Source organism: Taudactylus pleione, unplaced genomic scaffold, assembly GCF_031769625.1.
Source record: "Taudactylus pleione unplaced genomic scaffold, aTauple2 ptg000021l, whole genome shotgun sequence".
In the NCBI taxonomy this organism is placed as follows: domain Eukaryota; kingdom Metazoa; phylum Chordata; class Amphibia; order Anura; family Myobatrachidae; genus Taudactylus; species Taudactylus pleione.
The window spans coordinates 19,504,733-19,793,090 of NW_028284423.1; the positions used below are offsets into that span (position 1 = coordinate 19,504,733).

At 41.6% G+C, this 288,358-nt stretch overlaps 1 protein-coding gene across 1 annotated transcript; it reads right to left on the bottom strand.

Moving 5' to 3' along the window:
• Window positions 1-12,403: 12,403 nt before the first annotated feature.
• On the bottom strand, window positions 12,404-239,146 carry GLRA3 (glycine receptor alpha 3). Its single transcript, XM_088448214.1, has 9 exons — window positions 238,903-239,146; window positions 183,145-183,272; window positions 173,790-173,857; window positions 76,726-76,949; window positions 67,176-67,258; window positions 63,112-63,249; window positions 61,808-62,022; window positions 44,106-44,252; window positions 12,404-12,897 (listed from the first exon to the last, which is right to left on the bottom strand). Exons 1-9 carry the CDS (start codon window positions 238,971-238,973, stop codon window positions 12,619-12,621), a joined length of 1,353 nt encoding a protein of 450 aa, XP_088304340.1. The 5' UTR covers window positions 238,974-239,146; the 3' UTR covers window positions 12,404-12,618.
• Window positions 239,147-288,358: the final 49,212 nt, after the last annotated feature.

The following is a 288,358-nucleotide window of genomic DNA, read 5'->3' on the forward strand; positions in this document are numbered from 1 at the left end:
ATACCCAGCTATGCATGTGCGGCACCATCTAGCTTCACTGCGTATGATCAATAAAAGTGGAGGACGTCTGTCCTCCACTTAGCTCCTGAGAACAGTAAGCACTTATTATGGCTGTTCCAGTGTCTGCACCATTTCCACAGTACATGAGACAGTGACCAGCTGGTGAGTTGCCTAACCCCGCTCTGCTTCATCTCTTGGACAAAATAAGTGTAACAGTGCTTATGGCTGTACACAATGAACCACACATCTTGTTAAGTTCCACTTGACTAGTTGCCTGGTTTCTTTATATATCCACTGGTGTGTACACAACTCTGCTAGAACACCACATTTTACACAGATTTCCAACACCCCAAACCTGTAACAATGCAAGAAATAACTTAAGTATTTAAATTTGTCGTTCCTGTACCAGGTGCCAAATTTGTAACTATAACACATTGGGTTTGATTCAATTAGCTGTAAGTAACAGATGGAGCCTCACATGTATAGTTCCAACCACATCAAGATAATATGATGCTTTGCACAACAAAATAAATGAACGATGTGGGCACAAGGCAAAGCATGATACATATGTTTGTGCTCCATCAGCATGCAACAATATCATACATGGAGTGCACAGCAGGTGTGCCTTTGCGCTTTAAATGCCAGGGAAGATTTTTAGTCCCAGTGCAGCCCTGGTTGCTGTTGTTAGATCACCCCAATATTGGAGCAGCTGCAGCCACTGAACATATTTATGCAGGGTATTTTTCAGGTATATATGGGGTGCAGTGTCGGATTATCCCACCGTAGGTACCAGCACAAGGATCCTAAAGCATTGTGATGCTTCACTGCTATTAACTTTTTGGTGAAACATATTTTACATGGAACACTTACACTGCAAGACCATCGGTAACCTTTTATAAGAATCATTTCCCTGTATCAGCCAACACTTTTACCTAGCCGGACCTCCATCACACAAGACAAAGGTGGAAATGCATCATGCTGAGATGGTACCCCTGTTAGCCTAGTCTGACACTGTATGGGGTGGAGGTGTTTAGTGTGAGCACCACTAATCATTTTAAAAAGTTGGCTTCTTTGGATAGAAAAATTAATTAAAATTTAGAATTTTGGTAGAATTTGATTGATTTAGAAGCAGGGGAACTACCTACCTACAGAATTAAAGTGAGGAAATTTTAATGGAAGGAAGTGCTGATAAATAATTACTACTAACTAATGTAGTACCATTAACATGTTATGTTTGCTGTAAATAAATGTATGGGCAATTGCTGTTTTCTAGTTGTAATTCGCATTTATTTTTACATTTGAAAGCTTTGCTATCACCTTAACAACAATTTCTATTGGGACTCTGTGGTTCTTTTTAACTGCAAAGGGAAGTTGGGGGGGATGTAGTGGAGATGGCAATTTACCAATTAACCTCCCCCTCACACTCCTCTGCCTTTTTCAAAGTGAGATTTAAATAGGTTTGCTAAGAATATCATCAAATTAGTAATGTACAGTATAAACTAGAGATGAGTGGTTCGGTTTCACTATAAACCGAACACACCAGAAATTAGGATGCATCATTTAGACACAGAATACTCCTCTCAGCTCAGGAGCATCTCCACCCTTGAATTCTGCTATGGGATATCCCCATGGTATCCCTGTGGATTCCTATGGACCCTGAAGAAGAAAATGAGAGTTATAGTAAAACTTACCTTTGTTAACTCTCTTTCTTCAAAGTCCATGCCCTTGGCTTCTCTGGTTTGGGTTTTCTGGTCACCGGTTTCCCGTCTCTTTGATGTGAGAGTGTGATTCTTCTGTGTACCAGTCGTCCTTCTCTCCTCTCCTCTACTCCTCCTGCCTTGGGCTTGTTAACAAACTTACTTGCCTCAGAAGGGGACTTTAGGGGGGGGAGGGACAGTTGCATCCTGGCAGTTGAAAGCTTGATTGTTTGGTGTCCAGTCCTTATCCGCCACCTACACCATGAGATTAGGGAATCCCACTGATTCCGAGTCCTGGCTCGGATTTTCCCGCCAAATCTGGATCCCAAAATTAGGCAAAAGTTCAACTTTCTGACGTCACATCTTGTGTATTTTTGGATTGCATATAAAAGTCCCTCCCTCATGATCAAGTGGCATTTCACACAGTAGAGTGGAGGGAGAGGGTTTGGAACTGTGGACTGGAGCACTGTGTTAAGAAAAAAAGCCACTAGCATGACATCAGGGCACCATAAGTGTGCCATTACTACTAGTAGGAATAGGTAGGAGTGCAAATAGTTTTTAAGTAGTAGCTGGAATAGCAATAGGTATGGGTTCTGGTAGAAGGCGTTACTGTACTGTGTCATCTTGGAAATGCCCAGACCTTTATCAGTTGTAATCTGGATCTCATGGGTCAGTTTAAACACTAGCAAGACTGCTCATGGCAAGGTGATGTGAATTATTGAGTTAGAATTAAGCATGATAGTGTGGGCCCAACGAATGGGACTTTCCATTGCTAAAGTTGAACATTCCTCGATATACGGTGTCATAAATGTACTGGGAATACCTCATGGAAGGCATTACCACCCATCGTGAACAGTAGAGTGGCCGACCACGGGTGCACAATGATCGTGACTAGTGGCATCTGCCCAGAATTGCCTGTGATAACAGACAAGTGCCAATCACATCCACATTCAATGCAGAAGGTACCAGGTGTATATCCAGCAGATCAGTGCAGCATTCTTTAGCTTCCATAGGATATGGGAGCAGAAAACCCACCAGAGTGCCCCTGTTAACATGACAACACTGGACACAGCGCCTCACCTGGGCTTCTCATATTGCTAATTGGACCCTGGAGGACTGGCATCATATTACATGGTCCAATGAGTCATGATTCCAGTTGTTTCAAACTGATGGTAGGGATTGGATGTAGTGCAGACCCCATGTGGCCATGCCTTTGCCAGGAAAAAAAATTTAATTTTCCAAGAGACTCATTGGTGATGATGAAGAGTCAACTCAGTGCACCAGAGTGAAACCCTAATATGACATCTGGTCAGGCTTAAAATAATTGCCCAAAATTAGTGACAACTCTGCCATAACTCTGATACAGTAATCATCAATAGAATGGTGGAGGGTTATATTAATGATAATGAACAAATTAGCATGTCACACAGTTCCTTTGAATACTGGGAGAAAAAAAGAGAATGTCAAGCCTCTTGTACAAACTAGCTTTGCTTTATTTAAGCTGCACACCCTCCAATGTGTACTCAGAAAGAGTATTTAGCACAGTCGGGAACCCTGTGAGCGATTGATATAGGAGGCTATTTCCTAACAATGTGGAAAAACTGATGTTAATAAAAATGAACTACAAATTCTATGAGGAAGACCTTTGCTACCAATTACAAGAAACTAGAGACTTCTGTAATTGTGGATTCCAGTGGTGATGAGCTTAGATTGTGTGATGATGATGATGATGATATTAACACTGATGATGATGATGATGAATGTTAGCTGCCTTAAGTTCATTGGTAGTTTGTTTTGTGGGGCGACAAACAAACCAAACACTTCAGCCACAAAAATGGCAGTCCCTGTCAATGAAGTGTTTACTTTGTTAAACTGTGTATGTCCTTTTTAATATCCAACATAAGGCTGGGTCGGTGGGAGGTCCCAAGGACAATTCCATTGTGTACCACTTTTCATTATGGGCTTTGCCAAGATTGTATGTGTTTACTTTACTGTACTGGGGCATTTATGTTGGTTTGTATCTTGCAATTCCATCCATCACTAGCTTCTCATCCAGGCATTTAGGCCCCATTTCCTGCAGCTTCTCAGGAGATACAATTAATTATTCAATTTGACTCTGCCTTTAATCATGAGGCCTGTGATTTCAGTTTGGATTCAAATTCCACTTTAAAAATCTCATTAGGATTGTGGATGCTTGATTTTTAATAGTTTGTTCCATGTATCAGATTTTTTTCCCTTATATGTATACAGTATATTAGTACTGTAATCAATCAATCAATCAATTTCATTGGGATTTTGGATGCTTGTTTTGTAATAAAGTTTTACCTTTCTCCAAGTTGTTTTTATTAGTTAAATTATTAACACTAATGAATTAATCAATCAATCTCATTGGGATTTTGAATTCTTGTTTTTTAATAGTTTCTTCCGTGCATCAAATTTATTTTTATTGATAGTTATATTCTGTAATCAATCAATTAATCAATGAATAAATCAATCAATCATTTACATGGCTTCTACCAATACTACAACCTCCATAAACCAGTGCTGGCCTCGGGCCTCTGAACTAGTTCTTGATTAGTGAAAACATTCTATAGCATTGTATAGTTTATATTAAAATGACATCCTGTCTGCCACTGTCATGCCACTATGATTCCTAGATGTGCTACAGTATATACTTTTTTTATATTGCCATATTTTTGCTGCTGCTCTGTTGCTTAGTTTAGCCTGTTAGCTTGCTGCAGCCTTTGGGCAGTATGAGTGAAAATAATATTATGACCTGTGGAGAAATTAAGTGGAACTTAATATTATTGAGGTTAATAATACTGTAGGAACAAAAACAGGCACAAATTACATAATTTTAGCTGTTTTAGCAATTTTTAAAGAAATCCAGCTCCAACACCAAAGGTGGTTTTGGCAAAAACAAACCCTTGAGGGGAGGTTTTGGAAAAATCAAAACACTGGGGTTCACGCACATCTCTAGTATAAGCTGTGATATTACAGCAGATTTAATAAACATAAATTTGATATGGGCTTTTTTTCTTGTTTCATATAATTAGTGTCATTTTCTGTTAACATGAAACTAACTTTTGTGTTCTGTATAACTTGATTTAAACCATTTTTATTAACTTTTATGTACTGTATAATTGGTGTTATTCTCTGTACTGTTAACAGTATGCAAACAATTCTTATTATCTCATATAATGTAAGTAAATTGTCTGTTCTGTTAACTTGATATAAGCAATTCTTACTAACATATGTGTTTAATATAATTATAATAATGCATTACATTCTTATAAATTGTTATACTTTATTTTTATTCAGTTAATTGCACATTTTATGTGTGATGTTATTGAAATACATTTTAACAACACTATTAATAACAAAGAAAAACTTTATTTATCACGTTAAAATATTTACAATCGTAAGTAAGTTACAACTGGTTAGACATAAACTCTCGAAGCTTTGGCTAACAGTAAGTGAAAAAATTACATCATACAAAGCATGCAACGTTCTTAGCACAGAAAAATAAGCAAACACAAAAAACAAACATATGTACATGTTCCATGATGAAGATATATATATATATATATATATATATATATACTGTATGAATATATATATATATATATATATATATATATATATACTATATGAATATATATATATATATATATATATATATCCTTTCTTCTGTTTTATATTATTTATTCCACATGTTGAAATCTTATGGCACATTTTTTACAACACACACGCACATATTTTGCTTTTCTTTAAAAATGACATTTACTGACACCATCTTATATATCTATCTAGTTTTATGCATATATGAAGATACAAACATAATCAATGTTTTTCTTGCATATCTCACAAACATGTTATGTAGAAGTGCAACAATATTCAAGCATTGCAAGCATATGGTACATTATTTTTTATTTCTTTTTCTTTTTTGCTATAATTGAAGCAAATGCTCCATATCACATTCAACAGGTTTAACATCTCATATTCCTTCCTCCTTTTTAAAATGGTCTCTCTATTTTTTAAACAATAGTTTAATAAGATGCGAGTGTAACAAAATATATTGTTAATATAATTATTGCACCCTATGTTGTTTTATTTTTTTACATACACAGACATTTAAATGATAAAAACTAAATTTTTATTCTCCCTATATTATTTTTTTCATTAGACTGTAATACAAATGTACCCCATAAATAATAGATTATTACTTTTACTATATGTGTTTGTGTGTGGGAGTGTGTATGTATGTATGTGTGATGGAGAAAGTGTACCTCTTTGAAAATATATCAAGTCTCATGTAACATAATTTAAAATAGAATTCACTAAACTAAGGCAACATAACAAAGCCATAAATAAAAAAGCAATTTGAGAGTCTGATTTAGAGATGGATGCAATGCTGATGTTTAAGCAGTTGAGTGATTATCATAATCTGCACATGAAAATGAGTCACACTGCACATGAATCGGGTTTTTATTACCGATGTCACTTAAAGTGAAGATTTATTTGCAAAGATTTATTGACAAAGTGATTGACAGGCAAGGACCATTTGTGGACGGCACCAGAGGGTGGCAATAAAAACACAGGAATGTCGCAACATATTCGGGGAGTGTCTCAGTCTGTAACTGCGATCCTATATGCAGTAAAAATGGCTCCAGTATCTCAGTTCCCATGGCCATTCTGCGTGACCACTGGGTTATTCAGAAGGCCGATAATCAACTGACCTGCCATCGATGCTGTCTTTGTACTCTTGGGTTTGCAAAGTTGCCGGTGGGCTTCGCAATACAAATCCAGGTGGCTGTGACATTTGCATATTTTCGCACAGCACTGAGTACAAATTCACATCTGCATTGGCATTAGGGTCCATCTCTGAATCAAGTCCTGAGTCAGGTCATGCCAATGAAGTGCATTTCATTATGCGATCATTAGGAATTCCTGCCAATCCTACTGTATATAAAATTAAACACTTGACAGGTCGGTCTCGTGCATTCCAGTTTGTTTTAAAACATGCTAAGGAGAGGATACCTGCACTAATCTCAGATTAGCAATGCATACTGATTATCAAACTAGAAAGGGTTGCAATGCCATTCCGAACAACTTTAAGTTCATTATTTCACAATGAGAGAGCTTATTTACAAATGGAGAACATGAAAGACAGTTTCATATCTTCCCAGGAGTGAAAGTTTTAACAAATTCACCTAAGATCAGAACATATGCTTTGATGAGTCCCAGAAAACCCAAAAGCTACATTCAATACATACATATGTGCTTCTGATAACATGAACAATGTTCATGATGAAACCATCAGAAAAAGGCAGGGCAACTTTGTCTATTATGTAAAAGTAGCACAAAGAAATCTCATGTCAGCCATAAATTCTGGAAGGAGAGGAGTAATGATTTGGGTTTGTTTTGAGGCTGTATTGCAACTAAAGAGCCCTACATGAAATGTGAGGTTGTCTGTCCAACAAATGATGTTGGGTTTGAATAATGCAACATAATTATTTTATACATAACAGCAGATCTACAATTAACTGGCTGAAAAAGAAAAAATAACAAGGTTTGGGAATGGCTACCTTACACTTGAAGCCCACTGAAATGATGTGGCAGAACCTTAAGAGAGTCGTGATGAACAAAGGCCCTTATGCAAGAATGCATTAAAGCAATGTTATAATGAAAAGTGAGCCAAATTTCCTCAAGTACTGTGCAGGGGTTGGGTATGGGATCCCAGTGGTCTGGATGCCAGTGGTAACAATACCAACAGGGGCATCTCAACAGAATCCCAACAGAATCCCAACCCAACTAGGTAAGTACCCTAACCCTCCCCTCAACAGCCTAACCCTCCGCCCACAGCCTATCCCTAACCCAACCCCACTAGTGCCTAACCCTGACCCCAATAATTACTGTCAGGTTGCCGGTGGTTGGGATTCCGGAGCTGGGATTCTGACTACTCTTGGGATTCCAGTGCCAGTATTCTGAAGGTCTGGCATCCCTACCACCGCGATGCTAACTACATACCTGGTACAGTGATTATTAAAGCTATTGAATCATTCTATATACTTACTTTTTTCACTTATAGCCTTGTTGTGTTGGTTTATTGTGATATGATGAAATAAATCCAGATAAACATGTTATCTGTCACTTGAGATTAGATTTATCAAATGTTAGGACTTTTGAACATTAATTATGTAATTGTAAAAAATACAGATTGTGTGTGTAAATACATACAGTATATGCATGTATATATATATACTATATATATATATAGTATGTGTATATTAGTGTATTTTAGTCTAACTGGACACAGAGACTGCTGTCAATACAGCAAGTGTAATATTTAATCCAGTATATATAAATTAACACATTTTATATATAACACGTAATTTGGCTTAAGATCTTTTAGCGTACATTCAACACTTTTCAATTTTGGTAGATTGAATTTAATAATATTATGTTTAATATACATTTATTGCTCAAATAGAGTATCTACATACATACATTTTTACTTAGGCAAATAATTTATTTTTAGGAAGACATCTATTGTAAATATTGAAATGATTTATCTCACAAAAACAATATCAATACTGCAATTTAAATAATAGTAGTATTTTCACAAAAAAGATATTTTAACCTTTTCTATAATTCAAATTTTAATATTTTTGGTGATATATTAGCAGCATTTTATAATACTTTTGGCATTAGTCTACTGTTAGACTTATGACTACACTAATAATATTAAGTTATTTAATGATATTTACAATGCATAGAGAGTCATTGGTTAATTTATGTAATTGGCATGCTTTACTGTGTTTTCATATGTTATGGAAAAAGGTTTTAGAGAGAGTGAATACAATTTTAGATAATAGTACATATAGATCTCAAGTGCTGGTTTGCTGTCTCAATAAGTAAATAGTAGAAAATGTTCCCTTCGATGTTTCTATTATATCAAAGAAATAAATACATTTGTTGAAGTCTGTGGAAAATTAATAGATACCATATTTTTCTCCAATATTTAGCATATAATGTATTATTATGTCATTCACTGTGGTAAACATATTGTTAAAGTTAACTAGTTATCATCTCACTGGAAAGGTAGCCATTCAATAGGCTGAATCAATATTTATTCTAATATTCACAAAGAGCTTCTAATAGCATCAAGGTATGGGACACTTTGTGTCTTGAGCCTCAGTGATATTACTGATTCCCAGTGACTTGATAAGCTGCATTCTCGTGAACATTGCTACTTTTCAAGCATAAATATTGGTATGCTATACCCAGGGGATGCCCAAATGATCAAGGGAATGCCATGAAGGCATAACTACAGCCTCAAAATGGAACAGCCGCATCCCCCTTTGCGGTAGTATACAACTTTTGCAGTGAGCATCACTGTTTGGTATACTGTCCACACAATAACATGGCTTGACTTAATGTCTATTGCCCTGGCTATACTCTCTAAATTAATTATCACATAATAGTTTGACTTGTAACTTAACTAAAAATATTTTTTCCATATTTTACAAAATATTGGAAAGTTACAATAAAGCCCTTTCAAAATCATTACATGGATAATAAGTTGTGAAAAATAATAATTGCATTTACTGTACTTGCAAAAATAACATATTGGAAAGATTCTCAGCTCTGTCAAAATTACCCTCCAAATGGTCCAGTTTTCAGAATTTTCTTCATTAACAAAATATATATTTTTTCCATGGGTAGGAAATCATCCACCTATTTCCAAACAACAAAATACTAAAGCCCTAATTTGGGGGCTAGATATGTAATACTGTGGTTTATCTAATATGTAATTAACATATTTTATTATAATATAAATATTCTTTCTTTTTCCCATACAAGTAGTGTGTCCATCCTAAGAAGCAGCATGAGGATCCTTGGTCCAACACTAACACTGAGGACACATAGGATCAGACCTCATATAAGTGATATTTTTGATTAATGTTTTAATGGAAGTGGTCAGCATAGACAGGAAGTGGTCAGCATATACAGAAAAGAATATTGTAAATAATAAAAGTTATTGTAAATAACTGAAACAAAGTTTGGCAGTGAATAAATCTAAGACTGCTGTATACCATTCGTGTAGTTAAATTTTTGAAAAATAATGTATTCCCCTTTTGTCTATAAAATATTGTAAGTATGTAACTATACTTTACCAAATGATAGTACTGTGACTTAAAAGGTTTGAGTTTGGTAGAACGATTGTGAGTGGAGATAATGTCTCACCAATGAGCAGGAAATAAAGAACACACCCTAACTTGTTCATAATAATCTATTTTTTGGGATGTGAGACATAATTTCAAAAACTCCATTGACTTTGCCTGTAACAATGTGCATAAAGGCCTTTACATATATAACCATATAAAAATAAACCTTATATACATTGCACATTGTTTTTTAGCAAAAAAAACAACAACTTATATGTAGAGAAATAACCGTGAAGACATGTAAGTAAATGCTGACATTTCTTCATAGGATTATTGAAACATGTTGTAATGCACAGATTAATTCCAGAGATGTCAATATATTGATTTATAAATGTATCACATCATAATATCACATATAGTCAAAACTATATATCAATACTTCTGTTTCAAGGAGAATACAGAATATGTTTCCACTTTTTGGAATTGATTTTATTATATATAGAATATGTTTCATCCTGTGAGTTTATCACATTTGATTTAGAAATAAAAACATGACATAACAAACAATTTACACTCTGCAATTATGATAAAATAATCACACTTTTGGTATGCCATACAAACTGTAATAGAAAAGATGTCTGAGTAGTGAGATAAATACATTTTACCCTAATCTCTAAAAACAAAATAAAACAGTTGACTGCAGTGAGGTAAAAAAGGTGGCATGGAAAATACTGAGACTATACAATAAAGAGTATGTAATAAAAATGCCTCATCTACTGCATAAAAACCTTACACTCATCCCCCTTGCATGTAACTATAGTCTGGGTTATCACAGATGGAACCAAGGGCCTGATTCAGAGCCGGACGCTATTTGCGAACAGTCGTTCAGAAAAAGGGGCCGGCTATTTAAATTGAGCGCTCACTCTTTGCGGTCTGTTGATGCCTCTATGTCTGAGCGAGCAATCGAAACATGCACTCGCTATTTTGTAGAGACGCCCCCTGGCCGTTCGCATCATACGTCATGTCCGCTATTTATTAGATTAATCGAGTACATCGAAAAGGCGTCTGAACTGCTTGCAGTGCTTGTGGTAGGTTTTACTTCCCGCAATCACTGCGAGCAGTTCAGGCTAAAAGACAACCAAGTGACGTGGTCGATGACGCTTCTTTGTTAATTATGCACACCCATTAAACGCCCGTTTTGACCGTTTGGCACGCCTGCATTTGGATCTCCACTCCCCATTTTCAAGCACCTTCCCCTGTTGCCACCCACAAACGCCTCATTCTGTCACTCAAATTAGCAGGCCCTCGCTGTTTTGCGAGTGCACGATTTCCGACCGCAATGACTGGTTGGCGCATGCGCATTGCGACCCATACGCATGCGCAGATGTGCGAACATCGCTCGGAGCGAACGAGCGGACACTTACGAGTGGCTCTGAATCAGGCCCCAAGTTCCAATTGTCAATTTTTTAAGTAAATGTATGAAAAATGCTTATGCTTTATATCATCAGTAGATAAGGGATGACATAGTCTTCACTCTAGATGCATGAGTTCAAAACTGTAAACATCTTTTTTTATTTGTTATTTAAGAATCACCCTGATCACTTCTAGTACTTAATCTCTATAACAGTTGGCTTGGAGTCTGAAAAAACTATTCAAGTTAAAACAATAAAATGCCATATTTTGAAACCAATATATTTTTATAAGCAGCTATTTTGAGTCGGCATTAAAATTTTATAAGAATGCAACCTATAAATTGATTATCATAACATTTGTGACTTCATGTTTTCTGCAGAAGCAGTGTGGGACGATTTTGGAGATAGGGTTTCCAGATAATACATCCCATACATAACTTTTTATCTGAAATCCTGTTTTTTTTTCATTCTTAAATAGTATATTTGCATTTGCTACACAAACATTCTAAACTACATTATGCTTAATTTACATTTATTACATTCTTGTAAAAAAAACTATATAATACATTGTATACAGTATAATCAATTGTTAAAACTAAGAGTAAACATTTTAGATAATATTATTAAAGAAGCTGAAATTTAAATGTAATTTTAAATTTGATATTATTAAAACCTTAAGAAAGTAAAAAATAAACTGAATTTAGTAACAAAAATACTAATACCATAACTGAGGTAACTTTTTACAGTTGCAGTAATGATTTTCATAGTCTAAGAAGAAGCTGTTAGAAGGCTTGACTGGAGCCAATGCTCTTTTGGGCATTTTTGATCACTAGAAAGTTTTTTTAATTTTAAAAAGATTCTAAGGCAGATTGATTATGACTGTGCCCTAAATACAGAATTTTCTGTTCTTGTACAAAATGTGACATTGATTATACTTCAAAAATAGTATTTACTACTCAAAAATATAAGCAGTTAAATGTTATCACAAGATTTAAATGTTAAAAAAAAACTTTTGTACGCCAATAAAGTTGTAGTCACAGTAAATAGACAATGTTTAACCTGTTTGGTCCTTGTGTATATAATAGTGTATAGTAAAATAACTTTACTTAAAAAAAAACATTAAGATTTGTGCATTGACACCTCTGAGTTATTACACATAAAAACAGTTGGCAGTATAATGTAGCTGTAGTTGCACCATCTAATTGTGTTGATATTTTCTGTTTGATATGAAATGTTTCATATTTATTAGGGAACAGATATAAGCAGATTGTTAAACTCTGTTGACTCAAGTTTTCGTACTTTTCTGTATCGGCAAGTGACGTATCAGCCTTCAGTCCATTAGTCTTGCTGCTGGTGAATGTCTTCATGTCGTAAAATTTTATAGATGACCCAGTAAAATATATTGAATATTAGGAAGGTTAGAGGAAAGCCGGCTCGAGAAATTGTGTCAATCTTTTTTGCTCTGTCAATAAACACTTTTCTCATCTCTTCATGGGATTTTGGTGCTGCAGGTGCTGGGTTCATTGTCCCCTTTGGAGTTACCCCATCTTTAGCTTGTAGACAAGGTCCCATGCCATAAGCTGTAAAGCTGAAACGACTTTCCCTTACATCATCATCCTGCAAAAACAGAGTAAGTCATCCTTTATTAAGTTGGCTTATTCAGGTAAATCCTAAAGTTAAAAATTAATACAAGATTTATATCTGCTTGCATCCTCTGTACCAGTCTTCAGATGCTTTTTAAATTAATTTCTGAAATGATTTAATACATTTCTTCCTGTTGCCAGAACTAGTTATGAGAATTAAAATGTTTACCAAAAGAGAGGTGCTGGTACTAAATAAAAGCACAGATGCTGATCAAACTGCTTGTATTTCACTTGAACAGTTTAGTCATTTAGATTGGGGTACAAAAAATTAAGATTTATTACTAGGATTGAATTGGCATAATTTCTACACTTGGCTATACAATACTGTACCTGCTTTCAGAGATAAAAGTTTCTTGAAATACGATCAATTTGGTTTAATAAATTATTCTAATTATTTAAAGTTTATGTATAATAAAAGACTCACCTATACATAGATTGCATTAGTTATGCAAGAGTCCATGCATCATGTCTAGTAAGTATCTCAAATAATATTATTTTCATATTTATTCAAATACATGAACCATTTGGTTACTTTTAATATCATGGTAACCACATTTATAATGAATAGGATCATTAAAAAATGGATAACAATATTTGTAATCTATCTATCTTAAAACAATAAGATTGTTAGCCAAAACCCATTATTAACTGGCTAAAATCCTTATCCAACAAGCAATGCCAGAAACCAAAAGGTGGGGCCCAAAGAAACCAAGCACTTCTGCATCAAAATGGCATTCACTGTTGCTGAAGTGCTTACTTTGTTAAACTGTGCATTTCATTTTTAATATACAACAAAAGCAAAAGTAGGATCCCATCTTGGACTATGTTACATTACAGGTTTCAGCCATCTTGTTGTAGTAGCTTTTGCAAAATGAAAGATTAGCACTCTGCTTTAGCTATTCATCTGTTACCTCTCATATATCTTGCTGTATAAACTACTTAAAATAAAAGACATCAATTGTTTTTTCCAAACATTGCACATCTGTCCTTTGCCAGGCTGGTTTGTATGTGATTTGGGAATGTGTAACTGGTGCTGAGTTTCATACAAAAAGAGATCCAATTGGATATTAGCCATGAACAGCAGAGGCTTTTCAACAGAGCTCCTAAAAAAGACAATAGAAAAAAAGGGGTGGTTCCGGCACTTCCAAAGGATCTATGGATATCTTGGTGTTCCCCTCATGCGATAAAGAGAGAAAAAAATATATATAGTGTAAATCTGTAAATATTAGCAAACAAGAAATGGCGATGTAAGAATCACACTCACCCTTTTTCAGTGAGTCTGTAACATTGGACCTAATAATCACCGTGGTCCTACGGTGGTTGCTGATTGCAACAATGATGTCACAGATGGTTTCACTGGATATCTTTCCTTCCAGATGAACACACCTGTGATATTCCTGACCAGCGGCAGAAGCTGAATTTCCTGCATAGAGAGTCTGATTACCTCCTAAATACAGAGGGACACATCTATACATGGGCTTGTATAGATGTGTCCCTTTGTAACTTGTGCATAAATGTCCAAAAATTATAGTTTTTATTTGGTTGGTAACTTTCTTAAACTTGTCAGTTATTTTTCATTAATTGGTTTCAATAATTGTCTTAGATCTTGGAGACAGCAACATTTAAGGAAACATTATAAGATTAGATTTTATTTTTCTAAATTAAAAAAAAATGTAAAACTTAATCATTTATATGGGCAATATTATAAAACATCAAAGTTAATTGTTCTGACAAATTTGAAAGCATGACGATCTAGGGGTCTGTTATTGATAGGTACTTGGCCTTGAATTTATTGAAAAAACAGTAATTTAATAAAGTGAACTTGAGCTACTGTACCATTTATCTAGTACAGTCTCTAGAAAATGAAAACATCTGTTTGATTGCTATGAGTTGGTTGGAGAGGGGTTTCCTTTTCTTGTACTGTGCAGCTGGTACCTGTTGTCTAATTCACTATCTTATTCATGAAGAGGGAATATTAGAAAACTAGAGCCAAAAATTAAAAAATTAGGCATGGAAACAGATTTTGAACAATCATTCAAACATATCACACAATTTAACTGTTCATTATTAAAAATTACAATCATCCAAACCCATAAAAAAATATGTATTTGGATCATTTACATAAACAGGATTTATGATTAGAGACCAAAGTTACTTAACCCTAACCCTAAAAAAGCTAAGAACTTGGGAAATGAGAATATGGGGGATCTTCAATGCAACTTGGCATGAAAAAAGCTGTGGCCACTGCATCATAACACTTCATATACAGGCTCAGACTCAAATAGAATTAGTTATAATGAACATCCCTGCTCATATCCCCTGTACTTTAAAAGTAGCAGATACCTATCTATTGCCAATAGCCTGTGTTACAAGCTCATTGTACAGAGTATGCAGAGGAATAATAATGTTATCTGGGACATCAAAGCTTTATATGGATTCATATAAATGATCCCAGGTAATGAGATCAAATAGATTGACAGCATCTAAGGATAATAGGACATTGGCACCAGGAGTATTAGGAGACTTCAGTGCTTGTATTACAGAGAGAACTACCTAAGATTTACCATCAAATGTCTACCCCAAATGAAACCTGATCACCTTGAATCACTGAAGGGAGAACCAAATTAATTATTTTTGCTAGAATCTGAGTAATTTATAATCATTGTTTAGAAGAGGAATTATAATATTGGAGACCAGTAAATCAGGATTACAACCTGGTGTTGGGAGAACTTTTATAATTGCAGAATTAAAGTAAGCTCAAGTGCCTTCATCCCTCTAACCATTTCATCAATACTAATTGGGTCAGTCAGTTGTGACTAATGTTGGGCAGTCAACTGGATTTTATCCCATAATTTGGATTTCTGAACCTCATCTATATCACCCTGAGAATATAGCGACTCATAAAAATTTGTTTGACATACAAATGACAATCAGGTCTCTGCACAGATTTAATCATCTTGCAGGGTTGGGTACAACATAAAAGTTGAGATAGATGGTGCCTGTTTTATTGCCATACTTATGAAAGCAGCTGTCCCTTAGATAAGTGGAGCAAAAACCCAACTGGGATAAAACACAGCCAAAAGCAAAGTTTTGATCCAGATTGGTAGCTTTATGCGCAACTGTTGGAGAGAATGTAACTTTTATAAAGTATCTGTAAGTTCTTTCTGGGCAGAAGAATAAAAAGCAACATACTGCAGTTTTTAGTACAGTAAGTTGCTGTCTAACATATTATTTAATCTCCAAGAACTGTTTAAAAATGCCTTCCAAAATAACAATGGGTCACATTGCCCATACCTAAAATATTATGTTTATAGTCTTGCTAATTCACCTCAAACACATTTCTACATTTTAGGCAAATAGCAATGTATGATGGGAAACATCATTGATGGTATTGTCCCTTATCTAGCATTAAGGTCACAGTCATCCAGGCCAAAGCACTGTCAGAACTACATATAGGCTCAATTTCAGTAGCTGTCCCCTTTGGATGTAAATAACCCAAAATAAGTAGGTAGGCAACTGTAAAAGCCATGAACTACTGATAAGAAGGTAACTTGCTGTATGATCTAGAGGGTGGTATGCTCTCCAAATATCAGTTAAGCCAAGATGACAGGTGAATTATTAAAGAATTCAAAATTGGGGTGAAGAAGATTTATCTTACCAAGATAGTCTCTCCATTTAAGGGGAGCAGACTAATTTAAAATCGCCACCCACAATCAGGGTAGAGTCAGAGGAATTACATAATTATAATAACAATCTTTGGAAAAAACAATTTGTTATATACATTCTGTGCATACTGTAAAAATGACAAAAAACCATACCTATTTTCGCATATAGCACTATCAACAAAAACATATTGTCCCCAAGGATCTGTGACACAGGAGTGAAATGCTGCTACAGTAATTTGTCTTCAATAAAATAACATCTCCACATGCTTTAGATGTAAGGCGGCTGAAGCTATCACTAGCAGCATAATTAGCATTATATATTCCAACGCAAATATACTGGCCTTGGCTAGGGAGATGAGACGGCCATTCTGAGTAGCCTTAGGCTTACTCAGATGGCCGATGATGCAACCGATGGTCGCGATGGTGATCTGATGCTGCATCTTCAGATACAGCACTCGGATCTGTGATGTCGGCACTGAGCATCTTTTGTCTTCAGATGCCTCCTGCATCATTTGCATATTTGCACATTGCAATGCAAACAGTGTACAACTGAATCAGGCCCAATGTTTCTCCATTCAAAGGCACAAGAAGAAGCTCCTTACAATCATCATATACTGCTTCTATGTGTTAGAATAGCACAAATACAGTACTAAAGTAAAAATAAAAGGTACCTTGGAATTCATTTTACTTTAATAACTACTAAGATCGTTGTGTGCTGCCTTTACAATATCTACTTCTGTTTTAAGGACACTAGATACAATGTATCACTGCTCCATACAAAGCTACTGCAGCTTGAGAAAACTAAAAGAAAAAAAACAGCTTATTAGGGTTTTAAATATAAGCCATGTACAGTATTGCCTAAAGATAAAGGAATATCTCTTGTCTAAGTAGCCTTTAGGTTTCTTTACTGTAAAAGTGTAAACAAAATAAATCTTGTTACACATCTACGCACTGTAAACTGATCATTTACAAATAGAGTTCTCAAATTCATAAATCAGCCTCTTGTGCCCTCTGCTGCTTTGCAGAGAAAACAAACTACTCTGTATTTAATCAATGTTCTCTCATTTATTGATTGTCAGTATTGTATTACACACCGAGGATTATTTCACACAGACAATTGTTTCTTTACTATTGTGATACAGTGATCCATACTTTACTCACATGCTCATAGGGTACTGATTTCTGTAGAGAATAAAGTAACATGCAAATACATAATTTTGCATATACTATACATATATTAATTCAATATAGCTATATACTGTTTCAATTGAAATTGTAAGATTGTACATATTTTTCAACGCTTAACCTACTTTTACTAGAATACAGTAATCCCCTGGTATTAAACTTCTTGATGAATGCTTTTTCAATATATAGCTTTTTTTCTCCCATGACATATATTCAGGGGCAGATTGGGCCACTGGGAGCATTGACCAGTTCCCGCTGGGGCAGCTCCATGCTCCCCTCAGTGACTTGCCACAGCCCCTGGCTCTTCCCCCAGCCAGGCTGATTCATGCTAACTGCCACCTGCCGTGATCAGGCAGCCAGATCTGCTCATTGTATAGTAAGTAAAATGGCCGAGGGGGAGCTGCTGCACATGGCCATCCACAGCAGCTCCTACCTTGGGCATTTGAGGAGCTTGTGTGTCAGTAAAACTCCTCACAACTCCAGGCCAGCCCCGACCCCGTCCAGCATCCAGCAATGCAGGAAGGAGTCAGGACAGGAATATTCACCTGTGGGTGAGGGGAAGCACCTCATCTTGGCTCTGCTGCCCTTCCCAGCAGTTCCACACAGTCAGATACCCACCACAGTCCAACTTCTTCCTCATTTAACAGCCAGGCAGCAAACAAAGAAGGAGGTTGCTGCAGCCTCATATAGTAATCTTTGTGGTGGTCTTCCCTGGGAGTACTGTTTAGTCTGGATCACAGAACATGATCTGGAGTTTACAGGGAGAGGTAAAAAGTCTAAGGGTCATAGATCACTGACTGCCTATAGAGCTTTGATGAGACTACAAGTCCCTGCACTGTCAACTGGATGTGCTGAGACTTGTAGTACCAATCGCAGCTATAAAGGTCATGACAAGCCAAATACACCAAGGACATGGAAGAACAACTCAGCCATGCAAATTGATGATGATGATGATAATAGTGATGATGTCAGACATTTTTGCACCAAAAATATCTCTACAATAGATTTAATGTTGCATGTGTCTTTAGAAATGTGAAATTGAAAATACAACCTCAGAATGTTCCGTACTAATGCATTTTTTCATGTTTAAACAAAAGTTACATATTTAACTTTACACTTCACCTGCAATCAGTGATAACTGATTGCAGGACCATGAACACTGAAGAGAAAGAGGCAGTTTTTATATTGTGTGTATTGATGTGAGTATGCAATGCAGGCCTCATTTTTAAAGCAAGTACATGATGCATACCCCAGATGTGATGACTACTATACTATTACAAAGCAGACCACCAATTGTGGTGGCTAGTGTACAATGTGAACACAATTCTGACGACTACTACCGAATGCACATCCACCCATTCTGCTTACCAGAGCACTTTTTTTAAATGTACTTTTCATTTTTTATTCCTTTTTAACATAATGACATGGGAATTGTGGCGAAAATAGAAAACATTTATTATTTTAAATGTTACTTTATAAGCTGCCTCCATATTACTCAGCACTTTACAAACTGTAGAATTTTTAATCATTCACATCAAGCCCTACCCCCATTGAAGCTTACACTAAATGTTCTACTACTCAAATGCACTAGTCCATTTTGTCCGAAGCAATTAACCTAACAGTATGTTTTTGGTTTCGAGGAGAAACCATGTACATGGAGCACCTGGTTTCATGGAGAAAACATGTACATACACCACACACACAGTACCCTAAAGATGGAATCAATGGCGCCTGAACTGTGAGTTCTTTGTACCACCCAATCATGCTAAATATAATCGTAAAATATAGTAGCATACTATGTATTACATATTGTATAGAAAAGTTAATTATTATTATTACCAGTTATTTATATAGCGCACACATATTCCGTAGCACTTTACCGAGAATATTTGTCTATTCACATCAGTCCCTGCCCCAGTGGAGCATACAATCTATATTCCCTACCACATGTACACGCACATACACATTAGGGTTCTTTTTTTTTTGTTGGGAGCCAATTAACCTGCCAGTATATTTTTGGAGTATGAGAGGAAAATGGAGTACCCGGAGGAAACCCACGCAAAAACAGGGAGAATATACAAACTCCACACAGTTAAGGTCGTAGTGGGAGGCGAACCCATGACCTAAGTGCTGTGAGGCAGTAATGCTAACCATTACACCATTGTGCTGCCAAATCATTTTGTAACCCCCCTTCAGTGTCCGGTATGGAGAAAAGTGCATTTGGAGTGATACACCTCCTATTGCCTCAGCCTAGCTCTCCAGGCTGTGGGCAATACTTGAGAAGGGGGTCCCTGCCATGCAGGCTATATAACAGTCACACATATAGTTACAGGTTTAGACATATGCAGCAACAGTTCTTGTTCAATAACTTGGGTGCCAGACCTTCTCTTATAAAAATATACCAATTTATTTCTCTCCTCCTGCACATGACTTATGAATATGGTTAAAGCAGCTTCTCCTCTCCCTCCAGCTCTTACACTTCGCATGTCAGATGGTGTATGACAATCTTATGGATATGGTTACATTGCATCACACTCTTCTTCACTAGCACAGTCTTTAAGCACAGTTACAATGAATGCTTTGAATTTTACACATACAGATCTACCTGGCCCTACACTGGCTGGTGCCTGTAGTTCTCTAACCTCATACATGCAGGTCCACCTGGCCATATTCCGACTGGTGCCTGTAGTTCTCCACTTCATACATGCAGGACTACCTGGCCATTTGCTGGTTGGTGCCTGAGTTCTCCACTTCATACATGCAGGTCCCCCTGGCCCTTTGCTGGCTGGTGCCTGTAGTTCCACAGCTTCAATTATTTTGCACTCTGACTCTTTTTGTCTCTTCTAAGACAATATACAAAGTGTTTCACATCCCATCTGCCTCTCTCTGCTCTCCTTCTCCTTCACATGGGACAGCAATATATATATATACAGACTTTTCCATTGCAGCTATCACGCTCTCAGCTGCAGCCCATCCCTATCCTACAGGAATGGCTCCTATAGCCACACTGCTACCACAGAGACCCCCCATTTAATGGCTGCCGAGGGGCTTTTATGCATAAGGGACTCCTCTTGTCCCTTAACAGTAAAGCTACTGGGAAACTCCTCTCCTCATCTCTCCAACACATATACTTGCATCTCTTTCCCCCTCATGGGTGCTGAAAACTTCACTGGGCTGCTCACACTGACAGGCTTCCAGCTCTTTCTCGGTGGTCTCATCCCAACCTCTCTCTTCTTGGGGGTTAGATGGGCATTGTGGCAGCTGCCACGGCCTTGCCAGTCTCCCCCTGCTGGTGGAGCACAAGAGCTACATTCCTGCTTCCCAGCTCTTTCTCTTATATCAATTATATAAATTGCTGTAGATAGTTACATAATAGAAATAATAATATAGTTTTAGTGAAAATACGAACAATCTCGATCTTTCCCATTTATGCTAATGTTATAGTAATGTTGGTGCTACATCTGATCCCATTATTACAGTATTACTACTGTACCATTTTTTTTGCATATTTCCATGTCATCTTTTAAAGAGGAAGGTATCTGATGTGTGTACGAGTATTTAAAAACTGCTATTTTGTTTTTGCATCTTGTTCTAATTTAAAATTGCTTGGGAATGCCACTTTATGAGTTATTAATAACACTGCTTGATCTGGTACTGTATTACAGTATGTAGCAATTGTGAGTTGTATTTTTAGCACTATCACTGTGCCGTCACACCTCCTGGCATAAACCATTCACTACTGTTTTCTCCAAGAATAAAGGAGGTGCATATGCTATCTTTGCTGAACAGGCTGCAAAGAAAGAGTGATTTACCATCGCTCCACCTGTGGATCTTTTAAAATGTGTCAGCCAGTAATAAATATATCTGTGTACCAACTGGGAAAAATGGAAATCATGCACTGTTAGTGCTCCCTGAGGAATGAGGGCCTGATTCAGCTTTGGAAATAGAGAGGGCTATGTACTAAGCAGTGATAAGAGACAGAGTGAAAAGTGATAAGTCAGTGATAAGGTGCCAGCCAATCAGCTCCCAACTGCCATCTCACAGGCTGTGTTTGAAAAATGATAGTTGGGAGCTGACTGGCTGGCACCTTATCACAGACTTATCACTTTTCACTCTGTCACTTATCGCTGCTTAGTACATAGGCCCTGATTCAGAGCCGCTCGTAAGCGGCCGCTCGTTCGTTCTGACCGATGTTCGCACATCTGCGCATGCGTACGGATTTTAATACGCATGCGCGAACCAGTCAGTGCGGCCGAAAATCGTTTGTTCGCTATATAGCGAATGCCTGCTATTTTGAGTGACAGAAGGAGGCGTATGTGGGTGGTAACAGGGGAAGGTGCTTGAAAACGGGGGTGTGGAATTAGATCGCAGGTGTGCTTAAAGGTCAAAACGGGCATTTTAAGGGAGTGCATAATTAATACAGCAGCGTCATTGACCACGTCACTTGTTTTTTTTTTACTCCGAACTGCTCGCAAAATAGCTGTTGAAAAAACCAGCCACAAGAATAGCGAGCAGTTCATACGCTGTTCAATGTACTCGATTAAGCTAATAAATAGAGGACATGACGTATGGTGCGAGCGGCAAGGGGGCGTATTTTTCAAAATTTCAACCGTAAGTTTTGCTCGCGCGTTCAGACTTAGAGGCGTGAACAGACCGCAATTAGCGAACGGTTCATTTGAATAGCCACCCCTTGTTTTAGAACGAACAACCGCAAATAGCGAGCGGCTCTGAATGAGGGCCATAGACCCCAGAGTGAGATATCTCACTCAAATGATGATCTTGGTGAAACCATGCTGCCTTGCAGGTGGGCAGATTTAAAATGTGCAGAGAGATTTAGATTTTGGAGGGACGTGACCAAACTGACATCTAAATTGTAGAGTAATAATTAAGCTGTGCAGTATTTGTGGGCTACATTCAAAAGCAGCCAGTATTTACCCCACATGCAAAAAACTGGATGCATTTACACCCCTTGCATTGCAATATGGTTTGTCCAGGGTCACAGTTAAGTGCTATTTCTCACTGTATTCCCAAAGCTGAATCAGGCCCTCAATTTGGGAAACACTGGGCTAGAGGGACAATGTTTTCTGTATTAACTAGTACCAATCCTGATTTTATATCCCATTAAATGTGTCATGATTATGTCTGTCTATAAGTACAAGTATAATTTGGATGTTAAAGAACCGATTCTCTGAATTTCTGTTTTATTTTAATAGTGTTAATTATCTAAACTATATGATTTCCCAAGGGAAATAAAAATATAAATTACTTATGGTTTAATATCTTTAATGCATAGCAGTTCCCTTTCTAGGAAGCATCTGTTGTAAAATTCTAATGAAAGCATACAGTTTACAATTTTCTACAGTTGTTGCTATTCATGTCTTGACAAATGGTTGAATTATAGATAAAAGAACTGAAGACCTGCATGAGAGTATGTGCAGCACCTCTAGTTCAGGCTATAAAGTAAATATTATAACAAAGATACGATTGCTATAATATATGTAAAATGAGATGTAACAAAAAAACATATGAAACCTATAAGAGTTAAAATGTTACACTTGATTGCAACAGAAACGCATTAAAAAGTCTTTATGTTATTTTAAGAATGATTAAGCCTGGATAAATGGCAACCAGTTATTAAGGGTGTTTCTAGGGGTCCGAATGCCCCAGGCAAAGAAAGGGCTGGCAACCCTTATATTCTAAACAGGGATGGTGGGTGCCAAAGTCGTGTGGCAAACATAAAGGTATGTGGCCTTATGGGAATGGAGCGTGGCCACAAATTAGTACCAATTCAAATTATATCACACAGTAGTGCAACCTTATTCATAATATGTGAAATATATATACGCACAAATATACAGAAACACACAAATTTTTCCCACACATAAATGCTTGTTCCCTATAAAAGTATTGTAGATCTTGCTATACTCACTGGAACAGTTTAGATTACAGCTGAGCTCTCCCCCTGACAGACTACCTGGTTTCTTTCCTCTTTAAATTGCCTAGATCTGAATCCCCTGCACCGTCTTAAGCTGGCCCCACATCTAAAGATTATCTGTCCAACCAGCCAACTTGTTGATTGGTTGGAATGAAAATGTGGTAAGGATGAAAGCAAATGACAATCAGCAATTTGCTCCCAAACACCAGAAAATCGACAAAAACTGGTGTTTGAACAAATTGTTTAGATCAAACATTTAACAAACTTATCTGACGACCATTTTCATCTGTTTTATGGCATTTAGGAGCAAATTGCTGATCAACAGTTACTCCCATCCGTTACAAGATTTTCATTCCAACCAATTAACAAGTTGGCTGGTTGGATGTAAGTTGGTCTAGTGTGTGGCCAGCTTTACTCTTCTTAGTGCTGGAGGAGTGCTGCTGCCGGGGCTTGGCTCTGCCCCCTGAGATAAATCAGTGTTCTGCTCTCAGCTGCAAGGGCTGTCTGGAGCTGTACGTTATCACTGTCAGACATAAACTGACATAATTTGCCTACCTCTGAGGCAGTGGCTCCATGTGTAGCCACCCTCTTCTCAAAGTGACATATGTTAAAGTCACTGGGGAGGTGAAGACTCTGGTCTGTTGCTTTATGATGTGTGCTGCAGGCTTGGTAAGCCTAAGTAGTTCTCTCTTTAACCAAATACTTCCCTCCAGTCCTCTGTGGCTTCTTCTTGTTCTGATTGGTCATTCACCCCCAAAAAACACTTGGAAATTGTTTTATTTATATTCAGAATGTATTTTTGAAAATGTTTTTGAAGATTTTGTTTAAAAAAATATTCATAGGGGTATCCTGCACACCCTCTCCCCAAAGGTCCCAATTGTAATTGTACCTCTCACCCAAGTGTATTAACAGATCACCCACAGGCATTTTCTCCATCCCCTAGTTGTAATAGATCCCGAGTGATTGAGTCCTTTAACCCACCAGTATCCGTAAGTATCCACCCTGTTGGTAACCCCCCATGTGTCTATCTATCTATCTATCTATCTATATATATATATATATATATATATATAGTGACACATGGAATCTGTGGTCCACCCCTCACACCTAACATCTTGTAATTGCTGGGGTGCTTCTTTAGAGTTTCCACTGAGCTGTCGGTAACCCAACAATAATACTATATATGTAGAGATAAAGGCACTTGCCAGGCTTGTGAAGTCTAAAACATACTTTAAACTTAATTAGCCTGCCAATATGGACACACACACACTTTTCAGAACCACAGTCTTTTGTATTCTCATGAAGCCTTGACAAGTGGCGTGGAACCGAAAAATTAGAAAGGAGGTAATTTTAAGTATTTTGAACTCCTCTGTGATATGATGGAGGATAATTATTTTCTAGATACTGTTTTGGAAAGTGATTTTCAAGAGAAAGAAACATCTAAAAATGCAAATGCAGAGTAAAATTGACAATGTGTGTGGTCAGTGAATGGGAGAGCACTACAGTATGTCAGCATGGAAGAATTTGACCATATGAATAAAGTGTTGCACTAAAGACTTCTGTATCTTGTGGAGCAAATAAGTGACTTAAATAAAAAGTCTGCAGAAGAGAAACTGTAAAAACATTACAAATTTTAAAAATATAATTTAGACAAGAGAAAGAAAAAAGTGAATTGGAAAATAAAGCTTTTAAAGAGAGACCTCAAATTGGCAGTTATATCTAAACACCTTTAGGAAAAAAAGAGTATGGAAATGATGTGCTTCTTGCAGAGAGAGAGAAAGAGAGAGAGCAAGACACCAAAAGTGTAAGGTACCTCGGAGGAGGTGGAAGCATTAAAAGGGATATCAGTGACGCAGCATGCACACAAAGAAAAGTGGCAAATTTAGCTCTAGTGTTGAAAGAAAAAGACTCAATTGTGTCCACAAAAGAAAAACTTGCAGAGTGGGAGCTAGAAAGCAACTGTCTAACTGAGAAGCTCCATGAATGCTCTGGGGAAAAGAGAGATATCTCCATGTGTTGCAGACTCGTGCTCAATGTGAAAGATACAGGGATTCAAAAGACATGGAATTGTTTGACTTCAAGCAAGTTTTGAGGAGCAAATGCAGACTTTCCAGTCCAATTTGGTTATGCACAGAATAACTTCAAGGTATCTTGCTGAAGTAAAACAATTTCTACAGAAAAATCTGCATGAAAAAGCAGAAGAAAGTGAAGTTTTGTAGAAAGAACTTTACCATGAACAAGTTGTGATTGAGGAGCTGCAAGAAGAGAAAATGAACCTTGGAAAATGTCTATTAAATGCACAGAAACAGTTTCACAATCTCTAGGTGGAAATGAGTGCTTGATAACAAGAGCTTGAGTGTAAAATGAAAGTTTAAGAATCAGAAATAGCTGAACGAGTTGGGACTTGTTGAACTTGAAGATATAGAAAGCAATCTTCTACAGACTCAAAAGAAGTTGGAGAGCACAATGGGGGAAATTACCAAGCTAGAAGAACAGCTCTCTGCAACTGAGGGAATGTGGCAAAAGCGGGGCAGGAAAACAAGTTGGACTGCACTATGGAATTTGTTTCTGGCCATGTTTATACAATTGATCCATTCACTATTAGTCCAAGCTGAACCCCCCCCCCAAAAAAAAAATATGTAACAGGAATTAAAGTTCCTTACAGTGAGCTTCAGCTCCCTATTATATCTAAAGGTGAGCAATCCTTCAAGCGGGTTACAGTTTCAAATACAGCCTGTAAAGTGACAGGGTCAGCGTATTTCCACATGAAGTAAATATGGAATGTTCATATCTCAGATATGGCAGAGCAAAAGCAGTAGGACTGAAGGGTCCAGTACAGGTGTTGCCTCAAACAGTTGTCAGATCCGGGCCAGAGTTTATGTGTGTAAATTTGAGTCTGGTAAGGCAGCTGATTACAGACACCTGTGTGAGGCTGGTAAAAGAGCTGCAGAGACACTGGGAAACTGATTCTGATGTTGAAGTAGTCGCCCAGGTTATATGCCCGGGGGTGAGCAGTGTTAGGGATCCTGGACCTGTGAGTCCACTAAAAGAACTGTATTGATGTTTTGGAAGATTATGTGTACGAGCCTGCACATCTTGCCTATGAACACTGCACTGTCCTATATTCCTGCCTAAGGTGAGAAAATAGACATCTGTTGCATTTTACCCAGTCTATGTGATTCTTGTCACATTTGGCACCTGAACAGGGATCTTGCTGGATACTGCTATGCAGCAAGAGCCCAGATACAGTGACAGGATCCACCCACAGTGGCATTGAGATGCATTGCAGGACGCTACCCGCTGTGCAGAAGCTTGGTGAGTCTGAGATGCATTACTAGCAGCTGGGTAGGTGAGTGTGGCAGGCCAGCCATAAAACAGCAATTGTTCACAGTGATAATCTGTCCACGTGTATATGCAAATTGTGCACAATATAAAACTGCTTAATTCCTGTGTGTGGGCTGGGAGCCCAGGGAATGTAGTGCAGTTTTAAGGGAAGCCAGCTGATATAGATTGCTGGGAATCTGGTTTGCAAAAGAGAATTTATATATCCTCCTAAGTTTGTCCATAAAAGGATAAAGCAGTGTAATATGGAGAAGCTTTTGAAAAGTGTCAAAGTCAAATAATTGGATGTGATAGTTTGCAATTATTATCTGATGATCTAGTCATCTGTTGCCTGGCAATCCGATGTGCACAGATATATATATATATATATATATATATATATATACAACATTCAAGGTTTAGTCAAGTGTGTGAGAAACAGGTACCATGCGTATGTCTGTGTGTGTTTGCATATATATATATTGAGAAGCACCACATACAGATACAATATGTCTGTGGCAATTGAAGTGTAACACAGAAACTGATATGCTCAGAGGAAGTGTTCTGAATGCAGAGTTAAAAGCCATTGTCAGAAACCTGCATATCTATAGCAATTGTATGCCTTTTGTTCAATGCTACTGTAGTTTATAGGAACTGATATTTGCACTTCAAACAAGCAGAGAAAAACCTTTGATGAGCTAGCAGACTTCAAAGGTCTGCTGGTCACCTCTAAGAAGAACACCCTTACACCATGGAATTTGGTTTAGGCAAACCAAATATTAAATGTATATATTACACATACACTGATTCACATAATGCACAAACATAGACTTATATGTCACACATAGACACTCATATGTGTATTCACATGCATACACATGCACTACACACATTTGCATTATACACAAGACATACATAAATAAAAATATGCACAACAGATACCAGTGAATTTACACAAGTATCTCACACTCACACATGCACGCACTTATAAAAAGGTTCCCTCACATTAAGCTTAATATTAGAGGTTTTGTTAGCTAATAATTATGTTGTGAAATGTATGTATATGATATTTAAGGTACAGAAACTAGTAGACATGTCATGCTTGGTACCATTCTAAATCCCTGTTTATTTGCAGATCTCCGGTTCTATCGGCAAGGAGATCACATCATGCATCCGCAAGTTATGGATTATAGGAAATTAGGGATTAGAATGTATACCTCTGTATATAGTGTCTTTTGGCTAGTTTAAACCAGTTCTTCAGAGGGAAACCTAAACAAAAGAAGCTGTTGGAAAGCTGATCCATACCTCTGATGACACCATATGAACTAACCAATGAATGGAGTGACCTGAAGCAATAACCAATGAGCATCTGTTATTCTGTGCCTTTGTCTCTGAAACCTGTACCGAATATAGGCTTGTGAGCTGGGGCAGTAGTCAGTCATTTCTCCATATCCTTGGGTGACGGTGACCACAGATTCAGGATTGAAATACTGCATACTGGACCAGTGCGCACGAGTATTTATCGGCTTTTACCTTTGAATTTACTTGCTTTTTGCGCTAATTGTCTAGATCACAGCGTGTTATACTTTTCATTGAATAATATAACTTTTTGTGCTTTGGAACCACAATTAGATTGGAAAGCAATTATTTCTTATGCGACTTGTAGCACTAAATAGTGACATTTAGGTATAGCGATTAAGGGGTATCAATAGTTTGGGGCTCGTAATTTTGGGGGTCACACTACGAAGAATTTGCATGATAGCATACGGATCTCGATTTCGCAACAAAGGGTGGAAGTAGGCACCATACGCAGGAAAGAATGCACTGTGTTCAAAACCTGTACCATCTAGTGTTGTGAAACCGATATCCGTTATTGTGTGATTTCAAGCAGTGCTGACTAGGACATGGGGACGGGAGAGAAAACTTAATTTCTTTTGTTGTCTGTCTTGGCGCTAGAGTGTGAGTCGCACAATAGCATATGCGTGTTTCCTGTATTGCTGCCACGTGTTCAAACAATCGTTCTGATAGTATTGTTGTATTGCTAGCATGATTACATTGTTTAAAACCTCTGAATCATACTGCCATACTAGCGAAAAGTCTATTTTTTGCACAGAAAACTAAATGTGTATGAAAGCAAATGTGAGATTGTATTGTGAATAGGCTACTACTGTGTGTGGGGCCTATGCTAGGTACCGTGTGTTGGACCTAAAGACTTGGTAGGTGTTTGATGAGGCAGAAAGCTACTGAGTGTGTACACATAGCAGGTAATGGTAATCAAAGGTATCTTGTATTAACCCTGTCTGTGCTGCCTATATTATATAGGCTACCCGGCAGCATATCTGCAGTGAAAATTGGGCATTAAAGTCACACATGTACAATGCTTGTTTTAAAGTACTGGGGAATTCATAAGTAATGGCAGCCAACGCAGATATGACTCATTTTTATATATTTGAAGCAAATGAATGTAGCTGGAAATTCATATTTTTAGCGATGATAAAATTATTTTTACATATTAGAATGTGATACATATATATATATATATATATATATATATATATATATTGATGGATTGTTCCAATGTGGGGTGTTCTGAGAATGTCAGAAACATTATAATTGGCAAATTTTAAGATGTTTGTTATGAATAATCATGGTTTATACAGGAGCTAGAATGCAACACTAATGTGAATTGTGATTTGTATTTATGACTTGCTGTTGTTCTCAATGCCTGATAAAAAAAGGGGGTGGGTTTACACACAATCTTGGAAAATGGGGATCTGTGTAATATAGTTGCATTACTGAACACACACATGCAATACAGAGGTTTATGATTTATTTGTACTCACATGATATTGGGTTTCTGTGCGGAGTTTGTAGGTGCCGCATATGAAAGTTTTCTGTGTATAGTTTATATGTACTTATCTGTGTATGTGCTATGATAAGATCCTGTGTGGAGTTTGTATGTTTTCTGAAAATTTCCTTGTTAACACAGCAGTTTATAGATTTATTTTAGGTTAAGAAATTCAGTTCGGAGTATGACAGGTATGACATATGGTGTGTTATATTGTATTATCTGTGTATTAGATCGCATGTAAACCACACATTACCTTGCAGTTATAACTGAGTATGATTTGAAGGTTTGCTGAAATATGCATAGTACATTGTTTAAGGTAATCAGGTTATTGGATGTGTCTTGTCAAGGAAATAAGGGCAGGTGTAGACCCTGTGGAAGCTGACAGGGTTAACTCATAGGAAGCTTTGATTGTTATACACATATAGTGCAGCGAGGACGACCCAATGTCTGGGGTCTGTAGTGGTGCAAGATAAAAGAAAATTGTAGGGAAAATTTAGTAATGTTAAGAGATATAAGATGCTTAAGAATATCTGAGATGTAGCGGTGAAAGCACTTATTGTTGTTATGTAAGATGTCCTATTGTTTTAATTCTAATTCTTATTTCCTACAGAGACATGTCTATAATAATTGTCTGCACGGGTAATGCATTTAGTGATGTGGTAAGAATGGTGTATTGGGGACCACTGGAGGTTTTCTGTACCCCTATGGCCCAGTCTGACCCTGTACACTAGTCATAACTCACACTGATATGGATTTCTGTAAATAGAATAAAGAACTTGCCAAAGGAGGTATTTGTATTTAACTCATTTATTCAATCCTGTAACAGGTATATAGGTAACATCGACGTGAAGCTTAGAACCAGGTGATTTAATGCTAAGCAGGGTATGATTAATTGGATCATATAGCAGGTTTGCAAGAAGTCCTGTAATAGTCGTTCTATATATACTGATAAGCAGAAAAGCAGAATGGAATTAGAAAAGACTGAATCACAGGTTGGCGGGTTCTGTAATAAAGGTAAAGGTAAAAATGGATAATTTCATTTAAGATGCCACAGATGTTAGGATGTCTAAATAATTGTTTCCCTGTAGGTAAACAGGTCATGTGGTAAGTATAGATGACTGCAAGAAATATGATTTTAAGATAGCACTATATGTAATATTGTAGATATTGGGAAACAATGTGATATGTGTAATACCCAGAACGTTGGACATGAGATATGTCTTAGAAGTAGAGTTATCATATGAAAAGCAGAGATAAGGAAATCTAGGTTTGTCATTACTGCAGAGGACAAGGAGATGTCTTTATGTTTTCTGATTACAGGTGATAATGGACTTAACTTTTATACTTATAACAATGTTTACGGTATATGCAATTGTTCTCAAGACTGTGTACAGGTAAAGTACAATAATGTGTATCGGAGAAAAGGATTCTAAAATCCCCTGGTGGTAATAAGTAAGTATTTCAACCTCTGACCAAATTCATAGGAATTGGAAAATGGATGTACAAGGTCTGGTTTGTAGGATATTGGAAAGATTAATAGCTAAACATAAGGTGTATATCTCATGAAGTAATGTATGTGTTAAATGACATCGAAGCTGTTATAAGTGGTAACAGTTCATAAGGAATGTGTTTTGGAAATCCCAGGTGATTGTTGGTAGCAGGCACAAATGTGATATCTATATATATATATATATATATATATATATATATATGTGAAACCTAGTTAAATTGTGATGTAGGTATTATTGATAACCAAAGGGTGGAGGTTTCATTCACCAGAACAGAGGGGTTGCCACAGATCATAAAGATATGGATGTGCAGCATAATGTAAGTTGTTTTTTTCTCAAAAACACCTGTTGTAATTTTGATGTTTTACCTCTTGTGACCAGGAGGGACACTCACTGGTCCTAGGAGGAGGGGTAGTAGAAGGAGAAATATACATCCATTTCCCAGCAGAGGAGATAAGGCCTCCAATTACTAGGGGTTTTCAATGAGAAAATAAATTTAAGGCTGTTTCAAAATTGGTCTTATATTTAAACAGGTTTCACAGGATAATTTTCTGTTACTGCTAAATGAACTGGGTATATCTATTAACAGTTAGAATATATAAGAATTAGTTGCATATTGACATGCATGTATTATGTATACTAACATTTCTTTCTAGTTCCCCGGAACATCGGAATACAGGTCAAAGTGTATTTTGAAGGTTGGAAATTTAGAATTTCCCAGATTATGGACAATCATTTGGAGATTTTTATCAAAAGTGAGAAAGGAAAATGCATTGTAGGACCTTAGGACAAAATTATCACAGTGGGGGGGGGAACCACTAACGCTCGAAGGATCTGTTTTTTGTCCATGTAGGCAGATCAAGCCAACAGCAGGATATCTGTAGACTGCAGATGGATCAGGTGGAAGACAAGACATCAGATTGGTAGGAAAGATGGAGACATTCAAGAGTACTGATATCTCAAATTTTCTATTTTAGATGCTAACTAGGTCCAGCTGCGGACAAACGATATTCCTGGTAGATGACGACACGAATGCAAAGACGACCGGTCGAGACACAGATTGGAAGAATCGGGATCCAGATCATCCAGAACAGATGTCAACATCATTTGGTGAAGATAACATAATTAGAAAAACTGTAGGCTTATTGATTTTAGAACGGTGAAAATTATGTTGTTATGATTCTCTCCAAATTGAATTTAGTCTCTTTTACCACCTGTATGATCAACATACATAACACGTACGCTAATATAGTGAAGGATTGCATTACAACCCTGACATTGAATGTGCCTACAGAAAATAATATGTGAACAGGCAAAGTCTTGTATAATAATAATTGGAAATGTTCCTGTAAACATCCTAGATAATATAGTCTCATCTCCCCAGACTTCCTTTATAGGTTTGATGAGAACCCACATCGTACCCATGGTCCCGTATCGATCTGACAAGTGCATATAAGGGTTGTTCTACCCACTTGAAATGCATTATTAATGGTTCAATGACCGACTTGTGTCACACCGGTTAGAACATTGAATAATACATTATTATGCATGACTGAATAAGTTAAGAATAGAGGGTGACAGCGTCTTGTTTGCTATCAAAGGGTGGACTGTCGAAGTCAAATAATTGTATGTGATCATTTGCAATTATTATCTGATGATTCAATCATCTGTTGCCTGGTAAAGAGCAAATTGGATGCATGCTTTGTATTGGCGCAATCCGATGCGCACAGATGCATATATATATATATATCACTCAAGGTTTAGTCAAGTGTGTGAGAAACAGGTTCCATGCGTATGTCTGTGTGTGTTTGCATATATATATATATATATATATATATATATATATTGAGAAGCTCCGCATACAGATACAATATGTCTGTGGCAATTGAAGTGTAACACAGAGACTGATATGCTCTGAGGAAGTGTTCTGAATGCAGAGTTAAAAGCCATTGTCAGAAACCTGCATATCTATAGCAATTGTATGCCTTTTGTTCACTGCTACTGTAGTTTATAGGGACTGATATTTGCACTTCAAACAAGCAGAGAAAAACCTTTGATGAGCTAGCAGACTTCAAAGCTCTGCTGGTCACCTCTAAGAAGAACACCCTTACACCATGGAATTTGGTTTAGGCAAACCAAATATTAAATATATATATTAGACATACACTGATTCACATAAAGCACATACATAGACTTATATGCTCACACATAGACGCTCATATGTGTATTCACATGCATACACACGCACTACGCACATTTGCTTTATACAGAAGACATACATAAATAAAAATATGCACAATGCATACCAGCGAAATTACACAACTATCTCCCTCACATTAAGCTTAATATTAGAGGTTTTGTTAGCTAATAATTATGTTGTGAAATGTATGTATATTATATTTAAGGTACAGAAACTAGTAGACATATCATGTTTGGTACCATTCTAAATCCCTTTTATTTGCAGATTTTCAATTCTATTGGCAAGGAGATCACATCATGCGTCCGCAAGTTATGGATTATAGGGAATTAGGGAAAGAATGTATACCTCTGTATGTAGTGTCTTTTGGCTAGTTTAAACCAGTTCTTCAGAGGGAAACCTACACAAAGAAGCTGTTGGAAAGCTGATCCATACCTCTGATGACACCATATGAACTAATCAATGAACAGAGTGACCTGAGCTAGAACCAATGAGCATCTGTTATTCTGTGCCTTTGCCGTCTCTGAAACCTGTACCGAATATAGGTTTGTGAGCTGGGGCAGTAGTCAGTCATTTCTCCATATCCTTTGGCGACGGTGATGGCAGATTCAGGATTGAAGTACTGCATACTCGACCAGTGCGTACGTGTATTTATCGGCTTGTACCATTGTATTTACTTGCTTTTTGCGCTAATTGTCTAGATCACAGCGCATTAAACTTTTCATTGAATAATATAACTTTTTGTGCTTTGGAACCACAATTAGATTGGAAAGCAATTATTTCTTATGCGACTTGTAGAGCTAAATAGTGACATTTAGGTATTGCGATTAAGGGGTATCAATAAAAGTTTTGCTGAATAAGCTGCAGGGTAGTAAGTACAGGTGGAAGGACAGCAAACTATGATTCAGGGTCAACAAACTCAAATTCAGATATTGCACGCAGAGTTAACTGAAATGAGCAAAGGTGGGCATGATCGAGATGTGTTACAGAAGCTTACACCACCTGATGACGCTGAAGCTTTTCCATGTACCTTTGAATATACTGCTGCACATTTAAAATGGCCTGAGGTGGAGTGGGCTGCCAGACTTGCTCCCTGTCTCACAGGGGAACCTCAGAGGGTTGATTAAACATGACTGAGGCAAACTTCTATCCTCACTTGAAAAAGGCCATACTCTGCAGGGTTGGAGCGACTGGACCTAGCAAAGCTCAGGAGTTTCAGAAATGGTGGCTGAACCCGTCTGAGCCTCCAAGGGTCCAGATGGCCATATTAGCTAGGCTGAGTAAGGCATGGTTGCAGCCAGATAAAAACTCTGCTCAGCGTATAGTAGAGATGGTGGCTATGGACAATGCGGTGTGTGTATTAGACCGTGTGGTGCAACAGTGGGCCCTACAGGCTGATCCTAAAATGTTTTAGGAGTTAGCAGTGGTGACTGAATGGTACCTGACTCTTGGGAAGTTGAATAATTCCAAGCAGAGGTTCCAGCCAGTACCAAAGCCTAAAACCCAGGTCTCAGTTGTCAAATCCAACAACCTACCTCCAGCTGTGTGTTTTGATTGCGGCAAGCCTGGTCATTTGTGCTGGGACAGCCCAAAGCAGGGTGAACCGATGGACTGCAGTGCTGGAAAAACAACTCAACCAGTGGTCAGCATGGCTGCTGGAGGAACTTCCCCGCTGCAAATCACTTTGTTTCATTTGATGGTGCGAGTGAAAGGCAAGGAGGTCTTGGCCTTAGAGGATATTGGCAAATTAACCATCATCTCTTCCAACCTGGTTCCACCTGGGGCTGATCAGGTGTTACCCTCGGTAAAGATTATATGTGTACATGGGGATGTAGAAGAATGCCCTCGAGTGCACCTCCTGATAGTGATAAAAGGGTGATCTCTGAAGGTGGTGTCCCAGGAACCAAGCTCTGCTGTGGCCCAAAGTTTGGTATTGTAACACCCTCCTTGGCCAGTGAACCTCAGGAGGGGAGTGAGACCAAGGCACAGTGTGTTCCCATTGGCAAGGAAGTGCCTTTGCAAGACTTTGGCCAAGACCATCAGAATGATGGGAACTTGATAAATGTATTTGACAATGTTGTAGAGATAAATGGTAGAGTATCACGGCTTTACCAGCAGAAGGTGTGCCATACTTTGCATTGCAAAATGATTTGTTATATCATGTAACAAATTTGCAGGTTAAGAGAGTAGACCAATTGTTGGTTCCCCAGAAACTATAGTATATGGTGTTGAGGGGGGCTCACACACACCTGCGGGGTGGCCATTTGGGGGAGAAAACTCTCCAGTGTATTCAGTTAAGATTCTTCTGAGCCAGTATTCATGCAGCTGTAAAAAAGTATTGTCAGGAATGTCCAGTGTGTCAGAAGACAGCACCCTGGCCAGGGTTTCAGGCACCCTTGGATCCCCTCCCTGTCGTTTCTGTACCTTTTGAGAGAATTGGTATGGATCTGATAGGGCTGGTGAATAAATATGCTTGTGGGCATCAATACATATTAGTGGTAGTAGATTATGCCCCAAGGTACCCGGAGGCCATCCCGCTACATAACATGAAATCTAGCACTATTGCCCAGGAGTTATTGATGCTATATACTTGTCTGGGAATACCAAAAGAGGTTCAGACAGATCAAGGTACCCCTTTTGTAACTAAATTGATTAAATATTTGTGCCGACTGTTAAGGGTATTTGGATTACCACCTCAGTCTATCACCCACAAACGGATGGCCTATTGTAATGCTTTAACCAGACCCTTAAAGAGGGCGCCCAGGGTATAGACCCAGGCATGACCAGTGTTAGGAATCCTGGACCTGTAAGTCCACTAAAAGAACTGTATTGCTGTTTTGGAAGATTTTTTTTGTTTATTAACTGTTGTTTTGAAACTGCATTTGCTGAACAAGACATAGTAATACAAGTTGTATTTATCTATGGCCCTAGTATGTTTCAGTGCATATTAAATAGTCATCGGTCTGCATACTGTATGATCTGGGAAACAAAACAAGACATGCGTTGCTCTCTAATGCTATTTTTATCATTGTTCAGGAAAACAAAAATGACATTCATTTGTGAAACTGGATTAATGTGATTTAGCAAAAGCTATTGTCATCCTCAAGGTAAATATCATATCTTATTCCTTTGTCTGAGCATGTGATAACATCTTATCAGGTCTTTCTTTCTATAAGGAAAGATGTTGCCAAGATTTCTCTACTGATTATTTTCAAGGACGAAATGTCAGTCTTTTAAATACAAATCAATTTCTTGACAGTTTTATGCTGAAGGAAAAATGCAGGATATCTTTCCAATCTGTTTTCAGGCCATAACCATTTATTCCTGCACAGAGAAAACAGGCATCACATACCAAGCAGACATGGTTGCGAAAGGTGCCAGGTACCGTGCATGGCTGTATCTATGTTGCATGTCATTTCTAGTCCTTTCATAAGTGTTTATTGTTATCATAATGTTGTGTTTCAGAGAAGTCAGTTATAAAATAAAAATGTAACTGTTTTAATTGTGTATACTACAGGTCACTATTTAAAGACCAGCTCTGATCTCAGAAACCAAAGAAGGTATACAAATTTTTTGGATCAAAATATATATATATATATTTTTTAAATCTGTTTTTATTAGGTTTTATGATGAATGGAAAAGTACAATGATCATCAAATGCTCAATCAAAGTATGACATAAAAGGATGAACAAAGCATAGAACAGATATTCACAATAATGATGTACAATATCCAAGAGAGTCAGGGCATGGTTAAACTGTAATGAAATACTAGTAATGTCATCAACAATAAGAGTCCTCAGATAATATGAATCCAGCAATCATTGAGGGTAAAGAGCGTCCGAGATAAAAGACAAAACATTATTGAATGAGAATGAGAAGATGAAAGGACCATGCTTAAGGGAGGAGGCGGAGGGGGGTGGGCTAAATGGTATTTAAAGTGCGTTCAATCACATGTGGTGCACTGCTTTGCAATGTCACTCTGCATATGTTAAAGTGGCTGTGTCCAGAGTGGCTGTGCTGGTAAAGTGACTGTAGGGGCACGCTGATGTATGCTGCGCTACTCTGCTGATTAAAGTGGCTGTAGTAACCTGTGTCCACTCCAGACTCACAAGTGGCTGTGCTGTTAAGTGACTGTGTATAGGTGGCTCACACTGCATAGCATGCTGATGTATGCTGCGCTATACTCTGCTGATTAAAGTGGTTGTGTCCAGACTCACAAGTGGCTGTGTGTACAAGGCATGCTACATTCTATATTCTACGCTATACTCATGCCCATCTGCTCCAGTGTAAAAAAAAAAGTATACAAAAAGTAAAAAAAAATGTTTTTTTTTTGCTGTATCCCACTGTGTATTGTATACAAGCACTGTGACTCCTTGGGCCATAGCCCTCTGTGTATACAAGAGCTGTGACTCCTTGGGCCATAGCCCTCTGTGTATACAAGCACTGTGACTCCTTGTGCCAAAGCCCACTGTGTATACAAGTACTGTGACTCTGCTGGCCGTACCCCACTGGGTGGGTGGGAGGGCCCAAGGACAATTCCATCTTGCACTACCTTTCATTTCTGCCACTGCTGTGTGGCAATGTTTCATAGATGTGCTTTAAACTGTGGTGTCGGTGCCCTGCTCTGTTGCTTATTAACCAGCCAGCTCACTGCAGCCTTTGGCCAATAATGGTGAAAACAATATTGTGAGCTGTGAGGTGGTCTACATTGACTGTAAATGACTGGAAATTAATGTTATTGAGGTTAATAATACTCTAGGAACAAAGAAAGCGCAAAATATGTTATTTTAGCTTTTTTTTCCTTTTTTAAAAAAATTCAAATCCAAAACCAGTCACGGTGGTTTGCCAAATCCAAAACCGGACAGTGAATCACAGCCAAATCCAAATCCATCAAAAATGGTCCAGTGCACATCTCTAATTTAAAGTATAAACATTCAACATACTCAATATGCTTAACATGGACATTGCTTATAAAAGTAAAATGTTGACATATGCAGAATATATTAGCTAATACACACAAATGGTGGGTTACTGATGTGGCCATTATTATGACTCTGACAATAATTGACTTTTTTTATCAGTCTTGGGCAGAGTGGTTCTTCTATCAAAGTAGAGAATCTGTAGCATCTTCGGTTTGACATCATTGAGGGAGTGGGTTGAACTGGTAATCAAATGAACCAATATAATCTTTTTGGCTATTATTATAGTGTGAGTAGAGGAATAATAATTTTTTTTAGAAGGGTCTACAGTAAGTCCCAATTACGGAAATTGGTGAGCTGGCATGCCCAGGGGGTCAGGACTAAGCAAGAGTTGAAAAATTCCATTATAATAATAAAGTAATTTATGCCTCAATATACATTTTATATATGATTAAGCCTGTAAGCATGTAGTTCTCACACATGGACATGGACAAGCCCATCTGAAAATTATATTGTTCTGTGATATCTTGGGGCTGATGAAGAGTGAGTGCTTTGCCGGTTGGTGTAGTGTATCTTGTATGAATTTTCCATGGCCATAACAGTAAGCAAATGCATATGCATTAATGCAGATTTGTGGGATGTGTGGGATGGGGTAGGATGGATTAGTTTGGATTTATTTTATTGGCTATCCAAAACATGTTATAGCTGATAGCCAATAAGATGCCGATTTGAGATTCGAACATATCCGAGTAAAACCGAGTAAAACTGAACCCGCACATCTCTAACTTAAACTGTTTAAACTAGGTGTTTTCTTTTTTCATCTAGGAATAACCAAAATAACCTTTAGCAGAAGGAACATGATCACATATTATTGTTTTCCTCTTTAGGATACTTGGTATGGTATGATCTGTAAATGACATTGCTCAGAGCGAGCCTCCAGGCTTTTTATGTTTTTGAAGTCAATCCAACTGAGATTAAATTAAAATGTTTGGTGTACAGATAACATTTGATTAGATAAGACACATGGACATACTATTTTAACTTTAAATTGCTTTTGTATTGTTGAGATTCTTGGGGCTCATTCTGAGATGGAAGCAAACGTGGCCGCAGCCATATTTGCATCTTCACGCTAATGCCATGGCTGATTCTGATCATACTAAAATGCCCACTTCCAGCAGCAGTAATACATTTTGGTGCATCTGTAGAAGCACCCTTGGTCGATCCACTGAAGCTTACATCAGCCCTATAGCAGACGCAGTTTCTCCATCTCAATATGGCGTACTTTACAGGGGGCTCAAGAAGGGAGTTAGCACCCTGCCATGTACTAGGTTGTTTGGTATTTTGTTCTTTATTATTGCTGACATGATTTGCTAGTGGGATACCCTTATTGAGCACCCAAACACTGTACCATAATTTTTTTTTTTAAATCACCAAAACATTCCATATAATATATATATATATATATATATATATATATATATATATATATAAGAAATTAGCATAAATATTGTATTAAAAAATGTTTTACCATTCTAAAATATATATATTTAAATAAAAAAATTATGTAGTTCAATATCTTAATTGGCAATATGTTAATAATGTATTTGGGATCCACAAGCACATGAAGAAATTTCACATTTGTTTCCAAACAAAATCTTACTCGCTAAGGGATCTATATAAGTTTACGGTTTGTGTGTGTCCATATTTTAAGTACACCAGACTAATGGTGAAATAGTTGCAAAATATGTTGTGGAACTAGGAACTACTAAATAATTTCCTCTGGTCTAACTTATTAAGAAGCACACATTGTCTTCAGTCAAATGTATCGCACCGACCTATTTGGGGAACATCTGTTTTAACAATGTATATTTTACAATCTAAGTTTGAGTAGATAATGTAAAATACAGTATATTGTAGGAAAATCCCCTTTTTATTATTTGCTCAAAAATATATATCAATAAAATATTAATTGTTTGGATATAAATCATTTGCTGGATCAGTCACTTTTTCACTTTGGACACAATAGTACTTATTTAGAGATGGATGCAGTGTCTATGTTTGCGCAGTTAAGTGATTATTTGATACTGCTCATGCAAGAAACTCCTACGGTGCATGCATACCACTGAGGGTATGCAGAAATGTCTGTTGCAAATAGAGTCACTTGTATGTAATAGGGCTAGCAGCTGACAGCCATGGGCATTCCTGGGAAGTGACTTGGAGGCGGCTTGAAGTGAATGCAAAAAAAGGCCATCTCATGGGCATGTTATGGTGGTGTCAAGGGTGTGTCACTGAATGTGACTGCATTCTCAAACACAGTGCCAGAGCTACAGAGGCATGATTAGAGGAAGTTCAGGAGGAGACACTGCCCCAGTCATAGGGTGTCATAAGTGTTCATGGTGTATGCGATGGTGCATCCATGGTAGAGAGCAGCAGTTTTGCACTCACCGCGGACAATGAAAGTCAGCGTCTCTGAGCTTTTCATGTCTGGCACTCACAAGTACACAAGGGGAACGCTGAAACTGGCATTTCCAGCAGTGAATCCAAAATAAATAGGAGCTGCACAAGCATTAGCGCCCACCTCTGAATCAGGCCCAATATCCTACCAATCAAGAACAACTCTAACTGTTATCCTTTGGGAATATTTTTGAACACTACTTATGTACCTGCATCCAAAGAGTTAACATTTCATCTTTTAAATACCCTGTTATATAATTTTTGAGTGGCAGCAATACTCACTAGGAAACCTCTATCCAAGGGGGTGGAACAGGCAATACAGCCCACTATTATTGACAAGTGTTTCCCTATGCCTGGAGAGGTGAAATGGGGATAGGCGGGAGAATGCAAACAAAGGATGAGTACATAGTAAGTGCCTCACAATTAGGAAGCATATGTCTTGTGGGGGCCTCTATAATGATACACAATGATGATGATAATGACTATCAGCAGCACTATCTATATCTAGCCACTTCTAATTGACTAATTGTGTTTAACCCATACAGCAGATAGTACTGAAATCATTAACGTCTTTGCTATATTATATCCAGTTGCATCCACCTGTTTGGATTTGTAATTGAAATTTCCATTTAGACTATTACAGGAGAGAACCCTTTACATGTTTTATTTATGCTACAAAATCCCCTCTCTCACACAGCTCATCACAGCCAGAATTAGATGATATACAGCTAGTGATGAGTATGGAGGGAGAGTGGTGTCCATCCTGCCATACACATACCTATTTTCCTATGAATAATGTATTAGTGTCTCATAATATAACTATTTTTATTGGTAATATTATCATTAATGGTATTAATGTTATTATTTTATAATTTTTATTTAATTGTCTCTGTTATTGTAGGTATATATATATTTTTATACATGTTTTTATAGATATGCTTTTATACCTATGATCGTCTGATAATGACAACTATTTTCAACCTATATGAGAATAAAATCACTATGATTCTCTGCTAATTGATTGGCGATTACATATAATTTATATTAAATCCTGTATTTTTAGGTGTCCATTTTATTCTAATAAGTATGAATCTTATTTATATATTGTTGTTTCTTAGTTCTCTCAATGTTTTATCTATCCCAGTGACAAATATGAGCTGACAAGTTAATTGATTAATTATTTTATGTGTTTCTATTTATCATATTACTGATCAGTATAAATAGAGATGTCCTTTAGACACTAGCTGCCTCTGATGAAACAGCCCCTCCTATTGGCCGAGAAACGTGTCAGTGTTTCCTCTGAATCCCGGACTTAGACATCATCCAATTGGCTGCACGACTCTTTCCAGCTGGCTCCGCTTCCATTGCTCCGGTGCGCACACAGACTGACACGCTGTTACACTTCAGTTGCCGGGAAATACATCCACGGAGTTGTTACTCACACCTCCGTCCCTGGCCTCCCTTGTGCCACTTGGACGTGGAATGGGCAGCAGGCAGTGCACTTCCCTTCCTGGATGGCAGTTTGTTTACAGCAATTCAGCCTTGAGAAGCAGGACAGATGCCAACTAGCTATTCTGCCGGGACGCCGGCAAACAGCTTCAATTATATAGGTGGTAAGATTCTACTGTTACCTGAACTCTACATGAGGCTCTCACTGCCATTACTGCCCTGAGCCATTATCTATTTTAGCTGGATTGACATTATGCATGCAAGCCTTTTGCCCACTAACAGCCTGATTTACTAATGCTCCTTTAAGCTCAATGTGGAATGCATGAGATGCTTTGCAACTAATCATATGCTTACAACAGTCTTTTGGTGCATGCTGCTTTCTGCTATATCACATGTTGATTTACTCCTTGGAGGATTTTAGGTGTTTTACCTTATTCTGGGATTCATGAATTTATACTGCAATTTTATTTTATATTTATTTTATATTTGATAGTTTTTTACTATGCTATGTTTATTGTCAGTGCTTATTAAACTATTCACCTCTGTCTAGCGCTCTCCATTTTTTTCTTGAGTACATTTCTCTGAATCAACCAAACTTTGCTGTACAACATTTTTGCTTCCATGTTGTAATGTTACCCTATATGGCCACTCCTTTTTGATCCAGTGTTGGCTCCTATCCCAGCTATCCTATTCACATAAGAAGCAGGGGTACTTGTGTATCCTCCCTACTGTCCAAGAAGCACGGAAAGTACTTTTAGATCGCCACATATTATACTTCCATGATCCTTGCATTTCAGTTTGGTGAGAATTATGGCTTAATTAAAATACATTTTACTGCTCTTTGTTCTTAGCATGCTCTTTCTTCAAAACTTGATCAAGTTCCAGTGTGCAATCTTAAATTCCTCACTCTATACTATCCATGTGGCATCCTGAAATTGTGACACGCTACTACCCCAGTGCAATTCTGAGTCCCTGTAATCCTGCTACCAATGTGTATTCCTGAATCCCTAACTCTCTGATATCCATGTACAATCCTAGTTCCTGACATTTTGCTAATTAATTTTTATCTTCATTTCTAGGCACTCTGCTTTGGAGTTCTTAAATTCTTGTCAGGCTAAAGGACTCCCAAACCATTTTCAATTCTTAAATTCTTTAAGTGTAAAAAAGATCTCTGCACTTTCCTGATCATTGACTCCACTTGTGACATAATTCGTGACAGACCAGACACATACTGGTATATAGATAATTTAAATTTTCTACTAAATTGTTTGTGACCTGTATGTTTTCCTCTGCTGTACGCCTCTTGTTATATCTCTGAATGCTATGCCTGACTGTGGAATTAATAATAAAACATTTGTATTGCACTTTAAATATGAATCTTATATTTGAATAAATTCTTAATAATGAAACTTGAATAGAATATCACCTTTGATCTATAGTAAACTGGATAGGAACAGATCATAAAATCTCTATCCAACAGCCAAATATAAAATTAAACACTACAGTATTATTACTTTTGCTAGACAGTAGTGAGATGTTGTCATTTAAATGTTGACATTATTTTCTAAAAAGATTGCAAAAAGTTCCGAAAAAGTTCAAAATGTCATCTATATATGTTTCAAGAAATATAAACCACCCACATGTAACTCTGAGAAAATGTCATACAAGTGTTTCCATATAAAATTATTGTAAAATACCTTATCCTTCTTTCTCCTTCGTCGAAATCTTAGAAGTTCTTTGTGCTGCCTGGATACAAAATTGACTGCAGCATATTCCAATAAGGCAGAAAACACGAACAGAAGACAAACTGCCATCCAAATATCAATAGCTTTAACATATGACACCTATGGAAAAAGTTAATAGAGTTATGCTCAAATATTTTAAATTATGCCAAAATTAGGATCACAATTTCAATACTTGGAAAGATGAAAGCATTAAAATATTCTCATATATACAGATATGTGTAACTACTGTATGTTTCTCTAATTAACAATGGATAATTAAATTAATTGATAAAGTTTTACTAGTATTAATAGGTATGCCATATGTCATTTTACACTGTCATTAGAAAAAGTCAGACATATATCAGGATATTCATACAAAGTTCAAGATGTGTATACAAGTCATGTTATATTAGCAATACACAAACATTTCATTTCCTGGAGATATTTATTGTCCACTTTCAAAATTCTGAGACTACTCATTAATGTTCATGCTAACAACAGTGGTGAGGGATTTTACTGAAGTACTGTAGCATTCTATAAAGTGTTTCAAGGTTCACAAAATAAGGGGAAATCTCATTACTGAGTTTTTTGATGCATGATAGGCTTGGGTAGTTTAAATTCTACTAGTACAGTACACCCCGTTACTCACTTGTACAGTAACTGTCACTCCTCTCCTTTCTCAGCCTTACTAACCAAATGCAACTTTAAGTCTGATTTTTTGATCACTGTGTGTATTTTTCCTGTATGTCCATTTTTACCACAATGTACAAGGGGCATGCTAATCCTCTTTTATAGACAAATTGCAGAGAAAAAAGATGGCCAATTCTCATATTCTAATGAGACATGTTTAAAACAAGTAATAACATTTTAATATTATATATATTTAGATAGATAGATAGAGTAGCTTGATTCTATTAGTTATTAAAGATAATTTATACAATGATGTACAAGTCACTCCCCAGTTATGTAACACATCATTACTGTTACAATTTGGATTAGTAGGTATAGTTGTAATCTGCAGATATTTATTAGTAAAGTTGCTTAAAAAAGGCTGCAGTCATTTTCCCAAAAAAATACGTAATTATTCAAACAATCTGATTTAATTAATCACTATTTTATGTTATTTTCTAATTATCTATATATTTCATACTACTCAGTGTATGAAATACAGTACACAGTGTAAAATCTTTACACTGTGTGCTGTACGATTCTTAGTACAAGACAATAAAAAATAATTTTAAATTTTATGATCATATGTACTCTATTCAAAACATCTAATGGTTTTTAGTCTCTAAGGGGCATATTTATAACAATCCGCATCTCAGATGCGGACTGGCTATGATAGATATGGTCAAAGTCGCAATGCGATATTTGAATACATCACAAGGTTGTACCAAAAATTGCATGCATGGAAAGTGCTTGCGATAAAGCCCTGTCCCTGTGAATCCACTTCGCATAATTGCCAATGTATTTTTCACAAAAAAATACAGTATGTGTCCGTGCAAGCGCCGCTGTCAGCTACCACTACCAGCGAACTCCCCCGTGACTCCGCCCTCTTGGTGTTATTATCACAGGGCTTTCCCGGTACTTTTTTACAATTTATTTGTAGTAAATATCAGGCAGATCACATTTCCCATTACAAGTATGGAAAATGTGATCTACTTACTAAACAATGTGAATTGAAGGCATTGGATTAGTTTTTCACAAAAACTACTCCAATTGCCCTTTACATTTACATACTAAAATAATGTTAAAAGGGTGTGAAAACACCAGTTTTTCACATTATTTTAGTAAAAATAACATTATAAATATGCCCTTAGGGGTAAATTTACTAAAGGTAGATTAGATAGCTTTTAAATATATATAATGCAATATGTTTCAGGAGCTAAATCACACATTTACTAACATTTAGCAATCAATATAAAAAAATTGTCTGTTAGTAAATATGCGATTTAGCCCCTGAAACAGAACATTAATTTAGATCAGTTTAAAATCGATCAAAATTGATTAAAATCAACCTTTAGTAAATTTACCCTTAAAGGTCAAAAACAAAAGCTTTTAATGAGATATAGCATTCTCATATATCAGAAAAATCATATAAAAATGAGAAAATAATATTATTACTAATACATTACCTCTGTGAAATATTAAAGGCTATATAAAAATAAATGACAAACAATTTTTAAGGATGTAAAACAAAAACAATTTTCATATAATGCTTGCAATGTCATTTAAATATATTACTCTATTAATCCAAATGGAGCACTGTATCCTTCCTGAAACTTCTGAGGATCCATAACGTAGACATATGAAAGGATGCAAAAATTTAATTTTTTTAAAGGATCATTCATTTGACAGTGGTGCTAGATTGACAAGTAAATGGATTATTACTATTATTATCATTTATTTATATGGCGCCACAAGTGTTCTGCAGCGCCTTACAAAGTACATAAACAAATTGTTGACAAGCAACTTACAGAACAATACAGGACCATGGATCATATATATTGCTACATTAGCGACCATAACACCCAGATAAGCAACAGAGCATAAGCAACCAAGTGTTAGGTGCCCTAGTGGTGAGTAAAAAGTAGATGAAACTAAAGTAGGGAGAAGCACAAGTGGGTAGAGGGCCCTGTTCGTAAGAGCTTGCATTCTAAAAGGGAGGGGAAGACAAACAGGTTTGACACAGATGGGGTAGATGGGGAGGAAGGAGCACGTAGCAGGGAGTTAGAATGATAGCTGGAAAGCTTTGATGAAGTAGTGGGTCTTGAGAGCCCGCTTGAAGGATTGCAAAAATGTGGAGAGACTGATGGGGAGTGGGATAGTGTTTCAGAGGTGGGGAGCAGTGCAGTCAAAATCTTGGAGGCGGGAGTGGGAGGAAGTAATCAGTTGGCAGGAAAGGCGGCGTGCATTAGTTGAACGAGGAGAGTAGAGAGGAGAGTGAAGGGATATGAGATCAGAGATGTATATAAGAGAAGATTGGGTGAGGGCTTTGTAAGCGAGCATGAGAACCTTAAATTGGGTTCTAAAAAGGAAGGGGAGCCAGTGGAGGCCTAGTAGGAGAGGGGATGCAAATGTAGAGCATTTGGAGAGGAAGGTAAGCCATGCAACAGCATTAAGGACAGACTGGAGAGGAGAGAGATGGGATTTGGGGAGGCCAGATAGGAGGTTACAATAATCCAATCTGGAGTTGACCAGTGAGTGTATGAAGGTTTTTGTAGCATCCTGGGTGAGATAGGGTCTGATCTTGGAAATATTTTTGAGATGGAAACGACAGGACTGCGAAGGTTCTGGATATGTGGTTTGAAATAGAGGGATGAGTCCACGATAACTCCAAGACAGTGCACCTTGGGACTAGATGAGATAGTTATGCCATCAATTGATAAAGAAATTGCGGGAAGTGAGGTTATGTGGGAGGGTGGGAAGACAATCAGCTCTGTCTTAGACATATTAAGCTTAAGAAATTGCTGGGACATTCAGGAAGAGATACCAGAGAGACAGTTGAAGATACGAGTCAGAAGAGAGGGGGAGAGATCAGGGGAGAAAAGGTAGTTTTGAGTATCATCAGTATAGAGATGATAATGGAGGTCAAAAGAGCTGATGAGTTCACCTAGAGAGGAAGTATAGAGGGAGAATAGGAGAGGTCCAAGAACATAACCTTGGGGAACACCTACTGTAAGAGGCTGTGGAGGGGAAGAGGAGTCATGAGAGGAAACCAAGAAAGATCAGTCAGAGAGGTAGGAGGATAGCCAGGAGGGCAGTGTTATGTAGACCAAGGGAGTGAAGCAGGAGAGGGTGGTCCACAGTGTCAAAAGCAGCAGAGAGATCAAGTAGAATAAGTATAGAGTAGTGGCCATTGGATTTGGCAGCAAGGAGGTTGATGCTGACTTTCGTGAGGGCAGTTTCAGTGGAGTGGAGAGAACGGAAGCCAGACTAAAAATGGTCAAGGAAGGAGTGGGAGGAAAGAAAAGCGGTAAGGCGGTTGTTGACAATCTGCTCAAGGAGTTTGGAGGCAAAAGGGAGGAGAGAGATAGGTCAGTAGTTAGAGAGAAGGTTAGGATTTTTTAAGAATGGGGGAGACAAGGGCATGATTGATTGCAGAAGGAACAGTGGCTGATGAGAGGGAGAGGTTAATGAGATGGGCAAGATGGGAGCAGGCAGGAGAGAGATAGCGGAGGAGGCAGGAGGGGATAGGATAAAGGGGGAGGGCCAGATGAGGGCCATGACTACCTCTCTGTAGCAGATACAGGGGAGAAGGATGTTAGAGTTGGTAAAGTTGATGGTGAGGAGTGATCTGGGAAAGGAGGAGGTGGAGAGCTGGGGGACTGGTTCGATATGACGTCCTGATGTATGGAATCAATTTTAGATGTAAAGTAGGTAGGAAAGTCAAGGGCAGAGAGCAAGGAGGGGAGATGAGGAGGTGGTGGGCGAAGGAGGGAGTTGAAAGTGGTGAAGGGACGCTGGGGATTAGAGGACTGAGAGGAGATGAGGATCTTGAAATATGACTGTTTAGAGAGGGAAAGAGCAGCACTATAGGATGAGAGCATGAATTTGAAATGGAGAAAATCTGTCTTAGAGCGTGATCTTCTCCACTGTCGCACGGCGGTTCCTGAACACTTTTGCAGGTATCTGGTGCATTTGGAATGCCAGGATTGAGGAGTAGATCTGTGAGTGTGAGTAGTGATCGCCGAAGCAACAGAGTGCAGAGCCGAAGTAAGGGAGGCATTGTATAGGGAAGTGGCTTGTTCAGGAGAGAGAGAATAGGGGATAGAAGCGAGTCAAGCAGGGAAGAAAAGGAAGTCTTGATAGCTTCAATGTTACGCTTCGTGATGGTGGCTATTGGAGGTAGAGAAGGGGAAGGAGAGAGGGACAGGTTAAAAGAGAGAAGGTGATGATCAGAAAGGGGGAATGGGGAATTGGAGTAAACACAAATATCACAACGTTTAGTGAAGATCAGATCAAGCAAATGGCCACTTACAAGGGAGGGTGAGGAGGTCCATTGGGGGAGACCAAATGAAGATGTGAGGCTGAGGAGTTTGGAGGCAGAGGATTCTGTGGGGATATCAATTGGAATATTGAAGTCACCTAGAATAATGGAAGGAAGGTCTGAGGAGAGAAAGTGAGGGAGCCAGGAAGCAAAGTTGTCAAGGAATTTGGAGGAAGGACCAGGGGGACGGTAAATGACAGCTACTAGGAGGTATACTGGGTGAAAGAGGTGTATAGCATGGACTTCAAATGAAGAGAATGTAAGGGATGGTTCAGAGGGTATGGGTTGGTATGAGTAACCGGGGGATAGAAGGACCCCCAACACAACCACCATGGCGATCCCCAAGGGGTGTGGGAAAAGGTGAGGCCCCCAGAGGAGATAGCTGCAGGAGAAGTGGTGTCAGAGGGTAAAATCCAGGTTTCAGTAATGGCTCGGATTTTCAGAGAGTTGGAGATGAAAAGCTCATGGGTTGGGACCAGTTTATTAGAGACTTACCTGGCATTCCAGAGGGCACAGGATAGAGGGACAAAGTTTGTTGGAGAGATTTGAATGAGATTATCAGGGTTGCTGTAGCGTGGAGGTGAGAAGGGAAGACAGTAGAAAGTGGGCAGGGATGAAGATTAATGATATGTGGATGGAGGTGTGGTGAAGTGATAGGGAGAGGGTGGTGGGAGGAGGGATTAGCAATAATGTAGTAGGACCCCAGTTGAGTATAAGAGAATGAAAGTGGAGTAATGGGAGAAGATGTGGAAGAAGGTAAACAGAGGAGTGTAGATAAGGGCAGGAGGAAGTGGAGGAGACAAGGGGGAAAGGATAAAGGTGGAAGCAGGGGGCAGAACAAAAGATTAGAGAGACACTGAGTGAAGGTGGGAGTTGAAGAAAACATGGTCATGGTAAGGATGAGGTAAATAGGGGAAGAAAAAGTTGAAAGTAGGAATGATGAAAGAATGTAAGAGCGTGCAGATGTCCAGAAATGCAAGTAAGAGCACAGTGTGGGAAAAGTGTCTGTACAACAAAAGTTTATTATTGAGTATAATAAAAGTGGAGATGTGGTGGGAGCAGAAATTAAATAATAAAATAGACAGTGGTTGGAGCTAGATTATATAGGACTTGGAAAAAGAGCTAAGGTAAAAGTACATTATTATTAGGGGTGTGCACCAGCCACTTTTCGTGTTTTGTGTTTTGGTTTTGGATCTGGATCTTTCTTCATGTTTTGGATCTGGATTGGTTTTGCCAAAACCACCCTTCTGTGTTTTGGGTTCTGGGTTTTGTGTTTTGGATCTGTATTTTTTTTAAAAAAAAGCATAAAAACAGCTAAAATCACAGAATTTGTGGGTTTTTCTGCTCCTATGCTATTATTAACCTCAATAACCTTAATTTCCACTCATTTCCAGTCTATTCTGAACACCTCACACCTCACAATAGTGTTTTTATGTCTAAAAGGTTGCACTGAGGTAGCTGGATGACTATGCTAAGAGATACGAGTGGACGGCACAAACACGTGGCCCATCTCGGAGTTACACTGCAGTGGCAGACAGGATGGCAGTTTGAAAAACTAGGCCCCAAATAGTACATAATGCAAAGAAAAAAAAAAGAGGTGCAAGATGGAATTGTCCTTGGGCCCTCCCACCCACCCTTATGTTGTATAAACAGGACATGCACACTTTAACAAACCAATCATTTCAGCGCCAGGGTCTGCCACACGACTGTGGCTGAAATGATTGGTTCGTTTGGGCCCCCACAAAACAAGCTCGCAATTAATCTGTCCCTGCACAAACTGGCTCTACGGAGGCAAGATGTCGTCCTCATCCTCCTCATCCACCGATTCCTCACCCTCTTTAGTGTTGTGTACATCCTCATCCTCACAGAGTATTAATTCATCCCCGCTGGAATCCACCACCACAGGTCCCTCTGTACGTTCTGGAGGCTGGTCTCTCTGGAAGAGTTGATAATTCATTTTTATGAACATCATCTTCTCCACGTTTTGTGGAAGCAACCTCCTACGCCTTTTGCTGACAAGGTTCCCGGCTGCACTAAACACTCTTTCGGAGTACACACTGGAGGGGGGGTAACTCAGGTAAAATAGAGCCAGTTTGTACAGTGGCCTCCAAATTGCCCTTTTTCCTGCCAGTACAAGTACGGACTGTCTGACATGCCTACTTGGATGCTGTCACTGATGTAATCCTCCACCATTCTGTCAATGGTGACAGTATCATACGCAGTGACAGTAGACATGTCAGAAATTGTTGCCAGGTCCTTCAGTCCGGACCAGATGTCCAAACTTGGTCCTGCCTGTCCTGCATCACCGCCAGTGGGTTGCTTAGGTGCTTAGGATACCTAAGTTTTTTCCTGGCATCCCCAGTTGCGGGAGAAAATGAAGGAACTGTTGACATGTCACGTACCGCTTCAGCTGACAGTGTTTTCACCAGCAGGTCTTTGCACTACTGCAGGCTTGTGTCAGCCGGAAAGAGAGACACCACATAGGCTTTAAACCTAGGATCGAGCACAGTGGCCAAAATGTAGTCGTCTGATTTCAACAGATTGACCACCCTGGAATCCTGGCAAAGCAAATGAAGGGCTTCATCAACAAGTCCCACATGCCGAGCAGCATCGCTCCATCTTAGCTCCTCCTTCACTTTCTCCAGCTGCTTCTGCAAAAGCCTGATGAGGGGAATGACCTGACTCAAGCTGGCAGTGTCTGAACTAACTTCACGTGTGGCAAGTTCGAAGGGCTGGAGAACATTGCACAACACGGAAATCATTCTCCACTGCGCTTGAGTCAGGTGCATACCCCCTCCTTTGCCTATGTCATAGGTGGATGTATAGGCTTGAATGGCCTTTTGCTGCTCCTCCATCCTCTGAAGCATATAGAGGGTTGAGTTCTACAGCGTCACAACCACTTGCTTCAGGTGATGGCAGGGCAGGTTCTAGAGTGTTTGCTGGTGCTCCAGTCTTCAGCACGCAGCCGCTGAATGGTGAAAGTGGACTGTGGGTGCTCCTTTCAGCACTTGCAGAGGGCGTGCAAATGGTGGAAAGAGCCACCTCTTCCCATCCAGTGATGGGAAGGTCAGGCATCGCAACCGCCACCACATTTGGACTAACCTTGGGGATTTCTGATATCTTCTTAGAATGCACAATTTTTGCTGTGCTTTTGCCAGCTTAACTCGTTTGATTTTTTTAGTGGGAGGAGGGCTTCCATCGTCATGTGAAGCTGAACCACTACTCATGAACCTAGGGAAAGACCTTAGCCGTTCCTTGCCACTCCGTGTCGTAAATGGCATATTGGCATGTTTACGTTTCTCCTCAGATGATTTAAATGTTTTTTTTAAGGTAATTTTCCTGAACTTTGTCTTTTGGGAATGTATGTGCCCTCTACTATGACATTGGGCATCGGCCTTGGCAGACATCGTTGATGGCATGTTATCGTCTATGTTATGACTAGTGGCAGCAGCTTCAGCACTAGGAGGAAGTGGTTCTTGATCTTTCCCTATTTTATTTTTATCAGAGAAAGTTTGGTTCTCCATTTATGTTATATTGATATATACGTGCGGCTAAGGCACACACAAACACAATAAATATTTTTTTATTTTTGCTGGAGACTAGTGCACTTTGTGGGTTACACCACCCTTTAAGAAATGAGCCAGCCAGCTCTTTACTTATGGGACACAGGCGCATGCTTGGCGCTGCTCCTTTGTTGATGCACATGCAGCTACAGTGCACACAATTCACAAAGACAGAAAAAAAAGAATTTTTTATTTTTTGTGGAGCGCACTTTGAGGGTTACACCACCCTTTAACAGACAGACGCACGCTTGGCGCTGCTGCTTTGAGGATGCACATGCAGCCACAGTGCACACAATTCACAAACACAGAAAATATATTTTTATTTTATTTGGAGAGCACTTTGGGAGTTACACCACCCTTTAACAGACAAGCCAGCCGGCCCTTTACTTATGAGACACAGGCGCACGCTTGGCGCTGCTCCTTTGTTTATGCACGTGCAGCCACAGTGCACACAATTCACAAACATAGAAAATATTTTTTTATTTTGTTTGGAGTGCACTTTGGGAGTTACACCACCCTTTAATGGTCAAGCCAGCTGGCCCTTCATTTATGACACAGGCGCACGCTTGGTGCTACTTTGTTGATGCACGTGCAGCTACTGCGCACACAATTCACAAACACAAAAAAATATATATTTTTATTTTTTTTGGAGTGCACTTTGAGGGTTACAGCACCCTTTAACGAACACAGGCGCACGCTTGGCGCTGCTCCTTTGTTGATGCATGTGCAGCCACAGTGCACACAATTCACAAACACAGAAATTTTTTTATTTATTTTGTTTGGAGTGCACTTTGGGGGTTACAGCACCCTTTAATGGTCAAGCCAGCCGGCCCTTCACTTATGACACAGGCGCACGCTTGGCGCTACTTTGTTGATACACGTGCGGCTACTGCGCACACAATTCACAAAAAAAAAAATATATATTTTTTTTTGGAGTGTACTTTGGGGTTTACAGCACCATTTAACAGACAAGCCGGCCCTTTACTTATGGGACACAGGCGCACACTTGGTGCTGCTACTTTGTTGATGCACGTGCAGCCACAGTGCACACAATTCACAAACACAGAAAATAATTTTTTATCTTGTTTGGAGTGCACTTTGGGGGTTACACCACCCTTTAACAGATGAGCCAGCTGACCCTTTACTTATGACACAGGCGCATGCTTGGCGCTACTTTCTTGATGCACATGCGGCCACAGTGCACACAATTCACAAACACAGAAAATAATTTTTTATTTTGTTTGGAGTGCACTTTGGGGGTTACAGCACCTATTAACGGTCAAGCCAGCCGGCCCTTTACTTATGACAGAGGCGCACGCTTGGCGCTACTTTGTTGATGCACGTGCAGCTACTGCGCACACAATTCACAAACACAGAAAAAAAAAATATTATTTGAAGTGCACTTTGGGGGTTACAGCACCCTTTAACGGACGAGCCAGCCGGCCCTTTACTTATGACACAGGCGCACACTTGGTTCTACTTTGTTGATGCACATGCGGCTACTGTGCACACAATTCACAAACACAGAAAAAATATTTATTTTTTTTTGCACTTGGGGGGAGCACCCCTGATGGACAACACTACAGCACCCCTTTAGGACTGGGACACTGCACAGGACTTTGGAGTGGACACAGCCCCTATGGACAACAGCAGCACAACACAGTCCAGCCAGCCCCTATGGACTTTGGAGGAGTGGACATAGCCCCTATGGACAACAGCAGCATAGCACAACACAGCCAGACCCTATGGACTTTGGAGGAGTGGACACAGCCCCTATGGACAACAGCAGCACAGCACAACACAGCCAGCCCCTATGGATTTTGGAGGAGTGGACACAGTCCCTATGGACAACAGTAGCACAGCACAACACATCCAGCCCCTATGGACTTTGGAGGAGTGGACACAGCCCCTATGGACAACAGCAGCACAGCACAACACTACACTGCACTACACTGCCCAGCCAGCCCTAACTCCCACCCTCCCTCTTCACTGTCTACAGCCAAGTGAGAAAATGGCGCTGACGCGGGTACCTTATATAGAATCCTAAACCTGCGAGACCCTGAAGGCGGAATGATGACATTTTGCCTCGATTTCAGATCCGGGTCAGGCGGGAAAAGTCGAGCCTGACTCAGATCGGCCTCGGATCGGGGGGGCTAGGGGGGGTTCGGATTTCAGAAATCCGAACCCGCTCACCCCTAATTATTATAGAGGTAAACTGACATTAACACAGTAAAGTATGCATTAAGATTATATGTAAAGCACAGAGCCAGCACAAATAGTAGCAAGGGAGGCACCAGGTTTATGTAGCCACCAAACAGGGAGTTTAGTAATGAAAGTCCTGGTTATGTAGTCCACAGAATCTTGTAGTATGGAGAATGTGAACTCACAATTGTTCATCCCACTTTGTCAAATTAATGTTTAGGTTGTTGTTTGTTTGTAGATCGGTGGGTTTCCTTCTGTTTCACTTCTGTATAATGCTGATATAACGCCAATAATCGATTTAAAATGTAATTGGCACTTTTAAATAGGGCACTTATGAGACAGGGCACTCCAGCAAAGGCTTCCAGCCTACTAATGAACCTTACATAGGAGCCCTGGCATGTAAAACCACTGATTACTAACAACCCCCAAAACACTCCCACTAATATTGCTAGTAATAAATTAACTTAAACAAATAGCACATACCATTAAGCTAACATCTGGGTCTATATATCTATAAGCTAAAAAAGAAAACAAAACCAGAAAAAAATAAATTCAAAACCATCAGCTATAGCTAGTATGCAGTGATAAACTACTTAACTTCTAGGTTAATTGCTCAGAGCTGTAGTCATTTACCTAATACAGCTTATGAGGCTGGGACATACAAATACAATGCAGGAAGAATATGCTGAGAGCTGAAGTCATTTACCTAATACAGCTTATTATAACAGCAGACCATTGCAAGTGTCATTTAACAATAGAATGTCTTACAAGAAAGTGAAGCAATGGTGCAGGGCCGGCTCAAGGCATGTTTGAGCAGTGCAACCACGAGAGGTGCTAAGATTTAAAGGGTTGAACAGCTGGCTATGCGGCCATACTGACACAGACACAGTCAGTATGCTAATAACGTTCTGTGGCTGCCAGCAAGGAAATATGTCTGTATCCATATGGCTGCATTGTAATCGACAGTGAACATGATGGGATAGAGTTCCCACCAGTGTGACGCTGAGGTTACCGTCAGCTTCATCCAGAGAGCCAGCATTGAGAAGCCAACAGAGAAGAAGTTTGCGTATAGGGAAAGGTTGGTATTGTGGCAGAGGGTGTATTAATATGGGGCATGTGGGCCACTACATTATGGGGGCATATGGGGCAAGGTTGGTATTGTGGCAGAGGGTGTATTAATATGGGGCATGTGGGCCACTACATTATGGGGGCATGCAGTATGTGTTGGTATACCTGGGGAGGGTCCTGCAATGGTGGATCAGACAAGAGATCGTTAATATTGGATTACTTCTTGCTTCAACAAATTATAGATCAGCAATCAATTGGGAGCAGTTCCCCGTTTTGTAGATGATTGTGTAATGTATGCAATGTATGGGGTTCACTGATTGCTGATTCCGGCCAAAAAATTATCAGAATCAGTAAATCAGGTGGTTAAAAATGTTGGATTTCACCAACCAATCGGGGCTGTAGATTGCTAGTGTATGGTAACGATCAACCGATTTGCCAACCTTTACTAATAAAATGATGACCCTTTCACAATTGTAATATCTGTTATTTGCTGAAATTGATCTGCAGATCACTGAAAACTATCTGTAATGTATGCATATTGTGGATTGGAGAATTGTGAAATCAAGGAAAAAAACACAAAATCGTTGAATAGTTTTTTTCAGATTGCTGATGTATGGACATTTGGCAAATGCAGCGTTGCATGCAAGTTGCCATAATTGTGTCCACAATGCATGCACAGAACTATATGTGTATATTTGTCCATGTGCAAAGTTGCTTGAATGGCCGGACCGGCCATCTGGCTCTTATAGCAAATGCCAGAAGGGTCGATGGCCTGATGGGCCAATGGCCTGATGGGCCGGTCTAGCCCAAAAGCCTGGCCACGGTAGTTATGCCTCCTGGTACTCAGAATGCAGGGCCGTGCCTCCTTTAGGCACTGCCTCTGTGAATCCGCTTGTTCAAATAGTCATACCGGTGCCGGAAACCTGACACCTCTCAGAATCCTGGTGCCGGCGTCCCGACCGCTGATATCCTGAAGGTAAGTAGTGGGGTTGGGGGGAGGGTTAGGGTTATGGCTACGGGTTAGGCACTAGGGGGGGAGGTTTAGGTTTAGAGTGCAGGGAGGGGGAGGTTAGGTTCAGGCAATGGGGAGGGAGGGTTAGGGTAGGGAGAGGGGGAGGATACCTACTGGCAGGTGTCGGTATCCTAACCCTGTCGGGATGCCAGAAATGGGATTTTGACCGCCGGGATCCCAAGTGCCGGCATCCCGTACCCATCCTGTTCAACACTCTATTACTGTCTTGTTACATCCATTCAGCCACATGTAGAATTGCAAATGATACACATGTGACTCTGGGTTGCCAATCAATGCATGTTTTCTGCTCCTGATCATGTGCAGTGCGCACCAAGTCCACCTACAGCTCACCTTTGCATGCAGCTCTACATCAGTCCCTAAATTCTTAACTTACAATGCAAGTGATTTTAAAGGACATAGTAAATGACAGTATTCTATTATATGGAGTTCAGCAAGTTAAAATAAAAGCCATCAAAAGTAATGGTTTAACATGAATCGGTTTTTACACTATGCAGGTACATATGATAATTTGTTACTCTGTGCAAAAAGTAAGACATAGGTAGAAGTACTTTATACAATTAGGGTCCAGGGAATAATGTAAATCACACAAATCCCTACTCTCGCTCTCCCTGGATATATCCCATCTATTATTCACAGAGTTTGCAGTGTATTTAGTCTAAAGGTTGCCAATTCAGCAAGTTCAAAACAACTTGTAAGAAATTGTGCACTCATTTAAACATATAAAATATTTAAAATAACACGCAAAATACACTAAAAAGGGAAAAAGAAAAATACAAATCTAGAAAAAATATTAAAACATATATTTTTCTCATTTGAAGGCAAAGCTACTATATTTATAACTATGGATCACATCTTAAAGCTTCTGGGAGTTACTTACTGTTACTATTATTTAATTCACAACATGACATTATATAGCATGATACATGGTAAACATCATAGTAATATAAACATATAAAACAATAAAACTTTTATTTATTTAAATTATGTTTTGTATTTAGTTCAAATCATGTTTTAAATATATCCACCATGTCAAAATTGTTTAGAATTCCCAATAACTAAAAAATTAAGTTATAGTGACCTAAATTGTGTTACAGAATAGAAGCTAGTTCTTTACACACTTAACCATAGAGTTTGCTATGTACAAATGTAGGGCCTGAATCTGAGATTTACGCTTATGCAATCGCAACTCAATTCTCTGAAGGAACACAGGGCCTGATTCAGAGCCACTCGTAAGCGGCCGCTCGCTCGCTCAGAGCTATGTTCGCACATCTGCGCATGCGTATGGGTCGTAATGCGCATGCGCCAACCAGTCATTGTGGTCGGAAATCGTGCGCTTGCAAAACAGCGAGGGCCTGCTAATTTGAGTGACAGAATGAGGCGTTAGTGGGTGGTAACAGGGGAAGGTGCTTGAAAACGGGGAGTGGAGATCCGAACGCAGGCGTGCCAAACGGTCAAAACGTCCGTTTAATGGGTGTGCATAATTAACAAAGCAGCGTCATCGACCACGTCACTTGGTTGTCTTTTAGCCTGAACTGCTCGCAGTGATTGCGGGAAGAAAAATCTACCACAAACACTGCGAGCAGTTCAGACGCCTTTCGATGTACTCAATTAATCTAATAAATAGCGGAGATGACATTTGATGCAAACGGCCAGGGGGCGTCTTTACAAAATAGCGAGCGCATGTTTCATTTGCTCGCTCAGACATAGAGGCGTCAACAGACCGCAAAGAGCAAGCGCTCAATTTAAATAGCCGGCCCCTTTTTCTGAACGACCGTTTGCAAATAGCGTCCGGCTCTGAATCAGGCCCACAGTTGCTAAAAATATGCTAATGCCTTCCAAAGCAGAGCATGAGCATAGGGACATATCCATCTGATGAGGTACAACAGCATAAACATTGATATATATCGGGCAGTCAAGCAGCATGTTAGTCAAGCCTGACCAGCCCCAAACACTGCAACTCTCCTGACACAGAGAGCTCTCATGATGTGAAGGAGATCACAATGGCTAATTTTTGCACGCCCATGAAACGGCGTTTTAACGGTCCAACACACTTGCATTTTTCTAACCACCAACCAAACGCTGACTGCCTGTCACTCACTTTCCAAATGGTTCCTCTGTATAAGTGCGTTTGCAATGCAATCGCTTTGCATGTGCAGAGCGGCTTTTGCACATGCAAATTTGCAAACAATCACTCGATCTGCGTAAATATTGGCTTTGCGAAAATCTTTGAATCAGGCCCATAAGCTGTAATAAGTCTGTGTACATGATATTCTCTTTTTGACGCAATGTCTGTGTGTTTGTTCCCTGGAACAATGTTTGGGCAAGGGATGTAGTCAGGAAGTCGACGTTCTAAATGCCAACCGCCGGCTTCCCTACTGTCAAATCCCGGCAAGGTACTAATGACAGGTGTCGAAAACCCGACGCCTGTCATTAGACCTACGCTGGGAGCCCGACGCCTGGCATCCCGAACGAAGGTAACCTGGGTGCGGACAGCCACAGGGGAGAGGGTTAGGTGTCAGGGCTCCCGGGGAGACTTAGGGTTAGGCACCCCCCAGGAGGGATAGGTTTAGGCTAGGGGAATGGGGGTTAGGGTTAGGCACCCCCCTGGGAGACTTAGGTTTAGGCTGCAGGAACGGGGGGGGTAGGTTTAGGCACCTAGAGGGGGTTAGGGTTAGGCACTTGGGGGGATGTTAGGGTTAGGCACCCCTAAGGGAGAGTTAGGGGGGAAAATAGGGTTAGTTATACTTACCTTACTAGCTATCGGGATCTTCACAAGTGCTATGCTTGTGCTGTCGGGATTTGAATGCCTACTACACCATTTGGGCAAGTATATTGACAGGTATATATTATTTACTCCTTTATACGCAGACATGTAACAATGCATCTTAAAAATAATTGAAGCATAGAAATAATAAATAATAAAACAAACACATTTGATTATTAGTATATGTGCTTTCATTTAGTAATGGCTATGTGTACATAAAGGTTGGACGCGCATATAGGGATCTGGCAGGAAATATTAACTTTCTTTCTTTACTTTACTTAATGAGTTCTATATGAGCTTTTCTCTCTCCTTCCACCATGGAAAATAATTAGTGATTTTATTTGAGCAGTCAAAATCTGGTTAACCAAATGAATGTAGTTCGAAGGATTTTAGCTAGGATGAAAGATTGTATCATGTTAGATAACATAGCAAATTATGTTATTTACTACAAACATATGCAAAGCAAAAGTGTGTGCTGCTTTAAATGCAATAAAATATTGTTCATTGTTTTGTTTAGTCCTATACTCTTGAAGCGCAAATAATCAGATTTATCTGAAAAGAAGTGTATGTGTGCTGAAGCAGATGTATTGCACATGTGTACATTACATGATCGTCAAACCATATAAAATGTGGAAATTTGAATGTATTATATTCTGAACAGAAAGTGGGATGAGGAAAGGAGAGTGAATACTGTATGAACACACCTGAAAAAAAACATCTACCAAAAGTCAAAAACATCTCTGGATGAAACTAAGCTCATAGGGCCTGATTCAGAGCCGCTCGTAAGCGGCCGCTCGTTCGTTCCGAGCGATGTTTGCCCAACTGCGCATGCGTACGGATCGTAATACACATGCGCGAACCAGTCAGTGCGGCCGAAAATCGTTTGTTCGCTAAATAGCGAATGCCTGCTATTTTGAGTGACAGGAGGAGGCGTATGTGGGTGGTAACAGGGGAGGGTGCTTGAAAACGGGGAGTGGAGATCAGAACGCAGGCATGCTTAAAGGTCAAAACGGGCGTTTTATGGGTGTGTATAATTAATACAGCAGCGTAATTGACCACGTCACTGGGTTATTTTATAGTCAGAACTGCTCGCAAGATTGAGGTAGGAAAAACCAACCACAAGAATAGCGAGCAGTTCATACGCTGGTCGATGTACTCGATTAATCTAATAAATAGCGGACATGACGTAGGATGCGAGCGGCCAGGGGGCGTAGTTTCCAAAGTTTTGTTAACTCGTTCAGACATAGAGGCGTGAACAGACCGCAAAGAGCGAACGGTTCATTTGAATAGCCACCCCTTTTTTCAGAACGAACGACCGCAAATAGCATCCGGCTCTGAATCAGGCCCATATTCCGTTCCAAACGATAAACAATTACTGCAATAGGGTAATAAATACTTGATATATAAAATAAATATTTAGATAAATAATATATTTTTGTTTGTGCTCATCTTATGCTTACAAAACTTAAATTAAGAACACTCAATTATACATTTGATACTGTATTAGAATTGAGTGAAATAGTAAAAATTCATGTACAGACCAAATTGGTGAAACTGATCACAAAATTTGTAAAAAACATTTCCTTCAGATATCTTAATTGGTGCATTTCCTACAGGAAATTCACTTTTTTTTACATTATCTGGAGCTGCTGGTAGCATCAAGTTTTGGAGAAATAAACAGACTGAGGTTCTGCAGAGTACTGTTAGCTATCCTGAAGTAATGTGTAGTCCTGCTTTGTAGTAATGCCCCTTTTTCTACGACGTTTGGAACAGTATGGAGACACCGGTGTCAACAGCTGTTTTTTCCCACCATGTTCCTTTGTGATGATTATACAGACTTGGCCGCACACAGAACATACACATGCCGCATAATTGTAATCAGCATAGACTGCTTATGCATCTTATTCGTATTGCATTGCCAATAAGACGCATTTGCAATGAAAGAGACCCCCAGCGTATTTAGACTCTGATTTATAATCAATATTGGTTCAGCTCCCAAAAGGACTGCTTCTAATTTGTGTATCTGAAGAATGTGGCTGAAGTTGTCATGCTTACCTTAGGAAGTGAGGCTCGGGAACCAGAACTCTGTGTCGTCATAGTAAGTACAGTAGTTATACCTAGGGCGACTCTGGCTGGAGCTGCATCCATATTGATCCAAAAGGACACCCACGATAAAATAACAATCAAAAGACTGGGAATATACATCTGAATCAAATAGTAACCCATCTGTCTCTCCAGATGGAATCGAACTTCAATGCACGTAAACTTTCCTTGGTAAAGAAAACAAAATGATATTTTTTAAAAATTCAGAAAATTATGTTGATTTCTATAATGTTAATAAAATAAAACATACATCATATTGTGTTCTATGCTAAAAGTCAGTTCAATACACTATTTGTGCTCCGGTCAACTGATGTTGATTTTTTTTTCAAAACCATGTCTTTGAAAATGTTATCATCAACTAAACTACAACAATCTCTTGTAAATTTGTATTTTAATATATATTTTTTTCTTTGCTTTCACCTTCCTGTTTTAAAGATCAAAAATGACACCAGTAGGTCAGTCACTTTGGACATGCTAGTCTTAGGCTTCCATTTTAACCCTCCCCTTTCCCATAGAAGTAAATGTGTTTACTGGAAATTGCTTGTCCCCAAGTGTATGTACTCATAGAGCTAGCTGCTGACAATAATTATACTATTTATCTAGTAACCACCAGTTAATGAAACCACCTAACCATTCTTCGGCTGTCTAACTGTTGAGCACTAGACATACCCAGAAGTAAGCAGATCCAGATGCCAGTATAAGAGCCTGGTGGAACAAGCCTTTACAGGTGCCAGTGTTTGGGCCTGGTGGTGGCAGTGAGTTACCCACCCTTTCTGCAGTGGGAGGAATCAGTAACAGGTGGTTACTGACGGGAATCCCTACATCCCTGAAGTACTGAAGTAAGCAGGCTGGACAGGAATAGAGTAACTTCCCCACAATCTGTACTAACCAGCAAAGTAAGGCCATCTGGTCACAATTACTATTCAAAATCATAGCATTACAAAAGTAAACAATAATTACACATTGACCTGTTTAAACTAATTGGCAAATATTAACAGAAGCTTTTCTTTATGATATATTTGAACATTGCATTGAAATAATGTTTAGTGAAGGGCAAGCTCAATCCATTTGATTTTGTTCACAACACTTATTACATACCAGAACTGACTCTTTAATAAAATGCATGTTTATATAGTACAGTCTGTATGTTTTACTGAAGTAATATTTTATTGTTGTAGTACACTCCATGTTGAAAATGTAAGTGCATTGTGTATTTTAAGAAGTCAGATCACAACCAATAAAGAGAATGTAGTTACCTGTATTATAGTGCTTGGTACAATAACGCAAATCCTTCTCTTCTTTTAGAACAAACTGTGGAAGAGTGAGACCATCTGCTATCTGCACAGGTGCATTGTCTTGCCATTCAAAAATTAGATCATTCATCGTGTACCCAACTGGAAGACACATTATGTCAATCTGTATGTTATATATGTATATACATTGTATATGATAGTTCAGTCATGTAGCAATCTAAAATACTGTTATCAGCGCTAAGAATATATTTTTTTAATTAAAAAAAATAATTGTTATTTCTACATATTTTCAATACATTTTTAAAGATTAGTTTGTAAAAGGCTCTTGTAACAGTATAGCTTCTGCAAAACAGCTCCTTGGATATTTCCTTGGAATCTGTGACTCCATACAAAATACTTTGATACTCAATAATACGGTGTGTACTCAATTGAAAAACAGCTGTGGGTAATACTGATTATCATTTGAAGCATGTCAACTGTTGCCAGAAGAAACATCCCAAACTCAAAGTCATTAATCTGACAAGAAACAACTGCTATGTCAAAATCTGTTTAGCCAAATTAAATGTGTTTATTTAAGATGATCAGGAAATTATGCAGAATTTCCACATATTGTCAAACATATTAATACAAATGTATTGATTTTTTATTTTGTCCACTTTGACATCTTTTATGCCAATTGTTTCCACATGATTGTTTCCAATTTTCACTGAATACCATTATTTACAGTATTTATTTGGTATGGCTCTATGCTCCCCTACATAAATCAGCCAGGCAGCCAGTAGTTGTTCATTTTTGCCACCTTTAATACATTGCAGAAATGCTCTGCTTTTGGCATCCAATAGCACTGAATCAACAGATTGTTTCTGTGGTGTGCACAAGGGCAATGTTACAAAAAGAAACCACCTAATGCTGGGCATACACTATGCAATTATCTGTCAGATATCTGTCCAATCTGGCTGGTTGGAATGAAAACCTGGTAATGTATGGGAGCAAATGACAATAGAAATTTGCTCCCAAACACTAGAAAACGGACCAGACTTTCCTTCCCACCAGACAGATTTGACAGATATCTGACAGATAATTGTAGAGTGTATGCCCAGCATTAGAAATGTAGTAATGATGTGTAGAGCAAACCATGTCCAAAGTGTCGCATTTTACATGGTTTTAACTTGCAAAAGATGCTAACATGTCTTAAAGTACTACAAAATCTTGCAAAAACAATCAACATATGGACAATTCAAAAAGAAACACTGAAGAAGTCAGAGAGAAAATGTAAATGTAAAGTAGGCATTATTTGCAACCAGTACATCAGTGCTATAGGTACTGTATTTACCAACATTATACAGCTCCAAAAACTGTTGTTGCTAAATTATGCTAACTGCGAATATAAAATAAGAACATGTATAAGAATATGTATAAGAACATGTTTACACCTAGCTTTTTAGTTATTACGTAACTTGTAAGCATGACTTTTGTTAAGGCTTTCAGAAAACACACTGGAGAAAGCAAAAACTACAGTAGACATTTAGTAAAGACAGCAAGATAATGGGGCCAATGCTGAGCTAAATACTAGCTGATCATAAATGCTCCCACACTGAGTGCAGGGAATTACATGTGTATATTAACTCATATGCAGTTTTGTAAGTATATCTGTGGCAGAAATGGCGCCATTTGTATGCTTCATTTCATAGCCATCATCACTATGGAATGTAGTCAGGTCTAAATGCCGACCACCGGCTTCCCGACTGTCTAATCCTGACAAGGTACTGACAGGTGTTGAAATCCCGACGCCTGTCATTAGAGCTACGCCGGGAGCCTGACGCCCGGCATACCGAACAAAGGTAAGCCGGGCTCCGGGCGTGGACAGCCACGGGGGGGTGGGTTAGGTTTTAGGGCTCCCAAGGGAACTTAGGGTTAGGCACCCCCCCCGGGAGGGTTAGGTTGAGGCTAGGGGAAGGGGGGTTAGGTTTAGGCACTCCTGGGGGGAGGTTAGGGTTAGGCACCCCGGGAGACTAAGGTTTAGGCTGCGGGGAAGGGGGATTAGGTCTAGGCACCCCTAAGGGAGGGTTAGGGTAGGGAATTAGGTTAGTGGTACTTACCTTAATTAGCCATCAGGATCTTCACCCCTGCCGGGCTTCCGCTGTTGGGATTTGAACCGCCGGCCATTCGGCCGGTGGTAATACCTACTACACCCATCATTATGAAAGATGCAACCCTATAGCTGCTCCAAATGTCTGTCAAAAGTTGCCAGGGCCAGTGAAGCTATGTACAAAGATACAATTGCTGGCTCGGATACGCTTACAAAATGCCCAAAACACACCTGCATTTGACTAGCCACCCCTGTTTCCTCCCATAAACACACACTGACTGTCAATCACTGCATCCAAATACTATCTATGACTGCCGTCGCTGACCCATCCGGACACATGCACAGTGCGGCTCAGACGTTTGTGCAGTACAAAGAACATCGAGCAACTGCAGGAACATCGGCATTGTATTCACCTCTGAATCAAGCCCTGAGTTGCATGTGATACTTGTGTATGCTCTGCTTCAGAACTAGCTCAGTGTGAACACAAAATACTGTTCATCCAAAAAACTCTGCCTCTGCCCCAATATGGATAAGCTAATACATTATAGTCCATTTTTTTAGTCAATTTTAAAACTCTTTTAGACCTCATTCCCACTGGCAATAATAATAATAATAATAATAATAATAATAATACTACAGTGTTTATTAGTGTTTCTAATACTAGTAGTATGCAAATAAACAGGTATAACACTAGAAACTATTGTGGTTGTGTCACCACCACTCACCACACCCACTACGACAGACAGTGGCGTAAGTTCATCCCAGACGCCCGGAGGCAAGTTATAATTTGGTGCCCACCCGTCACAGCCGCTGAAACTGTAATGAAGCAATTCACATGCAGTCAGGCTATAGATAGACGAAGGCAGCAGCTGATGGTCTGACATGAAGCTCTCCACTAGTGGCTTCTCAGGCACCGGGAAGGGGTGCCATGTATGACGGTACACTCCGGGTACATAATTACAGCCCTAAGTGGGGTGAATATGTTGTGGACAATGGAGGAGGTGCCCCTTCAGAGTTGGAGCCCGGTGGCAGGTGCCTCCATTGTCTCCCATAGTTTTGGCCCTGACTACAGGTATTAGCATTTAATAGCATTGTGACAGCATTCCTTTTCTGTATGGTTTTTGGAAATTGTGGTTAAACGCATTGTGGAAACCTGCAGGAAACTCAAGGTAAGATATGGGAAAACTTGAACATGCAGCACTCAAAACCATGTAGAAATTGTGGAGCGCACGGCACATAAAACATGTAACAAGTTGGTGAGATTTTTCCAGATTAACAATTAGTATCCAGTGTGGGGTCAAGGATGCTGGGGTTAGCAACAGCTCATCAAAACATCGTTTCAACCTATTTTTGGAGGGTGAGAGATTATTGATAGGCATAAAATATATTTATATCCTTGGTTATATAAGGTGCTTACAAACTCTCATTATAATATCCTCGATGAACACTTTAGATATAAGATAATTTGTCATGGTTATTTTAACTGTTCCTGCTTGCATATTCATGGTACATTATCTATGATGAGGATCTGATTTTTTTTTTTTCCAAGGTAAATAGTGAAAATTGATTTGTATGGTGTGATGTTTTAGTATTTTATACATGTAGTACATAATGAATATGTTTACATAATTGAAAAAATAAGGATTCATATTTTGATCATAATGCAAAACTGTGGTTTTCAAAAATTACAAATTCCTGTAAAATGGGCCTTCAGCCAAGCATATGAAAAATGAACTTTTTATAATAGGACAAAATTATTTATTATTATACCTATTTTATTTTATTTTTGCCATCCTCACCACTGATTCTACCAGAATATTTCTATAGGTTTTTGAATAAAAGTTTGCAAATCTATAAATTATTAGGAACATCATCTTTACACTGATTCTGGATACTTTCACAAAAATTGTTATTTAAATATATAGCATTTTAGATGTAATAATCCTTTGATGTAATCATTATTTTCTTTCTCACTTACAGCTTTCCAGTTGCATTATACAAGTCTGCACATCCATAGGAAAATTCTTCAGATCCATAGGGCAGGATAACGTCAGTGTCAGACTGCAATAAGAGAACATAGTATTAGTACCAGATATTTTATGTTTTCTAATACAGCAGTCCCCCAGCTTCTCTGCACCTGCCTGAAAATTCTTTCCTGCACAGCTTACCTTATCATGCTTTTAAAATTTCAATACAATAAAGTTAATTTTGTTTTATTTGAATCAAATATTTTATTAATATTTTGCATACAAAGAAACAAAGCAACAAACAAACAGCATACAATAAATACACTAGGTAGTATTGCTGCCATGATACATCAGAATACAAATGTTACCGCAAAAATAAGGGATACTGTTCATGGCACCAGTTTTAGCAAATATACTTCATTATACTGTATAACCCAAACATTGTGATAAGTTCAGCCTCTCTCATAAAAAGGGCCCTTTACGGCATCAAGATAATATTGTGCTATCCAAATTGTTTGCATGTAGTAAGCAATTCTTCTTCTTCTTATTATTATTATTATTATTATTAATAATAATAATAATAATAATAATAATAATAATAAATTGGGTAATGTACTCCTACTGTTAATTATAAGAATGTATTAAGTTACCTTTAAGTTCCATGACCATATAATGACTTAGTCTATGGATCTTTATAATTTTTTCTATGTAAAAATTCAACAAACATAGGGGGTCATTCAGACCCGCTCGCGAGAGAAGGTCGCTCGCCAGCGGGTCGATGGTGGATGAATGCGCATGCGCACGACAGAGGGAGCTCCGTCGTGCGCATGCGCAAGACCCGGCGAGCGACGAGAAATACGTCGCTCGGGGTCTCGCACCAAAGGGGGAGTGCTGTCGATGGTGAGTGACAGCACGCCCCCTTTGGTGAGCGTTCCGGGGGCGTGGCTGCCAGACGGAGGCGTTCCCATGGGAACGCCTACCATCTTAGTCCGGCCCCACTGACATCACTAGTGATGTCAGTGGGAGTGATTTTGGCTCTGATAGAGGCAAAATCACTCCTGGGCTTGCAGCAACGAGACCCTACCGCAAGGGTCTCGTCGCAAGCCCGATGGTCACGATGGTCTTGACCATCGCGACCATCATCATGGACGCTCGCATAAGCTGTGGGCCGCTCCACATTTAAATAGGACGGCCCTGATTCAGAGCGAGCGTTCTGCTCAGAGCGTTCAGCTCTGAATCAGGGCCATAGTTTACTATACTAAGGAGGACATTTATCAAATTTTGGAGAGTTATATGTTGGAGAAAAATAAAGTATCAACTAGCTGTCATTTTTTGAAACAGAGCCTGTAAAATGACAGTTGAAGCTGTTTGTTGGTACTTTACCTCTAAGCTTTGATAAATCTCCTCTCATGAGCCTTATCGTGGCCAACCAGCTTAGGGTGTATCTTATCAATTATGTATATACAGTGGAGGACAATAACATGTGAAGGGCAGTTCAACAGATATTTTTTTATTACAAAATACAAAACAGTTTGGATGTCCACAAGTTTCCTCCTGGGTGGTAAGCCATATTCAGAGGATGCTGCCGTGTAATCATCTTAACACTAACTCAAATAATATTCTACTGAAGAAATTCAGAGCTCCCACTGATTTCTGCTCTGGACTCTGGCCCTGATTCAGAGCCGGACGCTCTGACAGAGCGCCAGAGGCGTAACTAGGGCAGGGCGAGCGGGGTTCGTGCCCTGGGCGCCGTTGGACCAGCGACGCGGGGGGGGCACCGCCGGCCACGGTACCGGCCCACCTGCCCTAGTTAGCCGGTGTAGCGCCGACCACAATTAGTGCGGTCAGCGCTAGGCTTCCAGCGCTGGTCCTGTGCTGCACGCCTGAGCCTGTTTCCTCCCCCTGAGCGCTTGCCCAATAGCGCTAGGAGGCGGGCTCAGGCTGTGCATAACACACGCATCGCCGCCAGCGCTGGCGGCGATGCGTGTGTTAAACAGCAGCCAATGAGAATCAGATAGACTCTCATTGACTGCTGCAGCACCCACTGCAAGAGCCGGACTTCCGTCCGGCTCCTGCAGTGGGTAATGGGACTGACGTCATGACGTCTGTCCCATAATGCTGAGCGCGCCAGCCCGGGCGGACTGGCGGGCAGGAGCAGCATCGCGGACAGGAGCAGCGTGGAATCAGGTAAGTATATTTTTATATATATATATATTTTTTTAGAACCTATCTGCACAACGGGGGAGGGGAGTGGCTACTACTACTGGGGGGACCTCTACTGGGGGAGGTGTGGCTACTACTGGGGGCACCATTGGGAGGACCTATACTGGGGGGGGCTACTCTACTGGGGACTACTACTTAGGGGGGGGAACTATCACTGGGGGCATTCTAAAAGGGGCCTATTACTAGAGGCACTGCACTCGGGGGACCACTACTGGGGGCAATAACAGGAAGGGCCACTACAGGGACCACTGGATAGGGGGGGTCACTACTGGGAGCCTGCATCAGGGGGACCACTACTGGGGGCACTGCATGGGAGGGGGGGGGACTACTGCTGGGGGCACTATATAAGGGGCTTACTGCTAGGGGCACTGCGGGGACCACTACAGGGGGCACTAGATATGGGGGATCACTACAGGGTGCCTGCATAAGGGGACCAATACTGGGAAAACTGCATGGGGGGGACTACTGCTGGGGCACTATATAAAAGGGCACTGCATTGGGGGGGACTACTACTGGGGGCACCATATAAAGGGCACTGCATAAGGGGATACCGCTACTGGGCGCACTGCATTGTGGGGACTGCTACTGGGGGCACTGCATAAGGGGGAACACTACGTGGGGCACTGCATTTGGGGGGGCCACTACTGGGGGTACTGAGTAAGGGGAACTGATTGGGGGCTGTATAAGAGGGACCACTACTGGGGATACTGTATAAGGGGTACTACTATGGGCCTGCATGAGAGGGACTGGGGGTACTGTATAAGGCAGGGGTCTTCAAACTTGGCCCTCCAGATGCTGTGGAACTACACATCCCAGCATGCACTGCACATAGTTTTAGCATGCTGTTATATCAAAAAGGTGGCAGGGCTTGCTGGGATGTGTAGTTCCACAGCAGCTGGAGGGCCAAGTTTGAAGACCCCTGGTATAAGGGGTACTACTGGGGTTAAGGTGCATATGGATAGGAATGTTCAGTTTGAAAATAAAGGGGTGTGTCATGTTGACACACCCCATTTTTAAGTGACCACGCCCATTTTTTTGCAGCGCGCGCCTTCGCCGCGCGCACATCGGGGGGTTGCTCCAGATACCCTAGTTACACCACTGCAGAGTGCTCACTCTGAATCAGGGCCGTCCCTCTTACTTTTTGGAGCGGCCTCCTGGCCGCTCGTATAGCTGTGGGTGGCCACCCACAGCTATAGCGAGCTGCCAAAATGATGGTCGTGATGGTCAAGATGATCGCAACAATCAGGCTTGCGACGAGACCCTAAGGTAAGGTCTCGTCTGCCGCAAGCCCTGGAGTGCTTTTGGCTCTATCAGAGCCAAAAGCACTCCCACTGACATCACTAGTGATGTTAGTGGGGCCGGCCCCAGACGGTAGGCGTTCCCATGGGAACGCCTCCGTCTGGGCAGCCACGCCCCCGGCACGCCCACCAAAGGGGGCGTGCTGTCAATCACCATCAACAGCACGCCCCCTTTGGTGCAAGACCCATAACGATGGCTTGGCCGTCGTTATTCGGGTCTCGCGCATGCGCATGACGGAGCCGCCTCCGTCGTGCGCATGTGCACTTGGGCAACATTGACCCGCTTGCGAGCGCTCAGCGCTCGCGAGCGTGTCTGAATCAGGCCCTCTGCTTCTTCTTCTTTTGTTTTTTCAAATATTCTGACTACTGGACTTTTATCTAAAAATGCAGTAGAACCCATTTTAGTTGTCCAGAGTGCTGCCCATGTACTCCTGCTAAACTATTCATTCATATATATGTATATATAAATATATATAAATTTATATATATATATGTATTAATTCTCTCTCTCTCCATTAATCACCATAAATCTGTGATTCCCAAAGTATTTACTTGATTTCATTTTTGCTGAACTTCTCAATAAGAAACTTATGGCCGAATGGTGCCATGAAACAAATGCTGATACTCTAGGTCGCCATGATTCAAGAAAGTTTTCAGAACCACTGCCATAAATACACCCCCCCTATCTCTTTCATTGTGCAGGACTGTAGTGAAAAGCACTGCTTTTTAACATTGGAGGAAATTTAATAAGCCCTGGGGGCAAGTGCCAAGACCCCGTACCTGGAGTCTGGTCTGTAATGACAGTTTTCCAGCAAGGAAACCACACCAAGTACATAAAAGGGGTAGGGTAGAGTAAGACCTGCTACCTCCGCTGTTGCTGTGGGAGCAGCAAATAGCAGGATCAGCAACAGGTAGTGCTTGTGTGCTGGGGTGTTGGTAGTTATCTGGGGGAAGTGTGTGTGTCTGTGTGCAGCTGCTGTAGTGTTGGCAGTGAATGCAAGTGGAGAGAGAATGTGCCTAGGTGCTGTTTTAGTGCTGGCAGTGAATGCAGAGAAGAGTCTGTGTCTGGGTGCTGCTAAGGTGTTAGTAGTGAATGCAGGTTGGTGGGGAGAGAGTGTATAGGTGCAACTGTAATGTTGCAGTGAATTCAGGGTGAGAGAGTGTTTGCCTAGATGCTGCTAGGGTGTTGGCTGTAATTGCAGTGGGGATGGTGTGTGTGTGTGTGTGTGTGTGTGTATGGGTGCTGCTGGGGTGTAGGCAGTAAATGTAGGGGGTGAGAGTGTATGGAGAGAGTGGAGAGAGTGTGTGTGGCTGGGTCACAAGTAGAGTTCACAGCCAAAAGAGCACAATCAGAAGCAAGAACAGTCACAGGACAACTGGTGCGAAGCTCTGTAAACCCACTATGATCTCCAGTGCAGTTGCCATTTAGCGCAGTAGGCACTAAACAATAGCAGTATGAATATAAAAAATATGATACCTCAAAACCAGCTGTCAGAGAGGTGGTCAGTCTCCAAATATAAACAGTAGAGACAGCACTAAACCACCAATAGAAATAGATCAGTTATTGGATGGCTTAAAATTAAAGTAATATATAAAAGACAGTTGGTCACTTGAAATAAAAGTTCATATGGGTATTAGAATAAAAACTCCAGACTCTTAATAATGTCCCATTAAATACAGGTATACTGAGTAAACTGACCATGCACAATCAATATAAAGGTATTTCGAAACAACTCATGCTCCAATAATAGCAGGTAAAGTTACCACAGGGGATGGAATGGTGAACCCTACAGTCCTTAAGCAAGATGACTTGCCGATGGTATTGGGCTGATTGCATAATCCAACTGGTAACAGAGCAACTGCAACAATGTGATCCAAGATATTGGTAAATGGAGTCCGGTAAAGTGTCCCAAACTTAACGCGTTTCACTGAGTAAAAGGCACTCAGCTTCTTCATTATTCAATAGCACATTGTTTAAAGCCCCCTAGAGGGAGAGAGCGATGAAAATGTATCAAGCCCTGGAGAGAGATAAAATGGAGAAGTTGCCAAAAGCAACCAATCAGCTTCTAACTGTCATTTTAAATAAACTTCTGCACTTTATCTCCAGGGCTTGATACATTTCCCACAGAGAGAAAGCGTAACATGATCAAGTGACTGCACTACATCCAGGACTTGTGACTTGGTTGCCTACTAACCAATGAACTGCACCAGATGTAGATGAAAATATGCTTGTGCAGATGTTAAATGTTTTCATCTAGGGAGCATGGCATTGCATGGAAAATAACATGTGCAGCTCTGCATTTGACACACATTGCAGTGCATGCAGACCAACATACTGTACAACTAATAATGTAACATGTTCATTCCACAAAATCCTAACTTCAATTTCTTGGTTTTCATAGAAATTAATTTAAAGTCCAATTAGAACCGTAAGTATAGACTATTTGATTTTATAAACCGAATATATAATAGGTATCTATAATGGATGCATAAATAGACTATACTTACCTCTCCGCCGATGGGTGCAGAAAATACAATGAAAATGGTGCCTGCACCATGGGCCTGATTCAGGTTGGTTCGCAAGGTTGCATTCGCACGCAGCCAGCCGATGTTAGCATTCTGCGCATGCGTATAAGATGCAGTGCATGTTTTCCAAACCGGCCACAGCGATCGGGAAGAGATCGCAGTGAGTATGCAGAGTCTTCACACAGTGATTGACAGGAAGTGGCTGTTTGAGGGTGGGGACGGGGGGTTGTCAGAGAAATGCAGGCGTGCCTGGGCATTTAAACACCATTACAGGGGCGTACATAATTAAGCCCCCGTGATAGCATACGCTGGCAGAAGTCTAGATGGCAATAGGAAGTTTAGCAGTTTCGGCGGTAGGGTCAGGTCAACCACAACTGTGCGGGTGGTTTCGATGGTACTGATGTTTTCACTGACTTGCAGATGCATGTCATGGGAAGTGGGCAGGCTTTATACACTGATGGGCATTTTGGTACTTTACTGCAGTTGCCATTAATTTGCATATTTTCGCAGTGAACCGGTTGTGTGCGAAAGCATCCTTGCGAACCAACCTGAATCAGGCCCCAAATTTCTGGATATCTGTGCATGAGAAATCACAGGGAAAATGGCGCCAACACAATGCTAAAGTGTACTTATCATGTGTGTCGGTGAGGGGGTGGGCTTGCAAAAAGACCACACAGGGCCACTTCATCGCTTAAACTGTACCTGCCAAAGAAAAATTATATTTTCTCTTTTAGTAAACATAAAAAAGTAGTTTTTTAAGTTTGCAACTATGTTTAAAAAGTGAAAATGTTTTTCAGTAACCTATTAAACACTTGTTATAAGGCTGCATTACATGAATATTTAACTTTTAATTTTTCTTACATACGATTTGCTATTTTGCTGGTGAAAATAAAGTACAAAGTGAATAGCATGTCAATGTTGCTTGCCCATTGTAAAGCCACAGGCTGCCTTTGGCATTTACTATGTGAAGGCAAACGTTTCTAATGATGTCCTTCTAATGACATATTGGATTTTAACTAAAGGTATAATATATCTACAGTACATTATTAAATATCCTGAAAGGTAAAAGAGCTAGCTATACCATAGCATTCTTTGTAACTTCATGAAAAATAAAGTATACTAACTCACTTCATTCTGGGAAATATTTATAGTTTAAATTTGTTTTATTTCTTCACTAAAAATTGTACGAGAAAAAAAAAAATTCTCACATTTTTATAAAAAATTTAACTGGCTAATATTTTTAACAAAACTTTATTGGACATTGTAATATTTTTTAGGAATTATATAAACAAAATCTGTATTAAGTTTATTTTACACAATTTTAGTAATAAAAATGTGAAACTGTGCAGCGCAAAGTTCAACATCACATGCTCTATTGCAGAAATACTTTGCTTCTTTGTGAATTTTCTTCATCCCCTCTTAAGCTGCAAATGGCACATATTCCTGCTGTATTTTCTCTCTTCTCTATTAGAGCAGTGTTTTCTGGGAAGTGCCTCTCATTTAGCTATAAGGTGTTTGGGTTGGTTCCTGGCCGACCCCTAATTGACGTTGAGGTCTCTAATGTGTGTTTATTTTCAAAGAGCAACTCACTCAGGGCCTGATTCAGACCCGGTCACAAGCGAAGAGTGCTCGCAACCAGGTCGATGGTGGCCCACAGCGCATGCGCACGACGGAGCCGGCTCCATTGTGCGCATGCGCGAGACCCGGATAGCGACGGGCAATCCGTCGCTCCGGATCTCGCACCAAAGGGGGCGTGCTGTCGATGTTGAGTGAGGTGTGGTGGGGGGGTGGCTGGCCAGACGGAGGCATTCCCATGAGAACGCGTACCATCTGGGGGCGGCCCCACTGACATCACAAGTGATGTCAGTGGGAGAGCTTTCGGCTCTGTTTGAGCCGAAGGCTCTCTGGGGCTTGCTGCCACGAGACCCTACCACAAGGGTCTCATCGCAAGCCCGATGGTCGCAATGATCTTGACCATCGCAACCATCATCCTGGCCGATCGCATTAGCTGTGGGTGGCAACCCACAGCAATGCAAGCAGCCAGGAGGCCGCTGTATATAAAAAAAAAAGACGCCCTGATTCAGAGCGAGCGCTCTGTCAGAGCGTCCGGCTCTGAATCAGGACCTCAGTTCCATTCTAAATTGTATATGGGTTTTGTCACCTTTATTTTATTTAGTCTAGAATAATAGCTCTGCAAAGTCAAATAAGTGGGTAGAAAATGTTATGCAAAGTTTCTTACCCCTTTTACCATTCATTGGACAGTTCATCAGATATTGATTTGCACAATCTATCCCACCAATTGTGAAATTATAGTCAAAGATTTTGGTTTGACTTTGGTTGCATGGGCTTTTTGAATTTATACAGCCTCCATTGGTTGTTATGGGCAACTTCTCTGCTAGTCCAGTTTTCCTCTCTTTTCACTGCTTAATTTGTAATAAATGCCTGAGGCGGCATTTTCCACGACTATCAATCAGGTTTTAGTTGAGTGACTTTCTTGTGGAGGAATGATGTTACATCCCTCCACCACAATTCATTTGGAATAAAGGCCATTTTTACAGAGGTTTGTTTCTCCCAAATGACTTTTCTAGGGTTATTGATTCCGTTTTTACACATAACCAGGAGTTGCTGCTTGTTGTGTGTTTCATTTATTTTTAAATGTTATTTTATTGGTATATTTTATTAAACATTTATGGTGTTACAAACAAGCCATGATTTTGACAGGGATATGAATGATATAAATATGAATTACATTTTTATTGTATCAAGAGTGGTTCAGTTTATTTTTTGTTATTTTTATCTATATTGAGTGAATGATTACATAGTAATATGTTATATATTTAACAATAATTGGATGATTGTTAGTATATTAATATTAGAGATGTGAGCTGACCCCCGTGTTTTGGTTCTGGATTCATCTTCATGTTTTGGTTTTGCAAAACCACCCTCAAGTGTTTTGGTTGTGGATCTGTTTTTGTTTTTTTTAAATTGAAAAAAAAAATGGTTTTATAAACAGGTAAAATCATGTATTTTATGCAATCCAAAACCCAAATTTTGGTTTAAAATCCGAATTCCGTACCATGAAAAGATCAAAACACACGACTCCAGATTCATGAAAATCTGGTGGCTTTAGATATCTGGAGAACCGAATGGCACATCTCTAATTAATATGTTTTATGAATAAATAAGTGTTCATATTTCTAATATATTAAATTTGTGACACTTTGCTAAATTTATAAACTTTAAATTTGATATTTTTTATTTTGGGTTTCTCATTTGGAAAAGACATTTAAATTCATGATTTTTAACAATTTAATTTTTTTTTCAAGTTACTGATGTAGAGTACCTTCTTAGAGCAATGACTGCTCCTGCTATCTGAGGAATGAAAATACAATGATTTTTTTATGTTCCATATAGTCTTCCAGTGATTTTAATAAAATAATCATACAGCTAATAATGCGAACAAAATATATTCTACAGTATAGACATTGCTTAGAAACATGAATACAATACATACCGAATAGAATAAAGAACATTTCCATCTTTGAAGATTCTCAGGAGCTTGTTGTCTGTTGTAACTTCATGAAAATTAGCACCTTTTTCATTGGCAAAAAATAAATCAGGTTTCCATATAGAATCCAACATAGATGGATCTAAATCTAAAGAGTCATCCGGATATTCACTATATGCAAGTCGGGGGTCATTCCACTTCTGTCGGAGGAAGATATTTAAGCGGTAATCCTGTGGAATAAATTAAAATATTAATATTGGCTGCTAGGCATAATATATGGAAATCTATTTTAGGTCAGCTTTATAACAGTATATACAGGAGCATGTTTTATGTAGCACTTGTCGGTATCATTAACTCACATTACAAATATTTCAAACATTACTGTGTTTAGTTGGAGAGACAACACAGCAGTGGTGACTAACAGCACAAATAATTTCTTTATCTATTTGGACATAGCAGCCAACCATATACTCTTTACATTTAATAGAAATTAAACTTTCCAATACTTTCCACACACTTTCAGCATAACTTTAGAATGAATCACTAAAGGATCAGATTTTTATCTAATGCTGGGCATACTATACATTGTTAGATAAGAGATGTCTGTCAGATGAACAGACAATTGATCTGACAAGCTAAACCAAGCAGATTTTGTGGTTTTACACTGTAAGATATTTCACAGTATATATGGTCATGATACAGTATCTGCTTTTCTTCCCTGGGGGTCTATTCATCATCACCTAATTTATACAAAGGCCTACTTTTGTATAAATTAAGTGTCAGGGCCATTCATAATAAATGTAATGCAGGAGATATAATCGGATCTTGCCCGTTGTCCTCATACACTAGTATGGGGATCAAAATTCATCCATCGTCAGATGCCATTTGTTCCCTCACCTCCACTGTTTCCCTATGGGAAAGAGACCATGTCACAAAGAGGGATCCATTTGGATCCCTCCATCACTGCTCAGCTCCTTCCAATAGAAATCGCGCTTGTGTGAATCCAAGGTCATACTCAGCAATGCTAAGTTTCACTGCTACTAAAGTAGTGGAGAAAAGATTTACTGGGACAGCTGATCTTCGGCTCAGCTGTTGCCACATCGGAGCAATGTTGAATTACTCTAGCGCTCATTGCTAGCTAGAAAGTTAATTATTGGGGGCCGCCTGGCCTCTGATAATTAACACGATGGATAAACCCCCATGGGAGGTCTATTCATTGACCTTGTTGGGAGGTCTACCAGTTACCCGTTCCTCCCGTGAGGGATTTGGAGAAATGTTGGGCAGTCAGCCACAGTGTGTGCACTGTGGTGGTCAACCAATTATCAGTTGGGCATATTGGAAGATTTGGCATGCCTGACTGTCATATTATCAATGATTGGTTGCGGCCAAACACTATAATCCGTGGACTGGGTTGATAATTTCATAATGTATGCCTTGCTTAAGTCATAGTAGAGAAAAAAATATATATAAGTTTTCTCTCTTCACACACAGGTTTGTGCAAGTGAATAAAGCACTGATTCCTGAAGACCTCACAAAAGGAGTTGTCAATGCTTACAGTATATGGCTTGATAGGTTCACATTTCTCAGGACTTTTACATCTATTAAACCAAGGTCAAACATGGGGTTTAGCAGCAATTAGGAACATTGATACAATTTATTTAATTAACAAGCTGTTACCATCTAGGCTCTGGATGTTAGTGTTGGTAGTGTTTTTTTGGGGGGATAAGCTGTTCATTTACTTAAATTATTCAGTTACATAGTCTAATTTTCAACAGTAACATTAAAGTCATAATCTCAATGTTGATGACTGACATCTCTGCTGTATGATGATACACTTATAGCATGATACAGTATGCTTTAAAATAAATTCATACAGTAGGCTCTTTGGAGTGGATTTAGTTAGGGGCGATGTGTAGGCGATGCCTGCTATTTGCTGTTGTGATGCATTGGAAGGCCAGCAATGGTACGCTGCATAGCCCCTAAATCCCCTGATTTTGCCCCTATGGCATGCACCCCCGTAGGAGCTACCATACATATGGCTGATGTGCATACTGCACCACCAGCATTACACTTAAATAAAATGACCCCTTTTAATGTAGTTTACTGAGTCACACATATCATAAGATGTTACGTCATTTTCATGCATTTCGCATCTGCTGTGTTTTTTTATGAGAAAATGTGTATAACTCTACCTCAGGACAAACTATATATCAGTTGAATGAATTGCTGGTGTATTTCTACATATAGAAACTAGTACAAAAAATATTTTTGTTTGGTGCTGTTAAATGCATTAAAAAAATGCATCAGGCCCATACAATATAGAAATATGAATATATTTATATATGGAAGTAGTTTACATCTCGGCTGTCAGAATGCTGGAGCCAGAATCCTGACACCAATCATAATCCTAGCTCCAGGATTCCTACTAGCAGCATCCAGTAAGTATTGGGTTTAGGGGGAGGGTTAGGGTCAGTGGTGGATTTTGACTAGGGACTGCGAGGCTGCAGCACCCCCAGTAAATCCACCACCTCAGTGTAGTCAGTGCAGTCCATGACTGCACTGGCTACACCGTGTGACTGGCAGTGGCTTCCTTTAGGAAGCGCTACCTGCCAGTCACATATACAATCAGTCTAAGGGGGAGGTTTCTCCTCTCCCTGGGACTGCCAGTCCGGGCTGCTATTAGCAGAGAGTGGCTTCCAGGAGGAAACCGCTACTCTGCCTTACTGGAAGCCCCAACTGGCTCCTAGGGGCTGCAGACGATGCAACCCTTTGGATACCGGTGGAATTGGATGCCGGTAGGTTCCGCTGCATAACTTGAGCAGAGTCAAGTTCTGCGGAGACATGATCGGAACATCAACTTTCAGTGCAATGCTGTGCGTCAAGCATCTGGTTTGTCCCTGATGTCACATTAACATAGTACATACCTCTTTCTAGGTGACTAAGCTATACAATATTGAAAACGCAATCCAAATTCATCCTGTAGTTTTTGCATGATGCCGAAACGAATAGACAAACAAAAATTCAGGAAAAACATTTCTTTGTCTCCATAGTTCATACACAGTCCCAAGAAGAGCATTTCTTTAAAAAAAATGTATGTACAGAAACAACCATTACAATGTTATTATAAGTATGTATACATATACTACTAGCATATGACTGGCACTCCACTTGATACTTTAATTACTTTAATTACCTGGGTGCCCTCCCGGGAAAATGATTCCAAATTTTATATGTAAGATATAGGTGGCACTCCAAGGTTTCCAACAAAACACTCCTATACTTGGTAGTATTAAGTCAATGTTTCAGATGCCTTCTTTATTGCACCTTTCATCAGGACAAAGATTACATACACAACTTACCTCTTATATAACACCCAGTGAAGTCCAGGAGCTCCATCCACCCCACGCACGCCAGCGGGCGCACCACAATGACGTCATGCGTCCCAGCGGCCTACGGGGAGGAAGGACCTGGTAACCATGGTTACCTGTGTACACCACCACCGAACAATATTGACTAAACATATCATGATCCCATACCAACAAGACAGTACATATTGATGTTAACATAACTAAAGTTAATCAAAATACTGTAGTACAAAATATAATGACATTAGTTATTTGTAATACAACAGCTAGAAACACAGATATCCCTATTACCTGCGCTTGCAGAAAGTCATAATGTATACAAAAGTAAAGTATCTCTCCAGCAGAGTGAAATACAAAAATTTGGATCATAAGCCATCTAGGTAAGAGGCAAGTAAAGTAAACTAAAACATTGATTATATAGTATAAATTGTCTAAAGTTCCAGAATGCTTATATTAAAGGGACAAGCTATAGATCATAAGGTGTAGCATGGCCGACATCGTAAATGGCATCAATTAAGTCTGCTTATCTAAAATGCAACTTATTCAGCATTTACCAACGTCTGTGGTATACACATACATTAAATTAACTTCATGTGCATGTAAATAGCCACAAATCAACAATATATATTGTAATCTGTCTGTAAATAACCACAAATCAACAATAACCACAAATCAACGGTTATATTGCAATCTGACTTAACGCTGAACCAAGTGACAGGTTCTCATTCAACCCTGCAGGTGCAACAGTGTTGCAATCATATATACTTATAATAACATTGACTTAATACTAGCAAGTGTAGGAGTGTTTTGTTGGAAGCCGTGGAGTGCAGCCTATATCTTACATATATATATATATATATATATATATATATTTTTTTTTTTTTTTCAGATGTCCCCCAGCAATCTATTATGGTAGAATTGCGTTACTTTGCGCAGGTGCCCTCAAGGGGTATAGAAACCCAATGCATATAGGACATGATTCAGCAAGGAACGCACGGATGCAGACGCACGCCATCGGCCGATGTTCACAGTCTGCACATTCGTGTGGGTCACAGTGCGTGTGTGCGAACCGCTTACTGCATCCACAAAAGCGAGTGCAGTGAATACGCAGACTCAGGGAAAAATTATTGACAGGATGTGCCATTTGTGGGTGGTGAAGGGGGGTGGTCATGGGAACGCAGGCGTGCCTGTACATTGTGTTTTAGGGGCGTGCATAAATAAGCCACTGCTGTGCCTTATGCAGTGATGAGACTCCGTGCACACAGGAAGTTGCCAAGATCCTGCGTGAGGTTTGGTCAACCACTATTATGCAAATGTTGTCGATGGTTCTCGATGTTACCGATGTTTACGCTATCTTGCGTACTCATCAGGCTTTGAGTAAAGGGAGATGGGCGGCTAAATATTGGGCTTGGCGTCTGCATCTTGTGCTGCTGTCCTCACAGTGGCTGGGTGCGTGCGTCTGCTAGCGTGCGTTCCTTGCTGAATCAGGCCCATAGTGACCATATGGTGGTACTCCAGATAAGTTTCAAAGATGCAAAATGTGCTCAAGTTTTCATTCAATTAATTAAAACTTAAACACATTTTGCATCTTTGAAAGTTGTCTGGAGTGCCACCATTTATATATATATATATATATATATATATATATATATATATATATATATATATATATATTAGGGATGTGCAGGCTCGGTTCTACTCGGTTCCGTTCGGTTTTTTTTTACCGAATCTTATTGGCTATCCAAAACTCGTGACAGCTGATACCAAATAAGATTCGGTAAAAAAAACCAAACGGAACCGAGTAGAACCGAGCCTGCACATCCCTAATATATATATTATATATATATATATATCACAAAATTAATTAGAGTATAGGCCGCACCGAAGTTTTAAGGGGCCCAACTTGAATGTAGTAACGGCAAACCACACAGTCTCTAATTGGCTCGGTCACACTTCCCACCACCTTCCGTGGGCGGCAGCCCAGCTTCTCAAAAAAACATTGGGTTAAATGGCAGAAATAAAACCTGTTATGAGTGACAGAGAAAGCGAGCGCCTGATAGTGTAGTAATTTAACAATCACTGAAGCACTCTCAGAATAAATTATGCGTATCAGCCAAGATCTTTTCACTCTGTACTGAGGATGACCCAGGATGGGAACTCTATAGCCTCTTCTTCAGTTAAAGTCAGCATAGAACCTCAAAAAGTACAAGAAGTTTCCATAGTGCAGTATTTTTGTAAACTGCAAAGTAATGCATCCAAATACCTGAATAAGTTTGAGGATAGATAAGCACCCTGTTTGATATGTAATTTTGTTAGGTAAGTTAAGGGTTAAAAGCTGGAGGGGGGTGCGGTTAGTTATTGGCCATTTGAGGAGTATAAGCCTATGGTAGGATTTCTGGGAGGGCTTAGAGGTCCCATATAAATAGTCTGGGGAAGGGAGCCATCTTCCTCTTTCCAGTTTATTCAACCAGGCTGGCTAAGTATCATTTATATATTATATTTAATCTGCCTGTCTTTCCCTTGCCCATCTGCATTTTACACTTCATTTATCTACCCTTTTCTTACACCCTCTCTAGCTCCTGTCAGTATTTATGTTATTGTTTATCTATTTTGCTTCCTTTCAGACTCTGTTCCACATTTTCCTCCTCCCTCCCCTGCTTTTGTGTTCATCCATCCCCTGTCCCCTGCCAGTATCTTCTCAGCCATGCCCAGCCGTTCAGCCGCCCCCCACCCCCCGCCCGCCTGCCGCCTTATGGAAGCTCCCAGGCCTCTCGCCCTGTGGCCCCCTCATCCCCTTCCACTGCCCCCCTCAGTTACTCCCAGGCCCCGCCGTTCAGCCAACGCCCTCCCCCCCCGCCGCCTCTCACCACAGTGGCTTCCTCTTAGCGGGGCGCGCCCTGCTATAGGCCGCGACCGCGCGCCTGTCTGCGCTCCCGCACATGGCCCAGATCATGGCTGTCTGGCTCTCTGGCAGCGCCGCGAGTAGCTCAGGTGGCCACAGCCCCCCGTCCCAGCACCGCAGATCACGGCCAGCCCGCTCCCTGCACCGGCGGTTGGCCCCAGCCACAGGGTCACGGCGGCCATTTTATATATTTTCGGCCTACACAGGGAGCCCTGCTTGGTCCTGTTCCCCCCTACATCCACCCCCTCTGCTCCAGGAGCAGGGCCCCCCCCAGCACTCCCCGCTGTTCTTTAGTAACAGGGTTTTCCAAGGCCCCAGGTGCCCCACCCAGCAATCTTTTCCCTGTTGTTTGCCGGCACCCAGGGGCGGGAGTTATACCCCTTCGCCCCGTTTCTGGCTCAGCAGTAGGACAGGTCCCCATATTTATACACCACCACACTACACGCAGAATCCTCTTGAAATATACTGCCCCTTACCATCCTGCCCCTTCCGTGTACCATCAGCCCCCCCTGCTGCAACTCCAGACCCTAACCCCCTTTTACATGGTTTTTGCACCTTCCTATCAGGTTTTTTCACCCCTTTTCCCTGCCTCATGCCCCCGCACCTGCATATTCCCAAACTACACATATGCTGCAACCCCCCCCTTCTGTCCCCACTGCCTTCCCCGCAATCTGCCCAAACCCCCCACTGCCACCCATTGCCCCCCCTGTCCCCCATTCCGCAGGCACAGTTGCTGTGCGGTCCAATTCACCAGTCACTGTTTCAAGCCCCCAGGTAGGAGTTTCTGATCTTTCCAGTCGCGTTATCGAGGTCCAGCAGACGGATGATGCAGTGGTATCAGCGAGTCAAATCGTGGTGGGCGCACCGCACAGTGAGGGACAGTTGGCGAACGCTCAGGAGGAAATGTCTGGTCCTTCGGCGGCAATTTCTGGTGAGCATGGTTTTTCTACATTTCGCAGCGCACATTCATCTTCCACTGATTCTAGCGATTCTTCCAGTTCATCCGATAGGCCGTGCAATTTCAGGCGTTACTTTGCGCAAATAAATAAATAAAAATTAAGGCAAAGCAGGGGAGCCATAAGAGGTCTAACACAGTGTCGGCAACTAAGGTGCCGGATGCATCGGGAAATTAGGTTCACTGCGCGAATATGGCTATCCTTAAGGGTTTAAGTTCTAAATTTAGGGAGCAGATCAAGAAGAGTAAATTTGTGCATATGTTTGCGGTTGAGGATTATGCAAGTAGGTCTTTGGATCGGACTTAGTCAGCTGGGGTAGTTGCGGAGGCGACATGTCGATCTTACCAGAATTCGGAGGCGCGTGTATATGTTTTTGCGGCACGCCCCTTGAATCCAGGCCTGGGGAGTATTATGAATGTGCTAAAATACATGCACATGGTACACGGCTTAAACTAGTCAGCTAAAAGGTACCGCTTGGCGGCAATACGACGCATTTAGGACACAGCAGGAGGGGTAGGCAGTGTTTTAATTCGGTTTCAAGGACGTCGAGGTTTGGCTTGCAGTCCATCAACTGCCTAACGCGCCTGCAGATTCCTCGGCTGGTCTGAAGCAGCCTTTTCTGATCCGTCCTGGATCTGCAGGCATCAGTTGCGTGTCGTGCTACGCGTGTAATAACACGCAGCATCATGGGGGGCAGGCTGTGGATATTGGCATATCTGCATGCTCTGCGGGAGTGGTCACCCAGCCAAGATGTGCAGGGGGTCTGCGGCGCAGGAACAGGTTGAGGAGAATAGGGCAACGAGCATCGCGGAGGTGTTCAATGAAGCGCCGTTGCTGAGTAATTTGGGGGTTTTAAGGAGTTGGTTGGGTCATTATCCCCTTGGGGAGGAAGCAGCCTTTTTTTGGGGGGGGCAAGGTTTTGGCGTGGGTTGGTGTTTACCTTTGACATGGGTGATATCTGGGTTTTCTAGGAGGATTCTGAAATCAGCGCATGTCCATCTGGAAGTCGTTAGGTGTACGGTGGAGGTGGAAGCCAGGTTAGGGCGCATGTGCGGCCACCTTTTTGCATCCCCCCCCTTTTTCTGAAAGTTTAGGTGCACCGCCTTTAAGGCGGCACCGTAGAGGGAACCGAGTAGATTTGGGTTGATACAGCATCTCTCTTGCCCAGATAGAAGGGTTGGGCTCCCACGCATGATGTCCATCAGTTTGTCGTGTCGTTTGCCAATCTGTTTATAAAAAAAAAAAAAAAAAACGCCCTGGAGATAGTACAAGGTTTCGGGGGGAGGGCTCTACTAGCTAAGGCGGATATAGAATCCGCTTTACGGCTGTTGCCCATTCACCCCGAGTCCTTTAGATATGTGGGAATTAAAGTAGTGGAGCTCTATTATGTAGACTGATGTCTGTCGATGGGCTGTTTCATTTCGTGTACTTTTCGAGGGTTTAGTTACTTTTTTGCTTGCTGGCCTTGTTCGTCGTTAGTAAGGTCTACTTATGCGCATATATTACTTGGATGTAGAAACCGATACCTTGATAGGGTTATGCCACTTGTCTATGGAGAGGGTGTGGCATTTCGGGGGAGTTGCTAGAAGCGTTCATTTCGGTAAAGAAGGTTTAGTTAATGTAGTTGCAATTGGGTCCCCTCAGTTTCGCGTTTAGAGTCATACCTAGGAGTTGTTGGTTTGTTTGTTTGTTTGTTTTTTTCAGCAGATGGCTAGGAGGAACCTCAGCGGGGGTTAGGAAGCCTCATAACCTCATTTTGCATCTCTTTGGAGCTGAGTGAGGTTCTGCGTTTTTGGTTGGTTGTTTATGTGCGAATTCAATGGCGTAAAGATATGGCCTCCGGCATCTGTAGCCAATTCAAACTTCAACTGTTTACAGATGTGTCCGGTTCCTTAAGTTTTGGTGCATTTTGTAAGGGTGTGGTGCATGGAGCCCGAGCCGGTTACTTATGGGTTTCAGGGCCTAAACAAGAACATCCTTCTTTTAGAGAGTGTTCCCAATGGAAGGTAGCTGTAGGAGAGCAAGATTTGCAATAGGCGAATTCCCTTTTGGATAACTTAAGCGTGGTGTAGGTCGGTGCTAATCAGGGACGGACTTAGATCCGGCCTTACGGTTGTTGATGTATTTTACACTGCTAAGTGGGTAAGGAATATTGAATTTAGGGCATGGCAGGTTTCAGGCGCTGCAAACGGTATGGCGGACGCCTAAAATCTTTTTCAGTGGGACAGGTTCATTATCGTGCCTCCTGTTTAAATGGTTTAACCTTCCCTTTCCATGCCCGGCATTTCATTGGACTGGCATCAAGGACCTCACACTGAAGTCATTGACGCCTAGTACATTAAAGGCCTACACGGCGGTTTGGTACGATGGGCAGGGTCTTAGCTTCCAAGAGCGGGTGAGGTAGGTCGATTGATGATTATATAGCAGAGTTTGTCTGGGGCATGCCACGAAAGGGGTCATTCCAAGGCGGTTTGTCTTCAGCATTATCAAGTATCTCTAAATTTTTCCAGGCACGCCGTGGGCGGATCTGGCCAATTACATTATACTAAGCATGGGCAAGCTAGTTGCTGCTAATAAGCTTTATGCGCTAGCAGGTTTAAGGTTTAATAAGGTGGTTATTAAGCAGGTATTGATCTTATGCTAATTACATAGGTTTAAGACAAATTAGCTGGCCAGGGGGCGTTGCATTTCTATTCAGGCGCTTGCATATCTCGTGATTTTGTCCAGTTGCTCAGGCAGGGTGCTTTAATAATGTTCGCCCTCCAGGTGGCGGGCACTGGTTTATCCTTGCTAATCTAACCCCCTTTGTCCAGGTGGCAGTTTATGAGGGTATTTCAGAATTATCTTATTGCTTTAGGTATAGCTACGGAGCTTTGCAGGACTCATTAATTTAGTTAGGGGCAGCAGCTTGCGCAGCGGGGGCAGGTGTTTCAGTCAACTTATTAAAAACAGTTAGGGTGGCGAGGTCGTATTTAAAGGAGGATAAGTTGCACTAAGTAGTTGCGCTCCTTGCGAGAGTGTTGGGAAACCTAGGGGCCTTATGCCTACTGCCGCTAATTGTCGGGTGTGGGTAAATTCCTATTTTTTACTGGGCTAGCCAGCACCCCTTGGATTTGCAGGTCCAATTTTTTGTTGTGAGTGGGTAAGTTGCAATTGTTAGGATTACGAGAAATGCATTGGAAGCGCCTGCTAGATGCCCTATGGGCAGCAGATGAGACGTTTGGGGCCCCACTTGGGAGGCAATGATTTTGGCGCATGCATGGGTATTGAGCGGATATGGTCATTGCACACTTGTCATTTAGCGTTGGCGGACGCGTCATGCAATACCCAAATTTTTACGTTACAGGGCGGAGAGCTTTCATAGACCCAATGGGGCTAAACTCCTGGGCGCGGGGCTAGTGTGGTTGATCAGTGACCTCTGCAGTTTCCCTTTATTTTCAGGAAGGTCACAGTTTGGTGGCGGGCCTGGTTCTGCGAACCGGGCTTTGGCGGGAAGCAGTGCTCACGGGCGGCCTATTATTAGGGCAGGAGTGCCTGTGGTAGCATCTTTCCTTTGAGAGCGGCCAGTTTGTCACCGCCTAAAGGGGGGACATGGTCTTTGTTCCAAGGGAGGGGCCAATGCTGTGCAGTTAGGGGAGGATGGTACTGCCCCAGGTCAGTCTGCGCAGGGCGGGGATCCGCCCCTATTATTTAGTATTGGTATCCATCGGGCTGTGGCCTTGGAGCACTGCTTTCTTCTTGCCACCTATTCTAAAATTTCAATTTGATCAATAAATTCTGGCTGTAACCTCTTTTAATTCCATACATGTGTCAGTGTGTTTATTCCTAGGTTTAGGATTAAGTTAAATTAACAAAAGGGAATAATAAAACAAATGGGTGACTTAATGCATCCGAATACTTGAATAAGTTTAAGGATAGATAAGCACCCTGTTTGATATGTAATTTTGTTAGGTAAGTTAAGGGTTAAAAGCTGGAGGGGGGTGCGGTTAGTTATTGGTCATTTGAGGAGTATAAGCCTATGGTAGGATTTCTGGGAGGGCTTAGAGGTCCCATATAAATAGTCTGGGGAAGGGAGACATCTTCCTCTTTCCAGTTTATTCAACCCCAAATGTGTAAGCTGGTTTCTATCATTCTTATTTTGTTGGATAGTGCTTTTGTCTGTGATTTCTCCCAACAGGTAGAGGTGCAGTCTGGCGGGAAGCAGTGCTCACGTGTGGCCTATTATTAGCGCAGGAGTGCCTGTGGTAGCATCTTTCCTTTGAGAGCGGCCAGTTTGTCACCGCCTAAAGGGGGGACATGGTCTTTGTTCCAAGGGAGGGGCCAATGCTGTGCCAATTAGGGGAGGATGGTACTGCCCCAGGTCAGTCTGCGCAGGGCGGGGATCCGCCCCTATTATTTAGTATTGGTATCCATCGGGCTGTGGCCTTGGAGCACTGCTTTCTTCTTGCCACCTATTCTAAAATTTCAATTTGATCAATAAATTCTGGCTGTGACCTCTTTTAATTCCATACATGTGTCAGTGTGTTTATTCCTAGGTTTAGGATTAAGTTAAATTAACAAAAGGGAATAATAAAACAAATGGGTGACTTATTTAGTTTGCACATAAAGACTGGTAAACAACGTACATAAACTCTTTACAGGAAAGGAGAGGAGAATAATGTAGCATCGACCCAACGTGTTTCGCCGTTTAATGGCTTATATATATATATATATATATATATACACACAGTAAAATGGTTAGATATTCCTATCAGACAGTGTTTAATGATAGTAAGTACATTGTAGTGAGGTTGTAAAGTGTACAAGAAATATAAGGGAAATCGCATGTAAGGCAGGCAATGTGTCAGTAATATTTATACAGCTATGAAGCAAATGCAGTCTGCACACAAGTCTGGGTTATTAATAGACATCACAGTAGTCTGGGCTATTAATAGACAAAGCCACAAACAGAATCAACAGATGTTTTCCCACAGTACCAACCAGGTGGAATGAGTGTCAGAGCAGCTGGAAGTTACTATACAGCTATATACATGTAGCATTTGTTGATGCTTGTTTCTGTATATTCCAGACACTGCCATTGGCTGATTCACCAACAGGTGCTAATTATTCAACACATTTTTGACAAATATAAAATATACTGTAACTTCAGAGTTGAATTCCAGAATTCCTAGAACTTAGTGTGTTCACATCTTATATCGGCCTGGCCTACATTCACACTGGATTTGCTCACTGTAAATTGGCTGTTGAGCAGAACAATGCTATGCAATTAGCTCAATATTGTAATTAACATCCTCCCCCCTCTCTCTCTCCCCCTCTCTCTCTCCCTCCCCTCTCTCCCCCTCTCTCTCTCCCCCTCTCCCCCCTCCCCCCTCTCTCTCTCCCTCCCCTCTCTCTCCCCCCCCTCTCTCCCCCTCTCTCTCTCCCCCTCTCTCCCCCTCTCTCTCTCCCCCTCTCTCCCCCCTCCCCCCTCTCTCTCTCCCTCCCCTCTCTCTCTCTCCCTCCCCTCTCTCTCTCTCCCTCCCCTCTCTGTTTTGGTTTTCTCTTTTACAGAAAACAACAAAAACATTCTCATAAAATGTATTTAATATGAATTAAAGGCAGTGTCCAATATTTAAACTTTAATGTACTTGGTGTTACATTCCCTCCTGAAACTTCTACAAAATACATAATAGAATATTTATTGCATAACTATTCCTTTTATACAAAGCATTTTAATTACAAATGTCAGCATTTGTTCGGGCAAATCTGAGTTTTACTGGACTTAAAGAGAGGATTGTGATGATTTGTGTCACAATCATTTTGCTTCTCACCAGTAATTAAAATCTGTGCATAATCTACAGTATAAACCTCTTAAATATTATTTTTTTTTTAATAACAATAATTTTTATTGAGACAAAAAGATTTTACAGTTATGAAGACATATATGAATAACATCACATATAGAACATATAAATAAAAATAAAATAAAAAAATAAAAATAAAAAAATAAATCGAGGGTGAGAATACAAATGTAAGACTGTGAGATAACAATAATCAGAGTAGCGTGAATGTCCTTTCAAAGACTAACAAAAAAGAAAAGTCTATGGTATCGTACAGAATCCTCAAAAAGAGAGAAAAAAAAATAAAAAATAGGAGGAAAGAATTCAAGGGAAGGGGAAGTAAGGGAGATTAAGGGTAGAGTAATCAACGGATTCCAGGAGTCGCGCGGGCCTGAGAATGAAACCATGGTGACCAAATCAAATGATATTTTGTCATCGAGTTATTTTTTAAGCTGGAAATATATTCCATTGATGCAATATAGTTAATTTTAGCCATAAGAGCATCTCTTGAGGGTGGGCGTTGGTCTTTCCAGTGTTTGGCTATAAGGGTTTTAGCGGCATTACAGATATGTGTAATCAATTTATCCTGGGTTTTGGAGACACCAATGAGTGGTGCATTCAATAATGCAGAGACTGGGTTTAATATAAATCCTGTACCAAGAGCTTGATTAATCACTTGGTGAACATGGGACCACAAAAGGCGGATAGAGGGACAAGACCACCAAATGTGGAAAAATGTTCCTTCTTGACCACAAAGTCTCCAACACATTTTGGACGTAGCAGGAAATATGGAATGTAGTTTAGTAGGGACTAAATACCAACGGGTATATACTTTATAGCAGGTTTCACGTATTGAAACACTGATGGAGGCTTTGGCAGTATGTAATTTAATTTCTTCCCATTGGTCATCGTCTAAGATCACAGCAAGATCAGATTCCCATAGTAACTCATGTGATTCACGTGGAGGACGGTCAGGGGTTAGAACTGAGTTGTAAATTGTTGAAATATTCCCTCTCTTCCCAATTGAATATAAACACATACGTTCAAATGAGGTAGGCTTGCGCAATATAGGAGATTTGGATTGAGAGCAGATAAAACTAATAATTTGAAAATATTGGAAGAAACAAGAGGAGGGTAAATTTAGGTGATCTTGTAAGTCTTGGAATGAGGAAGGAGCTAATTCGCCTTTGATATGGAGAAATCTGTCTACGCCTCGAGCTCGCCATGGAGCTGAAATATTTCTATCACATCCTGAAGGGAATTGTGGATGGTCCCATATTGGGGTGAGTGGGGACGGATAGGGAGAGAGGTCATAAGTGATGCGTGTTTTGTCCCACAACTGGAGAGAGAACTTAACAGTAGGGACAGAGTACACTGATGCCGGCCTACAATTTTTGAGGAGCCAAATCAAAGTATTAAGCGAACCACATTGAGTCAATGAATTCTCAATATCAACCCATTTTTTAGTTCCTGGGCCAGAATGCCATGACAAAATATGATTAAGATGACATGCGTCGTAATAAGACTGTATGATAGGGAGTCCCAGGCCCCCCGTGATTGTACTTTTGCTGAGAATTGATCTCTTGATACGGGGCCTGCGTCCCGCCCACACAAATCTGTTACAGAGTTTTTGTAAAGAGGCAAGGGTTGTGCGGGGTATCGAAATTGGGAGAGTCTGGAAAAGATATAGTAAACGGGGGAGAAGATTCATTTTGAGAGCGTTTATTCTACCAAACCATGAGATATACAACCGATCCCATTTCTGAAGATCATGTGTCAAATTATTAATCAGAGGGACAAAATTAGCCTGATACAGAGAACAGTAGGTTTTAGTGATGGATATCCCGAGATATTTTATAGCGGATGGCCTCCAAAGAAAAGGAAATTTAGACGTTAACGTGGTCTGCAAATGGGGAGAGACATGTAAAGCTAAAGCTTCCGATTTAGAATGATTAACTTTGTATCCTGAACAGGAACCATAAATGGAGAGTTCTTTTTGAAGGTTAGGAAGGGATATTAACGGATTGGAAAGGGTCAGGAGGACATCATCCGCAAAAAGGGATATTTTGTAATGGTTTTGACCAACTGTAATACCCTGGATATCAGTATTAGCTCGAATACGAGCTGCTAGTGGTTCGAATCATAGGGCGAATATAAGGGGTGACAATGGGCATCCTTGTCGTGTACCATTGGTAAGGGTGAATCTGGGAGAACAGATCCCATTTGTCAGAACCGTAGAAGAGGGACAGGAAAAGAGGGCCTTAATAGCTGTAATAAAGTGGCCCCTGAATCCAAATGAAGAGAGAGTAGAGAATAGGAAGGGCCATGAAATGCGATCAAACGCCTTCTCAGCGTCGAGTGCTAGGACTATAGAAGGTATTTTGGAAACATTAATATGATGGATCAAATTGATAATGCGTCTTGTGTTGTCTGAGGCCTGACATCCCAGCATAAAGCCTACTTGGTCAGAGTCAACCAAAGACGTCACCACCGAATTTAGTCTAGTAGCAAGAACCTTGGCAAATAATTTAAGATCAGTGTTTATTAAAGAAATGGGCCTATAGTTGGTACAAAGGGAAGGGTCTTTACCGGGTTTGGGAATAACTATAATACGAGAGGCCAAAGAATCAGTATGGAACGGGGTTCCATTCATGACTCCATTAAATATTTTAACCGTATATGGCAACAACTGAGGGGCAAATGTTTTGTAGTAGGCCATTGAGTATCCATCTGGGCCTGGAGCCTTAGATGGTTTCTGGACTTTTAGTGCCGCTTCAATTTCCTCGATTGAGATATCATTATTTAGGAGCTGACAAGCAGATGTATCAATTTGGGGGAGGGCACAAGAGTCTAGATACATTTGGGATTCAGTGTTATGAAAGGATAGGTCAACAGGTGGTTTTAAATTATATAGAGCTCGATAATAGTCTGAAAATACCTTATTGATACATTTAGGCTCATAGGTTAAACTGCCAGTGGGGTCTTTAATTGAGTAGATGGCCTGGCCCGCTGTTTTAGTGCGAAGTTTATTAGCCAATAAGGTATGAGCCTTGTTGCTTTTGTCGTAGAAATTTTGATTAGCCCAGCGTAGAGACCGTTCAACCTCCTCGGCTTGGAGAGTTTGCATTTCAGATCTTGCTTTAGAAAGTTGGGCAAGAGTGGTCTTGGAGTGAGTGTGTTTATGTTCTCTATCTAGATCTGCAATGGATTTAGTCAGGTGAGCTATCTGTTGCTCCTGTTCTCTTTTCCTACGAGAAGCATATTGGATAATTGATCCCCGTATGACCGCTTTATGGGCCTCCCAGACTATCGATGTAGTACAGTCTCCCTGTTCATTAAGGACGAAGTAATCCTGAATTTTGGTTTTTATCAATTCTTGAAATTGGGGGATTTTTAATAAAGTTTCATTAAGTCTCCATGGAGATCTACCAGTTTTAGATTCTAATAGGTTAAATGTTACCAACAAAATTGAGTGATCCGACCAAGTGTTAGGAATTATCTTGGACTGAATTGCAGACTGTGAGAGAGAGGCACAACAAAGAAATAAATCAATACGAGAATATACATCATGGGGTATGGAATAAAAAGTATAATCTCGGGTTGTAGGGTTAAGAAAACGCCATACATCGAATAGCCCAGTTTCGGCTATATTTTTCTGTAGTGCTAATGATGGGGTTGACATGTCTCTACGAGAGGGGGAGCCTGATTTGTCCAGGTGAGGAGAGAGAGTCATATTAAAGTCTCCGCCCACTAATGTTTTACCTTTATGGTAGATATTGAAATCATGAAAAAATTTACGAAAGAATCTGGTTTGGTCAGTGTTAGGGGCATATATGTTAGCTAACGTAATCTCCTCATGGCCAATCTTACCTCGTATCATAATATATCTGCCCTCAGAGTCACATTTTGAATCTAAAAATTGAAAAGGGAGAGAATTTCTGATCAAAATTGCCACGCCATTACGTTTAGAGGTATGGTTGGAGTACCAAACCTTTGGGAAGGTTTTGGAGGATAATGACGGGTGCGAGTTATTTTTCAAGTGGGTCTCCTGTAAAAAAATAATATCTCCTTTCATTTTACGGAGGGTCTTGTGAAGATGTGAGCGTTTTTGGGGTGTATTAAGCCCTTTTGTGTTAATGGATAAACTCGTTAGAGGCATTGTAGCAAGGGTTCAAATTACGTCTAAATGAATACCAGTGAAAAAACTCCGGAAAACGTTGAAAAAAAATAATAATGATAAAAAAAAAATAATAGAGATGAAAAATAAAAATAGAGACTAAATAAGCGTCCGATAATATCCTACAGAACTGGATAGTCGGACACAAAGGTAGAGCTCCACAGGGGTGGGAGCTCACAGGTGGGATTGAATAATGTAGTTAATAATAGGCCTATTAACAAGCCCAATTAATATATTTAACTATAATCCCTAATTTTGGGGGGGTGGAGAGACAAGTAAGAATACCACCGCTCCCCCCTAAGAGCTACATATAGTAATCATTGGTTGATACTGAACATTAGATAACACTATGAGCAAGAAAAAGAAGAACAAAAGGAAAAAGAATAAATAAATAAATTTTAGGTCCAATGATAGAGCCATATTAGACACTATAACTGTGAAACATTATAGTAACAGGTAAAGAGGCAAATCTAGTAGTATTAGAATCAAAAACCCACAGTGCACATGTACATATATGAACTCAACATTTACATATAATAACATGAATATATTCCAGTACACAATAAATCAGACTGAAAAACATCAGTATTAGTAGGACTAAATTAAAATCCTGAGAAAAATATCTTTACCTGTAAATTAGGCAAGGCCATAGCAATAAAAAATAATAATATTCAAAACATTTCGTAAGCTTCTAGTGATCAGTGGAGATATAGGATTAATTAGAAAATAGCTTGTAAGAAACAGTTAGAAAATTAACCTTAGATCTACAATAGGCAACAAAAGATTCAAACCCAAATCGGAAGTAAATCAGGTTGGCGATGATGCTACAGAGCGATTAGGAACTGGATCAGGGGTAGTTGCCAAGTTCAGTTTTCTAAGCAGTTGATTCCCCTCTTCCACAGAGCGGATAGAATGAAGGCGGCTTTCAATGTTCACCGAGAGATGGAAGGGGAATCCCCATCTGTATTTATAGCCATGATCCCGGAGTGTAGCTGTGACTGCTCGAAGGTCGCGACGTTTAGCTAAGGTAGCTGGGGCCAAGTCTTGAAATACATGTATACGGGATCCATCAAACAAAAAGGAGGTGGCGTTCCTACTGGCCAAAGTGATGGTGTTCTTGATCTGGAATGACAGCAATTTAAGAACAACATCCCTAGGAGGTTCAGAGTCTTTAGGTTTGGGTCGCAATGCCCGATGAGCTCGCTCTATCTGTATGGAATCAGCAGTCAATGAAGGAGCTATTGAAATAAATAATCTCTTGAGATAGGGTTCCAAGTCGGAAGCTGCAATGGCCTCCGGGACATTACGGATTCGGAGGTTGTTTCATCTCTCGCGGTTTTCGAGATCCTCCGTCTTATCTCGGAGAAACTCCAGTTCGCTGTGAAGGCAGTCCATGTTGTTGCCTGTTTTTTCTTGAAAGTTCCGATAGGTGTCTGCTTGTGATTCTAACAGGGATGTACGAGATTCCAGATTAGCAATGTCAGATTTCAATTCACCAATAGCCGTTTGGAGAGCAGTCGTGAATGAGGTTTTGAGGTCCAAAATCATAGACTGAAGGGATTGAATGTCCTCTTTTGTCAAGGGGGCTGACATAGGATCCATCCTTGATTGAGATATAGATGTAATAGGTGAAGTAACTGAGGTCTGTGACCCACGACGGGAGAAATGTTGTGAGATATCTTGTGATGCGGTTTTTCTTGCTCTATTTCCTGATCTGCTCATAGTATCGCATTAAACAAGGATAAAATAGCAATGTGTGAACACATAGAGAGAAATAATGAGTATGCTGGTAGCTCGGGAGCGGGGGGAGCAATGGATCACATCTTAGACCAAGTACAACATGAGTCTATGTCCAGAGCGACTACAGTGTCCACGAACTTTATAACAGCTGGTAACAGATGTAGATCAATAATACTAGTGCTCTATGTTCCAGCAAAACAGAGATCCCGGTCCAGCCGAAAGATCTCACACTGCAGCCTCTGTAAGGAGTGAGACCCCGGGGGAAGTGCAAGAGGATTTCAGGAGTGTGCAGACATTGGCATCCAAGGATAGGGTGAAAAGAGAAAAAAAAAGTGGCAGGGTACCAATTTGTGATTGTAATCACCACAGTATCCCCTTTTATAAGAGTCAGGTGTTTAAGGAGTAGCAGGCAGGGGCCGCAGGTCACTCTGGCACTCAAGCTGCAGTAGACGCTAGCTATTTGTATAGTGTGCCAGTCTGGTACACTGTCAGGGAGGATACAGGGCACAGGAGGATTGTGTCTGGGGATGTGTGGGAGGAGGACTACGGGGGCCCGTTAAGGGATAGAGCAAGGACTCACCAGCTGCTCATCACTCAATACACACTTTGGGCGGCTCTCACCGCAAACGCAGCGTGCAGGGGCCTTCAGGTGTGTCACCCCCACTGTGTCCAATCCTCCGTCCGTCAGATGCGGGGTCCAGCGTCACAGCAACTCCTCCGCTGGTGGGCGCTCCCCGAACTCTCCGGTGGTGCGGCAGGTAAGATGTAGGGCTCTCACCGCAAATGCAGCGTGCAGGGGCCTTCAGGTGAGTCACCCCCACTGTGTCCAATCCTCCGTCCGTCAGACGTGGGGTCCCGCGTCACAGCAACTCCTCCGCTGGCGGGCGACCCGAACTCTCCGGTGGTGCGGCAGGTAAGACGTAGGGCTTTGGTGGGTAGCGGTGTGAGCGGGGGGGACCCGCGAGGGCTTTAGGTTGAAAAGGGGGGATGATTTCGCTGGGTGTTAGAGTCGCGACGGGCAGCGCCCGTACTCTAGGTCGCGGCTTTTCGGCGCCAATAAGGCCCCAGAGCTCCTAGGTTCACGGAGCTGTCCTCGGAGGTGCAGTGTCCACACAAACGGGTCCGCAATGTCCACAGTGTTGGGGACCTGCAATCAGGGGTGACATAGATCCCAAATTAGCGGGTAAAAGGGGTTAATTCATTTGGAGTAGCTGGAGCTCCTGATTTATGCTGCCACTCAGTTCTGCAGTCAGGCCACGCCCCCTTAAATATTATTTTATTTCCCATTGTTTGTATCAGTTTCTATGAGAGCACATATGGAGAGGTATTAAATCAGTATATAATTAGGCTTGAAATATTGTAGTGATGATAAAGAATTACATATTTGCCTATATAGTTATGGCAGATAGAACTTACATGTACAGACCTTATTTAATCAGATAAATCCAACGATATTTCAAATAATGTTGCAAAACTGGGGGAAACTCTTCTTCTTTGTAATGGAGCATACACACGGTCAGATTTGTCAGATGAACGATTTTAACGATTTTACCAAAGTTTTGAACGATTTGAACGATTTGAACGATTTTTGACTGCATTAAAAGGAATGGAATCGTCCAAGTCTGACTGCAAACCCATCAGATGTCAGATATCGTTATCTGACAAACGGGAACGTGCATCGTTGATCGTCCATCGTTCAGGCATGTCAGATATGTCAGATTTTCCTTCAGATATGAACGACTGAACTATTTTTAAATCGTTATCATTCATATCTGAAGGAAAAATCTGACCGTGTGTATGCACCATAAACCAGACTTGCTATTTAAAAGTGTAACAGATGTTACTGTAGGGCGGAGTTTCCCAAACTCTGATATTACACTCCAGTTTTAAGGATATCAATGCTTGAGCACAGGTATATTAATTAGTACCTCAGTCAATTTGATTTAACCATGTGGACTCAAGCATGGATATTCTTAAAAGCCTGGACTGTAATGGCAGAGTTTGGGTAAGTCTGCTATAGGGAATCACTCGGTGAATAAAATGATTGACAACAGAAAATATATTTTCTACAGTCAACAACAGTGACAAGAGTGAGAAACGTAAGAAATGTTTTAAAGTATTTCTGGATCGTGATTACATATACTGTTTGTTGTGATTGTCACCAGATGCTTTTTCACAAACTGCCAACTAAGAAGAATGTCACACAATATGAAGTATTGAGAAAAGATAGAGTTTCATAGACAGTACAGAAGAATGTCTCACAATATGAATAAAGGGACATAAATGATGCAGTATTGAGAAAAGATAGCGTTTCATAGACACTGTAATATTTTAGCAAAGTAATTAGGGCAAAAGTAATTAGCTTGCTTGTCTTGCCTTTAATCTTCAGCATTGAATTGTCCTCTATCCATATAAATATCATTATGATCATTGACCTAGATCACTTAATTATAATTATCCTGTCCAGATCGCACACAACATTCACAAAAGTGCTATAGTAGTAACCAATCAATGCTATATTTCATTTTCCTAGTACATTTTGAAAATGAATGGTGACATTTTATTGGTACAGCAGATTTATGTGCATTGCACTATGGAGCTCATTCAGACCCGCTCGCTAGATGCGTATGCTCGCACCCAGCGTATGCAAATTCGGCGCACATCCAGCAAAGAGAGCGATCGCACGACAAGGCATTAGCACGCCCACTATGTCTCGGCGTGTGAGCTTTTTGTGTATGTAGATGCCCACCAGCCTGTCTTAAAACGCCCACTTGCGCACATCATCTCCGGGAAGTGTATTCAACCATCGGTACATCGGGTACCATTGGATGCGATCGCAGCGATTGAGGTTGACCATACCCTACCGCAAGCACTGCGAGCACCTCAGTGTAAAATCCTGCCAGGTGACGTGTACAATGACACTGCCTTTTAATTATGCTTGCCTCTAAAATGGGGTTGAGACGTTCAGGCACGCCTGCGTTCGCACCTCCACTCCCCCTTTTTTAATGGCCAGTCACTGTCATCACCCACAAACAGCTTCTCCTGTCACTCGCTCTGCTGGGCTGTCTATGCACAGCGAGCGAATGCTTCACAATCTCTCGCACTGGTTCGGACAGCGCACTGCGATGCACACACATGCGCAGAATGCAAAAATCAGCCAGCTACGAGCGAACGCATTCCTAGCGAGCGGGTCTGAATCAAGCTCTATATTCTAAAATAAGATCCATATGGCATTATTCAGAATCGCAAGTTAGCAAATCACAACTTAAGTTTGCCATAAAAAAGTGCAACTTTGCAACATATTCAGAGTTATGCAAATTTGTATATGTGGCTTCCTTCTCTTGGATGCAGCTCTATCCCCTAGAACACAGGTTCTCAACTTCGGTCCTCAGGACCCCAAACAGTGCATGTTTTCCAGGTCTACTCACAGAATCACAAGTGAAATTATTAGCTCCACCTGTTGATCTTTTAAAATGTGTCAGTGAGTAATGAATACACCTGTGCACCTGCTGGTGACCTGGAAAATGTGAATTGTGCGGGGTCCTGAGGACCGAGTTAGAGAACCACTGCCCTATAAGTACCTGGGTCTGATGTGCCTGGACTTTGACTGGAGTTGTCGAATCAGTGTTGAAATTGCTAAAAACTGCAATACACTGGGCCTGATTCAGAGCCGCTCACTCTGATAGAGCGCTCGCTCTGAATCAGGGCCGGGCTTTTTATTTTTTGGAGCGGCCTCTTGGCCGCTCGCATAGCTGTGGGTGACCACCCTCAGCTATAGCGAGCGGCCATGATGATGGTCACGATGGTCAAGACCATCGCGACCATTTGGCTTGCGACGAGACCCTTGTGGTAGGGTCTCGTTCATCGCAAGCCCTAGAGAGCTTTCGGCTCTCACAGCGCTCATCATCGCTTGTGATGTCAGTGGGGCCGCCCCCAAACAGCAGGCATTCTCATGGGAACGCCTCCGTTTGGGTAGCCACCTCCCCCGGCCCGCCCACCAAAGGGGACGAGCTGTCGGGTCTCGCGCATGCGCACGACGGAGCCGGCTCCATCGTGCACATGCGCTGTGGGCCACCATCGACCCGGTTGCGAGCACTTGCGACCGGGTCTGAATCAGGCCCACAATGCGAACGCATTGCAATTAATGGCTGGATCGAGAAGATTATAAGTACCCAAGCAGACCTGTAATACTTACAAAAGCAGATACAAATATAATTGTATTTTATATTATGACAATTGCAAATAAGAGTATGATGCATTCTTTATTTGTGTAAAATGAGTGTGCACTATGGTGTAAAGTGACTTTTAAAACAGTTTCAGCAGTTTCTGTCCATTTGCATAAATGGGTGTGTTATTAATACTTGAGACCAATCAGAGGTAGTTATCATCAGTGTTAAACTGGCCACACATCTAAAGATTATCTGTCCAATCAGCCAACTAGTTGATTGGTTGGAATGAAAATCTGGTAATGTATGGGAGTAAATGATGATCAGCAATTTGCTCCTAAATGCCAGAAATCAGACAATTTGTTAAATGTTTGATCTAAACTATTTGTTCAAACAACAGTTTTTGTCCATTTTCCAGCGTTTGATAGCAAATTGCTGATTGTCATTTGCTTTCATACCTTACCAGATTTTAATTCCAACCAATCAACTAGTTGGACGGTTGGACAGATAATCTTTAGATGTGTGGCCAGCTTTACTCTACACCAGGGTGAGAAACTGAGAATATCTACAGTTCAGGCCACTGCATACACATACATTTGCCAATTTAAACTGGGCACTTCTCATCTGCATATTCACACCACTCATTTACTGTAGTTTGGTTACAAAGGCACTCCCACTGCTTAGTATGCATGCCCACTCTAGGCCCAATCCCAGTCGTGCACAGTCGCAGACCATGTCTGCGTGGATTACAAAAATTAATTCATACACATTAACAATATGCATCTTGCAGACAACAAAACCCACAAATTGCATTTATGTCTCAATCTGAATAAGTCTCAATATCTACCAACTTCCACCTCAAACATTTAATTTTATTATTAGACCAATTCAAAGTAACACCTCATTTTATAAATAATGCATTCCCTAATCAAGAGCCATATAAAATTCCTATGTAGCAAAGGAAAATACCTCTCATACTTCTCTTCTGGAAGCTCCACCCCAGAGCCGGCCCTAGGCATAGGCGACATAGGCAAATGCCTAGGGGCATTCCAAGCCTAGGGCCGACGGAGGTTTGTGGCAGGGACAGCAACTCAAATGGACGCTGTGGAACTAGCGGCGGCCGGTACATGGCACCAGGGCCGGGTCGCCATTAAGAAAGGGCCCGCAGCCACCCCCACCAGTCAGGTGCAAACAATGAGTCAGACTGACTCATAGTACACGCCGCACTGGCAGCCGCATGGGCTGAACAGGGAATAGAAGTCGGGCCGGGCAGAAGTCTCTCCGTCATCTCTCCCAAGGCGCCGCCTCTCTGTGTGTCCGCTCTGCTCCTGCAGTTGCCGCAGGGGATCTAATGTTTGGTGACAGTCCCCGGCGCTAAAAAAGAAAAGCCCAGCACAGTGCACACACAGCCAAACCAGCCCTATGACCTGACTGTCCTGCTCCTGGTAAATTATACTTTTACAGTATATTGCATTTGCGTGTGAGCATATATTATGTATATAGCTACCTTGAGAGATCTATATATATATATATATATATATTATTATTATTATTATTATCGTTTATTTATATGGCGCCACAAGTGTTCCGCAGCCCTTACAAAGTACATAAACAAATAATTTGACAACGGACTTACAGTAAAAAATAGGACAAGGACATGGATAATATACATTGATACATAAGTGACCATAACACCTAGATATGCAACAGAGCGTAAGCAACCAAGTGTTAGGTGCCATGGTGGGGGGTAAGAAGTAGGTGAAAGTAAAGTAAGGAGAAGCACAAGAGGATAGAGGCCCTGCTCGTAAGAGCTTACATTCTAAAGGGGAGGGGCAGACAAACAGGTGTGACACAGATGGGGTAAATGGAGGAAGGAGCATGTTGCAGCAAGTTAGGATGGGAGCTGGAAGGCTTTGATGAAGTAGTGGGTCTTGAGAGCCCGTTTTAAGGATTGTAAAGAGGAGGAGAGTCTTATAGGGAGAGGGAGAGAGTTCCAAAGGTTGGGAGCAGCACGGGCAAAATCTTGGAGGCGGGAGTGGGAGGAAGTAATCAGTTGGCATGAGAGGCGGCATGCATTGGTTGAGCGAAGGGGGTGGCCAGGAGAGTGGAGGGAGATGAGGTCAGAGATGTAAATGGGAGAGGAATGGGTGAGGGCTTTGTAAGCAAGTGTGAGAACCTTGAATTGGGTTCTAAAAGGGAAGGGGACCAGTGGAGGGCTTGTAGGAGAGGGGAGGCAAATGTAGAGCGTTTGGAGAGGAAGATGAGTCGAGCAGCAGCATTGAGGACAGACTGGAGAGGAGAGAAATGGGAGTTGGGGAGGCCAGATAGGAGAAGGTTACAGTAGTCCAATCTGGATATGACCAGTGAGTGTATCAGGATTTTGGTGGCATCCTGGGTGAGAAAGGGTCTAATCTTAGAAATATTTTTGAGATGGAAGCGACAGGACTGTGAGAGGCTCTGGATATGTGGTTTGTAGGATGGGGAGGAGTCCAGGATAACTCCAAGACAGCGCACCTTGGGGCTAGAAGAGATAGTTGTGCCATCAATTGTTAAAGAAATAGTGGGAAGTGAGGTTATGTTGGAGGGTGGAAAAATGATCAGCTCAATCTTAGACATATTAAGTTTAAGAAATCGCTGGGGACATCCAGGAAGAAATAGCAGAGAGACAGTTGGAGATATGAGTGAGGAGAAAGGGGGAGAGGTCAGGGGAGGAAAGGTTGATCTGAGTATCATCAGCATAGAGGTGATAATGGAGGTCAAAAGAGCTGATGAGTTCACCTAGAGAGGACATATAGAGGGAGAATAGTAGAGGTCCAAGAATGAAAACTTGGGGAACACCTACTGTAAGAAGCTGTGGTGAGGAAAAGGAATCATGAGAAGGACCGGTCTGAGAGGTAGGACGACAGCCAGGAGAGAGCAGTGTCACGTAAACCAAGGAAGTGAAGGATTTGCAGCAAGAGAGGGTGGTCAACAGTGTCAAATGCAGCAGAGAGGTCAAGGAGAATAAGCAGAGAGTAGTGGCCCTTGGATTTGGCAGCAAGGAGGTCATTGCTGACTTTTGTGAGGGCAGTTTCAGTGGAGTGGAGAGAACGGAAGCCAGACTGAAAAGGATCAAGGAGGGAGTGGGAGGAAAGAAAGGTGGTAAGGCATTTGTAAATAACACGCTCAAGGAGCTTGGAGGCAAAAGGGAGGAGAGAGATGGGACAGTAGTTGTAGAGAGTGTTGGGATCAAGGGTATATATATATACACAGTGTATGTATATATATTTATTACTATATATATATTTATTAATATATATATATATATATATATATATATACATAATATAGATGTATGTGTGTGTGTGTATGTATATATATATATATTTATATATATACATATATATGTGTATATATATATATATTTTTTACAATCCTCTTTTGTCTGTCTCTCCTACCAAATGGAACAACATGCCCTGGAGCCCATCAGATATATCTGTAAAGATAAACAGGCAAGTTTGATGGTAGTTGGCCTGAGCAGATAGCAATAACAGACACAGGGCCTGATTTAGACCCACTCGCAAGCCCTGAGCACTCGCAAGCGGGTCGATGGTGGCCTACTGCACGCGCGCCGTGCGCATGCGTAAGCCCTGGAGGCTCTCTACAAACGGGGCAGCTGTAGATATTGATCGACAGCTTGCCCCGTTTGGTAGGTGGGGGGGAGTGTCTGGCAAAACGGAGGCATTCCCGAAGGAACACCTGCTATTTGGGGGCGGCCCCACTGACATCACGAGTGATGTCAGTGGTGAGCTTCCAGCTCTGTTAGAGCCGGAAGCTCTCTGGGGCTTGCGGCAGATGAGACCCTACCACAAGGGTCTCGTCGCAAGCCCCTGATGGTTGCGATGGTCTCGACCATCGCGACCATCAGCTGGCCGCTCGCTAAAGCTGTGGGTGGTCACCCACAGATTAGCGAGCGGCCAAGAGGCCTTCTGAAAAAAAAATAGGGACGCCCTGATTCAGAGCCAGTGCTCTAGTGAAGGCCAACAGTCTAGTGAAGTTCGACGTTTCAGATCAGCTAGCTCTTTTATTAAGAAGAGCTGGCAGCTCTGAAATGTTGACCTGTTATTGCTATCTGCTTAGCCCGAGTGCCATCAACTTTGCCTGTTTATTTATGGATCTATCTATCTATCTATCTATCTATCTATCTATCTATCTATCTATCTATCTATTCTTTTGCATACCTCTCTCAACCATCCCAACAGTACCATAACTGCAATATCCTGTGGGCGTGGGGATTGGGGGGTGCACACTCTGAGCCACATTTATAAACGAACGAAATAGCAGCGCGAATTTTCATTTAGTATCACTGTGATACCAAAGAAATTGCCACTGGTATGTAATTAACCCTCCGGCAGGGTCCCACGAAGTCCTACTCGTCTATGGTGTTCTCTGCTCACCGGTGGGCTGGTGTAATGCACATGCGCGACGGTCTGTCTGCGCATGTGCATGATAGGGGGATCCAGCAGTGCCTCGAAGACTTCGCTGAATCCGGATAGGCACCGCCGGGTCTCCATTGCCAGCAATGGGGAATATATCGCTCTTGTAATGTAAAAGATGACGAGAGTGATGCTTGACAAACAGCGGTAATCTTAGATCACTGCTGTTTGTTAAATCCAGAAAGGATGGCATAACCCCTTCAGCGAGTGCTAAGGGACTTATGCTTCATTGTTTAATGGGGGTCTATGTCAGTGGATAATGGATGACGGACAATATGTTTGAATTTTTCCCTGTTTGGGGAAGTGTGTTTATTTTCCTGTGGGGGCAGTGTGTTTTTCCTGTGGGGGCAATGTATTTGCCAGCCACCAAGCACAGGAATGACTAGGAGCCGGGGAAACAACTGCAGGGGCGGGCATACGCATGGCAGCTGCATTCTTATATTGTGCTTCAGCAATTAGCTTCAGAGGTAGTCTGGGAGCTCTTAAGGGTGAGTTTTTTTTACTAAGTCAGCTTAGCATGAGTGAGAGGTGCTGTGTGCTGGCTGGGTGAGGGGTGATGGGTGCTGCTGCTGTGATCTGTGCTGCTAGGTGAGGGGCGCTGTGCTGGGTGAGGAGTGCTGGAAGAGGATTGCTGCAGGTGAATGTGATGGGTGTTGCTGGCTGCTGCTATGATCTGTGCTGCTGGGATAGACGCGGAACTAGTGGCGGTGCTAGGGGGTACAAGCCAAAATCTTGCCTAGGGCATCAAATTGGCTAGGGCCGGCCCTGCTCCACCCAATTCAATGTAAGCATAAATTCACTGAAATCTACCATTTGTCAGTTCTACATATGCTGCCTGGATTTGTGTTCTGCTGCACCAGGCAGCATCCAGTTAATTATGGGGACAAACTGATAGGTGGGATACAGTGATACCATTGGTACATATATATCAAACCTGCTAAAGAGGACAGTTGGGGTAAATTTACTAAGATTCGAGTTTGTTCGAGATGACAATCTCGGGTGATTTTAGGCATGTTTTTCATCTCGCAAGTTTACTAAAGACAAACTCTGGTGAGTTTGGGAGAGAATTCTCTAATCTCACCCGTAAAACTCGGGTGAGATCGCAAACTCGAAACAACTCACCATTGGGCAAACTCTGAAGTACTTTTCATGTAAAAAATGTAACTCGCAAATTTACCAAGAATCGAGATTACAATCTCGGGTGAGACTGTAACAAACTCGCAGAGAAATTGAAGTCTAAAACACTCCACCTCCTGATCTGTGAGTTTGCCAGAAACATACACAGATCAGTGTTGTTTGTGTATGTTTCTGCATGTGGACTTAACTTAAAGTGTTGATAATTGATAAAAATTATGTAGGGTACCCCCCAAAACACATAAACAGCCCCGAACTGCTCAGCGTGTCCTGGTTCCAAAAATTACAGGGAACAAAACGAGTAGGGTTCCACCATAATTAAGGAATCAGCACCTGGCTGCAGGGCCAGTTCTGGTTTTAAATATAGGGGAAAAAATTGTGTAGGGTCCCCTTATATTTAAAACAAGCACCGGACCTAAACTGACCGGGGTGTAATGCCACAATCAGGAGACTGGGTCTCCATAGCCAAAGCATTTGCTCCCCGAGCTGGTCAGGCTGAGACCCCCACAAGAAGGGGTCCTCCCTCTCCCAAAAAACCAGACTTGGACTGAAGCCCAGGGCTCTTCCCCACACCCCTGGGCTGTGGGTACGAGGGTAATAATGTGTTAAATAGTTATAAACTATTGTATTTTACAGTGGAACTACAGGTGCCAGCATGCCTGCCCTTTTGCACTTGTGGAACTACAAGTGCCAGCAGGCGACCAGCTCCCATACCTCCACTGAAAATTAAATAATAAAAAAAAAGACAGTACACAGATACCGTATACAGAATAACTTTAGTACATACTTATCTTACTCACTCATACTTACCTATTGCCAGCTGGTCTGTTCCCTTGTCCAATGTAGAATCCTTTTGGATGTACCTGGAATAAGGATCTTGGCAATATAGCAAACCGAGTAACAGAATCCATACGGCCATGGGATTTTCCAAGGAGGCCCGTCAGCTGTCATTCGCGAAGTATTGGTGTGTGTGACAACACATATCAATACTTGTCTGTATGGGTTCTGTTTGTTATGTTGCCAAGACCCCTGGATGCTACAGAGACCAGCGCAAGGATGGAGGTGAGTATCAGATCTTTATTTCAGGTACATCCAAGCAGATTCTACATGGGACAAGGGGATAGACCAGCTGCCAACAGGTATGTGTGAGTAAGGTAGGTGTGTAATATAGTTTTACTGTATACAGTGTCTGTGTGTGAGGTTCTGATTTTGTTGTGGACCTGGGGTGGTGATAGGAGCAGACACAGAAGCAGACTTAAATGAAAAAATTTAGTTTTTAATAAGTGGCTTAAAACACATGGGAATGGCAAACAAAAAAGTCCAGGTATAGCACTAAAGTGCACTTGATAACTGTAGTGGGGGTTAATGGGAGAATGTCCAGATAGTTACAGGCAGGAACAGTCCAGTATACAGGTATGGCGAGCTGTAATAGAATGCAGGTATGGTGAGCTGTAACAAATGCAGGCAGGTAATGCAGTCCAGCTGGGAGTGAATGGAGGCAAGGTGCAGGGAAACAGTAGGTTCAGGTACTCAGGCAGGTGAAAAGGTATATGGAGGGTGAAGGGTAAGTCCAGCAGGTTGGAGCAGGCAAGGTTCAGGCTAGTAGCGCTTCCAAGGAGACAGGTAAGGCACAGGTACTCTCTCTCAGCCGCAGCTGAGAAACACGTTGTACTGGCAAAGGAAGGAAGGCTCTGGACTTTCCTAAATACACAGTGCTGCACTGTGACTGGCTGGAATGAGCACATGACCTACCAGGATTGGACAGCTGGAATCACATGGTCGCAGGCAAGATGGCGGCACCCGTGCCAACGGAACGGAAACACCGCCAGAACTCACCAGGCCTAGTGACAATGTGCCTGCACAGAACCACGCACAGCCAATGCCCCTCGCCAAACACCAGCACCACTGCCAGAGACCCCCTGCCATAACGACCTCACAGGCAATACCCGGTGACCACCATGCCGAGAAACCCTGGCCGTGACACTGTATACTGTCTTTTCAAAACTATTTATTTTTCAGTGGAGGTATGGGTGCTGGCCGCCTGCTGGCACTTGCAGTTCCACAAGTGCCAAAGGGCCGGCATGCTGGCACCTGTAGTTCCACTGTAAGATACAATAGTGTAATACTATTTAACACATTATTAACCCCATACCCACAGCCCAGGGGTGCGGGGAAGAGCCCTGGACTTCAGACCAAGACTGGGGTGTCGGGAGAGGGGGGACCCCTTTTTGTGCGGGACCCCACCTCCCCTGAGATCCTCGGCTTGGCCTGACTGGCTTTGGGTGTGAATGCTTTGGCCATGGAGACTTGGTAATAGGGTCTCCTGGCTGTGACATTACACCCTGGTCGGTTTGGGTCAGGTGCCGATTTTAAATATAGGGGGACCCTTACACATTTTTTTGACCCCTATATTTAAAACCAGCACTGGCCCTGCAGCCAGGTGCTGGTTCCTAAAGTATGGTGGAACCCTACTCGTTTTGTTCTCCATAATTTTAGGAACCAGGACTGGCTGAGCAGTCCATCTGGTTATGGTTTTGGGGGGGCCCTACGTAATTTTTTTTTACATTTAACTTGTTTTTTTGCAGGAACAACACACAAGCAGCCTTCATATATCTCACTGATATGTGCAGGCTGCTAGCTCGGGAGAGTTTTGCAGAGAGAAAACACTGCAATCTCTGGTGACTAATCTCATCTAAACTTGCTACTCGGGGAAGAAATCTCGATCTGCTTCACCATCGGCCAACTCACTTTCAGCTAAACTCACTTCTCACTTGTGAGTTGAAAAACTTGAAAATTACCTGAGTTTCGGCGATGCTAATCAAGTGTAAAGAAAAACAAACTCGATCAAATTTACCCCTTGGAGTTGTCCATAGCAGCCAACACAGATTCTACCTATGATATTATAGAATGTAATAGATAATTATTGACATCTAAAATATGATTGGTTGGTATGGGTAACTTCTCCACTACTCCTCTTTAGAAGATTTTATACATCTCCCCCATGTGTCGTTACATTCATACACTGTACATTCACGGTTTAAGATTCGAGTACTTGGCTCAAGAAAACCCAGTACCAAATATTTTAATTAATTTAATCGGTAACAGACAGACAGACATGCAGAGATACAGTACTGTATATATTGTTTCATCTTGTTTGCTAAACAATTTAACCACCAGAGGGTTTTTTACTCTTTATGATCTCATGCTTCAGATTAATGTTTATTTTTTGGAAATACATTAGTTTCTGCCAAACATGTAAGGTATTTGAATAAATATCTTTTTATTTCATAGTTTATTTTTTTAAGAAAATAACAAAGGCCCTGATTCAGAGATGTACACAATGCAGATTTTTATGCAGAATTAGATTTTTTTCTATTGCGCATGCATACGCAGTGATTGACTTGCGATTTCGCACGCACAGACAGCCCATTCGCAAAATGACTGACATGTACTCAGTGTTCGGGGGAGGTAATGGAGGGCGGTGGTTAGAAAACAAGGTGTGTCTGAGCGTTTAAACGCTGTTTACATGGGCATGCATAAATTAGCCATTGCGATCTCATATGCAGCATAAGAGCTCTCTGTGTGTCAGGAGAGCTGCAGTGTTTGAGACAGGTCAGACCTAGCGCAAGGGCTGCATGGCTGGTCAACTTGCCTCGATGTTTCCGATATTTACACTTGGTATGTGATGTCAGACGCAGATGAGAAGGCAGCAGTGGGCGTCCTTATGCTCGGGTGAGCTTTGGAACTATTAGCATATATTCGCAGCTGTGGACAGTGTGAATTGCAGTTGTGATGTCATTAGCATTTATCTCTGAATCAGGCCCAAAAACCAGAACACTGCATGGTTACATAATATTTTTGGAAACTAATTGTCCATCATTAGTGCATCTCCAGTTTAGTAGTAACAAGTTATAGCAATAGAGTTATAGGGAAATTTTACCCTAATTGACTACTGTCAACATCAGGGCTAATTCCTTCCCATACCATTTTTGGTGATATTATAATGTGGCATAGCAGTATGCAATTATAACCCTAAATGGGTACTATTATCATGTAGCGTTAGGGACCACCGGTACAGAGATGCCTTGACGCAGCCCGGATGGTTTAAAGACATCTTTGCAAATATATACAACAAAGATCTCAGGATTTCTATAATCATGTAGTATCCAAATCTTATTTCTGGTCTTTTGCAGTGTGCTGGGAGACATTTTTACTTTTTTCTTGTCTAGATTAAATTCCTCCCTTTTAATGCACCTGAGAAAGACTATTAAGTTGATCTGAGCAGCCACTGTTTTATGTTACTGTTCTGAGAAGCATGGATTGGACCAGCATTTGGAGGGTGTGCTGGTTCCTGTTGGAGTACATCCAGGTAAGTTGGCTCTCAACTTAGGTATATTAATGTATGTGCTATTATAATGTGGCATAACAGTAAGCAATTATATGACCCAATGTGGATGCTATTATAATGTAGCATTAGGGACCACCGATACAGAGACGCTAGACGTGGCCCAGATGGTTTATACATATCTTTGCAAATATATAGCAAAGATCTCTGGATTTTTATTATCATGTAGCATTCAAATCTTATTTCTGGTCTTTTACAGTATGTTGAGGGAACAATTTTCCTTTTTTTCTTGTCTAGATTAAACCCCACCCTTTCATGCACCTGTGAAAGACTATTAAGTTGATCTGAGCAGACCCCATTTTATATTACCATTTTTGGTCTACACAATGGAAAAAGAAACACAACCCAGCGCTGTTTGAATATATAATATATATGTGAAATTTATCCAAGTGAAACAGAAAAATATAGGATGATTTACAGTACAGGTTGAGTCTCCCATATCCAAATATTCCGAAATACGGAATATTCCCAAATACTGAATATTTTTAGCATGACTGAGAAAGTGAAACCTTTGCTTTATGATGGTTCAATGTACACAAAGTTTGTTTAAAGAAAAATATAGTATAAAATGACCTTCTGGCTGTGTGTTTAAGGTGTATATGAAACATAAATGAATTTCATGTATGTACACAAACTTTTTTTGATGCACAAAATTATTAAAAATATAGTATAAAATGACCTTTAGGCTGTGTGTATAAGGTGTATATAAAACATAAATGCATTCTGTGTTTAGATTCGGGTCCCATTCCCAAGACATTTCTTTATTTTATGCAAATATTCCAAAATATGGAATATTCCAATATCCAAAGCATTTTGGATATGGGAGACTCAACCTGTATTAACATTAAATTAGCAGCAGAACAATTCAATGTGCTTGTGGCAGCATATATAGATACCTGGAAACCATGTATATCAAAAGAAATAAAGAATATACAGAACTCTGCGCTATTATATTACCAGGAAGATCGATATAAATGAAACACAATTCACACAATGTTTAGAATATATAAATTTTACAAAATTTGTTGTTGACCGGTCAATATAAGACAATTACACAAGTTATATAAGTATATAATATATTAAATACAGTAAATCACTATATATAAAAACAAAGAAAAAGAAAAAAATATAACAATAAAGAAAAATGCTGGAAGAGGTGGATCTAGAAAAAAATATAGCTAGATATATAAAAAATGAATAAAATGTGATCCAATTGGTAACGTGGGTTTATCCTGATTAATCCACACCTGCAAATAATGTTACAGTTAATGATCTCACTAGGAATTTGGTATCTTGTGTTTAATAATCTCGAACTCCGTGGAGCTTCATATCCTAAATACTGACATCATATGAGCTTCAAATGCATATTGTAAGTCCACATCCAAGTGAATTGATATGTGCAGGTGTCGGTGGAGGCTGCTGTCCCCGGAGAGACAGGGGTAAAGCGGCTACCTTGCAGAGAGGTGATGATGTTCCAGCCGCATTTCGATCCTGGCCTCCACTCTGACTGCCAGCATGTGTCCACCGGGATGGCAGGTCTCGTGTTTCAGATTGTATTGATGCAGCAGGTGTAAAGATGGAATTAAGTATTCCCAAAAGGTCCAAATGTTATCCACTGACGTGTTTCGCTCCACAGGTCAGGGGCTTTATCTTTGCTTATATATATAGTGATTTATTGTATTTAATATATTATATAGTTATATAACTTGTGTAATTGTCTTATATTGACTAGTCAACAACAAATTTTGTAAAATGTATATATTCTATACACTATGTGAATTGTGTTTCATTCATATCGATCTTCCTGGTAATATAATAGCGCAGAGTTCTGTATATAATTTTTGGTCTGCCAACAACATGCAATACCACTAATTAGTACCACCTTTGTGACTGGGAGAAGATAATTATGCTGAAATAAACTTCAGAACAGATTATTAGTCGAAGTTGTGGGGAACAGAAGTCCTGCAGCCAATGGTGTATTTGCAGGTATTTATAAAAATCCCATTGGGGAATATGATGATATGAAAAAGGTAGAACACTTTTTCCAAAACAAATAAAAAAGAACTGTAGCATGGCTGCACTCTCAACCCACAAAGTAGTTAATTGTAATTTTGAGATTACTCTGGCTATACCTTGAAGAGAAAGGTTGAGAGAAGGCAACTGTATCTCTTCTGACGGAATAAATTCTGACTGCGCTCCCCAATTATTGTCTACTACCTCCACAAATGCTCTGATGCCTATCTCTCTTCAAAACAGGGGTCCCCCCCTTTAAGACAAATATATGCACAATATAAGTGAGACAAAGGCGCTGAGCATGTATTAAAATAATTTAAATTTAATTAACTGATACAGTCAGGTGCATAAATATTGGGACATTGACAGAATTTTCATATTTTGGCCTCTATTCACCACCACAATGGCTTTGAAATGAAATAAACAAGATGTGCTTTAACTGCAGACTTTCAGATTTAATTTGAGGGTAATTACATCCAAATCAGGTGAACGGTGTAGGAATTACAATGGTTTCTATATGTGCCTCCCACTTTTTAAGGGGCCAAAAATAATGGGACTATCAACTCAATTGCTATTTCATGGACAGGTGTGGGCTATTCCCTTACTATTTCATTACCAATTAAGCAGATAAAAGGTCTGGAGTTGATTCTAGGTGTGACATTTGCATTTGGAATCAGCTGCTGTCGACTCTCAATATGAGATCCAAAGAGCTGTCACTATCAGTGAAGCAAGCCATCATTAGGCTGAAAAATCAAAACAAACCCATCAGAGAGATAGCGAAAACATTAGGTGTGGCCAAATCAACTGTTTGGAACATTCTTAAAAAGAAAGACCGCAATAGCGAGCTCAGCACCACCAAAAGACCCGGAAGACCATGGAAAACAACTGTGGTGGATGACCGAAGAATTATTTCCCTGGTGAAGAAAAACCCCTTCACAACAGTTGGCCAAATCAAGAACACTCTCCAGGAGGTAGGTGTATATGTGTCAAAGTCAACAATCAAGAGAAGACTTCACAAGAGTGAATATAGAGGGCTCACCACAAGATGTAAATCATTGGTGAGCCACAAAAACAGGAAGACCAGATTAGAGTTTGCCAAACAACATCTAAAAAAAGCCATAACAGTTCTGGACCAACATCCTATGAACAGATGAGACAAAGATCAACTTGTACCAGAGTGATGGGAAGAGAAGAGTATGGAGAAGGAAAGGAACTGCTCATGATCCAAAACATACCACCTCATCAGTGAAACATGGTGGTGGTAGTGTCATGGTGTGGGCATGTATGGCTGCCAATGGAACTGGTTCCCTTGTATTTATTGATGATGTGACTTCTGACAAAAGCAGCAGAATGAATTCTGAAGTGTTTCGGGCAATATTATATGCTCATATTCAGTCAAATGCTTCAGAACTCATTGGACAGCGCTTCACAGTGCAGATGGACAATGACCCAAAGAATACTGCAAAAGCAACCAAAGAGTTTTTAAGGCTAAAAAGTGGAATGTTATGCAATGGCCAAGTCAAACCCCTGACCTGAATTCGATTGAGCATGCATTTCACTTGATGAAGACAAAACTGAAGGGAAAATGCCCCAAGAACAAGCAGGAACTGAAGACATTTGCAGTAGAGGCCTGGCAGATCATCACCAGGGATGAAACCTAGTGTCTGGTGATGTCTATGCGTTCCCGACTTCAGGCTGTAATTGGCTGCAAAGGATTTGCAACAAAGTATTAAAAAGTGAAAGTTAGATTTAGGATTGTTTAGTTTGTCCCATTACTTTTGGCCCCTTAAAAAGTTGGAGGCACATATAGAAACCGTTGTAATTCCTACACCGTTCACCTGATTTGGATGTAATTACCCTCAATTTAAATCTGAAAGTCTGCAGTTAAAGCACATCTTGTTTGGTTTCATTTCAAAACCATTGTGGTGGTGAATAGAGGCCAAAATATGAAAATTCTGTCAATGTCCCAATATTTATGCACCTGACTGTATATATATATATATATATATATATATATATATATACACATACACCATATATATATATATATATATATATATATACATAAAATCAAATGTCCTGACTGACTGACTCACTGACTGACCAACTCATCAATGCCAAGTCCAAACCCCTTGACCTAGAAACATGAAAATCAGGTAGTATATTCCTTCCATGATGTAGGTGCCCGCTAAGAAGGGATTTTCTTAAATTCTGTTCCTATTGGGGTGAAAAGGGCTAAAATGTTTCCTCCCCTGTGCAATGTCCTGCCTGCCTGACTCATCATGGCTGCAGCACAGGTCAGAATTCAAACACCAACTGTCACTCCAAGTGCTGCCAAACATCACTGGCAAATGTTATAGCTCCCCTATTTGAATAGTGAGGTAAGGGAATTTGTTACTACAGAGGTGAGAGGAAAATGTGTTACAACAGCAGTGAGAGGGGATGTGTTATAGTGGTGAGGGAGGGAAATGTGTTACTACACAGGTATGGGAGGGTCATGTGTTACTACACAATTGATGGAGGGGAATATGTTACTACACAGGTGAGGGAGGGGAATGTGTTACTACACAGGTGAGGGTGGGGAATGTCAAATGTGTTACTATGGGCTGAGGGAAAGGAATGTGTTAAAACAAGGGTGAGGGACAGGAATGTGTTACAATAGGGGTTATCGGGGGCAATGTGTTACTCCAGCTGTGAGGGAGGGGAATGTGTTACTACATGTGTGAGGGAGGGATTGTATTTTTACACAGGTGAAGGAGGACAATTTTGAATGTGTTACAACTTGAGCGAGGGAGGGAAATGTGTTACTACAGAAATGAGGGAGTGGACTGTGTTAGTAGTACACGGGTGAGGAAGGGTAATGTCTTACTATAGCAGTGAGGGAGAGGATACATTACTATAGAGGTGAAGGATTAATGTGTTACTGGAGTGGTGAGATGGAAATGAAACAGTAAATATCTAAGGTCTACACAGGTGAGACCGGGTTCATCAGCTAGTCTTGTATATTTCTTATGTAACTGTATCCTGGTTTGTTTCTTTGCTCCGTACAGCGCTGTGGAAATTTTTGGCACCGTATTACTAAAGGTTCATTTTAAAAACCTCTCAACCTTAGCCCAAAAATGTAAAGATATTATTTTCACATGTAACCAAATTTCTAATCCACAATTCAGGAAACATTATTTTTAAAGGTCAGTGTCTGAAAAGTCAATAATCTTCTTGATTCCTAGAGATAAAGTAAAAATCAACAGACTTTTCATACAGTAGCATCTCGGATGTTATAGAAACTGTGTGAAGGCTTTTCAAAGATAGCTAATGTCTTCTGGGAACTCTTTAATAACCTATACATTGATATTTTTCTTTGTGTTGGAGTCATTTTTATTTTTTTAGTAAGAGTATTGACTTTTTTTGATTGCACATGCTACATTGGATTAAATTTTACAAGTTACTGTTAAAATGACAAAATTAGAAGGTCACACAGATTCACATAAAAAATTCTAAATTTTACTAACTTTCAGTCTGTTCTAGTTGAATTTTCATCTGGCTTCCAGCAACCTTGCTTACATTGCATATATCACAAAATGCAGCCATATTTCTATAGACATCACATAGCTCTTCACAGATAAATCCAAATGTCCTCACAAACCTTTTTATTTATAAGTAGATGGCACATGGTGTGTATACTCTAGTGAATGGACATGTAATATATTTGAAGAACAGAAGCACACTTGATTTAGCTGGGGACCATATAGAATCATAGATGTGCAATAAATATTATTCTCATCAATAACATTTATTTATGTAGGGGATGTAGTTATGAGACCAGCGGCTGCGATGCTGCTGGTCTCAATGCCGACAGGAGAATCCCGACAAGGGACTTAAGATAGGCATTGAAATACCGACGCCTATCTTAATCCCGATGCCGGAATGCAGAAGGACGCCAGCCTGAATTAGGTAAATCCGGGGCGTCCTTAGCGTTAGCCATGGGAGGGTTAGGTTTAGGGAGTGTAGCGGGGTTAGGGTTAGGTTTTGGAGGGGAGGTTAGGGTTAGGCACCCCAAGGCACCCCTAGGGGAGAGGGTTAGGCACCACTGGGGGTGGGTTAGGGTTGATCACTAAGGGGGAGGGTTAGGTTTAGGCACAAATGGGGACACTTGGGTTTAGGCACTAATGGGGAGGGTTAGGGTGCGGGGTGGGGATGGTTAAGGTATGTACACACTTGCTGATATTTTGAACGACTGAACAATAACGATATCATTATCGTTCACTATATCAGCCAGTGTGTACGCTAAAGCAATGAATGATAATGACCAATGATGCGCACTCCCACGGGTCATTGGTCATTGTCGTTCATCGACCAAACATGCAGGCCAACCTGATGATATTGTCAGGTTGTTGCATGATTGGGGATAAGGGAGGGTGCTAAGCACTGAATGATATTGTTCATGATATCATTCAGTTTGTGTGCTAAATGTCGTTAATGACATTGAGCACACCCCTTCTGGGGACACACTAGACAGTATCACTCATGGAGCGAATCGTCTAGTGTAAACACAACTTTAGGGTTAGGCTACAAAGAGGGAGGATTAGGGAGGAATGGGGGAGGGTAAGTATACTTACCTGACCCATGCTGGGATACCAACCATCGGTTTGCCGCTGTCTGTATTCTGACAGGAAGCATCTCGACAACCGGCATTACATACCGATTCCTTATATAGCACCAGGATACTCCACATTTTACAATTGGAAAAAAATATAAAAATAAAACAAGACAGGGTATTGACCCACAAAACATATATTAAAAAGGTTGATGCAAACAATTTTATCCCTGACAACCAGCAATCACCATCAGAAATGGTTGACCAACATGCCAAAGGGTCAGTTTAAAAGAATCAGGAGAAATATTCAAATACCAAAAACTTTATCCAAAAAGCTTCAAAATTAAATGGAAAGAAATTATGGTAAAGAACAAGTAAACAAAGTATTGAGGATATCAAAGCACTACTAAGAGACAATCTACTGACAAAAGACAATAAGGACAATTATATAGAGCAAAACGAGGTCATCTTCAAAACTCACTTTAATGAGCGGTCCAGAAAATTAGAGAATATCATCAAAAAAATACTGTACGGTGTTTCTGAAGTATGATAAATTGAAAGAAATCCTAAAAGAAAAACTAAAGATAGTTTAACTACAATAAAGCAGATAAGAAACTTGTGCAAACTGCTTTAAGATCATATGGACAAGAGAAAAAAAAGAGACAAGGACAGGGAATAGAAAGCAGGCTTTTAACACTGTCTACAGTACATAGACTGCAAAACCAACAAAATCAGCCTATCCAAACCCATACATCTAAATTCTTCCAATAACATAGAAAATAGGAGTCATGTACCAACTGGAGTGTACCTGTGGACTCCAGTATGGGGGTCATACCATTAACATATAAGGAACACCAGAAACATACTAGAAACCCACAACATATCTAATCACTTCACCAAGACAAATAATGGGGATCCCATAAATTAAATTCATGGGTATAAGAAAGGTACCTAGACATTGGAGAGATGGGAACTACATAGCCATAATCTCAAAGGAATAGTCAAACTAGATACACAGCATAAAAACCCTGCAACCTTTAGGCTTAAACTAGAACTTCACAATGGACTTTTGTATACTGTATATCCTTTTGGAACCATTAAATGTACACATAGCATTACTGATATATTAATAGTCAGATAAACCACATCACACATACAACTATCCCAATACATTACTTTGATTTACTGTATATGGACACAATGTATACAAATTTTATATTTTACTATCACTTTCCTGACATAATCTAATTTAGCAAGGGTAAACTATGCCACTCATGTATGGCAAGACCACATAATCACATCCTAAATATCTCACCCCCCGGGAGACATTGGTAGAATTAATTTAGTGAGTTTACCCATGTACAGATGGAGTACTAAAATCTAAAACAATGTTCATTATATATACTGATTTGATTTCAACTTCCGTACCTAAATCAGACTAACCTTTCCACATATACATGCTTGTAAATATATACAGTGCACTAATTTGAACCCTTTGGACTTTGAACCTGCTACTTGAACTGGGGGAAACGTGTAGGATGGACAATATCTGTGGTTGTGACACCACACCACCAATGACCACATCATCTAAGAGACTTAACCAGCTCTTGATTCCACGAACCATGAGAGGGTGAGTGTGAGGAAAGAAAATTGGTCCACAACGACACCCTTCTCACTGAAGAAGGGACCAGAACTCAGCCCACTGGATAATCACCGGCAAAGAGGACCGGGATACAAACAAGCTTCACATCTTTTCTGGAGTCATGCTAAAAAGCCTCTCTCTCTCGCACCAGATCCGAGACTCTGCTAGCACCGGACATCTTTTTTGTGGGTTTTTTTGCCAAAAAATATGATGCGACTAGGACGCACCAGCACACTCTGCTGATTTTTACATTTTTTTAGTTCTATTTGCGACACTGTGTGTGACTGTGTCTCTGAATCCATATACCAAGTACTACAATGTAGCGGCTGCAGTTTTTTTTCATTTCCAAGTTCCGTTGTGTTTCATATACAGACTCTAACTCAGGTGCACACAGATATACAAGTGTCGCATATCAAATTAATCAGCACAGTCTGCTGGTGCATCCTAGCCACATCCCTTTGCGGCTTATACACATTTGTGTCCAAAAAATATACAAAAATTATGCCCAGCACTAGAAGAGTCTCATTGGACCAGATGTGTCAAGAGGGACTGTTTGTGATTGCAGCAAAGACGAGTGAGGACATATCTGTAGCGAAGAATAGTGAATAGAAAATACACCTATAGCTTTCAATACCATTATTATTATTTCATTTGAAATTGACCTGAATTAAAGCCCATGATCTTGCAGAGTTCAAGATTTCAGGTTTTTTCTTGATTAACACCATTTCACTAGACATTATCACTTGCCACAGTAATATTTACTGTACTGTATAATTAAGTGGATTTATATTCTAGTGCTGGAGAAAAAGCCATAGTTTTGCATATATCCACAGGAATTCACTGGAGAGGTCATTTTCAATTCGGATGTAGTTTACACATTTTTCTACAGTCTTGATGGATATCTTAGTGGCAATAGCCCCAGACCACTCCTATTTCACAGACAATGTACAACTATTCACTTATACATAATAACAGAGTGCAGATTAAATAATTATCTAATATCAGAAAAGCCATCATTACCGGTCTTCAATTCTCTTAAAGAATAAAATATAATGTTGTCGCTTATCATGAAGCATATTTCTGCCTGATGGGATAGAGCTGGGCAGCCACTTGTGCCAAAAGTGAAGTCATGGCTTGTTCATACTCAGTATTGTACATATGTTACTGGTTCCAACCCGCATGCATCTTGCAATAGTTATAACTTTGCAGATTTTTTGGTGAACTTATTTCACACCTGCAATTAGGGCACAATCATCATTATTATTATTTATAATTATACAGCTTTACTTTAGTGATTTATTCTTTGTTTAAAATTTTATGGCACTATCTGTGCAAGAACATGGCTTCTATGGTTACACATTAAGGCCCGTATTCAATTAGCCTGCTGTACTTTTTGCCACATTCGTCTGTTTGGGAAGCGAATTTGCGTCATGCGCATCCACGTGTTTCGCCCTATTCCAATACAGAACAGGCAAAAACGCAAATAGGTGAATGCATAACAGGCAGAAAGTACTGAATAGATTGGGGGAATCAGTCTGTACCCCAAAATAAGATAGCTGACACTGGAAATCATTACATATATGTACTATTAGCCCTAATAAACGTGCTTTGTGTCCTTAAGTTTTGTTAGAAGCTTTCTAGAAGCCTTTTTGTAAAAGTGGTGAAGAATGAAACAAAACAGTATTTTTGGGTTAAAATAAATAGTCCAGTCAAATTTGGGGTACTTGAAAATGGGTGCTAGCATATTTTGGTGTCTCTAAAGTGCACTTTTAAAAATAATTGAAAAATCCACCTACTGCATGCACCTACAATCCTAAAAACACATGCCCCATCCATACTGCCCCCCAAGAAACCTATTTTGCTAGTTTTTATACTTGTCCCCCCACTTTTTTTAATTTTCACCCCAAAAATGACAGGTCTTTTTTGTGGTGTCTGAGGTAATTTTTCTATTTTTTTGGCTTATTTGTCCTTTGGGGCGATGTCCAAAGGGTTCTGAATCAATTCCCCACATTTGCACCACAAAACAGAGATTTTGCACTTTTATCCGCCTGCCATTCATTGGAAAAGCTTTTCCGCCTATTCCAGTGCATTGACTTTCCGCTTAGGTGATAACATCCTGGAATTGAATTTGGAGATGAGAGGCAAACAGGTGAAAAGCGGCAATAGGCAAAACTTTTTCGCCGATTACGACTTTTCACGTCTAATTGAATCCGGCCCTATATCGGTTTCGCACTTTTTTAGTAAATCACTCCAAATATATTTATTTGTCGTCCATACAAAAGGAGGAATTGACTATCATTTCCAAATTCCAAATGTGCTTTCACCCAAAGAAAACAATAATTTACTTTGCTGTCTAACTTGCTCTACAGTAGATCAATTAAAGCCAAAGTCTATTACTCAGTTTAAGTCCTGAGTTTTTAACACTATAGGTGGAAAATTCATAAGTAATATATTGCAATATTTATTTTTGTATGTTGTATAAATGTGAATAAAATCAGTTGATTTTTTTAGAAAACTATTTCACATTTTTGCAAAGAGCTACAAAAAGTCATTGTACCATGAAGTTAATCCAGGCATTTTAATTGCTGCTTATATACAAAATACAGGATTACTATGAATATTCCGTAAGATGTTTATTATCAACCATTTATTATTTTTTATATCATAGAGAGAGAGATCAATGCATAAATGGATAAACCTGTATATGCTCACACGCACACACACACGCACACACACAGTCATCAGACCAGCAGAGTGTTAATAGAATTTACTAGCACTACAATAATGCAGCACACAATGTGTAATCTAAATGTAAATGAAGGACTAAAGATAAACACAATATTAATCAGAAACATAAAAGATAATACTTTATTTAGAATATGTTAAACCATTAGGGGGACATTTAATAAAACTGGAGCATAGAAGAAATAGGCCAGACAATTATCTTTTTTTTTTTTTAAATTCATTTCCACCTGAATGCCTCTGTCACTGCTTTACTTCAGTTCTATACTTACAGTAGATTGTGCACTATTTTATAAATTTGAGAATTTTCATGTTTGAGAATGTCACAAAATGATTTAATAAATGTATTTATGGTGCAAGCATACAGCATGTACCACTAGATGATTTAGCAACAGTGCCAGAAAGGTTTCTTGTTCAAGATTGAAATCACCTCACTCCAACCAGGGACTACTACTGTATGTCAAATGGTATCAGGGTTGGACTGGCCCACAGGGGTACAGGGAAAATCCCTGGTGGCCCCCACTGCCTGAGGGCCTGACCACTTGCTTTAATGTCAAGTTCCATACTGTGCACTCAAATAATACATTGTTACTCTATTAGAGGGTCAGTTGTATGGTCTCTAATGTCTGTACAAATCTCTGTGGGGGCTGGCCTCATCCCCTGTGGTAACTGACTACACCACAAAGCATGGGCCCCTATCACTGTATTCCCTATCACTGCATTCCCCTGGTGTGCCCTTATTGCTCCAGTCCGACACTGAATGGTATCAGTAGCAATTGACAGCAGCACAATATAAATTCACATACCATATAAGGCGAAACATTTGCTGGTATATAGTGGGCAGTTCGGCAGTTCAAAATATGGACACTCATAATGGGAACACTGTGAGGATGAACCTGGCATGCCAGCTTGTTATTAATGAGATTTACAGCATTTTAATAGTGTCGGTTTCACAACTTCAAACATGATGCTTTATTATCATGTTTGAAGTTGTAAAGCCGACACTATAAATTGCATTAACATGACAAATACAGCAACTACTGCAAGTGATTGTGCAATCTGCCACAACTTGCTGTCCTAACTCATGCTTAATACTACTTGGAGCAGCAACTGGTATCCCAGAAGCTGCGGTGTCATTGGAACCATTGTTTGTTTTTTGTGGTTCTTTCTTCCTCTCAAGCACTCTTGGGCTGATACTCTGTTAGAAGCTATGATAGATCTGTCCAGCTTGGATAGGGTAGCGTATTATTGTTGATGTGGTCTCACAGAGGTAGATAAAAGTACAGTACACAATGCAGACACAATATAGAACATGTGTGGACAGTGTAAGTGATAACTATTGAAGCCGCATTCACATGTTAAAGAAAATTAGACACAAACAAAAAATTTAAGTTTTAATTAAGTTCAAATTGGTACACCCATCCGCCGTGCTTCCCTTTAAAAGAATAAATGAAAACATGCCTTATTGCTGCAGACAGATTGAAAATATCTTTGCAATAATGTTAATAGAGAGAAACAGGAACAGAAGTATTAGCATCAAAATCAAAAAGGTCAACAATCATCTTCATTATCATCAGTCCATATTTTCCACCTACAGTTGAGAGCCAGCAAGGCACACCCTCCAAACACTCACATATGCCACTGTCTTGTGGTCAACATTGGATGCGTTTTGTGCTAGTGAGGTATAATTTGTCTATATTGTTCTGCAGGCAATGCGGTTGTGTCTCTTTCCAAAGACACAGGGATTTACTGTGAAGAAAATGATTTTGCTGGCGTAAATATATAGATAATGTACTTCTAGAGAGATGTAAAGTGGATTTGCTGATAATTACTGTAACTACTAAATGCGCTGTAGGAAAAATTTAAAATTTTCCTACACACAGAAAAACCACAGCTCTGAGAGACCTGGAAAGTCACGTGTTGGGACAGCAAACCCGGCTAGCCACGGCATCCACAGCCCCATCTCACACTACATCTACCTGCATGCCGGAGACATCTAGAGCAACAGGCGTCCACTGGACTCAGGTAGGAGCCGGAGCGACAGTACATCTCTTTAATACATCACAGGCTACCACCTCAAACCTATTTTTGCAAACTGCATCATTGCCATTACTTTGACGGCAAGAGGTTTTTTTCAGGACATTTCTGAAAGCACATTACCCTGTAACATACTTGCCAACTCTCGCTCATTGTCAGGGAGACTCCCTGAAATAGCAATCTCCCTGTATCCCTGAAGAGTCTAGCAATCTCCCTCATTTCATCCTTACCCCCATTATGAAGATGTTATATTAAAAACAGAGATATATATATAGATTCAAATGAGATCATTAGTGTCATTTCCTTGCATTGGTTATTATAAGGCACAATGGCCCTCATTCAGACCCACTCGCAAGCGGGCGCACGTACGTTAGGCGTACGTACAAAAATATTTAAATTCAATGGCTCGCTCGTATTTTCGTTCGCATCTAAAAATCCTCCCCAAACTCAGACGACCCCTCCTCTAACGAGCGTGCGAAATAGCGAGCGTACATCCCCGAAATGGCTTTAAGGGAACGCACGCACAAGTATAAACCGGAAGTGGCCTTGTCAGATGTCGATTACCTGCTCCTTTATTCTGCCTACCTCCAATCGTATCATGCCAATCAATGTATCAATTAGCTTAATTGTTATTTTTTTTCAACACAATGCAAGAAACTTTACTCTTGTCCGTGTTTGTGTTTACCCGCAGAATACGTACGGCTTAAACATTCGCTTTTATTGCTCAAAAAACATGTTAGCCACAATTAAACAATTGTTCTATTGCTGTGGATCCCCGCATATTTCCCGGGGTTCATTTCTTTATTTAAATTTGCTTACGCATGTCACTGCATCAAGCCTATCATAACTCTCCAGAGATTTCTGGCCCTGTCGAACACATGACTCATACACTAACCAATAAAACTGTTAATTTCCAAGATACATTAGCCAATCAGAAATTTTTTGCACACTTTATCAAAAATGATTTTTATGAAAAACACCATTGCCATCATGAGAGCCTCCGCATTCACCAGGCGCGAGCTGCTGGTGCTAACGGAGGTGATGGATCGGCGTATCACCAGCCAGCCTCCACCCATCACCAACCGGCAGAAGCGTTCCGCGTATGCGGAGGCACGGGCCCGCCTGCGCTCCTTCGGCTCACGCCGCAACATTGGCCAGCTGGAGCGCAGGTGGTCTGACCTGCAACGGCGAACGCCCCGCTTGCTGGCATGCTTTTGCATGCAGATAGTGGAAAGTAAGTGTTATGTATTGTGGTTTTCATGTTTGTCTTTGTGGGGCAAACTGCGTGTGCATGTTTTCATGTCTGTCCTATTTATTCATTCTCCTCATATCTGCGTGTGCATGTTTTCATGTCTGTCCTATTTATTCATTCTCCTCATATCTGCATGGCCATGTTTTCCCTCTATTTCTGATTTATTCATTCTACTCATATTTGCATGTTTTTTGTTGGTGGTGGGTGATTTTAAAATGTTTTTTGGCCAGGATTTGGCCAGAAACTAACCACAATTTGTTTGACATATTTTAGGGGGACAGCCAAGACTACGCTGTCACCGTCCGGCCAGACGGCGGTCCCGCCCACTCTCACCAACCCCCAGCCAACACTCCACCCCAAATAATTCCCCTATTCCCCCCTCCTCCCCAGCCTTCCAAGACCCTCTCCCGGAGCTGTCGGGCCTCCTTCCCCTCCGTCCCACTTCCCCCTCTCCTCCAACCACCCCTCTTCCAATTACCCCCTCCCCGGAGTCCGTGATAACCCCGCCCCGTTCTTTGGGGAATGAAGGCTCCTCCGAGGATGAAGATGGAGGGACTTCCGGATCTGCCGTTTTGGCTACCGGTATGTTTTTCTTTCGCGTTTTTTTTAAGCACAAACTGTTTGTATGTAATCATGTGTCGTTCCTTTATTTGTGCTTTTTGGGTTGATTTTTGGTGATTTAGCAGTTTGCCTTTACCTCTTCCTGCTGATTTCAACATACACATATCACACCTGTGGGAATTTCTACATAGGCCTTGTAATTTTTGCAGCACCCCTTTTTTTTTTTTTTTTTTGGTTTAGGAGTGATTTCGTTGTGTTTTTGTTTTTTTAATGTGGATTCCCTATTGTTTTATTAATCCACACACTTTTCTCACCCACAGAGGAACAGAGGCGTCGGCAAGAGGTCGAAGAATGTGTGGCACACATGCGCCAACATCTAATTGGGGTGCTTGTGGCCCTTGACCGGCTGTCTGGCATCCTTTGGCAGTAGTTTTTATTTATTTTTTTCGTTTTCAAAATAAATTGTTTATTTCTAATATACGTTCTGCCTCATTCGTTTTTTCAAAACCAAAGATAGTTTACCCTGACATAAGTAGACTGTTCCTGCAAGGATTTCCATTTTTTTTAAGTTAGATTGTGTTTTGTATTTGTATGTAAAACACCCTCAAGAAACACATAACAGTAACAATGTCATTTCCCTTTTTGTGTGTAGTGTCAATTAGATATTTCTACATTTTACAGGTTCCTAGTTGGTGTGCAAGCTGCTTAGGCGAATCTTACAAAGCCAAATGATTGGACAGGCTTCCTTTTGGTGTGGGTTGGGAACCTGAAAACATATTTCATTTTTGCTCAACTGGCATCAGTACTGGATTACCCCTTAGTCAAATGTAAGGTGTGTTAACCTGGTTACACTTGCTGGTAACGTCCAAAAAAAGGAAGAACATTTAACTCTCCAAACATTTATTCACAACATAACTGAGAAATCAAAGTGGTCACTCACAAAAAAAACACACAGTGATAATCTCAAATACAACACATACCAATAAAAAAAAACAAAAATAAACAAATCAAGAACTGGTTGACGAAGGACCATGCCAACATGATTCCACAAACATGGCGTTGCGATATGGGTTCCAGAATATATTCCCAAAATGACCAGATTCAGGTTTGGTAAGGGTAGCATGAAGTAGTGAGCGTTGTAGTGCCAAAGATTATGTGAACAAACAGAAGATGGTGAAAAAAAGAAAACAAAATTAGATGTTCGCAAACAAACACAAACACATTAGGTATAAACACTGTTGTTTTGTTAAAACTTACCTAAAAAATCTGGCCACCACATCATCGCGTATGGCCCCCCCACATACTGACCTCCGACCAACCTCGGGGGGGCCATCCTCAGGTAAGGCATCCTCTGGCTGCATTGGGACACCACTCCTTATGGCGATGTTGTGAAATATCCCACACAGGACCACAATTTTCGACACCATATCCGGCAAATACATGAGCTCGCCACCAGAGCGGTGGAGGCATCGGAATCGGCCTTTTAAAAGGCCGATACAGTGCTCCACCACTTGCCTGGTGGCTGTAAGTGCGGAATTAAACGCACTTTGTGGGCCTGGTGTGGGAGCCAAATAAGGAGTGAGCAGCCAGGACATGCAAGGATATCCACTGTCTCCTATGGAAAAGAATAGACAACATCAGGAACACTGTGTATCAAGCTTAACATTGTTATGTACTAAAGGTCTCCACTTACCCAGAAGCCACGCATCACCAGCTTGTAGGTTGGTTAATTTGTGCCATATCCCTGATTGCCGGATGACGAAGGAGTCATGTGCACTTCCGGGTAATTTAGCATTCAGGGACAGGATCTGGAGGGAGGCATCACATACCACCATTACATTCAGGGAGTGATAGTTTCCTGTTTCGAAATATGGCCTCCAGCCGTGCTGGAGGCTGAAGTGGTATGTGAGTACCATCCACAACCCCTACGATGTGTGGGAAGGCAGCTATTTGGTAAAAATTGGCCTTGGCCACACTAAGGGCACCCATATCCAAAGGCATTTGAATAAAATGATGGAGGTGCTTGAAAAGTGCCTCCATATGCCCTCAGGATCCTGGAAAAGGAGGATTGGGAGATGCCCGCCACTATTCCCACCGTTGTTTGAAACGATCCTGAGTCACAGAAATGTAACACCGCCATAAATTGCGTAAGTGGTGGTATTGCTGTTGGACTGTCAATTTGCCGCTCAAGATCACTTTCTATTAATGAGAGTGTCTATGATGATTTTGGGAGGTAGACGGTAGAGTCTTAAAACCTCATCATCGGGCATTCCAAAAAGGGTGACACGTGTTCGAAATATCTGGGGCCTTGCATGCCTACGATGCCTACGCCTGGGACGAGATTGAGGTTGGTCGGCTTCCGGGAGCATGGCCAGAACAATCCGCCCCAGATCTACCTGAAATTCAAAGATTTCAAAGTAAGGCTTTTGAACCACCCCAAAACTATATTAAAACAACTTAGCTTGATGATACCATCCATTGCTGCTTACATGCCGGGGTATTGTCATGATACGTCCAAACTGAAAATAAACCCCAAAATTATTTGACACATTTCACTCTGTGCATTTTTGTTTATAAATTTTGTGCTAGACCAAAGTTAAAATATGCAAAACACCCATTTTGCAAAACAGCAAAATGACATTTCACACAGTACATCAAAATGGGTCGAAATGTTGGCACAAAAAGCGAAAGAGAAACCACAAAAAAGTTAGAATGATTATTAAGCAGTTAAAAATGCGCTAATTTGTTCGCTAATACAAGTCACAAGAGTAACTACTAAAAATGCGCTAATTTGTTCGCTAATACAAGTCACAAGAGTAACTACTAAAAATGCGCTAATTTGTTCGCTAATACAAGTCACAAGAGTAACTACTAAAAATGCGCTAATTAGTTCGCTAATACAAGTCACAAGAGTAACTACTAAAAATGCGCTAATTAGTTCGCTAATACAAGTCACAAGAGTAACTACTAAAAATGCACTAATTAGTTTGCAAATACAAGATAAAAAATGGACTTACCAAGAGCAAATATATAAGAGTCAAAATCAAAAGGTCTTTTGGTTCGAAAATAATCAAAATCTAAAATAGAAGAAATTATGGATCCAAAATTTACAAAAAATAAGAAACACAATGAAACAACAATTGAACAAAAGTTAGACTTCACAAAACTTACCAAATCAAGAAACGAGGTCCCAAAAATATAAACCAACAAAGAGAACGGAAAATAAAAACGCAAATCTAACCAACAAACGAATCTCCAACCGCCAACTCCTTTCTACGCAATCAATAAACTCCAGCCAAGATAACCTCCAACAATCCAAAAACGCCACCTCGACTTGAGACACACCAAGCCATAAATAGTGTTTCGTTTCCCGCACAAATTAAGGAGGGATCATAGGGCCGCACAATCAATGATGCGGCCGCAAAATAAGGACGCATGTATAAATACGACACGAAAACACATTCAAATTCTGGTGTATTTCTTGTTTGGACCTCAGACATGGCGACAGACCAGGGAAACAATGCCCAAGAGTCAGGCGGTAAGTCTTTCATGCATTTTGTATCAATGATTAATTTGAAACATAAGATTAGGCAAGTTGTGATTTTGTGAATTCTGAAAATTTACACAAATAGGTGAGGAGGATGACATGGAAGAGGCTGCTGGGCCCAGTATTCCGGCCAAAGCGGCCAAAAAAAAAGGCAGCTACATTTCACAAGAAAGGAGATGGAGGTTTTGATCCAGAAGTGTGTGGACATCCTGCCACAGGCAGACAGGAATATGAGTCTAAGCCAGAAGTGGAGAATGTGGGAAGAGGTAGCCGTTGCTGTCAATAGGGTGGGTGATTATGTCCGTCTAGCCCGGGATGTCAAACGGCGGTAAGTAAACCCTTGCCCCACCTAAAAACAAACCCCATTTTAAACCAAAGGATAATGGCTTCCATTTTTCTCCACAGATGGGGCGACTTCAAATATCGCCTAAAGCAAAAACTCGTGGACAGGGCTAGGCATGCAAGGGGGACAGGTGGGGGTCCCACCCCTGTGTCATTGGAGTTGACGGATTTAGAAGAGCTGGCACAGGGGTGTGTGCAGCCTGTGGAGGTGTTTGGCGTGTCCAACATGGATACGGACATGCCAGACTTTGCGGCTCCTCATGTTGTCCCAGGTAAATCTTTGGATGTCATCAACTCTGAAATGTTATTGTGCCAATATGTAGATTGTAATGTGAGGCTTTTCTCTTTTTTCCTAACAGAGACACAGGCGGATGAGTCTGCTCCAGAGGGGAGCCTTGGCCGCAGAATTTCTGCTGGCTCTGCAGGGGAGGAACCAGTACATCCGGCTGAGGACCCTGCAGAAGCCAGTCCAGGGCAATCCCCCTCGCAGGCAGTGGCCCTCCTCACAGAACTCAACTTCAAATCGGATTCCCATACGGAGATTCTGCAGAGGATGGACGCCAGTCTGCTACGGGTGGCTGAGGCCCTGGAGCAAAATGCTGCGGCCAATGTGACCATTGGTCAGGCCCTGGTGGAAAATACCAGGGCCAACATCCGCATCGCCAATGCCCTGGAGCAGCTCGTTCGCCAGCACATGGTGGAGCCGACCTCCCTTCCTGCCAGAACATCAGGATCCTCCACCTCTGGCACAACATCAGCCAATCCTCCAAATGTGCCTAGCCCTGTGCCTAGTCCAGAGGCCACAACATCTGCCTCTGGACAGGCCAGCCCGATGACATCCCGGACCCGGTCTGGCGCCCTCCCTCCCCCATCCAAATGGGTGAAAAAACGGTGACAGCAATGGTGACTTTTCCCACAATCCTTCTGTGCTTGGCTCATATTCCTTTCTGGTCAAAACTTCCCTCTCCTTTCTTGTGAAATGTTTTTATTTTTTTGTTGTATGTTTATGTCAACAGTTATGTTGGGCCAATTTGTTTGATTTTGGAACATATCTTTGGGCAAAAAAGATGTCCCCAAAATTTTTAAATTTTGTTTTTTTGTTTGAGTAATAAATTGGAAAATAAAAAATGACATTGGATTGTGAAATTATTGTACAAATGGGTTACATTTAATCCTGGGCCAAAAGGCAAAAACTCCCCCCAAAAAAAAAAAAAAAAAAAGGGCTCTTTAAGGAACGTTTAAAAATTCATATAACTAGGCAAATTCAAGAGGCACAAATAAAATGGTGCGAAACTGAAAACATGATGACATTATTGTTACAATAGGCCCTAACCACCAAATTGCGGGCAAAATAAACCCCCACAAATGTACGCAAATTGATTGTGTCATCCTGACATTAGCAGCTCTGAGTTCCACCTGTGTACGGTTTTGTGCTATCCCAAAAAACTGATTTCAAAACACATACCAAGCCGGATCTCAATCCAACACTAATTGCTTTTCTGCCCTCCCGCGATTAATCGCAACAACATCGTGGAGTCCCGGGACGGAGGAGAAGGCCATCGCCAATGTGGTCGAGTAATCCAGACCCTAAGCTGTGCGAGCATTTGGAAGGGAAAGAGGATCATCCAGTGACGTAGGAGTCGGTCCGTACACATTTTACGCTCGCATCTGCTAATGTATGTACGCCCCAAAAACGCCTCGCCACGCCTGCGTTTTTCCATCTCCATCCTCGTCAACACCCTAAAACGCCCTGTTCTGTCAATCACATTTGACATGTCACTTCCTGTACGCTATTTTAGGAACGAGTCCAAAAAAACTCGCAATCTGCCGTACGCACATGCGCAGTGTTACACCGACGCATGCGCGGTTAGTCAACATCGGAACGCAACGAGCGTACTGCTGTTAACGAGCGGCTCTGAATGAGGGCCAATGATCCCTATGAATTTCTGAAAAGTATTAGTGTTTTTTCATCAACAAACAGATCTTACTAACTGCTTTTGGGTTGGGTTTACATTTGGATGTAAGTCAGGTTTAGGACACGCCTCTCAGATTTATCAGTACACGCCCACTGTAACGCGCTCATAGGTGCTGCTTTCACAATCTCCCTGAAATGCTTTATCAAAAGTAGGCAAGTATGCCTTGTAATATAGGGAAAAAGAGAACCTACTTTACAAACTAATGAAACCTTGTAATTTTCAACTTGTTTTTCTCTTTTTGCTCAATTTTAAGCAAAGACTCCTTTATGTGATATATTCATGATATATATTTTTATGCAAAAAAATCTACAAGTGTTTTATAAGTAAAATATACAGAGTAAACACTTTTCTTTTAATCTATTCATCACATGTTTTATCTCACCGGAATAAAAACACAATTTATTTAACCTACCTATCCCTCTCTTATTAAATTCCTGCAGCGCATTTAATAGTTAGAGTAATTACCGGCAAATCCACTTTACATCTATCTAAAAGTACATTATCTATATATTTGCGCCATAAAATGCCTCTTAACTAAAATTTTTGATGTGTATATGCTGTTTAAATGTAAATGTTCAGAAACTGCAAATTGCGTAGGAGTCATACTCGACATAAACCCCTCTCACTTTTTCTAATTTTTACACTTCTTTTCTTTCTACTTTTAAATTAAAATTATAGGATGTAAATTCCAAAATTCTTAATGAGGCAAATAATTTTTTGTCATTTCAGAAAAAAGAATAAGCTACTATTAGCCTTTAATATGTTTACACGCTATATTTGATAATACTTGTGGAAGAATCGTAAGCTTTCATGATTACCATAAAGCTGTCAATTCAATTTCTCTTCTATGGTAGTTTGTCTGAACTTTCAGTTATCAGTCCAGCATGTGTCAGTCTTAATTACAGACAACCACTGCTCACATATATGCTTAGATTACATTTTTAATATTATAAAATTAACCATGGTTTATTGTCAAATGCAGACGTTACTTAAACCCGTTAAATGCAGAATAGCATGGCTAATTTATTAATAACAGACGTATACTATGCATTTTATTTTTTATTTATTTATCGTGCAGAATTTTAAACCAATAATAAATTATTCATATTCCCTTTATCTACTAACATTCTGTATTAAAATGGAAAATCTGTGAGATTCATAAAGAACTTTGTCTGTACAAAAGATTGGAATTTTAATAATTATTTATCAAAATATAATATTGTTGTATTCAAAGTTTTGTTTTTTAAAAAACAAATTAGACTAAAAATATTAAATTAATTCAATATAGCCATACTGTTGGAGATGAGCAAATTGTTTTAGAAAATCTCTAACTCTTTATAACTATCAGTGCTTTGTAGCAATGTAGCTGGTGAATTGGTTTGCAAAACTCAGGCTGAAAAGGTGTCCTTTTTGAATAGGAAAATATTATGCAAATATATATTTTAGAAATGTAATTTATAAATGACAATACTAAATTATATTTTAACCTATAAATTTACTATCATGCTCCAGACTATATAAACCACTTTCTTACTGCTCTGGTGCCTGTCCAGGAGAGCACAGAGGTCCGCTCACGCTGCACTTCGCTCCCAGCTGGTGCTGAGGTCTGTCTGTGCTGCTCATGCCCCATTTACTCAGTGTCCTGTTACTGAGCATGGAGATGGCCCTCCGCAGCCTCTTGCTCACAGCGTGTCTTCCGAGCATGATTGCACACAAGCTGCATGCCAGCGTTTCCTCCTAAACAACAGTATGGATATAGCCATGTGGGACTCTGTTACCTGACGCTCTTCCTCCAGAGTGCTGCTCAAAGACCAGCTGATCGCAGCATTCAATTCCTGGGGATCCTCCCCTATAAATGCCATTTCCAGACTGGCCTCTGTTACCAGTACAACGTCGTTTCTTGATAAAGGTACAGCTCAGTGCTGAGCTCCCAGGTACTCTGTATCTGAATAGTCCCAGTCCATTATATCCAGTTCCTATATCTGGTAAACAAGTCTCCTATACCATCTTGCACACCAGTCTGGCTTTTATCACTGAGACTTGTTCTTACAGCCACCATCGGTTCCAGCCGATACCTTCAACCATCGGTCTCATCTGATGCCTCCAACATTGAACTCATTTTAATTAAATTCTTCAATTACTCTACATCGGTCTCAAACCGATCGAACTCTCAATCCAGCATCATCGGTCCCAATCCGATTCTGCTCATTCATTCAGTATTATCATATCCAGTTCTCATTCTAACCTGCTGTTTAAGAAAGACATTCCATTCTTGTTCTCGCCTTCGGGCCCATCATCCTCTGCAGCTCCTCTACCTTCTCACAGCAATACATGAGGAAGTCCTGGCTCAAGCCCCCAGGTTTATTCGCACCTCCCAGTCTCCTCTTCAGCCTCCCACACCTGTTCCAGCCCAAACCAACCCTCAGGCATCACATTTACATGTAAAATAGTAATGTTAAACAACCTATTTCATTGATTTATTAAAGAAAAAAAACTGTGTCAATTCAGTCAAAATTGAACCTTGCTTTAATGTATTCTTTATTGGCCATGATAGGAGTAGAGTGTCATGCAATTGTTGTTGCAAATAAATAAGTGATTAAATACAGTATCAGGAAAAATTCTTACACAAATGTAGTTTTCTGCACCTAATACACAATAGAAAATATCAATGGTACAGGGAGTGAAAAGCATAGATATTCTGCTTGAGCCGGGTTAAGCCCCTAGGTTGGACGAGCAGTGTCTATAATTAACTTACTTACTCCTGCAGTGATTTGTATTTAATTGTTTACATCCTATAGGGTTTAGAGGGACATGTTTAAGGTGTTATATTAGTAACAGTCACTCTTGCATCCTTGCGTTCCTCCTACCACAGTGGCTTCTACGGTGTATTCAAAGACTTAGGGTCTCATTCAGACCTGCTCGCGAGCGCAGGACGCTCGAAAGCGGGTCGATGGTACCCAAATGCACATGCACATGATGGAGGGAGCTCCATCGTGCGCATGCGCGAGACCCGAATAACGACGGCCAAGCCGTCGTTATGGGTCTCGCACTAAAGGGGGTGTGCTGTCGATGGTGACTGACAGCACTCCCCCTTTGGTGGGTGTGCCGGGGGCGTGGTTGCCAGACGGAGGCGTTCCCATGGGAATGCCTACCGTCTGGGTCCAGCCCCACTGACATCACTAGTGATATCAGTGGGAGTGATTTTGGCTCTGATAGAGCCAAAATCACTCCAGGGCTTGCGGCCACGAGACCCCGCCGCAGGGTCTCGTCACAAGCCCGATGGTCGCGATGGTCTTGACCATCATGACCATCATCATGGACGCTCGCATAAGCTGTGGGTGGTAACCCACAGCTATGCGAGCGTCCAAGAGGCCGCTCCATTTTCAGGTAGGAGGGCCCTGATTCAGAGCGAGCGCCATGTTGTCTGCCCCTTGTCTTCTGCAGGTCTCACTGCTGGTGTGATGTCTTTTGAGCAAAGTGCTTTGTATGCAGTGTGCATGGGGCTGACTTGCACGCCCCTTCCAGTGAGTTGACGCATGTTGGTGAGGTGCTTGGCAACAGTTGGTTCCCCATCTAGCTTATCTAGTGATAATTATACATCCTCGTCTGACTCCTTAAAGCACACTAGGCATATCTCTAGGCAGCAGTCACACTAGTCCCATTCTGGCAGTGACAGCAGTTCTGATATGGGAGAGCTGTTTAAGGGTGGTGTTGCCCACTATGGCAAAATGACTATTATGCTAGGTTTGGCCCAACATATGCACAAGCACATTGCTAAGGAGAGATTTGTAAATGTTTTTGTGCTACTACTAATGCCAAGGTGGATTTGGAGGCAGAAAAGCGCATGGGTGAAATTGGAGAAAACACCTTCTGGTCTTATCACAATTGGTTTATGGAAAAGTATATGCTTCCTGCATACTATTTGGAGACCACCTCCAAATAGGAACACATTATTGTGCTGGGCAATCCTATGATGAGAAATTCTGTGGGAAGCAAGCAGGATTTGTCATTCTAGATTTTTAGTGTAAGGATGTTGAGGTTTGGCTAGAGATTACTCCTCACTGTCTGCGTCCATCACAGTGCCCTGGAAGGTCAACATGGTTTCCCATTTTTCTGCTGGTGGGAATTAGGGTTGTTGCTTTTCATGACTCTGTTTGTAGAATCAGCACACGGTGTAGTTTCCAACACATATGCCTCCATTGTGGGGGCCAACAGCTGACAAACGACTGCACTAGTGTGGTTGATGCAGCACCTTTAAACAGGCTGGTTGGGGGGCGGCGATGCTAAATAAAGCACCTTCTCCCACCCATCTCAGACCATTGTTCCGATGACTTGTCGACATTTGTTTTTTCATTGTCGACATTTTGACTGTGTCTATATTTTAAAATTCAACCTATTGACCCTGTTGACTTTATGCCCATATTGACCTTTGGTTGTGGACGTTTTACCAAGTCAACATTGTCTAGGTTTAAACTGTCTAAATTGTAACTACAGCCCCTAATATGCAGTGTACAGTACCACAATGCAGATGTCTTAGTATATCACATCTAGTATCCATTCCTCTAAAAAGTCAATTGAGAAAATCAGAATAATGATCTAATTGATCTTACCTGATGTCCCTGGTGAGATTACTCCAATAGTCACTTTCTCATTATATATTTATATTTTTAAATATAACATATTTACAATTCAGTACAACCTAATTCTGAGAGGTTGCTGATACTATAATGCAATATTAAACTTCTGAATGGAGCATACAATGAACATATAATCATGGAAGAATATATACGGGTTGAGTCTCCCATATCCACAATGCTTGGGACCAAGGGTATTGTGGATAATGGAATATTCCGTGTTTTGGAATATTTTCATATTATAATGAAATATCTTTGGAATGGGACCCCAATATACACATAGAATGCATTTATGTGTTATATACACCTTATACACACAGCCTGCAGGTAATTTTATACAATATTTTCAATATTTTTGTGGCTCAAGCTAATTTTGTGCACATACATGAAATTCATTTATGTTTCATAAACACCTTATATACACAGCCTGAAGGTAATTTTATACAATATTTTTAATAATTTGTGCTTTAGACAAAGTTTGTGTACATTGAACCATCAAAAATCAAAGGTTTCAGTATATCAGTCATGCCAAAAGTATTCCGTATTTTGGAATATTCCGTATTTCGGAATATTTGGATATGGGAGACTCAACCTGTACCATATTAACAGTATGTATATATAATCCTGCTGGCTAGGGATTGTCCTGTCTCTCGTGCAGTGGGGCATGCCAGGCTTCCACTGTTTGCACATTGATGGAACAGACATTCTTAAATGATTATATAGATTTTTTTAGCAAATTTTGCAATACTAGATATTCATTTAAAAAGAGGATCAACACTTGTAGTACATGTGAATTCTGGCACTTATAGTGTCACAAGAGCATGTACTATATTTTAACTGTCAAAGGGTACTAAGAGGGGTCCAGTGCTAGTCAACATTGGGTTAAGACTCTCTTGGTGGGCGGGATGCACTAACATACTGTATGGCACCACTTACCGCCATACACTGCAATTGTACTGATCACATATGCACTAATATATGCAATCAGTAACGCAAAGGACAGCTCTTCCGATAAGAGCTGTCCTTTACAATCTCCACTGCACAGTGGACTTCCGGGCTTATGACCTGGGAGTCCATCTGCACATGCGGAGAGTGACGCGGCGGTCGCGGGGCATGCTGGGAGGGATCCGATCGGATCCCTCATAGCAGCGCGATGCGGTAGAAGCCCATAGGTTTCTATAGGGTAATGCCAGCAATAGCTGGCGTTACCCTCCACGTCGGAGACCTGGCGGTAACACATTAGTGCATACGGAAAATGCGGTAAAACCCCGGAAACATGGTTTTTATCGCATTTTTCATTTAGTGCATCCCGCCCAGTGTGTGCAAAAACATTTTTTCTGACCTCTTACACAATGAAAGGGATAACATTTTATGTCTTACATCAGGTTTTACCATGGGGTTTGGCTTAATTCGCCTCTTGTCTGGTCCTTGGACCTCATTCAGAGTCGGTCGTTGCGGCCGCTCAGTCATACGCCACCGATGTTCACTAAACTGCGCATGCATAAAATTCGCAATGCGCGTGCGCAAACTGGCTATTATGATCAGAAATTGCTCTCTCCTTGAACACAGCCAGGTCGTTAGTTTGAGTGACAGGATGAGGCGCTTGTGGGTGGTAACAGGGGAAGGTGCTTGTGAACGGGGGAGTGGAGATCCAAACGCAGGCGTGCCTGACTATGCAAACGGCATTTTATGGGAGTGCATAATTAACTAAGTAGTGTCATGGTACATGTGATATGTGAGGTTTTTACACTGACATGATCGTAGTGCTTAAGAGAGGGTATGGTCAACCTTAAGCTCTATGAGCAGCTCCGATGGTTCCCGATGGTCTCGATTAATCCTTATATGCCCGGAGATGACGTGTAATGCGAACGAGAAGGGGCCGCATCCTCCCCTCGCTCGTCCAGCTAACGATCCCATCTTAACGACGCAACTTGCGAGCGCTTCATTTGCATATCCGGCCCCTTTTACCTTACCGCAACAACTGACTCTGAATGAGGTCCTGTATCCCTTGCCGTTGAATGGTTTGCAATACATTAAATGCTGTCTGAATTTCAGGCTTGAGACCACAGGAAAGTAAATCTTGGGGTATATTGTTGTGTGTTACTTTTTCAGTTACAGACAGGGCCGCCAATACATTGGGTAGGTCTGGATACTGGAGGTGTGTGGCTGCCAGAGGTGGGCAGCTAATCACCATCATGTAGCAGTTCTATTTGTGACAGTGGGCCTGATTCAGAGCCGGACGCTATTTGCGCTAGCTCGTTCTGAAAAAGGGGCCGGCTACTTAAATTGAGCGCTCGCTCTTTGCGGTCTGTTGACGCCTCAATGTCTGAGCGAGCAAACGAAACATGCACTCGCTATTTTGTAAAGACGCCCCCTGGCCGCTCGCATCCTACGTCATCTCCGCTATTTATTTGATTGATCGAGTACATCAAAAGGCATCTGAACTGCTCGCAGTGCTTGTGGTAGGATTTTCCTACCGCAATCATGCGAACAGTTCAGGCTAAGAAACAACCAAGTGACGTGGTCGATGACGCTGCTTTGTTAATTATGCACACCCTTAAAATGCCCGTTTTGACCGTTTGGCACGCCTGCGTTCGGATCACCACTCCCCGTTTTCAAGCACCTTCCCCTGTTACCACCCACAAACACCTCATCCTGTCACTCAAATTAGCAGGCACTCGCTATTTTGCGAGCGCTCGATTTCCGACCGCAATGACTGGTTGGCGCATGCGCATTACGACCCATACGCATGCGCTGATGTGCGAACATCGCTCAGAGGGAACGAGCGGCCGCTTACGAGCAGCTCTGAATCAGGCCCAGTGTGCGCAGAGGGGTGTGTGGTCAATGGTTACGTCTCACCTGTACTCCTAGGCAGACCTAGGCCTAAAAATTTGTACCCTCCCTCGCCTTCTTGGTGCCCCTCTCTGGAGCATTTTACTTAATAGAACAAAATTAAAAAAAAAACAAAGACTTGACATTCATTGTCCCTTGGGAGGGTTTTTATCATTATATTTAATAAAAATATTTGAGGTCATTTACTTTCATACTGTAGGCAACAAAAATGCAAACATTTATTAACTCATTGCAACCAATCAAACATTAATTTCCATTAGTCTTACTTGGAGATTTCTGCACACTTGCACTTAAATTAGTAATTAATCCCAAATATATTATTGTGTTTGAAGATTATAATCCATATATGTAATAAAAAATTAATATAATTTATAAGAGTAGGGATTCACAACTTTTTTTATTTTAAATTACATTAAGGGTAGTGAAAGTAGACAGAGGTGACAAAAAAGCAATGCAAATTGACTCTACTCTTTTTAATTCTCTATTAAAATGCAATCACCACTAATCCTAGCAGGCAGCGAGACGTGACAGCTACACAATTAAGTATATAAAGGAATTCCCTGTTAAATAAATAAGAAGAGATAATCATTATCAAATGAAAATGCAAAAAAAAAAATCCATGGCAGATTGTACCCTTAAAAAAGAAAATTATATATGTTTTCTTATTTTTGATATTGCATTTAAACTCATGTTGTTTGTGTATGTTTTTGTGACATAGTAATCTTTATTGAGAAATATCCCATATATTTATATTTGATTTTGAGAAAATTTTCTATCTAGTTGTATTTAGTTAGACCTGGATCTAAAGGAACTTTCTCTCAATAGAAGTGTATGTCTGTTAATAAGACACATACGAGCATAGGCAACATATGTGGCTGTTTTCATTCACAGACATATCATCTGTACGGTTTGCAGTCCGGAAGCCGGCTGGTCTAATCGTGACAGCCGGCTTCCTGAGGCAAGGGTCTAAAGACAGACGTCAATATGCCGACGCCTGTCTTTAGACATACGCCGGGAGACCGACGCCCGGCATCCTGATCGAAGGGACGCTGGGCACCGAGCGCGGATAGCCGCGGTTTTAGGTTTAGAGTTCCTGGGGAGGACTTAGGGTTAGACACCCCCCGGGAGGTTAGGTTTAGGCTAGAGGAAGGGGGGCTAGCGTTAGGCACCCCTGGGGGGACTTAGGGTTAGGCACCCCCCCGGGGGACTTAGGTCTAGGCGGCGGGGAAGGGGGGATTAGGGTAGGCACTAGGGGGGAAGTTTAGGGTTAGGCACCCCTAAGGGAGGGTTAGGGTTAGGGAGTAGAAATAGGTTAGAGAATACTTACCTGGGGACGATGGGGATTTCCTCCTCTGCTGGGATGCCACTGTCAGGATTCCAACCGCCGGGCATGGGTCCAGCGGTAAATCATACCGATTCCCATCTGTACATATCCTCTGATGCACTACTGATATATCGCTCGTTCAATGGAATGGGTGATATACAGTATGTCCGTGTGTACCCAGGTTAATGTAGTTTTATTTTATTATTATTTCATTAATCTTACTATTGTTAACTGTTATCATCACCATCATCATCAATACCAAAGTAAAACAACTGTAGGCATTGTTTGGAATGCATAGCATACACTGAACGTTGTTTACCAAAATATGCAATTATGATGCACAGATGCATATGTCACAGGGTAATGCAGGCATTTTTTTGTTTGCTATACTATATTAAGTGGAGACATTTGTGGATTCTACTAATGATACTTGTGTCAAACACTAACTGGGGAAGGGGATTCAGCATAGGAAATACACAAAGGTAAATTATTAAAATTGAATGAATGCAATCCTGTAAAGGAATTCATTTGTTCTTTTTTCACAGTGCATGCAAAAAAAAAAGAAATAAACAATAAATTATGGCATCCCACTGCTCCAGAAACTATACCTATTGTATTATGTCTCCTCTGTTTCCAGCTGTCTATTGTCAGTTGCATTAGTGTGCAAAGTAAAAGAGCAGCATTTTAGCAGTGTCAAAATTCCACAGCAAGAGGCGGAGCTGGGATTCTCTCCGCCCCTCCACCCTGCACCTCGCACCTCTACATCTCATTTCAGATCTCTCAGAAACAACTATATAAAAGTAATTAAGTGTTATTCAGTGTCACTATAGAGAAAGTAATTAGTAAAGTTCCTTATTTGGATAAACTCTTATTGGTAATATCAGTCATAGTAAACACCACAAAAAGAAATTGACACTGACATCACATTTTTAGTTCTTAGTCCTGAATATTAATGACTATACTATCTGGATAGTCTTAATATGTAAAATTTTGAAGATCAGCACTCACTTAGGGGTCTATTTCCTAAGCAGTGTTAGGAGACAGAGTGAAAAGTAATAAGAAAGTGATAAGGTACCAGCCAATCAGCTCCCAACTGTCATTTTTCAAACACAGCCTGTGGGATGACAGTTGGGAGCTGATTGGCTGCACGTTATCACTTTCTTATCACTTTTCCCTCTGTCTCCTAACACTGCTTAGGAAATAGACCCCTTAGTGTCACACAGAAAATGCTGTATTACATTATCCTGTATTACATGATCCTATTATATCTGTCACATATTTCCATGATAATAATACAGAACAGAGAGAATGATTCAGTAAGGATCACTATTGCGATTACGCAGGCAGACGGACGATTGTTGCGTACTGCGCATGCACCACAGTGCACATAGGCTCCACTGCTATCACACTACGTTGCAGTGACCACGCAGACCCATCGCAGAGTTATTGACAGGAAGTGACCATTAGGGGTTGTTGACGTGGGGGTGGTCGGAGATAGACAGGCATGTCTGTCCATTTGAACGCCGTTACCAAGGGCGTATCTACCCATTGGCCAGGATGGCACTCGCCAGGGGCGCCGACCAAAGGGGGGGCGCAACCCGGCAGTGCCACCAGTAGCCAAGGGGTGGACAAGTCCCCCGGCCCCACAAGTGTAGGGCAGACCGCAGTGAAAATGGTCTGCCCTACACAGTTTACAAACACACATCTGCCAGCAGCGGCTGTGTGTTTGTAATAGCAGCCAGCTAATGAGTGTCATACAGACTCTCATTAGCTGCTGCGTCATCCGCGGAGGGAGCCGGCTGGAGCTCACTCATGGGCTCCGTGTTCTGGCCCCCCCGCAGCATGTGATGGGAGAGACGTCATACGTCATGATGTCTCTCCCATCCAGGAGAAAAGGGTCCGGGACTCAGAGCGGACAGCGGCGGTCGCGTCAGGAGCGGGGATCAGGTAAGTTGAATTATTTTTTGTTCTTTGTGTTTGTGTGTGTAAGCCTGGCCCTACAGGGGGGGGGGCACTGAAATAGGGGGTGGCCGCTACTGGGGGCACTTTATGGGGGGCACTGTATAGGAGTGGCCACTACTGGGGGCAATTTATGGGGTGTGGCCACTACTGGGAGCACTGTATAGGGGTGGCCACTACTGGGGGCAATTTAGGGGGTGGGTGGCCACTACTGGGGGCACTGTATAGGGTTGACCAATCCTGGGGCAATTTAGGGGGGTGGCCACTACTGGGGGCACTGTAAAGGGGGGACTACTACTGGGGGGCACTGTATGGGAGGACTACTACTGGGGGCACTGTATAGGGTGGGCTACTACTGGGGGCACTGTATAGGGGGGCTACTACTGGGGCAATGCAGCATAGGGGGGATTACTACTGGGGGATTACTATTGGGGCACTGCATGGGGGGGGCGCCAGTCCATTACATTGCCAGGGGCGCTTGGATCACTAGATACACCCCTGGCTGTTACATGGGCGTGCATAAGTTAGCCACTGCGATGGCATACGCAGCTTGAGTACTCATTGCGTGCAACGAAGTTAGCAATTTTGGTCAGAGCTGCTGTAATTCTGCGTGAGGGACCGATGGTACTCGATGTTACCGATGTTTATGAAGGCTTGCAAAGTGTTACGGATGTGAGATAGCGGTAGTGGGAGGCAGTGGGCGTCTCTATGCTGGTAGTGAGACAGCATTGCGATCAGGGGCGCCGAGAGGGGGGGAGCGGGTACAGATTACCCAGGCCCGGGCTTTCTGAGGGGCCCGGCAGGGGCCCGGGTCCGACGCCGCCCCCCCTCCCTCACAGCAGCCCAGCACACAGCGTGTGCTGAGCTGCAGTTGGAGACCTATGCAGTCTCCTATGCCTGTGCGGGGGAGCGATCACACTGATCGTGCCCCCCCTGGCTTTGCGCCGGGCTGAGGGGGCTCAGAGCAAATCTTTTTATTTATTTATTTTTCGGCAAGGGGGCGTGGCCACGCCTCCCGAGATTAGGCCACGTCCCCTATTACCGGGGCCCGCCTTGGCTCTTGGCGGCCCTGATTGCGATTGCAGTCATTAGTATATTTTCGCAGCAGACTTGTGTGCGATTACGGAGCTGCGATCGCAATAGCAATCCTTACTGAATCAGGCCCAGAATCTGTTATATAGAAAATACACTTAATGGAAAATACAGCATACACACATTATATGTGTTTTATTATCAGAGGCAGACTCTAAGTAATGCTAACACTTTTGTCATTGAACAGAAAAGGAATTAGAAAACCCACGCTTGAAATGTAATTGGGAATATTGATGACATTTGATAAACTAATTCTCCAAAGTACAGTAACCATTGCTTTCCCAGCCCAGCTACACATCTTCATGATACAAGTTTGTACTGCAAACACTTGATGTTATGTATTGAACTAAAGAGTATAACGATTACAATTTTTCATCCAATTAAACGAGCCCTCAGAGATGATCTAAATGAACTCAGTGGTCCAATTGAACAGAAAATGACTCTTATTTAATTGCCCAAAACAAACTGTTGTTCATTACAATTCTCGAGTACCCAAGGAAGCAATGTAGCACAATAATGTGTTTGTTGCCAGTATGAGTGTAGGTCATATTTTCCTCTAGTTATTTCAGAAAAACAATATAAAGAGCAAATCAGGAGCATGGGAAAAAAATACACTCAACCAGTATGTATGCTAATTATAATAATTAGACTGAAGAGATGCGGGATTAGAAATCTAACATAAACACAAAAGCTAAAATGAATAATGTTATGTGTGAGGTACATTGCAAATAACATTAATTCTTAACATAAATCTAATTTAGATTATGTTTAAGCAAATAAAAAAAATATATATTTACAACTGTATATTTTTTTCTTATAAAGGCTGTGAATCAAAGCGCTACCATTAGGTATATAGAGGTATTTCCATAGGAAGTCTAAAACACTTAGGGGTCTATGTACTAAGCTTTGGAGAGAGATACAGTGGATGGAGATAAAGTACCAACTAATCGGCTCCTAGCTGTCACTTTACACGCTGTTTGAAAAATGACAGGAGCTGATTGGTTGGTACTTTATCTCCACTTTTATCTCTCTCCAAGGCTTAGTACATAGATCCTTCAATGAGTGACATAATGTTATTCATCTAGGGTTTTAACTGCCCTGAGGAGCCCAGTCATTGAGCACTGGCTGCTGATACAACATGTGAATCTGTAATCTGCTCCTCACAGTGATAAACTGGGAATGTGATGCTTGGCTATGATGTCACAGACAAACGACACAGGGTCTGATTCAGACCCGCTCGCAAGCGCATAGCGCTTGCGAGCGGATCGATGTTTGGCCACTGCGCATGCGCACACTGGAGCCGGCTCCGACATGCGCGAGACCCGGCTAGCGACGGGTGCTCCGTTGCTACGGGTCTCGCACCAAAGCGGGGCAGCTGTCGATTTTGATTGACAGCTTGCCCCGTTTTGGAGGTGGGCAGGGAGGGTGGCTGGCCAAACGGAGGTTTTCCCAAAGGAACGCCTGCCGTTTGGGGGCGGCCCCACTGACATCACGAGTGATGTCAGTGGGTGAGCTTCCGGCTCTAATAGAGCTGAAAGCTCACTGGGGGAACGAGACCCTACCACAAGGGTCTCGTCGCAAGCCCCGATGGTCGCGATGGTCGCAAAAGCTGTGGGCGGTCATCCACAGCTAAGAGAGCGGCCAGGAGGCCGCACAAAAAAAAAGACCTGATTCAGAGCGAGCGCTCTTTCAGAGCGTAAGGCTCTGAATCAGGCCGACAGTCCCAGTCTGAGAAGCAAAGCATTCCCCCTTCCCCCAAGGGTGTTGGCATTATTTTCTGAGTGGATGGGGGTCTGTGGCATTTAGACCAGCAAGATATGCAACGAGGCATATAAACAGAGAAACAGAGTAGCATAAGGACATATCACCTTTGTATCTGGATTTCTAAGCACTGTCTATTTTCAAAGTACACAAGTAAATAAAAGATATTTACTGGAAATCAATTTTATGTTCCCATTTTTTTTTGCCTGGATTTTTGACATACAGCCGCACCTTTTGAAATCCACTAAATCAATAACAACAGGACTCTGTAGCTTTATGCAGTAGCTACAACAAGCATAATAAATAATTCATGGAATATTTCTCAATAGAGGCACTATAATGAAAAAGAAGCATAGTCAAAATAATGGCACAAATACATTCACTAAAATTGTAAACTTTATTATTAAATCAATGATACCGACAGGAAGTGATTACTCAGTATTTAACACTCATATTAATCTACATATAAATAAGGGATGCTTAAAATAAAGAAAAATAGAATTTAAAATTAATTTCCTTTTCAGCTCCATAGCAACATTCACGTATTGGTTAAATTAGGTACATAGGGGTCTATTTACTAAGCCTTGGATGGAGATAAAGTGAACAAAGATAAAGTCCCAACCAATCAGCTCCTAACTGCCATATCACGGGCTGTGTTTGAAAAATGACAGAGGGGCCTATTCAGCAACATTAAATGGTCCGATAACGCTAGTTTCCACATATTTTAGTCTCCGGGCCATTCATCATCAGGGGTTTGGTAGGACCACCTGATATTCAGCAAACTTTCAGTTTTCGGAGTTTGCTTGCGAGAACAAGCGTCATCTTCAGACGGCACTTGTTCTTGGATCCCCGCTCCTGCCTATGGGAAGGAGTTCTAGGAATGTGAAGAGGTAGTGGCGTAACTACTGCCCCCGCAGCCCCCGCGGTGGCTTGGAGGCGCTCGGTAGCTTGGGGGCGAAGGGGCAGTAGTAGTAACTACGGAGGGTGCAGGGGGTGCGGTCGCACCCCCTGCACCCTACATCTGCCGGGCACCCACTGAGTGTGTTATCAGCGGGCGCCCGGCTCCTATTCAAACCCCCGGCGGCAGCTGGAGGACGTAGCTCCCTCCATCTTCCGTGTCCTGCAGGGCACTATGGGAGTGACGTAATGATGTCACTCCCATAGTGCCGAGGAGCGGACGCCGGGGACGGAGCTCAGGAGTGAGCTCTGTCTTCCGGGTCCCGCAGAGCACTATGGGAGTGACGTAATGACGTCACTCCCATAGTGCCGAGGAGCGGACGCCGGGGTATGGACGGCAGCAGCACTGGAGCGGGGATAAAGGTAAGTGTTTGTTTATTTTTCTTTTGTGTGTGTGTGTTTGCACTACTACAGGGGGCCCTGCATAATGGGCACTACTACAGGGGACATTGCAAAAGGGGCACTACTACAGGGGGCATTGCATAAGGGGCACTACTACAGGGGGCATTGCAAAAGGGGCACTACTACAGAGGGCATTGCATAAGGGGCACTACTACAGGGGGCATTGCATAATGGGCAATACTACAGGGGACATTGCAAAAGGGGCACTACTACAGGGGGCATTGCATAAGGGGCACTACTACAGGGGGCATTGCATAATGGGCAATACTACAGGGGACATTGCAAAAGGGGGCACTACTACAGGGGGCATTGCATAAGGGGCACTACTACAGGGGGCATTGCATTTTGGTGCACAACTACAGGGGGCACTGTATAAGGGGCACTAATTTGATACACAGTTTACAGGTTACAAACTATGTTCCCAATAATCTGGTTCTACACAGACATAAAAACTGTGCACCTGTCTTGAGCTGAGGTGACGGACTGGCAGGAGCAGAAAGGAGGGTTGGTGAAGTAGATCTGTCAGGGTGGGATGTAATGGGCATTACTGATTGACATAATGTGTATTTGGCATTACTGTGTGCACAATGTGCTATTAGGGGCATTACTGTGTGGCATAGTGTGTAAGGGGCATTACTGTGTGGCATAATGTGTTGTATGTGGCATTACAGTGTGGCATAATGTGAAATAGGGGCATTACAGCATGGCATAAATTTGCTATAAGCGCTTTACTGTATGTCATTATGTGTTATATGTGGAATTATTGTGTGGGATGTGTAAGGGGCATTGCTGTGTGGCATAATGTGTTGTAAGGGGCACTCCGGTGTGGCATAATGTGTTGTAAGGGGCATTCCAGTGTGGCACACTGTGTTATAAGTGGCATTACTTAGTGTGTCATAATGTGTAAGGCACGTTGCTGTATCATGTAACCACACACCTTAAACGTAGTCTTTGGGTGTGTTTGATATTTGGGTGGGGGGGCGCCTGAAACTTTTTTGGCATGGGGGAGCAAAATTTATAGTTACGCCACTGTGAAGAGGGATTCAAGCGGATCCCTACACCGCCTCCTAACTACCTCCTCAGCGGCTTTGCGCATGCGTGACCTCTGGTCTTGCATGCATAGCCGGGCCAACAGGGAAGAGGTAAGTAACACAGCTACTTCTGTAGCTGTGCTACTAACCGTGGGGACAGCTGTTTATGTGGAGCAATGATGAATTGCATCGGTGTCAAGTTTCCCCCGCTATGAGTTGGATACTTAAGTATCTCTCGCAGCAAGATAACATAATCATCAAATGTTGGGGTTCCGAGTTGAATCGAGTGCCAATTCGGAATCACTTTGGGATCAGAGTAGAACCAAGTCCTGATTCAGGTCTGCTGTCAGTTTGTAACTCAAGATTTAAAAACCAGACTGGGGTTCTGGATTGCATGTAAAAAGGTCCAAATTATATGATTTTAGCTGTTTTTATCAATTTTTTTATTGATTTTTATGAAACCCAAAACCAAACCAAATCCGAATCTGAACCAAAACACTTGAGGATAGTTTTGCCAAAACCAAAACACGATGATGAATTAGAACCAAAACCAAAACATGGGGGTCTTTGCACATCTTTATAATAAATACAGCAAAAAACCATCTAGTTCATTCTCAATGCTACAATTATTGGGATTATAAATAAAATATATAATTTATTTGCCAAAAAAACCACTTGTCAAAATGCAGAATCATCTAGATTATGAGCTTCTGCTTCACTTAAGTCTCAAAGCAGAATGGTGGTAAACTCTTGGTACTTTAACCAGTCATCCTCTTCTGTATCTGAAACCTTCCATGGATCCTCTGTCCAACCTCTGCTTGCCTGAGTCACATATGCAGCATTTTTTTTAATTCAATTTCTTCAATCAATGGACTATTCATTGATATGGGATAGATACAGGAACCCAGCTGATTGTTTGAATAAAGCAATCAGTGTCAGGTTATAGGATCACACTAATAGACAGTTGTTTGTATGTTAGGGCTCTCAATTATAGTCCATACTGCTGGAGTGATATATCCATATATGTTGGATGTGAGAATTAGACTGACCTGCACTTTCTCCATAGTGTCAGGTGTTTAAAAAGTAACATTGAATACAGATCTTCATGTGTTTTATTGATATATTATGTGGCATTATTTCTATCTAACTGCCAAGATTCTAACTGTGATTTACCTTGCTCACGTACGGCTGATGAGGAAAGTCATTCGCAGTCACTGTTATATCTCTGAGAATCAGTTTTAATGACAAACTGAGTGGCTGGCCACATCCTCTGCCTGCTTCTCAGCCACCAGGCACAACTATCACTGTTTGTCCACTGCTATCCCCTGTAGCACACTGATTGGTGGATGGTGCTGGCCATACACCTATCAGGGTAGTAGGAGTTTCCACATTCTGATTTGTGAATGACTGGAACTATCAACTTTCATTGTGCAGTATGCCCTGTGCAGGCCTGTACAGCCTGAAGAGAGAAAGTGAGGGACCACAGGAGGGGGAAGTAATTTGGGCTACTACCTCCACAGATCTGAAGTCAATTACAACTGAGAAGTGCAAGAGACCACTCCTAATTGGATACCTATTATATTTTGCTGGGTTTACTGTAACTTAATTTTAGATATGCTTTTAAGTCAGTAATTAGGCATTTAGAATCAGGATACTGTCTATTTATAACACATTTACTGGGATACAATTTATGATCTATTTATAGGGATACTATTTAATACCCATTTGTGGGACCACTACTTATCTTTATGGGGGCACTTACTGTATATTGACAATTTAGCTGTACACCATTTAATTATTATCAGGGCACTACAAGTGCAAGTGAAATATCTCACCTGTCACAACCACAACTTTATTTTAACTATTCAGTGCAGTCTGCCATGTAGTTTGGCAAACTGCAGCTTGATAAATGGGATGCTTTGTGTACAAGCAAACTAGTAATCACACAGTTTACAAACAGCACATGAAAATCACATGAGAGCCTACAGTTTGCTCATACCAAACTTTAGTACATTCCCCTTACAAACTGTTAAGCTTTACTCGTTATTGATTAGGTTACGTGCCTTTTAGCTACATGGCAATTTAATGTGCCAAGTGGCTCCCCCTTCAGTTATGCAGGAGCTACATTTAGAAGCATTTTAGTGATGCATTTTATTTTTAATGTGTTTTGAAGCACTTTTATCAATACAATCTACTGTACGGTAACACTTGAGAAATAGGTCATTCTAGGTTCTAAAATTTTAAATGGCAGTTAAAATGTTAGATCATACTATTGGGAACAAACACATAATACGTAATTCATTCACTTTTTAATGCAGTATTTAGGCATCATTTACAGTGAATAGTTATGAACAAACCCCTAATGTTTTCATTATTATTATTATTATCATCATTAATTTATATAGCATCACTAATCACACAGCGCTGTATATGGAATATTTGTCATTCAAATCAGTCACTGCCCCTTTAGAGGTTACAGTCTAAATGACATAATACAGAAGCATACACACATTCTTTTTATTCAGCAGCCAATTTACCTAGCGGTATGTTTTCATAGTGTGGGAATGAACTGGAATGCCCAGGGGACACCTTAGCAAACACTGAGAGAACATATATACTCCACACACATGTAACTTGGTCAGAATCCATTGCTGTGAACCAACAACACTAACCCCAATGTTAAAAGTCTGAGAAATAAATTATTCCTAGAGATATTAAAATGTATGCAATATGAGTTATTTATGAACTGGTGACACAATAAGGACTAGCAAATTTTTTTTAAATAAAATAGGGCAATTAAGCATATACACAGTATATACGATTTGTGTGATGTAGTATATATACATCAGACAACTGCTGCACAAAATACTAGTAAATTAGTTTCAATCAGTTCCCCTAAAATCTAGCAGTGGAGATTTCCATGGACTAACTGTAAGCAAATTACTAGGACAGTCTAAAGTGATTCCCACGTGTGACATTTATTGTTATTATTTAGCATTATCATAGTTTTAAGTGCTATAAAAATCTAAAAATACTGTTCATACTGTACATGTGTTCTCTCCATTACAATGCATTTTGGAGGAAATCTGGAAAACCCTTTTCAATTACATAGGAAATTACTTTTTGTTTTAAATAAATTATTTGTTAGGATGTCAAAATAATTTCAGGAAATTTCATATTGAATATGATCATATGATTTATATTTATACTATATTTATATGATAGTATGATTTTTTTTTACTCTTTAAAAACAAATGTTTCAATAGTGTTGCCCAATAATTTTTTTCCTAATTCCAGGTCAGGTCCAGTATTAGAAATGAGCTGTGGAAGTAACTGTGCATTATTCAGCTTCAAGCGTTACTATAATGACAGTAATTGGGTTGTGGCCCTGGTGACATTTTAATGTATTATAATATAATCATGATTATTATTTTATTAATGTAATTGCGGCATTTGCTAGTTCCTTTGTTCAATGTCTAAATAGTTTCTGGCCTCCATATTACTGTGAAACAATTTAATTGCTTTAACTGTCACTGGTTATGACAACACCATGTATCTCTCCCATAGCAGTGTAGATTGTACTTATTAAGTCAAGACACATCCTGAATTAATGATAACCTTGCACAAACATATTAATCTATAATTATTTATTAGCGCATCTGTCAACAAAATCTCTTATTAAATAACATTTGCAATTAACTTTCTTTTTAACATTTAATTAGGGTATTTAAAACCCTTTTTGTAATGAGCAATCTTGTTCCTTTTAACTACAGGACAGTAAATGATATGTTCCACTAAACTTTTGGAGATAAGGGCCTGTTGCTGGGAAGTCAGCCATAATTACTACCACTCACGTATGAAAATAAATAGATTGTAAGCTTACTCTTATCTCTTTGCCTGTCATTATCCAGTCTTGCTTTATTACTGTTCTATCATTGTTTTATTCCCAATTATAAAGCCCAATACAGGTGCCAGAGCCTGAATGAACCATAAGAGGGTTTTTATGCAGTCGCTTAGGGCGCCCACCTCTCATCACCAGCTGAATATGCCAAAGACAATTTATTTTTTTTGAATTTGAATTAACAATAAGAGCATCCGCCGGCAGGGCAGCTATCTGTCTGTTGGGTGGGCAGACACAGGGGGTGCAGGAATCACTTGCTGAAGTAGACTTGTGCTTGTGCTTTGCTCATCCTCCTCCTCTCAGTGCTCAGTTCCTGTCTGAGCACCTCTGACCCTACCCTGCTCCCTTTACTTCACACTGTATATCTGTCTGTCTCCCCCAATCAACAGTATACTTGTATCCATGTCCCCCATGTGCATGACTATATGTCCTCCCTAAAGCCCCAGTGTATATATCTCCAAGCCCCCCCCAATACCAATGTGTATGTCCCCAGCTGCCCACACCTTCTGCTGTTAGGCCAGGCCTCCTGAAAAGTACCAGGCCCAGACCAGCACTCTAGGGGCCTAGGCACATGGATTTGAAGTCACACATGACTATGTGGACAAAAAGATCTTTATAACTGGGCCAGTTCGCTAATTTGTGTGCTTTGAGGAAAGGGCTATATATATATATATGTGATTATATGTGTTTCCCTATATGTTGTATAATGTGCCATTGATGTGTATTCTTTGTATTTACTTGTTCTTGTTACTGTGAATTTTTATGGAGGACACAAAAAACTTTATTATAGCTCATCAGTCACAAAGTGAACTAAAATTCCTACCACTTTCCGTTTTGCTAAAATACGAACACACCCGAACTATGGGGTTCCAAGTCGAATCAAGTCCTGCCTCGGATTACTTTGGGTTTCCAAGTAAAACAGAGTCCCGATTTGGGCCTTCTCGCCAAGTTCGGGTCTCGAATCTAAAAAACATTTTTTGCGAATGTTATACTGCATTTATGTCCCTCCCTTGTGATTTCAGGGGCTGTGAGGTGGTCAAATTTGACTGGAAATGACTGGAAAAGAATGTTATTGATGTAAATAATATTATAGGAACAAAAACAATTGACATGATTTTTAACTTGAGGGTGTTATTACCAAAATCAAAACACAATGAAGATTTAGAACCAACACCAAAACACGGAGGTCAGTGTACATCTCTAACACACACTGATACCCAGTACCTATCTCAATCCAAAAGAGAAATTCCAGTTAAAGTGAGGCTGTCACTCTCTACCTAGCATCATTACATTTAGCGGCAACAATGGGATAGCTCATTTTGATGCAAAGGAAGCCTGAGATGATGAGGTGCATGATTCATCTCTGAGTTTTACTGTAGTTGATACACTACCAAGATTAGTAGGCCAATATAATGTTCCCATACCTAAGCATTAGTGGCAGGACCAGAATACCAATGGGGCAGATGAGACTACAATTCCAGACAGCCGCTTACTTTGCTGACACCCAGTGCAGCTGGTAGTACAGTGTGGTCTCCTCCTCCAATGTTAGGATTCGAGTATATTAGAGAGAAAGAGTCCAGCAACAGCTTTGAGGGCTGGAACATTTGGCTAGCTATGGCCGTGGAGCAGCCTTGAGGGCTGGTAAGTTTTAGATTAGTCGTGGCCTGAGGGCAGTAAGACGAGATGCGGCCTTTGGGACATTCAGCTACCCTGTGGGCTGGCAAACATGGCAAGCTGTGGCCTCTGGGCCATAGAACAAGATGCGGCATTTAGGTCGTGTAGCAGCCTTGAGGGCTGGTAAACCTTGGCAAGCTGTTGCCAGTGGGCCGTAGAACAATATGCGGCCTTTGGGCTGTGCAGCAGCCTTGAGGGCTGGTAAGCCTTGGCAAGCTGTGGCCAGTGGGCTGTAGAACAAGATGTGGCCTTTGGCCCGAGCCACAGTCTTGAGGGTGGTGGTCTGATGAGGGACCTGTGCCGCCGAGTTGACACAGGTGGTGGTATGCTGGATTGCGTGCTTTGGATGCTGGATTGCGGCCTGTGCCACCGGGTTGACACAAGCGGTGGTACGCTGGATTGCATACTTTGGACTCTGGATTGCGGCCTGTGCCGCCGGGTTGACACAAGCAGCTGGACACTGGAGTGCAGCCTGTGCCGCCATGTTGACAAAAGCAGCTGGACACTGGAGTGCGGCCTGTGCCTCTGGGTTGACACAAGCAGTTGGACACTGAACTGCGCACTCTGGACACTGAGTGCTGTCTGTGCCACCTGGATGACACAAACAGCAGAGCATGGATATGCGGACCGTGCCGCCTAGATGACACAAATGGCAGGTAGCAGATATATGGACCGTGCCGCCTAGATGACACAAACGGCAGGTAAAAGCTGCCTGTTATCTAGTCGAGTACCCAGTAGGACTGGGTACTCGGCTAGATAACAGGAGACACGCCAATACCGAAAACACGTGAAAGACTATCACGGGCATCAGAGCAGCGTTTGCATCAGGAGGAAATAGCCGCAGGAACCAATCCCGAACAGAGCAGGGATGACGGACAGCTAATAGAAGGAGTTCAGCATCTGGTCCTCCAGTGTTTGCATGAGCGGCTTGTGACACCCATTCCGCGAAGCCATGTGCCTTTGTGTGTGCCGATCTTGGAGGCGTGACCGCATGTCACGCCCCCCGTTCTCGGCACACAGTGGGAATACCCAGCGCTCCGGCAGCTCTAGGGGGCAGCCCACAGCCTCTCCCCTGCCTCTCTTTCTCATTGTGGCTGCTCGGTGACACCATCCGATGGGGTGACACCAAAATAGCAGAGCAGCTCTGGTGTCACCCCCTTGGATGGTGTCACCCAGTATGGAGCGCACCCACCCTAGTGAAGCCAGTGTGGTGCAGTAGGGATCAATCATTGAAGGAATGAAATATAAAGCTAATAGAGATACTGAGAAATTTGCAGAAAGCAATATCTGTGTATAGAATTACTGTCCTGATTTTTGTATTACATAATAGATAGCCGCTATTGCACCCTATTCAATAATTTGTACAAACCATAACCATATATCTGCACTTGTTGTTTGAATCAAATGGCAATAAAGACTTGTACTCCAATGACCCACAAGAATATTACAATATAAAGATTTTTTCAGACATGGGGGCCTATTCATGATGTTAATTATCAGATCCCGATAATTAACATTCTAACTCGCTGTGAATTCCGGAGCAATTCATCATTGCTCTGGCATGGTGACAGCTGATGCAAAAATCAGCTGTCCCGCGAGCGGCTTCACTGCTCCTTTTCGGATTAGTGATGGGAGTGTGCATACGTGAACTACAGGTCATGAATGCATACAAGAGCCCAGACGTCCAGCGGAAGGAGCCAGACAGGGGTGGAGGGATCCAAAAGGATCCCTCTTCGCAACCCGGGACTTCTTCCCATGGGGAAGGAGCGGGTATCGGGAGCATTTCCCATCTGAAGATGGCAAATGCTCCTGCACGCTAAGAAAATATAATATTTTCTGAGCTTGATGAATTCTGTCCCCATACCAGTGCATGGGGACAGTGGGTCATTCTGCCAGAGGAAGGTAAGCAGGAGATATCTGTGATCTCTCATGCTTTACCTTCATGATGAGTGGTGCGAATACTTAATTTTTACAATTGCAGGTGAAAATTTAAATTTTCATCTGCTTTTGTAAAAATTAAGTGATGATGATTAGGCCCCATAATATCTGTGATGAGATTTTCATCCATGTACCTGAACAGAAATTGCATTTAGCCAACATATTATCATTCTGTAGCTTGACTAAAATCCTTGGGAAATAATACTGGAGACAGTGGGATATCTATAACAATGAAAATTTGTTGCCAAATGTAACAACAGATATATAAGAATCTAACACAGCAATACTTAGATCGTCAGAATATGGTATGTAGAAATGAATCACTTTATTTATGATCAAAAATGACAATATTAAATAATAGGTGAACGTTGAGGCTCTGAGTGAATATATATAATATATATGTTACATTCAATTAATAACCATCATAATGAGAATGAAGTAAAAACACATTTATTCTCACAAGGACCAACAGATATATCCACATACATCTATCCTCCTGGCACGTTAAACAGCTCTTCTAGTCACGCCATGCCATGGCGTGACTCAGTAGCACCGAGCATCTTTTCGTGCATCTTTTTACCTTCAAATGTACTTTATTTCCACAACAATGTAAATAGATAGCACAAGCAGCTACCGCTGACTAAAATGATATGCAGCATGCCTATGTTCTCTGAGCGATTGCGGGTGTATCTCCATGCTAAACACTACATTACAGTGTTACAGCCACTAACACTGTAACGTAGCATTTTGCATTCAGATACACTCGCGCTCACTCAGAGAACATAGGCATGCTTCATATCATTTTAGTCAGCGGAAGCTGCTTGTGCTATTTATTTGCATTGGTGTGTGAATAAGACGCATTTGAAGGTAAAAAGATGCATGAAAAGACACCCGGCGCTACCAAGTCACACTGAGCTCCCGCATTATGTGTGGCGCAACTTGAAGCGCATGGAGGATACATCTATGTGGTCATGTCTGTAAATGTGAATGGACCAATTGACAAGGTACTTACTTCCCATTGGGATCTTCTCCTTCCGGCTTCCGGCGACGGGATTTGAAACGGCGGCTATTGAGCAGCTGGTATATCATACCCAACCCATATAGACAAATGAGTGCAAGAGACAACACATGAAACATAGACTGATGGTCTCCAATGAATTGCTGTGAGCCGAGATGTAGAGCAGTGGAAAGTATTGTATATAGAAAAGGAAGGGAACAAAATATGTGTTTGAACGTAAAACTAATTTTGGATAAATAGTGACTAAGTGGTAAGCGGTGGTGACCCAGTCATAAGCATTGGCACTGCTGCAACTATATATGGGAGGTAGAAATACCGACGCCTATCTTCATCCCGACACCGGAATGCCGAAGACGCCAGCCCGAGCGAAGGTAAGTCCGGAGCGCCCTTAGTGTTAGCCACCGGGGTGAAGATTAGGATTAGGGAGTCTAGCAGGGTTAGGGTTAGGTTTGGTGGAGGGGGAGATTAGGTCTAGGCACCCCTAGGGGGTAGGGTTAGAGTTAGGCACCCCCAGGGAGAGATTAAGGTAAGGCACCCCCCCAGGAAGGTTAGGTTTAGGGAGCGGTAAGAGGGGGTTAGGGTTAGGCACCCCCAGGGGGAGGTTAGGGCTAGGCACTAGGGGGGAGGTTAGGCAACGCTAAGGGAAGGTTGGGGGGGGCAGGGGAGGGTTAGGGTACTTACCTGTCCCAGTCAGGATCTTCATCCTGTCAGGCATTCGTGATTTGAGCTGCCGGTATTTCAATCCCATTCCTTATATATGGCTTAGTGATTAAGAGACATTTATGGGCACATCTTAGACATATAAATGTGTGGTTCAGTTTTCCTGAAAACCGAACACACCTGAACTTTAGGGTTCTGAGAAGAACTGAATCCCGGCTTGGATCACTTTTACTGTTCAGTGTAGAACGGAGTCCTGGCTCGGGTTTGCTGTAAGTTCGGAACTCAAATTTAAAATCCGAATCTCTGTTTTGGATTGCATGTAAGCAGATCCAAATTACATTATTTTAGCTGGTTTTATAAATTTTAAAGAAATTCAAAACCAAAATGGAATCCGAACCAAAACACTTGATGGTGGTTTTGCCAAGACCAAGAGCATAACATTTGAGGGTGGTTTTGTCATAACTAAAACACAGAGGTCCACTCACATCTCTACTTTGAAGTGTGGAGCATGGCGGCAGGTTGCGCATGCATGCCTTGGTTACTATGGGAAAGGACCTAGGAGACAGTGAGAGCGTAACAGTTATAGCAAATGCTAAAGCTGTTATAGCTCATTCTTAAATAGTACCCTATGTATTAATTTTTCTCCGTAGGCACTACTATTGATTTATTTTATATAAGTAGCATTACTTATTAATATGATTTCAGTACACTCTTGTGGCTGAGTATGCTTTCATCTTTCATTTCTGACAGGCAAAACAGAGCATGCTGTTTGAGCTACCTCAGAATGGTTTGCATATCTTACATATGTAAAAATCAAGGTTGCAGTTTTAGAACTTGCAGTTTCCATTCAAGTGCCAAAAACCAGTCAGTTTGGAAACATTCACGCTGAGGAGGCAAAAAAATACAGATAAAATTTGTCTCCCTTCTTTTCCTGGTGGTCAGTCATTTGCAAATGTATTATATTCTGTATAAACGAAATAATTTAAGGTGTCTACACACTAGACAACTCCTAACGATGCAATGTCATCAGTGATTTCCCAACTCTCCCCAGCAGCTCCCCGACACTCCAGGCCACAATATTATTATTATTATTTATTATTATTATCATCATTTATGTATATTGCGCCACAAGTGTTCCGTAGCGCCTTACATAGTACATAAACAAATAAGTAACCAGTGACTTACAATACAATACAAAGCAGGACACGGACATGTATAATAAACATTGCTATATTAGCAACCATTACACCCACATAAGCAGCCAAGTGTTAATTGCCCAAGTGGGGAGTAAGAGATGAATCAAATTACAGTAGGGAGAAGCACAAGAGGGTAGAGGGCCCTGCTCAAAAGAGCTTACATTCTTTAAGGGAGGGGCAGACAAACAGGAGTGACACAGAAGGGGTAGGCGGGGAGGAAGGAAGATGTAGCAGCAAGTTAGGATGAGAGCTGGAAGGCTTTAATGACGTAGTGGGTCTTAAGAGCTGTTGAGCAAATTATTTCCCAATCTTTAGAGATCATGCATGATATAGATGTGTGCCCAAACTTAAATAATGGCCTGTACACAGATGCATGCACAGATCAGTGAGATCCGTGCATGCATCTGTTTCAAAATATATTAAAGTATAAAAATAAAAATACGACGTGGGCACAACCAGCCCCGGACTTTCGAGAGCCAGTCCTTGTGAAAATATAGAGGACAAAAGACGTAGGGGTCCCCTGTATTTTGCACAGACAGCACTGGGCTCAGCGAGCCGGTCCTGATTTTGGAAATACAGGGGAAAAATGAGTAGGAGTCCCCTGTATATACCATAACCAGCACCAGACTCTTTCTAGCAGGGGGTAATACCACAGCCAGGGGAACACTTTCACCAGGTTCCCTGGCCAAAGCATTATGCCTGACCTCTAGTCAGCCCTGACCAGGGATCCCTGGGGAGGTGGGGGCCCCCCAATAAAGGGGTCCCCCTCTCCAAGGCATCCCAGGCCTGGGATGATAAAGATTACTCCTCTGATGAAATCCTATCAAGGAAGAAACACATTCGGGAACTTCATTCTATGAAACTTTGGAGACAGATTGCAGCAGCATTTACACTTCCTCCAGCCCAGCTATTACTGTACTTTTTACACGAGACCCCACAGGCATCTAAAGCAGTTGCTTCAACTACTGCGGAACAAGCACAGTGTGAGCGGCCTCAATTTCAGCTGAAGGCAGCATGTCACATTCATAGTGGGGGAGCAGCATGGCACTTTGGAGTGGTTGAGGTCCCATATCTGCAGTGGAGAGTGCTCATATGATATCACCTGCAAGCACCCGCTGCTCATAAATTTATCGGGGAACCTGTTTGAACAACAAATAAGGAATATTCTCCTCCTACACATTATACTGGAGTAGAGATAATAATTTCTGCTTAGCTGGACGTGGCTGCAGTTACATACTTTATGCTCCATAAAATAACAACTCTCTCTCATTGGAGCGTGCTTAATGGATAACAAGTGCCACATTCATTACATTTATATGTTTATTTCATTTTTCTCTCAATTGTTCTGGAAGACTAATACTATTTCTCATAAATGTGGACAAATGTTGACAGGAATTAGTAACTGAAACATAATTGCGGTTGCAACCAAGGATATATTAAAGAACTGCCAGTTGTAACTTTTATATGATATGTAACCACCGGCACTCAGCCAGATTGATTTAGTGCTTGGGTTCACAGCTTCTGAAATATATTCTCCGCACACTGTGCAATGTATATTGGACCTACACTATGCATAAATATATTTAAATCTTTAGGATTTTTTATTATTTTTTAACTTTATTATCATTATATATTATTATTCATTATTTTGTATTGATTTATTAATTACACAGGTCTGCGATGAAAAAACTTTTTTAACAAATTTATGTCATACTTATAGAGTTTTGGCTTCTGAACACGAAAATGACTCCCGATTTTGCATATCACATCACTTTTTTTTGCAAAACGTGTGTTTATGAATGTCATTTTTTTCAAACTCTTTAAAGTAATAAATGTATTTTGCCTACATTTATTTTAAAACACTGTCCTAAATTAATTAAGATGATAGTATAGAATGTTGCAATTCAGTTCTCGTCATAAAACTACCCCCGCCCAGTGCCAGATTAAGGTCCACATGGGCCTGGAGCTGAAATTTACAAAAGGCCTAAACCCCATACTGTCTAAAGGAACATTGCACACACACAACAACTACAACTACAAGGTGAGCTGGCGAAGGTGGAACCAAATACAACAGATGCAACACAGTTTTGCCCTGTCGGCTCATTTTAACCCCTGCCTACCACCACACACACACACACAGTACATACTACACACACACTACACTATACTACAGTGAAGAACAGGGTGAACAGTTCCATCAAGACGTTAGAGCTGTAGAAAGAAGATACCAGGGTCGTTGGGACATCAGCATGATGGCTGACTACTGCTGGATGATACACAGAGATGACACAGAAAAAGCTTATAAGCGAAAAGTGACAATACAAATGAAGGCAAAAAAACAAGATATTAATGATTTTTTCAATAATTATGGTTTGTTTCTATTATTGTTTGATTTTATTGTTATTTTATTATGTAATTAAGACAAAAACACAGTGATATCATCTACACTTCTTTGTATTTCACAATAAATATGTCAAAAACAATTAAACTTCTTGTTTTTTCTTAAAAATGTATGTAACCTCCTTATAGGTAAATGTGATGTGGTAATTTTTATTTAATATACTATTTCTTGATGTACACAGGAGTGTAATTAGGAATATAAAAGTATTATTAAAAAAGCTTTCAATACCTTAAATTTTGCAGACCTGTATTATAAATGGCATATTTTTACTGATTTATTTATTTATTGTAGTGATGTGTATATTGCATTAGTTTCGCACTCACTAATAAGCTCTGTTTTGGATATTGATTTTTTTTAATACATAGATGCATGCACAGCTCTCATTGATCGGTGCATGCATCTGTGTCATTAGGGAAATGCCTGCCAAGTGACGTTTGCATCGTGAGTGTCCGAATTAAATATCGTTCGTGCCTAAATACTGAACGATATGCCGCAAATCATGTATGAGATTGCCAGATCTTAGTGCATGCAGGTAAAATCTGAAGATATGACAAAAGACCCGCAGGTACGCGCATCGGCATCGTTAATGTACACTGCACAATTTGTCGTTCCAATGCGTCAAAGCTGGCCAAATCATGCAAAATATCGTCTAGTGTGTAGGTCCCTTTAGACTGCTTTTAGGGCCTGATTCAGGTTGGATCGCAATGCTGCATTTGCATGCAACTGGCCACTGCAAAAATATGCTAATGATTGCATTTGCACTGGCATCGCAGCACAAGATGCAGACGCCCTGCACTACATAATGCCGCCCCGTTACCCTCTTATCACATCTGTACTAATGTGCAAGAATGCAAAATCATCGGTAACATCGAGTAACATCGGAGCTGCATGCATGTTTGTGGTTGACCTGACCCTGCCACAGAAGTTGCTAAATTTCCTGCACGCAGTGAGTACTCAGGCTGCATATGGGTTCACTGTGAATAATTTATGCACGCCCCTTCAACGTGTTCTAACCCACTGACACGCCTGCATTCACATGACCACCCCCCTATCACGACCCACAAACGGCACTTCCTGTCAATAACTGAGTGGTGGGTCTGCATACTGCCTGTGATTTCAATCCTTGATTACAGCACATAGTTCGTGCACACGCACTTCATTTTATACGCATGAGCAGATTGCAAACATAAGACGGCTGCGTGCGAACGCAACATATTGCGATCCACCCTGAATCAGGCCCTTAGGACTTATGCCAGGAGTATTAGATTTACCTACACACAAAATAATTATTTACCAGTAAATCTCAGCAGTGAGAGGGTTAGTATGTTTGCATGTGTGTATTATCATGTAGTCAGCTTAAAATGCAGAAGGGGAGATTCAGCTGTGGGATTTGAATAGATTAATTTGCCCATGCAGCAACTAGGCAGCTGTTCAGTAGAGTTTCAAAGATTTGTATTGAGAATTGATTCAGTGATTCAGTGCCATGGTCTAGCTACAATATGATGCACTGTGTTGCAGGTCACATAGTGCTCATTCCATAAACAGCACAAGACAATTTGTCACAGAGTGGCATGTCAGGCTAAAGCTAATAGATTCAGAAATTATAAGGAATTAATTTATTAAACATTTAATTGATAAAAGAACATGCAATTTGTTTTACAACGTATGTTAACATTCAACATCATTACCATTGTTATGAAGTACACGCTGGATGCCTGCTATGATTTATGCATATAGGATCTCTGGAACCTCTCTGCTTGGTTGATTTTCAAATAACCTTTAGGAATATGAGCTAAGAATAAGAAAAAAAAAATGTCCCTACTTGTGCTATGCTCAATGCATTATTTATCAACTTACGTATGTTTAGATATCCCAGTTGTATCAATTCAAAGACGAATGTGTACTGAGTGATGGATGGCAGAGGCAATCAGGTTAGTCATGTAGAGAGGCCACAGATCCAACCAGTGAATGTAACACTTTAGAGATGGATTAGTTGATGCATGTTTGGAAAGCAACCAAAAAGCATGCCGTGTAATAGAAAGGGATTTAATGATGAGATTACAACTTTTTTGTTCCTTTTTTGTCAACAAAAGCAATAACGGTTTCAGCATTATACACTGCATATTTATTTACATTATGAGATTCTAAAAATTATGAGCAAGGAAATATGTTTGGCTGTGTATGCAGAGGCGCCACCCGCTGCGCACTTTGGATACCCCCCGAGTGTCGGCGGCGTGTCTGGCTAAAAGAAAGTGTTGCCTAAATAAAGGGGGTGTGGCCTCATGGGGGATCCCAATAACATCACTCCAGGGGAAGTCCTGCATCACCGGATGCTGGGTTGCCCCCGGAGACTGGGCAGTCTGCACTGTCGGCTCCTCTTCTATGACAGGAGCCGGGTGCTGCAGGGGAATGTCACACTGCAGCCACCGGCTCCTGCCGCTGCTGAGGAGCTGGCATTTTGGTGTCACCCCCTCCGAGGGTGACACCTGGGTTTGACCCGCACCCCCCTCATGACACCACTGTGTGCATTTCATAAGTCAATGGTATTGTTCACCTGTCACCTTGCTCAGTTCTGTAGTACTAATTGGGGGTGACTGAGGTTAATGTGGCACAATACAATGGTTCCTATACAGACCAGGAGCTCTGGTTAGTGCTGTGAATCATTAAGCACAGGAAAATGTGTGATAATTAGACATGAGCAGTTCGGTTTTATGTAAATCCAGACCTTGGTGTATCCAAATGTATCTGGGTCCTGGCTTGGGTCTTCCCATCAAGTTCCATCTCAAAATGAGGCAAAATGTAATTTTAAAAAAAATGTCAGATTTCACATGTTTTGGATTGCATACAAGAGTCCCACCCTCGTGACCAGGCACCATTTCACACAATAGAGTGGAGAGAGAGGGTGTGGGCTGTAGTTGTTTGAAAAACACCATTAGGAAGCTTTTAGGAGTTGGACAGAGAGTTGTAGTAGGTAGATGGGGAGTAGATTATTGGTAAGGGAGACTGCAGGCATATTTGTCAGTTTGTTAATGACTGTATGTGTGTTTGTTTCCCAGGCACAGAGCTACCAAGTTAACTGCAATCTAGTGCAAAGCAACTGCAAACAGGCTTCTGTTTGTTTGTCAGACACCCTGCATCAGGGTGTTGTATATCATATATAGTTAAATTGTCTTTGTGTATGAGAGTAGAGATAGTGTGATTTCAAACTTATTTGTCCAAAAATTGATACTGTGTTGTGTCTGCATGAACTGTTCACCAAAGACCTCTTTTTCTGTTATAAAAAAATATTGAAAAAAACTAAACAATTCTGTAGTATTTTATAATTCAATTTAAATCATATTCTTTCCACTAGAGTGTGTTGTTTAGAGAAGCAGCATATATTACTGTACTTACGGTTGTGGTCATGTCCCCATCAACTACTCCCCCAAAAAATAGTAAGTGCAAAAAAGGCATTTTTTTTCTGGTGTCTAAAAAAATCTGCAGTATTTTATAATTCAATGTAAATCCTATTCTTTCTACTAGAGTGTGTGTTTTTGAGAGGCAGCATATATTACTGTACTTATGGGTGCATTCATGCCCCCATCATCTGCACCCCAAAAAATAAGTGCAAAACAGACTTTTTTACTGGTTTCAAAATAACATTTTAAGTTGTTTATATTTATAATTTAAATAAAATTGTATTTCATTTTTTTATTCAAGTGTGTACTGCAGTTCATGGGTATGGACATGTTCCCGTCAGCTGACCCCAAAAATAATAAGTGAAAAATAAATGTATTTCCTGCTGACAACTAAAATCTCCAGTCTTTTAATAAAACTGCATGGTAAAGGTAACAGGTCTTCATGTCCTTATCTCACTGTACGTTAAATTGGAGAGGTGACAGCTAAATTCAACTACAGTAGCTTTACTCCTGTTCTGATGTAAAAGGTAATATTAATCATGGATCAACATATAGAAGAACTGGAGCAAGCCAGTACTAGTGCCGGCAATGAAAGTACTTTTTTAACATTTACTAAAGGAGGTCAGGGGAAAGAAGGTTTATGAAAAGTAACCTCAAATGTAAACATTATTTCACAATATTAAGAAAACATCAACTCTAACTATAAAGGGAATATCAGAGCCAAAAAACATAAAATTTCCAACATGCCATACATAACAAGGCTTAGGTGAGCATGGCTTTAATTTGCAAGTGGTGGTCCTGCTACTGCTCTTTCATGCACTAGAATGCCTATTGCAAAAGCCATGGTCAAATACAGTAAGGTATCTTCTGTGACCTTGCATGCAAAAGCTTCTCACTTTGAGTATAGATGTGTCACCTTTAAATAGGAAAATGAGTGCAAAAAACAACACAAAGGCTGAAGAACAAACTCACAAACTTCACAAATCCCTAAGGAGTGTCTAAGCGTGTTCACGATTGCTATCTGTGAGTCTAACATTTTTTATTCTGACACTGTAATGGCAGATAAGCCTTTTTCCACCATTTCTGATCACTCAGCAAATGTGAGGATGAGTAGTAGTAAACTTATTGGTGATGACAAAGAAATTAAAGATTCTACTGTGGAACAGTTTGAGGGGGATATTTGTGTATCTAATACAAAGTAATAATAATAATAATAATAATGCAAACGTTCCTGCTACCAGTGGTAAGAAGCAAGTGGTCATGTCTGGGCAAAAGACCAAAAAAATCCACATCATCTGTGTGTGCAAAGTTTTACCCAAATGCTGACATTTGTCAAAGCATCTGTATAATTTGTGATGCTACAGTAAGTAGAGGTAAGGATGTAAACCATCTAGGCACCTCCTCCCTCTTATGTCATTTGCAGTGATTTTATTCAAGTAATTTATCAAAATTTGAAAAAATCATATAAAATAATAAAAAAGCAGTCCAGCTTCATCTACCAGCAGCATAGATAGATACCAGCATATGCCATTTCCACTGCCAACACCTTCATCATCAACCTCCTCATTAATGATAAGCGGTAGCTCTGCATCCAATTTGCAAAGACAAACTGACTCATCCCGTATCCATGATTCCCAAGGAGAATACTTGTGCACACGGGCTGCTGCTGCTGGGGGTTAAATCTTCCTCACAGAAGGGGATCAAGAAGACTAGTAGTTTTAAACAGCAATTGACTGTGAAATAATATTTTCCAAGATACACCAAGTATGACAGTTGCCATCCTGTTTCACAGCGGAACATTGAAGCCATCACAGCTATGTTAGTATTAGAACTGTGGGCCTGATTCAGACCCGGTTGCAAGCGCTGTGCGCTCGCAACCGGGTTGATGGTAGGCCAGTGCACATGTGCACGATGGAGCCGGCTCCATCGTGTGCATGCGCAAGACCTGGATAGCGACGGGTACTCCGTCGCTCCGGGTCTCGTACCAAAGGGGGCATGCTGTCGATGTTGGTGGGTGGGCCGGGGCTGCCCAGACGGAGGCGTTCCCATGGGAACACCTACCATCTGGGGCCAGCCCCACTGACATCACAAGTGATGTCAGCGGGAGTGCTTTCGGCTCTGTTTGAGCCGAAAGCACTCTAGGGCTTGCGGCAACGAGACCCTACCACAAGGGTCTCGTTGCAAGCTCGATGGTCGCGATGGTCTTGACCATCGCGACCATCTTCCTGGCTGCTCGCTATAGCTGTGGGTGGTCACCCACAGCTATGCGAGTGGCCAGGAGGCCGCTCTAAAAAACAAGAAGGCTGGCCCTGATTCAGAGCGAGCGCTCTGTCAGAGTGTCCAGCTCTGAGTCAGGCCCTGTATCCAATATCTGCCATCAATGCATCTGGTTTTAGACAATTAGTTGAGGTCATGTGCCCATGCTACCAAATTCCATCTCAATTCTATTTTACCAGAAAAGAAATTCCTCACCTGTAATGGGTAGTTAAAAAAAAGTAATTATTTGCCTAGAAAATGCCATTGTACCAACTATCCACTTAACTACAGATATGTGGACAAGTGCTACTGGTCAAATTAAAGATTACATGTCACATCTACTAGTGTGTATATTACATTGAGCAGCAGCAGTATCTAACATAAAATGGTAGCTCATTGTCACGACCTGGCTCTGGGGATCTTCAGTTGGAGGACTGGTGTCACGACCTGGTCACAAGATTCAAGTCTGGAGACTGGGAGTCAAGGGAACTAGGTGGGGCAGCAGCAGGAACACACTAGAGGGTATTGGTAGTCACTGATACAGGGAACACTGGAGAGTATCAGTAGTGACTGAGGTAGGACACATGAAACACGGAGAGTATCTGAAGTGAATCTCACTGAAGAGTGTCACATAGAAAATATCACTGTAGATTGTTACGTAGAGAATAGTACACAGAGTATCACTGAGGAATGTCTCTGAAGGTTGTTGCACAGAGTATCACTGAGGAATGTCACTGGAGATTAGTACATGGGTTAGCACTGAAGTGTATTTCCTGAGATCCAAATGCAGAATAGCACTGGAGTGTATCACTAGAGTCAGTACACAGGTTAACACTGAAATGTATCACAGGAGATCAGTGCACAGGTCGCACTGAATGTTTCACTGGAGATCCAGACGCAGAATAGTACTGTAGTTATTACTGGAGAAATCACTGGAGATCCAGACACAGAATAGTACTGTAGTTATTATTGGAAAAATCATTGGAGTTAACACTGGTGATCTGCACTGGTGATTATAACTAAAGAGTAATACTGGTGATTTGCACTGGTGATTAACATTAAAGAGTAACACTGCTGATCTGCACTGTTGATTAACAATAAAGAGTAACACTGGTGATTAACACTAGAGAGTAACACTGGTGATTAACACTAAAGAGCAACACTGTGGAATAGTACTGCAGAGAATCACTGAAAAATATCACTGTATCACTGGAGATACTTAAACAGAAAGTCACAGAAGAATATCACTGGAGAATGTACGCAGAATAGTACTGAAGTATATCACTGTAGATCAGTACACAGAGACAGCACTGAAGTACATCACTGTAGATAAATACACAGATCAACACTGAAGTACATCACTGGAGATCAGCACGCAGATTAGTGCTGAAGTATAACACTGGAGATAGTCACTGGAAATATTCAGCAGGTAGCCTGGAAAGATGCTTAGCAGCAAGCAGCTTCTAGGTGTAGTGAAGAGTTGTTCGGGCAACTTCCTGTTTCCTGGAGTCCTGCTTTATACCTTAAGGTAGCTGTCAATTGGAGGATAGAGTCAGCTGAGAACTGACACAAGGACAATTCAATCTTGCACCACTTTTCATTATGGGCCTTGATCAAGATTGTGTGTGTCTGACAGGCAGCTGATATTACTATGTGTTGGACAGGCAGCTTATATTACTATTACTGTACTTTACTGTACCGATGTTCTGTATCTTGCAATATAATTTTTTATTTTTCAGTCTCTGAATACTGTAGTATGTTAGAAAAAATAAAGACAAATAAAAAATATCCCCACCAATTTCTATACATTTTATACTATTCTCCCCTAATCAAAGATAAATCAAACAAACAATACAGAAAGGCATATTTAACATTTCCTTTTTTAATATATGCTGTGATTGTGCAAATTGGTCTAAATGTACAGACTGATGAAAGAATCAACGTACAGGCATCTACACTCTTCCAAAAGGTAGATGCAAAGGGTCAAACATGACCAATTATATAGGATTCTCAGGGTTAGGAACTGAATGGTCTAAATAATTAAAGGTCTAATAATCAATGTGCTCACAGTTTCAAGGTTACTTCATAGAAAATTACATTAGCAACTATCATTTTCAGGTCACTCATTTTAGATGGAACATTGCTAATACTCCCAACTTAGTATCCACAAACACTAAATCATTCATTACAGCAGTTCAGCCTAATTTTAGTTTTACTGTGGAGTACTGTAGCTGCTAATTTTTCCTAGTAGAGGCAGACCACACAGCTTTGTAAAACGAAACACAGGCAACAAAATTTTGCAGCTCTACACATCACTCTTATATAATAGAAAGTATCAAAAAAATAACTATCCATACAAACAAGTACTTTCTACATTTATCAATTTCTATTTTCCTGAAGCCTGTCATTTTGTAATAATATTTTCTACTAAGCTTTTAATTTTAGGCTATTAGTTCATGATTAATGAAAACATTATTTTGGATCGTATGGTTAAACTGCCATCCTTTCTGCAGCTCCTATGCCATACAGTAGATGTGCTATATTCTTTTAAACTGCCATGTTTGTGCTGCTGCTCTGTCGCTTAGTTTAGCCAACCAGCTCACTGCAGCCTTTGGCCAATATTGGTGAAAACAATATTGCGAGTTGTGAGGTGGTCAAAATTGACTGGAAATTAATGTTACTGATGTTAATATTATAGGAACAAAAACATGTACAAAACACACTATGGGCCTGCTTCAGACCCACTCACTAGGAAGCATTCGCATGCAGACTGCTGATGTTTGCATTGTGTACGCATCGCAATGTGTGTACGCGAACCAGTCCGAGCGATCGGGAAGCATTCGCTCGCTGCGCATAGACTGCCCAACTGAGTGAGTGCCAGGAGAAGCAGTTTGTGGGTGGTGACAGGGGTTGGTTTGTGAAAACGGGGGAGTGGAAGTGCGAATGCAGGTGTGCCTGAGCATCTCAAAGCCGGTTCAGAGGTGTGCATAATTAAGACGTAGCGTCATAGTACACTTCACCTGGCTGGATTTTATACTGAAGTGCTCGCAGTACTTGTGGTAGGGTATGGTCAACTACAAGCGCTCCATTCGCTTCCAATGGTACCGATGGTTGCATACACTTCATGGAGATGACGTCCGTAAGACAGGCTGGTGGGCGTCTGCATACACAATGCGATCACACGCCAAGACAGTGGGCGTGATTATGCCTTGCCAAATTTGCATACGCATCTAGTGAGCAGGTCTGAATCAGGCCCTATGCTAGTTGTTTTTATCCATTTTTAAAGAAATCCAAAACTAAAACATTTTAGGGTGGTTTTGGCAAAACTGAAGCACAACAATAATTTAGAACCAAAACCGAAACACGTGAATCTGCGCACATCTCTATGGTGCTAAGCAGGACAATAAAACTAGCAATTTAAACAAGTGGAGTGTATAAATAAAATGTCCCAAATAGCACATGGATGGATGCCAATCGGTGCATGTGCAGGATCTGTGCTGTACATGTGCAGATCAGTGCCCCCATAGCCATCCTGCATCATACTTCAGGAGGGAGTAAAAGATTGGAGGGGGGCGCCAACGCTCATTATTGCACAGGGCACCAAAATGGCTACTTACGGCTCTGGCGTGTCAGCCCAATTTTCTGGGTGTACCAAGGCCAGTTTCTATGTCCTTAGAAGCAGCTTCACTGGCCACGGCAGCCAGAAAAAACTGTCCATCCTGCTGATTAACCTGAAAGTTACTCAAATGACCGATGTTCAAAGAGATGATCTGATGCAGTGGATCACAAAAGCATGCAGTGAGCACCTATTTACACAAGAAGCCTCCTACGACATTTGCATATTATTGCCCAGCCAGGGTCATAGAGAGCCGGCCCAGGGGCATGGTCTAAATCTTTTGCGGCACTGAGCGCAGGGAAGGGGGGCATCGGGGGCCACCAGGTGGGTGAGAGAGAAGTGTTTGGTACTTTATATGTGGGCATATATAAATAGGTAAAGGTAGATGGAGCAGATCTGCGCAGGTGGACATCACGCATATGACACTTTGTATATTGGCATCAGGGTAGAAGGGGCACTACCACTGCCTAGCTGCACACTAGATGGGGCACACAATATGTGGGCACTGACAGTGTTGATCAGTGCTTTGGGTATCTTGGGGCAGCTGTGACAGTAGGGCTTATATTTCCTTTACAGGGGGATTATAGGCACCAGCCGACCCTTAATACCGCACATGTTGGTACTTGTGGTTCTCCAAATACCGGTATGTTGGAGGTTTGCTGGGACCTGTAGTGCTCCTGTAAAGAACAATATTATTTAAATCTTACTGAAAGCTATCAACTCCGCTGCCACCGCCCAGGGGTTGCGGGGGATAGCCCCGGGCTTCAGCCTAGGCCTGGGGTTCACTAGAGAGGGGGACCACTTTATTGGAAGGGGTTGCCTAGTTGGGGGGGGTTAAAGTGTTGGCCTGTGTGACCCTGACAAGTGTGTTCGCTGGCTGTGACATTACCCCCCTACCCCCACTAGTGGAGTTTGGTGCTGGTTATAAAAACATGGGGCTACCCTACACATTTTGTTTCCCATATCTTTCATACAGGGCCGGCTCAAAAAGCCTGGGGCTGGTTACCATTTTACTTTTACACACAGAGAAGCACTGCACAGATCACACTGATCTGTGTAGGCTTCTGCAAACATGCTGCACGTTTTAATCTTTTCTATTGAAAATACTTGCACGTTGGTTTGATGGTGTATTGACTTCTGTTTGCAGATTCAGATGTGTTTTGCAGTTCAAATTTTGATTTTATTCCCTTTATTAAACTGCCATCCTGTCTGCCTCTGCTGTGTGGCAATGTTTCATAGATGTGCTACATATTTTTATACTGCCATGTGTTTGTGCCGCTGCTCTGTCGCTTAGTTTTGCCAGTTAGCTTGCTGCAGCCTTTGGCCAATATTAGTGAAAACAATATTGTGAGCTATGAGGTGGTCAAACTTGACAGGAAATGACTGGAAATTAATGTTATTGAGGTTAACAGTGCTGTAGGAACAAAAACAGGTCCAAATTATGTGATTTTAGCTGTTTTTATTAATTAAAAAAAATAAATATATATATATATATATATATATATATTGCATGAGAAAGTCCCGGCACTCCATAAGCCCCAAGCAGGGAAAATACCTTGCCCCAGGTGCCCTCAACGAGGCAGAGGTCACTCGCCTCTATCCAAACCACAGCATACAAAGCGGCACTCAGGAGACTTGACACAGTGTCAAGTCTCCTGAGTGCCGCTTTGTATGCTGTGGTTTATATATATATATATATATATATATATATATATATATATATATACAGATCCAATACCAAAACACGATGATGAATTAGAATTAAAAAAAAAAATTTGAACCAAAACTAAAACACGGCTTTCCACACAAATCTGTAGTATTAAGTAATAATAATAATAATAATAATAATAATAATAATAATAAAACAGCTCCACCGTCTTGTAGACAACTCAAACTTTGTCCTTACCCATAAACATAGTAAAAAACATATAGAACTCTATTGAACATGGCTGATGATGTTACTGTCTAAATGTGCGTCTCACACTACTAATACCATTATATTAGCAGTTCTTACATATTCTATGAGTACATACAGCAATGTGTGGATACACTTGTTTTTTTTCTGTTAGTTAGTTACATCCTAATATAGCACACGGACAAGTACATACATTATCTCATGCATCTGTTAGTACTAGCGATACAAGTACAATCATTAATCCAATTAGATAAGCAGCTATATATGGAACTTAGAAAATAGACAATTCTAGACTTCATTTGACCAAGTTTACTAACACTAATCCAGTCCCTTTATTAAGAACAAAACAAAGTATGGAAGTGTAATTTCACAAAAAATTTTTACTTATTCTGTTCTCCTATATATATTCTCCAACTGCTGTCTGTTCTCCTATATATATTCTCCAACTGCTGTCTGTTCTCCTATATGTATTCTCCAACTGCTGTCTGTTCTCCTATATATATTCTCCAACTGCTGTCTGTTCTCCTATATATATTCTCCAACTGCTGTCTGTTCTCCAGACTGCTTACAGTACCAGATGAAATGTAGGCCATACGACCATGTTAGTATCAGTTACTACGGTATATGTACACCTGGGTTCCCAGTGGGGGCTGTATAAATCATGCTCTGATAGGGAAGGCCACATGAGTGAATTAGATCGTAAAAGATTTAATTCGTAGAGGTTCACTCACTCATTATAACATAGAAGAGAGATCGTAGAGGTTCACTCACTCAGCATAACATGCAAAGTGAATGGAAACGTTGTTTGTATCACAGCATTGTGATCCCACTGTCAATGTACTGCATCATACTGTACCTGCTAACTCTCCCTGATTGTCAGGAAGATTCCTTGACATAGTACAGTAATAATCTCCTGACTCCCTGAAATAGTATTAATCTTCGACTCCCTGAAGAGTCTTGCAATCTCCCTGATTGCACCTTACCGCCATTATGTAGCGGTTATATACAGAGCTGTCTTAACAGCAGTGTGGGCCCTGGGCAAAGCAATGCACTGGGGCCCCTACACACCCATTCACGGGAAAAAAACGTAAATAGTCAATAAATTAAATCTTTATCACTCGTCACTAGTCCTGCGGGTTGAATCAATATGCACAGTGCTTTAAAAAAATAATTCTCTGTACGCGGCTGCAGAGGGCTGGCGGGCCCTTGAGCAACTGCCCAACAAGCCCAATGAAAGAGACAGCCCTGATTATGTACACGGGGAAAATAATAAATCAGAGATATATACATTTCAAATGGTATAATCAGTGTCATCTCCCTGTAATGGTTATAAGGCACAATGATCCCTATGGCTACATGCATTTTCATATAAGGTTTCTCTTGGATACTTATATGGAACCCCTTGTAAATCACAATACATGAGCAAGCCCTGGAAAGTATCAGTGTGTTTTCATCAACTAGTAGATCTTATTAACAGCTTTGGGGCTCATTTACATTTGGATGGAAGTCAATTTTATGACACGTCTCTCAGATGTAGAAGTACACGCATAGGTGGTTCTTTCACAATGTCCCTGATATGCTATTTCAAAAGAAGGCAAGTACGCACTGCATGTAATAGTGCATACACATGGTCAGATTTTCCTTCTGATCTGTACAATAACGATTTTAAAAATCATTCATTCTTTCATATCTGAAGGAAAATCTGACATATCTGACATGTTTGTCAGATGAACGATGAACGATGTGCGTTCCCGCTTGTCAGATAACAATATCTGACATCTGATGTGTTTGCAGTCAGATTTGGACGATTCCATTAATTTTGTTTAATGCAGTCAAAAATCGTTCAAATCGTTCAAATAGTTCATCTGACATATCTGACCGTGTGTATGCACCATAACATATCTCAGTGTATAATTCTTTTGAAGTGCAGTAGTTTGCTGGCCCTTACAGAGGGTAGAACTGACACCATATAAAGTAAAACTGAACTTGCTTTGGGCTGAATGCACCGTAGTAACACAGTAGCCAAAAGTACAGTAAATGGGAACTTTCTACAAACACTTACTTGCATGCTGCACAGAAATCACATACATAATATTTGCCTAGTATTTCAAGAAAATATAAAATGTATGATTTGCGGCAATTAAACAACCCTACAAATTACTGGTGGGAATATCTGCATATTTACATATATTGTTGGCACAACTATCATATTAAATTGTTCAGAAAAAAACACGCTTTATCCTTCAATTATGTAATTTGCTGGTACTGGATAAATACAGGAGAATAGAAACTGACACAACAATACACACAGCCCATTACATACAGGAGGAGAAGCAGCCAGCAGCTTCGCAGGTAAGAGCTGCCAGTTGCTGTTACTCCATGTCATTGGCTGGCGCACAGTGGAGGGGTGTTGCAGTGACAAATAAGATACTGAATGAGTGATATTATGTCACGTTTTCAGTGTTTTATGCTCCCCTACACTCTAATGTCCTAGGCTATTGCTAAGGTTGCCTAAACATGACATACAGTACATAACATGACATACAGTACATAACATAACATAACAGTAAAACATACTTGCCTACTTTCCCGGGAGTAGCGGGAGGCTCACGTTTTTTCAGGAAACCCTCCACCTCCCCAAAAAGTAGGCAGATCTCCAGCATCCTGCCCGCTTCCTAGTAAAGTGGGCAGGATGGGGACATTTTCTGAGAAATATTCGGGTCAGTATGGAGGGGGCGTGGCTTAATTATGCGAATCGCGTCATTTAGCCCCACCTCTCTCATTGACATACAAATCGCAGAATTTTCCTGTAAAGGGGTGGGGCCTAATGACGAATATAGTCTGGACCACCCCCCAAAGCTGTGAGCAGCATCTCCCCTCCGGCTGCTCCCGGAAAGGATTCCAGAGAAGTCAGTAAGTACGCAGCAAATACATAATTTTACTGTATATAAGAACCACACCCTTAATCAATCAACTTTTTCCTTATATCTCCAATATCCAGGGCCGTAGAGAGCGCCGCCGGGCCCCTCGTCGGACCCCTCTGGAAGCCCGGGCCCGGGTAAATTGCACTAGCCCCCCCCCCCCCTCTCGGCACCGCTGCCAATATCTCATACAAAACCAAATCATGCGATGTCTATAGGTGGATTGGGGTGGCTTCCTGTGGATTTATTTTTGTATTTGTTAATCACAATATTATTCCTGTACATTAGCATTTATATATTTTCTAATACTGTACATACCATGGTGGTTTCTGCAATTGACCCAAAGCTGTTTACGAATATGTTACATGTCACATTCACTGGAGGTCCTGTGAGCAGGAAAAGAAAAAGTAAAACTAGTTACAAATAAATCTAAAATGATGATCCAACATTTAAGCACAATGCCGTTATATAATCACACAATATGAAATAACAACAACTATACAATATACAAAATAATTATATTCACACAATGCCTCTACGAGACAATAATGTAATTGACTTGTTATAATCAGGCCTCTTGCTCACTTGGCTAGAATGATTTATGCACGTGGGGCCTGATTCAGCGGCAGACGCAATGCAATCGCAAACTGCAGTCACCTACGCATTGCAGTTGCTAAAATATGCTAATGTTTGTCAAAGCACAGCCGACATAATGATGCCCGCTGCTGCCTTCTCTTATCCATCCAATGTCGCTCTTCTGCATAAACATCTGTACCATCGATGTACATCGGTCAGTCATGCAGCATTTACAACAGGTCTGACCAGTTGCAGACACTTCAAGTCTCCTCGCACGCAGGGAGCTCTCATTGCTGCGTATGCAATGGCAGTGGCTAGTTTATGCACACACATGAAATGGCGTTCAAACGGACAGTTTTTCCGACCACCCCCCGTCACAACCTCCAAATGCTGGCAGCCTGTGACTCGCTTTGCGATGGATTCCTGTGTGCGTCCGTAGTCACAATGCGGTCGCTGTGCACACGCAGTGCAGCTTATTTGCATGCGCAATGGCAAGCAATCACTCAATCTGCGTCCATAATCGCCATTGTGTCTGCTGCTGAATCAGGCCCATGGCCAGCACATAAATTATTGTAAGGCTTGGCTTCATAACCATGGGTTAATTAGTCTCTGTGCATAAGCACAGATAAAATGCATCAATGGACAGTAATTAAAGAACAAGAAATGCCCCAAGGTGTAGTTTCTTGACATACTTCACCATAGAGACCTGTTAACTCTATTTCACATAATGCAGAAGTTGCATTCAGGAAGCAGCTAAAGCTTACTATACAACAAATGCTGAAGCAGTACTGTGTCTGCAGCCTACTGGTATCATTGAGTGATATATGGCTAAACCCACTGACAATAGACAAGCTAATCTTGTTTTACTGTACAGCATGTTTCTGTAGCAATTGTATTGTGCAATCTTTCCATTTCTTTAATGTCACTGTACTTTAACAGCAATACTGTACTTAGGCCCTGATTCAGAGCCGGACGCTCTGACAGAGCGCTCGCTCTGAATCAGGGCCGTCCTTCTTGATTTTTAGAGCGGCCTCCTGGCTGCTTGTATAGCTGTGGATGACCACCCACAGCTATATCGAGCGGCCAGGAAGATGGTCGCGATGGTCAAGACCATCGCGACCATCGGGCTTGCGACGAGACCCTTGTGGTAGGGTCTCGTTGCCGCAAGCCCTAGAGTGCTTTCGGCTCAAACAGAGCCGAAAGCACTCCCGCTGACATCACTTGCAAGTGCTCAGCGCTAGCGAGCAGGTCTGAATCAGGCCCTTAATCATTTATATAAGTTCCTGCCCCATTGGATCTTACAACATATATTACACCTCCCCCTTTTTATAATTTGCTTACATTTTATCTATTACTATTATTTAAAAAACAAAAACAGCATAGTTTTTTTTATGAATCCTGGAACTGGATGCCCGAGTCCCTGATTCCAGTCCCGATGCACATGCAGGTGCTGATAAGCCGCCTCATGCACGGGCTCACTGACAACACATTTTTCCCACCTATAATATTTGTACTACTGCATATTGGATTGGTAGTGGATAGATCCCTTTCAGTAGATGTACCCTGACGTCATCAGTTACTGCCCGTCATTTGTTACAATCCACGTGGACATAGAGGGGGAATAGAAACCTGAGGGGACAAATTTCTTCTTTTGGTGGCCTTTATGGGTATGGAACCACACTTCCACCTTCACTCCACGTCACTTCCAGGTACATCTAGTGAAGGGGATCTTTACAATACCATATTGGATTATGTAGTGTCAACTGCTTGGATCAATTTATGTGGTTTTATGAGGTTATGAAATACCTTGGTGAGTCTCAATAACATATAAAGCAGAATACAGAATTACATTATTTATAAGTAATAATTGCAGATGAGTGGTCCAGATTACCTTGAATCCGGACCACTCCAAACGACTTAATCCGAGCCGCATACAAGTCCTGGTTCAGGGTTTTCCACCAGGCTGGGATGTCAGATTGAGGTCGAACGACATCCTCCAGGCGTCGGATTCTCATGGGTTTTGGATTCCCTATACGGAGCCGCGGCCGGGACTCGGCGCCATACACTCCAGTCCAGTCATGCTTCTGCATGCTACGCTCTGCTCTGCGGTGTCCAAGTGGGGCTGTGTCCATCTCTAAAGGGCTGTGCTGCTTTGTGTCCATCTCTAAGGGGCTGTGCTGCTGTGTGTTCATCTCTAAAGGGCTGTGCTGCTGTGTGTCCATCTCTAAGGGGCTGTGCTGCTGTGTGTCCATCTCTAAGGGGCTGTGCTGCTGTGTGTCCATCTCTAAGGGGCTGTGCTGCTTGGGCTGTGTCCATCTCTAAGGGGCTGTGCCGCTGGGGCTGTGTCCATCTCTAAGGGGCTGTGCTGCTGGGACTGTGTCCATCTCTAAGGGGCTATGCTGCTGGGGCTGTATCCATCTCTAAGGGGCTATACTGCTGGGACTGTGTCCATCTCTAAGGGGCTGTGCTGCTGGGGCTGTATCCATCTCTAAGGGGCTGTACCGCTGGGACTGTGCCTATCTCTAAGAGGCTGTGCTGCTGGGACTGTGTCCATCTCTAAGGGGCTGCTCTGCTGCGACTGTGTCCATCTCTAAGTGGCTGTGCTGCTGGGACTGTGTCCATCTCTAAGGGGCTGTGCTGCTGGGGCTGTATCCATCTCTAAGTGGCTATACTGCTGGAGCTGTGTCCATCTCTAAGGGGCTACTGCTGGGGCTGTGTCCATCTCTAAGGGGCTGTGCTGCTGGGGCTGTGTCCATCTCTAAGGGGCTGTGCTGCTGGGGCTGTGTCCATCTCTAAGAGGCTATACTGCTGGGGCTGTATCCATCTCTAAGGGGCTGTGCTGCTGGGGCTGTATCCATCTCTAAGGGTCTATACTGCTGGGGCTGTGTCCATCTCTAAGGGGCTGTGCTGCTGGGGCTGTGTCCAGTTCTAAAGGGCTGTGTCCATCTCTGAGGGGTTGTGCTGTCATTATGTCCATCTAAAGCTGGGCATACACGTCCAGATAAAATGCCTGTCAGACCGACAGACATTTTATCTGGCAGCCTGCCAGCTGCAGATGTCCACGGCATACACTGTGAGATTTCTCACAGTGTATTAGCCCGACATCTGCTCTCCGCCCCCGGGGGAGGAGACATTTCCATGTTCCTTCTATGGGAAGGAATGCAGGAAATGTCTGTCTGTCGGCCGCGGCTGGGCATACACTGCCCGATGCGGCCAACAGTTTACCTCATAAATATTGCAACTGACGGGAAGTGCTGGACAATCCGGCATGCCCGTCCGAGCAATGTTTAACCCTTGGTCGCCTGCACACACGCTACAATTATTGGGGCAATCCACGGATATCGGGCGGATCACCCTGATAATTGTAGCGTATATGGCCAGCTTTAGTGGCAAGCTGTGTCCAGTCCCCTTAGTCTAATTCCATCACAGTGGTGCTGCACTGACTCCTCAGGCCCCACCCACTGCGTTCACAGTGTCCATATTTGTCAACAAAAAAAACTTTAAACTAATAAAAAAAGTAAAAAAAAAAAGTGAAAAGTGTTCTGCGCACATACAGTATACCCATCCACCGATCAGCTGGTGAAGCATGCTTAGACTTGTAGTTTCACAACAGCTGGAGAGCCACAGGATGGCTATGCCTGCTCTATAGGGTAAAGGTTTGCACCATAACTCTAAGGCCCCGATGCAGACCTGCTCACTAAGCCACTATCACTCATTGCCAAAAGGGGCCGGGTATGCAAATTCTGTGATCGCACTGTGTGGCTTAAGGACACCCTCTATGTCTTAGAGAGCGACGGCAGTGAACGTACACAGGTGTGTAAAGCCGCCCACCTGTCTCTCGCAGCACACGTCATCTCCAGGAAGTGTCTGACTAATCGTAACATCGAGAGCCATCGGAGCTGCTCGCAGCCCTTGAGGTAGACCCTACCCCGCCGCAAGCAGCGTGATCAGTTCAGGCTCAAATACAACCAAGTGACGTGTTCAATGACGCTACTTTGCTAATTATGCACACTCATTAAATTCCCTTTTGACGCTCAGACACGCCCACGTTCGCGCAACCACTCCCCCGTTCACAAGCACCTTCCCCTGTCACCACCCACAAATGGCACTATCTGTCACTCAAAGTAGCGTCCAGTCTGCGTACGATTCCCGGCCGCAGTGACTGGTTCGTGCATGTATACTTTGAAGCACAGGCATCCGAATATGTGCGATAATCACCCCTAGCGAGCGAGCGCAGCTTAGCGACCGGGTCTGAATCAGGCCCTAAGTTCAATGTTCTTTTTATGGATTTCTTTTATTTTGTTGTATTTAAATTAAGGATCATTTTGGTCAATTTCAAACATCTACCAGATTTTCTTCTATCATCAGTGAGTTGTTTTGCTGTATTAAAAAGCACATTTGCCTAGTGTCCATAATCTACAAAGTATTATTATAAAGAATGTCATAAAAGCTTAATCTGCTGCTTGCCCTATTTTAAGCAATCGAGGAAAGTGGATTCCATTGCTGAACCATTTAATATGCATGAGGCAAAGCAATACAAGAAGTGACTGCTACAATAATGTGATGTTCAGAGATTACAGAGAATATTAGCAACAGAAACAATTTAGATGCCTGTCTTGAAAAATGTAAACACCACATAAATTACTTTTGTACATGTTTTTTTTTTTACCTTTGCCCCAATTTCCATTGTAGTTCTATTTAAGATTCAATTAGAATAAATATTTTCTTCTCACTGTAAACAGGAAAAAGTGACTTCCAATGGAAGGTTCGATTCCCAGCAGCGGCAGCCCGACAGATGAAAAGATCCCGGCAGCGGCAGCCCGACAGCGCGGGAAATCCCGATCGCCCTCAGGTAAGTAATAACTAACCTAACCCCTAACCCTAACCCTCCTTAGGGGTGCCTAACCCTAACCTCCCCCCAAGTGTCTAACCCTAACCCCCCCCTTCCCCGCTGCCTAAACCTAAGTCCCCCGGGGGGGTGCCTTACCCTAACCCTCCCCCTAACCCTAACCCTCCCCCTAGCCTACCCCTAAGTCCCCCCCGGATGCGCTAAACCTAACCCTCTCCCCCTTGCGGCTGTCCGCTCGCGGCGCCCGGCATCCCTTCGATCGGGATCCCAGGCGCCTGTCTCGGGAAAATGACAGGCATCTAGATATAGACACCTGTCATTTAACCCACACCGGGATAAAGCATTCGGGAAGCCGGCTGTCAGGATCACGTCAGCCGGTTTCTCGATTGCATCCCCTTCCAACAGCTTGTAGTCAGTTACAAAATAGTTGTTGTATTACAGCATAAAGCTCAATGTAGAAGTGTTTGTTTTCCATTTAAATTATTTTAATAGGTTTTTCCAAATCCATTGCCATACTGAATGAGACTCATTTTGTGCTTGCAATGATTTGTGCAAAAAGGAAAGGGATGGGGCTAGGAGGGGTGTGTAACAGCGCCAATAGTATAGTAAGAGCATGTTGCATTAATGTATCCCATGCTGACCACAAGAAAGAAGCATATGCATCTGATTAGAAGCAGAGCACTTACAGGTGCAATAAGGTACTAATGATGATGATGGTGGTGATGATAAATGATCAGTTACCAATGCTGATTAGCTGAATGCATCTGAATCCCTTCCACTTATGCTAATACTATATTAATGTTGTTGCTCTGGTCTATTTGCATTATTACTGTGAAATTAGTAATGGGTCCGCACTAATAAATCATGTCTTCTAGTTCATCTTTTAAAGGATAAGGCTATGGTTGTGTATATTTATTTGAGTTTAATAAAAACTTTAATTTTGTCTCTGCATCTTATTCCCCTTTTACACCAGAGCTAAAACCTGGGTTATTGCAGGCTTAACTCAGGTAGCTCCTTGGTGTAAAAGGCAACAGGGTTGTATTCCTGGCAATCCAACCCAGGTAACTTGCAGGGTTTAATATGGGAATGACCCGTGAAACCCTGCAGTGTAAACGGCATGATCCAGGTCACGATGACCTGGAGCGTGCCGCATGCCGATTGGCCGGCTTCAGTGGCGCCTGGAGATGATGTAATCTCCAAGCGTCCAGTTCCACATAGGGAGAACCGGGTCACTGCAGATCCGGCTCCGGTGTGAACGGCACCGACTCGGGAATATCCTGGGTCGGCGCCAGCTAAATTCCGGGTCTGATCTGGTCTGGAACCCTGTTCCAACCTCCGAGTCAGACCCGGAATTTAGGTATAAAAGCGGTATAAGCAGGGCCGGATTAAGGTCTGTGGGGACCCCTGGGCAACAAACATGTGGGGGCCCCTATTAAATGTGATAAACTGTAGGTATGCACAATTGGGACCCCAGTAGTGTCAGTGCCCACAGTGGTAGTGCCCCATATGCAGAGTCCACAGTAGTGGTGCCCTTTATGCAATGCACCCAGTAGTAGTTCCCCCAGGAGTGGTGCCCCTTATGCAGTGACTCCTATGCAATACTCCCATTAGTAGTGCTCCCAGTAGTTACGCCCCCAGTAGTAATGCCCCCAGTAGTAGTGTCCCCAATAGTAATGCCCACTGTATAAATACCCCCAGTAGTAATACCCCTGTAGTTGTGCACCCAATAGTCATGCCCCACAGTAGTCATGCCCTCTGTGTGCACCCAATAGTAATGCCCTTGTAGTAATGCCCCCTGTATAAAAGCCCTCAGTAGTAATACCCCTGTGGTTGTGTCCCAGTAGCCATGCCCCATGTGGTAGTGGCCCCAGTAGTAATTCCCCCTGTAGTGGTATCCTCTGTATAAATGCCCCCAGTAGTAATGCCCCTGTATTAATGCCCCTAATAGTAATGCTCCCTCTGTAGTAGTGCCCCAGTAGTAATTCACTGCCTTCAAGTAGTAGAGCACCCAATAGCAATGCCCCCAGAAATGGTGCAATGCCCTCAGTAGAAAAGATGCTTGCACTCAAAAGAAAAAAAGTTCATACTTACCTTAAGCCCTGCTCCCGCTGCCTTCTGGTCCGCTCGGCTGCTCCCCTGCACCATGGGAGAGACGTCATGATGTTTCTCCCATAGTGCACTGCGTGAGTCGGAAACCGGAGCTCACAAGTGAGCTCCAACCTCCGGCTCTGGCTACCGCTGAGGGGAGGGAGCCGGGCGCCCACTGGTTACAATCTCAGCGGGCACCTGTCAAATGGTGTCTCCATGTGGCGCCAGGGTTAGGTTGGGCGGAGGAGGCGGAACTGGTTCCGTCTCCTCTGGTTCACTTTAACCCTGATGGCTGGGTGTGGGGGCCCTTCAGGTGTGGGGGCCCAGGGACGATCGCCCCTGTCGCCCCCCCTTTAATCCGGCCCTGGGTATAAATCTGATTTCCTTTCACATGTCGAATGTGACATTATTTTTATTATATGATTAAATACACTGTATACACAAGTACTATGTTATGTATGACTTGTGTACTGTAATGTTTACCATTTACTGCTATCACTGTGAAGCCACTCCTTCTGTCGTAAACCATATGCATAGACTGTTGCTGTCTCAAGCAGCATATGTTGTACTTTACGGTTTGCAAATGCAGCATGATCCTTACATTTCAGACTATTGTCCATTTTATAAAGGTTTAGTACTTTATTTTATAAATAATTCATCTAAACCTCTTTACTGTTTATCCGTTTCATTTAATCAATTTGTCCAAATGACCATTTTTGTCCCTTTTCCAGCATTTTTGAGAAAATGGTTTGTTGTCCTTTGCTCCCATACATTACCAGCTTTGTTCCAACCAGCCAGATTGGACAAATAATCTTATAGAATGTACCTAGTTTATGAGTGGATGGGTTGGTGCAAACAAACCTGTAAAAAGTTATCATACTTTGCAGTAATCACAAGGTATCTACTATGCCACTACTGTTCACTTGCGACAATGTGTGGAGCTTGTAGACTTAATAATTAGTTAACAAAGTAGAAGTAAAACACTTAGGGGGAGATGTACTAAGCTCTGAAAAGTGATAAAGTGGAGAGTGATAAAGAACCAGCCACTCAGCTCCCAACTGTCATGTTACAGGCTGTGTTTGAAAAATGAAAGTTGGGAGCCGATTGGCTGATGGTTTATCACTCTCCGGTGTATCACTTTTCGGAGCTTAGTACATCTGGCCCTTAGATTCATAGAAATACACAACAAATTTTAAAAAAAAAAGGTTTGATCAGAACCACTCAGAAATCCCCACATGCTCCACACATGACACTCTGACCCCCCCCCACAAGCCATTTAGATCTCCCCACATGCCACACAGACCTTGCCACATGCTCTTTAGGCCAAGGCATTTGTCTTGCAGACCTTCAGATGTGCCTCTCAGACCTCCCACGTCACCATTCTTTAACCTATTAATGTTCAGTAAAAAATAAAGAATGCTTGCTATTTTTTTGAGCCTACAGTCTCAGAGAAAGAAGATAGAGCATGTGGAGCAGAAAACAACGCACTCCCTCCTCCTCTGACTGGATGTACTGAGTGATCTACCTGCAGTGTGCAGAGGAGGTCATTTGTCGCAGGTCAGCTGCCTCCATTCAGTTCTATTCTTTGATTTATAAGAAAGCCCAAAAAAAAAAGGACTGTGAGCCGGCCAAATTGGTTTTGCCTTAAAATTAATTGCCTCTTTAAATATACAGTAGTGGCTATATTGCCCAAATTGTGCCAGTGCCTGCAAATCACACAGTACTACATGCGTTGCCCTAGCACTACTGTTTCTAATGTTATATGGATCTCATGGCAGCTTACTCAGAAGGTGCTAATAGATCTAAGTTGCATGATTAATAGATTTATTAGTTTTAGTGTTGGGAAGATGATGTGTGGACGGCCCCTGATCTATGAAAGGAATCGGCACACCACACAGGGGAATCTTGCTGTATACAAAAGTGTTTCAGCAATTTTGCATTATGAACAGAGAGCTTGCATTGCATTTCTCTGATCAATGCGGCTGCCCTGACAATGTAGAAACGCAGTTATCAGTCAGAATGTGGTTACGTCCACTGTGCACTGGATGTACTATCTTTGATGGAGAATTCTGTAATGTAGATAAGCCTTATCACACATTTCCAAAGTTTCACTTTTCAGCAAAGCAATGTGACAGATGGAGGAAGGAGAGACCATGTTACCTTTGAAGTTAGGTCTTATTCTTGCATCATAGCCAGATGTTCTTCCCATAAGTTTGTCCAGAAAATCAGATGGTGACATTGGTGAACTACGAGAACGGGCACTGTCTGTTTCTTTGGTGGCAACCAAACTGGAGGAACAAAATGACAAGAAAAGTGTGTTCAGTACCTACTTTATATATCAGAAGAAGGTTTAAAAAAAAAAAAAAAATCATATTAAAATTAATTTATAGAGATTCCGTCTCTGCAATCCAATCTGTAATGAACCAGAATGCCAGTGGACAATGAGTAGCCATTTTACAAACACCATTTCTATAGATAAAGCAAGATTTACTGTGAAGGATGGTGTCCATTGGAGTCAACAGAGCTTCCTTAATTGACCCTTCAGGACTGCAATTTGTAGCAAGGATTACAACTACATGTCAAATGAGATAGTGTTTTCCTTATACCAGTGGGTAACCAGCCTAAGTGCTCATGATGATAATACTAAGAATCATCCAGTTATTTGCTGCTTGCGTTAACATGACAGCAGTTTCAAGGAGCGGTTGTTGTTCAGCAATAAGGTCTTTTTAAGTAACCTGTTGTAACCAAAGGACATAGGGTAGGATGCATCAGGGCCGGATTATAGGCGGGTCGGATGGGGCGGTCATCCAGGGGCCCCCACATTGCAGCAAATATTGGCTGCAACCTGGCCACTCTGAACACTTCCTGGCCGGCTCCTGGCAGCATTACTCACACAGCACACTGCCAGCCACACTCACTAATGGACCGGTGGTCGGTGGACCAGACGGGGTCCGTGAATGTGATTGACTATGGAAGTCCCGCCCCCTTACTGTCATAATACCGCGATTCGCGGGTGATCGGGTAGGGGGTGGGGCCTATTGCCGTGAAGTGCCCACCCCCATCAGAAAGCTGATGCTGCTGCAACAGGTACTATGTGCTCTTTCCTCTCTCTCTCTCCCTCTCTGTCCCCTCCCTCTCTCACCCTCTTCCACTTCCTCTGTCTCATTCCCCTCCTGTCTGTTTTTTCCTCTTTTTCCCTTACTCCTTTTCTCTCTCCCCTTCCTCCCTCTCTCTATCTCACTCCATATACCTCTGTCCCCTCTTCCCTCCCTCTCTGTCTTCAATGACATTGGAGTCCCGGGGAGGAAGGGGGGGGGGGGGGAGTTTGGGATGTATGTGTGTGTGACATAGGAGTCCCAGGGAAAGGGGGGGAGGGGGCTGTTTGGTGGTACCATGGTTATATAAAATAAAACTATATCTGCTCAGACAATGCCAGTGTCAGTTTGGTCCAATTGGCCAGGTGGGTGCTGTGCATCTGCAAGAAGAAAGTACTGAGAGGGGAGGAGGGTGGGATATAGGGCCTGATTCAGAGCCGCTCGCTATTTGTGGTCATTCGTTCTAAAACAAGGGGTGGCTATTCAATTGAACCGTTCGCTAATTGCGGTCTGTTCACGCCTCTAAGTCTGAACGAGCGAGCAAAACTTGTGGTTGTAATTTTGAAAAATATGCCCCCTGGCCGCTCGCATCCTACGTCATATCCGCTATTTATTAGATTAATCGAGCACATCGAACAGCGTATGAACTGCTCGCTATTCTTGTGGCTGGTTTTTTGAACCGCTATTTTGCGATCAGTTCGGGGTAAAAAAAAACAAGTGACGTGGTCAATGACGCTGCTGTATTAATTATGCACTCCCTTAAAACGCCCGTTTTGACCTTTAAGCACGCCTGCGTTCGAATTCCACACCCCCGTTTTCAAGCACCTTCCCCTGTTACCACCCACATACGCCTCCTTCTGTCACTCAAAATAGCAGGCATTCGCTATATAGCGAACAAATGATTTTCGGCCGCACTGACTGGTTCGCGCATGCGTATTACAATCCGTACGCATGCGCAGATGTGCGAACATTGGTCAGAACGAACGAGCGGCCACTTACGAGCGGCTCTGAATCAGGTCCATAGTACTATGAAATACTAACAGCTCTGATTTTTTCTTTCTTTGTAAACAAACTCTATCACTATTTCCCTATTTTCCTTTTTATATGTTTTATGTGAATATTAATTAGAGAAGAACGGGTCCTATTCTCCGAGAATGTGACCCACCCAAACATTGCAATTCCGAGTCAGGTCCAAGTCCGGCTTGAGTTTTCCCGCCTGACTCAAATCCAAAAACGAGGTAAAACATCATCCTACCGCTGTTGGATTCTCATTGGTTTTGGATTCTATAAAGGTGCCGGTGATCGGCGCAATTTTCACTCCGGCTGTGGCAAGTGTACCGAACAGACATGATCTGTTCTTCTCTGTTGTTAAAGGGTGCAGTGTTGTAGTTGTTCAAGGGTGCAGTGTTGTTGGTCTGGGGCTGCAGTACATAAACTGGGGAGTGCTGCTGTGTCACTGTTGTCCTATCAAACAAGGAGCTAGGGCTGCAGTTCATAAAGGGGTGCTATGTCATCCAGGGGTGCTCTTCCCCAGTGTAAAAAAAATTGAAGTTAAAAAAATAAATATAATTATACAAAACATAAAAACATAGTTGTTTCATTTATTTTTTTTGTGTGTGCTAGCTACACTATTATTGTTCGGTGACACTGCCGGCCAGAACGCAATTTATCATTTATGTATTTGTGACTCTGCAGGTGGTCTGTCTACACTCTGCAGGGGTGTTTGGTGACACTGCCAGGCAGACCACAGTTTATCATCCACGTATTGTGACACTATAAGTATTAGTGCAGTGTGTTATTTTTATTCATAAAAACTACTGTGACACTGTAAGTGGTAGCGAAGTGTGTTATTCTTTACTTCTTATTCATAAAAATATTGTGACACTGTAAGTGGTAGCGCAGTGTTTTACTCATTAAAAATCTTGTGCCACTGTAAGTGGTAGCGCAGTGTGTTATTCTTTTCTTATTCAAAAAAAATATTGTGACATTGTAGGTCTTTGATACCACAGTGTATTATATAAAATTCCAGAGGAGAGCTGGAACCACATACTAGTGCCTGAGCTTCTGCCAGTGCCACCAGTCATGGCGATACTAGTCCATCTACATCATCTACTAAAGCCGATGCTCAAGGGCATACAAAGCTTAAGTCAGGGCATCTAAAATCAAAGAACCAATCTTTTACAGTGGTGAAGAAAAAAACATCAAAGGGAAAGTTAGCCGCAGAACAACATAATATTGGCAATATGCCTTTCACCACACGAAGGGGCAAGGAAAGGCTAAGGCCTTGGCCTTTATTTATGACTGGTGGTTCCTCCTCTTATGATGATGTAAGCCCTTCTCCCTGTTAATGTTTTAAAAAAAATTAAATCGTTTATGCACAGGAACCAACTGTGCGCTCAGAAATGTCACAAATCCCTGAGGAGAGTCTAAGTGTGTTGGTGGGTGCCATGTGTGAGCTTGACCTTTACAATACTGTACTCAAAGAGAAGCCTCCTTCCACCACTTGTGCATCCTCTGCAAATGTGGGGAAGAGCAGCACAAGTCAACATTCTGACATAGAAATTGATGCTTCTGTGGAAGTGCACCGGGATGAGTAGGATATTTGTGTACCTGATGCTAATAAGGATGTTGATGATGAGGATGTTGTTTGTGTAAATCAGGCCCCAGTGGAAACAGTTGTTGCCCATGATAAGGGAAAGACCATTGTCATGCCTTGGCATAAAACAAAAAAATCCACTTCTTATGTGTGAAATAATTTCTACCCAATACCGGACAACAATTGTCAAGCCATCTATTCCTGTTGTCATGCCATAGTAAGTAGAGGTAGGAACCCTAACCATTTAGGAACCTCTTCCCTGTTATGTCATCTACAGCGCACCCATCAAAGGTGTTTGCAAAATTCAGAAACTTTGGCGAAAAAAGTAACGACAAGCAGTCCAGCGTCAGCTAGCTCCCTTCTCTCTGCTAAATCCAAGCACCTGGCATCTTCACCACCAACACCTTCATCAACAATATCCTCAATCATAATCGGAAGTAGTCCTGCATCCAATTTGATAAGGCTAGCTCAGTCCTCTCCTATCCTGTATTCCTCAGAAGAATCCTTGAGTGCTACACCTACTGCTGCTGGGAGTAGATCTTCATCCCAGAAGGGGACCAGGAAAACTACTAGTAGTAGTTCTAAAAAAAAATTGACTGTTAAACAATCCTTTGCAAGGGGGAGCAAGTATGACAGCAGTCACCCAATTTCACAGCAGATCACTGACGCCATAACATCTATGCTGGTAATATATCCACCATTAGTGCAGTGGATTTTAGACAGTTAATTGAAGTCCTGTGTCCCTGCTACCAAATCCCATCTAGGTCCCACTTCTTTAGAAAAGCAATTCTCAGCCTGTGCAGGGACATTAAAAAAAACTTAATTAGTGTCCTCCAAAATGCCATTATACCTTCTGTCCACTTAAGTTCAGATATGTGGACAAGTGGAACAGGGCAAACGCAAGATTACATAACTGTAACAGCCCACTGGGTGGGTGTATTGCCTTCAGCGACACCAACAGCAGCAGCATCTAAGAAACAGCAGCTCATTCAGAGGCAGGCTGCTCTGTGTATCACTGGTTCACTAAAAAGGCATACCGCTGACAACCTCTTAGAAAAACTCAGGGAAGTCTTTGCAAATAGCTTACCCCACTTGAACTTTCCTTGGGATTTGTGATTTCTGACAACGCCCCAATATTGTGAGAGCTTTACAGCAGGTTGACTTCCAACACATCCCATGTTTTGCTCACGCAATCAACTTGGTGGTGCAAATTTTTTGTTAAAATGACAGGGCTGTTCAGGAGAAATTTCTGGACATTTTTGCCATTCAGCAGGTGCATGTAGAAGATTGCAACACCTGCAAGAAATTTAGAATTTGCTCTGTCACCAGCTGAAGCAAGAGGTAGTTACAAGGTGGAACTCCACCCTTTATATGCTTCAGCGGATGAAGGAACAGCAAAAAGCCATCCAAAGCTACACAATGAACTATCACATAGGAAGAGCAGGGGGAATGTACCTTACTCAAACTCAGTGGAAAATAAGTGTCAGACCTATTCATCATTGATGTAATGCAGGAGATATCACAAATATCTCCTGATTACAAATGTGCCTCAGTAATTTCCACAATCCCAATTCTTAAGTATGGGGTTGTAGAAATTATGAAATTCATCAAGTTCCGAAAATGCTTTTTTTTTTGGAACTTGACTGAGAAACTCTACGCCACCCTGAGATGGCATACAGCCCCTGATAATCTTCACAGACTGCTGTTTACATGGCAGCCTGGGAAGATTTACATACCAGCCAAGCCACTGCAGCCCATGTGGGGGGAGGGGGTGCAGATTGGACACCTGCAAAGATTTACATGCCAGCCCAGGCATGCAGCCCATGGGGGGTGCATTTCAGACACCAGTGATGCCGCACGGGGGGTCCAGACAGGGCACACACGGTGGATTCGTGGTAGCGGCCATATCGAACACCAGAGGACACAAAGGGTAGAAGGGAGGCCGGATTGGACACCGGAGGCCGCGGTGGAAGTGAAAGACAGTGGGGATTAGAGGGGGGCAGATGCAGTGTCTGTAGGGGGAAAAGTATCACTTTTCTGAAAAGCTGACTCCGCAAAAAGAGCAGCTATTTGGAAGTGATACTTTGTTAATGAAGCATGATAAATGCCTCCAAAAGATTTTTTAAACTCGCAGAAAGTTTAAAACATAATTATCACTAGTGATAATTATGTTATGATGAATAGGCCCCTTAAATTTTTTTTTATGTTTTTATTTATTTATTTTTCCCAATAATAAATTCATAACATAATTGTGCCCCAAGTAAGTATGTATTAATTGTGGTGCATTAGAAGCATTACTTAGTGACAACTTAATAATATATATGTATATTTAATGTGCCTTTTTATTATAGTCTGCAGTGCATGCAGGTTGAGCAATCTTGCTGGCCAAAGCCATTTTCTCACGGTTTGTGGTTGAAATCGACATGATTTTGTACATTTTAATTTTAACCCTCCAAATGCTGGGTATTAACTGCAGTAGATTTAATATCAAAGTCACTGATGATTTGTAGTGAGTTTGAAGTAGGTGCCAAAATAGCATTCCATTAAATTTTCCCACTGGTGTTTGTTTATAGCATTTAAATAAAAGCAGGAACTGTCTTCTGTAATTTTGACAGGCAGGAGTAAACATCTTCCTGTTAGCTGTGACAGTATAAAACAGGGTACATCTATGATGGGAAATAATTAAGGCTAAACTGGGCAAACTGATGACAGGGGTAGATCATGAGGCCTCTTTGAGGAGAAAAAAATACAACAGTTTGTGAGATTTTTTTAGGGTTTGTAAACACTTGATTTCATACAAAAACAAACAAAATTGCTAGCAAAAGTCCTTTTTTTGTCATTAAATTGTTTGATGTAAATAAGTATGGTTCAGTCACAAAAAAGTTCCTTATACATAAACAAGAACATATACAAAAAATATAAACAAATAGATAATAAAAACTTCTTTCCCGTTAATTTCAGTTATGGGTCTCTTCTTTAATAAAATATATCATAAGCAAAATCAACTTAATTTTCCCCCCGAAGCTCTTTCTTTTCTACCCTTGCTCTTGTTTATGATCTCTTTATGATCTGTTTTTACAAGTCCCACAATCTCTTTTTTCGACCCCAGCTTTCTCTGCTGTTCTGACCACAATTGTTTTTACTAGTCCCACTATTTTCTCTTATACAGTAGTTCATGTTTCTTCCCCAGGAATCTCTCCTCTATCCAAAGCTATTGTTTTCTCTCTAAGTTATATGACTTCTCTCCACAAAGATCGGTGCCCCTCACCACAGTGCTCCTTCTGCTTTTTACTCTTAGCTTGATTTTTGATGTCATGGCATGCAGTGATGTGACACTATGGGGGACGGGGGTCATTCAGAGGTGGACACAGGAAAGTCATCAGATGCAAGTGGCCAATGGTTTCCCTCTGTTCATGCATCCACGCCACACTGCACATGCATCCCGATCCAGTCTCAGTGTTCTTAGTGTATGGTGCGCAGTTTAGATTCTCAGCTGTCAATGATCATCGGTACAAAGTAGTTACGGCAAAGAACTCAATCTCCTAACAAGTGTATGTACTGCAGCAGTCAGTCACTGTATGTGGTCACCCTGTTTGACTGATCTAAGTTTTGAAAGGTCACCTGGTCTCCATGGTAACACGTCATGTGCAGGGTGGATCACCGCATGTAATGTCCTTATTCCTGTATAACTCTATGAGACCAGGCCAGATATGCTGTAACATAACAAATACAGCTGTCTAATTCTGTGCTTTGGAGCAACATCTACTAGGGCATGCTGGATCTAGTAGTTTGGCAACAGCTCAACTTCCTTTATCACCTTATAAAATCATGGAATTATTGTAATTTGAATAACTCTAAAATAATGTAAAGGAAAAGAGTGATAGCAAAAATATATGTTGCTAAGTGCAGTAAACAATTGACCCATCACTGCTTTGGCCCACTACTGTACAACACTGGCCCCATAGATGCTACACAGGCTTCAACACTGCACCTGTTATAAATAGAGATACACTGTTAGATTACAAGTGTGAAACTCTGAAGCATTACACTTTGCTTGTCAAGTTTATCTTGGAGATTCTGAAAGACTAGTTGACACAGTAGTAGATTCATACTCTTGTTTGGTGCTTGGTGGAACAGTTGGAGTCTTCTTAGTAGCATCCAGTTGATCTGGTCTACATGATGTTACCATGTACTCTTCCTTAAGTCCACCATGTACATTAGAGGTCCAGACATAGAAGTAAATGTTCTGAGTTGCCATTTATTGACTCTATAATCACATCTTAACACTTTTTGTCCATCTCTAAATCTTTAGATTAGTTTCACTTACACATGTATATATTGTTTGTTGCCACCTCCTTGATTGATTGATAGCTTTGTTGGCTCCTTTTAATATTTGGATGAGCCTCTTTCAACCAGTTAGTGGGCTGGGTGATGTCCAAACTTCTGAAGTGAAGTTTGGGCATCTCATTTTTGGATAATAGTCGAAAGGGAGTACTGGAGTAGCTGGAAGTACATTTTGTGTTTATTTTTAGTCAGGGTTTCAATTTGCCCATCAATGCATGGCCACAACACATACAGTAACACCAGACAAAGATTTTTTTATTTTCACAGTACCTACTTCACCCGCATACTGTACAGTACAAGCTCCCTAACACTCTGTCATGCAGTTTGGATGGCACCACTACTCTTGATCTACACATCAGTGTCCCTTAGCATACAGTATGATAAATGATCTATCCTGGCTAACAACCCATTATAATGGATCACTATGTTTCAACCAGCGTTTTACTGTAAAGTCATACATTGTTGACAATAATGGATGACTCCTAGACTCCATATTATCCCGAGTATTGGTTATTGGAAGTTCTTCAACCAGAAAAGTGTGATACATACCTTAGTGGTTGGGCACTGATAAATTTGTGCACACATATGATCATCCATCACATTTAATGAAATAAATGCAACGGGTTTCTCACTACTGTCCCTTACTGTATGCAAGAGGACTGCCCCTATTCCACAGGTGAGGCATCACACACCAGCTTTTGGTTTCCAGATTGACTTTTTCACAGCTCTCCAAGCACTTCCAAAGTACACCCTTCTAAAGGATCATGGTTAATAAAATACAACACAATACTTTTAAGAAATTTTAAAGTGATATTGACCTATATTGTTTTAGTGTTCCTATACCCTTTTTTAAATATTGTTTGTACATCTGCCAGCAGTTTGGACAGTCTCTTAATAGTGCAATACTGTTTGATTGATTTTGACATTGATGTCTATTTTTACTATTCACGGCCAATAATGATCCACACTCTTTTAAAATGTATAGGTCTAATGTCAGTGTCTTACTATAGCACTACAGATTTACTATCATTTTTGATAACGGAGACACTATTTCTCCGGTGTAACTATTCAGCAATTTTGTATTTTGGTGAACAGTCAATGATATTTGCTGTAATTACAGGCAGAGTGGAGCCCTTTAGGACTAGCCTATATTATTAGGCAGTCTGACACCATAATTCTGTGCAGTTTGAGAGGTATTTCCCCAACTCCTGAGTTATTGGTGGAGTATGATTAATTCCCAGACACTATATATATATATATATATATATATATATATATGGGACATTTCACAATGTTTACTGAGGTTCTTTTATTTGGTCATGGTGTGACGAGTTTTGCCCAATCTACTCACTCTCCCTATGTGTCATCTTTGGTGACAATGTTTACATTATTTGTCATTGTACCACCAGTGACTGGTATCATGTGAGACCGGCCCACAGTGAAAACAAAACAATCCCTGTTGAAAATACATTTCTGCAACTCTAAGACATTCTTTGCTGCCATCTCCATAGTAACTGCAATAGATGATGCATGATAGAAAGCCAATTATTGCTCTAACATCAACTTCTTGTGGGTGCTTTCTCAACAATTCCACACACAGACTCACAATGCATTCCTTTTACACACAGGGGCTGACTCAGAGATGTACAGAGAGGTGGCCGTGTCTGAGTCTATTGGCAGTGACTCATCTGCGACTTTAAGCAAATGCAGGGTCATAGAGAGCCATCTTGAGCCTGGGGGAAGGGGAAGTGGCCTAATTGCGGAAGGCATGACCATGGCCCCTCAGGAAAAAAATAAAAGGAAAAAACCTACGCTGTTTGCTGGGGAGGGGGGACACTGTGAACCCCTCAGCCTGGCTGATATATAAGGGGGGGCATGGTCAGTGTGATCGCTCCTCCTCACAGACAGAGGAGACTGCAGCCCAGCAGCAGCAAGCAGTCTCCCACTGCAGCCCAGCATACAGCAGCATGTACTGGGCTGCTGACAGGTAAGAGGGAGGGGGCGCAGCATCACCGAGCCCCTCCAACAAGCATGGGCCCAGGTAATTAGTACCTGCATCCCACTCCCTCAATCAATAGGTGTTGAAATACCGATTGGTGTGTCTTTAGATGTACCATTGGTCACACCATTTAAACTTGCACCAACCCTATGGCAAATGCAGTTTCTCCATTAGTTTAGGGCCTTCTATGTGAGTGGTTGAGTGTCTGTGTATGCAACTAATTCAACAGACATGGCCTTGACACTCCTATAACATGCCCATGAGATAGACCACCTCCGTGCGGGCACTATGCCACCTCCCAATAAGCACCCATAAACTTCCATCACTTTTCCAAGACATCTCTGACACCGTGCGCCTTGATCGCAACAGCACATTTGTGTGTACACTCTGTGTAATGCATGCGTCATAGTAGTTTTTAGGGATTTTCGCACATGCACAGTAGCAAAATATTGCTCAACTACATAACCATTGGCTTTGTGTGTCTCTCTGAATCAAGCACGCAGACTCACAAAGCATTCCACACACTAGACTCACAAAGCATTCCACACACTAGACTCACAAAGCATTCCACACACTAGACTCACAAAGCATTCCACAGACTAAACACACAAAGCATTCCACACACTAGACTCACAAAGCATTCCACAGACTAAACACACAAAGCATTCCACACACTAGACTCACAAAGCATTCCACACACTAGACTCACAAAGCATTCCACAGACTAAACACACAAAGCATTCCACACACTAGACTCACAAAACATTCCACAAACTAGACTCACAAAGCATTCCACACACTAGACTCACAAAGCATTCCACACACTAGACTCACAAAACATTCCACAAACTAGACTCACAAAGCATTACACACACTAGACTCACAAAGCATTCCACACACTAGACTCACAAAACATTCCACACACTAAACTCACAAAGCATTACACACACTGGATTGTGCCGTAATGTAGCCATCACGCCAAACTGACAATTTATTCTGAGATACTTTCACCTTTGTGCTAATTCATTCTGTAGAACCTGAATCTTTATGCAATTACATTATTCTGCATAAGATTAGCAATGTATTTAAAAGATTTGTCAGCAGGCTTTACAGGTGTCAGCAAGCTGTATGTCTCTGCTCCCATGACACTAAGCAGGACTAAGACTTTCCCTTCACTGTCCACATTGTTTGCATCACAGTACAGTGCTCTCATTCATTGTACTGTAGGTGGCTCAGTCATGTCCTATTAAGTGCTGCTTTAGTGCCAATTTATCCTGACATTTTAATTGCAGGAAGCATGTTCCCACTTATTTCCAGGGTATATGGTATAAGTTGTGTTTGTCATGTTCAGCAGCTCATGCATCAACTCTTTTACTGCATACAAAGAACAATAACATATAGAATTCTAATGCACCTGCATATAAGATATACTCACTGTGTATACAAAAAACCCAAATGTTACTAGGCCTCAAGAAGCATAGCTCTAGTGAACACATGAGTGCTTAGGGACTATGGAGCTTATTCAGACCCAGTCGTTAGCTCTACGAGCTCACAACCGGGTCGATGTTGCTCGTGTGCATGCGCACGACGGAGCCGGCTCCATCGTGCGCATGCGCAAGACCCAGCTAACGATGCGCGATCCATCGTTAGGGGTCTCACAGCAGACGGGGTGAGCTGTCGATGTTGAGTGACAGCTCGCTCCATGTGCTGGACGGGCCGGGGGCGTGCCCGGCCAAACGGAGGCGTTCCTGTCGGAACGCTTGCCGTTTGGGGGTGGCCCCACTGACATCATCAGTGATGTCAGTGGGGAGTTTCCCACTCAAACAGAGCAGGAAGCTCCCTGGGGCTTAAGGTTGACGAGACCCTACCTTAGGGTTTCATCGTAAACCCCGATGGTCGCGATGGTCTTGACCATTGCGACCATCGCCCTTAGCGGTCATTAGAGCTGTGGGTGTTAACCCACAGCCTAATGACCGATATGGAGGCGGCCCTGTTTCAGAATGACCGCTTGCATCCTACGACCGCCTCTGAATGATGCCCTATGTTAACTGCTGATTGAGTCATATTATAATAATAGTAAAATGAATAAACAAGAATTGAAAAAGTGTTTATTTTTTTCTTTCAATGAGCTACAGGACATTTGTTTGGAATGTGCTGCTTTTTTTCTTGTTGCAATCTAGAGTACATTCTCTGGTTTCATTCATACATTTCAGTATGGATCTGTGAGCTGGGGGACCCAGAAGGGTAGAGTAGCATTGCTGGGACACTAACCAAATTTTTCTATGGAGCCTAGTGATGCACTGTTCTGCCCATGCTTAGGACAATGTATTGATGTATATTCCCCAACAGTCCTGATTTAGGCGATATGTCTCTCCATCCAGCCTGCAAACTTGTCTGTCCCATGGTGGGAGAGCTACAGAGGAACAGCAAACATCTATTGGTGAATGTTGAAATGAACAGGTGTTTAAGGAGGAGATGGCATACTTCCCAACAGTTGTTGAATGGGGACTTAGCATATGAATCCTGTGGGCCTGACATCATATTAGGTTTGCTCAATCTACAGTAGACATGGCCACATCTCTTGTCTGTGTTAGCACAATCCTTAGTGCATGCAGCAGGTGGAATGCATTCCAACCTCCATCATATTGGGACTAATGTGCCAATGTTTGGATAGTGGGGCAATTCCATGAAACTTAGAATTTTCTGCTGAAATCCAGGTTTGGGAGCCATTGCTCATGCCACCATTGTCACACAGAAACAACCCAATAATGCAGGGCCACCGAGACTCAGGCAGGCCCAGGTGCTTGGGGGGTTTAATTTCTGAATTACTTATGATATTTATTACATCTTGCAAAAAAGTGGCATCAACAGTATTGTCTAGATAGCAGTGATGGGTCTTGTGTTTGTTTCTGTGTATTGTGACAATAAGAGTACGGTAAATCTAACACTGTATTTTATTTTTGTAAATTGTTATAAAAGAAGCTTAGCTGACAGCAGCAGCTGTACACTGGGCATTGGGAAGAAACAGATAGAAAAAATATAAAGCGCAAGATCTGGCAGCTAATTGAAATCATGCCTGTACCTGTCATATCTTTACACAGACACCAAACAAAGTGACACACTCTCTCGTCAGGTGCTGAAATGTCCCATGTATTTTATTTTATTTATTTACTCATTAGTTTAATTTCAAAATATTTAGAAATTTTATTTTATGCTGTAATTCCAGCTAAAGTTTTTAACTTTCATGATAATAATTGAAATGCATGTTGGCAATATTAATTTCTCTTCCCTGTTTAATAGTTTTCTTTTGGGGCACCCAATTGTATGATATTCTGTATGGAACATGTTGATACTCATAAAGGACTCTTAGCACTTAGAATATGAACTGTTAACATAATAATATAATTGCCAAAATAGAGGGAATACACAGTTTTGTTAAGCAATTAACATCTCAGTGTGGTTATGACTATGTAAAAATATGTTGGGTATGATCAGTCACCACAATATTTTGACTACCATAACTTATGTTATTAAATCAAGGAAAGTAATATTATTATCATCGCAAAATATAAATACAATAGAAAATATAATGTAAAATTAGATACTGTAAGCATAAACCTGCTATATAAGATCTATTGCTCAGTGGCATGCAATGTGCAGGTAATACAGATTAAGATTTAGCAATTTAATACAACTTTTATCATAGTTAAACAAGAGTTATATACAATCTATGCTTCCTTTGGAGGTATTTAAATCAGTGTTTATTGATTCGTTTTTGTTAGAAGTCAGGCAGCAGGTGATGTAAATCACCAGTCTTCTTTTTCTAGTGTTCTACGGGAATGTGAACACAGTAAACATCAAGTGACTATACCTTTCTCATTGATTGGGGTCTCAGACTCCTTCTGAATCAAAAGTTAATATTCTATACAAGTACCTCCAATAGGATAACAGGACTGTTTAGATTGTTAACTCCATAACTCTGGTATATTGGATAAATAATGTGAGTTAACAAGAATAAGAATGTAGAGTTTTAAGATTCACTTGACTGGATGCATACACTAGAACAATGCAAATGATAGAGGCACTGACAAACATTAAATATATCAATTTTTTGACACATACCAAGCATATGAAATTACACACACATGCAGTATGTAGAAAAAAAACATAAAATATGCCTGAATGTAACAAAAAGGACCACGTTTGAAATCAAAACCCAGCAAGACCTCAAACATCCAAAGATCCAGAGAATATCACTAATACCCCTTTCAGACATCTCGAGATTCCCGGGAATTTGGCCTGCCTCAGCCAAATTCCCGGGTAGCCCCGTTTGTCTGAAAGGTACCGCCCCTGCAATCGACCAGGGCTTTTCCCGGGACTTAAGTCCAGGGAAATTACCCTGCTTCTGTCTGAATGGTGCTACCCGGGAATTTTACTGCTCCCGGGCAGCACCAAGCAGCTTTTACATGTAGCTGACAGCGCAGAGCATCCTATAGGATCCTCAGCGCTGCTGCTTTGAGCTGACAGCGCAGAGCGTCCTATAGGATGCTCAGCGCTGCCGCTCACCACCCACCCACACTCCCGCTGGACCACCAGTACTGCCCCTATTTCCCGAACATAGCATCGGGTGATGGGGTGAGATGCTGGCTCGCTGGGGGTTCTGCCTGCCCCGGCCACTGTAGAGGTGAGAGGCGGGGAGGGCTGGGTGGGACGCTGCTGCTGCCACAAATATGGGTGGGTGACGGCTCTACGTGCATCTGTACCCGGCCTGTCCAGCCCTGGCACCTTGGCCGCTGCTCTGCTCTTCTCTGTGCCCATGATCAGTGCCAGGCAGGAGCCTTGTGTCCAGGGGCAGCCCAGCCAGAGGCCTGGGGATGGGGGCGAGCTACCAGGGCACCCATGGGAGGTAGTTTGAGGACATGTTGGGAGGTGTTTCAAATGATGTGCACCCCCACATACACAGCATGCCAGTCACAGGTGGCACATAGTTGTGTGTGATCAGGGCCTGGCACCACTCACATCAGCTCCATCTCATGTTTGTGTCCAGCAGTTGCCATGTAATCTAAAAAACCCTGCTCTTGTCTGAGAGGGGTCTACCTGGGAATTTTCCGGGTAGACGTTGTAGTGTGAAAGGGGGGTCTCTACCAAATACACGGGAATTTGCACAGGAGAAATTCCCGGGTCTGAGCAGGCAATTTCCCAGGTCGTATGTCTGAAATGGGTATAACTGTGGCCACCAATGAGCTGTTACCATTCATTTACGGTTATGAATCCAAAGATTGTCAAAGATTCAGAAATGAAGACCAATAATTGCTGTGATCCAAAGTTTGGTTATCATGTATCAATATTAGTAAGGATGTTAATTTCAGATGTCCACAGAATTGGTTGCTTTATAATGTACTGAATAACATATCACAGTATAGTATTTAACATTTTTATCATACACATTGGGGTTAATGAACATCAATAATGTAATTAATTTACTACTATGTGGTATAGTGCACTAACTTTTTCTTCCTTCAAATTATTATAATTATCTCCCACCGCAATCCCATACTAATAAAGTAACATACATGATTCATTTCAGACATAAACAAAGCTATAATGACTAGGCAAGTATTTTGAAGGAAAATGTACAAGTTTGAATAAAAAGATTGGTATTATAATAGCGATATGTAGATTTCTGTACTTTTCGACCCTTCCTCTGGGAGATCCTTGAGGGGAGATCCAAGGGGCAAGTGTGGGGTCATTATGCTGTGATTAGCATCATAAAGGCCCTGAACTTATCACAAGTACTTCATCTAAAATAAGGGAGTCTCCAGGACATCCTGGGAGAGACAGCAAGTATTGTAGTACTGTATGTTGAACTTTGTTTTGAAGTTTTTATAGTTTCTATCATAGCACATTTTCCATTATTCCACTAACAGAAAAAAAGGGTGCAGTTTGCTTTGCTGGGGTGATTCCAAAAACATGAAGTTAGCTTGCACCTTATAACATACTATGCACACTACTACTGTGTGAGCACTTGTACACATAGAGCACTGTAACTCCACAGATCTGGCAGTTCATACATTACCCTAATTAACAGGAAATCTATGTGAAGAAACATTTACACTGCAATGTATTCTGTGGAGTGCTCCGATTCTGCTCTTAGTTGCTTTTTACAGAATATGATAGGGTACTTTATGTTTAACGGTGTATGTAATTTTGTTATCTAACTGGTTAAAAGTTACAGTATTTATAGATTCTGTTTTAAGGTACAAGTGGTTCCCTTTTGTGCTAATCAATTATTTTTAAACAATAAATTTGGTGCACATGAGAAGAAGTACTTATCTCACCAATCTCAGCTTCTCACATAACCTATATTCTGACAATCTGCTAGATGGTTTAAAGAGTATGGTCGTGAATTATATGAATATCTCTGTCACATATAGGGGTGACAATGTAGCAGGAATCTTACCTAAGCCAGTGGTTTCTGCCTTTTCAAATTCTACTAGCCAGCCTTCACTCTAATTTGAACTAGTGAACTAAAATTCTGCATGCTGCCCAAATTCTACTAAGCTCCTATTCTGCATTATGTAATGGTTGAATTCTACTAACCTTCGGGTCTGCAGGCTGTAAATAGGTCAAGTTCTATTAATTTCTTATTTTGCGTTCTGTACATAGATTATGTTCTATTAATCTGATCTTTTGCATTCACTACAGAGGTAAATTTCTGCTAAGCTTCTATTCTCTATTCTGTACATAGGTCAAGTTCTACTAATCTCCTATTTGCATGCTGTACATAGGTTACATTTTTCTAATCCCCTGTTCTGCATGCTGTCCATTATTCATGCTCTGCAGATTCTACCATACACAGTGTTATCAAAGAAAATAGAGCATGGAATGAAGAGGCGATGGATTGATATTTATACTTCCTATCAAAGTGACGGATATCTACCACCTTACCCTGCTGTTGTTGTCATCACCCCCACTCCTACTCATACTTGAGTCTTGAGGAGGTTAGAAGTTGATGCCTCCTCAGGCAGAGTGGGAACAGTACTATCCTAGGTGGCGGTAGATGGAAAGCATCATCCTTGTGGTTTTTTTCTCTCGCAAATTTTCCGCAGCTGAGAGAAATTATGCCATAGGGGACCAAGAATTATCAGCCATGACGTTGGCACTAGAAGAATAGACACACCTTTTGAAAGGTGCCAATTTTCATATTACGATTATCACTGATCATAAAAATCTTCTATATCTCAAGACAACCCATCATTTAAATGCCAGACAAGCTCGCTGGTCTCTTTTTTCCAGATTTGATTTCAATGTCCAATTTTATCCTGATATTCAAAATAAAAAAGCTGATGCTCTTTCCCAGTCCTTTCTACCTCCACAGGAAGAAGATGACCAACCTAAAATTCACCCAATCCTGGACCCTCTTGTCTTTGCTCATACCCAACTTTTGACTCCACCTCCTGGCAAGATCTTTGTAGCACCTCAGTTACATAAGAAGTTACTAACCTGGGCTCATGCCTCCTTGTTTGCTGGTCCTTTACATCCTCTACCCATTCCGAATACTCCTGGACCCATCTATCAATGCATTTTATTTCTGAGTAACCATCTTCTAAAGGACAGAATACCATCTTGGTGGTAGTAGACAGATTTTTGAAGATGTCCCATTTTATTCCTTTAGTTGGACCTCCTTCTGCACCACAGTTGTCCAAAATTTTTATCTGTGACATCTTTCGTCTTCACAGACTACCTAAAGAGATAGTGTCTGATAAGGGTGTACAATTTGTGGCCAAATTCTGGAGGGATTTATGTTCTTCTTGTGGGATTAAATTGAAGTTTTCATCCACCTATCACCCACATACAAATTGCTAAACTGAAAGGGTTAATCAAAAATTGGAGACATTTATTAGACTCTTCGTGTCTTCAACTCAAGATGACTGGGTCAATTTGTTACCTAGGGCAGAATATGCCCATAATTTTAGGTATCATACCTCCTCAAGTTCTACTTCATTTTATGCTGTATATAGTAAAGATCCACACGTTCTGGACTTTCAAGATATACCTCCAGTGGAAATACCTGCTGTCACAAACCTTGTAGAGTCATTTTCAGGCATATGGAAGAAAATTCATATGGAAGGAAAATTCATATGGAAGAAATTTCACTCTTTGTTAAAAAAAAAAACTTCTAGAAGTTACAGTTACAAGGAGTTTGCGGATCAAAAAGGTCTTGCCATTCCTCTTCTGAGAACTGGAGACAGAGTATGGCTGTCTACCAAGAACATTTGGTTGAAGGTCCCTAGCAAGAAATTTGCCCCACACTTCATTGGACCGTATCACATTCTAAAGGTTAGGACATCCATGTTTTGCTCCGTGATTTGGTTCCTGCGGTTACTGTCACAGATGCAGCCATGACAGTCTACATCACCTGATTAACCTTCACCCAGTGGTAGCATGGTTTGCTGTCAGCTGATACCATTCTCCAATGGATCAGGACCTAAGGGTATTTAGCCGGGCTCCGGGCAACAGGAAGTTGCCTGAACAACTTTGCTACTTCCAGTGATTACTTTCTTTTGCAGCATTCCAGGTTCCACATTCCTTTCTACTACAAATTCTTCCTAGTGTCATTCACCAGTGCGTGTACTCAGTACGTCACTCGAGTACTATCTCCTAGTGCCATACTCCTGTACCAGTCCTGCGTCTGGATCACCATTGTGTGTCCACAGTACAGCACCCGAGTACTGGCTTCTAGATCCATTCTTCTATTCTCTTCCAGTGCTTTCCCTGTGTTTGTGTACTTCCATTTCCCACTTGTACCGGATACTTGAGCAAAGGGCCGCGACCTACTTGCTGGGTGCAGCTTAAACCCAAATTCCAATTGGAGGGGTCACTGGTGAACACCTCCCAGCAGGTTAGACTCCCTTCAGTCAGGTCTAGCCAACATCCAGTATTTGTGGATGAGGAAGACATATATCCAGACCCCTCGCCTTCGGTTCTTTCCCCAACCTAAGACCCTGACTTCTAATCCATCAGTGGAAGATATTCAAAGTCCAAATGTGACATTTTGACTGTTGATGGGAACCACCAGAGGGAGCAGACAAGAGCCATCGGCATTCTGGAGTCCGTACAGCTTTCCCATCTTCCATGGAGGAAGGAGAAAATCAAAAGGTAGGTGCCAAGGTGATGCAAGTTGAAAGAAGGTGGCATAGCCTAGAGAGACATAAGGTGGAAAATAGACATGAGAGAAACAGACATGAGGTACAGAGAGATAGAGGCAGGAGGGAGAGAGATAGAAACATTGGGGAGAGAGACAGACGTGTGGAGGAGAGAGAGATAGAGATATGAGAAGAGAGACATGGGGAAAGAGAGAGACAAATATGAGGGATAAACAGAGGAGAGAGTGAAATACATAGGGGAAGAGAAGAGAGACACACACAGAGAGAAAGAGAAACATGGGGGAAGGAGAGAGGAGAAAGAGAAATGAGAGACAAGAGAGATGGGCAGGTAGGGGAAGAGATATGAAAAAAGAAACCCTTTCAGTACTGGACACAACAGCTGGCTACCTGGCGAATAAATACTAGTATATACCTGCATATATACAAGTGTGTGTATCTTATTTCTTTCACTATGAAAAGAAATATGCAAAAAATAGAAACAGACACAGTCAAAAACTAAAATGCTGGTTAAGCCCTGTGCTTATTACTGGAATTACTACTCCGTTTCCCCCCCAATTAATTTTATTAACAGAAAAGCATCAGGGTTCAGGGATTGAATATGCTCTTAGGAAGGGGACTGGCCATGCCAATTTATTTCTATTTTAACAATTTCTTTACATTGTAACACAAAGGGACCCTGCAGAGATCACATTGAATCTGTGCAGTGCTTGAGCACAACAAACTGTTCACATGCACTTCTATGTGATTCCTCTATTTATTTTTTTACTTGAGTTGTATTCCTACCCATGTAAAGTGTCCAATTTTTGCCATCTATTGGAATGTGATATCGTGTTTTCCATGTGATGCAGATGTGACTTTAGTAAATCTCTGAGTTACAATTCTGTTCTGACTGTGGGCCTCACTCATAGATGGGATTAGAGTAAAAATAGCAAGTAACTGTGGACCTGGACAAACCATGCTGCAATGCAAGGGTGCATGTGGGGTAAATACTAGCTGCTTTTGCCTGTAGCCCAAAACTGCTGCACAGCTTTATTTTTACACTGCAATTTAAATGTCAGTTTGGACACCCCTCCCAAATCTAAACTTCTCTGCACATGCTACATCTGTACCACCTGCAGTGCAGCGTGGTTTTACCAAGATGCACAGTTACTTGCAATATCTTACTCTGGGCCTGATTCAGACCCACTCGTGTGTGCTATGCACTCGCAAGCGGGTCGATGGTGGCTCAGTGCGCATGCGCACAATGGAGCTGGCTCCGTCGTGCTCATGCCCGAGACCCAGATAGCGACAGGCAAACCGTCGCTCCAGGTCTCGTACTAAAGGGGGAGTGCTGTCGATGTTGAGTGACAGCACGCCCCCTTTGGTGGGCAGGCCGGGGGAGTGGCTGCCCAAACGGAGGCGTTCCCATGTGAACGCCTCCGTTTAGGGCCGGCCCCACTGACATCACGAGTGATGTCAGTGGGAGAGATTTCGGCTCTGTGAGAGCCGAAATCTCTCTGGGGCTTGCGGCAACGAGACCCTACCACAAGGGTCTCGTCGCAAGCCCGATGGTCGCGATGGTCTTGAACATCGCGACCATCTTCCTGGCCGCTCGCTATAGCTGTGGGTGGTTACCTACAGCTATGCGAGTGGCCAGGAGGCCGCTCTAAAAAACAAGAAGGCCGGCCCTGATTCAGAGCGAGCGCTCTGTCAGAGCGTCCGGCTCTGAATCAGGGCCTCTATTCCCAAAGTTAAATCAGGCTCTGTCTAAAGTGTGCTTCAACTTGCTTTCTTCCAGGCCCAGGGTATGGTTTATTCCTGCAATGCTGTTTGATTTTGTATGCACCTTTATTGTACGCTTCTATTGAAGTGGGAGGTACACCCATGAAAGTAAGTCAAGCAAACTACAGTACTTACATTTTCTGTTTAGTTGATTTTTTGCTGAGGTTGTTTCACTCGCTATTGGCTCCAAAATTTTCTTAAAACTTTTAAAGTAATTTACATAATTTAGTGAAATTTGAAACAGATCTTTGCCTATAAGAAACATAGCTACTGTTGAAAGTGTTCGCCATTAGCAGCCAGGCAATGGCTTGAATACATCTCTCCATGTTATGGAAGCAAGTCTGCTCTTTTTTACAGCTCTTTGGAATGTGCTTGTAGAAACTCCCATCTCCTGCAAAAGTTTACACAAGGACTTCTGTGAGGAGGGGGTATTAATTACCCGAGCCCGGGCTTGCTGGAGGGGCTCAGCGGGATCCCGAGTCAGACGTCACCCCCCTCCTCCCTGTCAGCTGAGCAGCCCAGCACAAGCTGCCAGCGCTGTATCTGGATGGCAGTGCACCCTGTGCAACACTGCCACCCGTCTCGCTCCCTCTCTGCCATCCTCCACCCCTGAGCGCTTACCTTTCCTTCCAGGGGGCGGGATCCTGCGCCAACGTTCTTCGTGCGCCGCGCACCACTGCCAGAAGTCTCTTCCTGCAGACCCCCAGTGCCGGGAAGTGTGTGGGCGGTGCCGCTGGAGGATTCTGCCCTGTGGCACCGGCCGCACCACCCTCCCTACGGCCCTGCAAGCTGCTATGTGCTGGGGTGCAAAGGCAGACTGCTGTTGCAGTCAGCAGCAAGCAGTCTTGTCTGCCTGTGGGTGGGAGCGCTCATCCTGATCATGCCCTCCCCGGATATGCACTGGGCTGAAGGGCTCACAGTGCCCCCATCCCCGACGCAACAGTGCAACAATGTTTATTAGTTTTTTCCTTAAGGGGGCGTGGCCACGCCTTCCACGATTAGGCCAATCACCCTTCACTCAGGCCCAGAGCGGCTCTTGGCAGCCCTGGGCACAGTACACAATACCACTGTCAGAAGCAGGAATACCTACTGACTAACAGTGGTGGCTCCAGAGGTGGCGCTGCAGCGCAGTCCAAAATTCAAGTAGGGGAACCACACCAACTGCTATCCTCACTGGTTATATCCTCACTGGCAGTTGTTGTGGCTCCCCTATTTGAATTTTGGACCGAGAGGCTGACTATGGTGGTGAACTGCTGGCCTTCACTTCAAACTGTTGCTACATGAAATGAACAGTGCATTAATTACCTGGATCATGGCATACCACTTTGTTTTAGCTACAAAGGAGCCCGGATTTGTAAAAAAAAAAAGGCAGATATCCTTGGTACCAAGGTAGCAGAGATGCAGGGGCTAAAGTCTACCATACGATTCATATTGTTATCAGGTTTTTCTTTCTGCTAATATACACCTGCCTGCCTGAAAACAATGTAAAATGTTAATTTTAGATACTGGCAGAATACATTCATTTTATTTTTTTATACACACAGAGTTCCTGATTAAGAGCCGGACGCTCTGACCAGAGCGCTAGCTCTGAACCAGTGCCCTCCTACATGGAAATGGAACGGCCTCCTGGCCGCTCGCATAGCTGTGGGTGACCACCCACAGCATATGTGAGCGGCCAAAAAGATGGTCGCGATGGTCAAGACCATCGCGACCATCGGGCTTGCAATGGAGACCCTGCGGTAGGGTCTCACTGCCGCAAGCCCAGGAGTTATTTTGGCTCTATCAGAGCCAAAATCACTCCCACTGACATCACTAGTGATGTCAGTGGGGCCGGCTTCAGACGGTAGGCGTTCCCATGGGAACGCCTCCGTCTGGCAGCCACGCCCCCGGCACGCCCACCAAAGGGGGCATGCTGTCAGTCAACATCGACTGCACGCCACCTTTGGTGCGAGACCCGGAGCAACAGCTTGGCTGTCGTTGTCCGGGTCTCGCGCATGCGCACGACGGAGCTCCCTCCGTCGTGCGCATGCGCATTGGGGGAACATCGACCCGCTTGCGAGCATCCTGCGCTCGCGAGCGGGTCTGAATGACCCGCAGAGGACCATTTAGTGGTGGTGTTGGCCACTTATGCACTTTTACTGTATGTAGGAAATATCATACACAACAAGACGTGTATTTGTGACTGTATGCAGATGTGGATGTGCCTAGGCATGTGCACAAGAGTAATACTTATGTCAAGTGTATAAGTGTGTGTATGTACATCTAATGGAAGCACAGGATCCACACGTGTTAGGCAAGCAATATAATCAAACACCCCTAATGTATTATGCTCTGTAAAAATAAGGGAATGCAGTCAGAGACACACAAAATAATAGTAATGGTCACATCTGCAGTATTAAAAAAAAAAAAAGAAGTATACAACCTCCACATCGGTTCTCTATTCCTTAATAATTCAATGTAAGTTGGCTCTCCTGCAGTAGTCCATAAGAACATGACAATTAAATAATGGTAATAGGTGGCCACAGGGGCATAACTAGGGGCCTGTTTCAGTTTGGATCACAATGTTGCGTTCACACGCAACCGGCCGCTGTGAAAATGTGCTAATGAATGCATTTGCACTGCCATCACAGCACAAGCTGCAGACGCCCAACACTACATAATGTCGCCCCGTTATCCTCTTCTCACATCCGTACTAATGTGCAAGTATGTAAAATCATCGGTAACATTGGAGCTGTATGCACACTTGTGGGTGACCTGACCCTGCCGCAGAAGTTGATAAACTTCCTGCACGCAGTGAGTACACAGGCTGCGTATGGGTTCACTGTGAATAATTTATGCACGCCCCTGCAATGGCGTTTGAACGCACTGACACGCCTGCGTTCGCACGACCACCCCGTCACCACCCACAATCAGCACTAACTGTCAATCACTGAATAATGGGTCTGCGTACTGGCTGCGATCGCATTCCCAATCGTACCGCATGGTACTGCATCTTGTGCGCATGCGCAGAATGCAAACATTGGCCGGCTGCCTGCGAATGCAGCATTGCGATCCATCCTGAATACAGCCCTAGGTAATTGAAGGCCTCATAGCAAAGGTTTGTAAGGGCTCCTATGTACCACCCAATGGTGAAAAATGTATATTGCACATGCAACTTTGGCAAGGGAGTTGACCGCCCCCCCCTCCCCCTCATCTCTGGTCCACATAGCAGATGCACTCCTTGCACTTATTGTAGTGGCTGCTAATTCAATTAATTGATCAATTTTGGCTGCAATGTTAAAGCATTTGTTTTTAGTGTGGTCAGATGGATAGACACAGCCAATCAAAAGTGGCTACATAGAACTGCTTATTAGTCATCATCTTATATATTTTACCAGTTCCTCAGTATCCATGAGAGACACACAGCTCCTGAAAGTCATATCAGTATCTGCTTCCCCCCTGCTGCTGGCTAGGGATGGACTTGACTGATGGTTAGCAACAATCAATGTTTCCAATTTGATTGAAGTACTTTTTCCATCAATTACAGAGAATTCAATGGTTGCAAGCCATCGGGTGCAGCATTCCGATGCCCATCCGATGGCTGGCTTAGCATAGAGGAACAGATTTTCCTGTTCTCCCCAAAACAAGAGAAAACCTCAGTTATATTACAGAGAAAACAACCCATAAGGATCTTACCCAATCCTCCACATTAGGAAAGTGTACAGTATAAACACTTTCATTACACTGGGGGTAGTTTAAATCACACACCAGTAGAAATAGGGAGGTTAACTTTTTAATTTTTATTTCTAATATATTTTTACATTATAATACTAGTTATATGCAAATCACTGTTTATATATTTCTTTATGTGATCTACACAGAAAAAGAGTGCATCTATTTGCATCACTTACAAACAAGTTTTATTGTGGGCATTATAATTTGCATATATTCAAATTATCATACTTATAATGCAATTTATATTATTTTTATACTCAAACACATAAAGTCATCCCGTTTCACATTTGTAACCTGAAAAATAGATTTTTAAAACTTCTCATGTGGTGGTTATTGTGAAGCAAGAGATATATTACAAAAAATAAAATAAAAATTATATCATCCCCTAATTTTAAATGATAATGATATAAAGTGACATATAAGAAAACTAACATTCACTGGGGTAATAATGGAGGAGAGTGGGCTGGTACAGTAGACACATTGTGAATGACAAGAGTGACAGTGAATAGCTGACTGCTAGAAGAGTGGGGAAGGCAACTCTCCAGCCCAACGCATACCACATCGCCACTATGAGGGCTGTTGCTACGCCACTTAACAGTGAATAGCTGGCTGCTATAAGAGTGGGGAAAGCACCTCTCCAGCCCGAAGCATACCACATCACCACCGCGAGGGCTGTTACTATGCCATTGTGCTTCCATGGTTAATTAAGTTGCAGTTGTGTAAACACACAACCTTACTGTGCTTGCTTCCTCTCCTGATGCAAGGAGTCATAAATCACAGATATTTTAATTAATATATATATATATATATATATATATATATATATTTATATATACTGTATATATATATTTATATATATATGAATATATGAATGAGTCCCATAGTGTATGATACATTGCACAGGTTAGGACCATTGTCCTCTGATGCATTGGAATGAGGGGGACCCTGTATTTTGTAATCATCAAGGCTGGTAAACCACAATACATTTTTTACGGTTTTGTCTTTCCTTATGTGGACATTTTCATCCCAATATTAAGTAAATATAGGCTTAATGAATAATTTGGAATATTGATAGAAATGCATCACATTGCTTGGGACAAATGGACAATTAACCTAGACCAGTGGAACCTGTACATCTCACAGTTTGACAGCCTCCCTGCAGACAGCCTTGAGTTTGCTACATGTGAATTAAAACTGCAAGGCTTGACACGTTTCTCTTAATTGTACAGGCTTGTAATGGATATGTCCTTGTTTCATGAAATTAAAGAACACAGTAATTACAAACCTTAATAGAAAATTGTAATAACAAGGTCCTATGTGATTTAATATCTGAATTAGATGGTAAGTCCATTTTATACATAGTTTAGCTGACTAAAATCCTTTGACCGTAAACATTAACTTAGATAATTGTATCTTTTACCAGTTACCTTCATCACTACAGCTTCCCCTCACTTTAGATGGTGACTTTATCTTTGAAATAAAGACATTGAGTGCTCTTTGATGTTCCCTAAAATTAATCTTAATTCCAAGTATGTTGGCTTTCAAAACTAAGTTTTTATTCTTAGATAATCTGTAGGAAAATGTTGAATTTTATACCATCCCAAAATGCATAAAAATTAGAAATGTGTGGTTTAGTTTTCCTGAAAAACGAACTCACATGAACTTTGGGGTTCAGAGTAGAATCAATTCCCGGCTTTAATCACTTTTGGGGTGCCAAGTAGAAACGAGTCCTGGCTCGGGACTGCTGTAAGTTTGGAACTCGGATTTAAAAAGCAACTCTCTGGTTTTGGATTGCATGTAAAGTAAACAGGTCCAAATTACATGAATTTAGCTGTTTTAATACATTTTAATGAAATCCAAAACCAAAACAAAATCTGAACCAAAATATTTGAGAGTGGCTTTGCCAAAAAAAACTATAAAATGTGAGGGTGGTTTTTCCCAAACCCAAAACACAGGAGTCCGTGCCCTTCTCTAATAACAATGAGCTAGAAACAGGAAGTTGCTCAGGAGATAATAACATACACCATACTTGCCTACTTTACCTACTTTGCTTCTGGTAGATCCAGAGGCAAGGTCAGAAAAGACGACAGGACTTGATTCACTATTCACAGAGGTTGATTTGTATAATTATAATTATTCATTCAGTCTATATATTGACAAGATCAATTTCCAAAAATAGGATACTTCTTATATGAATATTGCAACATGGTAGAATATGGGAAATATAGATACCTTACTTGGTAAACACACATTTCATACCAACTGGACCAGAATCAGAATCCACTATTGAGAAAATTGCCGAGATCTTGCCATGATTAACCCTTACATAAGAGCAGCCACCACTGATCTTCTCTGATGTGCTAACATGTGACTGTCTGGTAAGCGCATACATAACAGTGGTGTACAATGGCAAATTCCTGTCCCTTCAATCACCAATGATTGCTTTATCTGTACCACTATTGTTTACACTTGAAGGTATTACATTGTCAGGGATCCCTGTAGGTATCTCTGATTTGGCCCTGACTAGAACAGAGCCAATGACTATATCACCGTGATTGGTAATATATAGACGTCAGAACTGTAACTACATAGATCCCCAAGTCCTGAGGTAGTGAGGGCAGAGTCTAATATAATACTCACAAAGAATATTCTATCACTGCCCATTATATCACACATCTCTTTACTATCACCGACAGAAAAAGCAAAGAAGCTACAGGTCCCCTAACACTTTATCAAAATTGTACAGGATCAGCGACACAAACTACCACCCCATTAGTTGGTCTCACTCTGCTTTTAGCAATACATAAAAGTTATAATGTAACCTTAGCAATCTAGTAGTTTCTTTGAAGACTGGGTATAAGAAAATAGACTAATAATGGAACACTATATTTACAAAAGAATGTATAATACTTAGTTACATAAATTATATAAATAAAAAGGGTTAAATATTACATAGATATTCTATCTTCACTTGTGGTCCCCATTTTATCACAATTAGTTTTCCAAATTTGTTTATTAATTAGCGCTTCTCCATTGTTTGTGCTCAGTATCCTGTTCTGTGTGTGGATTGGAAACCCACAAGAGCAGCAGCTTTTTTGAGATGAGTACATTGTGGTAATATTATATAATTACGTTATCTTTTGAAACACATTAGCGCCAGGAACAAGTTGTTATTTAAAAATGAGTGTTGCTATTCAAAACAAAAAGGAAAAATGTACATATAATTACACTTGCCTTTTTCTTGGCTGGGAGACAGCAGGAAAATGCAGATGTCATGACTCAGTCCATGGTTACTAGTTGTCTTGCTAATTAACCCAGGGTCCATAACAGGAGTGCCCACATATATTTTTTTAACCTAAGTACAAATAACTGTGCATCATTTCCCCTGTGTAATGGCTACATGAAATATGGTATGTTCACACTAATCTCTTTTATGTAAGCTATAACATGAGTGTAAGCAAAACTGCTCTGAGATGTGCAATTGGTTAGATAGTCTTATGGACTATAAAATCACACCAGGCCAGTGTACAGACTGTTAGGTATATTTCAATGATTTTGGGAACTCCTTACACATGGTGGAAATATAAATTTTTAGTCAAAAATGGATAACATATGGTGAGGTCTCTGACCCCTGGTTATAGTCAGCCACACCTTGTGATCAGAGGCTATTTTAATACTCCCTGCTGTGTTGGGTGCCAGGTAATCTACAGGGATATGCAGAGAAAAATGAAAGACCTTGTTTACTAATCTACTCTCTAGGCAATTGCCTTTTCTACTTACAGAACACCATAAGAGATGTACACTTTAATGAACCTACACTAGACCCCTCTCAGGCTTCCAAAGTGATGTACAAGCTAATGAAAAACCTTCCATGTGCTCTAAATTCAATAAATCAATATTTTTAGATTTTCATTTCATGGGTGATAATTGCCACAAGATGACAAAACCAAACAAAAAGCATTCAGATTGTCTGCCTTCAGTGACCATACATTTACAAAATCAAAATCAGTCATATATATTGTTTTCATTTGAGCAATAGTTGAATTATTATTAATAGAAAACATTTCCTCTTTACAATGTCCTAACATACCTATAATCTCTGCATACACTATAATGGCTTTTTCTGTTTATCCATTTCTATCTGGGATGCAGTGTGAGGAACAGTTGATTAAGACACTTTACCTTGAGGATGTTATTCAAACTAAGTGCCAACATATACCAAGCTCAAATACGGTTTTTAAGTGTAAGCAGGACACCTGAGGGGACCCCCCAACATTTCAATACCACTTTGAACATTTCACATAAATACCACATGATATTATGTTGCAACAACTATTGACTTTTGTCAGACACATTGGATACCTTTTATAAAAAATTAACACTTGTATAAATAGAGCATCTTTAGGATATGTTTATTACATTCATCATCTGTCTTGATATATGCATAACAGCAAATCTGTAGAAACTTAGGACCTGATTCAGACCCACTCACTAAGGCGCAATCGCTTGCTCTGAGCGATTTTCAACCATCTATGCATGCGTATAATTCGCAGTGCGTGTGCACAAGCCATTCATTGCAATCTGATTTTGGTTGCTCGTAAGCCACTATCAGGTTGCTGCTTTGAGTGACAGATAGTGCCGTTTGTGGGTGGTAACAGGGGAGGTGCTTGTGAACGGGAGAGTGGTGCTGCAAACGCTGGCCTGTATGACCGTCAAAACAGAGTTTTAAGGGAGTGCATAAGTTAAAGGGTGCATCATTTAAAGGCAGCGTCATTGTACACATCAGTTCGCATCCATTACGATGGAACTACTCACAGTGTGTGTGGTAGTCCAGGGTCTACCACAAGCACTGCGTGTGCAGGCGATGGTTTCCTCCTCTGCCGATGTATGCAGTCAATTAATAGAGTAGCAGGTGTTACTCAAAGTGGATGCATAAATTAGCATTTTTTTTTTGGTTTTGTCTATTTTTGTTTGTTAATTGGATATTAAGTAAGATACCAAACCCAAAAAACTTTTAATTTACAAACAATAGTTCACAAATACATGTTTCTTTTTCTTTTTGTTGTTTTTAAAGTGAAAGTGCTTTTTTGGATGTGGAACTGCACATCCCAGCATGCCATTCCAGAGTAAATACATGCCTTTTTTTGCAATACTCCTGCAGGCCAGGGCCAGATTTGTTGTACCATAGTATTTTTTATTTTTATTCTATGTTGGAAGAAGGTACAAAAAACATTCTGTCATTGAAAATTAAATTTTTTTTTATTCAAAATCCATATTTAGATTTCTATTTTTTTTTAAAAATGCATAATTGAAAATATTTTTTTAAACATATGAAAACAAACAATTTAAATCATTAAAAATACATGAATTTCTGGACAAATTTGGTTTTGGAATACCATCAGAAAATGAAGATGTGGACACACTTGCAGATGTGGGTGAGGAAAGTGTGCCTGTGCCGCCACCAGATGTGTCTCCTCCACCTCCTACAAACACATCACCTCAAAATGTGGCAGGCCCATCACATGGAACGATACAAAATCAAGATATTCCTTGTGGGCCTTCCAGGGGCACTAACCAGATTACATTTTTGGACATACATTTGGAACGTTCAGTCGGATTTCTACTTCTTTGCAGCCGACTCTGGTAAGCTGAATTTACGGATCCGGGTGGACCATCGTGGACCCTGCTGGGTGCTCGGTCCAGCCACAGCAGGGCACTGGTCCACCTCACCTTCTATTGGGCCAGTCAGATGTTCTTTGATCTCCCTGACATCTTGGCTTATGGACCTTAGAAAGGAGTTTTGCTCCAACATGCTTGCCTGGACAGCCTCCATGGCTGCTGATTGCCTTAACACTGCCACCCTAAGCCCATCCAGGACTTGGGTAAGTGTGGCAGTGGAGGATGGGGGAGGCACAATTGATGGAGGTTGTGCCATCACCCCATCCATCTGAAGGCTTTCAGCCATGTCACTTCCTAAAAAATGGTTGAAAAAAAATATTATTATAAAGTAATAGAAAAAAAGACAGATACTGTGACAGGTGTATGCAAATAATTACCAGACTCAGCATGTGGGTCATTTTGTGGAGGTTCCTGATGGTCTAGTTTTGCCTCCACCACTATCCTCCAATCTAAGGCCCCCAAAAGTAGATGTTGGCTTTTGGTCAAAGCCAAGTTGTCAGTGAGGATACCCCCTGGCCCATTAAAGTGTTTTCTCCGCAAATTCAGCTTTGTCTTGAGTTGACTGCAAAGGACACTCCACCTTTTGATACATTTTACTTCAATTAGTTTTATGCAAAAACATTTTGTTATGAGTGATATAGATATATTTACCATTTGGCTAACATTTTTAAGTTTAACTAAATATTGGTTTTGTAAACAAGAGTAAAATAAAAGTATCCCAAAATAGAAATTTTATTATAAAACTTACTTTTTACGAAGAAAAGATGCCTCAAAATGAGTGGAGTGCTTCTGATTGATGATCTTTGTAAATTTCACCCAGATTTTTGTCATTACACAAAAAGGAATCTTATGTCCTAAAGTGAATCTGGTTAGTGTCACCTGGAAAAGGGTATCTGTAACCCGACAAGGTTTAACTTGACCTTGTATCGTTCCATCTGATGGGCCAGCAAAATTTGGAGGTAATGTGTTTGTAGGTGCTGGAAGAGGATCATCTGGAGTGGGCTCAGGCACACTTTTCTCTGCCACATCTGGAAGTGTGCCCACAACTTCAATTTCTGATGCTATTTCAAAAGCAAACTTGCCCAGAAACTCATGTATATCAAGCATGCAGTCCTCTACACTGGCCTCCTCAGAATCCATGACTGCAAAAGTAAAAAAATCTGGCATTGCTATTTATAGCAATATGCATATGCGCCTGCTACTGTACGCCACTCCCACGCAATGCACAAGCAACCAACACACCCTTTGAAAGCACCCCTCACAATTCCAAACACTTTCACAAGGAGCTGCATAGTGTTGGGAGTGTCCTAGTGGCCGTACAGGCATATCCTAGCTGTGGAATGAGGTGAGTCACATGATGTATGATAGGTGTTTTGTTGATTTAATACATCTATGACAACACATGTCCTTTGTTTATCCTCCATTTTTGAATGGCCAACCAATCAGACTGCACCCTAGTTGATATAAAGTTTGCACACTGTAATATTTGTCAATGCCATCATGAGATCCTCCAGTTTTAGTAGATGTTATGGGCTGGCGCCTGGGGCACGTTGGCCCGCATGTGCCCAATCGCATAAAAATGTGGGTGTACGCGAAGGTGAGGATGAGGCTCCGGTGCATGGTCTTCTGCCATACTGTTGTGCAACTGGAGAGGAGATGGTCGGATCTCAAGAGGCGGACCAGAGGCGGACTCCTGGATCAATTGCGGGCGGACAACTGCCAAAGTAAGTAATGCATTGTATATGCATTGTGTGGTGTATGCTTTGTGTTGTGTATGTCTTTCTGCATGTGTGTGTATGTGTGTGTTTATGGCATATTTACTGTTTTTGATGGCCTGTTTGTTAGCTTCATTTTAAGGTCTGTGGACATTTTAATATTTTTTACAAAATGGCTGCCAACAAGTTTGAATTCCTAATTTTAATACTGTGTTTAAAAAATTAGCACAACTGTTGTAGTCATTAGGTATGTGTGTTGGTGTATGTGAGTTTGTGTGTGTGGAGGGGGGGTTTGGTAAAACAAAATGGTTTCTGACATATGTGTTTAAATGTAGAAGATGGCTGACAATTTGAGTGTCAGGCTACAGTTTACACAGTGTCTCTAGATTATTGTCACATGGGTGACACAGGTGCCTATATGTAATCCTCTGGGGTTTTTTGGGGGCTTAAAAAAAAAATCTGTGCTCATGGCTTTGCTCTGCTAAACCAGGGAGATCTGGATATAAAGTTTTTTTGGACATTACAAAAATGTAAAGTTTTTTTTTCATTTTTTTTTAAAACTCTTAGGATTATGTCAAAGCAGAGAAAGGGCTCGCCAAGCCCAAACACCACCCACCCCTGAAAAGGCCTCCCCCCAACCATCATCCCCACCCATCCCTGGAGGTGCCTTGCCCACCCACTCCTCCACACCCATCCCTGAACCTGCCTCCCCCACCCTCTCCTCCTCACCCATCCCTTAACCTGCCTCCCCCATCCACTCCTCCTCACTCATCCCTCAACCTGCCTCCCCCACACACTCCTCCTCACCCATCCCTCAACCTGCATCCCCCACCCACTCCTCCTCACCCATTCCTCAACCTGCCTCCCCCACCCACTCCTCCTCACCCATCCCTCAACTTGCCTCCCCCACCCACTCCTCACCCATCCATCAACCTGCCTCCCCCACCCTCTTGTCGTCACCCATCCCTCAACCTGCCTCCCCCACCCACTCCTTGGGAAGCTCTAATTGGGCTGCTTCTGCCCAAGAAGTGCCAGACCAAGGACATGAAGGTACATGTGTCACAGGTGCCATTATGCAATTTCTATCTAATTTAAGAACCAGAAAAGAATTCAATGTGAAAGCAGCATTAACCTCAGTAGCCAATGTGAAACACTGCAGTACTATATGGCGAAGGGATACACACCAATTATTCATGGCTATGGTGGGTGGTTTTTATGTCAAACTGTTTGGCTTTAATAACAAGTACTTATTAAATATTTTTTCTTTTCCTTTACATATCAGTTGAACAAGAGGAGCCACTTCGGGAGCTTCTAAGGAGGGAGGTGGCCACAATAGCCACATGTGTCTAACAGATTTTGGAGGCCATTCGACGCATCCAAAATGCCCTTTAATTTTTTTGTTGTATATAAATAGAAAAAATATTTTTTCCCTAAAAAATGTGTGTTTTTATTAAAAGGTCAAATATTCTATAAGTAACATCTTAATAAAGTAGAACTATCTGATTCAATGTTTGCATATATGTAATTTTTAATGTGTACATATATACATATTTTTTTATTAAACATATATATATATATATATATATAGAGAGAGAGAGAGAGAGAGAGAGAGAGAGAGAGAGGTACCAAAATGTGCGGCACTCAGGGCTATATACACGCATAGAAATGCTCACACAACAAGTTGTTTATAAGTTTCTATCACTTTATGATTTTTGTCAGACAAATCATAAAGCGATTGAAACGTTGAAACGACTTGCTGTGTTGGAGTTTCTATGCGTGTATATAGCCCTGAGTGCTGCACCTTTTGGTATTGCTGTTACTGTTTATTTGTGGTGGCACTGGGTGCAGCTAAATTTATTATTCGAGTGCCGAACCATTGTTGCTTTGTGTATATACACTACCAATCAAAAGTTTGGGGTCACCCAGACAGTTTTGTGTTTTACATGAAAACTGACTTTTATTTATCAAATGATATGCAAAATTTATAGAACATATAGTCAAGACATTGGCAAGGTTAGAAATAATGATTTTATTTGAAATTATAATTTTGTCCTTCAAACTTTGCTTTCATCAAAGAATGCTTTTTTTGCAGCAATTACAGCATTGCAGACCTTTGGTATTCTAGCTGTTAATTTGTTGAGATGATCTGAAGAACTTTCACCCCATGCTTCCTGAAGCACCTCCCACTAGTTGGATTGGCTTGATGGGCACTTCTTGTGTACCATACGGTCAAGCTGCTCCCACAACAGCTCAATGGGGTGAAGATCTGGTGACTGCGCTGGCCACTCTATTACAGACAGAATACCAGCTGCCTGCTTCTTCCCTAGTTATTGCATGATTTGGAGGTATGCTTTGGGTCATTGTCCTATTGGAGGTGGAAATTTGCTAAAATGAAGCGCTGTCCACAGGGTATGGCATGGTGTTGCAAAATGGAGTGATAGCCTTCCTTATTCAAAATCCTTTTTACCTTGTAGAAATCTCCCACTTTACCAGGACCAAAGCATCCTCAGACTTGCTTGCTCATGCTTGACAGATGGCGTCAGGCACTCTTTTCACTTGTTCTGCATCTCACAAATGTTCTTCTGTGTGATGCAAACACCTCAAAATTCGATTTGTCTGTCCATAACACTTTTTCCAATATTCCTCTGTCCAATGTCTGTGTTCTTTTGCCCATATTAATCTTTCCCTTTTATTGGCCAGTCTCAAATATGGCTTTTTCTTTGCCACTTGCCTAGAAGGCCAGCATCCAGGAGTCACCTCTTCACTGTAGACCTTGACACTGGCGTTTTGTGGGTACCATTTAATGAAGCTGCCAGTTGAGGACTTGTGAGGCATCTATTTCTCAAATTAAGACTCTAATGTACTTGTCTTCTTGCACAGTTGTGCACCGGTGCCTCCCACTTCTCTTTCTACTCTGGTCAGAGCCTGTTTGTGCTGTTCTCTGAAGGGAGTAGTACACACCGTTTGTAGGAAATGTTCAGTTTCCTGGCAATTTCTCACATGGAATAGCCTTAATTTCTAAGAACAAGAATAGACTGTCAAGTTTCACATGAAAGTTCTCTTTTTCTGGCCATTTGGAGAGTATAAGCGAACCCACATATGCGATGCTCCAGATACTCAACTAGCTCAAAGGAAGGCCAGTTTTATAGCTTCTCTATTGAGCAAACCCATTTTCAGCTATGCTAACATAATTGCACAAGAGTTTTCAAGGGTTTTCTAATCATCCATTAGTCTTCTAACGCGCTTAGCAAACACAATGTACCATTAGAACACTGGAGTGATGGTTGCTGGAAATGGGCCTCAATACACCTATGTAGATATTCCTTTAAAAACCAGACGTTTGCAGCTAGTATAGTAATTTACCATATTAACAATGTATAGAGTGTATTTCTGATTAATTTAATGTTATCATTGAAGAAAACAGTGCTTTTTTTTCAAAAATAATGACATTTCTAAGAACTCCGTCCGGTCAGCGCTACACACTTCACTCGAGTATAAGCCGAGGGTGTGCTTTTTCAGCACAAAAAATGTGCTGAAAAACTCGTCTTATACTCGAGTATATACGGTATATGGGAAGACTCACAGGAGTTCCCGCAGAAGCTGCAAGTCACAATCTATTAAATAAGCCCCTATATGTTTTATTTATTTATGGATCAGTTTGCTTTTTAATTAATTTTTTGTTTCTGTAGTGGGAAGGGGTTTTCTGTAACATTTTGTTTCAGCTCCAATTTGTCTAGAAAGGTGTTCATTGTATGAATGTATTGGGATGAGGGCCAAAAACACAGTATCTTGCCTAGGGCCCATGAGGTCTTAATCCAGCTCTGCCCTAAAAGTCAGATAAACTGGTATGGAAGCTGTTAGATTATACATCCATCTTGGTACATGACAGTCACAAATATATAACATTGCAGAAGCAATTTATGTTTTCATACCCCATCTCTTGTACTTTTGTATTCAATTGAATTGGGTGAAAAGCTTTCTATCTTTTCTTTGTTAACTATACAGGTATGTATATTAATGCATATGCTGGAAAATGTAACCACTGTCTAATCATACTCAGCCATCCTCAAACATATCAAAAGGTATATATGTTTTATATATATATATATACACACTGTATATATATATATATATATATATACATACATACATATATATATATATATTTATATTTATATATATCCTATTCCATCATATATTTGCTGTGATTGTTTGATAAATTCAGAGTAGATGCATAATATTATGGATTTATTGATAATACATTGGGGATAATGGCCCTGATTCAGACCCACTCGCGAGCGGCTGTCCGCTCGCAAGTGGGTCGATGTTCTGCACTGAGCATGCGCACGACGGAGGGAGCTCCGTCGTGCGCATGCGCCAGACGCGACGAGCGAAGGAAAGTCCTTCGCTCGTTGTGTCTGATCAAAGGGGGCGTGCTGTCGATGTTGATTGACAGCACGCCCCCTTTGGTGGGCGTGCCGGGGGTGTGCCTCCCTGACGGGGGCGTTACCACGGGAACGCCTCCCGTCAGAAGCCGGCCCACTGACATCACAAGTGATGTCAGTGGGAGTGATTTTGGCTCTGATAGAGCCAAAATCACTCCGGGGCTTGCGGTTGAAAACCTCAACCGCAGGCTCCGGCTCGCAGTTTCGATGGTCGCGATGGTCACGACCATCGCGGCGATCAAACTGCACGCTCGTATAGGCTGTGGGTGGTGACCCACAGCTATACGAGCGTCCAGGAGGAAGCTCCATTTTTATGGAGGGCGGCCCTCATTCAGAGCGTGCGCTCTGCTCAGAGCGTACGGCTCTGAATGAGGGCCAATGTGTTCCCGGTTTGGATACTGAATGGTAAATTCAGATAAACTATGTGGTATGGGGTCTATGTATTAAGGCAAAGCGAGGATAGAGCTTTGCATTCCCATTTTTGGCCCTATACTTGCCTTTGGACCATCATTTTGCTTGGCAATAGCTTGAGAGGGTGGCACAGGACAGAACAAATACATGGTAGTGATATTATAACCATTAAACCTGTTCACCGCTTCCCTTGTCCTCCCTGTGCAGTTATCTTGTATATGATTATAATTTATAACTATTGTAAATTACCACCAGTGGCATACAAGAACAAGAGTATCCATGTGGCATATATATTTTACCATAGCACTGTGGTCAAAGTGAACATGTATGCAGCAGTATAATATATAAACCCCTTCCCCTTCTCTATATAACTCACCACTTGGTGATCAAATGTCATAATGTAATCTGTCTCCAATGTTGAAACCATAGTGACTGAGGGGCCTATTCATCATCACTTAATGTGCATTTTCACCTGCTTTTGTAAAAATTATCGGGCCATTCATCAAGAAGGTAAAGCCGGGGATATCACAGATATCTCCTACTTACCTTCCTCTTGCGGAATGTCTCGATGTCCCCATACACTAGTATGGGGATAGAATTCATCAAGCTCTGAAAATATAATATTTTTGGAACTTGACTGCGGGAATATTTGCCATTTTCAGATGGCAAATGCTCCTGCTCCGGCATCGCAACCCACTCCTTCCCTATGGGAAGGAGGCCCTGGTTGCGAAGAGGGATCCTTTCGGATCCCTCCACCCCTGTCCAACTCCTTTCACCGGACGTCGGGGCTCTTGTGCGCATACATGACCTGTAGGTTGCACATGGGCAGTCCCATCACTGCTTCAAATGGAGCCGCTCGTGGGGATAGCTGATTTCGCATCAGCTGTCACCATGCCGGAGCAATGATGGATTCCTCCGGCAGCCGCTGTGGGTTAGCATGTAAATTATTGGGGTCTGTTCGGACACTGATAATTAACTTCATGAATAGACTCCTGAGTTATTTGCATAGAATTCAGTGTATTTTGTTTTCTAGAAACATGTCCACTGTCACTCAGTCAGTAAGAGAGACAGTGTCAGACTGGGGCATGAAGGGCCAACAGGGGGAATGCAATGATATGGTAGCCCACTGAAGGGAAGCAACACAAAGCTGAAGAGGTGTGGCCTGGTGATTGAGGGGGAGTGGCTAACCATCAGAGGGGCAGAAGTAAAAACAATAATTGCCAAAGACCAGAGTAAGATTAAGAATATTAAGAGTACTTAGGGCCTGATTAAGAAATGTACGCAATGCCGATATTTACGCAGATCAAGCAATTGTTATCTATTGCACATGTGCGCAAGCCTCACTGCGCTTGTGCAGCGATTGCTTTGCAATTACTGTTGCCCAGAGGATTCACTTTCAAGTTGAATGACAGTCAGAATTAGGGGAGGTAATGGGAGGGGGGTGGTTACCAAAATGTGTTTGACCATAAACACGCCATTTAATGCGGGTGTATAAATCAGCCATTGTGATCTCCATGTCAGCGTGAGAGCTCTCTGCGTGTCAGGAGAGCCAAAGTGTAGGAGGCAGCTCAGACTTGACTTAGAAGTTGCATGGCTGCCCAATCTGCGTTGATCTTACCGATGTTTAGGCTGTTGTATTTAGTTAGATGGCTATGAGAAGGCAGCAGTGGGCATCCCTATGCTTGGCTAAGCTTTGGAATTCATTAGGATATTTTAGCAAATGCTATTCATAAGAGATTGCAGTTGCGATTGCCTTAGTATAAATCTCGGTATCAGGCCCTTAGCACATTATTGAGTAAAGCAACACGTCAGACATGATGAACTATATAAAAGGTGGGTTATTTATTTATTTATGGTATTTATATAGCATGCACATATTCTGCAGCACTTTACAGACAATTTGGATATTCACATCAGTCCTTGTCCCTGGGGAGCTTACAATCTATGGCCCTCATTCAGAGCCGCACGTTAACAACAGTACGCTCGTTGCGTTCCGATGTTGACTAACCGCGCATGCGTCGGTGTTACACCGCGCATGTGCGTACGGCAGATTGCGAGTTTTTTTTCTCTCGTTCCTAAAATAGCGTACAGGAAGTGACATGTCAAATGTGATTGACAGAACAGGGCGTTTTTGGCTGTTGACGGGGGTGGAGATGAAAAAACGCAGGCGTGGCGAGGCGTTTTTGGGGCGTACATACATTAGCAGATGCGAACGTCAAATGTGTTCGGACCGTCTCATACGTCACTGAAACATCCGCTTTCCCTTCAAAATGCTCGCACAGCTTAGGGTCAGGATTACTCGACCACATTGGCGATGGCCTTCTCCTCCGTCCCGGGACTCCACGATGGTGCAGCGATTAATCGTGGCTGGTCAGTAAAGTAATTAGTGTTGGATTGAAATCCGGCTTGGTATGTGTTTGGAAAGCAGTTTATTGGGATAGCACAAAAGCGTACGCAGGTGGAAATCAGAGCTGCTAATGTCATGATTACATAATCAATTAGCGTACATTTTTGGGCTTTTATTTTGGCCACAATTTGGTGGTTATGGCCTATTTTAACAATAATGTCATCATCTTTTAATTAGCTCCCCTTTTTTTTTGTTTACTGTGGAATTTGCATCGCTATGTGTTTTTTTAAACGTTCCTTAAAGAGGCCTTTTTTTTAAAAAAAGAGGGTCAGTTTTTGCGTTTAAGGCCAGGATTAAATGTAACCCATTTGTACAATAATGTCACAATACAATGTCAGTGTTTTGTTTTTAATTTATTGTTTACACACAAACAAATTGGCATAATATTGTATTGCCTTTTTTTGTGGCCAAGATATTTGCTCAAAAAAAAAAAAAAACATAACTACTAACATAAGCGTAAATACAAAATTTAAAAACATTTCACAAGAAAGGAGAGGGAAGTTTTGACCAGAAAGGAATATGAGCCAAGCACAGAAGGAAAGTGGGAAAAGTCGCCATTGCTGTCACCGTTTTCTCGCCCGTTTGGCTGGGTGAGGGTGGGCGCCAGACCGGGTCCGGGATGCCATCGGGCTGGCCTGTCCAGAGGCAGATGTTGTGGCCTCTGGACTAGGCACAGGGCTAGGCACATTTGGAGGATTGCCTGATGTTGTGCCAGAGGTAGAGGATCTGGATGTTCCGGCAGGAAGGGAGGTCGGCTCCACCATGTGCTGGCGAACGAGCTGCTCCAGGGCATCGGCGATGTGGATGTTGGCCCTGGTATTTTCCGCCAGGGCCTGAGCAATGGTCACGTTGGCCGCAGCATTTTGCTCCAGGGCCTCAGCCACCCGTATCAGACTGGCGTCCATCCTCTGCAGAATCTCCGTATGGCAATCCGATTTAAAATTGAGTTCTGTGAGGAGGCCCACTGCCTGCGAGGGGGCACGCCCTGGACTGGCTTCTGCAGGGTCCTCAGCCGGATGTACTGGTTCCTCCCCTGCAGAGTCAGCAGAAATTCTGCGGCCAAGGCTCCCCTCTGGAGCAGACTCATCCGCCTCTGTCTCTGTTAGGAAATTGGAGAAAAGACTCACATTAGAATCTACATATTGGCACAATAGCATTTCTGAGTTGGTGACATCACAAGACTTACCTTGGCCAACATGAGGAGCCGCAAAGTCTGGCATGTCCGTATCCATGTTGGACACGCCAAACACCTCCACAGCCTGCACACACCCCTGTGCCATCTCTTCTAAGTCTGTCAACTCCAATGACACAGGGGTGGGACCCCCACCTGTCCCCCTTGCATGCCTAGCCCTGTCGGCAAGTTTTTGTTTTAGACGATATTTGAAGTCTGCCCATCTGTGGAATGAATTTGGAACCATTATCCTTTTTTTTACAATGGGGTTTGTTTATAGGATGGGAAAGTGTTTACTTACCGCCGTTTGACATCCCGGGCTAGACGGACATAATCACCCACCCTATTGACAGCAACGGCGACCTCCTCCCACATTCTCCACTTCTGGCTTTGGCTCATATTCCTGGCTGCCTGGGGCAGGATGTCAACGCACTTCTGGATCAAAACCTCCATCTCCTTGCTTGTGAAATGTGGCTGCCTTTTTTTTTTTGCAGCTTTGGCGGGTTGACTGGGGCCAGCAGTCTCTTCCATGTCATCCTCCTCAACTATTTGGGTAAATATGCAGATTTAGCCACTTCACAACTTGCACAATATTATGTTTTAAAATACTCATTGACACAAAATGCATGAAGGCCTTACCGCCGCAATTTTGACCATTGTTTCCCTGGTTTGAAGCCATGTCTCTGCTTCCAGCATGAAATCATCCAGAAATTCTATGTGATTTCGTGACGTATTTATAAATGCGTCGTTAGTTTGCGGCCGCATCATTGATTGTGCGTCCCTATGATTCATCCTTAATTTGTGCGGGAAAATAAACACTATTTATGGCTTGGTGTGTGTGGATTCGAGGTGGGGTTGTTGGAGTGTTGTCGGTTAAGTGGTTTGGATTTGGTTGGTTGGTTGCGTTTGGAGGATTTTGGAGAGTTGTTTTTTTGTTTGTTTTTGCTACATTTCTTTGGTTTTTCCGTTCGCATTTTTTACATTTTTTCAACATCCTTTCCTGATTTGGTAAGTTTTGTGCATTCAAATTTGTGGCCAATTGGTGTATTCTTCTGTTTTGTGGTTAGTTAATTTGTTTAACACTCATTTCATCTTTTTTAGTTTTTTTTTGTTTTCGGACCCAAAGAAGTTTTTTGAGGACATCTTATATATTCGAGTTGGGTAAGTCCATTTTTTGTCTTGCATTTGCGAATGAATTACGGCATTTTTGACTGTTGGTGTAGCGCCTTGCATTTGCGAATGAATTACTGCATTTTTGACTGTTGGTGTAGTGACTTGCATTTGCGAATAATTTACCGCATTTTTGACTGTTGGTGTAGTGACTTGCATTTGCGAATAATTTACCGCATTTTTGACTGTTGGTGTAGTGACTTGCATTTGCGAATAATTTACCGCATTTTTGACTGTTGGTGTAGTGACTTGCATTTGCGAATAATTTACCGCATTTTTGACTGTTGGTGTAGTGACTTGCATTTGCGAATAATTTACCGCATTTTTGACGGCTTATTCATCATATAATCCAGTTTTGCTTTTCCCTTTTCCATTTTTTGGGTCCATTTGAACCCTATTTGACGTACGGTGTGCAATGTAGTTTTCATCGATGGCCAAATGTGTTTTTCCGCTATTTTCTGTGTTGGCTTGCAACAATTTTTTTAAAAAAAAAACACCCTCTAAATTTTTGAAGTCTCATTGTTGCCTTTTTTACAGTTTATACGTATCATGACAATACCCCGGCATGTAAGCAGCTATGGATGGTATCAGAAAGCTAAGTTGTTTTTTCTTACTTTTGGGGTGGGCCAAAAGCCTTACATTGTAAACTTTGAATTTCAGGTAGATCTGGGGCGAATTGTTCTGGCCCTGCTCCCGGAAGACGACCAACCTCAAACTCGTCCCAGGCGTAGGCATCGTAGGCATGCAAGGCCCCAGATATTTCGAACACGTGTCACCCTTTTTGGAATGCCCGATGATGAGGTTTTAAGACGCTACCGTCTACCTCCCAAAATCATCATAGACACTCTCTCATTAATAGAAAGTGATCTTGAGCGGCAAATTGACAGTCCAACAGCAATACCACCACTGACGCAATTTATGGCGGTGTTACATTTCTGTGCCTCAGGATCGTTTCAAACAACGGTGGGAATAGTGGCGGGCATCTCCCAATCCTCCTTTTCCCGGATCCTGAGGGCAGTGATGGAGGCACTTTTCAAGCACCTCCATCATTTTATTAAAATGCCTTTGGATATGGGTGCCCTTAGTGTGGCCAAGGCCAATTTTTACCAAATAGCTGGCTTCCCACACATCATAGGGGTTGTGGATGGTACTCACATACCACTTCAGCCTCCAGCACGGCTGGAGGCAATATTTAGAAACAGGAAACACTATCACTCCCTGAATGTAATGGTGGTATGTGATGCCTCCCTCCAGATCCTGTCCCTGAATGCTAAATTACCAGGAAGTGCACATGACTCCTTCGTCATCCGGCAATCAGGGATATGGCAGAAATTAACCAACCTACAAGCTGGTGATGCGTGGCTTCTGGGTAAGTGGAGACCTTTAGTACATAACAATGTTAAGCTTGATACACAGTGTTCCTGATGTGGTCTATTTTTGTTCACAGGAGACAGTGGATACCCTTGCATGTCCTGGTTGCTCACTCCTTATTTGGCTCCCACACCAGGGCCACAAAGTGCGTATAATTCCGCACTTACAGCCACCAGGCAAGTGGTGGAGCGCTGTATCGGCCTTTTAAAAGGCCGATTCAGATGCCTCCACCGCTCTGGTGGCGAGCTCATGTATGTGCCGGATATGGTGTCTAAAATTGTGGTCCTGTGTGGGATATTTCACAACATTGCCATAAGGAGTGGTGTCCCAATGCAGCCAGAGGATGCCTTACCTGAGGATGGCCCCCCCGAGGTTGGTCGAAGGTCAGTATGTGGGGGGGCCATACGCGATGATGTGGTGGCCAGATTTTTTAGGTAAGTTTGTTCAAAACTCCAGTGTTTATACCTAATGTGTTTGTTTTTTTTTGCAAACATCTAATTTTTTTTTAATTTTCTCACCATCTTCTGTTTGATCACATAATCTTTGGCACTCCAACGCTCACTACTTCCTGCTACCCTTACCAAACCTGGATCTGGTCCTTTTGGGCATATATTCTGGAACCCATATCGCAACGCCATGTTTGTGGAATCATGTTGGCATGGTCCTTCGTCAACCAGTTCTTGATTTTGTGTTTTTATTTATTTTTTTCTTGGTATGTGTTGTATTTGAATTTATCACTGTGTATTTTTTTTGGGAGTGACCACTTTGTTTTCTCTGTTATGTGGTGAATAAATGTTTGAAGAGTGAAATGGTCTTCCTTTTTTGGGACGTTAACAGCAAGTGTAACCAGGTTAACACAAGTTACATTTGACTAAGGGGTAAACCAGTACTGACGCCAGTTGAGCAAAACTGAAATATGTTTTCAGCTTTCCAATCCACACCAAAAGGAAGCCTGGCCCAACCTTGGGATTTGTAAGATTGGCCTAAGCAGCTTGCGCACCAAGTAGGAACCTGGAAAATGTAGAGATCTGAAATTGACACTACACCCAAAAAGGGAAATTACATTGTTACTGTTATGTGTTTCTGGTGTCTGTTTGACATACAAAGACAAAACACAATCTAACTTTTAAAAAAGGGAAATCGTTGCAGGAACTTATGTCAGGCTAAACTATCTTGGTTTTGGTTTTTAAAAATGAGCCACAACGTATATTTGTCTTTAAAAATTTATTTGGCAAATACAACAAAAAAAAAAAAACTAATGCCGAAGGAGGCCAGACAGCCGGTCGAGGGCCACCAGAAGGCCGATTACATGGTGGCGCATCTGCCCCACAACATCCGCCACCTCTTGCCGACGCCTCTGTTCCTCTGTGGGTGAGAAAAGTGTGTGGGTTAATACAACAATAGGGACTCCACAGAAAAACATAAAAAAAAAAAGAAATCACTCCTAAACCCAAAAACATAAATAAAAAGGGTGGGCTGGCAAAAATACAAGGCCTAGGTACAAATTCCCACAGGTATGATATGTGTATGCTTAAATCACCAGGAAGAGGTAAAGGCAAACCTTCACAATCAACAAAAGTCAAGCCACAAAAACACGAAGAAAGGCACGACACATGATTACATACAAACAGTTTGTGCTTTAAAAAAAAATAATAAAAAACATACCGGGAAACAAATCGGGAGCTCCGGCAAAACCTCCATGATCCTCCTCGGAGGATCCGTCATTCCCCAAAGAATGGGGCGGAGTTATGCTGGACTCCGGGGAGGGGGTAATTGGAAGAGGGGTGGGTGGAGGAGAGGGGGAAGTGGGACGGAGGGGAAGGAGGCCCGACATTTCCGGGAGAGGGTCTGGGAAGGATGGGGAGGAGTGGGGAATAGGCGAAAGATTTGGGGTGGAGTGTTGGCTGGGGGTTGGGGAGAGTGGGCGGGAACGCCGACGTTGACGGCGGAGTCTTGGCTGTCCCCATAAAATATGTCAAATAAATTGCGTTTAGTTTATGGACAAATCCGGGCAAACAAACAAAATAAAAAAAAGAAAAAAGAAATAAAACCAAAAAAAATAGCAGTAGAATTAAAAATTCATAAAAAGAGGGAAAACATGCAGACGCAGATATGAGTACAAATAATAAATAGAACAGACAGGAAAACATGCAGACGCAGATATGAGTACAAATAATAAATAGAACAGACAGGAAAACATGCAGACGCAGATATGAGTACAAATAATAAATAGAACAGACAGGAAAACATGCAGACGCAGATATGAGTACAAATAATAAATAGAACAGACAGGAAAACATGCAGACGCAGATATGAGTACAAATAATAAATAGAACAGACAGGAAAACATGCACACGCAGATATGAGTACAAATAATAAATAGAACAGACAGGAAAACATGCACACGCAGATATGAGTACAAATAATAAATAGAACAGACAGGAAAACATGCACACGCAGTTTGCCCCACAAACACAAACATTAAAACCACAATACATAACACTTACTTGCCAGGATCTGCATGCGAAAGCATGCCAGCAAGCGGGGCGTTCGCCGTTGCAGGTCGGACCACCTGCGCTCCAGCTGCCCGATGTTGCGGCGTGATCCGAAGGACCGCAGGCGGGACCGTACCTCCGCATACGCGGAGCGCTTCTGCCGGTTGGTCATGGGTTCTGGCTGGCTGGTGATCCGGCGATCCATGACCTCCGTAAGCACCAGCAGCTCACGCCTGGTGAATGCGGAGGCTCTCATGATGGCAATGGTGTTTTTCTTAAAAATCATTTTTGATAAAGTGTGTAAAAATTTTCTGATTGGCTAATGTATTTTGGAAATTAACAGGAGCAATTTTATTGGTTAGTGTATGAGTCATGTGTTCGACAGGGCCAGAAATCTCTGGAGAGTTAGGATAGGCTTGATGCAGTGACATGCGTAAGCAAATTTAAATAAAGAAATGAACCCAGGGAAATATGCGGGGATACACAGCAATAGTACAATTGTTTAATTGTGGTTCACATGTTTTTTAAACAATAAAAGCGAATGTTTCATCCGTACGTATTCTGCGGGTAAACACAAACACAGACAAGAGTAAAGTTTCTTGCATTGTGTTGAAAAAAAACAAACAATTAAGCTAATTGATACATTGATTGGCATGATACGATTGATGGAGGTAGGCAGAATAAAGGAGCAGGTAATCGACATCTGACAAGGCCACTTCCTGTTTATACTTGTGCGTGCGTTCCTTTCAAGCCATTTCGGGGATGTACGCTCGCTATTTCGTACGCTCGTTAGTTAGAGGAGGGGTCGTCAGAGTTTAGGGAGGAATTTTAGATGCGAACGAAAATACGAGCGAGCCATTGAATTTAAATATTTTTGTACGTACGCCTAACGTACGTGCGCCCGCTTGCGTGCGGCTCTGAATGAGGGCCTATATTCCCTACCATATGGACACATACGAGGTTCCTGCACTCAGTATAACCGGGGCTGCAGAGCATGTGGAGGGTGTGTAGAGAGGTGTTTAGATATAGGATAGGAGACCCACACATCGGGTGGGCGGGGCCAGTGAAACATTGAACCCTGAATGTTCTGAAATTGAAAAGTTGGACTTGGACTGCTCACTAAACCCTCAGCCTGCAGTCACACTGTCTGTATTACACTGTATCCTTTTTGCCCACCTGCCTGCATTACAGGAGGGGCACATGCAATTATCATGGGTGCTTGTGTGGAGCCACTGATCCTCCACTATCTAGGCCAGACTGCAACCCCTTCCACCTTGTCACTACCCCCATTTCTCTCTCCTGTGTCACAAGCCTAGTATTGGAAGGAGGGAGGAATCAAGCAGCCAGGTGACCTTATAAGCACCCCTAGAAATACATCCAAGCCATGGGACAAGAAGGGATGATTACTAAAAAAACTAATTAAAAAAAGCAATCCAGCAAACAGCCCATTTCTACCCCTATCACATGGCAGCTCTGCTTGTGCACTTACATGCCGAGAGCAACCATTGACCAACCATCCATGGCTACCGCCTACCTTGATCAAGGGGTTCACTTCACAAACTCCCTGTACCCTAGCACGTCCATGCCCTCCTGCTGCATGTCCTTATTCCATCTTTTCAGAATCCACCTTTCCTGCACTTTGCTATCAACCAGAAGTGGCTGCTGCTGCCTCTGAGTGCTGTAGTGGCAAGATTGGAGCCTTTACCTGATTCCTTATGTCTTCCATAACCACTAGGGTGGGATTGAGGTGTCATATTTCAGGCTTTCCTCTACTCACAGGACATGCAGGGACATGGGCAGGGTGCACTCGGTGGCAAACGTGGTGTAAGCTATGACCGGGCAGCCTATCAAAGTTACAGGAACGATGTATATCTGACTCTGACGTGATGGGAGAGAAGTCTCTGGGAGGGTAAACTGGGTATGGATTATAATGTTGTTCTGACAGAGCCCCCCCATAATCACCACCCACTAAGCCCCACCCCCTTATATAAAGGCAGTGGGGCCCACTGGGGAATTACCAGACTCCATGCCAGGCCAGTCCAACAGTTAATAGAGATGCACTGTAAGGTGTTCTATAATTTTACAGACATATACTTTACTGATGTTATTCTTAAGCTGGCCACACATCTAAAGATTATCTGTCCAACCAGCCAACTAGCTGATTGGTTGGAATGAAAATCTGGTAAGAAATTAAAGCAAATAACAATCAGCAATTTGCCCCCAAATGCCAGAAAATGGACAAAAACTGTTGTTTGAACAAATTGTTTTGATCAAACATTTAACAAACTTGTCTGAACGACCATTTTCATCTGCTTTCTGGCATTTAGGAGCAAATTGCTGATCATCATTTACTCCCATTCCTTACCAGATTTTCACTCCAACCAATCAACTGGTTGGCTGGTTGGACAGATAATCTTTAGATGTGTGGCCAGTTTTAGTCTCTGGTTTCTGTCTGTCTGTGTGTTCCTTATGTGTATGTCTGTTTCTCTGTGTATACTTCTGTGTTGATTAAGGGACTGAGGGCCTGATTCAGAGCTGGATGCTCTGACCAGAGCGCTCGCTCTGAATCAGGGCCCTCCTACATGAAAATGGAGCGGCCTCTTGGACGCTCGCATAGCTGTGGGTGACCACCCACAGCTATAGCGAGCGTCCATGATGATGGTCGCGATGGTCAAGACCATCACGACCATCTGGCTTGCGACGGAGGCCCTGCGGTAGGGTCTCGCTGCCGCAAGCCCTGGAGTGATTTTGGCTCTATCAGAGCCAAAATCACTCCCACTGACATCACTACTCATGTCAGTGGGGCCGGCTTCAGACGGTAGGCGTTCCCATGGGAACGCCTCCGTCTGGCAGCCACGCCCTTGGCATGCCCACCAAAGGGGGAGTGCTGTCAATCAACATCGACAGCACGCCCCCTTTGGTGCGAGACCCGGAGCGACGGCTATCCCGTCGCTAGCCGGGTCCCGTGCATGCGCACGATGGTGCTCCCTCCGTCGTGCGCATGCGCAGTAGGGCAACATTGACCCGCTTGCGAGCATCCTGCGCTCACGAGCGGGTCTGAATGACCCCCTGAGGGCCTGATTCAGAGCCGGACGCTCTGACCAGAATGCTCGCTCTGAATCAGGGCCGTCCTAGTTAAATTTGGAGCGGCCTTTTGGACGCTCGCATAGCTGTGGGTGTGATGTCAGTGGGGCTGGACCCAGGCGGTAGGCGTTCCCATGGGAATGCCTCCGTCTGGGCAGCCACGCCCCGGCATGCCCACCAAAGGGGGCGTTCTGTCACTCACCATCGACAGCACGCCCCCTTTGTAGCGAGACCCCATGCGACGGCTTCCCCGTCGCTCGCCAGGTCTCGCGCATGCGCACAACGGAGCAGCCTCCGTCATGCGCATGAGAATTTGGGTAACATCGACCTGCTTGCGAGCATCCTTCGCTCGCGAGCGGGTCTGAATGAGACCCTGATTCACTACCGTATGCAAATGTGTATGCAATAGTTATTAGGCATGCAGTTCAACTGCGATAGTATGCTAATTCATTGCGATCGTTTTTCCCTCGCAGCACTACACAAGGACGTCCACTTTACTTACCACACATCCATAAGACTGCGAAACCATTGGTACAATTGAGTACCATCGCAGCCTCATGTACACTGATTAAGCCCTGACCATACTCAGAAATTGCTAACAACCACGCACGCTATCAGGCCTCAGATTGCGTAGGCCATCACAGTGGATAATCTATGCACGCCCTTGCAACAGCGTTGAAACGCACTGGCATGCCTGCATTCTCCCCACTACCCCACGCCACCACCCACAAAGGCACATCTTGTCATTCACTCTGCGATGGATCTGCATAGCCATCACAGTCCCATTCGCGATAGGTTTTTTCGCGCACATGCACTGCGATGCATACACATGCGCAGAACATAGCAGTCGGACGATTGTGTTCATATTAGCAACTACGTTCCTTACTGAATCAGGCCCTAAGTCTTTAGAGGTCAAGAAAAGTAGGAAAAATTAGAATTTAAGCAAGGGTATACTATATATTTGAATTATTAGCTTTTTTGTATTTATTGCACTTTACCCCCAAAATACTGTAAATATAGACTCTTAAGTTAAAGTTTTTTCCAAATATCTATTACATAGACTTTATGGTATTATAATGTTGTATTTGACACATTCTGTGGCGCATGGGCAAATTGGGCCACCAGGCATAAGGGGCACTTCCTGCTGAGCCGGTTCAGATGTGCCCCACCCTTCCTCTCTCAGTGAGGGGTACCAGTGCCGCTGCTCATTTGACAAAAGAAATTCACTGCCTGGGCTGTTATAACTCAGTGTCAGTGAAGGCTTAAGGTGCCCATACATGGTGTGATATAGCAACCGATCCGACGGATTGGTAGGATATCGCTGCTATATCGTAGCATGTTTGGGCATGATATCGGGCAGTACCTGCTCCCGTGAGGTCGTACATTGCACTTCCAGATCTTACTGAATGTTCACTTGATCAGGGGATGCGATGTACAATACCGTACAGCGTTATGCGGGGTGTGGGAGGGGGTGTTGGCATATCGGGTGTCGGCCGCCTGATCGCTCCGTGTGTGGAGACTGTCGAAGTTGGATTATTGGTTGAGACAAGATCATTTTAAAATTGAATCGCAGCGACACCATCTTGCGACTGGCCGCAAGACGCCATTTTGCAAATGGCCACCTAAGCGCAATTTTAGATAAACTCAGACTTTAGTACATGTGGCGATAATACTATTAGCATCATGCGATTGTATCTGTGACCATCGCCATAAGTTACGGCGATTCACCAAAAGCCCATTTCATGACTTTACGTAGTTTGGGTGCTCTGGATAAAGTGTATATTATTATAATTCCTCTAAAGGATATATTGCATTAGCTAAACAGAGCAAATGGCCACGTGACAACAAGCTTCCAGAATATAATGTCTGCTCTCACTCCAGGTGGCCCTGCTCGAATACACACCTTACATTAGCAGGCTTCCTGCAATAAAATACCTTCAAAGCCAAGAGTGTTATCTTAGGTTTGGGTCTTGTAGCTGGGCTAATTAGCATCTACACAAGAGTCTGGGAGAACAAAGGACTTTACTTTTGAGCCTGGGAAGGGTGGGGGCTGCTGAGAGAGGGGGGCATGTGGAACTATAAGGCTCAACATTCCACACTGTTAGGTGTTCACTTGGTTTAAGTGAGATCTAAGTGCACCATTTCTCATACACACATAAATACGCACAATTGCGCTGGTAACTAATCGCATATTAGCGAATGCATAAGATCCTTTATGAAAACGCTGTTCATTAGCTTTATGCGCACGCATCTGCTCCAAGTTAACTAGCGTCTTTAGATCAAACCCCGCTTACTCACACATTACATATTCACATACAAGGTTCCATAAGCTTTAAGGTATAAGATTTAAGTTTGTTCATTTAGTATAAATGCTGTGAAATAAAGATTATTTGGTAACTAAGGTTTTATACATGCCAAGTAAGCCGTGTTTGGTTTTGTACTGATGCGTACTCTTTCAACAGAATTCCGGTATTATCGGTGTGGAGATCGCATCATGCATTCTCAACTTATGGACCGCAGAGACTTCAAGCAACAAAATTTATATTATATGAACAACTGTTAGGATGTTGCATGGGGCGGGAACCAGAGACCCTCAGTTGTTGGAGGCTGGGTTGTGTCTATTTGAATCAGCCTGTTAAATGCTCTGTAACAGATGCATCCCCCTTGAGGATCAATGGCATCAGCAACAAACTTCTCTATTGTGTTGTCTATTTCTGGGGGGTATAAATATGTGTGCTCCAACACTGGGTCTTAGGGCCTGATTCAGAGCCTCTCACTATTTGCGGTCGTTCGTTTAAAAAAAAGGGGTGGCTAATCAAATGAACCATTCGCACTTTGCGGTCTGTTCACGCCTCTAAGTCTGAACGAGCGAGCAAAACTTGCATTCGAAATTTTGAAAAATACGCCCCCTGGCCGCTCGCATCATACGCCATGTCCGCTATTTATTAGATTAATCGAGTACATCGAACAGCGTATGAACTGCTCGCTATTCTTGTGGTTGGTTTTTTCAACCGCTATTTTGCGAGTAGTTCTGACTATAAAACAACCAAGTGACATGGTCAATGACGCTGCTGTATTAATTATGCACACCCATAAAACACCCGTTTTGACCTTTAAGCACGCCTGCGTTCTGAATTCCACTCCCCGTTTTCAAGCACCTTCCCCTGTTACCACCCACATATGCCTCCTCCTGTCACTCAAAATAGCAGACATTCGCTATTTTGCGAACAAACAAGTTTTGGCCGCACTGACTGGTTCGCGCATGCGTATTACAATCCGTACGCATGCGCAGTTGTGCACACATAGCTCAGTGCGCACGAGCGGCCGCTTACGAGCGGCTCTGAATCAGGCCCGTAGTCTTCTTGCTGAATGCTGACTGACAAGGGGTTTCTTGCTGATGCCTAACATCTGGACCAGAGAGCGCTGCGTATGTATACTGTACTTGGGTCTGTATAATTCCTTTGCGCCTAATTGTGTATGGATCAATAGCGTGTAACTGACTGTACTTTTACTTGAATAATACTTGTGCTTTGGAACCACAGATTCCAGGTCTAAAGTCTTTATTTACTGTATGACTGCGTACGCAAAATAGCGTCATCCTTAGAGGTTTATAGGTAGGATATTAGAAGGTATAGGCAGGGGTATATAGAGGTTCAAATATAGATTCCTTAAGACCATCCGTTATGTCGCCCATTGGATCATAGCAAGGTGCATATTGCACCATGTATGGGCAGCTTTAGTGTCTAACACTGGCCACATTGGCAGTAGGGAAGGAGGGGAAAACCATAGGGAGAGTTGTGCTGCACTGCTAGTGCCCCAGACCAACAAACTTGTTCAGCTGCTACCGAAAGCCAAAAGCTGAATTACTGGATGCCTCCTGCGATACATGGTAAGCTAGTGGCAGGGCCGGCACTACTATTAGGCAGCTGGAGGGCGCAGGAGAGTACACCTAGCAAATAAAAGAAGGCTGTCACTCAGACACATCCTTCTTTTACATGGTGTTGGCAGGGTCATTTGCAGCATTATACCACAATGGAGGTGGGACTAATGATGTGAAGTCCCGACCCCAAAAATGGTTAGCTGTATCTCCTCTCCAGGCTTCTCATGAAGTGGAGCAACTGAAAGTTGGTATATATGCCCTTGACCCACCAAGGGGCGGGTTCTGCCTATTTTGTCAGTCCAGGACCCCACAATTTCTGATGGCAGCCCTGGTGCCACCATTTATGCACTGTTACACAATGTTTTATCTATAAACTGACAGAATTTTGAGGAAAATATTGTTCTTTATGGAGGTAATGAATCATATATGCTTGTTTTGTTTAATTGGTAGTATACCTGTTGTAGTTTATTATCATTCTCTGCATTGGTTAATGTGGTTTCAAGTACCTTTGAACTGTCCCTGCTATGTGGAGGCAGTGTTAACCATTACCATATTACACCTTCCTTAAAGGAGTGCATAATTCAGGCTTCAGTGAGCACAGCTACTATGTTACATGCACATTGCTACTACACATATATTGCAGAAATAACCACACACTACAAAACATTTACAAAGCATTGTAAAGTCACCAATAAGAAAATAAAATAAATATATCCTTTTTCATACGTAGTAATTTGATTGTCGGGATGCCGCTGGTCAGAATACCAACAGCCAGAATCCCGACACCCATAGGATTGCATGGTGAGTGATTTTCTAACTCCTACCCTAACCCCTAACCTAACCCTAACCATCCCTCCTCGGTGCCTAAACCTAACCTCCCCTAGTGCCTAAACCTAACATCCCCCTCCCCGTACCCTTAACCTAACACCCCCTCCTCAGTGCCTAAGTGTAACCTCCCCCCTAGTGCCTATACCTAACCTCCCCCCTAGTGCCTACACCTAACCTCCCCCTCCCTGTACCATAAACCTAACACCCTTCCTCAGTGCCTAAACCTAACCTCCCCCCCTAGTGCCTAAACCTAACCTCCCCCTGTCCACACTCTATCCTAACACTCCCTCCCCGATGCCTAACCCTAACCCTCCCCCTAATGCCTAACCCTAACACTGCTACCTAACCCTAACCTCCCCCTAACACCCCGATACTTACCTTCAGGATGCCAGCGGTTGGGATACTGGTGCCGGGATCCCGACCTGTCACGATTTTGGCGCCGCTACTCATACCGTCGGCATCCCGCATGCTGGGGTGCCGACTACATCCCGATTTAAAATATCTTCTGTCTTTAAAATAATTTAAATTAGATTTACTGTATTATTACTCGCATACAGCACATGCGTATAAAACACAAACAATTAAGGACAACGGACAAATTTCTCACTAGTTCCAATGATTGTATATGTGAGGAGAAACTAGTGTTCTAGTAGCACCGTCTAAGCTATTTTATAGGCTACTAGATTATTTACTGTATCTTTTACACTTCATGCAAACTTCCAGACTTTTGCATTAAATGATCCATAAACTCTGCACATACCCCAATAAGTATTATATAAAATAAGAAACTGAAGATAAACACAGTATTTTTCAGGATGTTGTAATTGAGTATGTAACATACGTAAAATATATAACACTAACCCGATAAACAAATCATCATATTGTAGATGTTATATTTTAAATAAAATAACATTTTATTGACCTTTAGGGAGGGAGATTTCACATGAAGTTTTAATATTCAATGTTAAATTATATTCAATAGTATTATTATTTAAGAATTCGTTACTCTAGCTAAATTGGAAACAAGTATATATATCAACATCTGACATGTTATAAATACAAAACTAGATCCTTAAGAATCACAAATATTTTACTACACAAATATTAATTCATTTTGAATTCAGTCATTGACTTATGTAAATACTCAATTATGATGCACCCTGTGGATATACATGCAGGAATAATGACATGAAAAGTATGGCTTTGGACTTAAAGCTCTTTATGACCTTGAATCTGTATTACCATTTTAGTCCTGGTATGAAATTAGATTATAAAACCATTGGGACATTAATTCATGTCACATTAATTATTCACAAGCATTGCTACATAATATTCTAAAATGAAAAACTAAACTGAAATAGTCTCCTGAGAGTAAAATAAATGTTAGGTTTTCTCAATACACACATTCCATGAACAAACAACAGAGTTCTGAATATGTTATAACAATAAATACCACAAATTATAAAATATCTACAATAAAACAGAACAATTATTACATTTGCATACCTCCCAGCATGACCCATTCCAATATCCTCTGTTCCTGGACTTCCCTCTTAGTGTTTGAGTGCCTTCATCTGTGTTGAACTAGTTAATTGGTAAGGTGTTTCAATGCAGGTGATGGCAATCATAAATTAAGGGGGAAGTCAAGGAACAGAGCATTGTGGCCTTCTGGAATGGGTCATATTGGAAAGTATGCATTTGTATGAATATTTTTTACAGGATGAACAGATAAAAACATATACTCAAGACTTAAATGGCAAATTAGGCAACTCCATTTAACTAGATCAAACACAATTGTGACCATGTACACTGGGATTTGAGTACAAACTGGGTTTATAGCCCGTCAGTCGTGTGAAAGTGATGGTCTTTAATTAAACCAAAACTGTTCTTTGAAGAAATGTTTAGCTAAGTGCTCCTTTAATCCTGGTCAAGATATTGATTTAAAATTGTCCTGAATTGACTTTTCAACCTGACTGGTGGTAATTTTGCTTTTAATACTGGAAGGGGTGAGGTAACAGGTGTGTGGGGTAGGGGGGGAGGAGGGGTGAGGTGTGAGGTATGTGTGTATTTTGAAATAAAACATTCTACACATTAATTGCCTTGCACCTCAAATAACCTGTTGTTTACTTTATTAGTCATAGCAACAACTTAATTTGTTAGTTTAAATCTTGTACACTCTGAAACATGTGCCTGATTGTTTCCAATGTGTTGCATAAAATTAATCTTCCGCACATACAGGAAAATTCATTATCACTTAAAAATAGGAATGCAATGTTATGCAAGCTACTAATGAATTAGAAACCATTTAAAACACTTGTGTCCTTGTGTCTGTACTTTCAAAAATAAACAATCCTGGTACACATGGAATCTATTAATGTGCGTGTGTGTAATCTATTAATGTGTGTGTGTGTGTGTGTGTGTGTGTGTGTGTGTGTGTGTGTGTGTGTGTGTGTGTGTGTGTGTGTGTTGTGTATTATACCTATAAAACATTCACATGCATGTTTTCTTCAGTTTGCAAAATATAAGGATAATGCTGCATAAATATGATTGTTTGCTATAAAGGCTGATATGATGATCATACTGTACCTTAACAGGAGTGCAGCTTCCCAAAAGTAAAACCCCGAGACTGCTGTTAGGATACACCTGATCCGGGCCATGGCTTGTTAAGATGGGCTGTGAAATGAAAATCATCAAGTGATAGATGGCTGTAGCAAGTAGCAGAAAAGAGCTGGACGCGTAATTCAGCACCCAGGACAGCTCCGTTCGGAGGTCTCTGTAATCCTAAATGAAAAGCGAAGCTTCACCCTAGCAATGTAGTCCAGCGCAACTAGGGAAGATTTTCAGAGTGGAGACGAATATACTGAATGCATGATACAAAAAAAATATTAGATCCAATGTAAAAGAATGGAAATTAAAAGCAGAATAGAAGTGCAGAGTCCACTCCAAGCAGCTGCATTCCTATACACTGAGATCTATGTTCTGGCTCTGTTATAGGAGGCTGGACTGCGGCCAGGGGCTGGACACACAGGCGTGCCTGGCAGCAGCCAATGAACACGATCATTTATTGCATGGAAGAAAAAGGAGCAGTAATAACCGCTTCCATCCTGATGATACATACACGTGGTTCTAGCTAATGAAATGCGATCGTTAAAGTTCTCCTACATGGTTTGCACGCTGAAGTATTACGGAATAGCTGCCTCTTACACTAAAATGGTAGATATTATAGATTTGATGCTAAAGCGTCGAGTCTAGATACAGTAGACTACCACAGGCAACATCATACATAAAAGCCACAGAAAATATTTTGCTTTACTCGTGTCTTTTCATTATTACATGGGCGGTAGAGAAGAATCAATGCATTTAACTCACATATTGCATACATATGTATGTCCGGACTCATTATTTGAAACTACCAATTGCTGATCAGGGCTACCCCGGCTCTCACACACGTCACACATCCTATACAAGACAATACAGGGAGGGCAATGGCGTGGATATCAGTGACAGGTTTAGCCCTGACTTTGCCTTATACGGAGCCTCTACCTCATTAGCATGCAGCTGCACATTGTACTTGCTCACCCAGCTTGCTCGCAGTAACACGGCAGGATGCTGTACATTGCAATATACTGTAGTCCGTGCTTTTGCAATACAGATGTCTTATTTTGTGTTCGTTATGAATTTCATAAAGTTTAATGACAGCCCATTCCAGAAAGCTTACAATATGCCTTTGCTTCTGAACTACCATTTGTTTCATCACATATATAAAACATCCACAGGCATTCTATGATTTACTTCTGTAGTATAATGTCCAGGTAACTACAAACACTTTTTTCATAAGTGTATTGCTTAAAACATGTAAATAGTGTGTTTCTGTAAAAAGTTATTATTATTTTTATTATTATTTATTTAAATGCATTATGCATTGATTTTAATACTTTTAAAATATTGCTTTGTAATAGAAAGTACCGTAGTCTGTTACTGCTCTAATAATCTATTTTAAAGAGAGCATATTTATCAAATATTCCTCTGAATGTACCATGGAGGATCCACAGCATCCCCTCCAATTATGTCAGCAGCCACAGTAGCTATAGCTTTCTACAGGGGCTGCAAAACTGTCAGATTTACAGAGATTGGCGTCAGATAGGAAATGCCATATCCAGATGGAGTTATTCTATTGTAGCCTATGGGCTGCATTTGATAAAAATTACTGGGGGGGCTAGTCATCTTTCCTAACTTAACATTTTGCCTTCAATTTTTACTTATTAATGTTATTTTTAAGTATCACTGCTATTCATCTATCCTAGTAACCAGGGCGTATGTAGGTATTTTTAGGCCCCATAGCAAAAGTTTGTAAGGGCCCCTATGTTCCACCCAATGGTGAAAAATGTATATAACACACGTAGGTTTGACAAGGAAGCTGGCCCCCCACAGCTCTGTGCCCCATAGCAGCTGCACCCCTTGCACCTATGGTAATTACGCCCATGCTAGTAACACAGGATATATTACTGACATCTCCTGGTTACAGTCCTGCTGCATTATTACACACACCCCATACTTTAGTATGGGGATGTAGAAATTAGTCTAGTCATCAGCTTTTGAAAATCATTGAATTTTGGAAATTACATGTGTATCTGTACACCATCCTCAGATGGTGTACAGTCCCCAAAAGCTTTCACAAGCTACGGTTTACATTGCATTGTATCCACGCCTGCATGTTGCCATTGCTTTGAGCTCCTCCTCCATCTCCCCCCCATGTCTGGCGGCTCCCTCCTCCCACTGCATTCTTGTCCCCACCACCGCTGCATGCTGATTGCAGGGAAGCATCTCTCCACTCTCCTCCGTAACTTCATGGCACTTATAAGTGTCCTGAAACCTGTTTATAACTATTGTTTTATTTTAAACATGGCTGCTATGTATTTGTATAATAAACTATATTTTTTAACATTATTATAATAAACTTACCTTTTAGGAGATCCTCTTTGGACTGCTGCCGCTGCTTGCAGACACACTGCACACAACTTTCATAATCTGTGGACGGATGGCTGTGCATGTGCATTCAGTAACCAAGCAGCATTAAGTAAAGCCAGAAGGAGAAAAGTATCTCTATCTGAAAAACTGTCTCCATAAAAATACAGTCTTTTGGAAAAGAAAATTATGTAGAGGAGCCATGATGAATTGCTCCGATATTTAAGGAAAGCTCTATACTCTAAACTAAAGTTACACTATATAATATTTAGTATTGATGAATAGACCCCTAGAGAGGGTTCCTCTGGAACCCTACCTAGCAATGGCCTGCACATATGCATGGTCAGCAGACCCTACATGTGCAGGAGTACCGATAGAGGACTGAAGAGATCATTGATGCGCTCACTTCACTTCAAGCACATAGCAGGGTCGGACCACTACCCCTGTGGATGCATAATGATACATTTGGATGGTATGTAAATTCTTTTTGCAGTGAATAGCAACGATAAAAAAATTACAATTATCAGATCAAAAACCCGATAATTGATAAATATGCCCATTAAACCTATATGTTGTCTGTTCCTCGCAGGTTCTATAGACACTGTAGACATGGAGCCCTCTGGTGGTGAAAGTTAAAGGGAGCCACTGCAACAGAACCCGGCTCATGCTTCCACATGGCTGCCCCCACTCATCGACCATAACAACAGTGGGTGTGTGATGATGTACAGTAATGGAACCAGTCCCTTCCTGGAAAGACAGTAAATAGTGGTGGTAAGTGGTCCAGGAATACATTCTTACCAAGTCCAGCAACGCTCCCCAGTCTGGCACTCCTGTCAGCATATGACCAGGCACACCCACAATCCTAGTAGTATGGCCAATCACAGAAACAGACTGAGAGGGAAAGAAAGGGGGGTTGAAATGCTTGATTTTAAAGCCAGCATGTATACCAGTCCATGAAGGGGTCATCATTAGCACTTAAGAAGCAATAGAGACATTGAGTAAGTCTGGGGTTTGGAAGAACCTAACACCGGTTCTGGACATACAGCGGGTAAAATAAGTATTGAACACATCAACATTTGCTCAGTAAATATATTTGTAATGGGGCTATTGTATTGAAATTTTCACCAAATGTCAGCAACAAACCCATGCAATCCACACATGCAAAGAAATCAAACCATAGATGTCCATAAATTAAGTTATGTGTAATAATGTGAAATGACAAAGGGAAAAAGTATTGAACATGCTTACTGAAATTTATTTAATACTTCGTACAAAAGCCTTTGTTGGTAATGACAGCTTCAAGATGCCTCCTGTATGGAGAAACTAGTCGCATGCATTGCTCAGGAGTGATTTTGGCCCATTCTTCCACACAGTCTTCAGATCATGAAGGTTCCTTGGGCCTTTTCTATGAACTCTGATCTTTAGTTCTTTCCAGGGCCGTAACTAGGGTGGTGGTGCAAAATGGGGGGGGCGCCAATGCTCTCTCTGGCACAGGGCACCAAAAAGTCTAGTTACGGCTCTATTTTTTTCCATAGATTTTCAACTGGATTCAAGTAAGGTGTTGATTGGGCCATTCTAGCAACTTTATTTTCTTTCTCTGAAACCAATTGAGAGTGTCCTTGGCTGTGTGTTTGGGATCATTGACTTGCTGAAATGTCCACCCTCGTTTCATCTTCAGCATCCTGGTAGATGGCAGCAGATTTATCAAGAATGTCTCGGTACATTTTTCCATTCATCCTTCCTTCAACTATAAGAAGTATGCCAGTACCGTATGCTGAAAAACAGCCCCACACCATGATGTTCCCACCTCCAAACATCACTGTTGGTATGGTGTTTTTGAGGTAATGCGCAGTGCCATTTCTCCTCCAAACATGGTGTGTATTATGGCATCCAAAGAGTTAAATTTTGGTTTAATCTGACCAGACTATATTCTCCCAGTATTTCACAGGCTTGTCCAAATGTTGTGCAGCAAACTTTAAACAAGCTTCAACAAGATTTTTTCTCAGCAATGGAGTCTTGCATGGTGAGCGTGCATACAGGCCATGCTGGTTGAGTGTATTACTTATTGTTTTCTTTGAAACAATTGTACCTGCTAATTCCAGGTGTTTCTGCAGCTCTCCACAAGTGGTTCTTGGTTCTTGGACAACTCTTCTGATAATTCTTTTCACTGCTCTGTCAGAAATCTTGCGAGGAGCACCTGGTCGTGGCCAGTTTATGGTGAAATGATGTTCTTTCCACTCCAGATTATGGCCCCAACAGTGCTCACTGGAACATTCAGAAGTTTAGAAATCCTTCTGTAACCAATACCATCAGTATGTTTTGCAACAATAAGGTTGCAAAGGTCTTGAGAGAGCTCTTTTCTTTTACCCATCATGAGATGTTTCTTGTGTGACACCTTGATAATGAGGCACCTTTTTAAAGGCCATCAGTTGGGACTGAACCATCTTATATTAATTTGAACTGACAAGGGGCAGGATTGCTTTCTAATTGCTGATGGATTTCAGCCGGTGTCTTGGCTTTCCATGCCTTTTTGCGCCTCCCTTTCTTCATGTGTTGAATACTTTTCCCTGTGTCATTTCATATTATTACACATAACTTAATTTATGGACATCTATGGTTTGATTTCTTTGCATATGTGGATTGCATGGGTTGTTGCTAACATTTGGTGAAAATGTCATTACAATAGCCACATTAAAAATATATTCACTGAGAAAAATGTTGATGTGTTCAATACTTATTTTACCCGCTGTATATGTACACGATAACTTCCTTATACACTTGATAGTGTATTTAATATAGTATTAATAATTAACACCATAGATGGTCTATGGTATAGGCTACAGGGAAGAGAGTTTCAAAAATGAACTTTCTAGGGAAGAAGGGAGGGAAGGAAGGAAGAAAGGAGAAGGAAGGAAATAAGGAAGGAAGGAGAGACAGGGAAGGAAGGAAGGAAGGAAGAAAGGAAGGAGAGACACACAGGTAATCAAGTAGAGATAGGAACAGATAGAGAGGAAGGGGAGTCAGATGCAAAAGTGGGGAAAGAGAGTAGAAAAATAAGGCACAATAGCTAGCGACCCAGCGAATGACAGGTCAAAAAATACTAGTATTAATAAAATCTAGTACTACACTCATTCTACAGTAGTCATAGATAACTATTGCCAAGGGCAGGGCTGGCACAAATTGCACCTGGCTCCTTCCCTATAGCGGCAACTGAAGTTTGGAGCTCACTCCTGAGCTCCACCTTTCTGTTCCCGCAGTGATTTAAGGGAGAGATGTCATGATGTCTCTCTCATAGTTCCGTGGAGCAGTCGGATGGCAGCTGACACAGAAGTGGGGCTTAAGGTAAGTATTGTGTGATTCTTTTTGTGTAAGGGGCACTTCTCTGGGGGGATTACTAATGGGGACAGTACTACTGGGGGGCACTTCTAATGGGCGTAATAATACTGGGGCCACTGCATAAGAGGCACCACTACTGGTGGCACTGCATAAAGGGCACCACTACTGGGGGAACCACTCCTGGGGCCACTGCATAAGGGGCACCTCTACTCAGGGCACTGCATAAAGGGAACCACTACTGGGGGAACTACATAAGGGGTACCACTACTGTAAGTTCTGCATAAGGGGCACTACCACTGGGGGCATTGCATAAGAGGCATCACTACAGTGAGCATTGTATAAGGGGCACTACTAAAGTGGGAATTATGTGTATTAGGGGCACTACTACTGTGGGCATTGTGTATAAGTGGCACTAATGTGGGCATTATGTAAAAGGGGCACTACTGTGTGTTGTAACATGAATAAGGGACACTACTATGGGGTCTAATGTGAATTGGGCACTATGTGTGGCGTAATGTGAATCAGGGGCACTATGTGTGGTGTAATGTGAATAAGATTGTGCTACTGTGTGGCGCAAATTAATAGTCTGCAGGGGGACACCAAACACCCTAGCACCAGCCCTGGCCAAGGAGTACATGTATCAATCCCATTTCTAGTGAAATCATGTAGTAACTGCAGATATCACTGAAATCTCCTGAAAAAGGCTAATCATTGCTGATAGTTTGCAGTCCCCATTATTCCCAATGCCGACTGTGGTCTGGCCCCAATGTACTAAGCTCCAAAGAGAGAAGCTTTTGAGAATTTGGCAGCCTCTATCCTCCCCTGAATTATTTCTGAAAATGTGTCAGAAGGAGAGGAAGAGTCTTTCAAAAACGCAATAGACTCCTCATCTATGCCCACTTTAAATTTGCAAGTAATATGTCTTCTCGCAACTGCTGTCCCTGCATATATTTTTCATGCATAGAAGGGTTAATTATTAAAAAAAAAAAATCTCTCAAAACAAATAGACAAACATAGCGACACCACAGCACTGATTAATACATAGGCCCCTAAGTGCTTTCATCTTATATTATTCCCATAGCGTTAATGAAGACTAATGTATTTTTCAAATATTGTCTTTGGGTCACATAAACTATCTTTTCACCACATATCACAGAAACAGAAATGTTAAAGATCTGTATATAACAAGAAACCTACTGTGGGGATAGCAGTTTCAATGGCATCCGGATGGAAGATCTACAATGTCTAGATAGACAGTCAATAGGTCGTTACCAGATGGTTGACAGGCAATAGGACAACTGGGCCAAAAAGTTGACATGGTCAAAAGGGAGACACTTGGTTGACACAGAAAAGGTCGATACATGCTTTTATTATTTGTGGGGTTAGGGTCAGGCACTTGGTGGAGGGTTAGGGTTAGGCTGCAGAAGGAGCTGGTTAGGGTTAGGATTAGAGTTAAATAAGAAAAACGTGTCAAACTTTTCTGTGTTGGCCATTTGTGTGTCAACCTTTTGATCCTGTCGATCCTAGTCCATGTCCACCATTTAACACTCGACCATGTCTCAACCTATTATCTGTCGACAATCTGGTGTTGACCTACTGACAATCTTTTATACCACACCCGCTCCAATTGGCAAAGAGGTCTACAGTAATATAATATCTATCACTTTACTGCTGGATAGTATACTGGGTATGCACAGCCATCAAGCTGCACTTATGCAGAAAAAAATGTGATAATATGCAGGGACGAGGCATGGAGACTAGTGGGGAGGGACCATAAGATCGCTGTCCAGGGATACAGGAATACAAAGGGAAATGTAATTTAAGATGGCTTTAGCTAACAGGGCCAAGCTCCAAAAAGGTACAGTAAGCTTTTCAGAGCTTGGTAAATTTGGACTGGCCATTGTCCTCTTTTAGAATAATGGCGTCGCCATTTGCAGCATTAGTTTGCCTAATGCAGGAGATATTTATTGCCTATGGTATGGATTTCTTAAATTGCTGGTATATGGAAACCACGTGGTGAGCTGTTTCCACATATCGTTAATAAATAGAACATTGTGGGGTCTATTTACTAAGCAGTGTTAGGAGACAGAGTGAAAAGTGATAAGGTACCAGCCAATCCGCTCCTAACTGCCATCTCACAGGCTGTGTTTGAAAAATGACAGTTGGGAGCTGATTGGCTGGCACCTTATTACTTTTCACTCTGTCTCCTAACACTGCTTAGTAAATAGACCCCTGAGACTCATACAGCAGATGCACATCAAATACATTTTGGCACATCTTACAATAATGATGTCAGTCCATAACAAATGCCCATTTTGTGCTCCAGAATGAAATGCAATCTGCACTCTGGAATTCATCCGCCAAAAGTGAAAGTGTAAGGAGGGGAACTGAAGTTTCAGATAAATAAAAACAACAACATGTAAAAAATAGCACTTCCATTATTAAGCCTAATAGGGACTGAATTAATTTATGAAAATACAAGAAAATACAAGAAATGTAGCAACATATGTAAATACCTAAATCAAATTAGCAAAGATTATGTCTGAAAAATGGATTTAAAAAACAGGTATATGTATAGGAAGACAAACAAATGTACTAATATTGGTTATCTAAAAGATAAACTAGACAATCTGTTAAGTATGTTTTTTTTCTTTTATAATCACAATAGAGGAAACCATGGTAGGTAATATATGCTGTTTAGTAATTGCAAATCTGCACTATTAAATACTACTTGTCTCACAAAGGAAGAGGTACAGTTATGTGTAAACAAGAATAAAACAGATTAATCATCCAGATTGCATCCTTCCAGTGTCGTATTTTACCAAGGGTCTTCAGGACTGCAGCCTCCCCTCCCCCCTTCCCTAGTAAAATCTGACACTCACCTGTAATCCTTCAATCCTCCCGTATGTGAATTAGTCACTGTGTCTTCTCATTGCAAGTGCTTTCTGCTAATCACACATCAGACAGGCAGTCCCACTCCCAGGGGGAGGTGATTCCTCAGCCTGGGACTGCTAGTCCAAACTGTTATAATCTGACAGGTGCTTTGAATAGGATGCAGCTTCTGCTTTTATTACGGCAACCTTATTTGGCTTTTTGAGACTCAGGCAGATGCAGCCCCTAGCCGGTACCGTTTTCTGCGCATGCGCTGTTTTGTTTTTTTTGTGGATTTTCTTCCCATCTTTGATAGGAATGTTCAGTGAATAGGGAACATGCACCACCGCTGCACAGGGAGTTTGGATTGCAAACCGGGCAGTCATTACCCAGTAAATAGGTAGGAGCTGCCGCTGCATCCATTCATGTGTTTTAAATGAACTAGATCTATGGGCCTGATTCAGAGCCAGACGCTATTTGCGGACGGTCGTTTCCAAAAAGGGGCCGGCTATTTAAATTGAGCACTCGCTCTTTGCGGTTCGTTGATGCCTCTATGTCTGAGCGAGCGAACGAAAAATGCACTCGCTATTTTGTAAAGACGCCCCTTTGCCGTTCGCAACACACGTCATCTCCGGTATTTATTAGATTAATCGGGTACATCGAAAGGCATCTGAACTGCTCGCAGTGCTTGTGGTAGGTTTTTCCTACCGCAATAACTGCGAGTAGTTCAGGCTAAAAGACAACCAAGTGACGTTGTCGATGACGCTCCTTTACTAATTATGCACTCCCATTAAACGCCCTACTGACCGTTTGGCACGCCTGTGTTCGGATCTCCACTCCCCCGTTTTCAAGCACCTTCCCCTGTTACCACCCACAAACAGTACATTCTGACAATCAAATTAGCAGCCCCTCGCTGTTTTGCGAGCGCACGATTTCCGACCGCAATGACTGGTTTACGCATGCACATTACGTCCCATACGCATGCGCAGTTGTGCAAACATCGCTCAGAGCGAACGAGCGGCCGCTTACGAGCAGCTCTGAATCAGGCCCTATATCTTTTATATTTATAGACACTCTCCATATATTTATCATAGAGCAGATGTGGTACAGTACCAAAATTGAAATAGAGAACAAATTTGGAACAAGGGATTTATACATTTGTAAATTTTATTTCAGTTGGGGGTAAATTATAAAAAGGGATTTTGAGAAATACTATTATGAAACATATTGTAGTAAATAATTTGATGATAAAATGCCAAAATGGTTTAAATAAAGATCACTCATAGCTAAGACATGATTATTTTTTATAATTAGGCAAACTGCTAACTGAACATGGTAGTGCAGACAATGAAACCATAAAATATATTGGGGTTTCATACTACGTTTCAGCTGCATACACACACAACGATTTAGTAAATTAATGATTTTAGTAAACGATTTTCGTTCATTTTTTCAACTACAAACGATTTTTGCATATTCCCTTACTGAAAATCGTTAAGTTAGTCAGTCTGACTGAACTACAAACTACAAACTTGAACGTGCATGAACGATAATCGTTCATAGTTTTAACTCAGAAAGTGAACTATTTTTTCAACGATTGAACGACAAACAATATCGTTATTGATAATCGTTCAAAAAATCGTTGTGTGTGTATGCACCTTAACTGTCTAGTATATAAAACAGTTAATTAGAGATGAAATGAAGTCCATTTTTATACATTAAGTACCACACAGATCTTTTACACTTCTCTCTGCACCCAGGGCCCGATTCAGACAAGGACGCTAAGAAGCGTTTGCTCGTAGCTGCCGATGGTTTGCATCGTGCACCTGCATATGCATCACAGTGCGTGTGCGCAAACCACTGTGAAATATCGGGAAGCGTATGCTCGCTGCGCATAGACAGCCCTGCAGAGTGAGTGACAGGAGAAGCCGGTTGTGGGTGGTGACATTGGCTGACCACTAGAAATGGGGGAGTGTAGATGTGAATGCAGGCGTGTCTGACTGCAGTAACGCCATTTCAGAGGCGTGCATAATTATCAGGCAGCGTCATAATACACGTCACCTGGTTGTATTTCACACTGAAGTGATTGCAGTGCTTGAAGTAGGGTATAGTCTACCTCAAGCGCTGCGTTCGCTTCCGATGGTACCCGATGTACTGATAGTTGCATACACTTCCTGGAGATGACGTGCGCTAGTGGGTATCTTAAGACAGGCTGGTGGGTGTCTGCATACACAAAGCGATCACACACCAAGACATAGTGGGCGTGCTTATGCCTTGCCGTGCATTTGCCTGCCATGCCGTCACTTGGACGGATTTGCATATGCTGGGAACGAGCGTTTGCATCTAGCGACTGGGTCTGATTCGAGCCCCCAGGTCCATGTGGCCCTTTGCTTACTGACACCTGTTGTTGTCAATTGTACACAATTCTTACTGTCACCTACATGCATTGTTCATCTGTAACTCTTTATCTCCAGCAGCTATCACACAGACTCAGCTACTACATCACTATGGTGTGTGTGTGTCCACACACAGGATTTAACAGCGTGCTCTTACAACTCTTAAGTAGTGACTTCCCAATTTAGTTGAAGCACTCCAGGCTTTGCTGCTATCCAACAACAGCTCCTCCTGCCCTGGGTGTTGCATAAGCATTGTGGCAGCCATGGCCTGCTCTTCTCCCTTGCCAGGAGAGTTCAGTACAGGAGCTCCCTCCCATTTCCCCAGCTCTGAGATGACTCCTCCCTCCTGTAACTTACTGGTCATAACTGTTCCCAACTGCAAAAATCTAACCACACCCCCTTAGTGTATATCACTCTCCCATGTTACAAATGCGCAGCACCACACAATTACTCTATAGGGTGTGCTACAAACATATCCAAGGTCAGTACAAAGAATTTTTTAATGACCTTTTAACAACCAAAGATAATACATTGAATGAGGGATTATCATTTGTGAGTAGACTGGTTCTGTACCTCTGTACTGTAAAGATAATTATGCTATGAAATTTCTTACCATGTGAGATGATGATGGTAACTTCACTACTATAATTTAAAACTGTATTGAAAGCTATAATGAAATGATTTACAAGTGACAGAAAACTGTAAATCAGTTTCCCAATCCCTGTCATTACACTCTAAGGCTATTCATGCTTGAGTCCAGATATTTAAATCAAATTGACTGAGGTACTAATTAAGTCACCTGTGCTGCAGCACAGATATACTTAAAACGTGGAGTGTAAGGGCGGAGTTTGGGAACCCCTGCTGTAAATAATTATATTGTTGCTAGCCTGTTCTGGGAGTTTTGTATAATATGACTTAGGTAATATCAGCTCATAACAGACCTGTGCCACGTCCTCCAGCTTACGAAGGACACAATAAATTTGGCAGGAAAACAATCCTACAGTACATCAGTAAAGTCATATAATATATATGAGATTTCATTAACACACAGACACATTGTCATGGAACAAGAAGATAGAGATTAGCTGCCTCATGTCTGACATAGAGACAGGAGAAGGAAGAAGATTTTAGTGGTAGATGTGACATTTTCACTACATTGGGCATACTGTAATATTACAATGTTAATACAAAAACAGAATGGAAATTGGTGTTTTAGACCTGTGCAGTTCACTTGTTGACCACAACATTAAACCCCAGGTTCAAATATGGGTAAATTGCAGCAGTAGCGACAGATTCCCCACAGTGGATGTAACTTAGATACATGCACTCTTCTGCTTAAATTTAGGGGTCCATCCATATATGGGCGATTGCCTACATTGAGCTCACATTTTTCTGTGTAGCCCAAGTAGATCCGTAACTAGACTTTTTGGTGCCCTGTGCGAGAGAGAGCATCGGCGCCCCCCCCACCCTGATTTTTTAAATAGGGACATAAGATAGGGCATCTGAAACAGGGCCATGGCTTCATGGGGAAGGTCCAGGGAAGAGATAGGGGAGGCCGGAAGATGCTGGGGATAAAAGAAGAGGAAGCTATAATAAATAGGAAATTTGGCAGGCCCACACAGCGCCCCCTGCCCTGCGGTGCCCTGTGCCATGGTACAGGTTGCACCACCCTAGTTACGGCCCTGATCCCAAGTGCCAGACTGGAGCCTGAATGGCCCACCAGGGGAGTGCAATGCTAGGGATCCATGAAAAAGTGTGTGTGCGGCTGTGAATGGTGCTTCCATGCACATAAACAAAATAATAAAAAACTAAATTTCCATGTTAATACATTTTCTTTTAATTTGTTCGTACATCTCTCCTTATCGCCACTTTGTTCATCTCTCCCTAACTGTACATCATTCATGTGTCCTTTTTCCTTTCCCTTACCTTATCTTGGATTGTAGGGAAAATAGTAGATTTATTTTAAGCTATACACAGATCAGCGAATAATTAATAATTTTAAATATACTGCACTATATTGAATAAGAATAAAAGTGATGTTTAATAATACGTATTAACCTATACATCATTAACTGTGTGTGGTCAATGCTTAAATAAATGCTTAAATAAAATTATATCACAATCCTATAGTTGTCAAAATACTAGTACAATGTATTTAAGTTAATCACGTTCTACGATTTTATAAGCTGTGGGAAAATGCTGGATCCACTGTAAATGCAGGATCCATAGCAAATACATGGTAAACGCAGGATCCATACTAAATAAATGGTAAACATAATTTCCATATTGAATACATGATAAACGCAGGATCCATTAAATACATGGAAAAGGCCATATACACACACAAACCTGGTTCTATACCAAATATACAGAATAAAATAGATTTGCGCAAAATTCACAAAACTACTTGGATCAACACAAACTTCACACATGATTGCGCAAATTTAGTCTGGATCCAATTTTTCTGTATATTTGGTAGGAAAGAACTGAGGCCCTGATTCAGAGCCGGATGCTCTGACAGAGCACTCGCTCTGAATCAGGGCCGTCCCTGCTCCTTTTTGGAGCGGCCTCCTGGCCTCTCGCATAGACCACCCACAGCTATAGCGAGAGGCCAAAATGATGGTTGCGATGGTCCATCGACCCGCTTGCGAGCACTCAGCGCTCGCGAGCGGGTCAGAATCAGGCCCTGAGTGTATGTGTGAAATGTGGGCCTGATTCAGAGCCAGACGCTCTGACCAGAGCGCTCGCTCTGAATCAGTGCCCTCCTACCTTAAAATGGAGCGGCCTCCTGGCCGCTCGCATAGCTGTGGGTGACCACCCACAGCATATGCGGGCGACCAAAAAGATGGTCGCGATGGTCAAGACCATCGTGACCATCGGGCTTTTTATGAGACCCTTGTGGTAGGGTCTCGTTGCCGCAAGCCCTGGAGTGATTTTGGCTCTATCAGAGCCAAAATCACTCCCACTGACATCACTACTGATGTCAGTGGGGCCGGACTCAGACGGTAGGCGTTCCCATGGGAACGCCTCCGTCTGGCAACCACGCCCCCGGCACGCCCACTAAAGGGGGCGTGCTGTCAGTCACCATCGACAGCACGCCCCCTTTAGTGCGAGATACATAACGACGGCTTGGCCGTCGTTATTCGAGTCTCGCGCATGTGCACGACGGAGCTCCCTCCGTCGTGCGCATGCGCATTGGGGGAACACGACCCGCTTGCGAGCGTCCTGCGCTCGCGAGCGGGTCTGAATGACCCCCTGAGTGTGGATCCTGCTTTTTCTGTCTCTGAATTTACCGTGGGTACAGCTTTTTCTGGGTATTAACTGTAGTAAGGAGCTGGCTGTTACCCCCTTCCAATTTGATACAGTATGTTTAGATAAGACAGACTCATTAAAATTAAATAGTTGCAAACTAAAAATGGGCTTATCATTGATTGCCATAACAGGACATTTTGTGGTAATTTAACTCTTATGATTAGATTGTGGAGTATACTGTAAGTACACTTAATTAATGGTTATACTTGACAATCTTGGTCTTGGGTAAGCTGGCACCACAAATGTGTAATAATGAGTGTTCCTTATCTAGTATTCCTGGCGGGAGTGAGCCGTCAGGTCCTATGATGTGCGGCTAGCATAGGGCATCTCTTTTTGCCGAAAATGCGTCTAAGTCAATAATGCGATGTGAGGAATCAACACGAGACTATGCTGATTAATTTGATATGTGACACTTTTATATCTGTGAGTCTGAAAACTTGGCGTGGAAAAAATCTGTGGCTGCTGCATTGTAGCACTTTGCATGCTGATTGAGAGACTTAGTTGCACACAGATATACAAGTGTCACATATCAAATTAATCAGCACAGTCTCCTGGTGCGTACTAGTCACACCCAGCGCTAGCAGAGTCTCACGGGACGAGGTGCGCCAAGTGGGGCTGTTTAGTGCGACCGCTGCAAAGATGAGTGAGGACATATATTATAGTATATATATATATATATATATATATATATGTGTGTGTATACATATATATTACATATATATATATATATATATATATGTGTGTGTATGTGTGTGTATATATATATATATATATATATATATACACACGATTTTGTTGATCGGCACTTCTCTAAGAATTCCAGCAGCCAGGGTGCAAAAAATCCAGAAGAGCCCACACATATGTGCAGGCTTAGATAAGAACAAGTGCCCAGGCAGCACTCCACGGACTTAAATAAATAGACGTAGGATCAAGTAGTAAGAGTAACGTTTCAGATGTTTTAATTCATCTTTCTTCAAGGCTTAACAAAATGCAAAGAAATCTTACCTTATATAAAGAGAAAAAGAAACCCCCGTGATTCATGAACAGACAAACAGAAACTGCCGGGCGTCCCCCGGCGCGGGTATACGCACCACGTGTCCGCGTCATACGCGGTGACGTAGCTCACGTGCACGCGCTTCACGTATCCGCACTAGGCATAGTGACGTGGAGCGCTGTCAGGGCGGGCAAAACACCCTTCAGGAGGCCCGATGCAGTATGAGTTACTTAAGACATCAAAAGAGGGGAAATAACCCCCGCTAATGAAGTTCAGCAGCAACTTGGGAGCATCTAAGAAAATAGCGCCGCCCAATCACACACATGACCCGCGCCCGGGCTCGCACCCAGCAGGACAACAAAAAAAGTGCACAAAAATACTATGGAAACCATCACCATAGAAACCTAACATAAACAAAAAACCTGTTTATATCAGGACACTGTATTGCAAAACACTGTAATTTAAAAATATACAGAAATACAAAAAGAAATATGAATATACAAGCATTGCACAGAAATAAACAGCATAGAAATAAGCTGCATAAACCAAACATCGTACCATGAACAAACACAATATACCCCATACGATGGAAATAATTTACCTCATGGGATAGAAATAATTAATCCATGATGGTAACAGTAGCACAGAGCACCAAAAGCAATCTGTATATAGGACAAAGCTAAATGTAAGAGGAGACTATATGGGAACATATGTGAAACCTAAAACTAATTAAGCGATATCAAGCAAAACTAGTGCATATATAATACAGATACAATAGGAGGGGGCTGAAAATATGCCCTAGAAACAGGCCAAGCTCAGACACTCATTGAGACCCATTGGAGCCACAGTATTCAAATGGTGAATCCAAGAGGCCTCAAGCTGTAGCAGCATTCTACCCCTATCACCACCCTTAGTCAACGGCGGCATGTGGTTAACTAGCTTGTATCTAAGAGTGGCAAGTGAGTGCCTGGCAGAAACAACGTGTCGGGCCACCGGCTGTTCACTACTTTTACCTTCCAGTGCAAGTCGAATGGCAGACCTGTGCTGGGCAGCCCTCTCCCTAAAGGTGCAAACCGTCTTACCCACGTATGCGAGCCCACTAGGGCATTTAATGACATACAATGTACCTGCTGGTACATGTAAGAGCATGTTTAATAAAAATCTTTAAGCCAGAGTGCAGGTGTGTAATGTAAGGCCCAACATCCAACTGCCGGCATGTCGCACAGCTGATGCACCTGTAACACCCCGATGGTCATGAAAGAAAATGTTGGGGCTGCTCTGGCATACTCCCTGTGACATAATTTTTGACTAGCCAGTTCCTCAAATGTCTGCCCCGTTTATAACAATTAAGTAATCTGGAATCTTTAAGCGATGGTATATTACTATCTGAATTAATAAGGGGCCAAAATCTCTTTGAGGTTTTGTTAGTCACCCTACTAATAGTAGAGTAAGTACTAACAAAAGGAAAAATAGAGGTCTCTGACTTAGGCTTTTTTTGTAAAGATACACTACGAGGGATATAGAACACTTTTTGTCTAGCCACCTCCAGATCACTAGTAGAGTAACCCCTACTTAAAAATTTATGAAACATGACCTATATGTCAAGCTTGGCCTTGCCCTCATCACTCGTAATGCGCCAAACTCTCAAGAATTGAGAGAATGGGAGACCCTTCTTTAACGCCACCAGATGATTACTGTGCACATGCAGCGGAATACCCATATCGGTTCGTTTAGTATAAAGACAAGTACTCAAGCCTGTACCCAACCGTGAGATATTAACATCTAGGTAATTAACACTGTTTTCATCACAAGTATGTGTAAATTTGATAGTATCATCCATGGTGTTAATATCACGCATAAGCAAATCAAAATCTTCACGTACACCCGCCCACAAGACAAGAATGTCGTCTATGTAGTGGGTGTAGAAGATCAATTTTTCAGCAAACGATAGATTAGTCAAAATAAGTCTACACTCGATGTCATACATATAGGAGTTGGCAAACGCCGGGGCCACATTCGACCCCATGGCACAGCCTTGGCACTGTAGATAATATAACCCCCATCAAAATAAAAATAATTTCTAGTTAATGTTTTCTCCAGCAGATCCAAGAAAAAATGAATAGCTGGACCTTTATACAGAGGGTTATTATCTAGAAGCAAGCCAATAGCCTGTAGCCCAAGGTTATGAGGAATATTAGTATAAAGGCTGATGACATCTATACTACAAAGTACATATTGTGCAGGCAAATTATCCAAACCCTGAAGTTTCAAAAGCAGATCAGTAGTATCCCGCAAATACGTGGATTCAGCCTGATACACTGGCTTCAAATAAAAACCAAGGTATTTAGAGATAGATGAAAACAAAGAACCACATGCTGCAATAATCAGCTGACCAGGTGGATCTATCATGGTTTTGTGGATTTTCGGCAACGAATACAATAATGGCACTTTAGGATGTTCAACAACAAGTGCTTTTTTAGTAACAACATCTATAATTGCACTATCAGAAGCTACTTCCAAAAGCAAATCAATTTATTTTTTGTATGTCATCGTTGGAACACCAGGTAACTTAATGTAAACCTCTGTGTCTGCAAGCTGTCTATAGATCTCTTTCTTGTACTTGACAGTGTCTTGTAGTACAATAGCCCCTCCTTTATCAGCATTACATATAGTAATAGAATCATTGGTACTCAAAGCTTTTAAAGCCAAAAATTCTTCATACTGAAGATTAGGACGTGGAGGATCAGAATGTTTCATATGCTGAGATACTGCCGAATCCCGGAACCTTATATAACTTTTTATAGAAGTGTTCTGTGATACTGGCTCAAAACTGGATTTTGCCCTAAAAGGATGTGTTGGCTGGACAGAGGCTGATGGCTCAATATTATTGTCAAAATAATCACGCAATTCCAGGTTACGCTGAAGCCTATATAACTCAATCTTCCACTGTAAGTCATTAGGTTTTGTGACAGGAACAAAGGACAAGCCTTTGATAAGTAACGCCCTTTCAGCGTAGGGAAGACAGATTAACCACAGTGTCTAGTGTCTGTGGGCCCGTCTCGCTCTCCTTGATCCTCTGCCCCTGGCCACCACGACGTGTTCTTGCTCTAATCCGACCGCTACCTTGACACAGGTTCTAATCCGACCGCTACCTTGGCACGGGTTCGCACCCCTAAAGGGGGTCTTTGAGAGGGGGGTATGCTGCTATATTCACTTTCACTCTGAGAGGTTAAATGCGTGATATTAATGCCATGGATGATACTATCAAATTTACATATACTTGTGATGAAAACAAGGTTAATTAGCTAGATGTTAATATCTCACGGTTGGGTGCAGGCTTGAGTACTTGTCTTTATACTAAACCAACCGATATGGGTATTCCACTGCATGTGCACAGTAATCATACGGTGGCATTACAGAAGGGTCTCCCATTCTCTTAATTCTTGAGGGTTTGGCGCATTACGAGTGATGAGGGCAAGGCCAAGCTTGACATACAGGTCATGTTTAATACATTTTTAAGTAGGGGTTACTCTACTAGTGATCTGGAGGTGGCTAGACAATAAGTGTTCTATATCCCTCGTAGTGTATCTTTACAAAAAAAGCCTAAGTCAGAGACCTCTATTTTTCCTTTTGTTAGTACTTACTCTACTATTAGTAGGGTGACTAACAAAAACTTGAAGAGATTTTGGCCCCTTATTAATTCAGATAGTAATATACCATCGCTTAAAGATTCCTGATTACTTAATTGGTATAAACGGGGCAGAAATTTGAGGAACTGGCTAGTCAAAAATTATGTCACAGGGAGTATGCCAGAGCAGCCCCAACATTTTCTTTCACGACCATCGGGGTGTTACAGGTGCATCAGCTGTGTGACATGCTGGCAGTTGGATGTTGGGCCTTACATTACACACCCACACTCTGGCTTAAAGATTTTTATTAAACATGCTCTTATGTGTACCAGCAGGTACGTTGTATAAGTCATTAAATGCCCTTGTGGGCTCGCATACGTGGGTAAGACGGTTTGCACCTTTAGGGAGAGGGCTGCCCAGCACAGGTCTGCCATTTGACTTGCCCTGGAAGGTAAAAGTAGTGAACAGCCGGTGGCCCGACACGTTGTTTCTGCAAGGCACTCACTTGCCACTCTTAGATACAAGCTAGTTGACCACATGCCGCCGTTGACTAAGGGTGGTGATAGGGGTAGAATGCTGCTACAGCTTGAGGCCTCTTGGATTCACCATTTGAATACTGTGGCTCCAATGGGTCTCAATGAGTGTCTGAGCTTGGCCTGTTTCTAGGGCTTATTTTCAGCCCCCTCCTATTGTATTTGTCTTATATATGCACTAGTTTTGCTTGACATCGCTTTATTAGTTTTAGGTTTCACATATGTTCCCATATAGTCTACTCTTACATTTAGCTTTGTCCTTTATACAGATTGCTTTTGGTGCTCTGTGCTACTGTTACCCTCATGGATTAATTATTTCTATCCCATGAGGTAAATTATTTCCATCGTATGGGATATATTGTGTTTGTTCATGGTAGGATGTTTGGTTTATGCAGCTTATTTCTATGCTGTTTATTTATGTGCAATGCTTGTATGTTCATATTTCTTTTTGTATTTCTGTATATTTTTAAATTACAGCGTTTTGCAATACAGTGTCCTGATATAAACAGGTTTTTTGTTTATGTTAGGTTTCTATGTGCACTTTTTTTGTTGTCCTGCTGGGTGCGAGCCCGGGCGCGGGTCATGTGTGTGATTGGGCGGCGCTATTTTCTTAGACGCTCCCAAGTTGCTGCTGAATTTCAGTAGCGGGGGTTATTTCCCCTCTTTTGATGTCTTAAGTAACATACTGCATCGGGCCACTTGAAGGGTGTTTTGCCCGCCCTGACAGTGCTCCACGTCACTATGCCTAGTGCGGATACGTGAAGCGCGTGCACGTGAGCTACGTCACCGCGTATGATGCAGATACGTGGTGCGTGTACCCGCGCCGGGGGACACCCGGCAGTTTCTGTTTGTTCATGAATCACGGGGGTTTCTTTTTCTCTCTATATAAGGTAAGATTTCCTTGTATTTTGTTAAGCCTTGAAGAAAGATGAATTAAAACATCTGAAACGTTGCTCTTACTACATGATCCTACGTCTATTTAAGTCCGTGGAGTGCTGCCTGGTCACTTGTTCATATATATATATATATATATATATATATATATATATATATATATATATATATATATATACAAATGGCGAGAGAAAAGTCAAATAGATGGTGGGTATTTACAATTATAGAAAGATTTGGAGATATGTCTTGTTTCTCTTACACCCCGGTTTTATTTTCTAAGTCAGCGGTTCCACTGTGGGCAGGAAGGAGTTAATCTCTGACAGGCAGTGCAGCATTGGCAACCTACTGCTTAGAGACAGCTTTAACTCTGTCAGTGCCTGATTATGCTGGGTTTTTAAGCAGTAACCTCTTATCGGGTGTATGCTGCCCTCTGGATCTGTCCTTAGAGAGGTCCAGGACCCCTGTCCTGGTCCAGTGTTACAATGTACCCTCTGATCCATGTTTGGTTTAACACATCGGTATAGCTGTAAATCAGTTCTTTAATTACAGCTGCTGACACAGCAAGGCTCTGGGGCTCACACTCCCTCCCGCAGACTCTGACAGGCCAAAATGTTCCACTCCATGCAGCCTTTCCGGCTCACATTATACTGGAAAGTGTCTATGTGCAGGGGGATGGGTCTCTCACTGACATCTTGGTCAGCATCAGCCTTTGTATTCAGCACACCCTCTCAGTGGCGAATTCTTTACAAGTAAAATGTCAGCTTGTAGAGCATTTTTTATAGCAGTCACTACTGTAATGTGTGTGTCATCTGTGCTCCACCACCAAGTGATAGAGGGCGAGGCTCTGAGGCAGTCGGGCCCACTGGGGATATACCCGGACCCCCGCTGGGCCAGTTTGACCCTGAACCCAAGTTGGGGTGAATGGAATTTAAAATGCATAGCTAACGCTGAGTATTCAAAATGTCTACTTAGCCAGACCTATCTTGCTATGCCACTATATAGGCTCACACGTATGTGCAACAACCATCATCCTATGTAAAAGAGGAGTATTTAATGGAAACTAGGAAATAATCACTGAGCAGTTTACAGAGATGTCCACTAATAGGAAGGAATCCTGGTAACACTCTCTTGAATGAGACTGAAGTGTGCTTTGTGGAACTACTGTTAGGATGCAGTGAAAGAGAGAACTGGGATTTTGCAAGCTATTAAGCTCCTCATCATCCTGAAAAAAATCTCACATACATGTTTTCTTTGTTCTGCTCCAATTAATTCTAATAACAAAAGTGAAGTAAAAGTCTAGAAACTTAAGGGCATATGTATCATTATTCGCAAAAGATACCTGTAATATTCAGACTTTTAACACCTGTTATCGCATCTCTGAATTTGATTTTTGTGCCATATGTATCATTGTTAAGTTGGCTTAAATGAAAAAGCGATAAACTATAGCTTTTACGATTTTTTCTTATATTTTTCGTATTTTTATTGTATTTTTATTGCATTTTTATCACATCTGACTCTGGCATAACAAGTGGGGTGCAGGCTGCACTCAGGTGTCACCCACCGAGGGGTGACACCTGAGTGCTGAATCAGTGACAGGAGCAGGGTGCAGCACTCTAGTATTATGTGCAGCACTTGGCTCCTGACACAGTGAGGGAGCCGGTACTGTAAAAACACTGGGCCCCGGGGGCAGTCCGCACCTCTGGAATCCTCCAGAGAGACTAAAATGCGGGGTTCGGGCAGCATAGCCACGCCCCCTTTGTTACCTGCACGTAGCTTCGCCACGCGCACTACTCTACTGTCTGTACCGGGTGTCACCCAGTGGAGAGACGCCACTGACCTGACTTTATGCGAGTGTCCTAACATTGTGATTACTGAGCATGCGCTAAGCTTGGCAGAATTGGTGTAAGCACTAGTTCAAGTGCCCAGTCCTCTTTGTGTGTGTGTGTGTGTGTGTGTGTGTGTGTGCGTGTATATATATATATATATATATATAAATGATTCACTCTCGCAGCACTCCTCACTAGTACTTCTTGAGAACAACGCAGGTGCCTTCCTAGCATAAACCAAGCACGTTGGGATACGTTTGTACAGCATATAAATCAGGCGGCACTCAATGCAGACATATGACAGGAGACAGATCTTGCCAACGTTTCAATGTTTATGTAAACATTTTCGTCAGGGCTCAAAAGTACAAAAAAACAACTCACCTATATACCCCCACCGGACCGTCCATGCCGCCGTCTGCACGCGGAGTCCCACACGTAAATGTGACGTCACTGATGCAGGCGCTCCCAGTGACGTCACATTTACGCGTGGGACTCCGCGTGCAGACGGCGGCATGGATGGTCCCGTGGGGGTATATAGGTGAGTTGTTTTTTTGTACTTTTGAGCCCTGACGAAAATGTTTACATAAACATTGAAACGTTGGCAAGATCTGTCTCCTGTGATATGTCTGCATTGAGTGCCGCCTGATTTATATGCTATATATGTATATACATATATATATATATATATATATATATATATATAAAAACACTTCTTTCCCTTGATTAAATTAATAATTACATAAAATTTACTGGATAAGATTGTTGAGCACTAAAGCTGCACAATTACATTCACCACTTTAAAATGGCAGGAAATGGGTAATATCAATGAAAGGACAAACCAGTAGCTGCAATATCCATGATTGTGGCTTCCTGTTGGTCCTCCCAGACACACCTTCATCCAGCCCCAGGACTCAGAGGAGAAGCTATAATGTGATGGTGCAACTTTAAAATCAGTAAATAGAAAAAAATCTGTCACTACAGACGTAAAGAACACTTTTATTTCTATAGTTCTTCTATATGCAAAAACTATACATGGAATACTTGTTTAAAGAACAAGTCAGGAGTCACATCACAATCACAAATCCATGTAAAAAAATGTTTGGTTTAGCAATCACTTTTGACAACAAAGAAAGTGATACTAAGATAACTAGATTGCTGGGTGTATCAAACAAACAAACTAAAATGTAGATAATTCAATAATTTCTGCTCAGGATATCTCAAGCTAAAGTAACATCCTTTGAGAACAAATACATCTGGACATCTCAAGACAGCTTGATGTTACAGTATACGTTGACCTGATGTCAAGCAACATCTTCCACCAATTAGTCAGTAAAGTTTATTTATAAACCATAAAAAAGAATGTAAGCCTATAGCAAAATAATATTACAGTATCTAATGAGCCTATTTATCTGTGAATGCGCTCATTTATGTGTGAATGAGCATGCATTTGTGGCCCTGCAGCTCTAACCATGTAATGATGATACGTCCTAGATCTGAAGTATTTGTGCACAGCTTACTTATTCAAGCAACAGCCCAGTGTGAGATGTACCGTGCAGCCACGACATAGGAAGTCATGGAGCCTATAAATGCTGTTTTCACTATGTGCCTTTGGCCCCCCTCTCTACCCTTCACATTTATCCCACAGGTGGTAAGGTAACGCACCACCAACTATGATGTTGATGGTGTATTGTCCCATATTAGGATTTTGAATAATTTTGTCCACATTTTTAATCTAAGGAGTTTGGAATTCCAACTTTACCTTAGAATAACAGGTCATTTATGCTATACTTTCCTTTGTTACTGCTTCTACTGGATCCCTTGAAGTATAATTGTATTAATTGCAGACTCTCTCACTATTAAACTGATCTGTGCCTCCAGCAATAAATATAAGGAAAGAACTGGCTCTGTCACTCAGTGCTAATAATAATTATACCAAATAAAATAGTAAACAGTGTTGTTTATTCAAATCTAAATTCAATACAATGTTGAATGTGACCCAGCAAATATAATAAAATATTGCACATATAAGACACAATAAATATAGGCAATAATATTAGGAAATATTCAACTAATTGAAAAAAATGTGTTCCCTTTCTCCATCCATTTAAATTAATGTCCAGAATATTGAAAAGTTAATGGTACAATATTGGATACTGCCATCCGGACTACTAACTCCGAATACTACACAGGCTGAGTTAATCAGAGAGCATACCGGAATTATTGTGCAGCTTGAGGGTGAGAAACAACACATTATATCTAAGGATATTATCATTATATATTTGCTGTCCACAGTACAATTGTTGCTGGATATGAAGAGTGCCTCTCTGCCCCTTTAACTTTTCAATATTCTGGACATTAATTTAAATGGACGCAGAGTCTTAATTAGAGCAGCTGCTGAAGCCAGCCCATCAGAGCTTTTATGGATATATAGGTATAGCCAGTGTCTACTGGCTTTTGTTTCATTTGTACCTCCAGCACTCTGGACTGTCTCTGGTGGTGGAAGTTTGGTGGATAGACATTCTTGGCATCATGGTGTACTTTGTGGGAAAACACATTTATAGGTGTAGTGAAACCTTTTTAGTGAAAACATTCAAATGTGCAATAGTGATACATGAAATACCAATACAGTTTCTCCTTACTGTTAGGATTGATTTTAGACATAAATGAAGCTCAACTGTATTTTAGGAAATAACCTGTAAACACTGAAAGTTAATATAACATGTCAGACAAGTTTTTGCTGCAAGTTGTTGGACACTGTTTGCTGCATGTAATTATATCAGCACGCAGTAAAATATTAAAGCAAAGAGCAACATTTATTGACTTAAGGAAACAATGCAAACACATAATATAATAACATTTCCACTAGATTGATGTCCTTTCTGTAATGTCAATCCTGTCTATTGTGGAAGGGAAGTTATATATTTTGGGGCTGACTTTATTTCACTTATGTCATAGGCATAGAACATTCCAGCTTTTGGCCACAGAGGTCATAACCCTTTAACATCCCTTAAAAAAATCACAAATGGCAGAATGTGGCCTGCAAGGAGAAGATGCGATAAGCAGGGGTGTGTCTAGGGGTCCGAGTGCCCTGACTGCCCCCCCTCCCCACATACTTTCTGAATAACTACACTCTGTACTTAAATTAATATAAAAAAATTATGATGGATAAAATAAGCCTCCTTCCTATTTCATTAGCCAGCCCCCCCTTATGTTTCATCAGCTAGCCCCCCTTATGCTTTATCAGCCAGCCCCCCCTTGTGTTTTATCAACCAACCCCCTCTTCTGTTTCATCAGCCATCCCCCCCTTCTGTTTCATTAGCCAGCCCCCCCTACTGTTTCATCAGCCAGCCCCCTTTCTGTTTCACCAGCCAACATGCCCTTCCTTCTCACCAGACAGCCCCCGCATGTTTCACCAGCCATCACACCATTCTGTCTCACCAGCCAGCCCCCGCATGTTTCATTAGGCAGCCCCCCTTATGTCCTCCAGCAGCCTCCACTTCTGACTCCCCAGCCAGCCCCCACTTCTGTCTCCCCAGCTCTAACCCCCCTTCTGTCTCTTCATGTCCAGTCCCTGGCCTGCCACCCCCTGCAGCCAAAAGATACTTACCATGTCTAACGGCAGCTGTTCATCACGCTGCGGCCGGTTCCTCAGGTCTGACAGTGCTGCGATACTGCGCCTTGTCTACAAAAAAGTTTATTCACTGTACCAAGCAGCCACCGTCAAGCAGTCACTGGCAAGCACCAGCAGCTGCCCGGCCCTGGACAGCTATACAGGGTAGGATCAAGGGGTGGACCCTGGACTCCAGTCCTGGCAGTCCCACCTTGATTCTACCCCCTGGCCGCTGGTGGCACTGGTGGATGGCGCACCCTTTTGGCTAGCACCCTTGACAAGTGTGATCCTGGCCAAGGGGTAGATAAACCCCTGGCAATAAGCTTCCACATCATGAAGCACCTGTTATCTCAGCTGGTGTGGGCAAGCAGTGCCTCCACTCAGGGAGCAGGGCCTAGGGTTTGCACCAATGCTGTTCCCTTGTCACCTGTATTTGTTATGCAGGGTGCCTTAAAATAGCAGCCTGAAGTCTAGAAAGTTGCTCCCTAGAGCGTCTTTAGGATGCTTCAGGAGCTCAGCTTCTCCCTGGTCCCAACAGCAAGCCATCAAAGAGCCACCAGAGATCAACTGCTCAGTGGTCCTCGCAGCCCTGCCCCCTTATTGTGCCATCATGATGGATGGCGAAGGTGGCACAGGACACATTATCGCACTGCTATGGCCCTGTACATCAGTTCTATATTTAATATGCCTTGAACAGATGGCTGATTATACTAAAATTTTGCATCTGAACTTGAAATTAAGCACATTGGAGCATTGGGTCTGATAAGGATTATGGGCCTGATTCTGAGGGGCAGATGTATTAAACAGCAGGCAGTGACCATTATCTGTGCAGACCTGCTTGACCTCCGGATTGTGGCAAAGCGGGTCCTGGTAACGGCCGCATATATTATTGCTTGCTAAAGAGGGTGAGTGCTAATTCACCTATCCGGCGAATCGCACTCTCCCTCTTTAGTCATATGACTGGTGCTTTCAGTGAATCTGCGCATGCGACAGTCAGAAATTTCAAGTGGCACTGGCTGTTATTGAATAATGAGAATTTTATTTATTTTTTGTAAGCACGGCCCCCTGCTGCAATTCTGGAAGCCAGGGACAGTGCTATGTTGCGACAACGACAGCCGCAGCTGTCAAAATTGATAGCTGCAGTTGTCAGATTGGTCAAAGTCACTGACTGTTCATACATTTGCCTGCACATCGGTGCATTATCTTGAAGATAGGAGCACCATTTCAAACACATCTTCTCATTAGTAAATAGGGGAGAGGCAGTATCAGCGCACATAACATGCGCTGATACTACTAAACCCCATAATGCGGTTAATACATTTACCCCCCCAGGGAACATGCAGGACAGAATGCAGCCACATCTAGCTAAATGCGCTGTATGCAGTTGAAGACAACCATCTTGTGGGAGTGTTGTGGGCTTCTAGCCAGTGTTACACCATATTCATAAGTATGCCGGGGGTTCACGTGTTACAGTTGTATATCTTGCCGTTTGAATTGGTGTACGTGCTGAGGAAAATTATGACAGCTGTTCTTGTGGATAGAAAAAGTGAGATGGTGCGATATGTACACATCAGGACATGCAGTTATATTAGCATTCCATTTGCAATCCATTTGCTTTCAGACCTGCGTGAGTCTCAGAATCAAGCCATACATGGTTAGGTATTACTCAGTAGCGGGACCGACGGATTCACCATTCATCTTATTACCCATTATCTAGCCTTTACTGTGGACTATTATTATTATCTATATGATTTTTATCTATTAATACTCCATAGTATGTGTGGAATACTTTTCAATTTTTGTATTTCAATAATTTTGTTATCATAAAGAACACTTATTACTGAGCAAACAGGATACTATTCAATATTCTACATTTAGATTAATTATAATTGACTGTTAATTCATTTTTAAAATATTTTATTAAAATTAAAAACTAGGATTTTTTTTAGCTAAAGTATCATAGTTTTTTTGTAAGTTTTTGTTAAATTTGCCTATTATTCTATTTTCACCAAAACTCACAATACAATCTCTCCAGTACTACTTCTCATCTTTTTCTCTTATGTTCCTCTAGCGCATAAGACTTTAATATAGTGCTGATCCGTGCTACTGTGCATTTTACATTATTATTTTAGGAATGGGATTGAAATGCCGGTGGTTCAAATCCTGACAGGATCAAGATCCCGACAGAGGCAGGTAAGTACCTTAACCTCCTCTGTCTCCCCCTAACCCTAACCCTCCTTTAGTGGTGCCTAACCCAAAGCTCTCCCCCTAGTGCCTAACCATAACCTACCCCCAGGGGTGCCTAACCCTAATCCCCCCTTACTGCTTCCTAAACCTAACCCTCCCGGGGGAGTGCCTAACCCTAACCTCTCCCTGGTGGTGCCTAACCCTAACCATCCCCCCTAGGGGTGCCTAACCCTAATCCCCCCCCCAAACCCTACCCTAACACCACTAGACGCCCTAATCCTAACTCTCCCCCTCGCGACTAACGCTAAGGGTGCCCTAGATTTACCTTAGTTTGGGATGTCATCCTAGGCGTTCCAGCATCAGGATTATGATAGGCGTCTGTATGTCGACGCCTATCATAACTTCCTAGCCAGCGTTCCGCTGTCGGGATTGTGACACACATGACTACATACCTTATTTTATGGTATATTTTCAGTTAGGCTGAATAATGACAAACATTGCAGAGAATTCTTCACAAAGTTTACTCGAAACCTCAGTGTAAAAAACAGAATCAAACATTATATTTTTTTTCTTTAACTAAATACTGCATAAACAAAGGAAAAAGACTGATTGTACAGATTAAAGGGTGCAATTAATAAGAATAATAACATGTGATGAAGAGGTCATTAGCTTTAATAAAACCAAAGATTTTTTTTAAATTAAGACTGGTCAAATTTAGACTGTTAGAATCTAGAGACAAACAACATATGTATTGTCTATTGCAACATCAATTTAGAGGTATAAAACTGATTTGATTGGCTCACGGGGTGTTCTAGCCATGTTGGTGTTGTAATGATCTGAATGGCCATAGGTTGGTTCTAATAGATCGGCAATGGTATGGTTGAGTTCTGTAAGCTCTCTAGTTAACTTACAGGCTACACATGGTTCTATCTAAGATGGATCAAAATATATACAATATATACATTTCATTGCTATTTTTATATATTAATTTCTTCACATCCTAAAATAAATCATCATACCTAGCAACCATACCATCATGAGCACTTTCTATAGCACCTGGAAGAACAATTTAATTTTCTTTGTCAGTCAAATGATTATTGTATGGCATTGAATTCTTCTTGTTTAGCAAGACAGTTTTATCACTGAGAGCAGTTCTAAAGAAAATCTGATCATTATCTAAAGAACACAAGCAAAAAGTTTTCTTTATTGATAGGTGTTTGGAGTACAGCTAGGGATTAAGTATTTGTTTCCATAATAAAAGCAAAGCTATTTTAGCAATCACTGAAAATAACAGACATTACCAATAGTGGAGTAGTGTGAATGGCTGATCATTTTTCTTATGGCTCTCCATGAATAAAATGTTTTCTTAAAAGGGATATTAGATGACTGGCTTGGAGATAAAGCAGAACTATCATTATGAAGATCATTATTAAAAGAGCTAGAAATATTAAGTAAGATTACATTTTAGGATTTGTACTGTACTGTTTAACAGTTTTCCATTGCAAACTGCTCCATGACATGTCGTCCCAAATATGGTAAATTATAGGGCCATAAGTTCCGAACTTTCAATCCTTTATTGTATTTTGCATTTGATCAATGCAGTAATAGCTTTGCAGTGTTTCCAAATATAGTATTTGTGAATCACTATAAATGAAAGCATCTATAATGTGATGGTCGATTTTGCAAAGGTCACCAATTTTATTGGGATGCCTATAATTAATTATTTATACTAAAATAAGTTGGTTGAAACTTAATGGTTCTGCAGATTTTTTAATTCCCAGACCTTTCAGAACTGGAAATCATAGGGTCATTTCATTTTGTTTGGAGACCTGCACTTTACTTAGATTACAGTCAGCAGTATTAAAACTCTTGTGAGGCTGTTGGGATCAGCTGTCATTCCTTGCTTCAAGTGTCTAATAACTATATATACTACATCAAGACTATTGAGCCACAGAAAGTGTTTATTTGTGGGTCCTAAAAGTGCAGACACAGCATTACTGGTTTCTGTCCTAAATTAAATATTCTTGCTTTCCAGGCTTGGAAAAGTTACAGATTCCTTATGTAAAAGTTGAGTTTTATAATCGTGTTCACCTTGTTTCCTTACTTTAATACACTAAAATAATACTAGATATTTTTAATTGTGTCTGATTGTTACGTGTTCATTTGCTCCATATGTCACCTTTAGTAAGCAATTACTGTTCTGTTGCCTGCTTTACTGGTCTGCCACAGTAAGATTGAGCTTTCACTGTATTCTTTGCATAAAAGGTATCAGAATAAACTATAGAATGAAATCGGCTGTTGATAAAAAATAATGTTATTATGTAGAATGTAATTGGTGAGAACTCTGATCCCTCCCACCAGTGTTAGTGATGTTACTTCCACAGAGCATAACATCAGATACTCACAGTCATACATACAGACATACACAGGAAAGGTCTGACATCCATACAGGGTCTCACAGACATACAGTACACAGAGTCAAACACACATGTGTAAAGTGACACACATACCGGAGGTTCTTACACAAACACAGTATCACACGAACATTTTCTTTTATCATGGATCTTATAGCAGAAAAAAGAAGTAATGATTATATCACTGATAATCACATTATTAAGTACCATAACATTATAGCAAGAGACAAACTGCTGTCGCAAAATGTGCTTCATGCTGTGTCTTAGAACATGCTCAACCAATTACAACACCTCAAATTCAAATTGTGTACCATACCATTCACATTCAAGATTTCACGCAATGGGTATATACATATTTTGATGGGTGCATCTAATTTATTTGTGATAGTTTAAACTATCTTAAATAAATATCTCAAAACAGGCTGTTCTCTCACAACCCACCCGTTATTTTCTAACAGGTGCAAAACTCTAATACAGTGGATTGTAGCATATTTACAACCATAATGCTAAGGATAATCTATATAATAAAATCAAGTGCTGATAAAAATGATGCCATCACATTTATGAGTGCATGAAGCACCTCCTGCCTAGTCTTATTAAAGAAAAAACTTTCACACACTCTGCCCATCCCCAACCCTCCCATCCCCAAATACAACATAATTACACTAGCTCTCCATAAACTTTAAAAACACATTGGGCCAACCATGTGTGCATGGTGGAACTAATGTGCACAGCAACGCCACAGCCAATGAATGGTCAGTGCAATAACAACTGGAAGACTAGTGACAGGCCTACGGCGTCGAAGGTATTGATGTTTAAACAAAAAAAAGAAAGAAAAAGATACAAGGGTTGAGAAGGGCAACAAATAAAGAAAGGAGAGAAGTAGACACAGAAGTGCAGAAGAGCAAGAGGGAGGAAAAGCGCAAGACAGAGTAAAAAGATAGAATGGGGGAATAGAATAAGATAAAAGGGGGAGGGACCTGTCAGCATCAGCAGCCTGTCTCCTCATTCTGTGCAGAGGGGGCGATCACACTGATCACACTGCGCTGCATAAATACTATTTTTTCTATATTGTTTGTGTAAGGAGGTGTGGCCATGTCGCTATACATTAGGCCACGCCCCACTGGAAGCACCAGGGCCACACGCAGCTCACTTCAGCCCTGTCTACAAATACCAGTATGCTCAGGTAGCTATGTGCATGCTGAGTCTTGTAGCTCCAGAAGCACCAGACTGTTAGGATCTGTGTTTGTTGTGGACCTGGGGTGGAAACAGGAGCAGACGCCAGAACATTGAAACTGAAAGGTGGGTTGTTTAATGTGACTTTTGGTGGACATGAACAATAATAATACTGATTAACATCTGTGACCGAAGGAACAATAGTGATGCAACGAATGAATGTCCAGATCAGTAACAGAACCAAAATAAAGTCTTGATTAACTGAGGTAACTGTGGAGCTGAAGGAAAGACAGGTAATGCTGAGATGATGGCTAAACAGGGTAATCCGGAAATGCTGTAATAGTTGCTGAAAGGGAAAGCAGGTAATGCTGAGATGATGGCTAAACAAGGTAAACTCGGAAATGCTGAAAACTCAGGTGGAGGCTGGAGTAAGTAGTTGGGAACTACAGGTTCAGGAAGGAATGGGTAGGTGTGGGAACTTCAGGTTCAGGGAGGAGTGGGTAGATAGAAGGAGCAGGACTTGATCCACAGCAAGAAGCAAGGCCGGGTAGTATGGTGCAGGTTTGCAGGGAGCCAGGGACCAACCTGGAGTTAGGGCAAGCACCAGAGCACAAGACTAAGGTCAGGAGTGCAGGAACTCTCTCATAGCTGATGGTGAAACACACATTACTCTGGCAACTACAGGGAGCTTAGTGAATCAGAAAAAGGGGGGGAGTTGTATCCGCACAGAAAATATTATTATGTATCCATATATTGGTTTACCAACATTCACATAAATTAATAACATCCAAGGGAACTTGGATTTAGGAATAACTTATGCTGGTGGTGCTCCCCAGAGCCAAAGTACAATTGTATTCAAAAGATGAGAAAAAAGAAGGCTCTTTTTGTGGGGCACTCTTATGTATAATGAATATAGTAATTAAAATTAAACTTTTATTGTAATCTTTTAAAATGAATTCCCAAAATGTATATACATCACAAACAACACAAATAAAGTCAAGATTTATGTGTTACAATATAATAATACTGTGTATTATGGAAACTGAATCAAATTCTAGAGAATATGAAATAGGGATATGGCATCTAATATGCACTACAGAGGTCCAATAAGTCTAGAACCCTCCTATTGATTATTGAAGTTTGATTCCATAAAAATACACTTGTAACACAATAAGAGGCGAAGGGCGAAAATATTATGGGTAATAGCGTGGAACACTTTTACCCAGTGTTCATAGGTCTCAGATATGCAACCCTGTATTGGGTACCTTGGGTAAGTATTTGGCTCAGCAGTAATAAATGTTATGAAAACATTTTTATTATTATATGGGACATTACTTATGATTATATATACACATAACGGACCAACATGTGGTGATATAGTATATGTCCCACACACTTGTTATCTGTATATGTTATGGCGGTTATACATTTGTCTAATATCCCTAAGGTAAGCAACGGAGAATGGCTCAAAGTGGTGTCCAAAATCTGACACAAATGCTATATATCACCTCTCACAGGAGAAACCGTTACTGGATAATACTGAGTATCACAGAAGCCAAGTCATCTCAGCAATATATTCCTAAAGATATATATAGAGACAGACAAACAAACAAACGACAATCATACTCTACTAGTATGAGACGGATGTCAGATAAATAAAGATGTATTCAATGTTTTATAACAATTCAATAATGAATAGAGCTGTACATCACTAACTACACAGTGTCTATCAGTGTCTGATTTAGCCTTTGTATATGAGACAATATACCTATAAATGCCTCCACCATGCCACTACTCTGTAAAGAGTTTGTGCAGGCATAGATATCTGATTGCAGTCATGCTGTCTCTAATTAGTATATTGTTTTAGCAACTTAGTATCTCCAAATCATGAGAGAAAAAAAGCAGCAGACTGTGTCACAATGTGGGGGGCAGACATGGAGGTCTGAGTGGTGTGATACTTTTTACCCTTCAGTAGATATCCAAGTGAGGAGAGTTGATCGACATGTGTACCAGCCAGACCATGATCATGGGAGTCCTTGGATGCGCGTTTCGCCCGTTATGGGCTTGCTCACCATCGCGATATCCCTATTTCATATGCTCTAGAATTTGATTCAGTTTCCATAATACACAGTATGATTATATTGTAACACATAAATCTTGACTTTATTTGCGTTGTTTGTGTTGTATAAATATTTTGGGAATTCATTTTAAAGGATTACAATAAAAGTTTAATTTTAATTACTATATTAATTATACATAAGAGTGCCCCACAAAAAGAGCCTTCTTTTTTCTCTTCTTTTTTCTTCTTTTGAAACTACAGGGAGCTCCAAACCTCCTTAAGTACCCTGCAGCAGAGCGTGAGTGGCTGGAGAGATCACCTGACGCATCAGGATAGGCCCGCTATGTCACATGACCTGAGGCAAGATGGCCTCTCCCATGCACCTGTGATGCTGTGACATTGCTAGACTTACCCTTGCCAGGATGGCCCAACGCTGGCAGACCCCCGCACCTACACAATGCCAGTCTCCACGCGCCAGCTCCCTCACTGGAAGGACCACGCCACAGCGCCCCCACCGGCATGGACTGCAACCTCCATGCCGTGAAACCCTGGTCATGACACAGACTATCCAAGCAGATAATGGTTGTCAGTGCTTGGAGTAATGTATAGTTTACCTACTGAAGTAATGATTCATAATCTTTAAAACATTATTCTTACCTTCATGTTAATCCTTTACATGAGAAGCACCAGGGGTTGGGATGGGGCACACATTATTTATGTGGACTCACAGTCACATAAGTTCACAAATGAAAGTTAAATAAAAACATTTTTTTTACTACGCATGTGCAATAAGAAATGCACTTTATACAGTCAGAAATTGGTCTTGGTCTTACTCTAAATCAAGTACAATAGATGTATTCTATCAGAGTACGAGTAGTCATAATCTGCTGATGTTGCCTGATTAAGCATTCATGTGTGAGCTGGTACAGATGTCTGAATATAGTGCCAACTCCCTGACATGTACACAATATGACAGGAGCCTGTAAGTCTGTGAAAAATACAATAATTGGGATAGAACATTGCAATAACGTTGTCACTTCTATAGCAAAGCTAAGGTAAGAAGGATGTATTCAGCAGAAAGTTTAAGATTAAAAACCATTTTTCATGAAGCTTGCTGGTTGTTTGCTAATAGAAGCTTGTTGAGGAATTATTTTCATTACAAATGTGTCAGTGTCAGACCAACTTTATTTATATACAGTACAGCTCTGTTATTGCAAGTGAATATGGCAAAATGAAGCTACTACAGTAAGTATATAAAATGAGCACACAGATGCTTTTCAAAACTCAAAACAAAAACGTCTCTAATTTCCCTTGTTCTTTAGACTAAAACAAAAAAAAACCCTGTACCACGGGTACCTCAGTGTATTTGGAGGGGGATAGGTGGTATTTTTTCACAGATTAGTCTAACCCTTTCTCAAATACAGTGCCTCCACTCATGTCATTATCTCTGTTTGGGGTTGCAGATATTGCCAAGGTTTACCAGGGCTTTAGCCAAGAACATAGCTATAGTGGGTGCAGATGCTGTCCTTGCTATGGGGCCCAGAGGCTTAAGGGGCCTCAGAACCAGCTTATATAATTGTCTACCAAGTTCACGAAATTGCCTGCTATGAAATTGGGTCCTGCCCGGGCCAGAAAAGGGGGACTCGGCGATCTCTCCCTCTCAGTAAAACTCCACATTGATATGATCCAGCTCCCAGACACAGCTGAGCTAATAAACAAGCCCAGCACTGTTTGAGAGTAAGTTTCTCCTTGTTTATAGCATTTGTGAAGCTGGATGGTGTAAATTGAGCTCCAAGCTAAGGACTGTCCCAGAAAGGGACAGTGTGCCAAAATTAAGAAGATCTCCATTTAAAATGGAATGTCCTGCATTAGGAAATATCCCCCTCAAGTAGGAGCTGGTTGGTCCTTGCCCCCCATGTGGCAAAATATGAATTGGATGCACTGTGTGACATAATAAGTACTGGCAGCACCACAATGTGGCATATTGTGAACTGGTGGCATTGTGTGTTATAATGTGAACTATGGAACTTCTATGGGGCATACATGAACTAGGACACTACTATTGGGCAGAAAATGAACTAGGGCATTATAATTGTATGGTGCATAAAATGAAGTAGGTATTATGGGGAATAGAATGAACAACCACTGTGGAGAGAGGTGTCTCTCTAGAAGCATTGGGGAGGGGCCCCTCACAAATGTTGCTATGGGGCCCACAAAGTTCTTACTATGCCCCCGGCTTTACCCCCCTGGAAACCATATCCCTGCTAACAAGATCTTGTCCTTAACAAGGACAAAGTGGTTTAAATGGCTGTAACTATGAAATACAAATACAATTAAGAAGACAATAATGCAATGTATGTGCAGAAGATTAACATTACAATAACACAACTGTATGGAATTCAGCTATGCTCAGTGTCAGATGCAGCCGCACTCACAACCATTGGATTCTCAGTACTGGTGTACTCATCACTGCTGCTTCAATGTTTGTTGCTAGCTAATAGCAGCCAGCGTCCCTCCTGCTCCTGGTATGTGTCTACTCACAGGTACTGCTGCTCATCTTTAGGAGGGGGCTGGTTCTCCAGACCTCATTCCACTGGCTCCTCATGCTGTTTAAGGCTTCCAAGTTGCTTCATTGTGTTGGTGATATCATATTCTCATCCAGTGGGCTTAATCTACTTTCCTTTGAGCACTTCCTTGGTGTGGTTATGACTGCTTTTAGAGTCTACTTCTGTGTCCTGCACTGACTTCTGGCCTGTTTCTGGACATTGATTTTGACTGCTGTCTGCCTCTGACCTTGGCATATTTACTAGACATTGTTCTTGCCTACTGTCTACCCCTGATTTCAGCCTGTTTACTACACATTGCTCTTGCTCACTGTCTGCCCTGACCTCAACATAATATTGGACCTTACTATTGTTTCTAGAGACAGACGAACAGCAAATGTCACTTTAGTTCACTGTGATAGCTTTTTTTTAGAACTACAGTATGAAAGTGACTTGAATATAAAAGATTAATATTGATCCACTAGAAGCTTTAAGTCTTTTGCCAAATGCATTTCATCATGTACAATGAATTCTTTAGAGGTGTATAATTATGGGCTGACCACTGGGCTGTAAAACATTTATGCAATATGGCAAATTATTCATTAAGCTGTAGCTAATCAGGAACTTAGATAAGCTTCTGTAGTGTTTGACCCAGTTTGTGCAAAAAAACCCCAAGGCATTCAAATGAAAAATTTGCAAGTTGCATGATATTGCATATGCTGGCCATACACGCTACAATTATCGGGGCGATCCACCTGATATCGGCGGATCGCCCCGATAATTGTAGCGTGTGTGCGGGTGACCGAGGGTTAAATATTGCTCGGTCGGGCATGCAGGATTGTCCAGCATGCCCGTCCGATGCGATATTTACCTGGTAACTGTCGGCCGCATCGGGCAGTGTATGCCCAGCGCGGCCGACAGACAGACATTTCCTGTGTTCCTTCCTATGGAAGGAACAGGGAAATGTCTCCTCTCCCGGGGGCAGAGCGCGGATGTCGGGATATATACACTGTGAGATTTCTCTCACAGTGTATGCCGGCGACATCTGCGGCTGGCAGCCGGCCAGATAAAATGTCTGTCGGTCTGACAGACATTTTATCTGTCTGTGTATGCCCAGTATTAGCCATGGGCATGTTATGATGCAACGTTGCATGTTATGGTAAATAAGACTCTTTCATAAGTTAGACTAATAACAATAGATACTCGTACAATGCTAGACCTTAAACCTTCTGAATAACTCATGATATACTGTAAATGGAAGTGATATGCCACTTCTAATGTAGCTCATTCACATTAAGGCTCCACATAGGTTTCTTTTCCATTTGGTTTCCTACATGTAATGAAGAGTCCTCACCCCGACCCAGGGAAGTAGGTGAGGAATAAAGTGGTGAATATGCATTGCCTGTGAGGGTGTTTTTAGTTCAAATATTATCCGGGTCTTGGCTGACATGACATGACATTCTGGTACTTGTAGTACTACAACTGCCAGCATAGTCAAACACTGGGCTCAGTAGTGCAGCATGAAATTATATTTAAATTTGTATTATTTTTATTACTCCACACTCACCGAACCGGGGGGGGGGGGGGGGGGATAAGGCCTAGTGCTTTCAGCATGGGTCTGGAGTTCCTTAGGGGGACCTGCATGAAGGCTACTCTTGGGGGTACAATTACGAAAGTGCGGGTTTCTAGAAGTGGAGGTGTTGCCCATTGCAACCAATCAGATTCTACTTATCATTTATCTAGCACCTTCTAGAAGATACTAGCTAGAATCTGATTATTTGCTCTGGGCAACATCTCCACTTCTAAACACCCTCACTTTAGTAAATATACCCCTAGGTGTCTACCTGCTTATGCATACAGAGTCATAGGTGTAAGATCCACCCAGATGTTAAGTTGATATTTATAAAAAATTATTTATTATAATTTTGTTACTTATGTTGTTTTATATGTATTAATTATATATACAATAGTTTTGTATTAAATCTCTCTTAACCCAAGCAACTTTTGTTCCATTTAAAAATTTGTAATCCCCACAATACGAATAATCTGCATTGAGTGTTGTATCTTCCTATCGGAAATTATGTCATGTGTTTCACTTTGGGATGCAAACAGGATGTAATCCATTCAAATTATCAATTAGGACCAGGGACATCAGAATGATTTTATGTTGGGGGGCAGGTTCAGGACTAGCTGAAGTACACGGCATTGCCTGGGTGTAAATCTTCAAGTAATTAAGTTTTATTATGTGATGTTGTCCAAATCCATCCAGTGAAAAGCACAGAACTGGCTCCCTGGGTCAAAGTTCTTGCCCAGCGCACTCCGCCATGAGGTCCAACCGGGATCCCAACCACTCCATTAGGCATCCTAGACTAATTGCCACCCCTCTGTGAAGTTTTCATTGAAATCCATCTAGTGGAAGGCCCAGAACAGGCTCCCCGGGTCAAAGTTCTGCCCAGCGTACACCAACAGGAGGTCCAACCAGGACCTTAACCCCCTAGTATGTCTTCTGGGATCCAATGTTACCACTCTGTGAAGTTTTCATCCAAATCCGTCCAGTGGAAGGTTCAGAACAAGCTCCCTGGGTCAAAGTTCTGCCCAGCGTACACCAACGGGAAATCCAACTGGGATCCTAACCCCCTAAAACCTGGCCAGGATCCAACTGGACCACCTCGCGTTAGTTTAATCCCAATCGTTGCAGGGGTGTCCAAATACATATCCGGACAGACAAACAAACAAACAGTCTAATGAAGTTTGAATATAAGATTTGTCGCTCTGTCACTTTGGCGCTATGTGGTCTAATAGCTTACATTTTCAAACTATTTAAGATTTGTCAGCTTTACCTTGAGATTCTCCAACAAACAAATAAAGAAACAAACTTCTTATATATACACATTATATATATATATATATATTTATTTATTTATTACCAGTTATTTATATAGCGCACACATATTCCGCAGCGCTTTTACAGAGAATATTCGGCCATTCACATCAGTCCCTGCCCCAGTGGAGCTTACAATCTATATTCCCTACCACATGCACACGCACATACACACAATAGGGGTAATTTTGTTAGGAGCCAATTAACCTACCAGTATATTTTTGGAGTGTGGGAGGAAACCGGAGAACGCGGAGGAAACCCACGCAAGCACAGGGAGAATATACAAACTCCACACAGTTAGGGCCTTAGTGGGTATCGAACCAATGACCTCAGTGCTGTGAGGCAGTAATGCTACCATTACACCATCTGTGCTGCCCTATATATATATATTAGAGATGTGCGCAGAGCCCCATGTTTTGGTTTTGGTTATAATTCATTGTCGTATTTAGTTTTGGAAAAACCACCCTCAAGTGTTTTGGTTTCAAATCAGGATTTATTTATAAAATAGCTAAAATGATGTAAGTTGGACCTGTTTTTGTTCCTACAGTATTATTAACATCAATAACATCAATTCCCAGTCAATTTTGACCATCTCACAGCTCACAATATTGCCCGGACATTAAGGGCCCACTGGTGCCTCTAGTCCAGTTGAGAAAAATATTAAAATAAAAAGGACACCCACACTGAAAATTGTATACATTTATTCACTTCCCAACACAGCCCTCTTTCACTAATTTATTATTACAAAATGCAGGGATCACGTCCTCTTTGTTCAATATAAGTATTCACAGGATCTTTAGAAAAATAAACAAAAATTATGATTTTGGTTTTGGCAAAACCACCCGCAAGTGTTTTGTTTCTTTTCTGTTATGGGTTTGGTTTTGGATTACTTTAAAATTGATAACAACAGCTAAAATCATGCAATTTGGGACAGTTTACATGCAGTCCAAAGCCCAAGATTCTGCTTTCAAATCTGAGTTCTGAAATTACAGTACATGATACCAGAGCTGGGACTTGGTTCTACTCAGACCCCAAAATCCACGCCAGGACTCAGTTCTACTCAGAACCCTCAGTTTGGGTGTGTTTGGCTTTCAGCAAATCTGAACTGCACATTTTTAGTCAAATCATAGGAGCTTGTAGTCAGGGGCTGGCTGGCAACTTTCAACCTGGGGGGCAAACACAAGCAAGTGGCCCCAACTTCTCTCTCACATGCCCAACCGTTCAATTGCATGGTCCACCTACCCACCAGATTTTCCCTCAAGATGCTATATGACCCACCTAACCCAGGTACCCCCTTACATGCCCCCGCCACAGTCAGATATTTCCCACCTTTTTGTCCCAGCATTTTCCACCCTCCAGCACCATGTTCATAACATGCCCCCAAGTGCCCAAAATATCTGGCATGCCCCACTTTGTGTCCCGACTAACCCCAGCATCTGCTATCCAGCAGCATTACCCCTACATGCTCCCCTGGTGCCACAATTGCTCACAACATGTCTGTCTCCCCCAGCAGCACATGCCCCCTGTGGCCAAAATGCCCCAACTGTGCCCCCCAACAACATATTTCACATATGCCCCATGCCCCAAATACCCCAGCATCTGCCCATTAGCATTTTTCCTACATGCCTCCTTATGCCCCAATTGCCTGACATGCCCCCTCCACATTAGTCACTTTGTGCCCCAAATGCCCCCATCTTCTGCCATCCCCCAGCCTGCTCTACACATGCCTCCTGTGTGCCCCCGGCCACTCCCTGACATGTTCCATATGCCTATCGGCATCTTACCTTCATTGTGATGAACTTGCAATCAGCCAGCTGCCCGCAAAAACTATGCAGCTGCAGGACCTGGGGACACTAACATGGGATCAGTTACATGGTCTGATCACTTGATTGGAACTCACAACGACGTCAGGGGATATATTTCCAGCAGGTGATCTTTCCCCTACCTACCCCCTAGGATCCGGCACCTGCCTGCTGCCTCATCGCTTCCCTCACTGTCCTCCTGTGACTGTAGGGCTGCTGCACAGCAGCGCCTTCCCCACTGTGGTGTGTACCCGGCGTAATGGTCGGGCAGCCTGACAGTGACAACCGGGAGGCAGGCACAGGAACCCCTGTGGCTGTCACTGGTATATGGTTACAGAGCGCAGCGGCGGCCTTAGTGCTACACAATTATACCGATCGGGGGGGGGGCAGATGGCACCCTGCCCCCCAGCCCAGCCCGCCACTGCTTGTAGTGGATGGAAATGGTGTATTCTGAAATTACATTTTATCTTATTTTAGCTAATTTTGGTCTTGTTACATCAGTTTAAAATATTGCGTTATAATATTGATTAAGTAGAGAACAATGCAACTGAATGCAGTAGCAAGAAATACAGTGCATCTCATAAATTATGTGAGGCTCAGAAATACTTTAAATAAAATTGTAGAAAAAAAAAGGGATCTTTACCCCTATATGAATATTTAAAGATGGTTTGATACATATTACCCTGGTATTGTAGCTCAATGCACGATAACTCTTTAAATACTTACTACAAACAAAATATTAATTGGTAAAAAGACAAAATGCTTCATCATAATACTAAGGAATGAGAAGGCTTTAGATTCTCATAAGAGTAACCTTTATATATTAAAAAATAGTGCTTATATATACAGTATATATACATATATATATACATATATATATATATATATATATATATATATATATACATACATATATATATATATATATATATATATATATATATATATTAGGGATGTGCGCCACCCCCATGTTTTGGTTTTGGATCTGTATCTCCTTCAAGGTTTTCGATCTGGATTTGGTCTTGCAAAAACACCCTCAAGTGTGTAGGTGTGGATCTTTAAAAAAAAAAAAAAAAAAAGACAAAAAGTTTGAAAAACAGCTAAAATCATGTAATTTATGCAATCCAAAACCCGAATTCGGATTTAAAATCCGAATTCTGAACCGCAAAAAGATCAGATTTACCCGGTTCTCCTCAGGAGATCAGAACCGCGACTTAAATTTACCCGGATTCACAAAACTTGGGTGGATTCGAATTTCTGGAGAACCGAACCACACATCTCTAATATATATATATATATATATATATATATATATAATCCAAATAGATAGAAAAATAGAGAGCACTCACCAGGGTCTATGTAGAAATATAGTTTGTTCACAGAGAATTAATACATACTCCTTCAGTCGACGTTTCGGTCACAGCACATGACCTTCATCAGGACAGGAGCATCACCAAGAGGGACAAGATATACACCACAGTGCTCGTGAACTTCTTTTATACAATAGGCAATCTGTTAGTTAGACTGCATTACGGGAAACATGTTATCTGGTTACAAGTTCCCCCACAATACTCTGTTGCTAGGGGGCCTGTGTAGTCACTCAGCTACATTCCGACAGACACAGCAGCCCCAGCCAGCAATGAAGGATAGCACTAACGCCTGTATATGCATTAGCGCTATATACCACAACATATAGGCATTTATCAGCAGTGGTTTAAATGTTCCTTTACCAGATAGTGTTAACATAGCATGTAAAAATCATGGTTTGCAGTCACCATAGCGAAGCATCCAAAAGTATGTCAATTTTCATTAGTAGCACGCAATGGCTTCAGCTCGTATTGGCAACACAATCTAGAGCATGACATGCAGAAAGCCTGGTTTTAGCGCATATTGGCAATACATTCCAGAAAACATGGCCTGCTGTAGTCATAGCAAAGTATCAAACACATGGCAATCTTCATATAAGATATATATTGTATTTGTAACACGGGGTATAGAAATGAGTACTCCAGACAGGCAGGTACTTGGTAAAGCAGTGTTTTTTTAATAGCAGCAAACACTGCACTTTAGCATACGTGAGGTTAGGCCTTGTTAAAGATAGATATTTTGGATGAAGGCATGTACTTATATTTGTTACAAATTACAGATTGGTCGAATTGGGTTGTATGAGATCTGATTGTATAAGATCTGATTGTATGCTATTGTGATTCATAATATTACACCATTCCTTGGGCTTGTTCTGTTCTGTATTCCAATAGGATAACTTTGGTGACCCTGCAGAGACCACCACACCGTGCGGTTATGGAATATCATTAATAAAGTTCTTATTTTAAATATACCTTTAGTATATTTATAATGTTACCTAACTGTATATTGATGTTTAGTCTTATTTTAATCAGCATTTAATTTGTAGCATATTATAGGTAAATACTGCATCCCTGTTGTAAACATAAATGTAATATTATTGGTATAATGTTTTAGATCCACTTTATGTATAGTTAAACAATGCAATGTGCTTAAACTGAAACTGAAACTTCCCCCTCTCCAATGATACTGTGAGACAACGGAATTCCAGACTGGGATAGTTTTGGCGTGATCCTCAGGCTAATGAAGATCCGACTGCTCACACACAAAGAAGAAAGAACTGACCTATACGACGTCGAGTATATACATATCCCTGCCTGTATCCAATGATCTTATTCCCTAAGGACAATTTGAAAGTGAACTTATAAATTGTACAGCAGTGACCGTTGGAAGTCAGTGCATTCAGAATTGAAGCCTTTTATTGGTGCCAATCGCACTTGCATATTGTAAGGGGTGGTACGCTATTTATTTCTGTTTGCAAATAAATCCTTTGGACTTTGGAACTCCAAGTGAGCTGAGCAGACTTTAAAATTATTTACCTATCATAGTCTGCACACAAAGAGGCACATAACAGAAAATATACAAATAACGTAAAAGTAAATGTCTCAGCACTCCTTGTGCTAATGTCTGTGGATCCTCCAGGTCCTGGCACCCTAATGCTAACCACCACACCCAGCCTATCGCCTGGCCAGTTTGTCCAGCATCAGGAGCAATGAGCAACAGGTGTATGAGAGTTTTAAAACCCTTCCTGTGCTGCTGGCTTCCTACTGTCTCTGGGCGGCTTGGAAAACAAGGAGTTCCATATCTCCACTTTGAGCTGTGCAGCCCAGAAAACCTGGAATTCCAAACTTCTATCGTAACTGCAGAATGTGCTGGTCTTGTTTTCCTCTCCCTTGGAGGCAGCTTATATAAACTACATCAACTTAAAGGTTTGAGTAAAATCACTGATTTCATAATGATAACCACATGGAAACCACCATGATGCCTGTGGTGATCACAAACAGTGAATTGTCAATTTAAAATGCCATCTCTGAATTTGCTCCACAAAGTGCTTCTGCTGATCTTAAGGAAAGATTACCCTCGACAGTAAATCAGAAAAATTACCAGTTATGCACTTTGCAGCCCTAGCAAGCAACTAATTGTGTGACCTATCTGTAAGTGGATCTCTGTAAAACAGTGTCAGTAGGTTCTCAATGTGTTTAATCAAAAGACCTGACACTGTAAAAAGTGGTGTCAGATTGTATTTGTTAAATCATTATGTATTTCTGCTAGATATAATAGACTATTGTAATATACCTAATGTACAATGCGATATTTGTTCTAAATGATTATAACACGTAAAGTCTAAGCAGCAAATATCGATTAAAAATACATAATTTCAAGCAGAATATAATTGTTTTTTTTAAATCAAGTTTATTTATTAAATTATTTTCAAGTAAAATACAAAACAACATTCAATTACTTTCTGGCAAAGTAGGGTTTCAAAAGAAAATAATATAACTAAACTAAATAAAGCTACAATAAAGTCTCCTAATGAGGATAGGAGTAACATTGTAACACTTACTAGTATTACACACCCATTTCTAGCTGTTGTGCCTGCTGCTGCCAGTTTGATCCACCCCCCTTTTTTTTCTATACCCCCCATTCAGTGTCTTTGCCTTTTTACCCATCTTTGTGTCTCTATCCTCCTCCCTTATCTGGTTCTACCAGAGGGGTTGCAAGCACAGGATAAAAATCTCAGGCAGGAGCTAGCAGAGGTTTGATACACGAGAGGTCAACCAAAGGCACAATGAAGCTGTAGCATTTTAGTCAGACCTAGTACTTTGGTATTAGTTGTGAAACCTAATTCTCTTGAGAAGTCATCAGTACTGCTTAAATAATTTTGAATTTGAAGCATCTAGCTGCCTGTCCCTTCCATTCATTGGCATGGCAATCCATTTCTTAAAGACTTACTGGGTCACCTAATTTCCCAAGTGAGTATGTAAGAATCCAATCAGACACAGGTGATGCATTGTTTTCAGTCTCTTATACAATGTATGGACACTATGCAGCTACTGCTTGCTCTTATGAATTCAGGGGCGGATTCAGACCCGGACGCTGAGCCACGAACGCACGCTATGGCTGATAGTCGCCTGTCTGCATATGCATGAATACTGCGATTGGGAATTGTGCGCTCATAGTACACAGACTGGAAACTACTTTGAGTGACAGATAGTGCCGTTACTGGGTGGTAACAGGGGAAGGTGCTTGTGAACGGGGGAGTGGCGCTGCTAACGCAGGCGTGTCTGGGGATCTAAACAGAGTTTGGGTGTGCATCATTAGCATGGAAGTGTCATTGTACATGTCACTTGGTTGTATTTCAGCCTGCAGTGATCGCAGTGCTTGCGGCGGGCTAGGGTCTACTTCAAGCGCTGCGTGCAGCTCCAATGGCTCTCGATGGTTCTGATTAATCATACAATACGTGGAGATGACATGTGTTAAGAAACAAAAGTGGGCATTTGCTCTGCCGTCACTCTCTAAGACATAGAGGGCGTCCTAAAACCAGACCAGAATTTGCATACCCGACCAATTTTGGCTGCGAGAGAGCGCAGCTTAGTGTACGGGACTCAGCTCCAGTTGTGGCTCCATCACTTGTGGAATCGATTCCATGTCAAGTTGCTGCGCTTCAATGGGCTTGAGTGGGTCCTACATGATACTAGGCATAGTGTCAGTAAACCAAGAGTTTTCATGAAATTTCTTGTTCATTTCAAAACTGAAATTAACTAAAAAAAAAAAAAACTGCAAGGTCTCAAATGTCATTTATGGGGATATCTGTGGTGCTGCCGGAGAGGTAAGTATTGTGAATCTGCACATGATGTACCTTGTGGGCCCCGTTGGACCCAGGGGTTCTTGTGCACCACACCCCATGCAAGAGACACACACACGGATGCTGCAGAATATGACTCAGAATCAGCCACACTGTGTTGACAGTGATGGATATATTATTGATGGCAATATACATCCCCTTTCAAGCTGCAGCCATTAGGCTGACAGGAACAGGTCTCCTTCACTTTCCATGCTTGATGAATTCCACAACAGGTGGCACTTTTTATATACATTACTCTAATACTGTAAATTAACCTTCCACCTAATACCGTTCAATTAACATGGGGATCACATGTTCCCTGACATAGCATTTAAAGTAAATCAATTATGCAGTATCCCAGATGAAGTCTAGCAAAAGCCCTAACAAACCACATTGTATTGCATTGATTGCCACATCTTACCACTGGAGTGGATACCAGCAAGCAAACAACAAAAAAGGACCTACCTGCATAAGTTTCAGCTCTCCATTGGAGGAATCATGGCACCAGAGTATGAGGGCAAGAACACCAATAGTCTCCTAAGCACCCTTTGCCTCAGAGCTCCTCATCCAGGAGGAGGAGTGAGTATGTATTGGCATATCAGCACTTGCTTTATCAAGCCACATCACCTAGTTAGTTCCCCACGCTAGAGATGTGTGCTGACCCCATGTTTTGGTTTTTGTCCGAGGATCTTCTGGTTGTTGTCTCTCTCATGTATTAGTGAGTGAGGTGGAGGCACTATTATGAGTCTCTGGGTCTTGCTAAATCCTCTGGATACAACAGTAACAGTTGTCTGTTACAGCCGCTTCTGGGTGATGGCGCTGCTGCTGAGTCGGAGGAAACAAAGAGGAGATGTCGCTGTATGGGCTGCAGCAGAATTACACAGTAGCAAAGAAGATGTCTGATGAGTGCATGACACCTAGTAGCCTTCCCTGTGTACCAAGCATTGAGCAGAACCCAGAGCCTAATAACGGTGCCTCCAATTCACTTACTGATACATGAGAGAGACGACGACCAAAAGATCCTGGGACTCCCCAACAAGATCATTCATCATCACATGGGATGTTATTTTAGGACCTTATCCTGCAGAAGAAACCATCATCTCCATTGTTTCATCAGATTGGAAAGTATTTTAGGTTGTTACTTCTAGAATTGTCAGTTATTGGTTTCACTACTGAACATTTGAACCTCACACCCTTGGCGCCTTCTGGATATTTGTTATATCTAGATAACTCACTTTGGATTTACTTATGACAGATGATCCGTCTAGAGGTGCTGCCTATCCCATTGTTTTGTCATTATAACCAATATATGAATATATATATAATATAATATATATGCCTACATTGTGTGTGTAAGCTTAATTCAGAGCTGCATGCAATGCCAATGTTCACATAGTGAGCGTTTCTTTGCAACTGTGTATGTGCGAACAAAGGTTTTTTGCAGATGGTATCAGAACTGGGCGGAAAAGTGATGGGCATTCCTGGGTGGTGACTGGGAGGTAGCTTGTAGGGAACAAAAAAATGGTCAGTGGGGGTATTACGGGATTGTTCTAGGCATGTCAATACAAACTAGACTGAACCGCTGCTTTGTTTCCCCAATCAAATTATTTTGTCTTTGAACAAAGACAAAAAAAACTTAACTAATAAATCTCCATGAAGCATTCATTAGCCATGGGAATAAATGTAATAATAAAAATAGTATGCTGACAGATATAGTTCCTATAATAACATGTACCTACAGCGGATCTAATTAACCATCCTTTAAATTGTTGCTGCAAGGCAACAGCCATTTTTAGTCATGCAGCAGGATATGAATAAGATAGTAATATGCCATTCCATTCAGAGCTCTTACATTCCTTGTAACCGATTAATGAGATTTCCATGGGACAGTTCTTACACATCAGACATAATTAGTTTAATGACACAATGCTTCCGGTACAAGCTAACTGTGTTATCAATAAAGCACGAAAGCCTGGACATCAAAAATGCTGTTCTTTGCTGTGAAAGTTTAGAACTGTATACAGTACAGCACTAGCAAATTACAAGCACACTATTATAGACAATGGTGGGATTTGCCACGTGGCGAATCGCGCTATCAGCCCCCCTCTTAGTCTGCCCACTTCCGCTCAGAAAATATTTGCAGTGATCTATGGACCTCATTCAGAGCCGTTCGTAAAAAGTGAGCACTCGCTCTGAATGAGGGCGGGCGCTCTTTTTTTAAAAAGCCGGCCTCCTGGCCGCTCGCTAAGCTGTTGGTGACCACCCACAGCTTTTGCGAGCGGCCTGGTGATGGTCACGACCATCGCGACCATCGGGCTTGCGATGAGACCCTTGTGGTAGGGTCTCGTTTGTCGCAAGCCCCAGTGAGCTTTCAGCTCTAATAGAGCCGGAAGCTCACTACTGACATCACTGGTGATGTCAGTAGGGCCGCCCGCAAATGGCAGGCGTTCCTTCAGGAACGCCTCCGTTTGTCCAGCCACCCCTCATCATGCCTACAAAACGGGGCAAGCTGTCGACCAAATCGACAGCCGCAACGTTTGTAGTGAGCCCCGGAGCGAGTGAATTTTTCACTCACTACTGGGCTTGCGGACGCCACACGTGCGCAATGTACAAGCATCGACCCGCTTGCGAGCGGGTCTGAATGAGACCCTATGTGTGAATAGTATAGACTAGACATTTCTAAGGGGGGGGATGTAACAGATTGTGATTTTATAAAATTTGCGATTCTCAGGCGAGACTTCAGGAGCCATATGTAATGGAATGTGAGTACAGCCTAACTTGCCAGAATCTTGATCCCAACATTTTCAATGCAACACAAACCACCCTCCAAGTATTTTTAATGTTGAACATACAACTCGCCGGATGTAATAATGTGTGAGCTTGAAAATATCTGGAATGACGCCACAACTACTTACATACGCTGTGACCAATCAGCATGGACCCATTCATTCCTATGGAGATTGTTCACAAGTGACCACTGAGTAGCGGCGGGGACAAGTTGCGAAGTCTGATTTGTTTTTTTTATTCCCAAGACCCTGTGGAATGCTTGCATGGATTGAGTGAGTAGGTAAATGAGAGTGTGTGAGGGACTATTAAATAAAATATTTTTTCTTACTGTGTGGGTGTCCTGTCTTTGTGTTTTGCAGAAGGACTACAGATGCCAGTGACCCTTAATGTCCAGGCATGCTGACACTTGTGGTTCTTCAAGTGCCATTATACCCTGACAAGCTTGCTGGGGCCAGTAGATCACCTGTAAAAAAACAAGATTGATTATTGCAATTACCTCTGTGCCCACCACCACCAGGGTACAGAGAAGATCCCTAGGGCTGTTTAGACCCCTGTAGGGGTCCTTGAGGGAATCATAAATTATGCCAACTGTATAGGGCTGGAGGAATAAAGGTGGCG

Excerpts from the sequence above, each read along its gene's own strand:
- GLRA3 (XM_088448214.1), bottom strand. The coding sequence starts at position 238,973 with ATGGCCCGGATCAGGTGTATCCTAACAGCAGTCTCGGGGTTTTACTTT. Across the intron at positions 173,858-183,144 it reads AATAAGACCTAACTTCAAAG|GACCTCCAGTGAATGTGACA; the intron begins GTAACATGGTCT and ends TCCTGCTCACAG. Across the intron at positions 63,250-67,175 it reads TATAATGCAACTGGAAAGCT|TTGGGTACACGATGAATGAT; the intron begins GTAAGTGAGAAA and ends TGTGTCTTCCAG.